Here is a 221,983-nt window from a genome sequence, read left to right as displayed (position 1 = left end):
TCAAGGGGTCTTAACATTTAAAATCAAATAGCAAAATGATCCTTGTTATGACCTTCTTAAAACAATTCTATATAGCTTAGTATAGCCCACCCTCTCCCGGCTTAGACTGAATGCGCACAACAGTAAACCGATAATCTCATAGATAACCTCACCTGAATACCATATTCATAATGTATCAAATATTATCTGTAGATTTTCCCAAATACATTTTGTGCCAGGATGTAAAACGTCTGTTTTGTAGATTTGTGAAGATATCAAAATACTTAAACTTACATGCAAAATACCTGCTGTTAACTTTATGATTGGAATGAATTATCCAAAGAGAGTGTAAAGAAGATTTTTCAAGACATGGTTTCAAGAACAAGATAAAACTAGCTGAAATTAGCCACCTACTATTCCCCACATGGCAGTTTCTTGTCATTGTTGCTAGCCATCCAGAATCACAACATCACACGGCCTTCTGCCACGTTGTACACATCGTTTTTGTGACGTTCTCAGCTAACCTGTGTATATCTCTTACGGGTTAAAGATGGAGTCTGCAGTAGGGGGAAACAGTGCTAATGGCCGCCCCACCACCACAGTTATTGTTTTTGTTGCTGAGCTGAGGAGCGTCGCGCAGCATAGTACAAATGGGGGACCTGCAGCACATATTGTTCTCTTCTATCGGTTGTGCAATGATGTCAGAGGAAGTGGCTGTTTCCCCGTTAAGGATTCCAGCTTTAAAACAACTGCAATCAGACATTTTGAGAGACTGCTGTACTAATTATGGGGCTTACACCATGTAGCCATGCCGGTCAATGAAATGTTTGACTGTTTGAAAAGACAACCCTTCTATTATTGTAAGGCTTCTATTTCAAACAAGTACTATTATTAGAAAAGTTTGCTCGAATGTGTTAAGTCATGTTATTGCCTGTTGTCACGGTTGTCGTCGGTGAATGAGGACCAAAACGCAGCAGGTACGTGAATGCTCATCTTGATTTTTAATTACTCTCAAAAATGAACATACAAAAATAACAAACACGAAAAACGAACACTCGACAAATAAACAGTCTGGTAAGGCACAAGGCTATACACAGAATAATCACCCACAAATCACAAACACAAACACACCCTAATATATGGGACTCTCAATCAAAGGCAGATAGACAACACCTGCCTTCAACTGAGAGTCCCAACCCCAATTAACCAAACATAGACATACACTCACTAGACTCCACATAGAACTACCTAGACATAAACCAAAACCCGAAAATACTAAACCAAACACCCTTTTAACAAACACACCACCCCGAACCACATAAAACAAATACCCTCTGCCACGCCCTGACCAAACTACAAAACAATTAACTTTATATACTGGCCAGGACGTGACACCTGTCTGGGTGTCGAGATCCTTGGGCAGACTGCAACTAAAGGGAGTTTGATAATAGTTGTGGGTAAACTCTCCTCTCAGGTAGAACGTTCCAGAAATCAGACATATTTAGTACACAAAGACCCTGCAGTGCTTTGGCAGATGCCATTAAATCTGGCCCAAAGTAACAGGTGAGCAACTAAGTATGAATGGGTTATCTATTCTGGTGTAGCTGTCCACGGGACACCTTAGGTGTTTAACCCTTTGTGTCCCACATGGCTCCCTATTTGCTATATAGTGCACTATTTTAGACTTTTGACCAGGGTCTACATGTGAAAAGTAGTGCACTACATAGGGGATACTGTATGGTGACATTTGGGACACTGTCACCTAAACGGTGTGATCCACGGCCCCAAGAGAGGTTTGGGTGGGCAGCAGCTGCTGATCAACCATCCAGGAGAGAATGATAGCCGATTCCCAGACCACACACACCCACACACAGGACCACTCGTCTACACACAAGCCCTGTACTCCAGAACTGCTGCCCCTCAGATCAGCTTTCACACCCACACACAAGCAGAGACACACACACACACACACACACACACACACACACACACACACACTCACACACACACACACACACACACACACACACACGGGTGTATCTACTGTATGACAACTGAAGGGGAAGTCCAGCAGTGATTGGAGACTTTATTGTAAAGAAACACTGCTGTCACCATGAGACTGACTCACACCTGGTAAGAACCCCATAAAGATATTGGATACCTTGGCCTATTATACAGTAAGGGCAGAGGGATTTTCCTTAGTAGTCATGGTCTTCAATTTGCATTAAACAATCATGATTTCCTAGCTGAATGATGGCGTAAAATCTTCACATACGCTATATATCAAATGGGTTTATTTAAAAAATGGATTTGAGGGCATCCAAGCATGGCTGATGAGGTTGGGACAGTCCAATCTTTCGCGATTTCTTACACACTTGTTGCGGAATTTGGCTCATTGTGTCAAAACTCTACACGCAAGCCAAATAAGACACAGCACTTGGAGATAAACATTTCACTTCTATGTCAAAATGAAACTCTGCAATCAAAACCTAACAATCCTTTTTCAAAATGGCATTTTTGCAACAGAATGATACACACAGGCACCATTTCAATGAACACAAAAATAGAAAGGCTTCAGAAAAAAAATATATACAGCTTATTTTATTGCCATTGCAGGTTTTTACAACAACAACAAAAACACAAAGAAAAGTAGAATTACAGTACTCAATACAAAATGTTACTGTAAACTCACAGAAACAAAAATAATTACAGTAAAATTACAGTGCAATGGTAAAAGCAAAAAAGTATTGTAAGGGATTGTAAGGGATGGGGTGGATGGTTTATGGATCCTGTCTTCTGTTAGGGTCTGGCCACATCACTTCATCCACATCACAAACAATGTCATCCCTGGCTAGGCAACGGGGAAAATATCCTGGACTTACCTCACCTCAATGTCTCCGCATGCCTCTTCCATTGCTTGCAGAAGAGGCAGGTGGGCATGTGGTTGGCAGTCACACACTTTCCAACACCAAGCCGAAAATAATTCCTCAATCGGATTGAGAAATGGGGAGTAAGGGGGTAAGTATACAACTGTGAAGTTATTGTGGTTGGTGAACCAGTCCCTGACCAGAACAGCCCGGTGGAAACTAACATAATCCCAGATGACAACAAACCAGGGCTGCTCTGGTTCGTCCTGTACAACTGCATTATGTAGTGCATCCAGAAATATGATTATGTGATGGAGAACTCCTTGCAGACTAATGGTGGCACACAAGGAGATATTTCCCCCGCGCTGCCCAGGGACATTCACAACGGCTCTTTGTCCAATAACATTTCGGCCCTGACGCCTGGTTTTAGCTAGATTGAATCCAGCTTCATCAATGAAAATGAACTCATGAGGCTGTGCAGCACGATCAAAGTCCAGGACTCTCTGTAACAGAAAATGTGTACACTGTATCGTGAATATGGTGTAACTCAAAACACAGGACCACAATGTCTACATTTTCACACAAGGATGGGGGTGTGGGTGGGTGGTGGGTTCAGTCAGACACGTTCAGTCAAAACTACAAGCTACATGCAAGGCACCTGCCTAGGTCACATACTGTAAAAACTACAAGCTACAGAATGTATCTATGCAGTGCCAATAGCACACAATCCTCTGCCATTACTGTATTACAGTATAGTACAATGACACTTACTTGCACATAGTCATAGTGAAGGTCTTTGACTCTAACGCTGTTCCTCTCAAATGGAACCCTGTACAGCTGCTTCATCGGAAGTTGGTGTTGACTCAAGATGTGGCAGAGTGTCGACATACTGACACGGTTGATATTATGGAATGTTGTGTGATCTGCCATGATTTGCTCTCCTAGTTGATGTAGGCGGATGGTGTTGTTTGCCAACACTAGGTTGACAATAGCCAGTTCATGGGTGAACAGACGTGGCCTTCCAACCTCAGGGGGTCGTCTGGCAGTTCTGTAGAAAATGTAAGAATATAATGTCATTGGTTAGGTTCTTTTTTACATACTGTACTGTCATACTGTCCACAGTAACATCAGAACTGTATTACATGTACTTCACAGCACTATACCTATTTTTTTGTTCTATGAGGAGCATAGACCTAATATTGTAAAACTACATTGTATTGTACTGTGATGCAGAATGATGTGCAACAATTACATAGGTACAGTCTAGTGTACAAAGTTGAAGACATACCTGTTCTCCAGTCTAAATGTCCATATTATGGATGCTACCGTGTAGCGACTCAGGTTGGGCTGGACTCTCTGCCCAGCCTCCCTCACCGTCAGGCCATGATTTATGACATGGTCCACCAAAGCGGCCCTAATGTCGTCGGAAATATGTCTCCGTCTATTGCCTGGTCCCCTTCTTTGTTCTTGTCCTCGTCCTCATCCTCCTCCTCTCTCTTCCTCTTCATCTACCTCTACCTCTTCCTCTTCCTCTCACTCTCACTGCCTCCATGTATGTAAAGTTCTCACAAAAGAGGTGAGCTTACCTGAGGTCTATTTGTAGTGCTAAGGCACAGACTAATTGGTGTTCAATTACTGTATAAGTGTTTTCATGTGTGAGTGTTGCCAATTTCAGGTATGTTTTGCATTTTGAATAAAAGTGTTTTCCCAATGATTGCAAGAGATTTCATTCTTGAACAAAGTGTCTAATGTAAGAAACAGTGTGTAGGGTTTTGCAAGTGTGTTGCAGAATTGCAAACTAGGTGCAAAGTCTGTTGCAGAATTGCAAACAAATTGCAAAGCTGAAAATGTGTTTGTACTTTTGGTGCCTTTGATTAAGGCATGGTTACAAAAGTTAAGGTTTTGATGCTTTTGTCTAAGCGTTCACTTTCAGTGTGTAAACAATCGGCAAAAAAATGTAATCTACAGAGAAGACCACTGTTATATACCCAGCATAACACCAGGAGACGATGCAAGGTTGTTTTCCGTGTTGGCTTGATTTTCCCTTTTTTCCAAGCCAAACTGAAGTCCAGAGAGCAGGCAGCTAGTAAAGCCTTCCCTTTCCCGGCCCAGGCCCCTCAAAACAAGCCTCTTTCTGTTGGGGATCTCCATGGAAACCAAGCAACTAACTTGAGGAGGGACATAAAAACCTGCTCTTTAAGGGACTGAAGGAACACCTGCCACCTCTGCAAAATACACTGACACACTGCCATCCCATAATGAAGAGAGGGTTGTGTAACATTTAAATGAGTCCCCGTCCCGAACGTCTGCTCATCCTCCGTGACTTGTTCACTGACTACTCATTATTTTATCTGTTAAAACAGCCAGATTTACTGTAAATCACATGATGGCAATTAGGAGTATTGGTTCAGGTTGCAGTACAGTAATGACTGATATGGACTGTTTGTCATTCATAGATTGAAGATATATACATCACTATGGAATCTGCATCAAGTCTGAGAGCTCAAATTCATCAAACCCAGAATGGTTGTGCAAGTAAGATATTTGGTTGTGTCGGCAGTAGTTTGTAAACACAAACAGGTTCCAAGGAAATCCAGCAACTGGATAATCTGGTAGTGATACCATCAAGCCTTCCCCTGGCTGTCACTGTGAAAGCTAAAGCTGATGCTGAACTGCCACCTCCCACGTTCACACTTTTAGAACCACAACAGAAATAAAAGCAAGGAACAAGTGCTTATTTATCAGCCATCGTTAACCACACCGACATTACTGGGATTGTTAGCCACTCCCTCTTTTTTGGGTTAATTGCCCTGACTCTCCAGAGTTCAGGGGTCAAACAGTTTCCCAACAAACATTAGAGATCAACAACAAATACTGTGTGTAGTCATGCAGGAATGTAATCAACTGTTCGGCTTTTGTGATTCAAATGAATTTCCTTCAAGCATCACAATGACTATAAACAAACTGATCTCATCCCCCACCACCAACACTATCACCACAGTGAGTCCCTCACATTTCAGCCATTGTATTTACCTTTGCCCTCACACACACAATCACACCCCAAACATCAAAGTTCTCATCAACAAGTGGCATGCAGGGATCATCCATTCAGCCCAGCCACCCACCCAGCCTCATTTTAGCCTGCCCTGCCAGAGGCGCTATTCTCTCGGATGCATCCCCAATGGTACCCTATTCCATTTATAGTGCACTACTACAATTTGACCAGCGCCCTATAAATAGATAATAGGGTTCCGTGTAGAACCCTCTGTGGAAAGGGTTGTACCAATACATTCAACCCAAAATGGTTATACTTGGGACCAAAAGGGTTCTTCAAAGGGTTCTCCAATAGGGAGAGTCGAATAACCCTTTTAGGTTCTAGGAGTGTACTGGAAGTGGAATGCTCAGGACTACATGGTTCTACTAGATAGTTGTCTCTCTCTCTCTCTCTCTGTCTCTCTCTCTGTCTCTCTCTCTCTCTCTCTCTCTCTCTCTCTCTCTCTCTCTCTCTCTCTCTCTCTCTCTCTCTCTCTCACAATGAAATGAAATTACATTCAAAGTGCTTTATTGGCATGGAAAACATTGTTTACATTGCCAAAGCAAGTGGAATAGTCATCTCTCTCTCTCTCTCTCTCTCTCTCTCTCTCTCTCTCGATGTGGTCTTTGTTCCTTAACGGTTAATTAATGATTAACTGGTCTGTCATTATCCTCTCTCAGCCCAGCTGTCTACTGTTGATACAGTCTGATACCCCCCTCCCCGCTCCTCTCCAGACCTCCCCGCTCCTCTCCAGACCTCCCCACTCCTCTCCAGACCTCCCCGCTCCTCCCCAGACCTCCCCGCTCCTCCCCAGACCTCCCCGCTCCTCTCCAGACCTCCCCGCTCCTCTCCAGACCTCCCCGCTCCTCTCCAGACCTCCCCGCTCCTCCCCAGACCTCCCCGCTCCTCTCCAGACCTCCCCGCTCCTCTCCAGACCTCCCCGCTCCGCTCCTCTCCAGACCTCCCCGCTCCTCTCCAGACCTCCCCGCTCCTCCCCAGACCTCCCCGCTACTCTCCAGACCTCCCCGCTCCTCCCCAGACCTCCCCACTCCTCTCCAAACCTCCCCGCTCCTCTCCAGACCTCCCCGCTCCTCTCCAGACCTCCCCACTCCTCATCGCTCCATTCATGTGTTAAGGTGACAGCTGCTCCTCACATTCCTCTGAAAATTAACCAACGACCCAGAAAAAACTGACAAATAATAATTGACAGATTTGTTCATTTAAGGCTTGTAGAGTAATCTGGGCACACAGCACCAAATCAGCTAGGGATGTTAAGGCAGTCACGAGAAACTATGTGTAGGGTTGCTGGTGCAGTAAGGGTGATATGTAGGTATAGTCAGAGGATGATTATAGGCTGGCTACCTTACTATGTTCGTACCTCATGTCGTAACTAATTATTTTATTGGTGTCACTCATATCAAAATAGATAGGATTAAAGGGGGGTTGTGTTGTGCACTCTTTTAATGAAAACAATTGATCAATACGGCTGTAATATGTTTCTCAGTCTATTTTGTCATGAACAGCTAGATTGAATCCAGGGCTCAGTTTCCTTTGGATTATGTCATACTGTAAGAAAACAGGGACTAGTAACATTGACATTACAAGAAAAACAAATGCCCTCTTTTTCTCAGAGTGTAACCCAACACATGCAAGTTATCCAGATTGGTTGCATGGCAACCCTTTGTTGTTATGACATATTGTGAAGTTAAGTGTTGCCATACTGGAAAGAAAAAAGCACCTTGTCTTTGTCAGTAATTGTTACAGATGAAGATCTTAATTTGATCACCCTTTTATTGCTGATACAGCAGGAAATGCAAACTTGTAGAGTATTCAAGATTTGAAAAGGCTACTAAAGTTTGTAATTTCCACTTTGAAATGTCAGACTTGATATGCCCGAATGAAAAATGGACCAATCCCTCCAAAAAATTTCCATAATACACATAATAATTCACATTTCCTGTTGCAGCAGGATTCCATTTCCTGCTGTGGCAAACTGGCTCAAATTAAGATCCTACATCTGTATGTCACCATCTGTAGCAACCGTTTTAAAGCGAACGTGTTTCATATCAACAAACCTTGTCTAATTGTAAAGTCATCAATGAATGCTGGCATGTTACGTCATATAAGTGGTAAAGAAGTAAAATGCCATATCATATTTCCAGAGGAAAGGGACTTTGATTGGGTCATGAAAGTTACCGCCATGCTTGGAGTGACAGACGCATATATTGTATCTGCCATTCCACAGACCGAGGCTGGCACTTAAACCTCACTCAATGAGCTGTATTCCATAAGCAAACAGAAAACTCTCATCCAGAGGCGGCACTCCTAGTGGCCGGGGACTTTAATGCATGGAAACTTAAATCAGTTTAACCTAATTTCTATCAGCATGTTAAATGTGCAACCAGAGGGAAACATTTTTGAGACCACCTCTACTCCGCACACAGAGACGCGTACAAAGCTCTCCCCCGCCCTCCATTTGGCAAATCTGACCATAACTCTATCCTCCTGATTCCTGCTTACAAGCAAAAATGTAATCAGGAAGCACCAGTGACTCGGTCCATAAAAAGTGGTGCTAAAATACAGGACTGCTTTGCTTGCACAGACTGGCATATGTTCCGGGATTCTTCCAATGGCATTGAGGAATACACCACATCAGTCACTGGCTATATCAATAAGTGCATCGAGGACGTTGTCCCCACAGTGACTGTATGTACATACCCCAACCAGAAGCCATGGATTTAAGGCAACATTCGCACTGAACTAAAGGGTAGAGATGACGCTTTCAAGGTGTGGGACTCTAACCCGGAAGCTTATAAGAAATCCCGCTATGCCCTCCGACGAACCATCAAACAGGCAAAGCATCAATACAGGACTAAGATCGAATCGTACTACACCGGCTCTGACACGCGTCAGCTGTTCCGGACGACTGTGTGATCACGCTCCCCATAGCCGATGTGAGTAAGACCTTTAAACAGGTCAACATTCACAAGGCCGCTGGGCCAGATGGATTACCAGGACGTGTACTCCTAGCATGCCCTGGCAAGTGTCTTCACTGACATTTTCAACCTCTCCCTTTCTGAGTCTGTAATACCAACATGTTTCAAGCAGACCACCATAGTCCTGTGCCCAAGAACACTAAGGTAACCTGCCTAAATGTCTACCGACCCAAAGCACTCACGTCTGTAGCCATAAAATGCTTTTAAAGGCTGGTCATGGCTCACATCAAAACCATTATCCCAGAAACCCTAGACCCACTAATTTGCATACAGCCCCAACAGATATTTTATTTTTTGTATTTTTATTTAACCTTTATTTAACTCCACAGATCCACAGATGATGCAATCTCTATTGCACTCCACACTGCCCTTTCTCACCGGGACAATAGGAACACCTATGTGAGAATGCTATTTATTGACTACAGCTCAGAGTTCAACACCATAGTGCCCTCAAAGCTCATCACTAAGCTAAGGACCCTCAGGCTAAACACCTCCCTCTGCAACTGGATCCTGGACTTCCTGACGTGCTGCCCCCAGGTGGTAAGGGTAGGTAACAACACACCCGCGATGCTGATCCTCAACACAGGAGCCCCTCAGGGGTGCATGCTCAGTCCCCTTCTCTACTCCCTGTTCACTCATGACTGCACGGCCAGGCACGACTCCAACACCATCATTAAGTTTGCTGATGACACAACAGTGATAGGCCTGATCACCGACAGCGATGAGACAGCCTATAGGGAGGAGGTCAGAGACCTGACAATGTGGTGCCAGGACAACAACCTCTCCCTCAATGTGATCAAGACAAAGGAGATGATTGTGGACTACAGGAAAAGAGGACCGAGCATGCCCCCATTCTCATCGACGGGGCTGTAGTGGAGCAGGTTAAGAGCGTCAAGTTCCTTGGAGTCCACATCACCAAGAAACTAACATGGTCCAAGCACACCAAGACAGTCATGAAGAGGGCACGACAAAACCTATTCCCCTCAAGAGACTGAAAATATTTGGCAATGGTCCTCAGATCCTCAAAAGATTTTAAAGCTGCACCATCGAGAGCATCCTGACGGGTTGCATCACTGCCTGGTATGGCAACTGCTTGGCCTCTGACCACAAGGCACTACAGAGGGTAGTGCGTACGGCCCAGTACATCACCGGGGCAAAGCTTCCTGCCATCCAGGACCTCTATACCAGGCGGTGTCAGAGGAAGGCCCTAAAAATTGCCAAAGACTCCAGCCACCCTAATCATAGACTGTTCTCTCTGCTACTGCCTAGCAAGCGGTACCGGAGCACCAAGTCTAGGTCCAAGAGGCTCCTAAACAGCTTCTACCCCCAAGCCATAAGACTCCTGCAACAGGTTGGTAGTCATTTAGGCAGGTTATCTTGGTTTTATTGGCACAGGGACTATGATGGTCTGCTTGAAACATGTTGGTATTACAGACTGGGTCAGGGAGAGGTTGAAAATGTCAGTGAAGACACTTGCCAGTTGGTCAGAGCATGCTCAGATTACACGTCCTGGTAATCCGTCTGACTCTGTGGCCTTGTGAATGTTTAAAGGTCTTCCTCACATCGGCTACGGAGAGCGGGAAGGAACAGGGAATGTGAATTATTATGTGGATTATAATTAATGGATGTTTTTGTAGGAGTTGATACATTTTTTTGTCAGGAAAAGTCTATTTTCAAAGTGGAAATTACAATCAAGCCTTTTTAAACCTCAAATACACTAAATCAAATCAAATGTATTTATATAGCCCTTCTTACATCAGCAGATATCTTAAAGTGCTGTACAGAAACCCAGCCTAAAACCCCAAACAGCAAGCAATGCAGGTGTAGAAGCACGGTGGCTAGGAAAAACTCCCTAGAAAGGCCAAAACCTAGGAAGAAACCTAGAGAGGAACCAGTCTATGAGGGGTGGCCAGTCCTCTTCTGGCTGTGCTGGGTGGAGATTATAACAGAACATGGCCAAGATGTTCAAATGTTCATAAATGACCAGCATGGTCAAATAATAATAATCACAGTAGTTGTCGAGGGTGCAACAGGTCAGCACCTCAGGAGTAAATGTCAGTTGGCTTTTCATAGCTGATCATTGAGAGTATCTCTACCGGTCTTGCTGTCTCTAGAGAGTTGAAAACAGCAGGTCTGGGACAGGTAGCACGTCCGGTGAACAGGTCAGGGTTCCATAGCCGCAGGCAGAACAGTTGAAACTGGATCAGCAGCACGGCCAGGTGGACTGGGGACAGCATACCAGGTAGTCCTGAGGCATGGTCCTAGGGCTCAGGTCCCCCGAGAGAGAGAAAGAAAGAAAAAGAGAAAGAGAGAATTAGAGAGAGCATACTTAAATTCACACAGGACACTGGAGAAATACTCCAGATATAACAGACTGACCCTAGCCCCCCGACACATAAACTACTGCAGCATAAATACTGGAGGCTGAGACAGGAGGGGTCAGGAGACACTGTGGCCCCATCCGATGATACCCCCGGACAGGGCCAAACAGGCAGGATATAACCCCACCCACTTTGCCAAAGCACAGCCCCCACACCACTAGAGGGATATCTTCAACCACCAACTTACCATCCTGAGACAAGGCCGAGTATAGCCCACAAAGATCTCCGCCACGGCACAACCCAAGGGGGGGCGCCAACCCAGACAGGAAGACCACGTCAGTGACTCAACCCACTCAAGGGACGGCATACAAGAGCACCAGTAAGCCAGTGACTCGGCCCCTGTAATAGGGTTAGAGGCAGAGAATCCCAGTGGAGAGAGGGGAACCGGCTAGGCAGAGACAGCAAGGGCGTTTCATTGCTCCAGTGCCTTTCCGTTCACCTTCACACTCCTGGGCCAGACTACACTCAATCATAGGATCTACTGAAGAGATGAGTCTTCAATAAAGACTTAAAGGTTGAGACCGAGTCTGCGTCTCTCACATGGGTAGGCAGACCATTCCATAAAAACGGAGCTCTATAGGAGAAATCCCTGCCTCCAGCTGTTTGCTTAGAAATTCTAGGGACAATTAGGAGGCCTGCGTCTTGTGACCATAGCGTACGTGTAGGTATGTACGGCAGGACCAAATCGGAAAGATAGGTAGGAGCAAGCCCATGTAAAGCTTTGTAGGTTAGCAGTAAAACCTTGAAATCAGCCCTTGCCTTAACATGAAGCCAGTGTAGGGAGGCTTGCACTGAAGTGATATGATCCAATTTTTTGGTTCTAGTCAGGATTCTAGCAGCCGTATTTAGCACTAACTGAAGTTTATTTAGTGCTTTATCCAGGTAGCCGGAAAGTAGAGCATTGCAGTAGTCTAACCTAGAAGTAACAAAAGCATGGATAAATTTTTCTGCATCAATTTTGGACAGAACATTTCTGATCTTTGCAATGTTACGCAGATGGAAAAAAGCTGTCCTTGAAACAATCTTTGATATGTTCGTCAAAAGAGAGATCAGGGTCCAGAGTAACGCCGAGGTCCTTCACAGTTTTATTTGAGACAACTGTACAACCATCAAAATTAATTGTCAGATTCAACAGAAGATCTCTTTGTTTCTTGGGACCTAGAACAAGCATCTCTGTTTTGTCCGAGTTTAAAAGTAGAACGTTTGCAGCCATCCACTTCCTTATGTCTGAAACACAGGCTTCCAGCGAGGGCAATTTTGGGGCTTCACCATGTTTCATTGAAATGTTTTGGAGTGGGTCTGTGGACTTTTCCATGTGAATATTAAAGTCACCAAAAATTATAATATTATCTGCTATGACTACAAGGTCCGATAGGAATTCAGGGAACTCAGTGAGGAACGCTGTATATGGCCCAGGAGGCCTGTAAACAGTAGCAATAAAAAGTGATTGAGTAGGCTGCATAGATTTCATGACTAGAAGCTCAAAAGACGAAAACATCGTTTTTTTTGGTAAATTGAAATTTGCTATCGTAAATGTTAGCAACACCTCCACCTTTGCGGGATGCGTGGGGGATATGGTCACTAGTGTTATCAGGAGGAGAGGCCTCATTTAACACAGTAAATTCATTAGGCTTAAGCCATGTTTCAGTCAGGCCAATCACATCAAGATTATGATCAGTGATTAGTTAATTGACTATAACTGCCTTGGAAGTGAGGGATCTAACATTAAGTAGCCCTATTTTGAGATGTGAGGTATCACGATCTCTTTCAATAATGGCAGGAATGGAGGAGGTCTTTATTCTAGTGAGATTGCTAAGGCGAACACCGCCATGTTAAGTTTTGCCCAACCTAGGTCGAGGCACAGACACGGTCTCAATGGGGATAGCTGAGCTGACTACACTGACTGTGCTAGTGGCAGACTCCACTAAGCTGGCAGGCTGGCTAACAGCCTGCTGCCTGGCCTGCACCCTATTTCATTGTGGAGCTAAGGGAGTTAGAGCCCTGTCTATGTTTGTAGATAAGATGAGAGCACCTCTCCAGCTAGGATGGAGTCCGTCAATCCTAAACAGGCCAGGCTTGGTCCTGTTTGTGGGTGAGTCCCAGAAAGAGGGCCAACTATCTACAAATTCTATCTTTTGGGAGGGGCAGAAAACTGTTTTCAACCAGTGATTGAGTTGTGAGACTCTGCTGTAGAGCTCATCACTCCCCCTAACTGGGAGGGGGCCAGAGATAATTACTCGATGCCGACACATCTTTCTAGCTGAGTTACACGCTGAAGCTATGTTGCATTTGGTGATCTCTGACTGTTTCATCCTAACATAGTTGGTGCCGACGTGGATAACAATATCCCTATACTCTCTACACTCACCAGTTTTAGCTTTAGCCAGCACCATCTTCAGATTAGCCTTAACGTCGGTAGCCCTGCCCCCTGGTAAACAGTGTATGACCGCTGGATGATTCGTTTTAAGTCTAATACTACGGGTAATGGAGTCGCCAATGACTAGGGTTTTCAATTTGTCAGAGCTAATGGTGGGAAGCTTCGGCGTCTCAGACCCCACAACGGGAGGAGTAGAGACCAGAGAAGGCTCGGCCTCAGACTCCGACTTGCTGCTTAATGTGGAGAACCGGTTGAAAGTTTCTGTCGGCTGAATGAGCAACACCGGTTGAGCATTCCTACAGCATTTCCCTCCAGAAGCCATGAGAAAGTTGTCCGGCTGCGGGGTCTGTGCGAGGGGATTTATACTACTATCTACTGGTGGCATAGACGCTGTTTCATCCTTTCCTACACTGAAATTACCCTTGCCTAACGATTGCATCTGAAGCTGGGCTTGCAGCACAGCTATCCTCGCCGTAAGGTGATCGTTCTCCTGTATATTATGAGTACAGCAACTGCAATTAGAAGGCATCATGTTAATGTTACTACTTAGCTTCGGCTGGTGGAGGTCTTGACGAACCATGTCCAGATAAAGCGTCCGGAGTGAAAAAGTTGAATGAAAAAAAAGTTGGGTGAGGGAAAAACTAAAAATATAAACGTAATTAAAAAGTCAAAACCGTAAAGTTGTCAGGTAGCAAAGTAAGGTTAGCAACAAAACGCACAGCAGCACGTAAACAAGTCTGCTAGTTGTGACCGGAAATGATCTCATATGTATATACTGTAACACTACAGGTTTTAACTTCTCATGCGACAGGGTGATCAAATTAAGATCCTACATCTGTATATGTGAACATGTGTATTGTGTGTGCGTGAGCATGTGTGTGTTCATGCGTGTATATGTGTCTGTCAATCTGTCTGTGTGTCTACAGTATGTCTATGTGGGTGTAGAGACAAAACCAATCCCATCTGGCTTGTCTTGTTGAATAGTTTGGTGACAGAGCAGTTAGGCCTGAGCCAAATGACTTCTGGCTGTCTCAGTATGAGTCCCAAATGGCACCCTATTCCCTATATAGTGCACTCCTTTTGGCCAGAGCCCTATTGGTGTAATGGACTATGTAGGGAACAGGGTGCCATTGAGGACGTAGCCTTCAGTCTGGCGGGTGGCTAATGCTCCAATCTGTATGGGCCACTGCATAGCTGGAAAAACCTTTCTTTGCATTACATCATCCCAGTGAAAACTTGGCCTGGACCCCCTGTGTGTTTCCCAACAACACGTTTCTTTCACTGTCGGGCCCTGTCTGCTGAGGAGACCAGGGGAGAGCCACGTGAGGGAGACCCGAGTTATGTGTGTGGGTGGATGGGTGTGTGTGGGCATATATTGTGTGTGTTCGCATTTTGCTTCATCTGCTATAACATCTGCTAAACTGTGTATGATAAACAAACTGTGGGGGGGGGGGGGGGGGGCGCGCATAGTGGGTGTGTGTTTCTGTGGATGCATTCTATACTATGTACGTTTATACTATATTAATTGGGAAATGGCTGCACTAAGGACTTGCTTGTAACACCACTGTTGACACGGCCTGTTTTGCCTCACACTTCTGGTGGTGGATGACCTCACTACAGTGGGGGTTATGAGATGAGGGGTTGTGTATGGGAGAGAGATACAGAATGAGAGCGAGACATAGAGAGAGAGAGAGAGAGAGAGAGAGAGAGAGAGAGAGAGAGAGAGAGAGAGAAGAGAGAGAGAGATAGAGAGAAAATGAGAGAGAGAGAGAGAATGAGAGAGAGAGAGCGATAGAGAGAGAAAGAGAGAGGGAGAGAGAATGAGAGAGAGAGAGAGAGAGAGAGAGAGAGAAAATGCGAGAGAGAGAGAATGAGAGTGAGAGAGAGAGAAAGAATGAGAGAGAGAATGAGAGAGAGAGAGAATGAGAGAGAGAAAATGAAAGAGAGAGCATGTGTGAGTGTGTGTGTGTTACATAATCTTCGCAGCAGCCATCTGATAGAGCGTGTCTCTAAGGAGATGTAGGTGACCAAGGCCGGGGCCCACCACCTGTTGTATAATGTGTTTTGTTTCTTTATATCTGTCTTTTAAAGGGAACTATCTCATTCTTTCTGACAGTGTTCATTTCCAGCACAGGGACAACGCCAGACGTTCACCAAATCAGTGTGTGTGCATGTGTAGTAGAGTGACTGGGTAATTTCCTGTCTTTTCAGGTAAGCAATAGCTGAAGTCCTAGGTAGTGTCGCCGCTCCTCTCTGTCCAGAGTTGCTGTCACCGTAGGGAGTGTAGCACCGGCCAAACCAGACTAATAACACTGGTGTTTAACCCAGGAGTACAGACTGTAGAGGTGTTTCTGTCTCCTTCACTCTACCCTCTGTCTCCTCTCAGAACCCCTTCACTATACCCTCTGTCTCCTCTCAGAACCCTTCACGCTACCCTCTGTCTCCTCTCAGAACCCTTCACTCCACCCTCTGTCTCCTCTCAGAACCCTTCACTCTACCCTCTGTCTCCTCTCAGAACACTTCACTCTACCCTCTGTCTCCTCTCAGAACCCTTCACTCTACCCTCTGTCTCCTCTCAGAACACTTCACTCTACCCTCTGTCTCCTCTCAGAACCCTTCACTCTACCCTCTGTCTCCTCTCAGAACCCTTCACTCCACCCTCTGTCTCCTCTCAGAACCCTTCGCTCTACCCTCTGTCTCCTCTCAGAACCCTTCACTCTACCCTCTGTCTCCTCATAGGAACCCGTTCACTCCACCCTCTGTCTCCTCTCAGAACCCTTCACTCCACCCTCTGTCTCCTCATAGGAACCCCTTCACTCTACCCTCTGTCTCCTCTCAGAACCCTTCACTCTACCCTCTGTCTCCTCATAGGAACCCCTTCACTCTACCCTCTGCCTCCCATCAGAGCCCCTCCACTCTACCCTCTGTCTCCCATCAGAACCCCTTTCTGCCTTCACAGCCTTTTAGTCGGGTCAAAAGAAATAAAGCACTGACTTGTGAGTATAACAAGTCGGAGGATCTAGGATGACAATTTCTATGTAATAGTGCAGGAAAAGTGATTATTCCTCAATGTCTGTGGAAGAAAAACCATGACATCATGATAAGGGTGTATTGTATTAATAATATATGAGAAATGACTGTACATAAAAGGCCACTACACCAAACAACATGGTCCTAATGACATGCAGTAGTTATGCATATTTCTGACGGACAATGTATTGTATTGAGGGAGTGCTAGATGTGAGAAAATCAAGCTGAGACTCAGTACTGTGGTTCAGTACTGTGGATCAGAACAGAAGAGGATCTGAGTTATTTGGGAGCAGGATTTGACATCCTCTACTTCCTGTCATTGGCCCGGTCGTAGGTCACATGGTGAGTGCGTGGGCAAGATAGCTGAGTGAACGTGGAATGTGTTAAAGGGGCGAGGCCCGTATGCAGTGCAGACGCCATTGCTGCTGCACAGTTACCCTGTATTAACACGAACACACACACACACACACACACACGCACACACACACACACACGCACACACACACACACACACACACACACACACACACACACACACACACACACACACACACACACACACACACACACACACACACACACACACACACACTCACACACACACACACACACACACACATGAATAATGCTGATGTATTCTCACACAGCCAACGTGCTAATGTTCACATTAGATAAGCATTCTGGTTCTGAGGTGCAGGAGCGTGAGATATGGAGCGATACAGATACAGAGTGTCGCTCGGTGGTTCAAAGTTTGAGGGGTCCGGAAGTTTGTTTCTAAACAGCTGGAGAGGAATGATATTCACATGTAGGCAGGCACACGCCCACACACACATACACATGCTGTGTCTTGCATCGTGTGTCCAGCACTCAACTCTTTCCCACTGTTATAAATCACCTCGTGATGAATGAAAGTGTGCCGCCCAATGATATCGCTCAGAGGCTATGTAGACATCTCCGCCCCCTTCCTCTAGCATAGAAACATGAGCGCCCTCTCTCTCTCTCCCTATTCCACTCCTTCTCTCTCTGTCTCACACAAAGTCCACTGTATCTCTCTATGTAGATGTTGGGTTTAGCTTGCTCCAATATCTTTTGGCCATTTTAAGGGTGTCATTGAAATCAAGACATCCTCTTACACAAAGGCTCCAACATAAGCGTGAGAAAGGTTTAGGGTTTGGGTTAGGGTTACAGGTTAAGGTGAGGGTTAGGGGTTGGAGTTAGGGGTTAGGGGTAAGGTTAGGGGTTAGGGTTAGGAGTTAAGGTTAGGGTTAGGGGTTAGGGTTAGGAGTTAAGGTTAGGGTTAGGGTTAGGGGTTAGGGTTAGCGTTAGGGGTTAGGGGTTAGGGTTAGCGTTAGGTGTTAGGGGTTAGGGTTAGGGTTAGGGGTTAGGGTTAGCGTTAGGTGTTAGGGGTTAGGGTTAGGGTTAGGGAAAATAGGATTTTGAATGGAAATTCTTTAGGTCCCCACGAGGATAGAAGAACATAATGTGTGTGTGTGTTTGTTTGTGTGTGTGTTAGTCTGTGTCCATTCACAGAATTACGTTTTTTAGGAAATGAAATGTGCAATGGGGGGTCGTTAACCCTAGAACCCCATTTGGGTTGAGAAATAAATGGGTGCTTTATTTTACAGGAGGATCTGTGCAGCACACCACTGACACCCCAGCTCAGTGTAAGGACCCCTCAGGAAGAGGTTTTGCCTTGCCTTCCTCCACACAAGGCTCAGCGGTCTCTCTCTCTCTCTCTCATGCTCTCTCTTTCTTTCTCTCTGTCTCTCTCTTTCTCTCTCTCTCTCTTTCTCGCTATCTCTCTCTCTTTCTGTCTGTCTCTCTTTCTCTCTCTCCTCCCTTCAGAGTGGCCTTGATGTGGGCTTATGTGCTTATGTGCTGCCTGCCAGGTCTGGCTGTCTATCAGAGTGTAGTCTGGTTCAGTGAGGTAGAGTGTGGCAGGCAGCAGACACACATTTTGTTACGTTACAACCTTATTCTAAAATGGATAAAACTATTTTATTTAAATGTTAGCAAATGTATAAAAATGTTAAACTGTAAAATCACATTTACATAAGTATTCAGACCCTTTGCTCAGTACTTTGTTGAAGCACCATTGGCAGCAATTACAGCCTCGAGTCTTCATGGGATGACTCTACAAGCTTGGTACACCTGTATTTGGGGAGTTTCTCCCATTCTTCTCTGCAGATCCTCTCAAGCTCTGTCAAGTTGGATGGGGAGCGTCGCTGCACAGCTATTTTCAGGTCTCTCCAGAGATGTTAGATCAGGTTCAAGTCCGGGCTCTGGCTGGGCCTCTCAAGGACATTCACAGACTTGTCCCGAAGCCACTCCTGCGTTGTCTTGGCTGTGTGCTTATGGTCGTCGTCCTGTCGGAAGGTGAACCTTCACCCCAGTCTGAGGTCCTGAGCTCTCTGGAGCAAGTTTTCATCAAGGATCCCTCTGTACTTTGCTCTGTTTATCTTTCCTTCGATCCTGACTAGTCAATTCAATTTAAGGGCTTTATTGGCATGGTTCACCATAGGGATGATGCCAGGTTTCCTCCAGATGTGACGCTTGGTATTCAGGCCTAAAAGTTCAACTTTGGTTTCATCAGACCAGAGAATCTTGTTTCTCATGGTCTGAGAGTCTTTAGGTGCCTATTGGCAAACTCCAAGTGAGCTGTCATGTGCCTTTTACTGAGGAATGGCTTCCGTCTGGCCACTCTACGATAAAGGCCTGATTGGTGGAGTGCTGCAGAGATGGTTGTCCTTCTGGAAGGTTCTCCCATCTCCACAGATAAACTCTGGAGCTCTGTCAGAGTGACCATCGGGTTCTTGATCACCTCCCTGACCGAGGCCCTTCTCTCCTGATTGCTCAGTTTGGCCGGGCGGCCAGCGCCTCTAGGAAGAGTATCGGTGGTTCCAAACTTCTTTCATTTAAGAATGATAGAGGCCACTGTGTTCTTGGGGACCTTCAAATGCTGCAGAAATATTTTGGTGCCCTTTCCCAGATCTGTTTCTCGACACAATCCTGTGTATGTGTGTGTGTTTCTATGTGTGTGTGTATATGTGTGTATGTGTGTATGTGTGTGTGTGTGTGTGTGTGTGTGTGTGTGTGTGTGTGGTGTGTGTGTGTGTGTGTGTGTGTGTGTGTGTGTGTGTGTGTGTGTGTGTGTGTGTGTGTGTGTGTGTGTGTGTGTGTGTGTGTGTGTGTGTGTGTGTACTAGGAGGGCACCATAAGCACCAGCCATGAGCCTCCCGGCACCTCCCCATAACTGTCTCAGACTTAGCTTGGTTTCCTTTGGTGAGACAGACCTAGTCAGATCATATAAGAGACACTTAGCCTGCATCCCCAATGGCACCCTATTTCCTATATTGTGCATTACTTTTGACCAGGGCCCTTACGGCTCCCATAGGGCTCTGGTGAAAGTAGAGTGCGATGTAGGGAATAGTGTCCCATTTGGGACAAAACCTTCCAGTAAAGACTGGCAGACCAAGGCCCCAGAGTGTGATCATAACCTAACCATTGGATAACAGCAGACCAAGGCCCCAGAGTGTGATCATAACCTAACCATTGGATAACAGCAGACCAAGGCCCCCAGAGTGTGATCATAACCTAACCATTGGATAACAGCAGACCAAGGCCCCAGAGTGTGATCATAACCTAACCATTGGATAACAGCAGACCAAGGCCCCAGAGTGTGATCATAACCTAACCATTGGATAACAACAGACCAAGGCCCCAGAGTGTGATCATAACCTAACCATTGGATAACAACAGACCAAGGCCCCAGAGTGTGATCATAACCTAACCGTTGGATAACAGCAGACCAAGGCCCCAGAGTGTGATCATAAGCCTACCGTTGGGTAACAACAGACCAATGCCCCAGAGTGTGATCATAACCCAACCGTTGGGTAACAACAGACCAAGGCCCCAGAGTGTGATCATAACCCTACCGTTGGGTAACAACAGACCAAGGCCCCAGAGTGTGATCATAAGCCAGCCGTTGGGCCCGTATTCATAAAGCGTCTCCAAGCAGCAGTGATGATATACTGTCTGTTTTGCCTTTAAATTTAGATAATAATGAAAAAGATTCCCCTGACGGGGGGAGGAGACACTGTGAATTCAGCTACTGGACCTCTTCAGGATGTCATAACAGTCATCCTCATACATTATCCACTCAGGTATAATGGAAAAAGCAGAGAATGTATCAACCGGTGGAGGTTGCTGAGGGGAGAACGGCTCATAATAATGGCTGGAACGGAGCAAATAGAACGTCATCAAAGACCTGGAAACCATGTGTTTGATATATTTGATACCATTCCACTGAATCCGCTCCAGCCTTTACCACAAGCCCCAACCTCCTGTGGTATCAACAATAAACAATATACAGTTGCTTCTATATGAATTCAAACCTGTATTCTGAATCTATAACCACAGTGTCAGTCTCTCAAGGACTTTAGCTAAAGAATAACCATACAAGGTGTCCACCTAGAGGATCATGTAAAAGTTGCAGGCTCACTGGGGATAGAGGGAGGAGCAGGACACTACAGCGTCCCTAAATGACAATCTTCCCCTTCATCCTCTCTACTTCATGACATTCATATCTATATCTCTCTGTGTCTCTCAGACTGTATCTAAGCTCACATTCACATTTGTCTTTTGCTAGCACTGATTTAGTTGACAGCTGCTTTTTTTGTGTGAAGATTTTACTTGCAATTACTGTGATATGTGGTTGCCTTAAATGTACATTTACATGTTATTCTTATCCAGAGTGACTTACACTTCGTGCGGTCGGGGTTAGCAGGGGTGCGAGGGGGGTGCTTTCTTACCTACCTTAGTAGGGAGTTGTGTTTTATTTGTTAAGCACTTGAAATGCATCCTCCGTAACAAATGTGCTATATAAATTAAGTTTGATTTGATTAGAATAGAATAAAATAGGGCATTCATCCACACATATTATCAATGCTTACAGACCATTTTGAGCTGCAAAGTGGGACAGCTAGCATTTACACTGGGATGGTTTCTTTTTATTTGTAGCTTAGATATCCATTTTGTGTCTTCATGAGTTAACTTATAATATGTATGTAAATAGATAGTATTGCTACATCAGTGAATGAGTTGTTTCATTGTATTGCTGTTGCTCCACATTTCATCATGGTGATGGTCATGCGATCTTCGAACGTTTCACCACATTCTCTTCACTACATTCAGTTGTCGCAATAGCGCTATCACTCAGCGACTCCACAGTGAAGCACGTTGACACTGTCTGTCTGTAAACAATGTCCTTCTTCATGACATGGAGATCTGCACTAAAACCTTTTAGAATGACCACGCAGGAAATTATTTGCCTGTTTTAGTCGCGTAGTTACCGTAAGTGTAACGAGAAACAGTATTGCACAGTTCAACTGTGTGAAATACAGATAAATTCTCTCTCTCTCTCTCTCTCTCTCTCTCTCTCTCTCTCTCTGTCTCTCTCTCTGTCTGTCGGTCTCTCTCTCTCTCTCTCTCTCTCTCTCTCTGTCTTGCTCTCTCTCTGTCTCTCTCTCTCTCTCTGTCTCTCTCTCTCTCTCTCTCTCTCTCTCTCTCTCTCTATGTCGTTCATTTGATATTTCAGAGAGTATAAATGTGACTATGAGTCTGCCTGAGACAGTCTGTGCATGCAGGCTGTAAACACTTCTTTTTCATCATCTTCCTGCATTGTCCTTCCCTTGTCCACATTGACATGTCTTTAATCAACATTCTCAACCTTTAGCTACCCTCTCTATTCCATTACACTCATACCTCTCTTTCTCTGTGTGCTAAACCCATATCTAAACTAACACTCACATTTGTCTTTTAATAGCACGGATTTTGCTAACAGCTACTTTTTTTGTGGAAGGTTTCACTTGCAATGACTGTAGTATATGTTTGTCTCACCTGCCTTAGTACAAGTCGTGCTAGATTAGTGTCTGCTAAATGACCAAAATGTAATGTAAATGTATGCTTGTGCCTGTGACCCTCAGGCTTAGTGAAATGCAGGCACAAGTATACATTTACATTACATATTGACTAGATAGTATACAGCTTATGTCAGAATTTACTTTTCATTACTGATTTTTAGTAGAACTGATGCAGCAGGTTAACATAATGAACGTAGCAGTTTAGGAGAGGTAGGTTTAGGCTTATGTGAAATGTTAGCTAAAATGCTAAACATTTTACATAAGCTGTTTCATGTCCAGCCATGACCAGGCACAAGGGGTGGCGACCATGTTGTTTCTGTGCCTGCCAGGTGTAGCTTACCTCTCCCACTCGAATAACATTGGGAGGGGCCTGGGCTGCTGGCTGGCTCCTCTTATTTCCCTGGCAAATGTTGTCACCACCAGTTCAGTTCCCCTCCTTCCCACCTCCCTCCCTTACTGTCACAGTCTCAAGCCAGAGCGGACAACTCCTCAGAGGATAATGGAGGCTCCTGGAAGAAGAACCTTTGTTGCTCTGTGTTTCTACACTGCACTACTTACTCTCTCAGGTAAGAGGAAGAAGAAATATAAATGTTAATTGAATGTCATTTCAGGAGAAATTCATTAAATGTTTTGCGAGTGTAACCAAAAGCGTTGCAATATGGTCCCACATCAACATCAACATTGCCAATTATCTTTCAATAGTTGGATCATCATCGAGCCATTGGACTGTATTTGATTTGATCAGTTATTACGCGCATAATAGAATGGTACTTCTTTAATCATAGTGTATAGGACAGAGATACCCCTATGCATGTGTGTTAATGCAAAGTGTTGATGTCCGTGTTGGTCCACAATGATTCTATGGTGGTTGATTAAGTTGTTACTGCGTAGGTATGTTAGATTGCAGTAGCTACCGATATTTATTATCTGATTGCATGTGTTCATATGCGTTTTTTGGTTTGACTTTTATGGTCGTAATGAGGGGGATTTTAGCATTTCTGTAGTAAGTAGAAGAGGCAGGAAGGACACCCTGGAAAGAGTTCATCAACCAGGCCTCTGCTGACTCAGCTTGGAGTCTGTCTAATCAGGGACTGACTGGGAACAGAAATCGACCCTGGCTTTTCTATCAAACTGGAACCATTAGGGACGGACTGGGAACAGAAATCGACCTTGGCTATTCTATCAAACTGGCCCATCAAGGACGGACTGGGAACAGAAATTGACCCTGGCTTTTCTATCAAACTGGTCCATCAGGGATGGACTGGGAACAGAAATCGACCCTGGCTTTTCTATCAAACTGGCCCATTTCTTTCCTCAAGTCCTCCACACTGGCACATTTTTTAGATGGTTCAGTCCATCTGGCATTTGCCAGAATTTCCCTATGGCCAGTCCGTCCCTGCTGATGATAACAGATATCCAACCAATGTCACATGACCAGATAAGCCCACCTCCTGATGCCCTAAATAGAACTCACTTCAGAGACTGTGTTAATGTGATTAGGGGCAGCAGGTAGCCTAGTGGTTAGAGTGTTGGGCCAGTAGCCGAAAGGTTGCTAGATCGAATCCCTGAGCTGACAAGGTAAAAATCTGTTGTTCTGCCCCTGAACAAGGCCGTTGACCCACTGTTCCTAGGCTGTCATTGTAAATAAGAATTTATTCTTAACTGGCCTGCCTAGTTAAATAAATAAATAAACTTCACTTGAAAGGTCTTGTTTCTGTAATGAAGGAAGAGGGGGACACTTGATGGTGGTGTACCAGCAGCATTCAGCTGGCCAATGGTTTGGGATCCAACCAGAGGTGTCAATGGGCAGAGTGTGTGTGTGCCAGTGAATACATCCCCTCACCTCCTCACAATCCATCGTCTCCACTGTCTCTTATCCAGGGGTGAAAGTAGAGGTCTTACTGGTACGGGACACCCAAGCGTGCACACACATTTTGTTTTTATAGCCTAGGTGTAACCTAATCATAGAATTACATATTGTATCCCTATTCATTTCATATGATCTCTGTGGGCCTAGTAGACTAGGCCTAGAAAGGTTTGGTCAAACACCTATAACATGTACTGCCTTTTAATGTGGCATATACACAACCAGTGTTTTATTCTGATTGTCTAACAATCACTTCAATCACTTCATTAAAGCTAGGCTACGGGTGCACGTTCGTCCACCCAACAAATTATTCCAGCATCCAAACAGTGCACTGTGCACCCTCAATTTGATGAATGGAAAGACACATCTGTTACAAAACACCTTAATGTGTAGGCTTTACTCCTGTAGCCTGAATTTATGCTTCCACTGCTTTTCGTGTGCGTCTCCGTCTCGGTCTCGGCCACTCATCTCCGCCTTGGCAAAACGTAAGTGTTCTGATCAAACCACAAAGCAATTTGGAGCGTATGCCAACCGGTTTCAAGTCAATTTGCAAATGTTTCATGCACCTGACATGCGGTAATGTTAAATGATGGTGTAATAGCATATAGTTTTCTAGGCATTTTGTGTTCATTATTGTGATAGGCACACATTTTACCATTACGGCGTATACCCCACTATTTATATTGCCGGGATGCCGTAACGGACTGTACTGGCTTACTTCCACCCCTGCTCTTATCACCCCAACAATCCCGGGCTTGGTTAGAGAAAACAGTGGCAGCAGTGGGTTCAGCACACTTTTGTCCTGCTTATTCAACCAGACTGGTCTCATCGACTAGACGTAACATACTGTAGTAAACATACATCTGGGACACTCAAATCAGTATATGTTACGTTAGGTATGGTTGAAAAAGAAAAGGAGAGCCGCTCACTCTAGGAGCTCAGATGCAATAATTTTATAGCCAACATTTTGTATAATGACAAACACTGTGTCACTAGTTTATATAGTTTGAAAGGACACACACAGGTGTCTGTAATCATGGCTGGCTGTGGCTTGATTTCATTGGTTGATTTACAGATATACAGAACATATAAACAATCATGAATGGTAAACATCTGATCATAAATACAATTTGGCTACATTGGCCTACCAACATTATTTACAATGGATAGCAAAAACACAATAATCACAAGAATGGCTTCAGATCAAAGTCTACGTTGAGACCGAAGGGCACAAGGGTCTTTAAATTAAAGATCCAGGCTGCCTCTCGCGTTAACAATACATTGTTGAGGTCACTCCCTTTCCTAGGGAAGGTGAAGTGTTCGATGCTGATATAGCGAAGGGACAGAAGAGAGTGGTTTGTTTCCAAAAGAGGGCCGCAACTGGGTAAGTCGAGTTTTTGCACCTAATGGTACTACAATGTTCAGAGATTCTTACTTTTAGTTCGTGCTTCATTTTGCCCACATAAGTTTTACCACAAGGACAAGTTATAAGATAAATAACTGCCTTAGTGGAGCACGTGATAACACCTTTGATTGGGATCAGTTTCCTTGTTTGGGGGGGTTTGAAGGACCTACATTTGTAAGTGCCATTGCATCGAGAACAGCCATTGCACTTGTATTTTTGATCTGGTAGAGGCACAAGGAGACATTGTGCAGGGTATTTTGTTGTGGTATATCAGAGTTAATCTGGTGGTAAACCAAATAATCTCTGAGATTTCTGCCCCGCAAGAATATGACTTTAGCATTTTAGCTAATTAGCTACTTTTGAGCTACTTTGCAACTACTTAGCATGTTAGCTAACCCTTCCCCTAACACTAACCCTAACCTCAACTCTTTAACCTAACTCCAAATCTTAACCCTAACCTTAACCCTTTAACCTAACTCTTAACCTCAATCCCTAACCCCCAGAGCTAACGTTAGCCACCTAGCCACCCAGCTAACGTTAGTTACAAGTTGGAAATCCCCCCCAAAATTTGGTACAATATTTTTTTTACAATACAAAACATACACATACAAACGACAGCATACAGAAGCACACAAACATCAACGACATCACACCTGCCCAGACCCACCTGCTCACACCCCCATCTCCAGCGCCCGCACCACTCTCCACCACATGGCATCAAACGGCACCATTTTGTTTCTCTTCGTCGCCCACACACTTTCAACATTTAGACAGTAAGGCATTTGACCTTTCCATTGTGTCAGTGATGGAGGATTGGTTAATTTACAGTTTTTAAGTATATGTTTTTTCAAGATTCTTGAAATTCATAACATATTTGGGCTCCCGAGTGGCACTGCATCTCCGTGCAAGAGGCGTCACTACAGTCCCTGGTTTGAATCCAGGCTGTATCACATCTGGCCATGATTGGGAGTCCCATAGGGAGGCGTACAATTGCCCCTGCATCGTCCGGGGTAGGCCATCATTGTAAATAAGAATTTGTTCTTAACTGACTTGCCTAGTTAAAGAGTTTAGCAAATTGTTAACATATTGTACAAATTGTAATTCGTAACATACAGTATCATACGAATTCTAATTCGTAACATATCATACGAAATGGATGATGGACATCCACAAATTAATACTTAACATACGAAACGTAACAATTCATTCCAAATGAAGTGTCTCGGATTTGCATACAGAACAATACAAAAAGCTCAGAGACCAGGTTGATTCCACACACACACACACACACACACACACACACACACACACACACACACACACACACACACACACACACACACACACACACACACACACACACACACACACACACACACACACACACACACACACACACACACACACACGGGTGTATCTACACTCCCAGTGATGGCCAAACTGCTACCCGTGGCCAGCAGGCCACTCAGAGTGTGACATGGATGGGGGAAGGCTGTTTCTACTATTAAAGTTTAGGACATAACACCAGGCACAGAGTTAATCTATTGTGATGAACAACAGGGGGGTCCAGCAGGGCCTGGACGTCCACTGGGAGAACTGGACGGACTGGGGAGGATGGAGGGAGAGGGAGGGAGGGGGAGAGAAGGGATGGAGGTGAGGGGAGGAACAGTGGAAGGAGGGAGGGAGAGAGAGGTGAGGGAAGAGAGACGGGGGTGAGGGGCAAGAAAGAGGGAGGGAGAGAAAGAGACAGAAAGGAGGGGAGGGGGAATAGAAGGTTGGGCATAAAAACAGAAAGGGAGAGAAAGTGATAGGGGAGCGGGGAGATACAGGGAGAGGGAGGTGGAGAAAGAGAAGGAAAGGGGCTGTGTATTTACCTATATGTAACCGATGTGAAATGGCTAGTTAGTTAGCGGTGGTGCGCGCTAATAGCGTTTCAATCGGGTGACATCACTCGCTTTGAGACCTGAAGTAGTTATTCCCCTTGCTCTGCAAGGGCCGTGGCTTTTGTGGCGCGATGGGTAACGATGCTTCGTGGGTGTCAGTTGTTGATGTGTGCAGAGGGTCTCTGGTTCAAGCCCAGGTTGGGGCGAGGAGAGGGACGGAAGCTATACTGTTACATATATACCGCCTAGCTATCTGCCTGCTGCTGCTTAATCTGAGCTGGCAACAACACACTTATGACATCACCCAGTCCCTTCCTAATCGTAGAAACCCAACCCTGCCATTGGCAAAATAGCTGCAAAACTTTTTGTTTGTTATTTTGAGAAATAAAGACAATGTGGAAGACACCAAACCTAATGACAATAAATGTCAGTTCATTAACAGAGTCCATTTTCTATTGGATGTCGTAACTCAAAGGTGATTGTTTTTCTGTCAGTTATCAGTGTGGGAACTGCTTGCTACCGTAACGTAAACAGAGCAAAGTAAGTGTACAATATTCAACGGCTACATCATACAGCTTAAAGATGTTTGCTTTAATACCAGTTAGTAGTAACAAGACACAAGGCTTGTCATTGGCTCTAAGAATTGGGTTAATATTTGCTTACCTCAGTTTCAGGACAGAGTTCTGGATAAAGTAAATAAAATAGCATGCCACAGATGTGTCAATCATGTAAACGTATCTCAGTCTAACTTATTCTTTCTGCTATGAAGCGCAGCATGAAGAGACGTAGACTGCCATCTTTACTTTTCATGTTAATTAAAAGATCAGGGCTCTTATTCATAAAGCATCTGGGAGCAGGGGTGCTGATCTAGGGTCCACCTGTCCATATAATCTTATTCATTATGACCAAAAAGGCAAAACTGATCCTAGATCACCACTCTTACTCTGAGATGCTTTATGAGGGCCCATACCAGCACCTTCGTGTGTGACATGTTTACACAACCCCCCCCCCCACACACAAACACACAAACACAAAAAAACATATACGACTATGTACATCTAATGAGAAACATTGCAGGCTCTAAGGTAGAAAACACAATGGCCCAACACATGAAGAGGTACACAAACTGGAATCTTTGCATTTGTTATTAGTGTGATAGAGTCCACCCTCTGAGACTAATTTGTTCATCTCTTTCTCTCTATATAGCTCACTCTCTCGCTCCTTCCCTCCTCTATAACTCTCTCTCACCCCTTCCTTCCTTCCCTCCTCTATAACACTCTCTCTCACCCCTTCCTTCCTTCCCTCGTCTATAATACTCTCTCTCACCCCTTCCTTCCTTCCCTCCTCTATAATACTCTCTCACACCCCTTCCTTCCCTCCTCTATAATACTCTCTCGCTCCTTCCCTCCTCTATAATACTCTCTCTCACCCCTTCCTTCCCTCCTCTATAATACTCTCTCTCACCCCTTCCTTCCCTCCTCTATAATACTCTCTCTCACCCCTTTCTTCCTTCCCTCCTCTATAATACTCTCTCTCACCCTTCCTTCCCTCCTCTATAATACTCTCTCACACCCCTTCCTTCCCTCCTCTATAATACTCTCTCGCTCCTTCCCTCCTCTATAATACTCTCTCTCACCCCTTCCTTCCTTCCCTCCTCTATAATACTCTCTCTCACCCCTTCCTTCCTTCCCTCCTCTATAATACTCTCTCCCATCCCTTCCTTCCTTCCCTCCTCTATAATACTCTCTCTCACCCCTTCCTTCCCTCCTCTATAATACTCTCTCGCTCCTTCCCTCCTCTATAATACTCTCTCTCACCCCTTCCTTCCCTCCTCTATAATACTCTCTCTCACCCCTTCCTTCCCTCCTCTATAATACTCTCTCTCACCCCTTCCTTCCCTCCCTCCTCAGAAGTAAACTCAGAGTTCGTCCAAGTTCCGTCCGTGCTCAATGGCGTCAAAGGGAAGTCCCTCCTCCTCTCCGTGGAGACTCACTTTCAAAATGAGGATGTTGAGATCCAGGGCAGCTGGTACCAAACCCGGCCGGGGGCCCCCAAAACCCTCCTGGTGACCTTCCACAACCATTCAGCCATCATGGTGGCCTCCATGAGACACAGGAACCGCTTCTTTTTCCAGCCCCCCAACGCCTCTCTCCTGATCCCCAGGCTGGACGACGCGGCGGAGGGGGATTATCACCTGGACCTGGACATCCACTTCCCCCAGAGACAGGAGCTCGTCAGGGTCGAGAGGACCATCCATGTCACCGTAGATGGTGAGTCGGTGGTGGACACCAGGGGATCTTATGTCAATCTCTATTTTTACGTCATTGATTGACGAGCTATACATCTTATATATGTTGTGTACATAGGCAGATCATTGTGGAATGTTGTATGTATGGAACATTTCGGCCTGGCTGCATCAATCCAATTGCCATGTACTTCGAAAGACTTACAGACCTTTCCCGTAAATTGTTTAACGGACTGCTTAACAATACTGTTCCTTTCATCATCAGTATTCTCACTGTTCTATCTCTGCTTCTCCAGTACCTGTGTCCACTCCTGTTATCCAGAAGACCCCATCTTCTACAGTCGTTGAGGACAAGGAAAACGTGACGTGGACCTGCTGGGTGGAGAACGGGACCAGGGTCCAGTACCAGTGGCTGAGGAACAACATGCCCCTAGATGCTAGTGATTGCCATCAGTTCTCCCAGGATAACTCTACTCTGGTGATAAGCCCTGTGAGGAAGAAGGACATTGGACAGTACCGCTGCCTGGCCAGGAACCACATCAGCCAGAGACAGAGCCACACCCTGGACCTTAATGTATTCTGTAAGTACTGTAGGTCTGCCTAAAACAGCTACCCATGTTGGTCTGTCTAAAACAGCACACCCCTGTAGGTCTGTCTAAAACAGCACACCCATGTTGGTCTGTTTAAAACAGCACACCCCTGTTGGTCTGTCTAAAACAGCACACCCCTGTTGGTCTGTCTAAAACAGCACACCCCTGTTGGTCTGTCTAAAACAGCACACCCCTGTTGGTCTGTCTAAAACAGCACACCCCTGTTGGTCTGTCTAAAACAGCACACCCCTGTTGGTCTGTCTTAAACAGCACACCCCTGTTGGTCTGTCTAAAACAGCTACCCATGTTGGTCTGTCTTAAACAGCACACCCCTGTTGGTCTGTCTAAAACAGCTACCCCTGTAGGTCTGCCTAAAACAGCACACCCCTGTTGGTCTGTCTTAAACAGCACACCCCTGTTGGTCTGTCTAAAACAGCACACCCCTGTTGGTCTGTCTAAAACAGCACACCCCTGTTGGTCTGTCTAAAACAGCACACCCCTGTTGGTCTGTCTAAAACAGCACACCCCTGTTGGTCTGTCTAAAACAGCACACCCATGTTGGTCTGTCTAAAACAGCACACCCCTGTTGGTCTGTCTAAAACAGCACACCCCTGTTGGTCTGTCTTAAACAGCACACCCCTGTTGGTCTGTCTAAAACAGCTACCCATGTTGGTCTGTCTTAAACAGCACACCCCTGTTGGTCTGTCTAAAACAGCACACCCCTGTTGGTCTGTCTAAAACAGCACACCCCTGTTGGTCTGTCTAAAACAGCACACCCCTGTTGGTCTGTCTTAAACAGCACACCCCTGTTGGTCTGTCTAAAACAGCTACCCATGTTGGTCTGTCTTAAACAGCACACCCCTGTTGGTCTGTCTAAAACAGCACACCCATGTTGGTCTGTCTTAAACAGCACACCCCTGTTGGTCTGTCTAAAACAGCTACCCCTGTAGGTCTGCCTAAAACAGCACACCCATGTTGGTCTGCCTAAAACAGCACACCCCTGTTGGTCTGTCTAAAACAGCACACCCATGTTGGTCTGTCTTAAACAGCACACCCCTGTTGGTCTGTCTAAAACAGCTACCCCTGTAGGTCTGCCTAAAACAGCACACCCATGTTGGTCTGTCTAAAACAGCACACCCCTGTTGGTCTGTCTAAAACAGCACACCCATGTTGGTCTGTCTAAAACAGCACACCCCTGTTGGTCTGTCTAAAACAGCACACCCCTGTTGGTCTGTCTAAAACAGCACACCCCTGTTGGTCTGTCTAAAACAGCACACCCCTGTTGGTCTGTCTAAAACAGCACACCCCTGTTGGTCTGTCTAAAACAGCACACCCCTGTTGGTCTGTCTAAAACAGCACACCCCTGTTGGTCTGTCTAAAACAGCACACCCCTGTTGTTCTGTCTTAAACAGCACACCCCTGTTGGTCTGTCTAAAACAGCACACCCCTGTTGGTTGGGGAAGGAAATGAATGGCAACTTCTCATACTGTATTTTCCCCATTTTAAAGAAGTACAAAGACTTTACATCCTCCTGGCCTTCTATGAGTAATCTTAGTATGTAAATCCAGACCACCCCTGGGCACACACTGTGCAGATATGGAATTTGCATGTCTGACAGATGTCCAGTGTTCTGTGGCGATACTATCGTGATGCTGTTGGGTTAATGAAACCAGGCTGGTCCTGGCAGGTTTGGAGATTGTTGAAGATTGTTGACATATAATATGTTTGGACATTAGCCCGTCCTACAGTTGAAAATGTTATATTCCAACAAGACAACAAATGTTGCAGTAGGTCAATGCAGTTCAATTATGATAAATGCAGTTCGTAATGGTTGTATTTGTAGATGCAGTCAGAGGAAAGGGATTCATTAGATGGGACCTCTTTGCCTTAACATCTAATTTAACACCCATGTAGCTGTAATATCACATTACATGACTACCTTCTACATTATTCCTCACACAGGTAGAGTTAATTATACTATTGTATATTTTTATCAGCAGTTATATAAATGATCATGTTACGCTGATGGCTGATGGCTGCTGACAACACACTTCAAGTTGGGATTGCAGAGACAGGCAGAAACTGAGAGAAGATAATTACAGATAATATACAGATGTTATTTTGTTGATACATGGTTATTCTTCATCTTACTAAGGAGGACCCCAATGATCCCTAGGCCCGACTTTGAGAAGCACTTCCCTAAGCCATTTCAGTATCACATCGCCATTGTCATTTTTGAGGATATGAGGTTTCATTATAGGCCCCCGTCTGATACGTCCAGTTTGGTTTCATATCAACAAGCTAATGTAATGACCACAGTGACTAGTAGCATATCCTAGCAACTGAGGCACACAGCTCTAATGTCAGCTTTGTTTTCAATATACGACGGCCATTTCACAAAACGCCTTCGCTAGAACCTGAATGTTTGAGCGGCCATATGGCGTTGCTTCAGGCTGACACTCTGATGACAAAAATAAATCAAAATACAGTAATTGCCACCTGTTCGGCTAAAGTACGCGAGAAGACCTGGACTACCACTAGTCCCTGTAGCAGTGAAACTACTCTATGTCTTGTAACCTGATTTGTAGTGGCGTAAAGCTTAATAAAGAGCAGTGTGTGGGCTTCTTCTTTTTTCTCATGTTATTCAACTGTTACCACGCACCTGAAACAAAGATAGCTCAGATGTGCGAGTGCCTTTTGAATTTTAGTGGAGAAGAGCCAAAAGCAGCCTTACAATAGGACGACATGTTTACTCAGTTAATGAGATTCTGAATTATTGATGATCTTAGCTGCCAAAGGATCCTAGTTTACCACAGTCCCAATAGAGTTTGAAGTTGATCATAGTGTTTGTGACAATATGAACCCCTCTGATATCTTCCAGATGGTCCTTACAACCTGGCTGTAAAGTCTGACCATGGCCTGAGGACCGGGGAGGTCTTCACAGTGAACCCTGGTGAGCTGGTGTTCTTCGACTGTCAGGCCGACTCCAACCCTCCCAACAGCTGTATGTGGATCTCTAAGACCAACAACGCCACTGAGGTCATCACTGTGGGACTGCGCCTGGAGGTCACCTCATACAAGCTGGCCCAGGCCGAGGAGTTCCTGTGCAGGGCCTTCAACAATGTGACCCAGAAGCAGGACGAGACCCAGTTCACCTTGGTGGTGGCCAGCCTGGGGGCAGGTGGGTAGAGCTGGGCTGGGCTGCTATCCTGGGGTGCTGGAGGGAATGAAGGAGGGACTGGGAACACACACACACACACACCCACACACACACACACACACACACCCACCACACACACACACACACACACACACACACACACACACACACACACACACACACACACACACACACACACACACACACACACACACACACACACACACACACACACACACACACACACACACATACGCCTGGGGTGCTGACGTAGCGTAGGTGGGACTGGGAATCAGGTCTCGGTACCCACTGCGCACCTTATCATGCCATAAAGTACCAAGGTGAAGACGACGAAGAGGAGAAGATGAGGCGTACTGTCAGAGGGCCAAATGTTACTGACATTTGAAACCTAAATGGTGTATATACAATAACCTTTTCTAAATGTGAGCAGTAGCCTTGCTTAAAGATAGTCCAAAGTCTGTTCTAAAATACCTTTAGAACAGAACCAGGTAATTCACCTACACACGGTGAATCATAAATATTGTATTTCTTCTCAGTTGCTATGTGCCTGGCCTGTGTAAAAGTCCACTGGCTCCATAGGAGAGTAAACCGAGAAAAATAACAGCTGGTCTCATTGTTGACCATGTTTTACTGCATGTGTGAAGTTTCAATGTGTAGGTGGTTTCAGTCTCCAAATGGGCAAACATATACACAATCTTGGCTACTGTATAGCAAGTGACATTGTTGAAAATAGAATCTATTGAGAAGTATCTAAAAATGTTATGAACAAACTAAACGTACGAACTGTTCACCAGGTCTGAGTTGACAAGTTGACTCTTAGCTTGGACTTGGGCCGGTTTCTCAGTCACAGATTAAGCCTAGTCCATGACTAAAAAGCATTTAGAAATTCTCTATTAAAATACAGTAGCTAGCTTTTTAGTCCAGGACTAGGCTTAATCTGTGTAAAGTTTTGAAATGTTATCCTGAATGTAGAGTTGTTCTCTTTTATTTGTAGGAAAGGAGAGATATGTCCAGGAGAGCAACTCATTCTCTCCTCTGGCTGCCATCACTCTGTCCTGTCTGTTCATTACTGGCTGTATGTTACTGGTCTACTTCATAAAGACCTGTCATCATCCCAAGAGAGGTAGATGTTATGGCCCTCTTCATCAGTCTCAGGGTGACAGCAGCAACTGTGACCACAGAACACACACTACTACTGTAGACACTTTATTTTGAAGTTTGTTCACAATACAGTAAATGTAAATCATCTGCAAATGCGATGTCAAACTGAAACAGGATATAGGAGAAAATAACGTCTTCTGACTCTCTATATCATTTGTGTTATTGATGAAGAGCATGACTCTCTATATCATTTGTGTTCGTGATGAAGAGCATGACTCTATCATTTGTGTTATTGATGAAGAGCATGACTCTCTATATCATTTGTGTTATTGATGAAGAGCATGACTCTCTATATCATTTGTGTTCTTGATGAAGAGCATGACTCTATCATTTGTGTTATTGATGAAGAGCATGACTTTGTACCATTTGTGTTATTGATGAAGAGCATGACTCTCTGTACCATTTGTGTTATTGATGAAGAGCATGACTCTCTGTATCATTTGTGTTATTGATGAAGAGCAAAACGTATCATCTTAAGTATCATCTTATCTTGTTTCTTTTACAGTTCTTATGAACATCTATAAGAGGTAAGAACATTACTGATCACGGCTTACACATGAATAAAGACCTCTGTCTAGGTAGCCTACATCCAGTAAATGGGTTTAATTCAAGTTTATTTGCCTCTACCATGCAGACCTTTGACAGAAGCGAAGCACCCACACTGTTCAGGTAAGTTCCCTCTCTCCAGCTGCACTGTTTACTTTATACCCTTACATTCCTGCCTGTTGTTAGGCAGTGTCGTGGACATAGCCTTAGACAAACAATACTCTTCATAAAACCTTCACCAACATAGAACAATTACAGTAATCATACTTGTTTGCCTTGTGCAGGCATATTTGTCCATTAGCTTGGTTGATAATCTCTTCACGTTTCAGTTGGATTCGTCTGTGCTTTAGTGAACTGAGTTCAGTACATTTAAATGTGGAGGGGCAATATTCGGTTTTCCCCAAACCAAAAGTGACACGTACTAAATCAAATAGTCTACTAGGAACAAGAAACAGGAAGTAAGTGGAGAGAGAATAGAACATTGACAGGTGAAGATATAAACTATTAACTACATTGTACTTGCAGGTCATGAGGATGCAACTGAAGACTTTGGCATCTATGAGTTTGTCTCTATACCTGGGAAAATGGAATCTACACAGGTATGTTGTATGTCTTGCAACAATGCAGCTTGGTACAAAAGTCCTAGTTTTCTGTTGGTGCACCTCTTTCATATTGTAGTGACCCTCGCTAATGAGCCCATGTTGCAATCCCCCCCATAGGGGTTAACCCTATTGGAGGAATGCGTAGCATGTTTGTCTTTCACACGTGCAACCCAGGTTCTATTCCCACCCCCTCCGTTTGCTTTAACATGTAGCGTCCCTAAATGTGTTTGTTTTCATTTCCCAGGCATCAAGCAGATCTCTGGCACACCTAGAGTCTGTCCAGGATTTGCATACCACCATCTATGATGTCATTCGGCACATCCCTGAAACTCCCACGCTGGCTAACCAGAGTCTGCTGTTGAAGCAGTGTGAAGCCTAACTATAGACCAGAATATTATTAAAGATACTTTCTGAGTCTCCAAGTGGAACCATATTCTCTGTATAATGCACTATTTTTGACCAAAGCCCTATGGCTACATAGGGAATAGGGTGCCATTTGGGACACAGACCCAGTCTGTGAACATTGTGTATATGAACTCCAGTGAGGTTTTCCTCCTGACAAGTGTACATACCTTCACCAAAGTCCCAATCACTTCTCTGAAATCCAATGGACATTATTCATCAATGGATGATTCCAAAGAACTTTAATGTGTGAATAAGATATACTGTATTGATCTACTGGAATCTAAGATATCTCTGCTAGTGAACTTGTTATCTGATCGAATGACTGTGTTACTAATCCTGTCAGCCATTAATTTACACTACAGAAGCATATGGTACAGTTCCCATGTCTTACTTACTATTTTCAAATATTGTATTTATTTCATTTAAAGTACAAGCGTTTTCTTTGCTATCTCATCAATATATTTTTCTCTTGTGCTATTTCAAGCTCTCTCTGGAAGTGGGCAAGTATATTTGGATGAATTAATTATCACATTGCAAGCGAGATACTGTCTGATGGCTGTGTTGTCAAACATAATTTTTTAGCATGTAAATACATCTATTCTACAGTGCATGCAATTACTTTCTCTTTTTTCAAGAAATGACATTTTGTTTTACTGAATAAGTCCTATTTATTTCCAAGTAAACGGTTGATGGTCCTCTCCTTATGATGTAGCATTTTTTATCTCGACATTGTCAAATACACTCCACCGGAGGTTGAAATGCCAGATGTGCTGTTGCCTGTCTGCAAAGTATCGTACAGTTTCCAGATACAGATATGTGCTTTTTGGATTTTAATAAAGATTTATAACAATTTGATTAGACTCAAAGAGAGCAGCATCTTTCCATAATTAAATATGATGTTTTCTGCCTGCCATAATGTCTTAAATGTATAACTTTAGTGCTCTGAGGTGGGCGTCAGGTAGTTTAACGGTTAGAGAGGCAAGCCAACAACCGGAGGCTGGCCAGTTCAAATCTGAAAATTCTGTCAGGAAGTGTGCTGGCAACCGGAGGGTTGCTGATATCAAATCCTAGATACCGTTAACTGCCGATGTGCCCTTGAGCAAGGCACTTAGCCCCCAACAACAGGTCCCAGTATGGCAGCCCTCTGCACCTCTCCATAACCTGTATGTGTGTCTTTCAGAGGGGTTGGGTTATTTCATTTGATCAGGTCTGATCAGGTCTGGTGTGGTCTGGTCTGGTGTGATCTGGTCTAGACAGGTGTGGTGTGGTGTGGCGTGGTGTGGCGTGGTCTGGTCTGGTTAGAGAGAGGGAGTGACAGAAGGAGGGTTCAACATGTGACACTGTGCCTTCCATCTGCTCCTGCTGACTCATAGTCTCGAATAGTGTGTGTGTGTGTGTGTGTGTGTGTGTGTGTGTGTGTGTGTGTGTGTGTGTGTGTGTGTGTGTGTGTGTGTGTGTGGTGTGTGTGTGTGTGTGTGTGTGTGTGTGGAAGAGAGAGAGATGGAGGGAGAGAGAGTGGTGAGATGGGAGATGGAGAGAGAGAGAGAGAATCTTAATTTAGATTCATGACTCTGGTAAAAGCAGACCAACTGCAAGAACATTTTTAGCTGTGTCAAGTGTGTTAGTTTATCCCCAATAAGTCCTGGAGAGTTTGTTGTAATATTGACCAAATGCATTCAGCATTCAGATTGTATTTTATGATGTCGGCTCCTGTTAGGATGTCCATCTGTCTCTCTGTATGTTTTATGGGAGGATCCACTCAATACAACTGCATGACAAACAGCACTGGTGCCTGGAGGCAGCACCTCTCCTCACCTTCATTTGACAGGGAAATACTGGAGCGTCATTAAGCAGGAGCAGGAACTAGATTAGGTTGTGTTGTTTTAAACCAGGCTTTTACTGGACCAGGTAGGCCTAGTAGTGTTTGGTGCTTGAGATGATGTGTTCTAAGAACCCCTCATTTAACCCCATGATTTTTCAAACATGCCTGTAGCAATTCAATCACTATCCTATATAATTAATGAGTTGTAGGAAGATAGGCTACATGATCAACATGCTGCATTATGTGATAGGCTACTAACACACACACACACACACACACCTATTTATGGCCTTATGACAATTGTCTCTAACCAAAAGACCACATCACTTACAGTAAGTAGCTTACTACTGTCATCTATTGTGTTCAGGTGAGGTTGCAGGAGACACCTTAAGTCAAATTGTATAGTTAACCTTCTGCTTTACAATTTTGGAAAGCCACAGGAATGGCAGTAGCCACAGGAACGGCAGTAGCCGCAGGAATGGAGACACAGTACAGTATGTGGGTTTAATAAATGGAAATGGCCTGATCTTCAATAAAGGGTTTATTACATGCATATTTGTTCTAAACCTGTGGGTTAGCATTTAATAAACAACTTCACACACATTTTTTGGTAGAAAACTGAAATAGAAAATAAACAAATTACTGTTTTTGACAGCATGAGATAACGTCACACTCTGTAGCACCCATTGAACTACACTTCCCACATCTAGCAAGAAATAATAACGTGATAGATAACTAACATGGCCTTTCTCTCGCGGAGAGCAGGAGCTGAATCGTTGCTAGTAAAGCATTATCATCTAAAATGAACCGGTTATCTGTTGGACAAAACGTTATTTTACGATGGAGAAGATAAAGTCACTTATGGCCCGGCAGGTAAGTGAACAAAGTCCCCGAAGCCTGTCAAACGCCTTGCACTGACACAGCCGTAGCATGCTAGCCATGTAACGTTAGCTAGCTTGCACTGACACAGCCGTAGCATGCTAGCCATGTAACGTTAGCTAGCTTGCACTGACACAGCCGTAGCATGCTAGCCATGTAACGTTAGCTAGGTTGCACTGACACAGCCGTAGCATGCTAGCCATGTAACGTTAGCTAGCTTGCACTGACACAGCCGTAGCATGCTAGCCATGTAACGTTAGCTAGCTTGTACTGCAGTTGACGTCTGATCCGATAACAATATACTTGGTAAAGATGATCTTGGTCTATTTAAACCACAGAACAAGATCCCAGTTAAGATATAGATTGCTGTCTCATTGAAGGAGGAAGCATGTTTTTTTGTAAACATTTTTATTTATTTAACAGTAACATGCAAAACATAAACATAACAGCCAGAGGGATTCCACAAAGAAATAAGAGGAGAAAAAAACACAAATCCACATTATATCAATTCAAATACAGACATGTAGCGAATACATTTTTTAACATTTTGTTTTGTGTACGTTTTAATGATTCTAAATAGTTTTCCAAATCAGATTAAAAAAATAAGAAAAGGGCCTTTTTCTTCATAAATGTTGATTTGTGTATGAAACATTTTCCTAATAAAATAAAGACATTTATGACATACTCACGTTCAATTGTGGATTCAGTGTAGAAAAAAAAACATGTCAAAATTAGAAATGTCAATGGTTGTATGCAATTTTAGGCCAAGATATAGTTTTACATCAGTCCAGAACACTTCACTATATAAACACTGACAGAATAAGTGTTCAATAGATTCAGTTTCTAGTTCACAAAAACTGCATTCACTGGTAACATCAGGTATATATTTAGAAATCAAACTATTACACGGATAGAATCTATGGATAATCTTAAAGGAGATCTCCATTACTTTATTGGTCACCATACGTTTGTGTGGAGTGAGCCAAGCACGACGCCAGTTTACATCAAACGATGAAGCCCAACAAAATATCGCAGAGGGAATAGACTTCCTGTAGAAAATATCCCTTAATAAACGATTGTTGAATTTCGTATCTAGTAGACCTATGCCATTCCCTGGATATCGCTTACAATTGGAGATATTCCAAAATATGCATTATTTTGAATAAAGTTTTATCCCACTAGGTATAGCTTTAATAACAGTGTCATATTCCTTGCTTTAAACCTCAAAGTTGTATCTTTCCATAAATTCTCTCCACGTAAATAGATTCCCACTAATATTAACTAATTGGCTGACAAAGGACAACGTTTTTCGAGAACCAGTTACGGTAAAATAACATCTTGTTTCTATGTAATATCGACCCATTGTTCCATATAAAACATTTATGAGGTGAAAAGTTGTGTTTATACAGCAAAGCCCAGCACATTAAAGCATGCTTGTGAAAAGCCGCCAATTTCACAGGTTTACCCACAATATATGGACATTGTAGTAAAAAATGAAGCCCTCCGAACTTCAGAAAAACAAAATGAGGTATAATATTCCAGAAACTATAAGGATTTGTTATGTACCTTTTAACCCAGTTGACCTTTGATATCTGATTGAAGAGAGTGAAGTCTAAGACATTTAGACCGCCATCACAAACCCTGTTGGTGATAACATCACTTTTTATTTTATGTGGCTTGTTTTTCCATATGAAGTTGAACAATAGCCTATCTAAGGTACAGCAAGTGGATTTGGGAATGTCAATAGATGAAAAAAGATGGGATGCACGAGATAGCCCCTTAGCTTTGGATAAAAGCACCCTTCCTTGAAGATTTAAATCCCTCCGTAACCATGATGATATTTTTTGTTGTTGACAGATTCAGTTACAGGGTTCAAATTAAGATCACTCACAGCCTTAAGATTTTTGGTGATCTTTACACCGAGGTAGGTTACAGTATCTTTTCCAGAGATGTTACAATCTGCTGGATTGACAGCTCCTTTAGGAGGAAGCATGTTATTTCTCGCTAGCAAGGTACAGCCGTGCTCTGAGTGACTGACAAGTTTATCATTAGCCAGCAGCAAGTAACGTTTAGGGGAAAACAATGGACATAGCAGTTCTCACCTTGCAGCAAGGTAATGTCAGCTTGCTACTAGCTAGCTAGCTTACATGAATAGCAGGGCCTATCAGTTACAGACATTGTTGAGATACGTATCTGTATCTTGTTGCCTATAGCTAGCTAGCTATGTGCAGAGTCATAATATGCAGTACTATCTATGTGTAAGTCTGTGCCATACACGTCACAAACACCTAGTACTCAAATACCATCTGTGACGTTGACCTGTAGTCGTTAACTCACCAGTGTGACTTCAGCCAAGGGGCGTTTTGTATATTGATTGCTGCACACAGTATACAGTTAGCTAAACCTGTCTGCTGTAAGCTACCAACTTCATCCTTGTTCTTGTTGACAGGGTCTGACAAGCCCACAGAAGAGCATGGCAGACCTCAGCCTTGTGGAGAACTTCAGGACCTCAAGCAATGTAAGTTCTCTTCAGAGATGTATAATAATTCCATTTGTATGAAGCTCAATTTGGTAGAGCTCTCGGATGCTATTTCATTTCACTGCATTCAGACAGTTGTTGGCATTACTGTTAGACAATAACCACCTAACTGTACTGTTATGAATAATATAGTGTTACTACCAGCTATCCACAATTGAAACAGTTTCTGTTTTTTAGCTACTGACCTAAAACAGATAGCTCTCCCTCAGTATGGCAGTTACTTCCAATAGACTGTTTACGTTCCTGTACATTTCTACATTAAATCATTGTTGGTTACCTGTAATTCTTAGCATTTTAATTTGTCACTGTAACCTAGCACTAGAGGACTGTATGACATGCAATATGAGTGTTGATCTGTGTCGAAACATATCCTTTGAATGAACAGCTCAGGTTGAGAACACATAAAAGAGGAAGGCTATTACATTTCAGTCTTAGATTTAGCCAGGGTCTCCTGCAGACTTAAGGCAATTTGCTAAAGTAAGAAACACTTTAGTAGTCACATGCCTTATGTAACCACTGTCTTTCAGGCGAACATCACATTCACATTGAGCTGCCTTATCATATGTCTCTAGTCCTTCAAGACTTGTTACATCATTGTCCTACATCACACTAAGCCAAGTGTCAGAAAGATTGAGGTTGGTCATTCACCAGACAACAGTCCTCATGTCAAGGACAGTACTCAGGATAATGTATAGGCTAGCTGTCCTGCTGAGGTAGTACTTCAGCGTTTTGGACGGGAGAGTGAGCCATTGCTTAGAAAATGCAATCAGTCGCTGTTAGCCATGAGGGGCAGTCATTAGCCACTTGTTCGAATTCAATTTGTCAAGAGCGCTGCTTGAAGCAAAGAATGTCACAATGCCCTGTTTATAATGTTAGTCACTCTTCAGGAGCCGCACCAGCCACTTTCCTTTGACTTTGCTGTGTAAGCTCCAGCTGAATAGAACTTGGAATGGGACCAACCCCATTACCCGCCATAAAGGGTGATGTTGATTCAACAAGACATTTAATTTCCTCTGTTCTGAGCCTGTTATTAACTTCCACAGTTCATTTTCTCCTGTCTGTGTGGGTCGGTGACTGCCGACTGCTGAAAGGTATAGATCCATTTTGGCTGTCAAGGTTTAGCCTATGTGAATAATGTCACATTGAACGCATAGGCAGTGTCTGCCCCAAATGGTAACCTATTCAGTTTATAGTGCATTATATTTGCCCTACATTTGTCCAGGGCCCATAGGCCCTACTTGTATTTTAATGCTGTTGTTGGAGTGGATTATTAAAAAAAGATCCTACACCAAATCAACTGCTTAAAAAAGTGTTCTTTTCATCTTTGTCCTTGACTTTCGTATAAGGGTAGAACAAGGCAGCACTGAAAGAGATGCTTCAAACCATCTGCTGCCTGTTTCCCAGAGATCCATGCTGTCCCTTCAAAAAGACTGTCTGTTTAGGAAAAATATACTTTCATTATGAGGAGTCTAGTCAGCCTAAACACAGACACACACACACACGCACATGTCACAAACAACACTTAAGCTAGCCTACTTCACAAACAAATACGTTTTATCTTCAATTTTTCTTGTACCTTTGAATGTGGACATAGAGCCTAAGCCTAGTCTACAATACTAGTAGTGAAAAATCCTGTTGACGCCAGACGGCTTCTTACAGGAACTGATTTCAACATGTCACATTAAGATAAGAACATGCATTTGTATGCAGCGTAATCAGTCGGCGAAAAGGTAACATGATTAAGTCAAAGCTCTATAACGGCTTTCCTGACTCTCTAATAGTGATCAGCTGCTGGTGGACTAACTCGATTACATCCTGGTACTTTACTATATATTGAGCAATGTAGGCTTCCTGCTTCTGAAACAGTCAAGGCTCCTTCCAAGCATGTTAGGTGGTTGATAGGCTTGCCTCTCTCTTGCCTGGAACTTTGAACACCGTTTATCACCTATAAGGCTTAGAAACAATTTATGCTTGATCTGAAAATGTGGTCGGCGGTGCCGTACGGATGGTGTGATGCAATTGCGGAGGCATGCAGAGGCCAAATCGAGCTCCGTACTGCATCGCCGTGCACCTTCCAAATGTTGTAACAATGCGGAGGACTCCTTATAGCGCTGCATTGACATGATTGGTTGACTGTAGGTGAGGGTGGGAGGTCCAGCATAAACACAAACTCACTTCCTTCACAACAGCTCTGCGACGCGCAAGAAGTATACATGCCCTGACTTCTGCAGAGGCCGTGTGTTGGTCGACATGTGGGTTTCAATGTGCTATGAAGGAGAGAGGGAAAACATGTTAATATTTTAGTATCCAGCCCTTTACACCCACATACACCTGTTCCAGGGAGTATGTATGACTTGGCATTGCTGCTTGGAGAAGAGGGTCAAACCAAGATGTGGGGGGGATTTGCATACATTAGGGAGTTCAAACCATACTATTCACATAGCTCAAACTGGTTTGGCTGTGGATCAAACCATTAATCTTCCCCCTGGTGTAGTAGCATCTGGCTATCTCTAGGGAAGAGGAGTGCTGCTAGTTTGATTGACGGATGCTGCCATCCAATGAAGACCCAGATACGTTGGAGAGTGATTGATGGGCGGGTCTAGATTAATTTATCCAGTACCTGCTGGGAGCAGCAGCGGTCCAAAGGTGGTCATTTTAGGATTAGTGTGACCTTACAAGGCTTTGGGTTTTAGTCTGTTTCTGCCATCTTGACATTTGCCATGACAATGAGTGAGATAGCTACAGTAATTTCACATGTCTAGGAACGGAAGTGGCAATACTGATTGTTATCTGCAAATTCTGTCTTTCTCCATATGCTTGTTCTTTTCAAAACTGACCTCAGATCAGTGTTTAGGGGCATCTTCATCCTACTCCTTCATACAGTGAGGCTGGCCTTCAGATCTAGTCTATTGTAGGCCTCTGCGTCCCAAATGGGCCCTGTTTAAAAGTAGTGCACTACAAAGGGAATAGAGTGCTGTTTGGGATATAGGCATATTCCTTTAAAGGAGCTCAGTTCTTTCTCGCTGACAGATACGTGTTATTGTTGCGGGTGTCTCTCTTTGTAGCCCTCAAACATTTATGCCTCTTGCCTTTTCTGGGGCCCTTTATGTGTATGACCTACTCAACTCACTTCTCTGACGAAGCAGCTGAGCCAATATAGTAGAATTCCTTTGATCTTCTTCTTTTTAACTCAAAACCTTTTCTTCCCTACTACATTTTAAGAGATGCTTTTGTGGGCACTCAAATAATGCACTGACATTTAATCTAGGCTCCACAGTACCATGAAGCGACGGGCATTGCCATTGATTACAATTCACTTATTTCAAGCTCATTGTATAAGCATCCAAATAATCTCTCCTTCCTCCTGAAATGAACACTCGTTCACTAAAAGCATTGGATTGGTGATGGCATCTGCAAGAGGTAGTTTCCATATACCTTTCAAATCCATAAGAAGAAGTGAACAAATGCATACTTCTGGAGAAAGGAGAGATAATTCGAATGCACCCAGTTCCATGTCGGCTAGTTCTCTTATCCACCACTAGGTGTCCCTCTGACATCATGTGTACTGCAAAGCTCAACGTCTTGGTTTTCAGTAGTTACCACAGCCACAAAGTCATAAACCTCTGCCTATTTCTTCACTTCATCTTCTTAAAATGTGATTTTAAACCTAACCTTCACCCTAACCTTAACCACAATGCTAACCTTATGCCAACCCTATCCTTTAAATTAAGACCAAAAATAAATATTTTATGATATTGCCAATTTTGACTTTGGGGCTGTGGAAACAGAGAACATCTTAACCATTTACATCAAACTGACTAGAAGAAACAAGGGAAGCTTCTGGAAAACCTTAATAATTATTATGAAATGAATAAATTATTGTTGTTGAAAAAGCCATTTATCTACGTCTTTTGACATTCAATCGAATAGAGTCAGTGTACAATATGCTAATAGCGTTGTATTGAGTTTATTTATCATAGTCCTCCTTGCAAGTGCTCAAACGAGTCAAGCTGATGTTGTTATTGTGGGTTTTGCTTGTGATGGATAGGTCAGCGTGATCATCTTAGCCTCTGTTATCAGAACACCGCTCACAACATGGCCTCTGATTCTCTTTGATATCCTGTTAGGTGACACTAGTTAACCCATTGCTCAGGAACAGATGAGGACATACAGTATGATGACCAATTAAGCTAGGGATTAATGAATATTCATAATTGCTCTCATCATGACAATGACATTGTTTTAATAATTATTACTTGAGTAGAATGTGAATTGATTGAGGAAATAATCGAACACACACACACACGCAAACAAACACACTCCTCTCCCACTTAGTCACCTGGTATTGTTCCTTCTGATACTCACCAGAAAAGGAACCCTTTGTCTGCTGCTTGATTTGCTCTCTGCATTCAACAACCACTTCATCTTTTCAACAGCCTTTGATAAGGCTCATTAAGCAGCCTACTTTTCGGTGCAAATGGCTTTTTAATTTCCCTTTCTGCCCATATTGAGGAGGAACTGCACGATGATGAGACTTTTTAATTTGGACGGAGGAGGATCATTGTTTGGTGTTAACCCATCAAAGTAAATGTGATCAAAGCTTGATGATGGTTGTGAGTGTTCTAAGAGCCTCTACTCTACAGGGATCAGGGGGAAGGTATGGGTTGTGTTTGTGTCTCTGAAGCAGAATGGAGCCTCTTAATGAGTCATTCAGTTAGGTTGATTTAGTTCTCTTCTATACCTTTTTAAAGAGAAGGAGGAAAAGAGAGAGTTGAGAGAAGGGCTCTATCGACCTGGAGTTTTCTGAAAGACGCAGCTCATTTCCTGTCAATTTGGATGTCTGTCTTTTTCTTGTCGTTCTTTTTTCTCTCTCTTTATCAGCGAGCGATGACTCATTCAACCTCTATCCCTCCCTCCCGCCATAATTTTCCACCCACCCACACGCCTCCTTCCTACCCTCCATAATTTCCCACCCACCCCCTCACTAGGGATGCTGAGCTCCTACGCTCTGCTCACCCACACACTCTCTGTAGGCTCCTGCTGTGTTTTCTCTACCCAGCCTAAAATGTGGCAGAGCTGCACAGCATGCATTCACACGGGTGGTAGGTACTCTTCCCTCTCTTTTACTTGAAAAATATGGTTTTGAGGCTATTTTCTCTAGGCAGAAAATATATCTTATATCTCTGGTGTGGATGTGATACAGGCCTAGCTGTCAGACCCTATATCTCTGGTGTGGATGTGATATAGGCCTAGCTGTCAGACCCTATATCTCTGGTGTGGATGTGATACAGTCCTAGCTGTCAGACCCTATATCTCTGGTGTGGATGTGATATAGGCCTAGCTGTCAGACCCTATATCTCTGGTGTGGATGTGATATAGGCCTAGCTGTCAGACCCTATATCTCTGGTGTGGATGTGATGTCAGGCCTAGCTGTCAGACCCTATATCTCTGGTGTAGATGTGATATAGGCCTAGCTGTCAGACCCTATATCTCTGGTGTGGATGTGATATAGGCCTAGTTGTCAGACCCTATATCTCTGGTGTGGATGTGATACAGGCCTAGCTGTCAGACCCTATATCTCTGGTGTGGATGTGATACAGGCCTAGCTGTCAGACCCTATATCTCTGGTGTGGATGTGATATAGGCCTAGTTGTCAGACCCTATATCTCTGGTGTGGATGTGATATAGGCCTAGTTGTCAGACCCTATATCTCTGGTGTGGATGTGATATAGGCCTAGCTGTCAGACCCTATATCTCTGGTGTGGATGTGATATAGGCCTAGCTGTCAGACCCTATATCTCTGGTGTGGATGTGATACAGTCCTAGCTGTCAGACCCTATATCTCTGGTGTGGATGTGATATAGGCCTAGCTGTCAGACCCTATATCTCTGGTGTGGATGTGATATAGGCCTAGCTGTCAGACCCTATATCTCTGGTGTGGATGTGATATAGGCCTAGCTGTCAGACCCTATATCTCTGGTGTGGATGTGATACAGGCCTAGCTGTCAGACCCTATATCTCTGGTGTAGATGTGATATAGGCCTAGCTGTCAGACCCTATATCTCTGGTGTGGATGTGATATAGGCCTAGTTGTCAGACCCTATATCTCTGGTGTGGATGTGATACAGGCCTAGCTGTCAGACCCTATATCTCTGGTGTGGATGTGATATAGGCCTAGCTGTCAGACCCTATATCTCTGGTGTGGATGTGATACAGGCCTAGCTGTCAGACCCTATATATCTGGTGTGGATGTGATATAGGCCTAGCTGTCAGACCCTATATCTCTGGTGTGGATGTGATATAGGCCTAGCTGTCAGACCCTATATCTCTGGTGTGGATGTGATATAGGCCTAGTTGTCAGACCCGATATCTCTGGTGTGGATGTGATACAGGCCTAGTTGTCAGACCCTATATCTCTGGTGTAGATGTGATACAGGCCTAGCTGTCAGACCCTATATCTCTGGTGTGGATGTGATATAGGCCTAGCTGTCAGACCCTATATCTCTGGTGTGGATGTGATATAGGCCTAGCTGTCAGACCCTATATCTCTGGTGTAGATGTGATACAGGCCTAGCTGTCAGACCCTATATCTCTGGTGTGGATGTGATACAGACCTAGTCGTCAGACCCTATATCTCTGGTGTGGATGTGTTATAGGCCTAGTTGTCAGACCCTATATCTCTGGTGTGGATGTGATACAGGCCTAGTTGTCAGACCCTATATCTCTGGTGTAGATGTGATACAGGCCTAGCTGTCAGACCCTATATCTCTGGTGTGGATGTGATATAGGCCTAGCTGTCAGACCCTATATCTCTGGTGTGGATGTGATACAGGCCTAGTTGTCAGACCCTATATCTCTGGTGTAGATGTGATACAGGCCTAGCTGTCAGACCCTATATCTCTGGTGTAGATGTGGTGCAATAGGTGTTGTGAAGGTTAATCAGCCCAATGGATGAGCTCTGAGAAATTAATAGATCCTCCACTGGTTCCCAGATATATTCCAGAGAGTTCTCTTCTCTCACAGAGCTCCTGCTTCCTTCCTTCCTTCCCACAAGGGTGTCCCAGCAACCGCCCGATGTTTCCCGCTGGAGTGTTAATGACCTTACTGATGCATCTATTTCTCTCTCTCTCCCTGTATGTTTCTCTCTCTCTCATTCTCTCCCCCTTTCTTTCTCTACCCCCTCTCCCTTTCTCACCACCTCTCTCCCCCACCCCACCTCTCTCTGATATCTCAGGAGGAGTTGAGGGAGATGAGGGAGCAGCCCATCGACCCCCAGGCAGAGCAGGAGATCATTAACAGCATCCAGGAGGTCTACTACTCTGACGACTCCTTCGACATGGTGCAGCACGGGCTGGAGGTGAGTCAGTTAGTTAGGCTAGTTAGACTAGTTAGGCTAGTTAGTTAGGCCCACTGTTTACTACAGACCCGGACACAACAAGCTGGAGGTGAGTCAGATAGTTAGTTAGTTTAGTTAGGCCCACTGTACACTACAGGCTTAGACTTTTTTTCTTCCTTATAGAACCAAAAAGGGTTCTATCGCATGCTTCATATATGGCACACCTAAAAGTTCTATATAGAACCCTTTTTATACATTTTTTTTTATCAGAACCCTAGAGGATCTTCTTCGCTGAACCAAAATGGTTCCAAATAGAGCCCTGTATGGTGCCATTTATGAATTATGGCTACTACTCTTAACAGTATATTTTTTTTGCTAAGAATATAATTTTATGAACAATTAAATAAATAAGTATACCAGAGAGTCGGTTCTAACCCAAAAAATATATCAAGTATATTATTACAGTAGACTAAAAACAGTTGCATGCATTCGTCATTTATTGATTGTTCAGGCTAGTTATTCAAAGGTCCCTTTTGTTATTTAATTTTAAAACTAAAATGCTTGATTGTATTTCAAAGCATGAATGTATCTTGTGCTGTGTGATGGCATGAAGGAATTAATGACTGAATGATTGATACAGTAGCCTATATAAGTATTGAAATATAGGCCTAAGTAAGTTACGGTATCAAGACTAAACAGGATGTGCTCTTAGGCCTACAGCTCGATGGTGGTTATACAAGACTGCTATACTAAGCCTACTAATGATAACAACATTACTTATTATTATAATGATCGTAATAATAACAATAAGAAGGAGATCACGATAAAGGAGGCTAAATGAGCCAGAGCTGTGTGTATATTATGTGTGACCAACAGGTGCTGTTAGTTTACAGTATCATTTTTCTGCCTGTTTGGAACAGTGTAAACACGAAATCAATAAGTAATACCAGTCTGTTCTAATGATACAAATATTAAAAACAGCCACATCTGTGAAATTGCTTTATCCGACATTTTGCCGTTGCATGAGGCTTGGTGCTCATGGAATCAGTAGACTATTAATCAAACACTCAAACAGGCAACAGAAGCAGGATGTCTTATTCCTGTAGATATATATGGATGATTTATAAAGCCAGGAACGTTTATCAGTTAGGGTATTGATTATAGACCTAAGTTGGGGTTTGCTCTCTTCTCAATTTTCGTAGACAATTAGGCTAAGCCCTTAATCACACGGGACTTGTATTACTACAGAACGTTGGTTATGTCATTATTACCCCAGAATGTCTGTTATTCCAGAGGACGATTCGGAAGGGATTTGTTTTTTTCCCCAAACTGCCCCCTGTAATTCTTAATTTTCCCCCAATAATTTCACAGTTATGAAGGAAGCCTGGAGGTTTTTATTCTAGGCGTGAAGATATTTCAACAAGTCCAGGCGAAAGGGCCCCACTGATAACTCCAGCTTGGTTCCCAAGTTTCTTAAACAAACCAAACCATCTTTGGTATCGTGTAGCCATAATATTTGAATTGAGGAAGTGTGATCATAATCATTAGGATATTTTAGTGATCCACAGTAGACGTCCTAAATGCCCCCAGCCTTCAGATGTGCGCTTGAGATGCGTTTTAAGGCTATGGATGCATAAATGAACTTATCATTTCCAACCATTTAGGTCAGTTGTATGCTGCTTTGCGATATCTATTTACAGCAAGGGTTACATTAAATAGGCGCAATATTTTTTACTGATGCATTTGGCAATATTAAATTCATACGCACAAAACATATGAACAAAAGCATTCACTGTGAAAGTTGGTAGATGTAGGCCCTTCATATAAAGTTATGGGCAGCATTCATTCAATTTATCGAATCAGTTATTGTTTTCTTGATCAAACCGTGAGCAACACATGTCAAACTCAGACATTTCTCTGAAAACACAGGGATGTCGAGTTGCACGGGACTAGTACTATCAGAGGACCTTGGAGTTCGCCAAAAAACAGGTTATTCTGTTTGGAATTATTACTCTCCTGCCATGTACAAATGACTGACATGGCAGATTGGGACGGCACTAAAATTACAATTACAGATGTGGTGTTTTGTGCTTGTGCACATAATGACATTACCCGACCACCCCCAGTAAAAATAATCAAATTCCAATAGGGCAATAGGTTAGGGCTGTTTCCTCGTGTCTCCTGCTGGTGCCTCCGCCACATTATTCTCCATCCCAATATGCTGCTTCATTTAGCACCAAAAAAATGTATAAAAGTGACTGCTCGACTAAAGAAATCTTGGTCGACCAAACAATCGACCAGTTGACTAAATGGGGTCAGCCCTACACCAAGCACTTTATCCTCCTCAACATGCTCAATTTCTACATTACTCATTACAATATTTAGTTGAGATTCAGGGTTTAGTCAATGATTTTCCCCAAATACAATGCTTTTCGTTTTTGAAATATTTAGGACTAACTTATTTCTCGCCACCCATTCTGGAACTGACTGCAGCTCTTTGTTAAGTGTTGCAGTGATTTCACTGCTGTGGGAGCTGACATGTATAGTGTTGAGCCAGTGGCAGGTCATTAGTAAAGATTGAAAAAAGTAAAGGGTCTAGACAGCTGCCCAGGGGAATGCTTAACTCTACCTGGGTTATGTTGCAGAGGCTGTTAGACAGGTAACTCTCCATCCACAATATAGCAGGGATGTAAAGCCATAACACACAAGTTTCAGCATATTATGATCTAGAATGTCAAAACCTGCACTGAAGTCTAACAAAACAGCCCCAACTTTTTATGATCAATTTCTCTCAGCCAATCATCAGTCATTTGTGTAAGTGCCGTACATGTTGAATGCCCTTCGCTATGAACATGTTGAATATCTGTCTTTATTTATATAGCACGTTTCAGACATGAATGTAACATAATGCGCTTCACAGGAAAAAAACATTAAAAAAACGCTGAAAATAAAAACTACACAACAAACATGAGAATAAAAAAAAAACGAAATAATAACAATAAAAACTGAAAAACTACAAAAGCACCGAAGGAAAAGCAAAGCTAAAAAGGTGTGGTTTAAGATGTCTTTTAAATATCTTCACAGTTTCGGCCCTCAGGCTCTCTGGCAGGCTATTCCAGAGGCTGGGGGCATAGTAACTAAAGGCTGCCTCTCCATGCCTCTTGGTCCTTGGCTTTGGGAGAGTTAAAAGGCCAGTGCCAGAGGACCTGAGGGACCTACTGGGTACATATCTCAAAAGCATGTCTGATATGTTTTGGGGTGCACAATCATGGGTTGATTTAAAATCCAATAGAATAATCTTAAAATGTAATCTAAATGTCACAGGCAGCGACTTTAAAACCGGTGTAATGTGTGCTTTCTGTCTGGTCTTGGTCAGTACCTGTGCTGCAGCAATCTGTTTGTTTTGCAGTTGACCAATGGCTTTCTTGGGTAGACCAAGAAAGCCATGTAATAAAAGCATGGATGAGTCTCTCTGTATCAGCCTGAGATATACACGGCTGCACTTTGGCAATGTTCCTCAGGTGGTAAAAAGCAATTTTTGTCACATTCCTAATGTGTGATTTGAAATTGAGTTCAGAATCTAAAATGACACCTAGGTTTTTTACCTGGTGTTTTATCTTTATTGCCCATGATTTAAAATGTGCAGCCAGATTCTCTGTGCTTTGGCTCCAATAATAAATAGCATTGTATGACGCTACAAGCTTGGAACAGCTGCATTTGGGGAGTTTCTCCCATTCTTCTCTGCAGATCCTCTCAAGCTCTGTCAGATTGGATGGGGAGTGTCACTGCTTGGCTATTTTCAGGTCTCTCTAGAGATGTTTTTTGGGGTTCAGTTCTGGGCTCTGGCTGGTTTTCATCAAGGATCTCTCTGTACTTTGCACTGTTCATCTTTCCCTCGATCCTGACTAGTCTCCCAGTCCCTGCCACTGAAAAACATCCCCACAGCATGATGCTGCCACCACCATGCTTCACCGTAGGGATAGTGCCAGGTTTCCTCCAGACGTGACGCATTCAGGCCAAAGAGTTCAATCTTGGTTTCGTCAGACCAGAGAATCTTGTTTCTCATGGTCTGTGAGTCCTTTAGGTGACTTTTGGCAAACTCCAATCGGGCTGTCATCTGCCTTTTACTAAGGAGTGGCTTCCGTCTGGCCACGCTACCATAAAGGCCTGATTGGTGGAGTGCTGCAGAAATGGTTGTCCTTTTAGAAGGTTCTCCCACCTCCACAGAGGAACTCTGGAGCTTTGTCAGACTGACCACCGGGTTCTTGGTCACCTCCTTGACCAAGGCCCTTCTCCCCGATTGCTCAGTTTGACCGGGCGGCCAGCGCCTCTAGGAAGAGTCTTGGTGGTTCCAAACTTCTTCCACTTAAGAATGATGGAGGCCACTGTGTTCTTGGGGACCTTCAATGCTGCAGAAATGTTTTGGTACCCTTCCCCAGATCTGTGCCTCGACACAATCCTGTCTCAGAGCTCTACAGACAATTCCTTCGACATCATGGCTTGGTTTTTGCTCTGACATGCACTGTCAACTGTGGGATATTATCTAGACAGGTGTTTGCCTTTCCAAAAAGTAATGGGGTCTGAATACTTTCCGAATGCACTGTATATCATCTTTTTTAGTGAAGGGTTCTTTAATCTCATCCAAATAACTAAAAGGTTCTATATAGAACCCCAAATACCCTTTTGTACAGACCCAGAGGAAACACCAAGCTAGAGGTGAGTCAAATAGTTAGGCTAGTTAGTTATGCCCGCTGTTCACTACACACCCAGAGGGCACACCAAGCCAAGGGACCCACTGCCCAATCTCCCCTTATAGCACCTTCACAGAGTGTCCCAAATGCGTCCCAAATGGCACCCTATTCCATATGTAGTGCATAGGGCTATGGTCAAAAGTAGTGCCATATGTAGGGAATAGGGTGCCTTTTGGGACAGAGTCATAGTACTGTGTACCAGACCCCAAGGACAGAACAAGCTGGAGGTGACTTAGTTATTTAGTTTGACCTACTGTACACTACAGACCCCAAGGACACAACATGCTGGAGGTGAGTTAGTTAGTCCTACTGTACACTACAGACCCCAAGGACACGTAGGGAGAGTTATTAAAGTGGCTATGCATAGATAATAACAGAGAGTAGCACCAGTGTAAAAGGGGGTGGGGGCAATGCACGTAGTCTGGGGTAGCTATTTGCTTAGCTGTTCAGGAGTCTTATGGCTTGGGGGTAGAAGCTGTTTAGGAGCCTCTTGGACCTAGACTTGGCGCTCCGGTACCGCTTGCCATGCGGTAGCAGAGAGAACAGTCTATGATTAGGGTGGCTGGATTCTTTAACAAATTTTAGGGCCTTCCTCTGACACCGCCTGGTTTAGAGGTCCTGGGTGCAGGAAGCTTGGCCCCGGTGATGTACTGGGCTGTACGCACTACCCTCTGTAGTGCCTTGCAGTCGGAGGTCGAGCAGTTGCCATACTAGGCAGTGAAGCAACCCATCAGGATGCTCTCGATGGTGCAGCTGTAGAACCTTTTGACGATCTGAGGACCCATGCCAATTCTTTTCAGTTTCCTGAGGGGGAATAGGTTTTGTTGTGCCCTCTTCACATCTGTCTTGCTGTGCTTGGACCATGTTAGTTTGTTGATGATGTGGACGCCAAGGAACTTGAAGCTCTCAACCTGCTCCACTACAGCCCCGTCGATGAGAATGGGGGCATGCTCGGTCCTCCTTTTTCTATAGTCCACAATCATCTATTTTGTCTTGATCACGTTGAGGGAGAGGTTGTTGTCCTGGCACCACATGGCCAGGTCTCTGACCTCCTCCCTATAGGCTGTCTCGTCATTGTCAGTGATCAGGCCTACCACTGCTGTGTCATCGGCAAACTTAATGATGGTGTTGGAGTCGTGCCTGGCCGTGCAGTCATGAGTGAACAGGGAGTACAGGAGGGGACTGAGCATGCACACCTGAGGGGCCCCCGTGTTGAGGATCAGTGTGGCGGATGTGTTGTTACCTACCCTTACCACCTGGGGGCGGCCCGTCAGGAAGTCCAGGATCCTCCAGGATCCAGTTGCAGAGGGAGGTGTTTAGTCCCAGGGTCCTTAGCTTATTGATGAGCTTTGAGGGCACTATTGTGTTGAAAGCTGAGCTGTAGTCAATGAACAGCATTCTCACATAGGTGTTCCTTTTGTTCAGGTGTAAAAGGACAGTGTGGAGTGCAATAGATATTACATCATCTATGGATCTGTTGGGGCGGTATGCAAATTGGAGTTGGTCTAGGGTTTCTGGGATAATGGTGTTGATGTGAGCCATGACCAGTCTTTCAACGCACTTCATAGCTATAGACGTGAGTGCTAAGGGTTGGTAGTAATTTAGGCACATTACCTTAGTGTTCTTGGGCACAGGGACTATGGTAGTCTACTTGAAACATGTTGGTATTACAGACTCGGACAGGGAGAGGTTGAAAATGTCAGTGAAGACACTTGCCAGTTGGTCAGTGCATGCTCGGAGTACACATCCTGGTAATCCGTCTGGCCCTGCGGCCTTGTGAATATTGACCTGTTTAAAGGTCTTACTTACATCGGCTGAGGAAAGCGTGATCACACATTCGTCGGGAACAGCTGATGCTCTCATGCATGTTTCAGTGTTACTTGCCTCAAAGCTTCCCTTTGTAGTCTATAATAGTTTGCAAGCCCTGCCACATCTGACGAGCATCGGAGCCGGTGTAGTACGATTTCAATCTTAGTCCTGTATTGACCCTTTGCCTGTTTGCTGGTTCGTCGGAGGGCATAGCGGGATTTCTTATAAGCTTCCGGGTTAGAGTCCCGCTCCTTGAAAGCGGCAACTCTCAAGGAGCTGTTCGGTGCGGATGTTGCCTGTATTCCATGGCTTCTGGTTGGGGTATGTACGTACAGTCACTGTAGGGATGACGTCCTCGATGCACTTATTAATGAAGCCAATGACTGATGTGGTGTACTCTTCAATGCCATCGCAAGAATCCCAGAATATATTCCAGTCTGTGCTAGCAAAACAGTCCTGTAGCTCAGTGGGGTCTAAACTGACTAGTTCCATGACTTGGGGCCTCAGCGGGGTCTACACTGACTAGTTCCACGACTTGGAGCCTCAGCGGGGACTACGCTGACTAGTTCCACGACTTGGAGTCTCAGCGATGTCCACACTGACTAGTTACACGACATGGGGCCTCAACGGGGTCTACACTGACTAGTTACACGACTTGGGGCCGCAGCGGGGTCTACACTGACTAGTTCCATGACTTGGGGCCTCAGTGGGGTCTACACTGACTATTTCCACGACTTTGGGCCTCAGCGGGGACTACACTGACTAGTTCTACAATTTGGGGCCTCAGCGATGTCCACACTGACTAGTTACACGATTTGGGGCCTCAGCGGGATCTACACTGACTGGTTAAACCGACTTGTGCCTCAGCGGGGTTTACACTAACTAGTTACAGCGACTTGGGCCTCCCCACCTACACCTCCCTCCCCCTGGTTCCCAAACTCGTGATGGGGGACTCCTCTCCCCCCTTGACGGAGCTGTATCTACTCTAGCGTCACTCTGGCGTCTTCTCCTGCTCACATGCCGATGACTTCCAGATTGATGGATTATCCACTCGCGGAGGAAGGGTGTGAAATCTCATTAGATTTAGCCGAGTGTCGCAACAATAACAACCTTTCAGATTAGAAAATGAGACTTTCAGCCAAGGGGAAAGCAATTACCCATCATCCTCGGGGCTTCTTCGCTGCTGTTGTTCCCTTTGCTTGTTTACCGATAAAGTAGTGCTCCCTGATTTTAATTACATTTATTATGCATCTAAGCATGTGTGGAATACAATTCTGTGACTTTTTTTCCTCCACTTTTTAAACGAAGAAGTTAGTTGACAGAAGACAGTGGAAGCTCTTTGAATAAATTCTACTTAAGCGAACTAGAGAGCCGAAGCTGAAGAAACTAAAATAATTAGGATTAGCCACTAAAATAATCAAACGAAATCCCACACAGCTCTGAGCTGCTGCCATTTGGATTTCAGTTCGGTTTCCACGATAAAACAACTTTGATTTGTTTTCTGGCAGGTGGTTCACTCCACACACCAAAGCTGCGCTCCACAAAAGGGCTTTCTCTTCTAAGAAGTTCTTGGTATGAGCTTTGTATTCTTGTATTGTAACAATGCTTTTATTGTGTGTTTATGACAGAAACTCCCAACTGAGCTGAACCTGCAGGAGCTGGCGGAGTACAGAAACAAGCTGAAGAACCAACAAGCAACGGTGAGTGCAGGAGATGAGATGAGCAGCATAGGGACAGTCACTCACATACTTGAATTATGGTGATAATAGCTATGCCATTTTATTGTATCAGTGCACTTTGAAGGCAAACACAACATCTTCCGTGTTCAAAACAAGCAATTCAATAATTACATACATTATGTTTCTATGTAATGTAGGCCTAACAAAACTACATTTATAATCACCAATTTTATATTTAATATAATTTCTGTTGTCACAGTTGTCGAAAGGAGCACCAAAGTGCAGCGTGTGTGTCGTTCCACATTTTATTTACACTGTGAAACTATGCAACACATATAAATAAACTGAATAACAAAAACAACAAACCGTGATGCAGCGTTAGCATACACGTACTCAAAAACAATCTCCCACAAACCCAGGTGGAAAAAAACCCCTACTTAAGTATGATCTCCAATTAGAGACAACGAGGACCAGCTGTCTCTAATTGGAGATCATCCCAAACAAAACCCAACATAGAAATACAAAACTAGAACCTGACAACATAGAAAACTAAACTAGAAAACCCCCGTCACGCCCTGACCTACTCAACCATAGAAAATAACAGCTTTCTAAGGTCAGGACGTGACATCTGTGAAGCCTAAACTTATTGCTTCAGCCTGGGCATGGAAATGTACGTACAGTCGCTTCCTGTTAATTGCATATTGGAGAAGTGCAAACTCCTCTTAAGTGCATTGAATTTCACCAATCCCAGGTGGATGTTGGCATGTTATATTCAGAAAGACGGCTTTAAAACTCTAGTTAGTGTATTGTATCCAGTAGTGTATCAGCTGCAGGCCCAGTGAGTTATTATACTGAACCAAAATATAAATGCAACATGCAACAATTTCAAAGATTTTACTTAGTTACAGTTCATATAAGGAAATCAGGCAATTGAAATTGTCACGTCCTGACCAGTAAGGTGTAATTTTGTTATTGTTGTATGGTCAGGACGTGGCAGGGGTGTGTTTGATTTATGTGTCTTGGGCTTTTGGGTAATGTTCTATGTTTCTATGTATAGCTGTGTAGCCTTACAGGACTGTTTTCGTCGTTGTTTGTTATTTTTGTTAAGTGTTCACGTTTATCTAAATAAAAAAGGAAGATGAGCACGATACCCGCTGCGCCTTGGTCCACTTTTTACGACGCACCTGACAGAAATATATTCATTTGGCCCTAATCTTTGGATTTCACATGACTGGGAGTTAGGGCTGTCCCTGTTCTTTGGAACAATCGACTGGTCGAAATTTTTAAATGTGTCTTTTTCCATATATAAACACACCCTATGTGTTTTAATAAAATCAACTATATGTAGGCTACAGAGCATGTCTGATTTAAGCACTGTGATTAAATAATGAAGACCACACAAATGACTCAAGAGAGAGGCAGAGATCATCCACCTCCTCCTGCGCTGCTGGCTTTTCCAGATTCTGCCACTACGCTCCTGAAGTTGCCAGTAACAGGCTACACCATTTCTACAGATCTGCGTGCCAGTTAGGATTTTCATATGCACATTTTCGTGGAACAGTTTCATTTATTTTATAATAAAGTCTTCATAACTCAAAATCATTGTCATGCGATTCATGAAAATTAAATCTAAATGAAATTCTACAAATCTGAAACTAACTTCTATTTCCATTGCCAAGTATGTAAAAATAGCCTACATGAATCCAACAAATAAAAACACTGCAGCCTGCAGGTAGAAAATATCCTGATAAAAATAAATTAAATTTGCTATGCACGGCCTCTCTGCAAAGAACTTGAAACATTGTATCAACTTGGTCCAGCCAAGTTGCTGTTTGAGGTGAAGAAAAATTACTTTGAGAAGCTCCACAACTCATTAGTGGTGTTGAGTTAAGATGATCAGAAATACTATCGGATCCCTAATGGGCACATTTATAGGCCTACATTTGTGCACAGGCCAGGTAGCCTAGGCCTACTTCAATGCGTAATCAGGTGCGCGTCCTTACTCAAGATTGACAGGAGCGTTCCAAACAAAACACAATGAATAAATTGGAATTAAATAAACAAACTTGTTTCTCACAAGTGTAGCCTAGGTTGTGCGCTCTGCAAACAACGGGTCCACACCGACAAGGAGAACTGTAATGATAATATATTGATTGCATTAACAGAAATTACGGTAACCAAACGAACATTGTAGATTAGAATGGTAATTAAAGGTAAATGTTCTACTGGTGATACTGATGTGCCATCCTCTCGGCCTCCACAATGGGTTAGTCCACTGAGACAGGCGTCAATCAAGACATTACATAATTCATTTTATTTTTTTGCAACTGCCAGACAAAAAAAATTGTGTCGACCAACAACCTATGGACCAGTCAGTCGATCAGTCCTACTGGGAATACAGATATTCATCGGTTGGTCAAAGATACCTTAAAAAAAAAGTAGGAGTGTGGATCAGAAAGCCAGTCAGTATCTGGTGTGACCACCATTTGCCTCATGCAGCGTGACACATCTCCTCCTAGAGTTGATCAGGTTGTTGATTGTGGCCTGTGGAAGATTGTCCCCTCTTCAATTGTCCCCTCTTCAACCTGCACGCATTTTGCGTACCAACTACACATTTCTCTGTCAATGTACGCAGGTATGAGATCCAAGTCATAGGTACGCAGAAATGAATAGGGCCTTATTTCAATTTTTTTTTTTTTAAATGAATAAAAAATAAATCCACTGAGTAAATCTAACATCCCGATTCTCAAGCTGTGTCACGTAAGTCGTAGGAAGGAGACCAAGGCGCAGTGTGCATATTGTTCCACTTATTTTATTATAATGTGAAACTATGCAATACATACAATAAACAAAAACAACCAACCGTGACGAAGAAGTGCAACATGCACTAACTCAAAATAATCTCCCACAAACAAAGGTGTGGAAAAACAACAACTTAAATATGATCCCCAATTAGAGACAACGATGACCAGCTGCCTCTAATTGGGGATCATCCAAAAAACCCAACATAGAAAACAGAAACTAGAACCAAAACACATAGAAAAATGTAACTAGAATAACCCCCCCCCAGTCACGTCCTGACCTACTCTACCATAGAAAATAAGAGCTCTATATGGTCAAGCTGCAACACACAGACATGTACGGAGTTGTGTCAACGGACATGTATTAATCTCCATCATTATTCAACGTAGCTACACCGTGTCTGGCCGTCCTCCTGTTTGTTGTGATGCTGAGTTTGCCGACTGTCAGCTGTACGTAAACACATGGACAAATCCCTTTTCGACGCTGTGTTGTGGACAGGTAAACACTAATTGTTTCAAGCTAAGCTTAGCGAACATAAGATGGACATTCAGTGAGCTCTAAAGTGCCAGCAGTTCACTTGCATTTGCTAGTGTGAGATTAAATTCAAATACGAAAAAATACTGGTCGCATTTGTGCGAGAGTGATATACATTTAATTCTGTGTCCCATTAGTTGTATTTTCCACGTAACATTACGAGGATCACGCAACTTGAGACTGTAACTGTAATTATAATCCACGTCACAAAAAGAATTACAAAAGTATAATCAAAAGTAAATATAAACATCTTGGCATTAAATGGAGTCGGGAGTTTAGAAGACTGAGCGATGAAGAATGACAGTGTCAGGTATTAGCTATAGAGGCAATGCTTCTAAAATGCCTTTGCACAAGATTTGCGAGTTGAATCGCCAATTTGCCGCACGCGTCTGGTACTCTAAAAAGTTGGACAGGGTTGGCAGGTCTGTCAATGACTGTGCAAAGTTTCTGGATATTGGCGGAAACTGGAACACGCTGTCATACACATCAGAACATCCCAAACATGCTCTAGAGTGACATGTCTGGTGAGTATGTAGGCCATGGAAGAACTGGGACATTTTCAGCTTCTAAGAATTGTGCACAGATCCTTGCATCATGGTGCAGTGCATGATCATGCTGAAACATGAAGTGATGGCTGCAGATGAATGGCACGACAATGGGCCCTAGGATCTCGTCACGGTATCTCTGTGCATTGAAATTGCCATCGATAAAATGTAATTGTGTTCGTTGTCCGTAGCTTATGCCTCCCCATACCATAACCCCATCGCCACCATGGGGCACTCTGTACACAACGTTGACATCAACATTGGGGCCGGTTGGACGTACTGCGAAATTCTCAAAAACGATGTTGGAGGCGGCTTATGGTAGAGAACTGAACATTTAAAATCTCTGACAACAGCTCTGGTGGACATTCCTGCAGTCAGCATGCCAATTGCACGCTCCCTCAAAACTTGAGACATATGTGGCATTATGTTGTGTGACAAAATTGCACATTTTAGAGTGGCCTTTCATTGTCCCCAGCACAAGGTGCACCCGTGTAATGATCATGCTGTTTAATCAATTTCTTGATATGCCACACCCGTCAGGTGGATGGATTATCTTGGCAAAGGAGAAATGCTCCACGAACAAGGATGTAAACACATTTCTACACAATATTTTAGAGAAATATGCATTTTGTGCAGATAGAACATTTCTGGGATCTTTTATTTAATCTCTTGAAACATGGGAGCATATTTTTGTTCAGTGTTGATAAAAAGGGCATCATCATTATAGCAGAGGTTCTCTGAAGGTCATTCAGGCCTGGAGGACAGAGAGCTAGCCAGCACAGGCACTATTTTTAGAATCATTTTCGAAATTACAGTATTTTAGAAATCCCTCACTCCTCCACTCTTCCTGCATCCTCCTTCCTTCCCTGCCTCTCTGTGCCCTCTTTTTTTCAACTGCCCTCCCTTTCCTATTTCTTCCTCTCCAAGTGTCCTTCCTACCTCCTTTTCTTCCCTCCCTCACTTCCTCCATGGTGTCTGAAGAGGTAAGCTGAAGAGGTGAGCAGCAGAACTGTCTATTCAGCGAGTGAGGCAGGGCCAAATCCATTATTAATGGTGGTGAGGGGATGAGAGCTAAGAGACCCCTTGCCACCAGGGAGGCCCCTGTGTACAGAACACTCTGACAGAGCTCGTTAACAGAGCAGACAGCTGTCTGCGAGCCTTAGGCCCCTAGGGGTCAATTCCAGGACAGGATGACCATGGGCCTTATAAAGTCTTCTGCTCTATCCAGGCTAACCCAGCCCCAGATCGACCTCGTCACCACCCCCTAGGATGGAGCTCATCATATGCTGAATTCCAACTCATCCCCTAGCTAGCAAACTACCTCTAGACACTTCCTGTTGGTATGATAATGTACGATAATTGGTTGGGTGAAATTTTCACTGAATTGCTTATTTTATTTATTTATTAGTGATAGACAACAATACATGTTTAAAAAAACAAAAGAGCGTGCAGTTGTGGTTGGAAGCCCAAGGGCTTATATGAAACCACACCACTATGCATAGTCACTTTACCCCTACCTACATGTACCAATTACCATGACTAACCTGTACCCCCGCACATTGACTCAGTACCAGTACCCCCTGAAAATAGACTCGTTATTTTATTGTGTTACTTTTAATTAAATGTTTTACTTAAGTTTATTTAGTAAATATTTTTTAACTCTATTTCTTGAACTGCTGTGTTGGTTAAGGGCTTGTAAGCATTTCACGGTAAGGTCTACACCTGTTGTATTCGGCGCATGTGACAAAACATGTTATTTGCTGATTCTATTTGAATTGATCAGTAATCACATTTTTTTTATATATATATTTGTTTTGATTCAATGTGTGTGTGCATGTGAGAGTTAGGCTATATGGAGGAGATTACTGAGTAGGTTGGTTCGTCAGGCTGACTCCCAGTCTTCTCTTACACACCTATCCGATCCTTTCAGACCTACGCAAGACAAGTATAGGGAGAAGGATGGTTTCCTCTCTCAATCACATATTCGTAGCTTTGGATAAACTTACACTGGGCCACACTGTGTACATACTTAACGACATTCCCTATAGGATCTGAACTATCTCCCTGACTGATAACTACCTGAAGCAGATGGCTTATATCCTGCATTGATGTAAAATTCTACATTTCCCTTGCCCTGGAGTAGCTAGACGCATTGATACCCTCTCCATAGAACCTCTCCCTTAAATGTGTTTCCTTTGAATTGATGTGTTCCCCCCACGGGGCCCGTGGATTTCGGAGAGATGGTGTAGACTGCCTACTGTATTTATTCGCACGCACGCACACACACACATCACCAGTCTGTTTGGCAGTAGCTGTTGTTGTAGAGAATGGCTGCTGTTGTATAGGGAGGTGGGGGTGGTGTTGAGGCCCTATTCTCCCGCAGCGAAATTGGCAGCTTTGACACATCGTTGGCCGAGGCTCATCTCTTAGTTAATTATTTGTCTGCTGTATGATTGTCATCCACATTCTCATGCTCTGACTGTAAAGGAGAAAAATCTCTCTCTAAGTCCTAGTATTCCTTAAGATTCCTAGTAGTCCTAGTATTCCTTAAGATTCCTAGTAGTCCTAGTATTCCTTAAGATTCCTAGAAGTCCTAGTATTCCTTAAGATTCCTAGTAGTCCTAGTATTCCTTAAGATTCCTAGTAGTCCTAGTATTCCTTAAGATTCCTAGAAGTCCTAGTATTCCTTAAGATTCCTAGTAGTCCTAGTATTCCTTAAGATTCCTAGTATTCCTCGTAGTATTTCTCCAAGTAGTCCTAGTATTCCTCCAAGTAGTCCTAGTATTCCTCCAAGTAGTCCTAGTATTCCTCCAAGTAGTCATAGTATTCCTCCTAGTTGTCCTAGTATTCCTCCTAGTTGTCCTAGTATTCCTCCTAGGTGTCCTAGTATTCCTCCTAGGCGTCATAGTATTCCTCATAGTAGTCTTAGTATTCCTCCTAGTAGTTCTCCTAGTATTCCTCCAAGTAGTCCTCCTATTCCTCCTAATATTCCTCCTAGTTGTTCTAGTATTCCTCCTAGTTGTCCTAGTATTCCTCCTAGTAGTCCTCCTATTCCTCCTAGTAGTCCTCCTATTCCTCCTAATATTCCTCCTAGTTGTTCTAATATTCCTCCTAGTTGTTCTAGTATTCCTCCTAGTTGTCCTAGTATTCCTCCTAGTTGTCCTCGTATTCCTCCTAGTTATCCTAGTATTCCTCCTAGCTGTCCTAGTATTCCTCCTAGTGGTCCTAATATTCCTCCTAGTTGTCCTAGTATTCCTCCTAGTTGTCCTAGTATTCCTCCTAGTGGTCCTAGTATTCCTCCTAGTTAGTCCTAGTATTCCTCCTAGCTGTCCTAGTATTCCTCCTAGTGGTCCTAGTATTCCCCCTAGTAGTCCTAGTATTCCTCGTAGTAGTCTTAGTATTCCTCCTAGTAGTTCTCCTAGTATTCTTCCTAGTATTCTTCCAAGTAGTCCTCAGTTGGTTGAGCATGGTGTTTGCAACGCCAGGGTTGTGGGTTTGATTCCCACGGGGGACCAGTATGGAGAAAGAAAAAAAAAATGAACCAAAAAAAAAAAATGTATGAAATGTATGCATTCACTACTGTAAGTCGCTCTTGATAAGAGCGTCTGCTAAATGACTAAAATGTAAATGTAGTATTCCTCCTAGTATTCCTCCTAGTATTCCTCCTAGTAGTCACAGTAGTCCTCCTATTCCTCCTCGTAGTCCTCCTATTCCTCCTAGTATTCCTCCTAGTTGTCCTAGTATTCCTCTTAATTGTCCTAGTATTCCTCCTAGCAGTCCTAGTATTCCTCCTAGTAGTCCTATTATTCCTCCTAGCAGTCCTAGTATTCCTCCTAGCAGTCCTAGTATTCCTCCTAGCAGTCCTACTATTCCTCCTAGCAGTCCTAGTATTCCTCCTAGTAGTCATAGTATTCCTCCTAGTAGTCATAGTATTCCTCCTAGTATTCCTCCTAATCCTAGTATTCCTCCTAGTATTCTTCCTAGTAGTCCTAGTATTCCTCTTAGTAGTCACAGTAGTCCCTGTATTCCTCCTAGTAGTCCTCCTAGTATTCCTCCTAGTTTTCCTAGTATTCCTCCTAGTAGTCCTAGTTATTCCTCCTAGTCCTACTATTCCTCCTATCAGTCTTCCTAGTAGTCCTAGTACTCCTCCTAATACTCCTCTTAGTAGTCCTACTATTCCTTAGGATTCCTATTATTGCATGTATTTGTCCTAGTATTCCTGTAGATTCCTAGTATTCCTGTAGATTCCTAATAGTCCTCGTAGTATTCCTTGTAGTATTCCTACTATTCATGTAGATTCCCAGTATTCCTAGTACTTCTAGTATTCCTTCTAGTATTATTGTATATTCTTAGTAGGACCTAGTATTCCTTTAGATTCCTAGTATAACCTCCTAGTATTCCTGTAGATTCCTAGTTTTCCTCTCAGTATTCCTGAAGATCCTTGTATTCCTGTAGATTCCTAGTATTCCTCCTAGTATTCCTGTAGATTCTTAGTATTCCTCCTAGTATTCCCCTTAGTTTTTCTAGTCCTACTATTCCTGTAGATTCCTAGTATTCCTGTAGATTCGCAGTAGGACCTAGTATTCCTAGTTTTCCTGTAGATTCCTAGTATTCCCCTTCGTTTTTCTAGTCCTACTATTCCTGTAGATTCCTAGTATTCCTGTAGATTCGCAGTAGGACCTAGTATTCCTAGTTTTTCTGTAGATTCCTAGTATTCCTCTTAGTATTTCTAGTACGCCTAGTATTCCTGTAGATTCCTAGTATTCCTCCTAGTGTTCTTGTAGATTCCTAGTCGGACCTAGTATTGCTGTAGATTCCTAGTATACCTCCAGATCCTAGTAATCCTAGTATTCCTCCTAGTATTCCTGTTGATCCTAGTATTCTTCCTAGTGTTCCTGTAGATTCCAAGTATTCCTCCTAGTATTTCTGTAGATTCCTAGTTTTCCTAGTGTTCCTCCTAGTATTCCTCCTAATATTCCTGTAGAATCTTTGTATTCCTGTAGATTCCTAGTATTCCTCCTAGTACTCCTGTAGATTCCTAGTATTCCTGTAGATTCTTAGTATTCCTCCTAGTATTCCTCTTAGTATTTCTAGTACTCCTCATAGTATTCCTCATCATATTCCTCCTAGTATTCCTACTATTCCTGTAGATTCCTAGTATTCCTCCTAGTAGTCCTAGTATTTCAGTAAATTCCTAGTATTATTCCTAGTACTCTTAGTATTACTTATAGTATTCCTAGTACTTGTATTCCTGTAGATTGCTATTCTTTCTCTTAGTGTTATTGTGGATCTTGTTTGACAATCTAATGTATTATAGTAACATGACAGTTACCATTACTGTTGGGATCTCACTGCTTTTCATAATATGGAATGTATATATAGTGGACTCTTTTGTACATAGCACATAGCTAGGCCTATATACAGCTTGTTAACTGACTACCTGAGTGCCGGGTTTCGTTCAAGTGAGAAACTGATTTATGATATGTTGGGTGCATAGACGTGTGTGTGTGTGTGTGTGTGTGTGTGTGTGTGTGTGTGTGTGTGTGTGTGTGTGTGTGTGTGTGTGTGTGTGTGTGTGTGTGTGTGTGTGTGTGTGTGTGTGTGTGTGTGTGTGTGTGTGTGTGTGTGTGTGTGTGTGTGTGTGTGTGTGTGTGTGTGTGTGTGTGTGTGTGTGTGTGTGGCGTGTGTGCGTGCGCGTGCGTGCATCTCTAACTTTTCCTCGTTGAAGTAGCTAAGTCAAAGCTGAAAGGGGGGTGGGGGGAGGAGGACTGTCAAGTGCAAGTGTTGGCTCAGGAGATTATTATTTTATTTTATTTTGGGGGGGGTCAAGGTGAGGAGGGGGATTATTTAAGATGCTCTTTGGTGCTTTTGGAAGATGGGCAGGGACTCTGCTCTTCTAGCTTCAGGGTGAAGCTGGTTCTGTCATTGGGGTGCCAGGAGAGAGAAGAGCTTGGACTGGGCTGAGCGGGAGTTGCAAAGAGACCAGAGGCAGGCAGAATGGAGTGCTCGGGTTGGGGTGTTGGGTTTGAGCACAGCCTGAAGGTAGGGATGGCCAGGTCCTCACAATACACAATAGACAAACATCTATGGATTGATCCAGGACCATCAGGATGGATTGATCCAGGATGGATTGATCGAGGACGGATTGATCCAGGACCATCAGGATGGATTGATCCAGGACCATCAGGATGGATTGATCCAGGACCATCAGGATGGATTGATCCAGGACCATCAGGATGGATTGATCCAGGACCATCAGGATGGATTGATCCAGGATGGATTGATCGAGGACGGATTGATCCAGGACCATCAGGATGGATTGATCCAGGACCATCAGGATGGATTGATCCAGGACCATCAGGATGGATTGATCCAGGACCATCAGGATGGATTGATCCAGGACCATCAGGATGGATTGATCCAGGACTATAAAGAGGAAGGGGCCGGCAGTATGGATTCATCCAGGACTATCAAGAGGAGGAAGTGGCCGGCAGTATGGATTGAGGAAGAGGGGCCAGCCAGCAGTGTGCTTTGAGCCTCAGGACAGTAAGTGTTATTGACCAGGGCTCCTCCTGGGCTCCAGTTCTCTCTGCTTCCCAAATGACACCCTATTCCCTACACAGTGCACTACTTTTGGGGAATAGGGTGTTATTATACTATCCACTATATAGGGGATAGGATGTTATTTGGGACGAAGACAGTCTTTAAATAGCCACCATGTTTACTTAGCTGCTTGATGTACATCACCACTGTCTGTCTCCTCTTAACGACCTATACAAATCTAATTTGGTGCAATACTGGTAAAGTAGTCTGGCTGTATTGTATGAAATCACTACTTGGGGCTGATGTTGGGCCGTTTAGGTGATGAGAGAAATTATAGAACTTAAGCTCAGTGTGAACTATTATGGCAAATAATTTTCTTGCTCGTTAGAGGCCTGATCGGGATTTGATTCGATTTTGTGTATGGCTGCTTTTGATTTGATTGTACTGGTGACACAGTAGTGCTGCAACTTTAGAGTTCATGTGTGTAGGCCTATCTCCCAAACTGAAGTGGAACAATCTCAAGTTCATTTCCTTATGAAGATTTTTCAAGTAGTTTTTATTTTATTTTTCAGCAACACACACACACACACACACACACACTGGCAGCAGAACAGTAATCATCAGATTGCCGTTTGTTTACCCTCATTAACGAGAAGGGAGACCATGTTTAATTTATATCTAATTAGTTACTTCCTGCCATCGCCAACACACTGACAGTTGCATCCTAGTCGGCTTAGTGTAGCTGTCCACTGAGGTGATGCCTCCGCCGCCCAAGAGTCCTCTTCCTCACTCCCTGTCTCTCTGGCAGGCTTATGAACCTGACAATGTTGCCTCTCAAACCCTCAAAGAATAGGATTATTCCATGATAAAAATAAAAGTAGCTGAAATGGGGAGACGGTCAAGTAGGAGAAACAGTGGACTTGGGGATTGAACCCCAATCTCCTGCAGGTAGTTGTAGGCTAAGTAACACGTACCGACAGGATGTTGTATAGGACAAGTGACACGCACCGATAGGACGTTGTATAGGACAAGAGACATGTACCGACAGGACGTTGTATAGGACAAGTGCCATGTACCGACAGGATGTTGTATAGGACAAGTGACACGTACCGACAGGATGTTGTATAGGACAAGTGACATGTACCGACAGGACGTTGTATAGGACAAGTAACATGTACCGACAGGACGTTGTATAGGACAAGTGACATGTACCGGCAGGATGTTGTATAGGCTAAGTGACATGTACCGACAGGTAGTTGTATAGGACAAGTGACACGTACCGACAGGTAGTTGTATAGGACAAGTGACATGTACCGACAGGACGTTGTATAGGACAAGTAACATGTACCGACAGGACGTTGTATAGGACAAGTGACACGTACCGACAGGTAGTTGTATAGGACAAGTGTCATGTACCGACAGGACGTTGTATAGCACAAGTGACATGTACCGACAGGATGTTGTATAGGACAAGTGACATGTACCGACAGGACGTTGTATAGGACAAGTGACATGTACCGACAGGATGTTGTATAGGACAAGTGACATGTACCGACAGGTAGTTGTATAGGACAAGTGTCATGTACCGACAGGATGTTGTATAGGACAAGTGACATGTACCGACAGGACGTTGTATAGGACAAGTGACACGTACCGACAGGATGTTGTATAGGACAAGTGACACGTACCGACAGGACGTTGTATAGGACAAGTGACATGTACCGGCAGGATGTTGTATAGGCTAAGTGACATGTACCGACAGGTAGTTGTATAGGACAAGTGACACGTACCGACAGGTAGTTGTATAGGACAAGTGACATGTACCGACAGGACGTTGTATAGGACAAGTAACATGTACCGACAGGACGTTGTATAGGACAAGTGACACGTACCGACAGGTAGTTGTATAGGACAAGTGTCATGTACCGACAGGACGTTGTATAGCACAAGTGACATGTACCGACAGGATGTTGTATAGGACAAGTAACATGTACCGACAGGACGTTGTATAGGACAAGTGACACGTACCGACAGGTAGTTGTATAGGACAAGTGTCATGTACCGACAGGACGTTGTATAGCACAAGTGACATGTACCGACAGGACGTTGTATAGGACAAGTAACATGTACCGACAGGACGTTGTATAGGACAAGTGACATGTACCGACAGGACGTTGTATAGGACAAGTGACATGTACCGACAGGACGTTGTCATGACGTTGGCCTGTGGGTAAGGTTTATGACCCCCCCATAAATACCTTTCTCCCTTCCCCTCTCTTTCTGACCCTACTGAAGGACTTGAATAGCCTGTGTTAAATATAGAGAGTCTGGGAACATCAAACAAATGGGGAAAAGGAACCATATTTTGGTAATAAAACCAGTTGGAAATATGCTTGGGAACGTAATGAGTATGAATGTCAGTTCGGTTGTCATCTGAGACATTATGACTGATGACAGGACGACATAAACTGTACCTGAGAAAGTATACACCCTCTAGTTATCAGAGTAACATGGAATTGTTATGCAATTGAAATGTTTGATATTGAAATTGTTTGTTAGGAGATTAAATATAATTTTTGCTTCAAAATGAGAGAATTGGGTTTTCATAAGGAAAGTGCCCTGCTTGATCAGTGGCCCACCCCTGTGAAGAGACAGGGGTTATAAACGATGAAACACATCCTTCCCCCTCTCCACTATATAAGCCTTTGATGAAAAGATAACCACATGTTCCAGTACGTGAGGTCTGCAGCCTCTACGTTAGAAGGACACACATGTCAAGTACAGAACTAAGCCAACCTCGGCGTGAGCTTTGGTGGCGAATGGTATGAACTTTGAGCTTATTCACTACAGAAGTGATACTTCCTACCCGTTGAGTTAGCAGCGGCCGCTGTAGACGTGGGCTAGGAAAGGACGGACGACGGATCCAGTCTAACAACCAGACGAAGATACCACCACGTATCCACTTTACCACCATTGACATTCTTCCGAGGACAGGAAGATCTGTTGGCCAACCCGGCCAGCATCTACGACCAATATACCGAAGCGCAGCTCAGAGTAAATATCTATTGCATTTTCCTTTTCCAAATGGGCGGTAATTTAGTAATGCATAAGATAATGTATTTACGATAGCATAGCTGCTGTTTCTTTGTTCCTAAGTCTTCCCGCTCTTTCATTCAAGCCCAACCCCCTTTCCTTTGTGTAACCAGCCATCATACAGGTTCCGTCCACCAGGACGTTTTCTGTATGACATCATTTTATTCTGTGTATATGTAATTCTGGGTGATTAGTTTAGGTATTTAGTAAATAAATAATTAAACCCAATTTGGTATTGATGATTCAACTTGTTAGCCAGGGTTCGTGAAGATAGCCAAGAATTTTACAACTTTCATTATGAGACTGAAAATAAGATAAGGGTTAATATTGACTGCTATCGATGTAAAGTATTACTAAGTATTTTAAGAGTTTATTCGGAAGATAACGGCTCTATAAACGTTCTTCCGTGGTGCCCCGACTTTCTAATTAATTACATTTACATGATTAGCTTAATCAGGTAATATTAATTAGAGAAAGAATTTTATAGGTTAGCATGTCATATCACTTAATCCGGCATAGCCAAAGACACGACAACGTTGTATAGGACAAGTGCCATGTACCGACAGGTAGTTGTATAGGACAAGTGACACGTACCGACAGGACGTTGTATAGGACAAGTGACATGTACCGACAGGACGTTGTATAGGACAAGTGACACGTACCGACAGGACGTTGTATAGGACAAGTGACATGTACCGACAGGACGTTGTATAGGACAAGTGACATGTACCGACAGGTAGTTGTATAGGACAAGTGTCATGTACCGACAGGACGTTGTATAGGACAAGTGACACGTACCGACAGGACGTTGTATAGGACAAGTGACACGTACCGACAGGATGTTGTATAGGACAAGTGACATGTACCGACAGGTAGTTGTATAGGACAAGTGTCATGTACCGACAGGATGTTGTATAGGACAAGTGTACGTACCGACAGGACGTTGTATAGGACAAGTGGCATGTACCGACAGGATGTTGTATAGGACAAGTGACATGTACCGACAGGTAGTTGTATAGGACAAGTGTCATGTACCGACAGGATGTTGTATAGGACAAGTGCCATGTACCGACAGGACGTTGTATAGGACAAGTGACACGTACCGACAGGATGTTGTATAGGACAAGTGACACGTACCGACAGGATGTTGTTTAGGACAAGTGACACGTACCGACAGGACGTTGTTTAGGTTAAGTGACACCTACCGGCAGGACGTTGTTTAGGCTAAGTGACACCTACCGGCAGGACGTTGTTTAGGCTAAGTGACACCTACCGGCAGGACGTTGTTTAGGCTAAGTGACACCTACCGGCAGGACGTTGTTTAGGCTAAGTGACACCTACCGGCAGGACGTTGTTTAGGCTAAGTGACACGTACCGGTGGGTGTTACCACTACACCACCACGGCTCTACACAAAATGTTCCTTTACACTTCAATTAGTTGACATAGAAACTTCTCTGTCAGCGTATATGATTGAGATAAATGTTAGGAAGCTGCACTGGTATAGGCTAACTTATCGCCCACTGTTTCTCTCCAGCTCGAGTATTGGTTGATTTTGAATTTGATATGATTGCCGGTTAGCTTTTTAAACCCCTAACTGCAGCTGGTGAAGAACACTTACACTAGGCAGTGTCCAAAAACGCTGACACTAGGCAGTGTCCAAAAACGCTGACACTAGGCAGTGTCCAAAAACGCTGACACTAGGAAGTGTCCAAAAACGCTGACACTAGGCAGTGTCCAAAAACGCTGACACTAGCCAGTGTCCAAAAACGCTGACACTAGGCAGTGTCCAAAAACGCTGACACTAGGCAGTGTCCAAAAACGCTGACACTAGGCAGTGTCCAAAAACGCTGACACTAGGCAGTGTCCAAAAACGCTGACACTAGGCAGTGTCCAAAAACGCTGACACTAGGCAGTGTCTAAACACCGCACTACTGTTTTATGCCCTATCCCATAGAGCTCTGGTCAAAAGTAGTGCACTCTATAGAGAATAGGGTTCCATTTCCGACTTCTACTGAGCAGTTTTGGCTGATTGACAGCTCTATCTTTTGGCTCTCAGCTAAAATGCATGAGGCGTGTGGCCGGATAATTGGGCTATTAACTCTGCTCTGCATACCAGTCAATTACATGTGAATTATACCTCGCTGTTTGGCTCTGTCAGATCACAGGTGATTGGAGGGCTAATCTCTGGTCATGTGGGCGGCTGCAGGTGGTTGGGTCTTTTCCACACATCTGCTTTTTCCTGGTTTGGATGTTTTTTTTGTAGACAGATAGATTTATTGTGTTTGAGTGAGGAGGAGAATTGTCTCTGTACCAGGGATGAGCATTCTTTCTGGATCTTTCTGGTTTTGTGCTGTGAGTGAAGTAAGTTACCACTCTCACTGAACTGCTGCTGAGCACAGATAATGTACATTTTACACACAAACTGAATCATCATAAACAGAAACTGTTTTTGCTCTCTGTTACCCCTTAGAGGTAATCAATAACCCCCTTAGAGGTAATCAATAACCCCCTTAGAGGTAATCAATAACCCCCTTAGAGGTAATCTATAACCCCCTTAGAGGTAATCTATAACCCCCTTAGAGGTAATCAAAAACCCCCCTTAGAGGTAATCAATAACCCCCTTAGAGGTAATCTATAACCCCCCTTAGAGGTAATCTATAACCCCCTTAGAGGTAATCTATAACCCCCTTAGAGGTAATCTATAACCCCCTTAGAGGTAATCTATAACCCCCTTAGAGGTAATCAATAACCCCCTTAGAGGTAATCTATAACCCCCTTAGAGGTAATCAATAACCCCCTTAGAGGTAATCTATAACCCCCTTAGAGGTAATCTATAACCCCCTTAGAGGTAATAGTATTTTTTTATTTTATTAAAATAAATATGGTTGTTGATTTCAGAGGCCCTCTCTCACTCTCTCCATCTCACATTCCTTAATTCAGTCACTATGTCTCTCATGCACACGCTCATACACATAGTTGATCAAACGAGTGAACGAGCACAGCAGTTGAACAGAGTACGATCTGTTCAGAGCTTTAGTTAGTCCCCTTACCCAACCTAGTCAACACCCCATCCCGTCCACCCTGTCCTCCCCGTCCACCCCGTCCTCTCCGTCCACCCCGTCCTCCCCGTCCACCCCGTCCTCCCCGTCCACCCCGTCCTCCCCGTCCACCCCGTCCACCCCGTCCTCCCCGTCCTCCCCGTCCTCCCCGTCCTCCCCGTCCACCCCGTCCTCCCCGTCCTCCCCGTCCACCCCGTCCTCCCCGTCCACCCCGTCCACCCCGTCTTCCCCGTCCACCCCGTCCTCCCCGTCCATACAACAAGGTCTCAACGCCCCCTCAGTGTGGAGCTGTGTATCGAACTGGCTCTGGAACCTCATGTTCCTAGCTGTGTGTGTGTGTGTGTGTGTGTGTGTGTGTGTGTGTGTGTGTGTGTGTGTGTGTGTGTGTGTGTGTGTGTGTGTGTGTGTGTGTGTGTGTGTGTGTGTGTGTGTGTGTGTGTGTGTGTGTGTGTGTGTGTGTGTGTGTGTCTATATATATTTGTGTATTTGTATGTGTTCTAGGGCTGGGACGATACCAGTACTCACACATACACACATACTTACACAACACACGTTCACACAACACACGCACACACTATATACGCCCATACACACACATGCGCACACGTGCATACTGATGCCACACACAGTCACACTTTCAAACTCGCCACATACACTGGTGCTACTGCTCCACATACACTGGTGCTACTGCTCCACATACACTGCTGCTACTGCTCCACATACACTGCTGCTACTGCTCCACATACACTGGTGCTACTGCTCCACATACACTGCTGCTACTGCTCCACATACACTGGTGCTACTGCTCCACATACACTGCTGCTACTGCTCCACATACACTGCTGCTACTGCCCCACATACACTGGTGCTACTGCTCCACATACACTGCTGCTACTGCTCCACATACACTGCTGCTACTGCTCCACATACACTGCTGCTACTGCTCCACATACACTGCTGCTACTGCTCCACATACACTGCTGCTACTGCTCCACATACACTGCTGCTACTGCTCCACATACACTGCTTCTACTGCCCCACATACACTGCTGCTACTGCCCCACATACACTGCTGCTACTGCTCCACATACACTGCTGCTACTGCTCCACATACACTGCTGCTACTGCTGTTACTGCTGCTACTGCTCCACATACACTGCTGCTACTGCTCCACATACACTGCTGCTACTGATCCACATACACTGCTGCTACTGCCCCACATGCAGTGGTTGCTCCACTAAAAGGTTTGCGATTCTGCTGCTGGACTTACAGGTAATTTGTGGTTGCGTACGGTACCCTGCGTCACCACTTCATTGCTCCAGACCAGCACAAGGGGAAGTTAAGGACTTATTATGCTTTTGGGTCCTACTGTGTCTCTAACTGACAATGAATGAGCGACATAAACCAAAATAGAATCTGATAATTGTGCACGACTTCAGTATTACTTACTAAAACTGTTGTTACACTAAGGTTTTTATTATTTTATTTTGGTTTTACTGTAGTACTGTAGGCCACTCCCGACCGGTCACGTCGTACAGCGCCTGAGTGGCACAACAGTCTAAGACACTGCATAGCCGTGTTGCTACAGATGCTGGTTCAATGCCTGTGACTGGGAGACCCATGAGATGATTGTACGTTTTTTGGTTTCTCTCTCTCTAAAAACAGAAATAAATAATTCTAAATAACAAACTGGCTTTATTTACAAATTAGTAACAATGTCTCACCTCATGTTCAAGAATGGCCTAAACCTCATGTAGCCTAGCCCAAAGGCCTATATGTTTTGGTAAGGTTTATGTCACAACTAAAGTGGACAAATAACTTCTTAAAATGTATCACATTAATCGGATTTACAATGGGTGTAGAAGATCATTTTCATGATAAAAGCATTACTTGCATAATCACATTTGCAGATTTCATAATAATGTTTTCCGCTAATGGAGCATTCACACTTATAGCCTACTACCATGTGTGCATTGCTGTGCGATTAATGTGAAGAAATAGCCTAACAGTTTATCAACATTTTAAGCTAAACCTTCTGGTCTGTTGCGTCAGCCTCATTGCGTAAAAAAAGTATCTTTGATGCTAGAGGTTGTGTTAATTTGGGATCTAACGCATCCCACAACTGTCCCAGACTATGTTTGGAATATTTATTTCTCGCACAGAATAGGTTATCTTTTGTACTATGGGGAATAGTAGATTGACATAGGCTAGTGCTTTTGCTATTCGTTAGGCCTACTCATCTTTTTGGCTGACGAAAAGTAAATGTGGACAGTTCTTCCAATATCTTCAATATACACCTCGGAATTGGATATGGACGCATGCAGTTGCGTCCCCGGAGTGTCTGTCTTCACTTGTAGCCTGTGAGAAAGACCCGATCACGTGATCGAGAGCCATTTGGCATAGCCAGATCAGGACCTAACATAAGGACAACTCAGAGTATGCTATTCTGTTCTTCTGAAATAGACTACATTTTCTTCATGTCATGTTTCTTTAAAGCTGTCTAAAATAAATTGATTTATTTGTATTTATTTTTTTATTTCACCTTTATTTAACCAGGTAGGCAAGTTGAGAACAAGTTCTCATTTACAATTGCGACCTGGTCAAGATAAAGCAAAGCAGTTCGACAACATACAACAACACAGAGTTACACATGGAGTAAAAACAAACATACAGTCAATAATACAGTAGAAAAATAAGTCTATATACAATGTGAGCAAATGAGGGGAGATAAGGGAGGTAAAGGCAAAAAGGCCATGGTGGGAAAGTAAATACAATATAGCAAGTAAAACACTGGAATGGTAGATTTGTAGTAGAAGAAAGTGAGAGATAGAAATAATGGGGTGCAAAGGAGCAAAATAAATAAATAAATACAGTAGGGGAAGAGGTAGTTGTTTGGGCTAAATTATAGATGGGCTATGTACAGGTGCAGTAATCTGTGAGCTGCTCTGACAGCTGGTGCTTAAAGCTAGTGAGGGAGATAAGTGTTTCCAGTTTCAGAGATTTATGTAGTTCGTTCCAGTCATTGGCAGCAGAGAATTGGAAGGAGAGACCGCCAAAGGAGGAATTGGCTTTGGGGGTGACCAGAGAGATATACCTGCTGGAGCGTGTGCTACAGGTGGGTGCTGCTATGTTGACCAGTGAGCAGAGATAAGGGGGGACTTTACCTAGCAGGGTCTTGTAGTTGACCTGGAGCCAGTGGGTTTGGCGACGAGTATGAAGCAAGGGCCAGCCAACGAGAGCGTACAGGTCGCAGTGGTGGGTAGTATATGGGGCTTTGGTGACAAAACGGATGGCACTGTGATAGACTGCATCCAGTTTGTTGAGTAGGGTATTGGAGGCTATTTTGTAAATGACATCGCCGAAGTCGAGGATCGGTAGGATGGTCAGTTTTACGAGGGTATGTTTGGCAGCATGAGTGAAGGATGCTTTGTTGCGAAATAGGAAGCCAATTCTAGATTTAACTTTTGATCGGAGATGTTTGATGTGAGTCTGGAAGGAGAGTTTACAGTCTAACCAGACACCTAGGTATTTGTAGTTGTCCACATATTCTAAGTCAGAACCATCCAGAGTAGTGATGCTGGACAGGCGGGCAGGTGCAGGCAGCGATCAGTTGAAGAGCATGCATTTAGTTTTACTTGTATTTAAGAGCAGTTGGAGGCCACGGAAGGAGAGTTGTATGGCATTGAAGCTCGTCTGGAGGGTTGTTAACACCAGAAGTATACAGAATGGTGTCGTCTGCGTAGAGGTGGATCAGAGACTCACCAGCAGCAAGAGCGACATCATTGATGTATACAGAGAAAAGAGTTGGCCCAAGAATTGAACCCTGTGGCACCCCCATAGAGACTGCCAGAGGTCCGGACAACAGGGCCTCCGATTTGACACACTGAACTCTATCAGAGAAGTAGTTGGTGAACCAGGCGAGGCAATCATTTGAGAAACCAAGGCTATTGAGTCTGTCGAAGAGGATGTGGTGATTGACAGAGTCGAAAGCTTTGGCCAGGTCAATGAATACGGCAGCACAGTATTGTTTCTTATCAATGGAGGTTACGATATCGTTTAGGACCTTGAGCGTGGCTGAGGTGCACCCATGACCAGCTCTGAAACCAGATTGCATAGCGGAGAAGGTGCGGTGGGATTCGAAATGGTCGGTAATCTGTTTGTTGACTTGGCTTTCGAAGACCTTAGAAAGGCAGGGTAGGATAGATATAGGTCTGAAGCAGTTTGGGTCAAGAGTGTCTCCTCCTTTGAAGAGGGGGATGACAGAAGCTGCTTTCCAATCTTTGGGAATCTCAGATGACACGAAAGAGAGGTTGAACAGGCTAGTAATAGGGTTTGCAACAATTTCGGCAGATAATTTTAGAAAGAAAGGGTCCAGATTGTCTAGCCCGGCTGATTTGTAGCTGTGGTTTCAGAACATCAGGTGAATGGATTTGGGAGAAGGAGAAATGGGGAAGGCTTGGGCGAGTAGCTGTGGGGGGTGCAGTGCAGTTGACCGCGGTAGGGGTAGCCAGGTGGAAAGCATGGCCAGCCGTAGAAAAATCCTTATTGAAATTCTCAATTATAGTGGATTTATCGGTGGTGATAGAGTTTCCTATCCTCAGTGCAGTGGGCAGCTGGGAAGGTTGTGAAGGTGTAGGCTATATTAGATGGATTTATTACACTTTTTAAAATGTAGATGTTCCCTAACTGTGTTTATGTTAATTAACGGTAAATTACCATGAGACCGACAGTTATAGGCTTAACAATCACCGGCTGACAAACTTTCGTGACAGCCACAGCCCTACATGAGAGCACCAGCTGTTCTGGACGACTGTGTGATCACGCTCTCCGTAGCCGATGTGAGCAAGACCTTTAAACAGATCAACATTCACAAGGCCTCAGGGCCAGATGGATTACCAGGACGTGTACACAAAGCATGCGTGGACCAACTGGCCAGTGTCTTCACTGACATTTTCAACCTCTCCCTGACCGATTCTGTAATACCTGCATGTTTCAAGCAGATCACCATAGTCCCTGTGCCCAAGAAGTGAAGGTAACCTGCCGAAAGCCCTGATCAACGACGAGATAGCCTATAGGGACAAGGTCAGAGACCTGGCAGGTGTGGTGCCAGGACAACAACCTCTCCCCCTTATCTAGCTAGCTTGTTAGCGTTATAAAGTTAGCTTGCCTGCCTCACAGGTAATGTCTCAGTTTATCAAATGATAACTGCCTACATAAACAGCATAACATTATCTAACGTCGTTAGCTAAGTTACATCAGAGGTCATTATATTCCAGTATCTCGGATTATACTCACCACCACCGGTCGTTGCACACCAAGCTGGCATTACTGGTGCAGACTTGGGGACCGACAAACTCAAGCACCTATTCCGCTTACTAGCTAGGGTCCTTCAGTAGGGCATGCATACCATAGAACTTTGGCTGTGGAGGCATGGTCAATCCATATAGTGATCATTTGAACGTGTTGGTGGTGATGAAACAACGGCGCCCCATTCAATGAAGGGCAGCGGAGGGGCGATTTTCACGTGGAGCTTGGCAAGATGGGGCATGATTTGTTGACATAATTGTAATTCAAATCCAACCTTCATTTACTTGTGACGCACTGAGGTTCCAAACTCCGCTTTAGATAAGACTGACTTTGTGACCAAAATGATCCTATTTACACTTTGTAGTCAATTTCAGACACTAGAATAAATGTTTCAGACTCATATGCCACATATGCTATTTTCAAAGGGATTAGTTGCATTTTAGAGGCAGTCACTCTTTAAGGACTATAGTTACAGGCATCAAAGCCAGCTATTCTTTCTCCATGCTCTACCATAGTACGATAAGTGTGTTTCTCACTTGGGATGGCGTTTACAAGCATCTGACTGGGTTTCTTTTTCTTGTCCTCCTCTCTCTGTAGGTTTCCAAAAAGGTTGCCGATCTTATCCTGGAAAAACAGCCATCCTACATCAAGGTATGCTTTCTGTATTTTTTCCTTCCTCTCTTCCTCCTTTCTTTCCATTGTACGTTTTAAGTTTCACCCAGACTCAGCCTGTGTTTAAATTCTTCTTGTAAGTATATCACATTCTGTAATTTCCCTATGACTCATCTCAGCTTATTTAGGTTTGCCTTTTCTTTCAGAACACTGACTGCACACATCATAGTATGGTGATTTATATTCGCTGATTAATATCTACTGTCAATCAGTCATAACAAAGGAGGTAATGTGGAATTTAGTGGCGTTACCATGGCAACGGAATATATCCTACGACCGACTGCGTTCGCTCTATAAGTAAAACGTCTGTTCAGTACCAGCCGCTATCTCAATCTATATAAATCTTATCAGGGCCGATTGTCTGTCGTGACTGGCAGATGTGAGAGTGAGCCTGTATCCCCCTCGATAAAGAAATCACTTCCTGGGTGTTTGGATCAAAGCCACAGCCAAGGAGAGGAGGGAGAGGAGAGGAAAGTAGAGTAAGAGGAGAGAGAAAACAGAGAGGGTATCCATCCCAGGCTCCTGCTCATCTCTGATCCTTCATATGAGCTCTTTGAGATGTGTTTAAGCTATTCACAGTCGGACAGGAGACATATTTGATCAGGCGCATGGAGATTTAGACCTCTCAGGCCATGCACCACAGATTAATGGTTTAGTTAGTGTGTGGATATGTATGAGCACTGACGAGAGACTGTGGTCACATCCCAATTGGCACCCTATTCCCATGTACTTTTAACCAGAGCCCTTCAAATGGATGGATAGCCCACATAGTTAGGTTAGCAGTCAGTTGGGGTCGATTCCAGTTAAATTACGAATTGAATCGAAAATGTGTTTCATGAATAAAAAAATCACCTGTTAGTTTTCTGTGTGAATGTTTGAAGTCATGACTTGAATTGCTCGTCACATCCTGAACTGATTGAGTTGACACGGAATGGACCCCAGCCCTGGTAGCAGCTGCACTCCTCTCTAGTCTCCATATGAGGTGGCAGTGGCCATTTTGGGGCTGCTAGAGGTTTCCAGCCGAGTCACCTTTGTTGAACCCGCATCTACCCAGCTGTGATTGGCCCATTGATCCCAGCGGGCATTGTGACCCGTTGGGAGGTGACAGCATGCTTGCGTGACTATAGGTTGACTCACACTGATCTTGTGTTCTGTGTCGTGTCCCTAAAGAAATGTCACCACAGCTTGTTTCTAATTTCCTTCTCCTCTGTCTTGTCTCTTTTATCCATCCAATTCCTATTTCCTTATATAGTGGACTACTATTGTCCAGACTCCTATGAGCCCTAGCTAAAAGTAGTCCAATAAAAAGGGAATAGGCTGCCGTTTGGGACGCAGATATTGTCTCATAGAAGGAACGTTGAAATCCTAGATTCCCTCTATTGTATAGGCTACTTTGTATGCTATGTATAGCCTAGCTATGCTATAATGTTATTATATTATACACTGAGTATACTAAACATTAAGGACACCTGCTCTTTCCATGACAGACTGACCAGGTGAATCCAGGTGAAAGCTATGATCCCTTATTGATGTCACTTGTTAAATCCACTTCAATCAGTGTAGATGAAGGGGAGGAGGCAGGTTATAGAAGGATTTTTAAGCCTTGAGACAATTGAGACATGGATTGTCTATGTGTGCCATTCAGAGGGTGAATGGGGAAGACAAATAAATGTAAGTGCCTTTGCACGGGGTATGGTAGTAGGTGCCAGGCTGTAAAGGGTTAAGTGAAACCTTCACTTGAAACATCTGCTTTGGATCATTAGGTATGCAGGTTGTGATGGCGTTTAGGTGTGAAATGACATCTCTTGTACTAATGGCTTTTTGACAGTTGAAGGGTGCCATCATGAGGCTGTTTTTACTTCATAAGGGTGCATTAAGCTTGGATGGATGTCACTGATCATGTATGTCTTACACGCCAACGGGAGGGGAAAATATTTTTGGTATAAATACAAATGTTCACATTCATTTATTCAACATTCAAAATATTAATATCTCAAAACGACCCTTTTTGAATGTGTTCATTTTAAGATATTGCTTGGAACAATATACTCTACAAGTACATTACATTTCCAGAGTGGGTTCTCTGCTTATTCTGAAGGTATGATACATTTTATGAGCACCATCAACACAATAAATTGAAAAATTTATTCAAAGGTAACTCCCTCTGCTGGTGTCTTGCTGAATGTGCTATCCCAAAAGAGGGCTGAGAATGGTAAATACCTATAATATACATTTCTTTGTGTAAAATGGGTAATATCATTAAAGGTACAAGAGAGCCCACTCTGGAAGAGTATATTGTTACAAACAATATGTCTAAAAATAAGCTACATCCAAAAGGGTAGTTTTGTTGAATAAATTAATGTGAAAATGTGTATTTCAGAATCTAGACATACTCCATATTTGAGAGAACACATTAGGAGTATAATGACAGCAAGAGGAATATACAGGTCTAACAAAGGCCTAAAAATGCTTTGTGATCCAATTATAAAAAGCATGTTAAAGATTCTTCCGCCCAATGAAGTTCCTGTGTGAGAATTGCCAGAACAATCTGAGATACCAAAAATATTTTCCGCTGCATGGAATCACCCTTATAGGGTATTGTCTGTGTGCATAACCAGTGAGCGCTCAGAGTCTGTGATTTTCTGAGGAACAGCCTGTTAATGGTCAATTGATTAGGGCTTAATTGTAGTATTGATCGAGCTGATGTGGAATGTACAGTGAGGGAAAAAAGTATTTGATCCCCTGCTGATTTTGTACGTTTGCCCACTGACAAAGAAATGATCAGTCTATAATTTTAATGGTAGGTTTATTTGAACAGTGAGAGACAGAATAACAACAAAACAATCCAGAAAAACGCATGTCAAAAATGTTATAAATTGATTTGCATTTTAATGAGGGGAATAAGTATTTGACCCCCTCTCAATCAGAAAGATTTCTGGCTCCCAGGTGTCTTTTATACAGGTACAGCTTGTTACCTGTATAAAAGACACCTGTCCACAGAAGCAATCAATCAATCAGATTCCAAACTCTCCACCATGGCCAAGACCAAAGAGCTCTCCAAGGATGTCAGGGACAAGATTGTAGACCTACACATGGCTGGAATGGGCTACAAGACCATCGCCAAGCAGCTTGGTGAGAAGGTGACAACAGTTGGTGCGATTATTCGCAAATGGAAGAAACACAAAATAACTGTCAATCTCCCTCGGCCTGGGGCTCCATGCAAGATCTCACCTCGTGGAGTTGCAATGATCATGAGAACGGTGAGGAATCAGCCCAGAACTACACGGGAGGATCTTGTCAATGATCTCAAGGCAGCTGGGACCATAGTCACCAAGAAAACAATTGGTAACACACTAGGCCGTGAAGGACTGAAATCCTGCAGCGCCCGCAAGGTCCCCTTGCTCAAGAAAGCACATATACATGCCCGTCTGAAGTTTGCCAATTAACATCTGAATGATTCAGAGGAAAACTGGGTGAAAGTGTTGTGGTCAGATGAGACCAAAATGGAGCTCTTTGGCATCAACTCAGCTCGCCGTGTTTGGAGGAAGAGGAATGCTGCCTATGACCCCAAGAGACCATCCCCACCGTCAAACATGGAGGTGGAAACATTATGCTTTGGGGGTGTTTTTCTGCTAAGGGGACAGGACAACTTCACTGCATCAAAGGGACGATGGACGGGGCCATGTACCGTCAAATCTTGGGTGAGAACCTCCTTCCCTCAGCCAGGGCATTGAAAATGGGTCGTGGATGGGTATTCCAGCATGACGATGACCCAAAAACACACGGCCAAGGCAACAAAGGAGTGGCTCAAGAAGAAGCACATTAAGGCCTAGCCAGTCTACAGACCTTAATCCCATAGAAAATCTGTGGAGGGAGCTGAAGGTTCGAGTTGCCAAACGTCAGCCTCGAAACCTTAATGACTTGGAGAAGATCTGCAAAGAGGAGTGGGACAAAATCCCTCCTGAGATGTGTGCAAACCTGGTGCCAACTACAAGAAACGTCTGACGTCTGTGATTGCCAACAAGGGTTTTGTCACCAAGTACTAAGTCATGTTTTGCAGAGGGGTAAAATACTTTATTTATTTATTTATATTTTTGACATGCGTTTTTCTGGATTTCTTTGTTGTTATTCTGTCTCTCACTGTTCATATAAACCTACTTTTAAAATTATAGACTGATCATTTCTTTGTCAGTGGGCAAACTTACAAAATCAGCAGGGGATCAAAGACTTTTTTCCCCTCACTGTAAATGTTTCATTCAATGTTTTGAGCTTCAACAGAAAGCCCTGTGTGTCTATGCAGGTCAGGAGGTAAATGTGGGCCATTACTCTTACTGTCCTCTCCTCCTTCACCCACACCTGCCCCCTCCATTCTACTATACAGTATGGCTATACAGTGGAAGCTACAGTACTCTTTAGCAGCTACCTCAAGCATGGAGAATAGAATATCATGGGATATAATTGGATTGGGCAGAAGCAAATCAACTTTAGCAATCACCTTTGTGATTGCATGACTTCACTCCAACCCACTATTGTATTTAGTATTCATCCCCACCAGCATGTTCCCCTTTTTTTACTTCTCAATCCTAACACAAAGTGCTATAAATAAATAACTTTGCATCACATACTAGTGTTTGTTAGCTTCCCAGACCTACGTTGCATTTCCTCTCTGAGCTTCTCAGTGTGTGTCTGATTAAGATCAATACCGTGTGGTTCTATCAGCGCTCCTTTAAACCAACAGCCCTGGAACTACAAGCTCAGGGAAATTACATGGATGTGACAACATATCTTTCTCTTGCTGCATTCACTGCTTTAATTAAATAATGTCTTTGTTGAACTGAAATTGGTACTAGGGCTGTTGCCGTGACCGTATTACCGCCACTCTGGGGGTCACGAGTCATGAAGGCAGTCAAATTCCACATGACCGTTTAGTTACGGTAATTAGGCTTCTCCAAGCTCTGATGCTGCTGCTGGTCGTTAGTAACAAACGTAATAACTGCCTGGTACTCAGCACTCTATTGTCCCTCTAATCACTCTGACATCAATGCAAATGTCTTTGAAAATCTAATCAAACACTTCATGAGCTCATGTTGCGCAACATTTCTATAGGCTATGCAATTGTGGGAGAAAACAGAGTGATGGCCGCTAGTAAATAGGAGGATCCCATCAGCTTACAATAGGCTAGGTCTACTATATTTATTTCTCAACTTTGCTAATATTAAGCACATATTTACAACAGGAGTATGGCCTACCTGGCAGGCATGAAAATAAACCACGGGGAAAAGCGTCCATTTGCTTTTTATGTGCATAGATGACATGTATTTTTTTCCGCTGCCCCTGTTTCAAGACAGGTTCATGATAATGGTCCATTCTAAATCAAAACAAATGTCACACATACTGTATATTATTTAGTATATGTAAAGACAAGATTAAATGAAGAATAGTCTGATGGGTGACAGTATTAGCCTATCACTTGTGAATTATATATTATCACTTGTGAATGATGCCCAGCATAAGAAACAATGTTTTTTTTTTTGCGACTTGTTTCGAATCATATCAAATCAAATTGTATTTGTCACATGTGCCGAATGCAACAGGTGAAGACCTTACAGTGAAATGCTTACTTACAAGCCCTTAACCAACAACCCAGTTTCAAGAAAATCCCGAAAAAATAAGTAATTAAGGGACAGCAGTAAATAACAATATGGGCAATATGGTTGGCAGGAAGCTTGGCCCCGGTGATGTACTGTGCCGTATGCACTACCCTCTGTAGTGCCTTGCAGTCGAGGCCGAAACGTTGCCATACCAGGCAGTGATGCAACCCGTCAGGATGCTCTCGATGGTGCAGCTGTAAAACCTTTTGAGAATCTGAGGACCCATGCCAAAACTTTTCAGTCTCCTGAGGGGGAATAGGTTTTGTCGTGCCCTCTTCATGACTGTCTTGGTGTGCTTGGACCATGTTAGTTTGTTGGTGATGTGGACGCCAAGGAACTTAAAGCTTTCAACCTGCTCCACTACAGCCCCGTCAATGAGAATGGGGGCATGCTCGGTCCTCTTTTTCCTGTAGTTCACATTCATGTCCTTTGTCTTGATCACGTTGAGGGAGAGGTTGTTGTCCCTGGCTCACACGGTCAGGTCTCTGACCTCCCTATAGGCTGTCTCGTCATTGTCGGTGATCAGGCCTACCACTGTTGTGTCATCAGCATACTTAATGATAGTGTTGGAGTCGTGCCTGGCCATGCAGTCATGAGTGAACAGGGAGTACAGGAGGTGACTGAACATGCACCCCTGAGGGGCCCCCGTGTTGAGGATCAGCGTAACGGATGTGTTGTTACCTACCCTTACCACCTGGGGGCGGCCCGTCAGGAAGTCTAGGATCCAGTTGCAGAGGGAGGTGTTTAGCTTAGTGATGATCTTTGAGGGCTCTATGGTGTTGAACGCTGAGCTGTAGTCAATGAATAGCATTCTCACATAGGTGTTCCTTTTTTCCAGGTGAAACATGTTGGTATTACAGACTCAGACACGGAGAGGTTAAAAATGTCAGTGAAGACCATTGCCAGTTGGTAAGCGCATGCTTGGAGTACACGTCCAGGTAATCCGTCTGGCCCAGCGGCCTTGTGAAAGTTGACCTGTTTAAAGGTTTTACTCATAGTCGCACACCTCATGTATATTTTAATAAGGTTTGTATCACAACTGAATTTGCCAACTTCTTAAAATTAATTAGAGTGTAACTGGCATATATATATATATAAGCAGTGCATGAGTTTCAAGTTTGGGGACGATAATTTTCACCATAAAAATGTACCTTATAATAAAAGCATTACGTGCATAATTGCATTTGCGGTCACTTTTGATTATGGAGTTTTCCGCTAGTGGAACATTTGCATGTATTACCTACCATGTGCACATTGCTGCGCTTATAATGTGAATAAATAGCCTAATAGTTTATCAACATTTTAAACTAAATGTTCTGATCTGTTGTGTCAGCCACATTGCATAAAAAAGCTAGTGGTTGTATTAATTTGGGATCTATCACATCCCACAACTGTCCCAGACTATGTTTGGAATATTTATTTCTCACACAGAATATAATAGGTTGACTTTTGTACTATGGGGGATAGTAGATTGACATAGGCTAGTGCTTTTGCTGTTCGTTAGGCCTACTCAACTTGTTGGCTGACCAAAAGTGAATGTGGACAGTTCATCCAATATCTTCAATATGCACCTCGGAATTGGATAAGGATGCGTGCAGTTGCGTCCCCGATGTGTCTGTCTTCACTTGTAGCCTGTGAGAAAGACCCGATCACGTGACAGAGAGCCGTGTGATTGAGAGACGCTTCGGATTGCGCAGGGAGAAGGGCACAAAGCAGCACTCCGAGCCTTAAAAGGCATGGATTTTTTTAGGGTGCATTTCAGCCACGAATGGGATGCCACTGTGAAATTCGAGGCATTATCAAGTGCTTGTCAAATTGTGAATGAGAGACTACTGGAGTGTGTACAACCAACCTTTCAAGCAACTTTTTTTCAAATCATCATTACATTTACATTTTAGTAATTTAGCAGACGCTCTGATCCAGAGCGACTTACAGTAGTGAATAATAATATTTCATACATTTCATTTCATGCATTTTTTTTTGTACTGGCCCCCCGTGGGAATCGAACCCACAACCCTGGCGTTGCAAACACCATGCATTAGAGTTGCATCATGCAGCCTTACAATGTATTAAAAATACATGGATTTATTAGACTTTTTAAAATGGCTTGTAGGCAATGTGTGGAACCCAGGAGATGATAAATGTGTTATTGTTAATTAACGGTCAAGACAGTTATTTGCTTGTCAATCACCGGCTGACGATATTTCGTGACCAGAACAGCCCAAATTGGTACTTAATGCAGGTAAAACCAAGAATGTTATTCTCCATGTCACATAAAAATGTATCTGATGATTTATGCATATAGACATTGGTTGCTGCCCTCTTTGATTGTAACCCTGCTTATAAATATCTGGGCATCTGGATTGAGCTATCTTTCAAAAAGCATATTGATGAGTTAAGAAATTAAGAATTGAAATTGGCTTCTTCTATAGGAATAGTTTATGCCTTTCATTAAACAGCAGAAAACAAATCATTCAGTCGACATTCATACAGGTTTTAGACTATGGGGATATTGTCTATATCAGTGGTTCCCAAACTTTTTATAGTCCTGTACCCCTTCAAACATTCAAACTCCAGCTGCGTACCCTCAAATGTCAGCGCACTCTCAAATGTTGTTTTGCCATCGTAAGCCTGCCACACACACACACTAAACAATACATTTATTAAACATAAGAATGAGTGTGAGTTTTTGTCACAACCCGGCTCGTGGGAAGTGACAAAAAGCTCTTCTAGGACCAGGGCACAAATAATAATATTATAATCATCAATAATTTTGCTCTTTATTTAGCCATCTTACAAATAAGGTTTTATATATTCATCAAAAATTGTGAATAACTCACCACAGGTTAATGAGAAGGGTGTGCTTGAAAGGATGCACATAACTCTGCAATGTTGGGTTGTATTGGAGAGAGTCTCAGTCTTAAATCATTTTCGACACACAGTCTGTGCCTGTATTTAGTTTTCATGCAGCCGAGAATCCACTCTCTCACATAGGTACGTGGTTGCAAAGGGCATCAGTGTCTTAACAGAGCGATTTGCCAATGCAAGAAACTCAGAGCGCAGCCCTATCCAGAAATCTGGTTGTGGCTTCTGATTAAATTAAATTTTCACAGTGCCGCTTGTTGCAATTTCAATGAGGCTCTCTTGTTCAGATATCGGTAAGTGGACTGGAGGCAGGGCATGAAAGGGATAACAAATCCAGTTGTTTTTGTCATCTGTTTCAGGATAGTACCTACGTAATTGCGCCCCCAGCTCACTCGGGTGCTTCACTATATCACATTTGACATTGTCTGTAAGCTTGAGTTCATTTGTACACACAAAATCATACAATGATGGAAAGACCTGTGTGTTGTCCTTGTTAATGCAGACAGAAAAGAGCTCCAACTTCTTAATCATGGCCTCAATTTTTTCCCGCACATTGAATATTGTTGCGGCGAGTCCCTGTAATTCTGTATTCAGATCATTCATGCGAGAAAAAACATCTCCCAGATAGGCCAGTTGTGTGAGAAACTTTAACAAAGTTAACCATTTTCATTGTAGTGTCCAAAACATATTTCAAGCTGTCAGGCATTCCCTTGGCAGCAAGAGCCTCTCGGTGGATGCTGCAGTGTACCCAAGTGGCGTCGTGAGCAACTGCTAGCACGCGTGTTACCACTCCACTATGTCTCCCTGTCATGGCTTTTGCTCCATCAGTACAGATATCAACACATCTTGACCACCAAAGTCCATTTGATGTCACAAAGCTGTCCAATACTTTAAAAATATCCTCTCATGTTGTCCTGGTTTGCAGAAGACGATGTTTTCCTTAATTCACCCCCTATAAATGTAACAGACATATACCAGGAGCTGTGCCAGACCTGCCACACCTGACTCATCCAACTGTAACTGATATAATTCACTGGCTTGTATGCGAAGCAGTAATTGTTTCAAAACATCTCCTGCCATGTCGCTGATGTGTCGTGAAACAGTGTTGTTTGATGAAGGCATTGTCTGTATAGTTTTTTGGGCCTTTCCCCCCAACATTGTCCCAGCCATATCTGCGGCTGCAGGAAGAATTAAGTCCTCCACAATAGCATGGGGCTTGCCTGTCCTAGCCACTCGGTAGCTCACCGTGTTAGACACTTCTAGCCCCTTCTTATTAATGGTCTCTGTTGCTTTTATACATGTCTTACTACTCAAAAGTCGTCTTTATTCTCGCTCAAAAACTCCCTTGCCTCATTTTTCAAATTGTCATGCTTCGTTTCTAAATGTCTGCTCAATAGTGAATGTTTCCCGGAGCAGAGTAACAGTTAATGTGATTGGATGTTAATTATTTGACTAGGCTACCTGTATTTGACATTGTGTTGTTATTTCGCTGAACACTAGATGGTTTCATTTTATTTTTGGAAGTGAAATGAGGCTACTCAGGCAGGAAAAAACCCTCACCCAAATGTATAGCCCCGTTGGAAAATATAAATGGACTGTTTGAAAATGTGAGAGAAAAAAACTGTAAACCAAATGTTTTTTTTATTTAAATAAAATGTCAATTCCCTTTCATTTGGCATTCCCCTTGACGGCATTGCGTGTACCCCAGTTTGGGAATACCTGGTCTATATGAATGCAGCTGCCGCTATATTGTAGCCGTTGGACGCAGTTTGTCATCCTAGAGCACTACGCTTTATTAATGAAGATAGGTTCAGTACACATCACTGCATAGGTTCAGTACACATCACTGCATAGGTTCAGTACACATCCCTGCATAGGTTCAGTACACATCACTGCATAGGTTCAGTACACATCACTGCATAGGTTCAGTACACATCACTGCATAGGTTCAGTACACATCACTGCATAGGTTCAGTACACATCACTGCATAGGTTCAGTACACATCACTGCATAGGTTCAGTACACATCACTGCATAGGTTCAGTACACGTCACTGCATAGGTTCAGTACACATCACTGCATAGGTTCAGTACACATCACTGCATAGGTTCAGTACACATCACTGCATAGGTTCAGTACACATCACTGCATAGGTTCAGTACACATCACTGCATAGGTTCAGTACACATTACTGCATAGGTTCAGTACACATTACTGCATAGGTTCAGTACACGTCACTGCATAGGTTCAGTACACATTACTGCATAGGTTCAGTACACATCACTGCATAGGTTCAGTACACATTACTGCATAGGTTCAGTACACGTTACTGCATAGGTTCAGTACACGTCACTGCATAGGTTCAGTACACGTCACTGCATAGGTTCAGTACACGTCACTGCATAGGTTCAGTACACGTCACTGCATAGGTTCAGTACACGTCACTGCATAGGTTCAGTACACATCACTGCATAGGTTCAGTACACATCACTGCATAGGTTCAGTACACATTACTGCATAGGTTCAGTACACATCACTGCATAGGTTCAGTACACATTACTGCATAGGTTCAGTACACATCACTGCATAGGTTCAGTACACATCACTGCATAGGTTCAGTACACATCATTGCATAGGTTCAGTACACATTACTGCATAGGTTCAGTACACATCATTGCATAGGTTCAGTACACATCACTGCATAGGTTCAGTACACATCACTGCATAGGTTCAGTACACATCATTGCATAGGTTCAGTACACATCACTGCATAGGTTCAGTACACATCATTGCATAGGTTCAGTACACATTACTGCATAGGTTCAGTACACATTACTGCATAGGTTCAGTACACATCATTGCATAGGTTCAGTACACATTACTGCATAGGTTCAGTACACATCATTGCATAGGTTCAGTACACATTACTGCATTCTGTATCAGAAAGTAGTCTGGCCCTCTTGAAGTCTCGTAGATCGATGGATTGCACTCTTTTTGTTTGTAAAGCCCCTCTGCATAAACTTCCGCCGTACCTGACTTCATTGTTAACTTATAGACGTATGAGATACCAGACCGGTCTCAGAGATGGCTTACTCTGGAGATCCCTTTGTTCTCCACTGAGTTGAGTAAATGTACCTCTTACTTGTGGAAGGCTGTCTAAAGTTGGATGAATTGGTGCCTCTAGGGCAATTCACAAGGCTGACTGAGGACCTTTTTTACTGACGAATGTGTTTTTCTATGATTTGTGTTTTGGTTTTCGTGTGTTGATGTGAATGTTTATATGTAGGCCTATATTGATGTGTATATTGATGTGTATACAGGGCTCATCTGTGAAAGAGACCTTGGTCTCAGCATGAATAAGCACAAAATATTTGGCTCTAAATTATGCATCATTACTATACTCAGTGTATATTATTGATAGGCATCATATATTGAGCTTGAGCTAGTATCCCATCATGAACTATGGATTTTCATCTTATCATTTAACATTGTATCAATACTAGTGTTTGACTAACACATACATCTACAGTATGCATTATATACACTGAGTATACAAAACATTAAGAACACCTGCTCTTTCCATGACATACTGTACGCTATTCAGGTGAAAGATCCCTTATTGATATCACATGTTAAATCCACTTCAATCAGTGTAGATGAAAGGGAGGATACAGGTTAAAGAAGGATTTTTGAGCCTTGGCATGGATTGTGTATGTTTGCCATTCAGAGGGTGTATGGGCAAGACTAAATATTTTTGAATGGGGTATGGTAGTAGGTGCCAGGTGCAACGGTTTGTGTCAAGAACTGCAATGATGCTGGGTTTTTCAAGCTCAACGGTTTCCTGTGTGTATCAAGAATGGTCCACCACCCAAAGGACATCCAGTCAACTTGACACAACTGTGGGAAGCATTGGAGTCGGTTTGGGCCAGTATCCCTGTGGAACGCTTTCGACGCCTTGTAGAGTCCATGCCCCGATGAATTCAGGCTTTTCTGCAACTCAATATTAGGAAGGTGTTCCTAATGTTTGGTATACTCTCATTATAATTTGTATGGCTATATACACTGAGTGTACAAAACATTAGGAACACCTTCCTAGTATTGAGTTGCAGCCCCTAGTTACAGTTTAACTTAAATTGGCTTAAATCTATGTCAAGACTAAGTAAGTACTGAATCAACAGTGTGATGTCGGAGGGGAGAAAAGGGATCCTGTGGAAGTGTCAGTTTAAGTCTCAGGCGAAGGTGAGATTGATTGCCATGTCATTTCTCCCTCCTACAGCTTGATGGATAGTAAAAACTGCCCTTCCAAGCAAAAAGGCAGTAACTGCTCATAGCGTGGAACTGAGGAAAATTGGCTTCAAATGTTATATAATTGTCTAGCCAAATTAATTATACGGAGAACATTGGCGATTAAATGATCTGTTGTCTTACTATGAGTAATTTTTTTAAATTTATGTTAAACCTGACTTCTGACACGACCTTTGACCCTTCAATGGCAGTTACTGCCTTCTTCCTTGGCATGATATATTATAAATTGCAGGGTGATAGCAAAGCAAAGAGCAATATCTGCCATTTTCATTTGTTAGTTTACTATAATTGTCATTTATGCTATTAATAAAAGAGCAGTGTAATAATTGACAGTGAAACAGAGTTGAAACTGCATCCTTTGTGTGTCTTCCTCTAAGATACCAGTTGAATTTACATGGAGATGAAGGTTCTGCATCAGTCACATTACATGCTGTGTTTTACGTGTAGCCCATGTCTTGTTATAAGAATAAATGTGAAAAGCAGCACTGTAATTTGTTTGAATTACATTAAATGATTTCCTATTGGAACATGATAGAAGTATGACGTAGGGTCATACTAATTATACAAAATTACCATGAAATTATTTTTTATATAACATTTTTATTAAATGACACTTAGACAATTTTGAATAAATAACAACTTTAAGTATTTTAGACATTTACATTTTCGTATTCATAAGAGGACATAAATGACATTTAGCTACAATTGATAAAATGCTGAATAATTACATTTCATTTTTAAGTAACATTTTTCATTTTATTTTTAAGAAAAACTTCAGTGCTCTTCCATATCACTCCTCACATTCACACTGAATTAAAAATAGCCAATAAACAGGGACTTGCATCCTAATGATTCTATTCTGTCATAGATGATAATTAATACTGACATTTTGTGGTGTGCAAACATATGATCATAATCCTTTTTAGTTATATAATATAGGATATAATCAATGTTGATTTTATCTTGTGCAAACATTGTCATGATAATTTTCACTGTCATAAGGCAGTTCATGTATTCATTTCATACCTGCTCCCAAGAAGGCTCTTAAATTTGCATCTTTATTTTCAAATCTAATATTAAGATAATAAAAATAGCACTCTTAATAGCCCTAATGCTTATTTAGATTGCATGGACGGACATTGACTGGAAGAAAACCTAGTATTGATGTGGTTGTACAGTCCTAATGCACCCTCACATGGCAATTTTGATTCGCACAGATACTATAATCATCTAGGCAACAGGAATTGGTGAAAGTCATTTAGGAAAAAACAATTTTTTCCCACATTCATGTAATGATAAATCATTATAAGGCTAATAGATTGGAGTTAGTATCAATTGCTGATCATCTCTTATGGGAGCAGGCAGCATTGTTAGTCTATGCTCATTAGCTAGCGTAGCTTGTTCTTACCAGTGTCTGGGTTTCGGTATTTCAGAGCAACTTCAACCATAATTTCCCCCGGGAATTCTGTGCCATGATGTTGTGTCCCTAGATTAGCAATGTGTCTGTAGCGGTCAGTCAGTGTCATTCACGTTCGATTGTATCACTATCAGAATATGATATGATACCAAGGTAAAAGGCAGTAACTGCAGCCAAGGGCAGGTTGAAACCAAGCTAAAAGGCAGTAAGTTCAGTTACTGCCATATACCTTGGTTTCACAGTAACGTTTTGTAGTTACTGTTAATTATGATCCCCATTTTCTCCAAAACACAATAGAGGCAGGATATTTGTCCAAATGATTAAGCATGTAGGAAAAATGACTAACTCATTTTCAACCAAATTAGTAGTTACTGCCTTTTTGATTGGTATGGGGGCTGCCCTGCTGGGATGCTTATCGGCCAACTTAAAACAGAAGCCCTATAATTGAGTGGCCAAACTAGCCAATGTCTGAGAGACAGACTGTCAGGGAAAAAGAGATTGGTTCCAGAGTCAGAGCCTGCTTCCTAATGAATTGCCCTCCAATACGTTGTCAGGTAATACTATGCTGCCAAGGGAATGAAATGGACTTGGACGGTTATTTGATAATTTTTCTGTGCGAGCACTTACCCACTATTAAAATTCCCATTAGTGCTTTATGTCCGCTGTTGGTGCCATTTGGAGCAGGTGCATTGAGTGGCTAGCTACTTGGAACTATCAATTAAACGTGATCTCTTGCCCTTCTCCTTGGTTGGGAGATTGGAGAATGGAGTGTGTGTATGTGGAGGGGGGGGGGGTGGGGGGGGGCTGCACGGGTCAGCTGCTTGTTCACCCGCCTGCAATTGCTAATAATCCATCCGCAACTGCCCAACTATATGTGATAAAGTGAAAATCTGTGGCCCGCACCCGACCCTAATCTACAAATATATTAAATACACTACAGGCCACGGTCAGAGATGGCAGATAGATTTTTGGACAGGGGTTGCAGGATTTTTTGGGGGCCTAATTTAGAGATGTTTCTGCTTATAATTTCTGACATTTTAGTAGACTATTTGTTAGTCAAGTTGTCTATAATTACATATAAACTCAGCAAAAAAGGAAACGTCCCCTTTTCAGGACCCTGTCTTTCAAAGATAATTCGTAAAAATCCAAATAACTTCACAGATCTTCATTGTAAAGGGTTTAAACACTGTTTCCCATGCTTGTTCAATGAACCATAAACAAATAATGAACATGCGCCTGTGGAACGGTCGTTAAGACACTAACAGTTTACAGACGGTAGGCAATTAAGGTCACAGTTATGAAAACTTAGGACACTAAAGAGGCCTTTCTACTGACTCTGAAAAACACCAAAAGAAAGATGCCCAGGGTCCCTGCTTATCTGCGTGAACGTGCCGTAGGCATGCTGCAAGGAGGCAAGAGGACTGCAGATGTGGCCAGGGCAATAAATTGCAATGTCCGTACTGTGAGACGCCTAAGACAGCGCTACTGGGAAACAGGACAGACAGCTGATCGTCCTCGCAGTTGCAGACCACGTGTAACAACACCTGTACTGGATTGGTACATTCGAACATCACACCTGCGGGACAGGTACAGGATGGCAACAACAACTGCCCGAGTTACACCAGGAACGCACAATCCCTCCATCAGTGCTCAGACTGTCCGCAATAAGCTGAGAGGCTGGACGGAGGGCTCGTAGGCCTGTCGTAAGGCAGGTCCTCACCAGACATCATCGGCAACAACGTTGCCTATGGGCACAAACCCACCGTCGCTGGACCAGACAGGACTGGCAAAAAGTGCTCTTCACTGACGAGTCACGGTTTTGTCTCACCAGGGGTGATGGTCGGATTCACGTTTATCGTTGAAGGAATGAGCGTTACACCGAGGCCTGTACTCTGGAGCGGGATTGATTTGGAGGTGGAGGGTCCATCATGGTCTGGAGCGGTGTGTCACAGCATCATCGGACTGAGCTTGTTGTCATTGTAGGCAATCTCAACGCTGTGCGTTACAGGGAAGACATCCTCCTCCCTCATGTGGTACCCTTCATGCAGGCTCATCCTGACATGACCGTTCTCTGTCCGGGAACTTGCAGGTGCCTTGGTGGAAGAGTGGGGTAACATCTCACAGCAAGTAATGACAGATCTTGTGCAGTCCATGAGGAGGAGGTGCACTGCAGTACTTAATGCAGCTGGTGGCCACACCAGATACTGACTGTTACTTTTGACCCCCCCTCCCTTTGTTCAGGGACACATTATTCAATTTCTGTTAGTCACATGTCTGTGGAACTTGTTCAGTTTATGTCTCAGTTGTTGAATCTTGTTATGTACATACAAATATTTACACATGTTAAGTTTGCTGAAAATTAACGCCGTTGACAGTGAGAGGACGTTTATGTTTTTGCTGAGTTGATGTAGCTTCTTTTCTGTCGTTGCTTGTTGCCCTAGAAGACTAAATAAAGCCTTGCTCACCAGAATAATGAATTGAATGCTCGGGAGGAAAGGTGTTTAGGGGCCTGGGAAATCTCTAAAAAAGGGAATGACTTTCTATGCAAAATGTCCAAATGACATCAGTATGAACGGTTGTGAAGAAATAGAAAGCTGTGAAAAAGACCCAACCTGTTTCTGGTAATATTTCTGTTCAGCTTAGATGCATATTTTGTGTGGTTGAAATACTATCAGCTTTTATGAGGCTGATAAAGATAGCACCTTTACAGACGGTTCCTAACTGCGCCATCTCATTCTCTCAAGATGCTCAAAGAAAGAAATCATCTTTCTCCACTCTTGTTCCCGAGGCAAAATGTACATTTGGTGTATCATTTCACTGAAAGAAATGCAGGAGTTAATATTAAGGTTATATGGGAGGTTATATACCTTCAGTCAGTGTCCAGATTTCAGTTTCCACTTAACCCATCTGAACAGTAGGCTCTCTTGACATTGCATAGGCCTATTTGAAGTCCCCATCTTGTGACTGTAACATTTGTACAGTGGCAACATTCACTGCATCATCCTCTTTTACCCATTCGCTAAATCGTTCCTAAACATGATTTTTCTGGCCCTCCATTTTCTTTATTTTCAACTCTCCATTTCACAGCTTTTCTCTTTTCTCTCATTGTCCTTTTTCTTCTTCTTCCTCCTCACTCTGCCTCTACCTCCTCCTCCCTCTGCCTCGTCCTTCCTCCTCCTGCCTCTTCCTCCCTCTGCCTCTTCCTCCTCCTCCCTCTGCATTACCAAAAGGATGCTCCTAAGGTGGGAGACAGATGGTGATTGGCGTGTAGGCTAATTGGCAGGCGTACAGTTAGGCCCTAAAGCTTAGGCTTACGCACTAATGCCGGTTAGCATAAAATAATGAAAGAAAAACCTAAATTTTACCTATAGATATAAATTGCACAAGAATGCTACATTTATGGATTTTTCAAGGTATTGTTTTCTCTTTATTAAACCCACCTGCCACTCATCCACACAATATTTAATGACCCTAAACCCTCCCGCCCTGCAGATATAACCGCGGGGACTTCGGTTATGAGTCAACCTGCACTTCACTAACAGCTGCTATTTGCTCAGTCAGGAAGCATAGGTGTGTGCGTGCAAGGTTCTCTCCAGGATTTTGTAACAAGGTGGTGCTGACGAGTTAGTGGAGGGGTGGCCCGGAGGGCGGCTCTGCCCCCACAATGAGTTAGAGATTTGTGCATATTTTTATGCCTTTAGCTGCCACTTCCTGCAATCTAAAACCTTAAATGACAACAAATTAAGTGATTAAGTGCGAATTTAATAAAAAAGATATATATTTTTACATTATTTTTTCTAGAATTATCATAGCAATTTCATTTTTCAATGGTCACCAGAACAGGGACCATAGGTATGAGGGCCATCGAAGAGCAACTAAAGTAAATCACTGTATGTTCACTGTGTGTGTGTGTGTGTGTGTGTGTGTGTGTGTGTGTGTGTGTGTGTGTGTGTGTGTGTGTGTGTGTGTGTGTGTGTGTGTGTGTGTGTGTGTGTGTGTGTAAAAAATGGTGCAGCCAAGTCCATAATGTGGCACAGTGCCCGTCTTTTTTTGGGGAGAACACTGTGTGTATGATATGCTAAAGTTTCTGGTGTTTCACTGTATTTAGCCTGTGTCCCACATACACTGCTTCTTTCACAGGCTCAAATGATACCACTGAAAACTTCCTAGCATGACAATAATGTTTTTTTTAATATCCTGATTCTGATGATTCACTGGATTTAAGGCCTTAACCTTGGCTGCCATTGGGGTGCAGGTGAGACCCAAGAGCTGTAGTTAGCTTCAGGTTTTACAATCAGATTTAGGGCCACTGGTCCGGGTATTAGAGAGAACTTGGCTTGCTGGTCGGTCTCACTAATGCTGTGAGTCTGTGTAGGGCATGTGTCTTTTTTCCAGTTCTAAATTCAGAACCTTATTGTCCCCTCTGCTGGACTCAGTGACTCCGCAGGGGCGCCACGAGACCACTCCGCCATTCAGACAAGGGCACGTCCAAGGTGCATTACTAATGCATGTTGTTTAAGTTGCTCGGAAGATACAAGCTACATTCATACTGTTCAACTACAGGCAAGGTTGCGACTCTATTGCTCATCATATATGGCCTACAGTACTGTATATATAGTAGTAAGGGTTATTTAATCTTGTACACATTTGCAGCTAAAAGCTGAATTGCAGTATACAGACAAAATGGGTGGAAAATGAAGTCTTTAGTCGGGCTCAGAGACTGATTCTGCTGGCAACACGGATCTGGATGATGTTTGATGGCGTCATTCAGTTGTTTCAGAGGTTAGTTTGGGTACAGCCTGAGTCGTGTCCACTTGCATGTCGTAATAGGCCTTACTTTAGCAGTATTGTCCATGCCCTTAAACAAGGAGTTGTTTGTGACTTGTTTGATGTCAACTAGGGTTGGACGATATTACGATAGCACTGTCAATCGGCGATGATTGACAGCCATCGTTGATAGTGACGGCATCGTGATGTGACAGATGATGGTTTAGCCTACTTGAACTTCACTGGCGCCCCGCAGTAAAGAACGGAGTCTCGCAGTACACAGCAGGGCAGTACACAGCAGGGCAGCACACAGCAGGGCAGCAGGGCAGCAGGACAGCAGGGCAGCAGGACAGCAGGACAGTGCACAGCAGGGCAGCACGCAGCAGAGCAGCACAGAAGTGACTTTCCGAGGAAATGTATGTGCCTATTCCTATTTGATATAGCCTATTTCAACAAATATGTGATACTGAATGCAGTAGAGGAATATAGGCCAGACAGAGTGGAGATTGTCACGGATGTCTTATGAATGAGACCAAGGCGCAGCGTGCGTATCGTTCCACATCTTTATTTATATGTGAAACTATGCAATACATACAATAAACTATAAAAAAAAAAAAAATGTGACGAAGAGGTACAACATGCACTAACTCAAAATAATCTCCCACAAACACTAGTGGGAAAAACAACAACTAAAATATGATCCCCAATTAGAGACAACGATGACCAGCTGCCTCTAATTGGGAATCATATGAAAAACCCAACCTAGAAAAAAGAACCTAGAACACAACATAGAAAATGTAAACTAGACAAAAAACCCAACATAGAAAAAAGAACATAGAACACAACATAGAAAATGTAAACTAGACAAAAACCCAACATAGAAAAAATAAACTAGAACCAAACATAGAAATAAATAAACTAGACAAACATATTTCTATGTTGCGATTGTTTGGGGTTGATCTCTAATTGGAGTCAGCTGATCCTCATTGCCTCTGATTAGAGATCATATTTAAGTATGGGTTTTTCTCATTGTTTGTTGGTTATTATCTTTTGAGTGGTGTGTTGTCCTCTGTGCGTCACGGTTTGTTGTTTTTGTATATTCAAGTATTTAAGTGCATTGCATTCAGTTTCACGTTTAATAAATATGTGGAACTACGAACACGCTGCATTTTGGTCAAAACCTTCAAACAGACGTGACAGAATAACCCACCATAAAAGGACCAAGCAGCGTGGAATGGAGCAGCAGGAGAAATGGACATGGGAGGACATACTGGAGGGAAAAGGAACCTGGACGTGGGAGGAAATCCAGGCCGGAATGGATCGCCTCCCATGGGAACAGGTGGAAGCAGCGAGGGAAGTACAGCGACGAGATCAACAGGCAAGGCAACGAAGGAAGCACGAGAGGCATTCCCCAAAATGTTTTGGGGGAGGGGGGGCACATGGGAAGTTTGGCAGAGTCAGGGTGGAGACCTGAGCCAACTCCCCGTGCTTACTGTGGGGAGCAAGTGACGGGGCAGGCACCGTGTTGTGCGGTGATGCGCACTGTGTCGTCAGGGCGCATTCACAGGCCGGTGCCATCTGTGCCCTCACCCTGCAGTTGTCGAGCTGAGTTGAGCATCCAGCCAGGGCGGGTTGTGCAAGCCATAAGCTCCAGACCTCCAGTGCGCATCCGCGGCCCAGTTCGTCCTGTGCCTGCTCCTCGCACTCTCCCTCCAGTGCGTCTCCCCAGTCCGGTGAGACCGATTCCTGCTCCTCGCACTCTCCCTCCAGTGCGTCTCCATAGCCCAGTATGTCCTGTGCCTGCTCCCCGCACTCGCCCTGAGGTGCGTGTTACTAGTCTGGCGCCTCCTATGCCAGCTCCACGCATCAGGCCTCCAGGGCGCCTGCCCAGTCCGGGGTGTCCTGTTCCTGCTCCCCGCACTCGACCTGAGGTGCGTGTTACCAGTCTGGCGCCACCTATGCCAGTCCCACGCATCGGACCTCCAGTGCGCATCCCTAGTCCAGAGCCTTCAGCGGCGGTCTGCAGCCCAGAGCCTTCAGCGGCGGTCTGCAGCCCAGAGTCTTCAGCGGGGATTGGCGGTTCGACACCTCCGGCGATGATCCATGGTCTTTTTCCTCCGGACATACAGAAGTGGGGGGATCAGTGGGCGGTGGGGATACTACACCCGGAACCAGAGCCGCCGCCATAGACATTAGTCACCCACCCTACCCTCCCTTTGTGTTTTGTGGTTGTTTTTTTTGTTTACATTCGGAGTCTGCACCTTTGGGGGGGGGGGGGGTTACTGTCACGTCCTGACCCTAGTAAGATGTCATTTTCTAGAGTAGGGCAGGGGGTGTTTTGGGTTGTTCTATGTTTTCTATTTCTATGTTTAAGTTCTAGTTTTCTATTTCTATGTTGGGATTGTTTGGGGTTGATCTCTAATTGGAGGCAGCTGATCCTCATTGCCTCTGATTAGAGATCATATTTAAGTAGGGTTTTTTCTCGTTGTTTGCGGGTTATTATCTTTTGAGTAGTGTGTTGTCCTCTCTGCGTCATGGTTTGTTGTTTTTGTATATTCAAGTATTTATGTGTATTGCATTCAGTTTCACGTTTAATAAATATGTGGAACTACGAACACGCTGCATTTTGGTCAAAACCTTCAAACAGATGTGACAATCATGATTCGTCCAGTTGCATTCGATTTCGCGCTATAGCCCAACTGTCATTTTAGCTGAGTTTGTTTGGGTAGGCTAATAGATGGCGATAGCATCGTATATAACAATGTTTTATGGTTACATGATCATGATAGGATAAAGGTTGACATTGCACAATCCTAATGTCAACTGATCAAGCCGGTCAGGAGGCCATTCTCCATCTAGTTTGAATGGGTTTGTTTGTTTAGACATCTGTTCTGACATAAGAGCCCGCTCTCTGTTTATCTCTTCATCTACCGATCTGAATCAATTTTCCACCTCGTATTCCCTCACCAAATAGTTGTTTTTAACGTGACAGTGTTATGTCTTTCTCTGAACGCTACCTCTTTATTGGGGTCGGTCGACGACTCCACTTCCTCCCTGAGATAAGGTCAGTTGGCGTGTGCTCCCACCTCAAGGCGATGACAGCTGGCTTTTCAAAAAAGATCCGTGAATCCTCCGGTAGCTGAGGGCATGTTCATTCTTTGAGAGGTCGTTGTTGGTTCAGCCTTTTCCAAGTAAAACCAAAGCACTAATTTCCTCATTCCCTTACATAATCCTTCCATTTGTTTCTTTCATTCAGTTGGGTACTCTAGAGGAACAGAAGAACATTTCATACTTTGTGTGGGGGAATCATTCTCTCCCTGTTTCACCCCATTAGGGTGAAAGATGGGGCTCACAGGAAACTGGAGTGGATGAGAGACAATTCAACTGTGTGGGCTGACATTAAAAGTTACAGTAACCCTTTATTATACAAAGTCCTATTCCAGCTAGCATTCAACTCAATAGGTATCTTCTGTACTGTACCGTAACATTTTACCATGTGAAGAGTGGACTGTTAAATAAAGTGTAACTTGTGTTATTGTGTGAATTGTGATTGGTCGCTGAGTGTGAATGGATCTCTTGTTTTCTGCAGGAGTTAGAGAGGGTGACGTCCTTACAAACCAACCTACAGCTGGCTGCAGTAATCTGCACCAACGCTAGGAGGTAAGCATTCTGATGTCACCCACCCTCCCTCTTAAAGCTGTTGTTCTTCCACAATGGATTATTGAGTTGAAAATTCCTGTTAGCATGTATTAAATGACAGTCAGTTTCATTCCCACTGTTTGCATGTACAGTATGAAATCAGTGCACGCTAACTTGACTTTGATATTGAGTCAGTCAGTGTTGTGATTCATGTTGAGATTACTCTTAACAGAACTGTGCCAGCATTGTAAATGTCTGTCACTTCCTGGTTCCAGGCAGCTGAGTGTTTCCAAGGAGGACTTCACTGAGGCCAGCCTGGGGCTCCTAGCCAATCAGAGGAGGAGACGGCTGCTGAAGTCACTGAGGACCATCAAAACCCTGGTAACTATCCAAGTCACCATGTTGCTTTAAATCCTCATACAGACACATAGATATCAACAGGATATTGACATGCAACATACAATTTAGTTGTGGAGTGTTGCACATATTTTGTAATTGAGTTTCAATGTTTGTTTTGGGTCTTGATAGTGATGGTCATGCTTAACTGTTCTCCTTGTTGTTTTACAGCAAAGGACTGATGTTAGACTCAGTGAGATGCTGGAGGTAAGGGTCATACCACTAGAATGCATGTACAAGGGTTCTCTAAAGGTCAAACAACAGGAGGCTGAGTTCAGATGGAGCTCCTGGAGGAAATTCAGATCGTCATGAATCCCTGGATCCCATTTGTCATGGCCGACCATCCTGGACTCATGCCTGCTCCTGTCATAGGGAGATTTGAGTAGATACTGTAGATTGTAAGGTCAGACATCGATTTTCAAAGGATTCATATTCAGTTATAGCCCATGTTTAAAGTAATGGGTTTAGATCAGTTTATATTCAACCTGGGGCCGTACTGCAGGGGGTCTGCAAAAAATACAAAATAAAATATATATTTTTTATAAATATATAAATATATATATATACATCTTTATATTTTGTGTGTGTATATACAGTTGAAGTCGGAAGTTTACATACACTTAGGTTGGAGTCATTAAAAGTCGTTTTTTAACCACTCCACAAACTTCTTGTTAACAAACTATAGTTTTGGAGGGTCGGTTAGGACATCTACTTTGTGCATGACACAAGTAACGTTTCCAACAATTGTTTACAGACAGATTATTTCACTTATAATTTACTGTATCACAATTCCAGTGGGTCAGAAGTTTACATACACTAAGTTGACTGTCCCTTTAAACAGCTTGGAAAATTCCCGAAAATTATGTCATGGCTTTAGAAGCTTCTGATAGGCTAATTGACAGCATTTGAGTCAATTGGAGGTGTACCTGTGGATGTATTTCAAGGCCTACCTTCAAACGCAGTGCCTCTTTGCTTGACATCATGGGGAAATCAGCCAAGACCTCATAAAAAAATTGTAGACCTCCACAAGTCTGGTTCAACTGCACATGGGGACAAAGATCGTACTTTTTGGAGAAATGTCCTCTGGTCTGATGAAACAAAAATCGAACTGTTTGGCCATAATGACCTTCGTTATGTTTGGAGGAAAAAGGGGGAGGCTTGCAAGCCGAACACCATCCCAACTGTGAAGCACAGGGGTGGCAACATCATGTTGTGGGGGTGCTTTTCTGCAGGAGGGACTGGTGCACTTCACAAAATAGATGGCATCATGAGGCAGGAAAATGATGTGGATATATTGAAGCAACATCTCAAGACATCAGTCAGGAAGTTAAAGCTTGGTCGCAAATCGGTCTTCCAAATGGACAATGACCCCAAGCATACTTCCAAAGTTGTGGCAAAATGGCTTATTGTGGGAAGCTTGTGGAAGGCTACCCGAAACGTTTGACCCAAGTTAAACAATTCAAAGGCAATGCTTCCAAATACTAATTGAGTGCATGTAAACTTCTGACCCACTGGGAACTTGATGAAAGAAAAGCTGAAATAAATCATTCTCTCCTATTATTCTGACATTTCACATTCTTAAAATAAAGTGGTGATCCTAACTGACCTGAGACGGGGAATTTCTACAAGGATTAAATGTCAGGAATTGTGAAAAACTGAGTTTAAATGTGTTTGGATAAGGTGTATGTAAATTTCTGACTTCAACTGTGTGTGTGTATATATTTATTTTATATATTTATTTTATTTATATTTATTTTATATATATTACTATTTTCAATTTAACCTTTATTTAGCTAGGGAAGTCCACTTAAGAACAAATTCTTATTTACAATGATGGCCTACACCGTTCAAACCCGGATAACGCTGTGCCAATTGTGCACTGCCCTATGGTACTCCCAATCATGGCCGGTTGTGTGTAACGCCCTGGCCATAGAGAGGGTTTTTTGTTCTCTATTGTTGGTTAAGCCAGGGTGTGACATGGGTGTGCGTTCTAGGTTTCTTTTTCTATGTTGGTGGTTTTCTTTGTTTCGGCCGTGTATGGCTCTCAATCAGGAACAGGTGTAGGTCGTTGTTGCTGATTGAGAGTCATACATAGGCAGCCTGTTTTTCCTTTGGGGTTTGTGGGTGAATGTTTTCTGTTTAGTGTTTACACCTGACAGTACTGTTTGGCTGTCGGTTTCTTGTTTTTTGTCTAACGTGTTCTTTCTTGAATAAATTCATTTAAGATGAACACATCCTCCGCTGCACCTTGGTCTCATTCTGACGACGGCCGTTACATTGTGATACAGCCTGGATTCGAATCAGGTTGTTTATAGTGATGCCTCTAGCACTGAAAATGCCAAGAGTGTGCAAAGCTGTCATCAAGGCAATGGGTGGCTACTTTGAAGAATCTGAAATATAAATTATATTTAGATTTTATTAACACTTTTTTGATTACTACATGGATCCATATGTGTTATTTCATAGCTTTGATGTCTTCACTATTATTCTCCAATTTAGAAAATAATAAAAACAAAGGAAAACCCTGGAATGAGTAGGTGTGTCCAAACTTTTCACTGCACATTATACCCTATGATGACAAAGCGAAAACAGGTTTTTAGATTTTTTTTTTGCAAATGTATTAAAAATAAAAAACATATTATTTACAACTTTGGAAGTATGCTTTGGGTCATTGTCCATTTAGAAGACCCATTTGCGACCAAGCTTTAACTTCCTGACTGATGTCTTGATGTTGCTTCAATATATCCACATACTTTTCCTCCCTCATGATGCCATCTATTTTGTGAAGTGCACCAGTCCCTCCTGCATCAGCAAAGCACCCCCACAACATGATGCTGCCACCCACGTGCTTCACAGTTGGGATGGTGTTCTTCGGCTTGCAAGCCTTCCCCTTTTTCCTCCAAACATAACGATGGTCATTATGGTCAAACAGTTCTATTTTTTGTTTCATCAGACCAGAGGACATTTCTCCAAAAAGTACGATCTTTGTCCCCATGTGTAGTTGCAAACCGTAGTCTGGCTTTTTATGGCGGTTTTGGAGCAGTGGCTTCTTCCTTGCTGAGCTGCATTTCAGGTTATGTCAATATCGGACTCGTTTTACTGTGGATATCGATACTTTTGTACCTGTTTCCTCCAGCATCTTCACAAGGTCCTTTGCTGTTGTTCTGGGATTGATTTGCACTTTTCGCACCAAAGTACGTTCATCTCTAGGAAACAGAACGCGTCTCCTTCCTGAGCGTTATGACAGCTGCGTGGTCCTATGGTGTTTATACTTGCATACTATTGTTTGTACAGATGAACGTGGTACCTTCAGGTGTTTGGAAATTGCTCCCAAGGATGAATCAGACTTGTGGAGGTCTACAATTTTGGCTGATTTCTTTAGATTTTCCAATGATGTCAAGCAAAGAGGCACTGAGTTTGAAGGTAAGCCTTGAAATTTGTCCACAGGTAGACCTCCAATTGACTCAAATTGTGTCAATTAGCCTATCAGAAGCTTCTAAAGCCATTACATCATTTTCTGGAATTTTCCAAGCTGTTTAAAGGCACAGTCACCTTAGTGTATGTAAACTTCTGACCCACTGGAATTGTGATACATTTATCTGGTACTCCCTGTATATAGCTCCACATTGATCTGGTGCTGGTACTCCCTGTATATAGCTCCACATTGAGCTGTTACTTCCTGTGTATATCTCCTTTCTTTTGTATAATTTTTTTAATCTTATTTTTAAACTCTGCATCGTTGGAAAAGGCTCGTAAGCAAGCAAGTCTACAGCAGTTGTATTCGTTGCATGTGACTAGGCTGTTGCGGTAACCGTATTACCGCAACACCGGCGGTTACGAGTCATGAAGTCAGTCAAATTCCACCTGACAGGTTTAGTCGCGGTAATTAGGCTTCTCTAAGCTCTGATCCTGCTGCTTGTCATTAGTAGCCTACCAAACTCCCTGGTACACAGCACTCGATTGTCCCTCTAATCAGTCTGACATAAATGTAATTAAAAATCTAATAAAACAGTTCATGAGAGCCAATGATCTCATGTTGCGGAACATTTCTATAGGCTATGCAATTGCGTGAGAAAACAGAGTGATGGCTTCTGCTAAAAAGAGGAGGATCCCATCAGCTTTCTATTGGCTAGACCTACTATATTTATTTCTCAACTTTCCTAATATTAAGCACATTGCTTATATTTACAACAGGCGTATAGTCTACCTGCCTGGCATGAAAAGGAACCACGGGGAAAGTGTCCTCCGTTCGCAATTTAAGTGCATAGAGGACATGTATTTTTCCCCACTGCCCCTGTTTTGATACAAGTGCATGATAATGGTCCTTTCTAAATCAAAACAAATTTCACACATATTATTTGGTATATGTAAAGATTAAATCAAGAATAGTCTGATGGGTGACAATATTAGCCTATCACTTGTGAATGATGCCCAGCATAAGAAACAATGCCTACACCTCATGTAACCTAGCCCATAGGCCTATATGTTTTGATAAGATTTGTATCACAACTAAAGTGGCCAAATAACTTCTTAAAATTAAACACATTAGAAGGGTTGTAGAGTCTAACTGGCATATATAAGCAGCGCATGAGTATCAAGTTTGGGGACATTTTTTGTTTCGGAGTGGGTGGTAGGGACAAATCATTCACTAAACCTCAACTAAATCTTGTAATAAATAATTTGGAAATTTAGCAAGTTGAGGTGACTAAACTGCTTAGAGTAACCCTGGATTGTAAACTGTCAAGGTCAAAACATATTGATACAATAGTAATTAAGATGGGGAGAAGTCTTTCCATAATAAAGCGCTGCTCTACCTTAACAACACTATCAACAAGGCAGGTCCTACAGGCCCTGGTTTTGTCGCACCTGGACTACTGTTCAGTCATGTGATCAGGTGCCACAAAATTGCAATTGGCTCAGAACATGCCAGCACGGCTGGCCCTTGGATGTACACAGAGAGCTAATATGACTAATGTGCATGTCAATCTCTCCTGCCTCAAAGTGGAGGAGAGATTGACTTCATCACTAGTTGTATTTATGAGAGGTATTGACATGTTGAATGCACCGAGCTGTCTATTTGAACTACTGGGGCACAGCTCGGACACCCATGGATACCCCAGAAGACATGCCACAAGAGGTCTCTTCATGGTCTCCAAGTCAAGAACAGACTATGGGAGGCGCACAGTACTACATAGACCCATGACTACATGGAACTCTATTCCACATCAAGTAACTGATGCAAGCAGTAGAATCAGATTTAAAAAGCAGGTAAAAATACACCTTATGGAACAGCGGGGACTGTGAAGCAACACAAACATAAGCACAGACACATGCATACACACACACGATAACATAGTTTCGGGCTCCCGAGTGGCGCAGTGGTCTAAGGCACTGCATCTCAGTGCTAGAGGTGTCACAACAGTAGATATGTGGTAGTGGTGATTTCCCTCATTAAAATGCAAATCAATTTATAACATTTTTGACGTGCGTTTTTCTGGATTTTTTTGTTGTTATTCTGTCTCTCATTGTTCAAATAAACCTACCATTAAAATTATAGACTGATCATTTCTTTGTCAGTGGGCAAACGTACAAAATCAGCAGGGGATCAAATACTTTTTTCCCTCACTGTAAAGGGGAAATAAAATAAAATAAATAAAAATTCCAACACTACAACACAAGGTATGCTAAGAAACCCTAGCCTTATTTCTTCTGATGTCAGTACAGTAATGGATTTGACACTCAAAGGATTGGCCCATTTCACATTTTAGAATCAAACATGCTACTGACTTTGTCAGTTGAAAGACTCAGACAGTGTAGTTAGTTCATGTGGTGTAGTGTAGAGTGAATTTACCCCTAGATGCTGATCTTGTCAGTTGAAAGACTCAGACAGTGTAGGTAGTTCATGTGGTGTAGTGTAGAGTGAATTTACCCCTAGATGCTGATCTTGTCAGTTGAAAGACTCAGACAGTGTAGGTAGTTCATGTGGTGTATTGTAGAGTGAATTTACCCCTAGATGCTGATCTTGTCAGTTTTGCATTTCCTCCACTAATGGTTCTCTTTTTCATATATTTTATTGGAGTTATTTTTGTGTGCGTTAGAACACTTAATGCTTAAGGTTATGATTGGGGGAAGGGAAACTGATCCTAGATCTGTACCTATGGGACATCTTACCTCGGACCTAGTTCATGTACATGAAGTTTCATCTGGTGAGTGAGTTCATTCACTGCTTTGTGTTGAATAATGTAAGAGCAGGCTGAATAGTTTGTGAGGGGCATTGATGCTTTAAAAGGTTGTGGCTGCTACTCAGAAAGTGCTCAGATTAAAGTAGCAAGTTTTTATCAAAATCTATTTTACAGGCCTTTTACCTATGCATAATAAAACACCACCCCTTTTTTCATCACAAACTTTTGTATCCTAAGGAAAGTAAATGGACATTTCCTAATGGGTTTAAACCTTCTCATATGGTGGGTTTCAAAACCATTAGTCTGATAATGTACTACAATGAATGTTTTGTAATGTTCGAGAGAGAGAGTTAGTGAGTCTTGGTTGAATGCCACTGTCCGTGTTCAGACTTGGGGAAAAACCATTATGTCACGTAATGACAAAGTTTCCCCAGGGTCACACTCCTCTGCACCTCTCTCCGCCTCTCACCCCTCTCCAGCGAGCGTTGGCATGCAAGAAAAGGCAGAGCAGTATTTGAATTAGCGTCACACTGCTATGTGTTTAGCAAGGTTGCATGGCAGTGTTGTAGTACTCGAGAACGGTCTCGGGGCACGTATTGAGTGTCTTGGTCTTGTCTCGGTGTTGGATACATTTGTACTCTGTCTTGACTCGGTCTCAGACAGTAAGGACTCATAATTTCTTCCCGAGACCAGCGAAGTAAAAAATTCATTATCAGCTTCTATTCATTCAGCTCTTAAAACCGCTTCACCAGGCGAAGGTCCTTTTTTGACACATTAATATCCAGCCTTTATATCTGTTATAAACATGTTTGCACAGTGGCAAACCTATAGGCCTTCAGTGTGTGACAGGTTAGTACAGTGGTTAACCAATAGGCCTTCAGTGTGACAGGTTAGTACTAGAGGTCGATTAATTAGGGCCGATTTCAAGTTTTTATAACAATCGGTAATCGGCATTTTTGGTCACCGATCATGGCCGATTACATTGCACTCCACGAGGAGACTGCGTGGCAGGCTGACTACCTGTTATGCGAGTGCAGCAAGGAGCCAAGGTAAGGTGCTAGCTAGCATTAAATGTATCTTATAAAAAACAATTAATCTTAACATAATCACTAGTTAACTACACATGGTTGATGATATTACTAGTTTATCTAGCTTGTCCTGCGTTGCGTATAATCAATGCGGTGCTTGTTAATTTATCATTGAATCCTAGCCTACTTCGCCAAACGGATGATTTAACAAGCGCATTCATGAAAAAAGCACTGTCGTTGCACCAATGTGTACCTAACCATAAACATCAACGCCTTTCTTAAAATCAATACACAAGTATATATTTTTAAACCTGCATATTTAATTAATATTGCCTGCTAACATTAATTTATTTTAACTAGGGAAATTGTGTCACTTCTCTTGCGTTCTGTGCAACAGAGTCAGGGTATATGCAGCAGTTTGGGCCACCTGGCTCGTTGCGAACTGTGAAGACAATTTCTTCCTAACAAAGACAGCCAACTTCGCCAAACGGGATGATTTAACAAAAGCGTATTTGCGAAAAAAATCACAATCGTTGCACGAATGTACCTAACCATAAACATCAATGCCTTTCTTAATATCAATACACAGAACTATATATTTTTAAACCTGCATATTTAGTTAAAAGAAATTCATGTTAGCAGACAATATTAAACTAGGGTAATTGTGTCACTTCTCTTGCGTTCATTGCACGCAGAGTCAGGGTATATGCAAGAGTTTGGGCCGCCTGGCTCGTTGCGAACTAATTTGACAGAATTTTACATAATTATGACATAACTTTGAAGGTTGTGCAATGTAATTTAGACTTATGGAGGGCACCCGTTAGATAAAATACGGAACGGTTCCGTATTTCACTGAAAGAATAAACGTTTTGTTTTCGAAATTATAGTTTCCGGATTTGACCATATTAATGACCTAAGGCTCTTATTTCTGTGTGTTATTATATTATAATTAAGTCTATGATTTGATAGAGCAGTCTGACTGAGCGGTGGTAGGCAGCAGCAGGCTCGTAAGCATTCATTCAAACAGCACTTTACTGCTTTTGCCAGCAACTCTTCACAATGCGTAAAAGCATTGCGCTGTTTATGACTTCAAGCCTATCAACTCCCGAGATTAGGCTGGCAATACTAAAGTACCTATTACAACATCCAATAGTCAAAGGTATATGAAATACAAATGGTATACAGAGAAATAGTCCTATAATAACTCCAACCTAAAACTTATTACCTGGGAGTATTGAAGCCTCATGTTAAAAGGAACCACCAGCTTTCATATGTTCTCATGTTCTGAGCAAGGAACATAAACGTTAGCTTTTTTACATTGCACTTATTGCACTTTTACTTTCTTCTCCAACACTTTGTTTTTGCATTATTTAAACCAAATTGAACATGTTTCATTATTTATTTGAGACTAAATTGATTTTATTGATGTATTATATTAAGTTAAAATAAAAGTGTTCATTGTTCATTCAGTATTGTTGTAATTGTCATTATTACATATATATATATATACACACATATATATATATATATATATATATATATATATATATATATATATATATATATATATATATATATATATATATATACACTGCTCAAAAAAATAAAGGGAACACTTAAACAACACAATGTAACTCCAAGTCAATCACACTTCTGTGAAATCAGACTGTCCACTTAAGAAGCAACACTGATTGACAATAAATTTCACATGCTGTTGTGCAAATGGAATAGACAACAGGTGGAAATGATAGGCAATTAGCAAGACACCCCCAATAAAGGAGTGGTTCTGCAGGTGGGGACCACAGACCACTTCTCAGTTCCTATGCTTCCTGGCTGATGTTTTGGTCACTTTTGAATGCTGGCGGTGCTTTCACTCTAGTGGTAGCATGAGACGGAGTCTACAACCCACACAAGTGGCTCAGGTAGTGCAGCTCATCCAGGATGGCACATCAATGCGAACTGTGGCAAGAAGGTTTGCTGTGTCTGTCAGCGTAGTGTCCAGAGCATGGAGGCGCTACCAGGAGACAGGCCAGTACATCTGGAGACGTGGAGGAGGCCATAGGAGGGCAACAACCCAGCAGCAGGACCGCTACCTCCGCCTTTGTGCAAGGAGCAGCAGGAGAATCACTGCCAGAGCCCTGCAAAATGACCTCCAGCAGGCCACAAATGTGCATGTGTCTGCTCAAACGGTCAGAAACAGACTCCATGAGGGTGGTATGAGGGCCCGACGTCCACAGGTGGAGGTTGTGCTTACAGCCCAACACCGTGCAGGACGTTTGGCATTTGCCAGAGAACACCAAGATTGGCAAATTCGCCACTGGCGCCCTGTGCTCTTCACAGATGAAAGCAGGTTCACACTGAGCACATGTGACAGAGTCTGGAGACGCTGTGGAGAACGTTCTGCTGCCTGCAACATCCTCCAGCATGACCGGTTTGGCGGTGGGTCAGTCATGGTGTGGGTTGGCATTTCTTTGGGGGGCCGCACACCCCTCCATGTGCTCGCAGAGGTAGCCTGACTGCCATTAGGTACCGAGATGAGATCCTCAGACCCCTTGTGAGACCATATGCTGGTGCGGTTGGCCCTGGGTTCCTCCTAATGCAAGACAATGCTAGACCTCATGTGGCTGGAGTGTGTCAGCAGTTCCTGCAAGAGGAAGGCATTGATGCTATGGACTGGCCCACCCGTTCCCCAGACCTGAATCCAATTGAGCACATCTGGGACATCATGTCTCGCTCCATCCACCAACGCCACGTTGCACCACAGACTGTCCAGGAGTTGGCGGATGCTTTAGTCCAGGTCTGGGAGGAGATCCCTCAGGAGACCATCCGCCACCTCATCAGGAGCATGCCCAGGCGTTGTAGGGAGGTCATACAGGCACGTGGAGGCCACACACACTACTGAGCCTCATTTTGACTTGTTTTAAGGACATTACATCAAAGTTGGATCAGCCTGTAGTGTGGTTTTCCACTTTAATTTTGAGTGTGATTCCAAATCCAGACCTCCATGGGTTGATAAATTGGATTTCCATTGATTATTTTTGTGTGATTTTGTTGTCAGCACATTCAACTATGTAAAGAAAAAAGTATTTAATAAGATTATTTCTTTCATTCAGATCTAGGATGTGTTGTTTAAGTGTTCCCTTAATTTTTTTGAGCAGTATATATATATATATATAAAAATCTGCCGATTAATCGGTATCGGGTTTTTTGGTCCTCCAATAATCGGTATCAGCGGTGAAAATCATAATCGGTCGACCTCTAGTTAGTATAGTGGTTAACCAATAGGCCTTCAGTGTGACAGGTTAGTACAGTGGTTAACCAATAGGCCTTCAGTGTGACAGGTTAGTACAGTGGTTAATCAATAGGCCTTCAGTGTGACAGGTTAGTACAGTGGTTAATCAATAGGCCTTCAGTGTGACAGGTTAGTACAGTGGTTAACCAATAGGCCTTCAGTGTGACAGGTTAGTACAGTGGTTAACCAATAGGCCTTCAGTGTGACAGGTTAGTACAGTGGTTAACCAATAGGCCTTCAGTGTGACAGGTTAGTACAGTGGTTAACCAATAGGCCTTCAGTGTGACAGGTTAGTACAGTGGTTAACCAATAGGCCTTCAGTGTGACAGGTTAGTACAGTGGTTAATCAATAGGCCTTCAGTGTGACAGGTTAGTACAGTGGTTAACCAATAGGCCTTCAGTGTGACAGGTTAGTGATTCTGAAAGGACAGAAACCATAATACCAGTGCACTCATGTAGGAAAGTGCACTTTTTGTAAAACAAAAATTGCCAGTGGTATAGTGGAGGGTATATGCAGGTATAAGCCATATTGCCATGTAAATCATCTGCAAAGTAGCTTACACAAAACTGTTAAATATACTGCTCAAAAAAATAAAGGGAACACTTAAACAACACATCCTAGATCTGAATGAAAGAAATAATCTTATTAAATACTTTTTTCTTTACATAGTTGAATGTGCTGACAACAAAATCACACAAAAATAATCAATGGAAATCCAATTTATCAACCCATGGAGGTCTGGATTTGGAGTCACACTCAAAATTAAAGTGGAAAACCACACTACAGGCTGATCCAACTTTGATGTAATGTCCTTAAAACAAGTCAAAATGAGGCTCAGTAGTGTGTGTGGCCTCCACGTGCCTGTATGACCTCCCTACAACGCCTGGGCATGCTCCTGATGAGGTGGCGGATGGTCTCCTGAGGGATCTCCTCCCAGACCTGGACTAAAGCATCCGCCAACTCCTGGACAGTCTGTGGTGCAACGTGGCATTGGTGGATGGAGCGAGACATGATGTCCCAGATGTGCTCAATTGGATTCAGGTCTGGGGAACGGGCGGGCCAATCCATAGCATCAATGCCTTCCTCTTGCAGGAACTGCTGACACACTCCAGCCACATGAGGTCTAGCATTGTCTTGCATTAGGAGGAACCCAGGGCCAACCGCACCAGCATATGATCTCACAAGGGGTCTGAGGATCTCATCTCGGTACCTAATGGCAGTCAGGCTACCTCTGGCGAGCACATGGAGGGGTGTGCGGCCCCCCAAAGAAATGCCACCCCACACCATGACTGACCCACCGCCAAACCGGTCCTGCTGGAGGATGTTGCAGGCAGCAGAACGTTCTCCACAGCGTCTCCAGACTCTGTCACGTCTGTCACGTGCTCAGTGTGAACCTGCTTTCATCTGTGAAGAGCACAGGGCGCCAGTGGCGAATTTGCCAATCTTGGTGTTCTCTGGCAAATGCCAAACGTCCTGCACGGTGTTGGGCTGTAAGCACAACCCCCACCTGTGGACGTCGGGCCCTCATACCACCCTCATGGAGTCTGTTTCTGACCGTTTGAGCAGACACATGCACATTTGTGGCCTGCTGGAGGTCATTTTGCAGGGCTCTGGCAGTGCTTCTCCTGCCCCTCCTTGCACAAAGGCGGAGGTAGCGGTCCTGCTGCTGGGTTGTTGCCCTCCTACGGCCTCCTCCACGTCTCCTGATGTACTGGCCTGTCTCCTGGTAGCGCCTCCATGCTCTGGACACTACGCTGACAGACACAGCAAACCTTCTTGCCACAGTTCGCATTGATGTGCCATCCTGGATGAGCTGCACTACCTGAGCCACTTGTGTGGGTTGTAGACTCTGTCTCATGCTACCACTAGAGTGAAAGCACTGCCAGCATTCAAAAGTGACCAAAACATCAGCCAGGAAGCATAGGAACTGAGAAGTGGTCTGTGGTCCCCACCTGCAGAACCACTCCTTTATTGGGGGTGTCTTGCTAATTGCCTATAATTTCCACCTGTTTTCTATTCCATTTGCACAACAGCATGTGAAATTTATTGTCAATCAGTGTTGCTTCCTAAGTGGACAGTTTGATTTCACAGAAGTGTGATTGACTTGGAGTTACATTGTGTTGTTTAAGTGTTCCCTTTATTTTTTTGAGCAGTGTATATTGACATGCACGCTGCACACAGCCTAGTTTCAGTGAAATATCATCTGCAGGCAGCAAGAGTCTGCAGCTCTCAACTGGTTTTGGCAATGAGCAGCTCACCAAAGAATGACATCAGTAACCGGCAGGGTAGGAAAGATGTTTCAACTTATATCTACCAATAAATGCTAACTAAGGCAACAGTGGGTATTGGTAAATGTTTAGTCAAGTGTTGGTTAGTAGGCTATTTGTGATGCACAATTGTCATCGTGAGCTGTTTGCATCAGGGGCGAAGACATGGATGGGCCTGGGTGGACAGAGGCCCACCCACTGGGGAGCCATGCCCTGCCAGGCCCTGTCAGGCCAACCCAAACAGATTGATGTGGTTTAAGCATTGTTGTGGACTTAGACCATCAAATATTTTTTCTACAAAAAAAGGTGTGATTTTGAGAGTGAAAATATGAAAAATCGATAGGAAAGCTAATAAAAAACCATAGGAAAACATAGGGTTTTTCACACAAGGTGCCTTTCCTTCGCTGGGCGTGCCGTTTTGGGAACGTTTTGGCAATATTAAAGAATACCCACTTCTCCAGGCATCACCATACAACTGCGTAGGGCTGATGGAAAGACAGCAGTCACACACGGCATGATGTTAAAGGATAAGCAGTCCATAGACTCTGAAATAATAAGCCAGTAGATCCCAATCATCAGAATACAACAACACAACCATTAAGCATTTCCCTATCGAAATGTACAACTATTACTTCCCATTGCAAAAAATATTTCATAAAGTAACCGGTGACTTAAAGTTTAAAGTGGAGCTGACAACGTTTTTACTACTTTGCAGAAACAAACAGACACTCATAATGTCATCAAAAATATAAAATTCCCAGTTTATGCTACAAATGCAAATTTATAAGAAGTTTTAAAAATGGATTCTATTTGACTTAGCGTTCCATGACGTACACTAAGACGTTGTTGGCACAATAGATGGATACAGTTCAATGTATGATTAATATAATTCGCTAATACATTTCTTGGTAGTCCTATGAATATTGCTATCAGGTTGTAAATCACTGGTGGCCTGGTACATTGTTTACTCCCTCCATTCGGGATGCACTGTATCAGTTTCAATGACTCAATATTCTGGACAAAAACGGACGAATGTACAGTAACTAAGGCAGGGAATGTCAACACAATCAAACTAGCAAAGGCAATGATCACAAGTCAGTCATAACGTGGCTAAGAGGCTAGCATACCTATTTATGTAGCAAGCTTAACACAGAGCCTAACTTAGCAGCTAGGTGGACGTCATATCATGTCATGCCATTGGAGGAGTGGGTGAGTGACTGACTTTTTCCCCTCATATAATGTTTTGGTGGATATACACAGTTAGAGATGCAGGTGTCACTTGGTAAGCTAGTAAGAACTTGAACGACTGTTATACAGTTAGCATAGCTCTTGCGTTCACGCAAATTCACTCTGGCTCTCTACTCCAATTTCAGAGAACTCTCGTCTGAGTGTGACACAGCGCAGCACATCTGATGAATTGATGAACGCGCAACACTTGCTCAATATGACCAGTGTCAGAAAACATGGGCAAAAAAAGTTGTTTGTCAAGAACGCTCTAGATAACATGTAAACAGCCTAACCAGCTCTGCTACGGCTTCTATATTGCGATAGAATTTTCATAAATTCTTAGAATGCTTGGGAATTACGTATACTAAGAATTTATGAAAAGGTGAAAATGACCATATCTAAGGGGTTGCTTTTCAGAATATAAAAATAAATAAAAAAATCTTCCTGGGCGTGTATACGAACAGATTTTAAATGCTGTCAATTCCACTTTAAATGCAACAATATAAGTTATTTTCAAAGAGATGGCTAACAACAGCAAGTGTGCTGCAATAAATAACACAGTTCCACTCACCAGATGATGATAATTTGAAATGTAACTTCTTGTTGAAAGTTATTTTTGACAAATTAGCAACAACATCCTCTTTGATAACACCTGCTGCAGCCGCTGCAAACTAGCCGACAACAAAAGCTAGCTAGCTAGACAATGGGAGAAATACTGCTCGCTACTGCGCCGTGACCTGTTGGCCTTCAGGAAGGCAGAAATTTCCATACATGTTTGTAAAAATGTTCCCACTCATTAAGTCAGTGTGTTTGGTTGATTTCACATTCCAAATTTTGCCCTAATACAGTTGAATGGCAGATGCCTTTATCTAGGTTATGATTGCCAAGCCAATGACTGACTTAGCTAGCTATATTTATCTCCTTAGAGACCAGCAAAGAAAAATCTTCAGTGTTAACCCTTTCCTTTCCAACAAAAACAGAAGAGATTAAATCAGAAACGTAATTGAAAATAATAATATAATTATCATTATAATTATTTTATAAATCCTTAGTCCTTTTCTGAAGGCGTAGAAGGCCCATTGTTCTCCACTGTGTTTGGGTTAGTAATAATTTGAGAGTGCCTATTTTCCCCCCAGCATGCATTTATTCACTATTCTGAAAGTCTAAAGAATCCACATGTTGTTCTGAAATATGAACCCAGACATACTGGACATTTAGAACTCTTATAATGGTGGTGATTTGACTAAATTACAGTCATGGTCTTGAATTGGACTCGCATTTTTCTGGTCTTGACTCGGTCTCGGTCTTGGACCCCTTGTCCCCCTCCCGGTCTTGACTCGGTCTCTCTCCCCCCTTCCGATCTTGGTCTTGACTCGGACTCAATTTTCTCCGGTCTTGGTCTTGAATCAGTCTCGCTTTAGGGGGTCTCGAACACAAAACTGTTGCACGGTATCGGATGCAACCTCTGGTACTGGCCTGGATCAATAAGCCACTGACTTATTTAATGGCCTGTCATTATTTCAGTAGGCTTTCCCCCGTGAGGAGAGGGGTTAGGGGAGAAGTGTTGGAGGGTTGCTGAGTGCCTTGCTGTATATGTCTTGTGGCCAGAACACATTTTTACTGTTTGTTTGTTTCTCTCTCTTTAATTCCCCTCTTTCTGTCATTCTCTCTCTCTCTCTCACTCTCACTCTCACTGTCTCTCTCTCACTGTCTCTCACTCTTTCTCTCGATCTCCCCTCCCCCCCTCTCTCCCTCTCTATCTGTGCTGATGCTTGCCTTAATGCCAGCCATCAATTTACAGAGCTCCCTTCCTTCCCTCCTCTAGTTATTGCCTTGCATGGCATGTCTCTCAGCTTATCAGCCTTCAGCTAGCCCTATCTGTTCAGCCAGATATCTACTCCTCTGCCTGTGTGAGGAATTCACTCTCTCCTCATGGAAGCCACCTTCCCCAGTCTGTTTATTATGCTCTGTACCCCCTCTTCTTTTCTCTCTGGCTCTTGTTAATGTTCCTCCATTGTAGAGGTGTGTGTTCAGGAGGGATTTAAAATGCAGAGCCCCTTTAGTTCAAACAGTCATCTTGACTGGTGTGCAAGCTCAGACTGGAATAGTAAAGAACTATTTCCTCCCTCCTTTCCCTTCCCTCGTTCCCCCCTCTCCCCTCTGAGTGGAGGGATATGTTTGGGAGAAGCATCTGGATGTGGGAGCAGGCTTTAGCCACAACTGATCAAATCCAATCAACTTGTGTTTGTCACATACTTTGTAAACAACAGCTGAAGACTAACAGTGAAATACTTACTGGCCTTTCCCTACAATGCATAGAGAAAAATGTAAAAGTAAAACACGTAATAATAAATACACAGTTCTGCCCACAAATGTTCTATAGGATTGAGGTCAGGGCTTTGTGATGGCCACTCCAATACCTTGACTTTGTTGTCCTTAAGCCATTTTGCCAAAACTTTGGAAGTATGCTTTGGGTCATTGTCTATTTGGAAGACCCATTTGCGACCAAGCTTTAACTTCCTGACTGATGTCTTGAGATGTTGCTTCAATATATCCACATAATTGTCCTGCCTCATGATGCCATCTATTTTGTGAAGTGCACCAGTCCCTCCTGCAGCAAAGCACCCCCACAACATGATGCTGCTACCCACGTGCTTCACAGTTGGGATGGTGTTCTTCGGCTTGCAAGCCTCCCCCTTTTTCCTCCAAACATAACAAAGGTTATTATGGCCAAACAGTTCTATTTTTGTTTCATCAGACCAGAGGACATTTCTCCCAAAAGTACAATCTTTGTCCCCATGTGCAGTTGAACCAGATATGTGGAGGTCTACAATTCTTTTTCTGAGGTGTTGGCTGATTTCTTTTGATTTTCCCATGATGTCAAGCAAAGAGGCACTGCGTTTGAAGGTAGGCCTTGAAATACATCCACAGGTAGACCTCTAATTGACTCAAATGCTGTCAATTAGCTTATCAGAAGCTTCTAAAGGCATTACATAATTTTCTGGAATTTTCCAAGCTGTTTAAAGGTACAGTCAGCTTAGTGTATGTAAACTTCTGACCCACTGGAATTGTGGTACACTTGAATTATAAGTGAAATAATATGTCTGTAAACAATTGTTGGAAAAATGACTTGTGTCATGCATAAAGTAGATGTCCTAACTGACTTGCCAAAACTATAGTTTGTTAACAATAAATTTGTGGAGTGGTTCAAAAACGAGTTTTAATGACTCCAACCTAAGTGTATGTAAACTTCCGACTTCAGCTGTAGATCGGAATAAAGTGACAAGGCAATATGATAGGTAAAAGACAGTAGCGGCAGCGTATGTAATGAGTCAAAAGAGTTAGTGCAAAAAGTGTCAACCAAATAGCTAACCGGACTATCTGTATTAACTATTTAACTAACTATTTAGCAGTCTTATGGCTTGGGGGTAGAAGCTGTTCAGGGTCCTGTTGGTTCCAGACTTGGTGCATCGGTACCGCTGGCCATGCAGTAGCAGAGAGAACCATCTATGACTTGGGTGGCTGGAGTCTGGGACAATTTTACGGCCTTCCTCCTGGATGGGTCAGTTTGGCGGTTGTGTTGTTGCCTACCCTCACCACCTGGGGGCGGCCCGTCAGGAAGTCCAGGATCCAGTTGCGGAGGGAGGTGTTCAGTCCCAGGTTCCTTAGCTTAGTGATCAGCTTGGAGGGCTCTATGGTGTTGAACGCTGAGCTGTAGTCAATGAACAACATTCTCACATAGGTGAAGGACAGCAGAAAGAGGCAGAGCGAAGGTCAGACATCTTTCCTGAGAGAATGGCGGTGTAACTGCTGTCACTGCATGTAATTCTAAGATGCTATGGTTAGGTCATACAACATGGTGTCTAACAGAGTTCCTCATACTACCTTCCTTTTTTAAAGACAGGGAATGACGATGTAACCGAATCTATTTCATTTGATGATGGCGGACTGAGAACACGTTGAAAGAGGATGGTGTGTGTGTGTGTGTTTGTGTGTGTGCTTGCTTGAGTGAGTGCATGCGTACTTGCGTTGGTGTCAGTGTCCACAAGCAGGAGAATAAGCTGAGAAAAGTGTGTGAGAGCCAATTATCCCTCTTGCTTTGATTTATTTGGTCATAGTGCTCTACCACGTTTCCGTGGCTTGGAGAGAGGGAGCAGTGCTCTACCACGTTTCCGTGGCTTGGAGAGAGGGAGCAGTGCTCTACCACGTTGCAGTGGCTTGGAGAGAGGGAGTAGCGTCCCTTTTGTCTATTGAGTACAGCCATGCATGTCAGAGCTGGCATTTCCCCGTCATCCACTGAACTGCTGAAGACCACGGAACGGAAAGCCGGTGTGAGGCTGCCTGGACATTCAATTCTTCTAAAGACTATGGGTGAGTGCCAAATGGCACCTTATTCCCTGTATAGTGCACTTCTTTTGACCAGGGTGCTTTTTGAAGAGCGGTGTTGTAATGTTATTTGGGAATGCAGGATATACCAAAAGCATGTGGACACCTGCTCGTCGAATATCTCATTCCGAAATCATTGGCATTAATATGGAGTTGGTCTCCCCTTTGCTGTTATAACAGCCTCCAGTCTTCTGGGAAGGCTTTCCACTAGCTGTTGCGGAGACTTGTGTCATTCAGTCACAAAAGCATTTGTGTGGTCGGGCACTGATGTTGGGCGATTAGGCCTGGACCGCAGTCATCGTTCCAATTCATCCCAAAGGTGTTCGATGGGGTTGAGGTCAGGGCTCTGTGCAAGACAGTTAAGTTCTTCCACACCAATCTCGACAAACCATTTCTGTATGGACCTCGCTTTGTGCATGGGGGCATTGTCATGCTGAAACAGAAAAGGGCCTTCCCCAAACTGCTGCCAGAAAGTTGGAAGCACAGAATCGTCTAGTATGTCATTGTATGGTGTGGCATTAAGATTTCCCTTCACTGGAACTAAGGGGGCTAGCCAGAACCATGAAAAACAGCCCCAGACCATTATTATTCCTCCACCAAACTTTACTGTTGGCAATATGCATTCGGGCAGGTTGCATTCTCCTGGCATCCGCCAAACCCAGATTCGTCCATCAGACTGTCAGATGGTGAAGCATGATTCATCACTCCAGAGAACATGTTTCCACTGCTCCAGAGTCCAATTGCGGCGAGCTTTACACCACTCCAGACGACGCTTGGCATTGCGCATGGTGATCTTAGGCTTGTGTGCGGCTGCTCGGCCATGGAAACCCATTTCGTGAAGCTCCCGACGAACAGGTCTTGTGCTGGCATTGCTTCCAGAGGCAGGTTGGAACTCAGTAGTGATGATTTGTTGCTCCTAGACGTTTGCACTTGACAATAACAGCACTTACAGTTGACCGGGACAGCCCTATCAGGGCAGAGATTATTTTTTTGTAACAGTATTTTTTATTGGAGTTTCACAATTTTCACCCATATTAAGAGATACAACAACAAAGACAAGGCAAAAAAACAGCACTCACTTACACATATCCGTATGTATGCATGCACGTACACACACACACACCATTTCCCTCTCCCCGCTCAGCGCTTCTCTCACCCCATCCCCCTCATTGCGTCTCTCAATACATACATTTTAAACAAACATAAACAGAGATACATTTTTTTTTTTAATTACAAAAAATAACAAAAATAAAGAAATAATAAAAAATAAAAAAAAGGTCAGTTTAAACCAAGAAGTTGAGTTCCCCACATGGACCGTACAGTGTAATTCTGAAATACATAGATCACCGTTCTAAGAGAATCCTTGCAGCATAATAGCTGACACTTCAGGTTCTAGGTAATTGCTCTAGTACGATTACATATAGATATTGTTTTTGCATATTTCCAAATGTCCTCCCACATCTCTTCGTCAGTAGTAACAGACAGTTATTTTTCCCACACTTGTTTCACCCTCTGTGTATCGACAGCGGAAAAGGACCTTAAAGCATCATAAAACAGACTTACAGACATTTTCCTTTGTGGGAAAAAAAGCATTCTTTCAATGACAGACATATCAGGGTTGCCAATTAAGGTGGTGCTCTTCAGAATATAATGTCTTACTTGTAGGAAACGGAAAAAGTCCTGCTTTGGGAGTTGATATTTCTCGACCATCTGCTCAAATGACAATAAAATCTTATCCGCAAATAAGTCATTTAGTCTGCGTATGCCCTTATTAAGCCAAACGTTAAAGCCAGCATCCAGCAATCCTGGGGCAAAATCTGGGTTGTTAAGAATTGGGGTAAGAGCAGAGGTTAGTTTGGACCTTCCCAGGAAACGTTGAACTGACCTCCATACTTTGAGTGTGTTAAGTGTAATGGGGTTGTTACAATGATCTTTTACAGACTTGAAACTTGTGAAAAACAAAAGATCCTGTAAAGGGTATTTTGAAAGAGAAGTCTCAATGTCTAACCAAATAGAGGAGTCATCGTTTGTGATCCAGTCTGAGATATAACATAGGTGGGCACACCACTGATAGAACCTGATATTGGGCAGATCCAAGCCACCCATAGAACTTGGCAGCTGCAATATTGCCATCTTAAGTCTTGGCTTGCGTTTACTCCATATAAAGGAACTTAGCCATCCATTTACATCCTTTATTACCTTATTGGAGAGTAATACTGGGATCATTTGGATTGGGTAGAGTAGCCTAGGTAAAATGTTCATTTTCAAGAGGGATATTCTACCCAACCATGAAATCGGAAGAGAGTTCCAGCGCTCCAGATCCTGTCTTATTGTGTCGAACAAGGGAACAAAATTGGCTTTGTACATTTGTTGGAATTTAGGAGTTACAAATATACCCAGATACGTAAAACCTGAGGGAGACCATTTAAAAGGGAAGGGGGGAGAAGTATTAGGTACAGAGTGAAGGTTACCAAGTGGCATAGCCTCTGATTTAGTTAGGTTAATCTTGTAGCCTGAGAATTCGCTGAATAACTCAATAATATTAATAAGCTTATTTTATGGTGAACATCACCAATGAGCAGCCCCTGTATAGCAGGCGTTACCCTGATGGCCTCGGCCAGTGGTTCCATAACAAGTGCAAATAGGAGGGGAGACAAAGGACAGCCCTGTCTGGTACCTCTGTGTATAGGGAAGCTATTTGACCGTAGTCCATTAGTAAGGACAGCAGCCTAAGGATCATCATATAAAACTTTCACCCATTTTATAAAGTTGTCCCCCAGACCAAATTTATTTAGAGCAAAGAATAGGTAAGACCACTCCACACGATCAAATGCTTTCTCAGCATCTAGGGAGAGCACAAGACCATCCATAGCACTTCGTTGGTAGACTTCAATTACATTAAGAAGCCGTCTGACATTGTTACATGACCTACGTCCCTTAATGAAGCCAGTTTGGTCTCCTTTCACAATTAGTGGCAGTGAGTCCTCTAATCTTGTGGCTAGAATTTTAGAAAGCAATTTTCTATCCACATTCAGAAGGGAAATTGGTCTGTACGAGGAACAAGACTCCGGACATTTTCCCTTTTTGAGAATAAGTGATATGTTGGCTTCTCGCAGCGTTTGGGGGAGCTGGTCATTTGAAAATGAGTGGTTAAACATATCACGCAATGGCTCAAGGATCAGGCCATGGAACTCTTTATAGAACTCACTACAAAACCCATCCGGTCCTGGGGCCTTACCATTTTGCAGATTCTTAATTGCGGACATTATCTCATCCTTAGTAATAGGAGCATTAAGGAGAGACCTCTGTTCTTCGGAGATAGTAGGGAGCTCAATCTTAGAAAAGAAGTTCTCCATTAACTTGGGTGCGGCATTTGGCAGTTCTGAGGCATAAAGATTTGCATAAAATTTCTTAAATGAGTCATTTATCAATTTATTTTCATATAAATGATTGCCATCAGAATCAGTAATAGCCGCAATTGACTGTGAGTCAGCTCTCTTTTTAGCTAGGTACGCCAAGTACTTTCCTGGCTTATCGCCATGGAAAGTTTTTTTTTTTGAAAGTTTTTTTTGTTGCTTTTTTTTGCTTTTGCTTGACAAATCTCATTTTCTTTTCAGCGTCCTGTGTTAGGAGGGAGTCCAACGTTGATCTAATGACTGATATTTCCTTTAATAGGGCAGGAGTGGGAGTTTCAATGTAGTCCTTCACTTTAGTTCCTAATTCACCCTCTAGTGTTTTTTGCTTTTCACGCTTTTTCCGCCTCTTAGTGGCTGCGTATGACATAATCAGACCCCTGGCGTACGCCTTACAGGTTTCCCAAAGGAGTGAGGGGTTATCTGTTGATTGAGAGTTAATAGAGAAAAATGCTTTAAACTCTGTAATAAAATATGATGTGAATGTATGGTCTTTAAGAATGGTTGTATTCAACCTCCAGTGTCTTGACTGATTGAATGCCCCGTTGAGTTTTATGTCCAGGATCACCTCCGCATGATCAGATATGACTATGCTTCCTATCCTAGCGGATAAAACCGACTGCAGTGACGTCCTGGGCATAAAAAAGTAATCTATTCTAGTCTGACAACCATGAGGTGCAGAGAAAAAAGTGAACTCTCTGTTGGAGGGATGAAAAGCTCTCCAAACATCAGCATACCCCAGATCATCACAAATAGCTGTAAGTGACTTAGCTTGAGGAGAGAGTGAGGCTATACCACTGGGAAGCTTATCAATAAGGGGGTTCAACAAACAATTAAAATCTCCTCCAACCACTGCAGTGTCTGAGTTTAATTCTGAAAAGTCTAGAAATACCTTAGTGAGGAAGTCAGGAGGGTGGGCAGGGGGGAAGTAAATATTCATTATGGAAATGCTCTGCCCTTGTAAAGTACCATTAATTATAACAAAGCGACCCAATTTATCTTTCACACACTTCAAGACCTTAAGTGGTAGGTTCTTTTTCACAAGAATTGCTACACCTCTACTTCTGGATGTAAATGATGAGAAAAACACTTGACCAAACCCCCATTGTTGTAATTTCAGATGCTCCTTATCATTCAAATGAGTTTCTTGTAACAGGGCAATATCAATATTTTCTTTTTTCAAAAAGGACAGTACCTTCTTCCTTTTAATGGGGTTATGGCTCCCTCTAATGTTCCATGTACATACACGTAGTCTGTTACCTGCCATTGCGCTTTGACCATTCAATATCCAGACTGAATCCTACTGTAAAAATGGGGTGGTACCTTTTTCCATGTGTTGAACTCTCCTCTATGTCACTGAGCGTAAACAAACGATATGAACCCTGAACTCGAACTATACTAAACCCAAAAATTAAACATGAAAAGATCCAAAAGGGGGTTTTCCCACTAGCTAACATGCAGGGGATTTCAACTTTCCAATGTAGACTCTTAAGTCCGCATTGCCACTCAATAGCCTCATCCTTTATATATGTGGAAATTAAAATCAATAGAAGAAGATTGAGGCTCTTCCACCTAAAACCAAGCCTGGGCACCAATATAGGTTCACACATATCTCAGTCTGAGTTACTTTAGCAAGAAAAATAATAACGATACGAATATTACTGAACAGGAGCACATGAGAACTTACACCACTGTTTCATGATCAGATTAAAAATAAAATAAGACGTTATCCAATGCTGCTGAGGTGCAGCTTAAGGTTATTTACCCGAGAGAGTCAATAAACGCAGCAGCCTCTTCAGATGTGTAGAGTTTTTTAGGCTATCCGTTGACCATAATCTTCAATGTGGCCGGGTACAGCAGTGCGTAGTCGATCTTCATTCTCTTGAGTCGGGCCTTCACCTCGTCAAACGCCTTGCGCCTTCATACAACCGCTGTGGAATAATCATTGAAGAATGAGACCTTTGGACCTTTACGTTGACTACCGTCAGAACCGATGTTTCTAGCCGCATCCATGACGCGCTGCTTGTCGGTAAAGTTGTGGAACTTTATAACCACTGGTCGTGGGCGCTGATTAGGACCGGGTATCGGTGCTTGAGAGCGATGTGCTCTGTCTAGCTTCACCCGACCAGCCTTAGTGTCCATTTGTAGGTAGTCAGGGATCCATTCCTCAAAAAATTTTACTGAACGTGTCCCTTCAGAATTTTCCGGGAGTCCCACAACACGTATATTGCATCTGCGTCCTCGATTATCCAAGTCATCAATGTGCTCCGCCATTTCGCGCACCTGTTTCTCAAGTGCTTTTATCTTAGTGTCCATGGATGTAGTTGAAGTTTCCACAGTAGCAATTCTTCCTTCCGCCTCATCAACACGTTTGACAACCCTCTGTAGTTCAGCTGAATGGCCTGCTATTGCTTCCAGGACCGTTCTTATCTTAACATCGATCACTTTAGTAATGTTATCCGTCATCCTTTGAATCACCAGGTCCATTGTGCCTGGATCTGTAATGTTGTTAGATTCGCTAACGTTAGCTAGCTCCTCCTGCACATCTACATGGATGGCGGTTTTGGTCGACTTCTTAGTAGCTCTGTTGGGCATGTTGTCGGAGATTTTTGAGAAATAGTCGCCAAGACTCATTGTAGGGTAACTTATTTAGCCAATTCTACCACTTTTTCAAGCTAGGAGATTAATGTAAGAATATAAATTTACGAATACCGCGTGAGCTCGCTGAAACACCGTGTTCTCTCTACGGCGCCATTTTGTTCCCCTTCGTTTAATCCAGGGCAGAGATTTGACAAACTGACTTGTTGGAAAGGTGGCATCCTATGACGGTGCCACTTTGAAAGTAACTGAGCTATTCAGTACGGGCCATTCTACTTCCAATGTTTGTTTATGGAGATTGCATGGCTGTGTGCTCGATTTGTATATACCTGTCATCAACAGGTTTGGCTGAAATAGCCGAATACACTAATTTGAATGGGTGTCCACATACTCTTGGAGTCTCTATTTGCCCTGGTCAAAAGTAGTGCACTATAAATGGAACAGAGTGCCATTTGTGGTGTAGCCTATGAACTACAAACCTACCGGCTCGATCCCACCAATTTTGCTGACACACAGGTTAGGGCCTGGAGATCTGGAGTGCAGCAGGGATCAATAGAGATGACAGGGATGCTCGAGAGCTCCAGAGCTCAGTGGGGCTGCCCTCCTCCTCTCCCCCCACTGGGGTGCTCTATCTAGTTGAGGGCAAACGTCTCCGGGTTTGGGTGCCTGCCACCTCAAAACACCATGACAGGCTCACTGCAGATTCTCCTTCCACCCCTCTCTTAACCATACCTGGTACCCACCAATTAAATGTTTAATTTTCCAGAGTTGAGGTCGAGGCATTGGGGTGATGGATATTGATGAACTGGCAATTTGCAGCGTCACCCCCCTCACCCCTGCCACTGTCACCCCTCTCTCTCCTGTCCTTCCCCGGCCCTGTCCCCTGACCTCTCCTACTTTAACTCAGTGCTGTGCTGTGACTCCAACATGAGGCTTTCTAGTCAGGCAGCCTGCTAGTCAGCTGTCTCACAGACAGCCTAAAGCCCTGACGTGACGTGTCCAAGCTGTTCCTCACACACATCACAATGGCCTTGTCATGTAATAGAACACAACTGTCTCGTGTTATGTGTTCTGACATCTGCAGCCGTGACATACACTGAGTCTACTGCTCTTTCCATGACATAGACCAACCAGGTGAATCCAGGTGAAAGCTATGATCCCTTATTGATGTCACTTGTTAAATCCACTTCAATCAGTGTAGATGAAGGGGAGGAGACAGGTTAAAGAAGGGTTTTTAAGCCTTGAGACAATTAAGACATGGATTGTGTACATGTGCCATTGAGGGGGAATGTGCAAAACCAAAGATTTAAGTGCCTTTGAACGGGGTATAGTAGTAGGTGCCAGGCGCACCGGTTTGTGTGAAGAACTGCAATGCTGCTGGGTTTGTCACACGCAACAGTTTCCCGTGTGTGTCAAGAATGGTCCACCTCCCAAAGGACATCCAGTCAACTTGGCACAACTGTGAGAAGCATTGGCGTCAACATGTGCAAGCTCCCCTGTGGAATGCTTTCGACACCATATAAAGTCCATGCCCTGACAAATAGAGGCTGTTCTGAGGGCAAGGGGGTGCAATTTAATATCAGGAAGGTGTTCCTAATGTTTGGCATACTCCGTGTATATTCTCACATAGACATCTCCATTTTTGTCAGATTCAACAGACACTCTATTCCAGAGCTTTAGTTCATACCCTAAATAGTCTTCCACGGATGTTACCCATAGTATAGCTGTCTGAACTACCACACTTTTGCCATGACACTTTTGAACTCTAAAAGTGTTGGTTCTGAGAGAGGTCAGCGAATATGGTTAATTATGCAGTAGGTGGGTCTAATCATGGATGCTGATTTGGTTAAAACCGCAGACAAGAGAAGACAGCCTTTAACTTAAGACTCAGTGGTGTCTGTATTATGTTGCCTCTTTAACCTAAACTAATTACATGCCACTACCATGGCTCTAGTCTCTGCCACTACCATGGCTGAAGTCTCTGCCTGCCATGGTCCCTGTGGCTCAGTTGGTAGAGCATGGTGTTTGCAACGCCAGCATGGTGTGTGCAACGCCAGGGTTGTGGGTTCGATTCCCACGGGAGGCCAGTACAAAAAAAATAAAAATAAAATAAAATAAAAATAAATGCATGAAATGAAATTGTATGAAATGTATGCATTCACTACTGTAAGTCGCTCTGGATAAGAGCGTCTGCTAAAATACTAAAATGTAAAATGTCTCTGCCACTACCATTGCTGAAGTCTCTGCCACTACCATGGCTGAAGTCTGTGCCTGCCCTGTCTCTGCCACTACCATGGCTCTAGTCTCTGCCACTACCATGGCTCTAGTCTCTGCCACTACCATGGCTGAAGTCTCTGCCTGCCCTGTCTCTGCCACTACCATGGCTCTAGTCTCTGCCACAACCATGGCTGAAGTCTCTGCCTGCCCTGTCTCTGCCACTACCATGGCTGAAGTCTCTGCCTGCCCTGTCTGCCACTACCATGGCTGTAGTCTCTGCCTGCCCTGTCTGCCACTTCCATGGCTGTAGTCTCTGCCTGCCATGTCTCTGCCTGCCATGTCTCTGCCTCTACCATGGCTGAAGTCTCTGCCTGCCCTGTCTCTGCCACTACCATGGCTCTAGTCTCTGCCACTACCATGGCTGAAGTCTCTGCCTGCCCTGTCTCTGCCACTACCATGGCTTAAGTCTCTGCCTGCCCTGTCTCTGCCACTACCATGGCTGAAGTCTCTGCCTGCCCTGTCTCTGCCACTACCATGGCTGAAGTCTCTGCCACTACCATGGCTGAAGTCTCTGCCTGCCCTGTCTCTGCCACTACCATGGCTCTCGTCTCTGCCACTACCATGGCTGAAGTCTCTGCCTGCCCTGTCTCTGCCACTACCATGGCTGAAGTCTCTGCCTGCCCTGTCTCTGCCACTACCATGGCTGAAGTCTCTGCCTGCCCTGTCTCTGCCACTACCATGGCTGAAGTCTCTGCCTGCCCTGTCTCTGCCACTACCATGGCTGAAGTGCTTTAGCAGCGATTTGTTAAGGGTCAGCCACAAACAACACAAACACTCCCTAAGGGCGCTGTGTCCTCTTGAGACTCATCCTAAGTGTTCTGTTTTAGAGTTGACCTGAAAGAGACCTCAGTAAAGGAATAACATAGCATCTCGTTAATGTGTTGGCACAGTTCAGGACCAGCAATAATACTTCTTATTTAGCAGATGCTTTCAGTTTTATCCAATGTTACTTTTAGTTAAGACAGCTATTGAAAGAACAACAACAACTGCAAGAAGGAAACAACCAATAAAGACTAGATCAAGTATTGACGCAATGTTCTTTGTCAGAAATGGCAGGTTCGCGAAGCAATTCAAGCACTTAGACTACACCACACGCAGGTGTTCAAGGTGTTGCCATTCACCAGAGAAGGACATGGTAATGGGTTAGGAAATATCATTTGTGAGAAGGCTGTGTTACTCCAAACAAACTGGACAATGGCTCCTTTCCTGTCTCCATGTGTTAGTGCTGAGCTATTAACTGAAATTCTTCATTTCTTTGGTTATTAAACAACTAATTGACCGACGTCAGTTCAATTACTTGAATTCTATTTAGTTAGGTTTTTTTGTGAGCCCAATTTCTCTAGAGAGAAATCAAATAATTCACGAGAGAAATTAAGAACTATGTTAGACACTGGGTGCAAGGGAGTTGTAGCAAATATTAAGCAAATATTCAACCTAGTTTGTCGCAGAAATGTGGTAATTAGCTACAATGACCATTGCGCCTGTTTTTTTCCCACTCGGACATAGGATCAGAGAAGAGACGGCGAAGTGAGAGGTTTCACTCTCTCCAAAATCTGTACGAAATAAGTCCAGTTCATTTCTATGGCTTATTTTGGACCTAAGCTTGTCGCCTGTCTTCCTGCCTTTTGGACAACGACTCTCATTGTTAGGGCGGAGACATGAGCCATCTCGTCATTATATACAGATCTCTGGACGGATACACTTTTACGCCTGAAAGAGGAATGTACACAACACAATGACGAGAGAGAGGGATACAGACAGTTTGTGATCAGTTAGCCTTATCTACTTTAAAGAACTAGTAAAATGATTTTGAAGAACTAGTAAAATGATTTTGTCAGACCGCTATGCAGTGTACTTTAGCTAGGCAGGTTAGCTAAATAAATCAAATCAAATAAAATGTTATTGGTCGCATACACATATTTAGCAGATGTTATTGCGGGTGTAGTGAAATGCTTGTGTTCCTAGCTCCAGCAGTGCAGTAATATTGAATAATACACATAAATCTAAAAGTAAAAAAATGTAATTAAGAAATATAGAAATATTAGGATGAGCAATATCGGAGTCCGAAGTATAAATATATAAACTGAACAAAAATATAAACGCAACATGTAAAGTGTCGCTCCCATGTTTCATGAGCTGAAATTAAAGATCCCAGCTCAAAAAGATGATTTCTCTCAAATTTTGTGCACAATTTTGTTTACATCCCTGTTACTGAGCATTTCTCGTTTGCCAAGATAATCTATCCACCTAACAGGTGTGACATGATCATTACACAGGTGCACCTTGTGCTAGGGACAATAAAAGGCCACTAAAATGTGTAGTTTTGTCACACAACACAATGCCATAGATGTCTCAAGTTTTGAGGGAGCGTGCAATTGGCATGCTGACTGCAGGTATGTCCACCAGAGCGTTTGCCAGGCAACTGAATGTTCATTTCTCTACCATAAGCCACCTCCAACTTGATTTTGGCAGTACGTCCAACCGGCCTCACAGTCACAGACCACGTGTATGGAGTCGTGTGGTCGCGAGCGGTTTGCTGATGTCAATGTTGTGGACAGAGTGCCCCATGGTGGCGGTGGGGTGATGGTATAGACAGGCATAAGCTATGGACAACGAACACAATTGCATTTTATCGATGGTAATTTGAATGCACAGAAATGCCATGACGACATCCTGAAGCCCATTGTGAGGCCCATTCTTTAAAAATGTTTGGTATGTGTGACCAACAGATGTATATCTGTATTCCCAGTCATGTGAAATCCATAGATTAGGGCCTACTAAATGTATTTCAAATAACTGATTTCCAAATATGAACTGTAACTTAAATTGTTCCTTGTTGTGTTTATATTTTTGTTTAGTATATATGTGATGGACAGTATGCATCGACATTATGGACAGGATGCGGATTGAATATTTGGTATAATAGTATGACTAAAGTATGGGGAGCACATAGATAACGTTAGATGGTCTGGCTGACTGGCTGCTACTGCCTGGGCAGAGATAGGATGATGACTTTAATGAATGAAAAATAAAGTAATCAGATAAAAACAAAGTAATATACACAACTGAAATATTTTATTATTTCATATTAATTTCCTATTTTTCATTTGATGTCTACCCAATGTAGACCTGATAGAGACAATGGAATATTTTCAATGTTTCGGCAATGGAATGTTCACTATTTTTGGCTTTAGAAGGTACATTAAAAAGCTCGAAAATCATTGTAATGTCATTATTTCATAATGCATTTAAATGTAAAAAAAAACGACTTTGAAACTGAAATCGACAACCGTGATTACTTAAAAAAAATAATCGAACCGAAACAAAACCGACCTCAAAAAGCACTAATCGCTCAGCACTGCTACAGTATGTGTGACAGAGCATGGTGTCCACATGCCATATGCCACACATTGTGGGTCAGGATATAGGAATGAGTGGTACATGAGAGTTCTAGGTCACTGATAGAGTCCAAGTGAAGCCTTGACTCGTGTTTAGGTGATCAGCAGGGAACTGACCTAACAATGTCCTCTCCCTGGAATTCCAAGCTACAAGACACTCTTGAGCAGATAGAGGTATGTAGGAGCTTTTCTTTTCTCTTTGTTCTTATTTTTCATTTAAAAAATAGTGGAAATCCACCCTACCTTCAGTATTTTGATGCTTTATTGAGACCGTAATGAAAAGGTGGGAGAGACGGAGCGATGAGAAGAGGCCACAAGGATTGAACCCTGGTCTCCTGTGAGGAGGCATACATGTGCTTATTGCTGGGTGTGTTACCTATTCCATCACGACTCTTTACACATAGGAGCTTTTCTTACTATTTCTATTGATTGAGTACACTGCGATTTCTCACACATCTCAAAGGTTGTTTGATACTAAACATATGAAATATTCCATGTCATTTTTCTTAAAGCCTACATCTAAAAAGAGGGAAAAGGTGTTTTGTCTTGAAATTTTGAGTTGTTATTTTTCAGTTCTCCCTGCTACATATTGACATATTCAAAAAGCCATTACTGCTAGAGTGGTAAACATAGTTAATATTATCCATTTAATTAAAGCCATATTTTAATAATTATGTCTGGAGAATGGTATTCAATGCAATTTTCCAACATCCACGCTTAGGGAGGTTCATTACCTGGGGTCCATGTGAATGTATGACGCACACACACGCCGACACATAGCTTGACTGTGTGAGTAAATGCACTCCTCTGAGAGCTCATGGTCACTCATGGTCACACACACACACACACACACACACACACACACACACACACACACACACACACACACACACACACACACACACACACACACACACACACACACACACACACACACACACACTACACACCCACACAGAGCGAGAGCGACACCGTCCCTGCAGTGAGCGGTGTCTTGGTCTCGACATTGATCTGCTGTATAGATGTAATTTGGAAGTCTTGCGTGGAGCTCCCCCTGGTAGCTTTAGCTCCGTGAATCCTCAAAACATTTTTCTCATCATGCTCTCTAATCCTGCTTTCTCTACCATACATAAGACTCCTCTCTCAACCCGGGCCTCTATGGAAATGCAATGTAGCCAGCCATCTGAATAAAGCAAATTTGTTTAAATTCACCAATCATATTTTAACAATAGCACCACCATCTTTTCAGTCTGTCATAGTTACTGTAATATAGATCTGTTCATGTACATATAAACTCAGCAAAAAAAGAAACGTCCCTTTTTCAGGACCCTGTCTTTCAAAGATAATTTGTAAAAATCCAAATAACTTCACAGATCTTCATTGTAAAGGGTTTAAACACTGTTTCCCATGCTTGTTCAATGAACCATAAACAATTAATGAACATGCACCTGTGGAACGGTTGTTAAGACACTAACAGCTTAGGCAAGTAAGGTCTTTCTACTGACTCTGAAAAACACCAAAAGAAAGATGCCCAGGGTCGTGTCTTAGGCATGCTGCAAGGAGGAATGAGGACTGCAGATGTGGCCAGGGCAATAAATTGCAATGTCCGTACTGTGAGACGCCTCAGACAGCGCTACAGCGAGACAGGACGGACAGCTGATTGTCCTCACAGTGGCAGACCACGTGTAACAACACCTGTACTGGATCGGTACATCCGAACATCACACCTGCGGGACAGGTACAGGATGGCAACAACTGCCCGAGTTACACCAGGAACGCACAATCCCTCCATCAGTGCTCAGACTGTCCGCAATAGGCTGAGAGAGGCTGGACTGAGGGCTCGTAGGCCTGTTGTAAGGTAGGTCCTCACCAGACATCATCGGCAACAACATCGCCTATGGGCACAAACCCACCGTCGCTGGACCAGACAGGACTGGCAAGAAGTGCTCTTCACTGACGAATCGCGGTTTTGTCTCACCAGGGGTGATGGTCAAATTCGCGTTTATCGTCGAAGGCATGAACGTTACACCGAGGCCTGTACTCTGGAGCGGGATTTATTTGAAGGTAGAGGGTCCGTCATGGTCTGGGGCGGTGTGTCACAGCATCATCGGATTGAGCTTGTTGTCATTGCAGGTAATCTCAAGGCTGTGCGTTACAGGGAAGACATCCTCCTCCCTCATGTGGTACCCTTCGTGCAGGCTCATCCTGACATGACCCTCCAGCGTGACAATCCCACCAGCCATACTGTTAGTTCTGTGCGTGATTTCCTGCAAGACAGGAATGTCAGTGTTCTGCCATGGCCAGCGAAGAGCCCGGATCTCAATTCCATTGAGTACGTCTGGGACCTGTTGAATCAGAGGGTGAGGGCTAGGGCCATTCCCCACAGAAATGTCAGTGAACTTGCAGGTGCCTTGGTGGAAGAGTGGGGTAACATCTCACAGCAGGAACTGGCAAATCTGGTACAGTCCATGAGGAGGAGATGCACTGCAGTACATAATGCAGCTGGTGGCCACACCAGATACTGACTGTTACTTTTGATTTTGACCCCCCCTTTGTTCAGGGACACATTATTACATTTCTGTTAGTCACATGTCTGTGGAACTTGTTCAGTTCATGTCTCAGTTGTTGAATCTTGTTATGTTCATACAAATATTTACATATGTTAAGTTTGCTGAAAATAAATGCAGTTGACAGTGAGTGGACGTTTCTTTTTTTGCTGAGTTTATGTTCATAATTAGAAAGTATTTGGTATTCGGAAAAAAGTTAAAACACTACAGTATTTTCATATCTCAACGTACATTGAACATACTGTACTGTAATTTATAAAATGAGTAGAATGTACAGTATTTTGCTTTCTCAAATGAAACTTCCGTAGTGTGATATTCCTTTATAATATACTTTCTCTGCTTTCCATTGTTAGATAGAAGTACATTAACAAAATGTTCTGCCGTAAATAAAATGTAGTCTTCTTCATCCTTCTACCCGACCTGTTTCCCTGTATTTATCTCAGCCAGCAGCTCTGTTTAACATCAATGGTGGGGCTCCTTTGACCTTGGGGGAGGCTGAGTGCGTATCTCTCTTCCCCCTGGTTCTCCCTGGCTCTCTGTGACTGACATGTAGCCTGCGTCCCAAATGCCAGCCAATTCCTTACATAATGCACTACTTTTGACCAGAGCTATATGGGTCCTGGTCAAAAGTAGTATACTATATAGGGAATAGTATACAATTTGGGACGGCCTCAGCCCTCCGCTATGGCAGCTGTTGCTAATTGTCTTGGCCCTAGGAGTTGATTCATGTCCAAATCCCTGGTCTTAACACTTCTAATCCCTCTCTCCTCCATCCCTCCCTTCCCCTCCTCCTCTACCCACCCAACAGGAGCAGCTGGATGTGGCCCTGTCCAAAACCTGCAAGCACTTTGACGTCTCCCACTACACCAGAGTTCAGCTGGCGTACACCGTCCTGGGAAAGAGCCAGGTGAGAGATCCATCCTCTGTCAACAGATATCTGCTCTGCTCTGACGGCTTCTGTCCTCATCATTTTGTCTTCCATTCCCCACTTTCTCTCCCCCTCTTCCGTCTATATTGTTCTCCCTCCCCGACTCCCCTTTTTTTCCACTACGTCTCTCTCTCTTTCTCTCTCTCGCTCTCTCTCTCCCTCTACCCATCCAGTGGTGGAAAAGTACCCAATTGTTATACTTCAGTAAAAGTAAAGATACCTTAACTGAATATGACTCAAGTAAAAGTGAAAGTCACCCAGTAAAATACTACTTGAGTAAAATTCTAAAAGTATTTGGTTTTAAATATACTTAACTATCAAAAGTAAATGTAATTGCGAAAATATACTTAAGTATCAAAGTAAAAGTATAAATAATTTCAAATTCCTTATATTAAGCAAACCAGTAGGAACAATTTTCTTGTTTTTTAAAGTTACGGATAACCAGGGGCACACTCCAAAACTCAGACATAGTTTACAAACAAAGAATTTGTGTTTAGTGAGTCCACCAGATCAGAGGCAGTAGGGATGACCAGGGATGTTCTCTTGATAAGTGTGTGAATTGAACCATTTTCCTGTCCTGCTAAGCATGCAAAATGTAATGACTACTTTTGGGTGTCAGTGAAAATGTATGGAGTAAAAAGTACATTATTTTCTTTATGAATGTAGTGAATTAAAAGTAGTCAAAAATATCAATAGTAAAGTGCAGATAGCCCCACAAACTACTTAAGTAGTACTTTAAAGTATTTTTACTTAAGTACTTTACACCACTGCCTGTCTCCCTAACTTCTCTCTCTGTTGATGTGCGGTGATTAATTTCTGAGTCACGCCCCTTTCCTCTGTATTGTACTCCCTGTTTCTCTCTCCTCTCTCCCTCTCTCCTCTATCCCTCTCTCCCTCTCTCCTCTCTCCCTCTCTCCTCTATCCCTCTCTCCTCTCTCCCACTCTCTCCTTTCTCTCTCTCTCTGTCTCTCTGTCTGTCTCTCTCTGTCTCTGTCTCTCTGTCTGTGTCTCTCTCTGTCTCTCTCTCTGTGTGTGTGTGTGGATCAGGAGTGATGAGTCATACCTGGGTTAATATTATTTTCCCCATGTTGAGGGAAGTGTCTTGTAGTTTTTACACTGTCTCCCCCCCCCACTACCAACACGGAATCACAGATCTGTAATCCCTAGTAAAGCTTTTCCATTATCACTAGTAAAGCTCCCCACCCCACCCAACTGTCTTCGAGATGGTATATATTTTTTAAATGCTTTATTCAGGGGACTGTCAGTGTCAGGACTAAATGCATTATTCAGGGGACTGTCAGTGTCTGGACTAAATGCATTATTCAGGACCTGTCAGTGTCTGGACTAAATGCTTTGTTCAGGGGATTGTCAGTGTCTGGACTAAATGCATTATTCAGGGGACTGTCAGTGTCTGGACTAAATGCATTATTCAGGGGACTGTCAGTGTCTGGACTAAATGCTTTGTTCAGGGGACTGTCAGTGTCTGGACTAAATGCTTTGTTCAGGGGACTGTCAGTGTCTGGACTAAATGCTTTGTTCAGGGGACTGTCAGTGTCTGGACTAAATGCATTATTCAGGTGCTGTCAGTGTCTGGACTAAATGCTTTGTTCAGGGGACTGTCAGTGTCTGGACTAAATGCTTTGTTCAGGGGACTGTCAGTGTCTGGACTAAATGCTTTGTTCAGGGGACTGTCAGTGTCTGGACTAAATGCTTTGTTCAGGGGACTGTCAGTGTCTGGACTAAATGCATTATTCAGGGGACTGTCAGTGTCTGGACTAAATGCTTTGTTCAGGGGACTGTCAGTGTCTGGACTAAATGCTTTGTTCAGGGGACTGTCAGTGTCTGGACTAAATGCTTTGTTCAGGGGACTGTCAGTGTCTGGACTAAATGCTTTGTTCAGGGGATTGTCAGTGTCTGGACTAGATGCTTTGTTCAGGGGACTGTCAGTGTCTGGACTAAATGCTTTGTTCAGGGGACTGTCAGTGTCTGGACTAAATGCGCAGCAGGAAATGCAATCTTGTAGTGTATTCAAGGTTTTAAGTATTCTAACGTTTGTCATTTTGATTTGCCATAACAAAAAATGTATCAACCCCTACAAAAATGTAATATAATCCACATAATAATTTGACATGTTGTCACGGCTGTCGAAAGGAGCAAACCAAAGTGCGGTGTGGTTGTAGTTCCACATTTTTATTAAATCTGTGAAACTTTGCAAGACATAAATAACTGAATTGACAAAACAACAAACCGTGACGCAGAGAGAAACAAACACTACTCAGAATATAATAACCCACAAAACCCAGGATGGAAAAACCCCTATTTAAATATGATCTCCAATTAGAGACAATGAGGACCAGCTGCCTCCAATTGGAGATCAACCCAAAAAACAACAACATAGAAATAGAAAACCTAGAACTTAAACATAGAAATACAAAACATAGAAAAACACAAAACACCGCCTGTCACGCCCTGACCTACTCTACCATAGAAAATAACCTCTTACTATGGTCAGGACGTAACACATGACTTGTTGCTGCGGGATTCTTTTCTGTGTGTGTGTCAGTCAGACTCAGTAACTGTGTGAAGGATGAAGTGAAGACCACCCGCAGCGCTCTGGATCGGCCTGCCTTCCTGGGAGAGAGATAGCAACTCTGGGAAAGAATTCCTGTTGGCCAATCAAATGTCTATTTACAAACTCATCAAAACAATACACTGTATAATGATGGTGATGAATGAAAGAGGTTAGTTAGAGAAGCCATAAAGAGACTGTCTACCAATTCCCATGCCATGTGTATTTTTCCCATTTACGGAGCTACTCATGTGGAAAACAAAAACGTGCTTACGTGATGATTAGTGTCTCAGTATGATTGACAGCCCTTAGCCATGAGGCGAGAGTGGCCCTTAGCTTCAGAGACTGCGTCATCTGCAGATCATCAGCTTTTTAGAGTAGGCTATCCACAATCACAATGGTTGTACTCTCCATAATGATAAACACCTTCTTCAAAGGCAGGGCGGTGATACTGAGTAGTGAGAATAGTGCCGGCTCTGAAACTCAAGGACCTATTGTTGGCCTGGCTCAAGGCCCTTTCACTCTTTGTGTGGGTGATTGCACGTACGCATGCATGCCCAGACACACACACCACACACACTTTTGTATTTTGTGTCGCGCTCCCTTATCTATGCACACAGAACAATGGTGACTTTAGGGCTTCAAAGCTGAAAGGGTCTCATCATAGCAAGGCCGTGTTCAGTTTGATATAAATTAATTTTCCTTCGGGTGAACAAGCAGCTCCCTGCTCCTCTCCGTGTGGCTCAGCCTTGTGTGCCGCCATTAGCTTAATGAGTCTAGGTACGCGTCCCAAATGACACCCTATTCCCTATATAGTGCATATGTGCTCTCGTCAAAAGTAGTGCACTATATAGGGAATAGAGTGCCATTTGGGACACCGCTCAGCAATACTGTTTACACCTTGTCTTTGCGAGTATTTTTGTTTGCATTTCTTTACTTGTATTATTCCATTTGTCTAATGGACTCATCTGTCGGGTACCTGGTACATTCAGAAGTACTTGTTAGCGAACGGTTGTGTTTCCATGGTTGCTTCCCAAATGCACACTATTCACTATATAGTGCACTTCTTTTGAGCCCTTTGAGTATAGGGCTCTGGTCAAGAGGAGTGTGCTATGTAATGAATAGGGGGTGATTTGGGGAACAACCCATGCAGTTCTTAATCACTTAGTACTGCCTCCAGTTCAGCGGTAAAGACGCCGTTAACCTGCTGATTGGCCAATCTTCAGATGCATAACATTGCTCTCTGTGCTATTGTGTTGACGTTGATTAATGATCAGACACTGGGTGAGAAACGAATCACAGAGGAAAAATAAAGCTCTTTATTTAGCAGAGTATTTCAAGGAAAATAAGGGCCAGATTTGTCTCTGGGGTTGGTTTAGTTTTTTGATAAAGTGCAGAGGAGCAAACATTTAATGAATCTGTAGTTTGGGCTACATCTCAGATGGAACCCTTTGACTGTGCTGGTGTTCATGCCATGTCACAACACTATCCGTCCCCAAAAATGATCTGTTTCCCTGTGCCTCTCTCCATAGACGGCCATGGACCAGGTCCACATGCACTTCACCCAGGCCATCCACAACACTGCTATGTCATGACACTATCCGTCCCCCATAATAACCTTGTGTCTCCTCTCTCCATAGACGGCCATGGACCAGGTCCACATGCACTTCACCCAGGCCATCCACAACACTGCTATGTCATGACACTATCCGTCCCCCATAATAACCTTGTGTCTCCTCTCTCCATAGACGGCCATGGACCAGGTCCACATGCACTTCACCCAGGCCATCCATAACACTATGTTCCAGGCGGTTCTGGGATACGTGGAGCTCTGCGTAGGCAACGCCGACACCAAGTTCCAGAAGATGCAGTACAGGGACCTCTGCACGGTAAGGATGCTAGCTAGCTACCTTCTATCATCTTACTGTAGTAAGGCCAACCAAGACCTTACCTAGGATTTGTCTTCTTAGCACGGCCAACCAAGACCTTACCTAGGATTTGTGTCTTCTTAACATGGCCAACCAAGACCTTACCTAGGATTTCTGTCTTCTTAGCACGGCCAACCAAGACCTTACCTAGGATTTGTCGGCTTAGCACGGCCAACCAAGACCTTACCTAGGATTTCTGTCTTCTTAGCACGGCCAACCAAGACCTTACCTAGTGTTTAAGTGTTATGTTATGTGCAGGGCCAGTTTTTTTTATCACCATGTGACTACCTGGCCTGGTAAAACTTTGGGTCCTGGTATCAGGCTATGATTGGGGCCAGAGTTTTTCCTGGTCAGGTCCCATTACCGCAAAGAAAGGATTTCCTTGTTTGAAGTTCAGGTGACCAAGGAAAAACATCAGCCTCTATTATGTAATATCTAGGTGCCGATGTAATACTGTATCTTTAGTAAGCCATCGGTCTGGTGCAGTAAACAAACATAGCGTCAATCTGTGGTGGAGTACAGCCTTGGACAGACTTGGAGAAGATTTTATAAGCTTGGCTAGATGCCCACTAAGGGAATTACCATATATTGTGTTGTTTATTAAAGAGCTGAATAAAGGATTTAGGTCACACCAGTAGAAATCCCTGCTACTCCGTTGACTTGATAAACACTCAGACACACGACTCCCCGAGAGCTCATATTGTACTCTAACCAAGCAGAAAATGTCCCTCGTCTCTGAGGGAGAGAGGGATGGAGAGAACGAGACACATTCATTTTCTCAGTCCGTAGAGAGGCGTTCTCAATCATATACCTTTTTTATGAGATAAATAACCGTATTTAAGTGGACGAGGGATGGGCTCTTTTGAAAAGCAGCTGCTGAGTGGTGGTGGCCTTATTTGGCCAAATGCTCTCTCGCGCTCTCTCTTTCGCTCTCTTGCTCGCTTTCTCTCTCTGCCCAGAGCTTTGGTTGGGTCCAGACACCCAAATCACATTTGCATGGTTATGTAAAGCGCCTGTAATCAGCAGGGCCATGCATCACAATTCCACAGAGTGAGTTGTCTTCTCTTCCAGAGCCTTTTATTACCTTGCTGACACAGCTGAGTGGGGGAATCGAACACTGTCACTCCCCCCTGTGTTGTTGTTTCTACCTTGACCACTAGATGGCGGAGCAGCTGTGGTTTGTATGAGATCTGGGACTCCTATGGGGAGAAGCACCAGAAATGTGGGTTGGAGGCTTAATCAAGACAGGTTGAAGGACGAGGGCATCTTCTTGACTCTGTGCTTTAGAGCCTGGATTTGTTAAAGGTGTTTCTGAGGTTGGGAAGATCACAATATCAGTCCCTTCCGTGGCAGAAAACTAGTTCTGCTTCTAGTTCAATATTCTTAAACTATCCTCAAGTCTTAAACTATCCTCAAGTCTTAAACTATCCTCAAATCTACAAGGAGAACAGTGCATAGTTTAAGTTTGCCTCACCAAGTACTGAAGCAGAGCTTCTAGATTTAAGGAGAAATGACTTTCACTCTCCCTCCTCACCAGGTGTGTTAGGAGAGGGATTCATTCTGTTCATTATTGGGATCTAAATGTTTGGGGATTCTGTATAGGGAGGGAGAGAAGCTGTAATATTAGCTAAGGGGGAAGCTAGAAGGGGATTGAGTAACGAAGGCTTCGCCACATGATGCTGAGGCATTGAGCTGTAACAGGCCGCTGAGGCATTGAGCTGTAACAGGCCGCTGAGGCATTGAGCTGTAACAGGCCGCTGAGGCATTGAGCTGTAACTGGCCGCTGAGGCATTGAGCTGTAACTGGCCGCTGAGGCGTTGAGCTGTAACCGCTGAGGCATTGAGCTGTAACTGGCCGCTGAGGCGTTGAGCTGTAACTGGCCGCTGAGGCATTGAGCTGTAACAGGCCGCTGAGGCATTGAGCTGTAACAGGCCGCTGAGGCATTGAGCTGTAACAGGCCGCTGAGGCATTGAGCTGTAACAGGCCGCTGAGGCATTGAGCTGTAACTGGCCGCTGAGGCATTGAGCTGTAACTGGCCGCTGAGGCGTTGAGCTGTAACCGCTGAGGCATTGAGCTGTAACTGGCCGCTGAGGCGTTGAGCTGTAACTGGCCGCTGAGGCATTGAGCTGTAACAGGCAGCTGAGGCGTTGAGCTGTAACAGGCCGCTGAGGCATTGAGCTGTAACAGGCCGCTGAGGCATTGAGCTGTAACAGGCCGCTGAGGCATTGAGCTGTAACAGGCCGCTGAGGCATTGAGCTGTAACAGGCCGCTGAGGCATTGAGCTCTAACAGGCCGCTGAGGCATTGAGCTGTCCTGACAGCAAGACATGTCCTTGTTTCACACCGTAAGATGCAAAAGAAAGGGCCGTACCTATCACCTTTAAATGTCACTCCATGTCCCCAATTTACCTGTCTGACAGTGACTAGCCAGGCCAGTCTGAAATTGGATGCAGAGAGCTGTACAGTGTTCTGATTATGGACGGCAAAATGTTTACTTCTCTTTAACGTATGCGCTGTCAGTCTTCAGCGTCGCCTGGGCGATTTCTGCATCGCCCCGACTCGTCCTCCCTTACTTTGGATTGATGGGGTGTGTCATGTTAGCATTGGGCTGCGCGATGGATTGGCCTCCAAACAGGTAGAGCTATGCGCTAGCTAACCTCGCATGTGTTTATCACTGTGAAGCTCGAACCTGACAAAGACAAAGATTGTGGACAGGCTGTTCCTTTGATGACACATGAGACTAGATAGGGTGCTCTTTCTCTCCACGGCTCCACACTCAGTGACTGGCAACAGGTTTTAAGGAAGATAAAATCTTTGTTATTACTTTGGCACCAGTTCCACTGGAAACTAAACAGAAAAATGCTCTCTGTGTTTCTTTAAGAACAGGCGAGGATGGAGGAAAGCTGCTTTGTGAGAAATGTTTTGATGCTTTAATCTTCTGAGCGTCTATACGGATGTGTGGGGGAATGAGATAAATGTGTAGTACCTACACCGACCTGGGAAAGGCAGCAATACGCAACAAAGCGTCTTGGAATAAGCCTTGAGACTTAGAAACTTCAGAAGAGAGAAAAGTTGCTTGGGGATTTAGGGACACTCTCTTGTCTACCACTCACTCCCTCGAGTCCCTCCCCTGAAGGGTACATCATAAAATATATACAGGATAGTATGTAAATTGCACTCTCTACTGTCCTGAACTTTGCAATGAGTCATTGAAATTAAAATTCAAGGGGTACGCAGAAAGGTCAAATCATATTGTGAATCATTATTGGTCCCCTTCCATACTTCAGCCATCTTTCTTTCTTTCTCACTCTCTCTTTCTCCCTTTCTCCCTTTCTCTCTTTCTCTCTTTCTCTCTTTCTCTCTTTCTCTCTGTCTGTCTGTCTGTCTGTCTGTCTGTCTGTCTGTCTGTCTGTCTGTCTGTCTGTCTGTCTGTCTGTCTGTCTGTCTGTCTGTCTGTCTGTCTGTCTGTCTGTCTGTCTGTCTGTCTGTCTGTCTGTCTGTCTGTCTGTCTGTCTGTCTGTCTGTCTGTCTTCCCCCTCTCCTGGACTCCCTGGCTGTGTCCCAAATGGCACCCTATTCACCTGCACTACAGTAATAGATGAAGATGTACAGATTACAGGCTTAGGCCTGGCTCGTAGTCAACGTTCTAATTCATCCCAAAGGTGTTTGATAGGGTTGAGGTCAGGGCTCTGTGCAGGCCAGTCAAGTTCTCCACACTGATCTTGGCAAACCAATTCTGTATGGATCTCGCTTTGTGCCTGGGGGCATTGTCATGCTGAAACTGGAAAGGGCCTTCCCCAAACTGTTGCCACAAAGTTGGAAGCACAGAATCATCTAGAATGTCATTGTATGCTGTAGCATTAACATTTCCCTTCACTGGAACTAAGGGGCCTGAACCATGAAAAACAGCCCCAGATCATTATTCATCCTCCACCAAACTTTACAGTTGCCACTATGCATTGGGGCAGGTAGCGTTCTCCTGGCATCCTCCAAAACCAGATTCGTCCGTCGGACTCCCAGATGATGAAGCGTCCACTGCTCCAGAGTCCAATGACGGCAAGCTTTACACCACTCCAGCCGACGCTCGCTTGGCATTACGCACGGTGATCTTAAGCTTGTGTGCGGCTGCTCGGCCATGGAAACCCATTTCATGAAGCTCCCGACAAACAGTTATTGTGCTGACGTTGTTTCCAGAGGCAGTTTGGAACTTGGTTGTGAGTGTTGCAACTGAGGACAGATAATTTTACGCTCTATGCACTTTAGCACTCGGCGGTCCCGTTCTGTGAGCTTGTGTGGCCTACCACTTCGCGGCTGAGCCGTTGTTGCTCCTAGACGTTTCCACTTCACAATAACAGCACTTACAGTTGACCGGGGCAGCTCTAGCAGGACAGAAATTTGACGAACTGACTTGTTGGAAAGGTGGTACTCTATGACGGTGCCACGTTGATAGTCATTGAGCTCTTCAGTATGGCCATTCTACTGCCAATGTTCGTCTATGGAGATTGGATGGCTGTGTGCTCGATTTTATACACCTGTCAGCAACAGGTTTGGCTGAAATAGCCAAATCCACTAATTTGAAGGGGTGTCCACATAGTGTTGGTGATGTAGTGTACCTTCAGAGTTGAAAGGGTATCTTATGTTATGATAATGGGGTTTGATAAGGATAATCTCTTTTTCTAAAATATATTTTTGAAAGTTTTTTTTTATTGAACAGATAGTGGGGAAATATATAGAGAGAGGATCAAAGTGGGGAAAGAGAGAGAGAGGATGACAGTGGGGAAAGAGAGAGAGGATGACAGTTGGGACAGAGAGAGAGAGGATGACAGTGGGGAAAGAGAGAGAGGATGACAGTGGAGACAGAGAGAGAGAGAGGATGACAGTGGGGAAAGAGAGAGAGGATGACAGTGGAGACAGATAGAGAGAGGATGACAATGGAGGCAGATAGAGAGAGAGGATGACAGTGGGGAAAGAGAGAGAGAGGATGACAGTGGAGACAGAGAGAGAGGATGACAGTGGGGAAAGAGAGAGAGGATGACAGTGGAGACAGATAGAGAGAGGATGACAATGGAGGCAGATAGAGAGAGGATGACAATGGAGGCAGATAGAGAGAGAGGATGACAGTGGGGAAAGAGAGAGAGAGGATGACAGTGGAGACAGAGAGAGAGAGGATGACAGTGGGGAAAGAGAGAGAGAGGATGACAGTGGAGACAGATAGAGAGAGAGGATGACAGTGGAGACAGATAGAGGGAGGACGACAGTGGGGACAAATAGAGAGAGAGAGGATGCAGTGGGGACACAGAGAGAGGGAGAGAGTGGATGACACTGGGGACAGATAGAGAGAGAGAGGATGACAGTGGGGAAAGAGAGAAAGAGGATGACATTGGAGACAGAGAGAGAGAGGATGACAGATAGAGGATGACAGTGGAGAAAGAGAGAGAGAGGATGACAGTGGGGACAGATAGAGAGGGAGGATGACAGTTGGGAAAGAGAGAGAGGATGACAGTGGAGACAGATAGAGAGAGAGGATGACAGTGGAGACAGATAGAGAGAGAGGATGACAGTGGGGACAGATAGAGGGAGGACGACAGTGGGGACAAATATAGAGAGAGAGGATGCAGTGGGGACACAGAGAGAGGGAGAGAGTGGATGACACTGGGGACAGATGGAGGGAGTATAACAGTGGGGACAGAGGGAGAGGGAGCATGACTGTGGGGACAGATAGAGAGAGAGAGAGGATGACAGTGGGGACAGATAGAGAGAGAGGATGACCGTGGGGACAGATGGAGGGAGTATGACAGTGGGAACAGTTGGAGAGGGAGGATGACCGTGGGGACAGATAGAGAGAGAGAGAGAGGATGACAGTAGGGACAGATAGAGAGAGAGGATGACCGTGGTGACAGATGAAGAGGGGTTGTGTGAAAGGGCAGTAGGCTGGATTTAAACCTATACCTACATTATCTCTAGACCAGCCAGGCCATATAAAGATAATATCTTCTTGATTACATCAACATTCTATCATCCCAAGGTTCACTCACTGATTACAATCAGTATCTCGATTGTGTAACAGTATGTTCATTCTGACAGGACACGGTGCGAGTTAATTAAATGGTCCATTGTTCATGTGAAGGACTGTGAAACCCTTAGTGGAGGTGAACCTTCCATGGCCTTTCAGCATTCAGATCAGCTTTCAAATGAGGCAACACAACATTATCATCTCTCTGTCTCTCTCTTTTTCTCCTCTGTCTCTTTCTCCTCTGTCTTTCTCTTTCTCCTCTGTCTTTCTCTCTCTCCTCTGTCTCTTTCTTCTCTGTCTTTCTCCTCTGTCTTTCTCTCTCTCCTCTATCTTTCTCTCCTCTGTCTTTCTCTCTCTCCTCTATCTTTCTCTCTCCTCTATCTTTCTTTCTCCTGTCTTTCTCTCTCTCCTCTGCCTTTCTCTCTCTCCTCTATCTTTCTCTCTCCTCTGTCTTTCTCTCTCTCCTCTGTCTCTTTCTTCTCTGTCTTTCTCTCTCCTCTGTCTTTCTCTCTCTCCTCTTTCTCTCTCCTCTGTCTTTCTCTCTCTCCTCTGTCTGTCTTTTTCTCTCTCCTCCATCTTTCTCTCTCCTCTGTCTTTCTCTCTCCTCTGTCTTTCTCTCTCCTCTGTCTTTCTCTCTCTCCTCTATCTCTCTCTCTTCTCTGTCTCTCTCTCTCTCTCTCTCCTCTGTCTGTCTCGCTCTCCTCTATCTCTCTCTCTCTTCTCTGTCTCTCTCTCTCTCTCTCTCCTCTGTCTGTCTCGCTCTCACAGTTCAATTCAAAGGGCTTTATTGGCATGGTTACCAAAGCATGTAAAACAGATAATCATATATGTTTCAAAAGAATAGAAACATTTCACATGTTATATTAAGCTATGTACAGTGTTGTAACTATGTGCAAATAGTTTAAGTACAAAAGGGAAAATAAATATGGGTTGTATTTACAATGGTGTTTGTTCTTCACTGGTTGCCCTTTTCTTGTAGCAACAGATCACACATCTTGCTGCTGTGGTGGCACACTGTGGTATTTCACCTAATAGATATGGGAGTTTATCAAAATTGGATTTGTTTTCAAATTCCTTGTGGGTCTGTGTAATCTGAGGGAAATGTGTCTCTAATATGGTCATACATTTGGCAGGAGGTTAGGAAGTGCAGCTTGGTTTCCACCTCATTATGTGGGTAGTGTGCACAGTCTGTATTCTCTTGAGAGCCAGGTCTGCCTACGGCGGCCTCTCTCAATAGCAAGGCTATGCTCACCAGCTGCGATAGAAAAAGGTGTTTATCTTCTTATGTAACAGCATCAATAAACAATTCAACGCTCAGACCGTTTGTTGTGTTCTCTCATTTATATAAAGGAGGTCTGCTTTCATTTACATCGATGTTCCCAGATTTCCAGGCCTATTTCCCTCACTCTCTATCTCTCACAGTCTCTCTCTCTCTGTCCTGTGTTTTGTGCTTGCATCATTATTCAGTGAAAGTGATACTTTCTCCAAACACATAACCCCTTGTCTCCCCCCCTTCCAGCTGCGATAGAAAAAGGTGTTTATCATCTTGTGTAACAGCATCAATAAACAACTCAGTGCTGGTGCCGTTTGTTGTGTTCTCTCATTTATAAAGGTCTGCTTTCATTTGCATCAATGATCCCAGATTTCCAGGCCTGGAAGCTCATTTCTTGTGTCTTGCTTCCTCCTGTCTCTTTTGGGAGCGGTTTCATATACTTTCATATTTAGTTTCTCTAAAACTCAAGTTTCTATTTCTTTGTGCTTATACTGAATGGAAGGTAGATTTGCAGCTAGCAGTCATTCATGTATCTCAGATTAAACAGACACTGTTGTTTTTGTCTTCAAATTGTCCTTGGCATGGAGTTAATGAGGTGATTTATTCTAGCATGGGATGATGATTCACCCACTCTAGCTCGTAACAACCTTTACATCTCAAGCTGTCTAGGCACAATAGTGTTAACCAGGCTTTCAATAATTAATATTTCAATGTGCCAGATAGGTCTGCACTTCACTCATCACCACGGTAACACCAGATGAGTTTATCTAGTGCTCTGGTAGGCGATGAAGTCTCAGGAAAAGGCTGAGGAACATTTCCCATATGGTACAGCAGGGGACTGAATTCCTCCTGACCATTAGCTCTGTGAGAGATGCACCAATGATCACAGAGCAGAAGAGAGACGTGGGAGAAAGAGCGGCATTTGCTGATTAACACAGTGAAGTGTGAATTAAACCAATGAAAAGGAGACAGTTGCTCAGTCTGCATGTAGCCTTCTATACTGTAATCAGTGGCACAAGCAGAGAACGAGAAACATGGTGGCTGAACGTGAAAGCCATCCATGCTGGAGCACTACCGCTGTGTCACGCTGCCACACATGGTCACCCACTCTGAGCATCATACTCTATAAGGCCTCTCTATAATGGTCTGTTGTGTACCCTCCTTGCCAGTCATAGCCAGGAATGGCTCATGGTTTGTTTTAGACCATGGTACTATGATTGTTTGTACTCAGAGGAGTTGTCTTGGTAAATGACACAAGTGTTTTTGTTTCAACAACAGGGCAGAACAGGGCATTACGGCTGGCCCTTAAATATACACAGAGAGCTAACATTAATAATATGCATGTAAATCTCTCATGGCTCAAAGTGGAGGAGAGATTGACTTCATCACTACTTGTTTTTGTAAGAAGTGCTGACAAGCTGAATGTACCAAGCTGTCTGTTTAAAATACTAGCATACAGCTCAGACAACCATGCATACCCCACAAGACATGCCACCAGAGGTCTCTTCACAGTCCCGAAGTCCAGAACAGACTATGGGAGGCGCACAGTACTACATAGAGTCATGGCTACATGGAACTCTATTCCACATCAAGTAACTGATGCAAACAGTGGAATCAGATAAAAATAATACATCTTATGGAACAGCGAGGACTGTGAAGAGACACACACAGGCACAGGTAGATGCACATGAGACACACACTCTACAGACATGTACACATGGATGTTGTATTGTAAATATGTGATAGTGGAGTAGTGGCCTGAAGGAATACATTAAATGTATTGGGTAAAGTGTTATGAAATGTAATGTCATGTAATATTTTAAACTATATAACTGCCTTAATGTTACAAATACAAAACAGAGATTTTTCAAAATCCTATCCTGAGTTTATTGCAGGATATTATTAAGCTAGTTTGGAGATCTCCCCACCTCACGGCTTATTTGTCACGTCCTAACCAGCAGATGGAGCTATTGTTTTAGTTTTGGGGTCAGGACGTGGCAGTTTTGTGTATGGGGAATGTTTGTATTGTTGATTGGGACTTCCAATTGAAGGCCGGTGTGTTGAGTTGCCTTTGTTTGGAAGTCCTATATAGGTGTGTGTGTTTTTCTTTGGGGTTGTGGGTGGTTGTTTTTGCACTGCGTTTATAGCCTGCAGAACTGTAGCTGTTGTCACCTTTATTGTATTGTTAAGTGGATGCTTTACTCCTTATTTGTAATTAAATATGAGTATTCACATACCTGCTGCGCCTTGGTCCATTTATGAAGACAGCCGTTACAGAACCACCCACCAAACCAGGACCAAGCAGCAGAAGAGGAGGAAGCCACAGGAGAAGGAAAAGGGAGGAATGGACATGGGAGGATGTCCTGGACGGCAAGGGAGCCTACACCTGGGAAGAGATCCTGGCCGGAATGGACCGCCTCCCATGGGAACAGGTGGAGGCACTCAGGAGAGTGGAGGCAGCTGGACAGAGGAACCAACGGGAACGTTATGCTGGAACACGGTTGGGTAGGAAACCCGAGAGGCACCCCCAAGAATTGGGGGGGCACACGGGTAGCTTGGCCAGGCCAGGGAAGAGCCGTAAGCCAGCTACCCGTGACTACAGGGAGGTGCGTATGAGGTGGAGGGCGCCATGTTACGCTGAGGTACACACCATCTCGCCTATACGGACGCACAGCCCAGTTCGCCCAGTACCAGCGCCCCGCAGGTGCCAGGGCAAGGTGAGCATCGAGCCGGAAGTGGTGATGCCAACCCTGCACTCAAGACCGCCAGTGCGCCCTTTCGGTCCGGTGTTTCCCGCTAGACGCACTAGCATGGAGGTGCGTGTCTCCAGGCTGGCACGTCCAATACCAGCCCCACGCATCAGGAGTCTAGTGTGTCAGCCCAGCCTCGCCAGTCAACAGTCACCAGAGCTGCCCGCCAGTCAACAGTCACCAGAGCTGCCCGCCAGTCAACAGTCACCAGAGCTGCCCGCCAGTCAACAGTCACCAGAGCTGCCCACCAGTCAACAGTCACCAGAGCTGCCCGCCAGTCAACAGTCACCAGAGCTGCCCGCCAGTCAACAGTCACCAGAGCTGCCCGCCAGTCAACAGTCACCAGAGCTGCCCGCCAGTCAACAGTCACCAGAGCTGCCCGCCAGTCAACAGTCACCAGAGCTGCCTGCCAGTCGTAAGTCGCCAGAGCTGCCCGCTAGTCAGAAGCTGCCAGAGTGTCCAGACTGCCCGGTTCTGCCAGAGTGTCCAGACTGCCCGGTTCTGCCAGAGTGGCCAGACTGCCCGGTTCTGCCAGAGTGGCCAGACTGCCCGGAACTGCCAGAGTGGCCAGACTGCCCGGAACTGCCAGAGTGGCCAGACTGCCCGGAACTGCCAGAGTGGCCAGACTGCCCGGAACTGCCAGAGTGGCCCTCCTGTCCTCCGGTCCAGCCCGAGTGGCCCTCCTGTCCTCCGGTCCAGCCCGAGTGGCCCTCCTGTCCTCCGGTCCAGCCCGAGTGGCCCTCCTGACTGTCGCTCCAGTCTGCTAAGTGTAATGTGTTGCCTGACTGTCGCTCCATTCTGCTAAGTGTAATGTGTTGCCTGACTGTCGCTCCAGTCTGCTAAGTGTAATGTGTTGCCTGACTGTCGCTCCAGTCTGCTTTTCTCTGCTGCTGCTCCAGAAAATAGGAAAACACATTTAATCTGTCTGTTTGAGTCTCTAGTCAAGGGAGCACGCCACTATTGTCCTCCACTGTGTGTCTGTTAGTTGCCCACACAGACGAGAAGAAAAGCTGTCATCATAACCGGTTGTCTCGAAATTAGTCCAAGTTCCAGGTCAGAAAACTTCTGACATAGTTTGATTTTGTCGTGAAACATCACTGTAACTTGCCTGAGGTGTGGGCAGTGCAGTGGCCTGCCAGTGTTGCCACCATGACTGAATGAATGTGTTGTATTGTCCTTGAGGAGGCTAGCTGCACTTTGATGAAGGAGGAGGAGGAGAGGATGTTGTGCTTTGCTGGCTCGGCAGATCTGCAGATTGCTGACTAGTAGGCAGGGTGCCGTTTTTTTTCTTCATCCTCTGCAGTTTGGGAAAGCACTATGATCACATCTCAAAATGGAAGTGAATCAGCTAAAAAAAGGAATTTAAGCCATCTCATCTCCCTCCGACCCCAAAACACTGTACTCAGCTCTCTGTCTGAATGATCCAGTGATCGGACTCCAGTGCCTCTCCATACATCAAATCCAACCTGCCCTCTGGAGGTGTAGAGAATACACTCCAGAGATAAAACACCCAGCTGGCTGTTCCTCTGGTCTGCCCGGCTGAGGCTAACCCCCTGGGGGCGGCTTGGAAGGGGCCAGGCCGTGCCCCCTGAAGACCTAGTAAAGATCACAGAGCCCCTGCGACCCCTTTCTCCTGCCAACTAGTCCCAGTTGCCTGGCAACGTGCTGTGATATTTCCTACCGTAGCAGGAGAGCATCACCATGAAATGGCAGGGCTGGACCATTGATAGTCCTCTTGGATGTGGATCACTAATTGAACACTTTGATAACAGGTAGCCACTGGGGTTGGATGGGGAGGCAATTTACTTTTGTCTCCTCAATTTGAGATATTAAACATGGTATACAGTGCCTTCTGAAAGTATTCATACCCCGGGACTCCACATTTTGTTGCGTTACAAATACAGAAATATCAAATTTACATAAGTATTCACACCTCTTTGCTATGACGCTCCAAATTGAACTCCAGTGCTTCCAATTTCCTTTGATCATCCTTGATGTCGCTGCAACTTGATTGGAGTCCACCTGTGGCCATGATTTAGAAAGGAACACACCTGTCTATATAACTTCCCACAGTTGACATTGCATGTCAGAGCAGAAACTATACCATTAAGTCCAAGGAACTGTCTAGATCTCCGATAAACTGTAGAATTGTGATGAGGCATATATCTGGGGAAGGGTATAAAACAATTTCTAGAGTGTTGAACGTTTCCAAGGACACAGTGGTCTCCGTGATTGGGAAATTGAAAGAATATGGAACTACCCAGACTCTGCCTAGAGCTGGCTGTCCGACCAAACTGAGAAACTGGGCAAGAAGGACCTTGGTCAGGGAGGTGACCAAGAACTCAATAACCACTCTAACAGAACTACAGAGTTCTTTGGCTGAGATGGGAGAATATGCCAGAAAGACAATTCTCTATAGCACTTCACCAATCTGGGCTTTATGGGAGAGTGACCAGACGGAAGCCACTCCTGAAAAAAAGACACATGACAACACGGCTGGAGTTTTGCAAAAAGGCACGTGAAAGACTCTGAGAGCATAAGGCATCAGATTCTGTGGACTGATGAGACAAAAATGTAAGTCTTTGGTCTGAATGTATAGCGCTGTCTGGATAAAACCAGGCATGGCTTATCACCTGTCTAACACCATCCCTACCTTGAAGCCTGATGGTGGCAGCCTCATGCTATGGGCACGGACTGGGAGACTGGTAAGGATAGAGGGAACATTGAATGGAGCCAAATACAGGAAAATCCTTGATGAGAACCTACTTCAGAGTGGAAACGACCTTAGACAGGGGCGAAGATTTACCTTCCAACAGTACAATGATCCCAAGCACACAGCCAAAGCAACACTGGAATGGCTTCAGAACAAGAATGTGAAAGTACTTGTGACCCAGCCAAAGCCCAGACTTGGATCCCATTGAAAATATGTGGAAAGACTTGAAGATTGCTGTTCACCTCCGCTCCCCATCTAACTTAACAGAGCTTGAAAATCTGCGAGGAAGAAAATCCCAAAATCCAGATGACTCAAAGCTGTAGTCGCCACCAAAGATAGCTCTACAAAGTATTGACTCGGGTGTGAATAATTATGTAAATGTAATATTTCTGTCATTCATTTTCAATACATTTGCAAACATTTCTAAAAACATGTTTTCACTTTGTCATTATGGGGTATTGTGTGTAGATGGGTGAGACATTTTTTTATTTAATCCATTTTAGATTCAGTCTGTAACACAACAAAAGGTGGAATAAGTCAAGGGGTATAAATACTTTCTAAATGCACTGTGTCAAGCTTTTGAAATCTGGAAGTATTATTAGTGACATATTGTCTTGTGATTAACCCGTTTTTCTCTCCAATAATAGCAAAATTCTCATAATGTCCCACAGTAAAGGAAGGCTTGACACATCAGTGACGCGCTGTTATTGCTTCTAAATACGGTGGCAGGCATTAGAAAGATATGGAAGGGGCTGAGATGAAATGGATCTAGCAGTCAGCTGTGTGTGTCTGTGTGATATTGTGTGTACTGAGGCATGAGAGGAGAGGCGTGATTGTTTTAGGCTGCTATAGCTGTTCCTCTATTAGGCTCTGTGTTGTCTGATATTAGCTCCATCTCAAACATCTCACGAGGGGACAGACAGCGTCAACATCCACACACTCACTGATTGCATCACATGATGCCATACTAGGTTATTGGTAGGGGCAGACAGGAACTTGGCAAACTGTAGCAAAACACTTTGCAACAAACGTTTTTGCAGCTAAAACAAGTGTTTCTTATTGGACAAGTTTACATTAGTCCCTCCCCGTTTTGCTTCCATTTGGTTCCCAGTGAATACACCCCATGTGCTGGGGTGGCTTGTTCGTAGGTGACTTTTAAATAGTCCATGTGTGAGACATAGTCATGTGACCATTTTCCCCAAAAAACCAGTGTCTGTGTAAATCTAAAAACCATTTTCCCATCGGAATAATTTGTCTGTTGTCTTTTTTGGGGGGGGATTTATTTTTTAGAAGGGTTTATTCTACACTTCGGGAGGACTATAGTTAAGCTACTTCGTGTCTGTTTAATGTGGTTTAACTACTTAGCTAATTGTCCCAGTGACTGTTGTTGAATGTTAATGTGAGAGGTTTTACCAACTGAGCAACTCTTTGCTAATGAGTATCCTGCACGGGGAAAAGTATTATAGAGGTGTATTCCTAATGAGTATCCTGCACGGGGAAAAGTATTATAGAGGTGTATTCCTAATGAGTGTCCTGCACGGGGAAAAGTATTTTAGAGGTGTATTCCTAATGAGTATCCTGCACGGGGAAAAGTATTTTAGAGGTGTATTCCTAATGAGTGTCCTGCACGGGGAAAAGTATTATAGAGGTGTATCCCTAATGAGTATCCTGCACGGGGAAAAGTATTATAGAGGTGTATCCCTAATGAGTATCCTGCACGGGGAAAAGTATTATAGAGGTGTATTCCTAATGAGTATCCTGCACGGGGAAAAGTATTATAGAGGTGTATCCCTAATGAGTGTCCTGCACGGGGAAAAGTATTATAGAGGTGTATTCCTAATGAGTGTCCTGCACGGGGAAAAGTATTATAGAGGTGTATCCCTAATGAGTATCCTGCACGGGGAAAAGTATTATAGAGGTGTATCCCTAATGAGTGTCCTGCACGGGGAAAAGTATTTCATTATTCTAGTACATACAGATGACTATTTTCCCCTGCCCCTGCCCATTTGATACATTCTAAATCAAAACAAATGTTACGTATTAGTAAAGATTAATTGAGAATAGTCTGTTGGGTGAAAATATGATCACTTGATGAGACAACAGCTGTGCAGCCTGAGGCGAGGAACAGGGCGCAAGCTTTTTTTTGTGACTTTCTCAAATCATCAATAGCCTATAGTCGCACCATGCAGCCTATAATGTTCTGATTTCTAACACATTCTTAGGATTCTATCATTCACATCTAAGTTGCCTAATAATTGTAAATCTAGCATATATATGTTTACTTGTACACTCAAAATAGTGACTTCATATGCACATTCGCTCCGGAATGGGAAAAATATCCTTTCTATTTTATTCAGCTAGATTAAATTATATTCTTCTTACTATAAAATCATATAATATAAAAGACTGGCATGGGACTTATAAGCATATCTTGTCAGCTAAATGAACAAGCCTACATGGAGCATTGACCATAGCCAGACATACAGTAGGCCAACTCATAGGCTGTTCTGTTCTTCTTCGTATCATAATGTTTCTTTAGACCTGACTAAAATAAATATTGGATTTATTGTGATGGTCTACATTCAATTGATTGATTTCATTATTTATGAGACTTTTTAAATGTACAGTAGATGTTGCCAAGGCACGCGTCAGTGTCACGTCCTGACCAGTAGAGGGTGTAGTTTGGTCAGGACGTGGCAGAAGGGAGTGTGTGTTTTTTATTGTTTCGTTGATTTTGGCCGTGTGACTTCCAATCAGGCACAGCTGTAGAGGGTTGTGGTTGATTGGGAGTCACACATAAGTTGCCTACGTTTCCTTTGTGTTTCGTGGGTAATTGTTCTTGTCACAGTGGTTGCACCTGACAGGACTGTGTTGGCTGTCAGTTTTCTTGTTTTGTGTAAATTGCATAGTGTTCTGTTGAATTAAATTATGTTGAACACTAACTCTGCCGCATTTTGGTCCATTTCTGAAGACAGCTGTTACAGTCAGTGGCTTGTTCAGCTTGTATGCGTGGATGCCTAAAGATACTAAACGTGTTTGTTAATTAACGGTCAATTACCGTGAGACCGGCAGTCTTTTGCATGACAGTAACTGGCTGACAAAATGAATGGTCCAAGTCACATAGTCCAAGTCACATGTCATTGGCTTGCTATTTAAAGCAGGCAGATGGGCATCGAGGCATTCAGTTACTGTTCGATTGAACGTTAGAAACGAGTGACCTAAGCCTCTTTGCTTGTGGTTTGATCATCAGTGCAAGGCGAGCTGCATCCAGTATCTTAGAAACGGCTGGCCTTCTGGGCTTTTCACGCACGACAATGTCTGTGGATTCCTGAGAATGTGCGACAAACAAAAAACATCCAGTTAGTGGAATAGCAAGAATTGTGCAAGCTAACAGACTGGCCACAAACAGACAAATAGCGGTGCAGTACAACTATGGTGTGCAGAACGGCATCTCGAAATGCACAACTAGTTGATCTTTGTCACGGATGGGCTATTGCAGCAGAAGACCACACCTGGTTCCATCAGTTAAAAACAAGAAAAAGTGGTTCCAGTGGGCACGCAATCACCAACACTGGACAAATGAAGAGTGGAAAAACATTGCCTTGTCCAACGAATCCAAGTTCCTGTTGTGTCCTGCTGATGGCAGAGTCAGGATTTGGCCTAAGCAGCATGAGTCCATGGCCCCATCCTGCCTGGTGTCAACGGTACAGGCTGGTGGTAGTGGTGTACTGGATTGGGGAGTGTTTTCCTGATGCACATTACAGTGAGGGAAAAAAGTATTTCATCCCCATGCTGATTTTGTACGTTTGCCCACTGACAAAAAAAATGATCAGTCTATAACTTTAATGGTAGGTTTATTTGAACAGTGAGAGAGAGAATAACAACAAATAAATCCAGAAAAATGCATGTCAAAAACATTTTATAAATTGATTTGCATTTTAATGAGGGAAATAAGTATTTGACCCCCTCTCAATCAGAAAGATTTCTGGCTCTCAGGTGTCTTTTATACAGGTAACGAGCTGAGATTAGGAGCACAGTCTTAAAGGGAGTGCTCCTAATCTCAGCTTGTTACCTGTATAAAAGACACCTGTCCACAGAAGCAATCAATCAATCAGATTCCAAACTCTCCACCATGGCCAAGACCAAAGAGCTCTCCAAGGATGTCAGGGACAAGATTGTAGACCTACGCAAGGCTGAAATGGGCTACAAGACCACCACCAAGCAGCTTGGTGAGAAGGTGACAACAGTTGGTGCGATTATTCGCAAATGGAAGAAACACAAAAGAACTGTCAATCTCCCTTGGCCTGGGGCTCCTTGCAAGATCTCACCTCGTGGAGTTGCAATGATCATGTGAACGGTGAGGAATCAGCCCAGAACTACACGGGAGGATCTTGTCAATGATCTCAAGGCAGCTGGGACCATAGTCACCAAGAAACAATTGGTAACACACTATGCCGTGAAGGACTGAAATCCTGCAGCGCCCGCAAGGTCCCCCTGCTCAAGAAAGCGCATATACATGCCCGTCTGAAGTTTGCCAATGGACATCTGAATGATTCAGAGGACAACTGGGTGAAAGTGCTGTGGTCAGATGAGACCAAAATGGAGCTCTTTGACATCAACTCAACTCAACAGTTTGGAGGAGGAGGAATGCTGCCTATGACCCCAAGAACATCATCCCCACCGTCAAACATGGAGGTGGAAACATTATGCTTTGGGGGGGGTTTTCTGATAAGGGGACAGGACAACTTCATCAAAGGGATGTTGGACGGGGCCATGTACCGTCAAATCTTGGGTGAGAACCTCCTTCCCTCAGCCAGGGCATTGAAAATGGGTCGTGGATGGGTATTCCAGCATGACAATGACCCAAAACACACGGCCAAGGCAACAAAGGAGTGGCTCAAGAAGAAGCACATTAAGGTCCTGGAGTGGTCTAGCCAGTCTCCAGACCTCAATCCCATAAAAAATCTGTGGAGGGAGCTGAAGGTTCCAGGTGCCAAACGTCAGCCTCGAAACCTTAATGACTTGGAGAAGATCTGCAAAGAGGAGTGGGACAAAATCCCTCCTGAGATGTGTGCAAACCTGGTGGCCAACTACAAGAAACGTCTGACCTCTGTGATTACCAACAAGGGTTTTGCCACCAAGTACTAAGTCATGTTCTGCAGAGGGGCCAAATACTTATTTCCCTCATTACAATGCAAATCATTTTATAACATTTTTGACACCGTTTTTCTTTATTCTTTTGTTGTTGTCTCTCACTGTTCAAATAAACCTACAATTAAAATTATAGACTGATAATTTCTTTGTCAGTGGGCAAAGTACAAAATCAGCGGGGGATCAAATACTTTTTTCCCTCACTGTAGGTCCCTTGATATCAACTGAGCAACAAACACCATAGCATATCTGAACTTTGTTGCTGATAATACCCAATAGAATATCTTCTGGATGAGATGGGGCTCCCGAGTGGCGCAGCAGTCTAAGGCACTGCATCTCAGTGCTAGAGGTGTCACTACAGACCCTGGTCGGTCAAGTCGTGCGAAACATGAAGCCGCGCCAATGTGTAGGAGGAAACACCATCCAACTGGCAACCGTGTCAGCGTGCATGTGCCACAGGAGTCACTAGAGGAGTCACCACAGGAGTCACCACAGGAGTCACTAGAGCGCGATGGGTCAAGGACAACCCGGCCGGCAAAACATTCCCCTAACCCGGACGACGCTGAGCCAATTGTGCGCCGCTTCATGGGTTTCCCGGGTCGCCCGGATCTGTAGTGACGCCTTTAGCACTGCGATGCAGTGCCTTAGACCGCTGTGCCACTCAGGAGGCCCAGAGGGCTCTATGTTAGTATTACCTTCTCCTCGGGTTCTCTTAACATTTTATTTTATTTTTTACATTTAACCAAACTCATTATGTATTAAAGTCTCAGCTCTTCTGTTGAGTGCCGTTGGCTCTACGGCATGGGGAATGTTTGATTTGCAACAAGTGGATATGGCCAAAATAAAGAAGAAACACCAAATGTGAAAGAAAGTTTATCCTTTGTTGTGGTGTTTGTACTATAGTCATAAACAGACATACACATGAACTCAACAACATGAATCAAAACACTACAACTGTAACTCGGGCAATAACATTGCTTTCCTTGTATTCCATTAGCTTTGGAGCTTTGCATCACTGGAGAGACAGGGTGGGGTCACTGAATGATATCATTCACTCGACTCGCTGTTTGCGATTGTGAATTCTCTCACCCAGAGGCACTCGGAGAAAGAGTTTGGCAACTGAGTGGGTCTGGCAGCCTGAACCCTGGCTTCCTCTAATTTACAGGCTGGCGGTAAACTCTGAGAGAGACGGCTGCAATACATAAATTGATCTGGAACCCTTCGCTCCTGTTAGCTTTTCCACAGCCAGGGTCCATGTTGCTATGCACTGTTTGCCCCTGCAGAAAGCCCTGGTGTGCGTGGCTTGCTGTCAGTAATTTACAGCTTCCTGGTAGAGGGAACAGGAGGTCTCACACGCGGAGCTATGTTTAAAACAATTGGCATCATAGAGCTTCTGGTGAGCAGCAGCAGACTCCTTTCAGAATGGAATGATGACTCTTTAGTCTCTGACGGTGTTGAAAACCACGGCTGGAGAAATGGTCCTTGATCTGTGTCAGGCCACGAGGTATGTAGCCTCGGAGCTCTGTGCACCGCTGGGCTTGACGGGGCGAGCCTCTCAATGCCAGCCGTAGAGCGTTATGACGATGCTAGCTGCTATGTTGAGGTTGGCCAAAACCTAACTCAACTCATTTGCCCTTTTCCCCAGAGTGATGGGTTGTTTTATTTACTTCACCTGTCTCAAATGAAGCTGAGAAACTCAAAGAAAGCACCAACTGTCATCATGGCTTCTGTATAATCTACAGTGTAGAACTGCAGTCCCTCCCTCCATTCAGTCACACCATTTACAAAGGCCAATGTGTAAAGTATTACTAGATTGCTTTGTGCCTGAAATTGTGCCACAAGAGGCAGGTCATGTTTTGATGGGCCTACTAAAGGTCTATGTACAATATAATACATTTCTTTGGACTTTTTACATTTTTTGGGGTCAGGCACAAGGAATTTAATAGTGTTCGACGTTGTCGTCGATGTAATAGTTTCAGGCTCATTACCGAACCATCGGTGTCTGTGGGTCAGAAAAAGAAAAAAACACACACAGCCTGTTCTCTCTGGCTGCAAGACGGTTTGGAGATAAGCACCTGTCTACCTGCCTGTATGCCACCTCTTCACATACAGCCCCATCCTAATTTGAATGACATCTTCTGGGATGACAGTTAGCTGTTCCACCGTTCTCTTTGATGAGGTGTATTCATTATGCTACTGACTGATTAAAGGAGCACTAAGATGAAGTTTCTCCTCAGATGTGAGTCCTCGAATGTCAACTGGAAGGCTACAAATCAGGCTTAATTAAGACCAACACTATGGATAGGAGAAGAGTTTCAGCCAGACATCAACATTTCTCTGCTGTTATTTGGACTGTTATATATCAAAGTTGTCCAAGATTATGGATGATCAGTAGAAATTAGTGGCCAATTACTTTCAGTGGCACATTTCATTCTTTTCTGGCCTCTGGCTGTTTGGGTGTTAAACAAACCCACCCTTATAGGCTACACATCAAGTCCTGTGGTCAAAAATAACTCCACAGAAATGGTTGTGAGCATACGTACATCTTTAGGTGCTGGGCTAATAATTGATGTCTGGCAATCACATAATTTCTTCATTGTGACCTCACAGGAAGAAAAAACAGGAAGTGTGTCTAACGCCTCTCTTTCTCTCCCACTCTCTTTTTCTCTCCCACTTAATCTCTCCCTCCCTCACACTCTCTCTTTTTCCATTTTTGTCTCCATCTTTCCTGTCTCATCCGCAGCACATCACTCCAGACAGCTATTTCCCCTGTCTGAGCGACCTGTGCAAGGCATTATGGGAAGTGATGCTCAGCTATCACCGGACCATGCAGTGGCACGAGAAGCACGACAAGGAAGACTCCGGAACCGCCACAGGTACACCTGTCGCACCAATATCTAGCCCATCCCCTTAATTCAGCACAACACTAGGCCTTTGGCTGACCAATACCCCCTCCCCTTTAATTCAGCATAGCACGGTCCCCTCCCCTTTAATTCAGGCACGCGCCCACTAAAGCCCTTATTCACTGTCCACCCTCTAACCTCTCGTACTTCTATAGCCCTGATTCCCTTATGCTTAATACACCTAAAGCCCTGGTTCCCTTAGGCTTAATAAACCTAAAGCCCTGATTCCCTTAGGCTTAATACACCTAAAGCCCTGATTCCCTTAGGCTTAATACACCTAAAGCCCTGATTCCCTTACGCTTAATACACCTAAAGCCCAGATTCCCTTACGCTTAATACACCTAAAGCCCTGATTCCTTTACGCTTAATACACCTAAAGCCCTGATTCCCTTAGGCTTAATACACCTAAAGCCCTGATTCCCTTAGGCTTAATACACCTAAAGCCCTGATTCCCTTACGCTTAATACACCTAAAGCCCAGATTCCCTTACGCTTAATACACCTAAAGCCCTGACTCCTTTACGCTTAATACACCTAAAGCCCTGATTCCCTTAGGCTTAATACACCTAAAGCCCTGATTCCCTTAGGCTTAATACACCTAAAGCCCTGATTCCCTTAGGCTTAATACACCTATAGCCCTGATTCCCTTACGCTTAATACACCTAAACGCCTCGAACATCCCATATAATAAAGATCCCTTTAGCCACCCTCACCTTCACGTTGTACAGTTCACCTTGCATTTCTGCTGCCGTAGTTTCCCCTCGTCCTCTAGAAGTTCTTAGAAGCTAGTCACTTATTAGCCACCCCTAAATCAATTTAAGCTGATTGTGTAAAGAAATATATAAAAAAGAAAGGGGAGTTGACTTTCATTAAGGAAAAGGGGATACCTACAGTAGTTAGTTGCGCAACTGAATGTGTTCAACCTAAATGTGTCTTCCGCATTTAAGCCAACCCCTCTGAATCAGAGAGGTGTGTGGGGCTGCCTTAATTAACATCCAGGGGAGCAGTTTAGGGGGTGGTGGTGGGGGTTAACTGCCTGGCTCAAGGGCAGAACGGCAGATTTTTCCACCTTGTCGGCTCGGGGTTTCAAACCAGCGATTCTTTTGGGGTTCTAATCGCGTTTAACCGCTAAGCTACCTGCCACCCCCATTACTGTCCCACAGACGTAAACCTGGAGATTGATTTGATTTCTAAGTATTGCATTTGACCTTTATAAAGAGCAGAGCTACTGTTTCAGGTTTATTGTTGAGTAAGGTTCTCTATTTCTGTAAGGCTCAACGCTGGCAGATACAGGGAGTGAACATTTTATTAGCAACAGACATAGGACAGGACAGCGTCTGGACATGAACACATAACAACATTAATACTGACACTGGGATCAAAGGGAGGAGCAGACCAAAATAGGGAAGTCAATCATCAAAGTGAAGGAGTCCAGGTGAGTCCCATATTGTGCAGCTGCGCGTAATGATGGTGACAGGTGTGCGTAATAATGGCAGCCTGGAGCGCCAGAGGGAGAGCGGAAGCACACGTGACAATTTCTTCCTATTCATTTGCCTTTTCAAATACTTTGTCAATCAGCAGTAGCTTTCACTCAAATCCGGAACTTGTCCTTTCTCTGTGGAAAAGGCGTTTCATTTCCTCCTTCTGTATGTTGGATTGATTAAGAAAATGGGCGATGACGAGTAGGACCATGGTGATGCCTTATCCCCTGATCACAGCGATTGATGGATTTGTAAGTATTGCATTTGCCCTTTATAGAGAGCAGAGCTACGGTACTGCCTTCTCATCTACCCCCCTTCATATAACAAAAATGGTTGTGAATGCGCAGCGCTGCATTTGCACAGCCCACACAGCACACATTGGCTTGATGGTATGGGTAATTGAGGTTGAATTTGTCGCCGCACTTACCAGTGTGTTGATAGTCAAGTGGAATTTGTTTTCTAGTGTTACTTCAGTGGCTCTCCCTCTTTCAGGCTGTCCATGTAAAAGGTCATTGAACCAACCAAGCCTGAAAGTGATAGGTGCTTGTGCTTTGTTGACGCCAACACACTGCTGACTTTGAAAAGTCACCGAGCCCTCCAAAGACCTCTTGAATCTAATGTTTGTAATGATTAATCTAATGATTAGCTGAATAATAAAAAATAATCCACACGGTGGAGATAAATGGAGATAAACTGTGATATGGAGATAAACTGATATTTAAACCTGTAAATATACAGTACATTTCCATTCCATTATCATGTTAATTTAAGCATCGTTTTGATTGATATTTGTAAGAGAAAAATATTTATGTATTTATCCTAATTACAGACCACATCATGTCCCTCAGTGCTCACCCCCTGTTAGGAGTTATTTATGTATTATTCATGTATTTATTAAGGATGATTCCGTACAGCCACAGGGAGGACGACGCATTGTTTACGTGATATTTAGATTAGATCAAATGAATGACGTATGGAGTGTTCTACTTTTCTGAGAAACCCATCACAATCAAACAGGGTTATCAAGTGCAATACTGCTATGGTCTCCAAAACAGGCCACAGTGAATCTTTCAGAGAGTTTTACATGTTATTACAAGGTAGCTAAGCTAATGGCCTATCTGCTGGAAAGGCAGAAGGTGTATTTTATATATACACCTACTCAAATATTTTATATTTGGGATTCATCAAAGTAGCCACCCTTTGCCTTGATGACACCTTTGCACACTCTTGGCATTCTCTCAACCAGCTTCATGAGGTAGTCACCTGTAATGCATTTCAATTAACATGTGTGCCTTGTTAAAAGTTAATTTGTGGAATTTCTTTCCTTCTCAATGCATTTGAGCCAATCAGTTGTGTTGTGACAAGGTAGGGGTGGTATACAAAAGATGCAGAAGATAGCCCTAATTGGTAAAAGACCAAGTCCATATTATGGCAATAACAGCTCAAATAAGCAAAGCGAAATGACAGTCCATCATTATTTTAAAGACATGAAGGTCAGTCAATACGGAAAATTTCAGTCGCACTTGGAGAGTGATTGAGTGCTGAATCAGATGACCTGGCCTCCACAATCAGTCAACTTCAACCCAATTGAGATATTTTGGGATGAGTTGGACCGCACAGTGAAGGAAAATCAGCCAACAAGTGCTCAGCATATGTGAGAACTCCTTCAAGACTGTTGGAAAAGGATTCCAGGTGAAGCTGGTTGAAAGAATGTCAAGAGTGTGCAAAGCTGTCATCAAGGTAAAGGGTGGCTACTTTGAAGAATCTAAAATATATTTGGATTTCTTTAACACTATTTTGGTTAATACATTATTCTATATGTGTTATTTCATAGTTCTGATGTCTTCACTGTTATTCTACAATGTATAAAATAGAACAAATAATGAAAAACCCTTGAATGAGTAGGTGTCCAAACTTTTGACTGGTACTGTATATAACTATGAGCCAGAGAGATGCAGGTAGCTAGATAATTTGAGAAGCAAGAAAATTCCAGCTTGTGTCATCATTACTATCACCTTACTAAGGTATCCAAGTCTGGGACAAACAACCATTGGCTCTGTTTCAATGGCGATAAAGTTTCAGTTTCATCATTTAGCAAAGTTTTCTATTCCTTCCTATTAGTTTGCATTTTCAAATACTTTTTCAATCAAAAGTAGTTTTGGCTCAGATGCGGAACTTGTCCTTTCTCTGTGGAAAAGGGGTTTAATTTCCCCCTTCAGTTCATTGGATTGATTAAGAAAATGGCCGATGACGAATAGGACCATGGTAATGCCTTTATCCCCTGATCACTGGTGCCGTTGAGACTTCGGCTGAGATCCAAATGGCGTTCTATTCCCTGTGTAGTGTACTAAATAGGGAATAGGTTTCCGTTTGGAACGCGTCCTTCAAGTCTCCAGCTTCCAAACCTTAGTTAAGCATATCTCCTTGTTCTGTGAGTGAAGGGACATTCAGTTCTAATCAGAGGAGGCGGGGCCATCCATCAAGAGGTGCTGTCATATCAGTGGGTGTGATTGGCTGTCCTCTACTACCCTCTAAGTGAAGGTGTCCTCACTCTGCATACGCTTTCACCCTTCCTCTACGTAAAGGGTGTGTGTGTGTGTGTATTCGGTGTGTGTGTTTGTGTGTTCTTGTAAGTGGGTGTACATCTCTGTGTATACCACAGCCTTAATTTGTCAGACTGTGCGGTGTGTCTTTGACCCCACCAACACGTTCTACTGGGCGACCTGCATGACCGCCAGGCTCCTCTCTGTCATTGGAGAAAATAATTTAAAGGTCCCTTGATGGCTGCAACGCTGCGTATGCATCCCAAGTGGCACCCTATTCCAGATAAAGTGCCCTGCTTTTAACCAGAGCCATTATTCAGGGAATAGGGTGTTATTCGGTACGCAGCCTGCATCACCTCTACGGAGCGTCACCACAGCTGCTATAATGAACCTGTCACCATGATGTATCAGTAATTATTGTCACCACTCAATAAAGGGAAGTTGTTTCTGAATTGAATATGGGTTCCCTCCCATCTTGCCAAATTGAATTTGCAGCCTTAGCTCACCCACTGTCATGTTCGCTCAGCTCTGACAGGTCCTCGGTGGTGAGAGGATAAATGGCTGCTGTTAGTGGATTGGTTACAAGCTCACAGCACTGACTGGAACCCTTCGTATTGACCTTTCGCTTAGAACTGCCACGCTAAACATACACTCAATCCAGGATAGAGGGAGCATTGACACGTGTACAGCTTCGCCTCATTCTAAGATGAAACCAACATAAAATGAAATCAAGATCGATGAAATAGTAACGTTTGCTGTTGGTGAACAAGTTGTGTTTTTTCACGGTCATTTGTGATTGGCTTATGATGTGGCGACAAGTAACCTAGTGGTTAGAGCGTTGGACTAGTAACCGAAAGTTTGCAAGATTGAATCCCCGAGCTGACAAGGTAAAAATCTGTCATTCTGCCCCTGAACAAGGCAGTTAACCCACTGTTCCTAGGCCGTCATTGAAAATAAGAATTTGTTCTTAACTGACTTGTCTAGTTAAATACAGATTTAATAAAAAAATGTCTTAGGAGCATAGGATTTCTCACAACATGTCCTGTTGTTTGTGTTATTTCTTGGTGTGACTCTATGATATATTAAGGCCTAACTTGGACAACTGCCTTCCTTGATTCAGTCCAAAAGTGACTCCATAGTTAACGTAACAGATGATGTCACTGATACGTAGCTACACCAGTTCCTTGTGATCCTGATCATTTAGGCATTTTCATGTACATGATTGCTTGGCTAATTATGCGTGTCTGAGACATTAAATAATACAGCAATCCCCGGGCGGAAATTGACAATTACGCCTCCCATTGCCTTCCATTGCCTCTGCTACTTACCTCTGTATTTGTTAAGGCTGCTTCTCTCCTTCATTTGCCGGGCCTATCAGCAGGTAAATTGCTTTCCCTGGCCTGTGACCAGCTTTGTTGTGTGTTTTCACACTCCAACGTCATCTTCGTCGCTTCCAACCCGATGATGAGGTAAATGTGGTTGCCAGGTCAAAAGATGAATTATAAACTGGGTGGTTCGAGCCATGAAAGCTGACTGACTGACAGCCATGGTATATCAGACCGTATACCACGGGTATGATAAAACATTGCATTTTACTGCTCTAATTATGTTGGTAACCAGTTTATAATAGCAATAAGGCATCTCTGGAGTTTGTTGTATATGGCCACTATACAACGGCTAAGGGCTGTATCCAGGCACTCTGCGTTGCGTCGTGCTTAATAACAGCCCTTAGCCATGGTATATTGGCCGTATACCACACCCCCCTGTGTCTTATTGCTTAAATAACAAGTAATTCATTCGTTTTAGATGGGTGTTTAAATTACGTTTTGGCTGGCTAGGACTTGACTGGAGACCGTCCAAGTTTCTCAAGGCTCCTTGTCACAGTTTTATCTTGTTGAATTACTTGGCGAAACTACATCTTGGAACTTTGTGCTGTAGTCTGTGAGACGTTGGCTGGTTGTTTTCTGGCATCCTTCCTTTCCGTTGTCGGGGGAGGATATCTGTTTACAATTTTGAAATGTGTAACAGTAACACAATGGATGCTGTTTCATCACACCTCACTCACTTCCCAGATTCTTCCTTGTCCAACGTTAACTGCTTTGACCCTGCTGTGATATTTTTCAGAAGAACATTGCAATGACTTCTATCACTATATTAATTCATATTATGCTGGTGTCAAACTGAGGCCCAACCTGTTTAGAAAGTAACCTAGAACTACTCTATCTAACCATTTAAGTCTTTGCACGGTTAAATCCTCCTCCTCATCTGGCTCCTCTCCTCTTTCCTCCCTCCCCTGTTCCCTTTAGTAGCATTAACCTTTTCTCTACATCTCCCAGACAGTCAAAAGAGCTAATCTCCCTTCTTGCTCACTTGTTAAAGACATGCTCTGGAACTTTGGCGACTACTAAGTATTTTTTAAATCTTGCGCTTTGGGCTAGATGTGTCAATGTGTAGTTCATACACGCATAATCTGAGCAGAATTACTATCTTACCTCAATTAGCCACGAAATCTCTAGTTTGAAAGCAAAAATGGAGCTGACGGATAGGGCTGCCGTGCTTCAAACTCTTAGGAAACTTTGCAGTATTTTGATTTTTATGTGTTGAATTTATTTGTGTTATGACATACAGCCAAGAAGAACTTTTGGATATCAGAACGGTGGTATCTCACCAGCATTACGACCAGGAATAATAGTCTGATCCTTTGTTCGTACCCCCCAGGGTAATTGAACTGATTCCAGAGGCTGATCCAAAACACCACTGGTGGAAAAGAGGTACTCGGAGTGGACTTCTAGTCCGACTCAGGAGGTGCGCACACCACCCACCGCTTCTGAGTATATTACTCGCTAATGTTCAGTCACTGAACAATAAAGTTGACGAGCTCAGAGGGAGTATTTCCTTCCAAAGAGATATTAGGAATTGTAACAGTCTGTTTCACGGAAACATGGCTCTCTAGGGATATACTGAGTCCGTACAGCCAGTTGGGTTCTCAGTTCATGTCGCAGACAGGAATAAATATCTCTCTGGGAAGAAGAAGGGCAGGGTGTATGTTTCATGATTAACTACTCATGGTGTGATTGTGATAACATACAGGAACTTAAGTCCTTTTGTTCACTCGACCTAGAATACCTCACAATCAAATGCCGACCATATTACCTCCCAAGAGAATTCTCTGCAGTTATAGTCACAGCTGTATATATTCTCCGTCAAGCCGATACCACGACGGCCTTCAAAGAACTTCACTGGACTTTATGCAATCTGGAAACCACATATCCTGAGGCCGCATTTATTGTATCTGGGGATTTTAACAAAGCAAATTTGAGAAAAACGTTACCGAAGTTCTACAAACACATTGACTGTACAACTCACGCTGCTAAAAGACTCGACCACTGCCACTCCAACTTCCAGGATGCCTACAAGGCCCTCCCCCGTCCTCCCTTCGGAAAATCTGATCACCAATCCTTTTTGCTCCTCCTTTCCTAGAGGCAGAAATTCAAACAGGAAGTACCCGCACTAAGGACTATTCAATGCTGGTCTGACCAATCGGAATGCACGCTTCAAGATTGTTTTGATCACAGGTACTGGGATATGTTCCGGGTGGCCTCCGAGAACAACATAGCTGAATACACTGACGCTGTGACTGAGTTTATCAGGAAGTGTATAGGAGATGTTGTACTGTGACTATTAAAACCTACCCTAACCAGAAACCGTGGATAGATGGCAGATTTTGTGCAAAACTGAAAGCGCGAACCATCGCATTTAACCATGGCAAGGTGACTGGGAATATAGCAGTATACAAACAGTGTAGTTATTCACTCCGTAAGGCAATCAAACAGGCAAAACGTCCGTATAGAGACAAAGTGGAGTCGCAATTCAACGGCTCAGACATGAGATGTATGTGGCAGGGTCTACAGACCATCAGACTACAAAGGGAGAACCAGACACGTCGCGGACACAGTCTTGCTTCCGGACAAGCTAAACACCTTCACCCGCTTTGAGGATAACACAGTGCCACCGATGCGGCCCGCTACCAAGAACTATGGGCTCTCCTTCTCCGTGGTCGACGTAAGACATTTAAGCGTATTAACCTTTGTAGGGCTGCCGGCCCAGGCGGCCTCAGAGCATGCGCAGACCAGCTGGCTGGAGTGTTTACGGACATATTCAATCTCTCCCTATCCCAGTCTGCTGTCCCCACATGCTTCAATATGTCCACCATTGTTCCTGCACCCAAGAAAGCAAAGGTAACTGAACTAAATGAATATCGCCCCGTAGCACTCACTTCTGTTATCATGAAGGGCTTTTAGAGACTAGTCAATGATCATATAATTCTACTTTACCTGACACCCTAGACCCTCTTCAATTTGCTTACTACCCCAATAGATCCATAGACGATGCAATCGCCATGGCACTGCACACTGCCCTATCCTATCTGGACAAGAGGAAACGTAAGAATGCTGTTCATTGACTAAAGCTCAGCATTCAACACCATAGTACCCTCCAAGCTCATCATTAAGCTCTAGGCCCTGAGTCTGAACCCCGCCCTGTGTAACAGGTGGTGAAGTTAGGAAACAACACCTCTACTTCGCTGATACTCAACACTGGGGCCCCACAAGGATGCGTGCTCAGCCCCCTCTTATACTCCCTGTTCACCAATGACTGCTTTGCCACGCACGCCTCAATCATCAAGTTTGCAGACGACACAACAGTAGTAGGCCTGATTACCAACTATGACGAGACAGCCTACAGGGAGGAGGTGAGGGCCCTGGGTGTGTGGTGCCAGTAAAATAATCTGTCACCCAACGTCAGCAAAACAAAGGAGTTGATCGTAGACTTCAGGAAACAGCAGAGGTAGCACCCGCTATCCACATTGACCGACCGCAGTGTAGAAGGTGGAAAGCTTCAAATTCCTTGGTGTACACATCACTGACAAACTGAAGTGGTCCACCCACACAGACAGTATGATGAAGAAGGCGCAACAGCGCCTCTTTAACCTCAGGAGGCTTAAGAAATTTGGCTTGGCACCTAAAACCCTCACAATTTTTTACAGATGCACAATTGAGAGCATCCTGTCGGGCTATATCACCTCTTGGTACGGCAACTGCACTGCCCAAAACCGCAGGGCTCTCCAGAGGGTGGTGTGGTCTGTCCAACACATCACCAGGGGCAAACTACCTGCCCTCCAGGACGCCTACACCACACGATGTCACAGGAAGGCCAAAAGGATCATCAAGGACAACAGTCACCCGAGCCACTGCCTGTTCACCCTGCTATCATCCAGAAGGCGAGGTCAGTACAGGTGCATCAAAGCTGGGACCGAGAGACTGAAAAACAGCTTCTATCTCAAGGCCATCAGACTGTTAAATAGCCATCACTAGCACATTAGTGGCTGCTGCTCTTTATACATAGACTTGAAGTAACTGGCCGCTTTAAAAATGTCACTTTAATAATGTTTACATATTTTGCATTACTCATCTCATATGTATACACTGTATTCTATCCTATTCCACTGTATCTTTGTCTATACCGCTCTGATATTGCTCATCCAAATATTTATATGTTCTTAATTCCATTCCTTTACTTTAGATTTGTATGTATTGTTGTGAAATTGTTAGATATTACTGCACTATTGGAGCTAGAAACACAAGCATTTTGCAACACCTGCAATAACAGCTGCTAAACATGTGTATGTGACAAATAACATTTGATTTGATTTGACAGTTTTTCTGGAAGTTGTGCTGTGCCATTTTACCTCCATTTTCCCCCAAGTGAGCCAGCCCCCTAGCAATTCGAGTTCTAGCCAATGAGCTTCAGCCCCTCGCCATTTGAGTGACAGCTAGCAAGATGCACACACATCAGAGTGAGAGAGAGAGAGCGCAATGACGTGGTACACATATGCGACGTAGTGCTTATTTCAGAACTACTGGCTAACAAGTATATAAAAGTACCAGAGAATCTCTTTTATGAACACTATCCCCCTCTATGTCATACTGTCATGTAACAGTGGGCCTAGGCTGGGCTTTGTTTCATTCTTTCTTTTTTTCCATTCTTTCTTTCAGGGAGTGACTCATGCAGTCGTTCTTAGCCCAGTCAGGACAGACAACCGTGGTGCAAGTTGTTTCCCTCTCTGTGATACGGTTTGGATACACCGATGGGTCATTCTTAGCTTTCCAGGTGTTTTATGTCAAAAGAACTCTACTGTTGTTCCAGAGAAAGCGAGACTATCTATACGGTAATTAACTTCCCAAATTATAGATTGTATTATCTCTAGCGTTGTCTTTGGGGTCAAAGTAGAAAAAGCTCAGTAACAGGCCTGTAATCAAACTCCGGTATCTCGGATGATGTAGTGGTCATTTTAAAACAGGTGGATTTTAGATTTAGAACACAAATGTCTGACCAGTCAACGTGACAAACGCACTACATGGCCTAAAGTATGTGGACACTCCTTCAAATTTGGCTATTTCAGCCACACCCGTTGCTGACAGGTGTATAAAATTGAGCACACAGCTATGCAATCGCCATAGACAAACATTGGCAGTAGAAAGGCCTTACGTTATAGGATGCCACCTTTCCAACAAGCCAGTTCGTCAAATTTCTTCCCTGCTAGAGCTGCCCCGGTCAACTGTAAGTGCTGTTATTGTGAAGTGGAAACATCTAGGAGCAACAGCGGCTCAGCTGCGAAGTGGTAGGCCACACAAGCTTACAGAACAGGACCGCCGAGTGCTGAAGCGGGTAGCTTGTAAAAATTGCGTGTCCTCGGTTGCAACACTCACTACCGACTTCCAAACTGCCTCTGGAAGCAACATCATGAAATGGGTTTCCCATGACCAAGCAGCCGCACACAAGCCCAATGCATAGTGCCAACTGTAAAGTTTGGTGGAGGAGGAATAGTGGTCTGGGGCTGTTTTTCATGGTTCTGGCTAGACCCCTTTTTTTCCAGTGAAGGGAAATTTTAACACTACCGAATACAATGACATTCTAGACGATTCTGTGCTTCCAACTTTGTAGCAACAGTTTGGGGAAGGCCCTTTCCTTTTTCAGCATGACAATGCCCCCGTGCACAAAGCGAGGTCCATACAGAAATGGTTTGTCGAGATCGGTGTGGAAGAACTTGACTGGCCTGCACAGAGCCCTGCTCCACTTGGTTGTGCAGGTTTTTTTTTTTTTCTTCACCTTTATTTAACCAGGTAGGCTAGTTGAGAACAAGTTCTTATTTACAACTGCGACCTGGCCAAGATAAAGCAAAGCAGTGTGACAGAAACAACAACACAGAGTTACATGGAATAAACAAGCATACAGTCAACACAATAGAAATAAAGAAAGTATATTTACAGTGTGTGCAAATGGCATGAGGAGGTATGGCAATAAATAGGCCATTTTAGCAAAGTAATTACAATTTAGCAGATTAATAACACTGGAGTGATAGGTGAGCAGATGATGATGAGCAGATGATGGTGTGTAAGTAGTGAAACTGGTGTGCAAAAGAGCAACAAAGTAAATAAAAACAATATGGGGATGAGGTAGGTAGATTGGGTGGGCTAGCTGATGTTTAAAGTTAGTGAGGGAAATGTAAGTCTCCAGCTTCAGCGATTTTTGCAATTCGTTCCAGTCACTGGCAGCAGAGAACTGGAAGGAAAGGCGGCCAAAGGAGGTGTTGGCTTTGGGGATGACCAGTGAAATACGCGCTCCAGCAGGTAAGGTGAGATCTTTACATAATGGGTCCATCGATTGAAGTGTAAACAAATTCCAAACAGTTCTGGTAAACTGAGTAGTCAACACCTCGTGACAATAACTATTTGGCTTGCCATTCTATAATACCCTTTTTAACAGCGATACATTGCCAGGAAGCTGCAAACATTCAAACAACCGACTGCGAGTCAGGCCTAATCGCCCAACATCAGTGCCCGTCCTCACTAATGCCCTTGTGGCTGAATGGAAGCAAGTCCCCGCAGCAATGTTCCAACATCTAGTGGAATGCCTTCATAGAAGAGTGGAGGCTGTTATAGCAGCAAAGGGGGATCCAACTCCATATTAATGCCCATAATTTTGGAATGAGATGTTCAACGTGCAGGTGTCCACATACTCAAAGTAGCCACACTTTGCCTTGATGACAGTCCATCCAATCAGGAGAGAGAAATATGAACATTTGTGTTCTTAAATAAAGAAAGATGATGGTGAAATGGTCACCTGCTCAAGCACATGACCTTGTCAGATTTATGATCAAATTCTAAAACTTTCCAACATGTTTGTTAGGCTCTAAGCTTGGTTAAATGACTTTCTCCAGCATATTTTTTTAAATGTTGTTGCAGCCTTGAACATCATTTGGCTGATTTGAACAAGCGGAAGTTTGAGTATGGGTTTGACTGCATTTTGGAAGATGGTATCTATCATCCCGTCTGCATCATTTGGCTGAGATCATGGAGAGAACTGATTAACCCTCATTGTCAACTGCCAAGCAGCATTTCTTTGTTTCCTATCCAAACGCCATCGCCTCTGAGTTTAATGAGGCTTCCGGAACTGACAAAATTCTGTCAGTATGTCTGCAGTGGTGATGGTGCATAGTTATCCATTAAGTCAGTCAATAGGATTTGTAGAGGATAGGGTTGATCTAAAGATCCAGTTCCTTGTTAGCTAAATATATAGCTTATCGTACTAAGGTCAATAGGTCTAGGAATAGAGTTGACAATGTGGATTTCATTTCAACAATGGAAGTAGTACTTGTTCTATTGATAGAACACTTAACAAAGGGGATTAAACAGAGAGTTTTAGATAAAGAGTCTCTCAATTAAACACCCCAGTTGCAGTCATAATCTGGGTCAGTGCAAATATCAGCTTCCGTCCACCCTCTGACTGCAGTTCCTGTAAAGAGATTAGTACAGTAGTCCAAGTCCTCTGGATGAAGCTGCAGTCTGCACAAAGAAAAAAGTGGAGGTGCAAGTCCTCACAAGGTGAAACTAACAACAAATGGGCCTCCGTTTATTTGACCTGAGTTCTCCAGTAGGTTGTCTGTTCTGTCTGTGATGTCATACTGTTCTCCAGTAGGTTGTCTGTTCTGTCTGTGATGTCATACTGTTCTCCAGTAGGTTGTCTGTTCTGTCTGTGATGTCATATTGTTCTCCAGTAGGTTGTCTGTTCTGTCTGTGATGTCATACTGTTCTCCAGTAGGTTGTCTGTTCTCTCTGTGATGTCATACTGTTCTCCAGTAGGTTGTGTGTTCTGTCTGTGATGTCATACTATTCTCCAGTAGGTTGTCTGTTCTGTCTGTGATGTCATATTGTTCTCCAGTAGGTTGTCTGTTCTCTCGGTGATGTCATACTGTTCTCCAGTAGGTTGTCTGTTCTGTCTGTGATGTCATATTGTTCTCCAGTAGGTTGTCTGTTCTCTCTGTGATGTCATACTGTTCTCCAGTAGGTTGTCTGTTCTCTCGGTGATGTCATACTGTTCTCCAGTAGGTTGTCTGTTCTCTCTGTGATGTCATACTGTTCTCCAGTAGGTTGTCTGTTCTGTCTGTGATGTCATACTGTTCTCCAGTAGGTTGTCGGTTCTCTCTGTGATGTCATACTGTTCTCCAGTAGGTTGTCTGTTCTCTCTGTGATGTCATACTGTTCTCCAGTAGGTTGTCTGTTCTCTCTGTGATGTCATATTGTTCTCCAGTAGGTTGTCTGTTCTCTCTGTGATGTCATATTGTTCTCCAGTAGGTTGTCTGTTCTCTCTGTGATGTCATACTGTTCTCCAGTAGGTTGTCTGTTCTCTCTGTGATGTCATACTGTTCTCTAGTAGGTTGTCTGTTCTCTGATGTCGTGCTGTTCTCTGTCATCGTTCATCGTTCTGATGTAAAGATGAAATCAACTTCAGGGTTGTGTTCAGTAGAGCACACTATAACAAAATGCATTAGAACAGAAAACCAACAGGAGTGCTTCTAATTGGACAAGTCCAGGTAGTCCCTCCCTGTTTCGGTTCAGTTCAAGTTTTATCGTCACATGCATAAGTACAGTAAAATGCTTAACTTGCAAGCTCTAACCCCTACAGTGCATAAATCAATATCTAAATAATAACTCATAGGAGAAATTGACTGGTAGCAGGATAAATAATAATAACAATAATAAACAGTGACGGGTGGGTGTGTGCATGGTGGAGTGTGTGTGATAGGTGGATATACATGTAAACAGGGCTGGAAAGTGACTGGTAGCAGGAGTATATAAATACTGATGGTTATATACTAGTGGTAATATACACAGTGTACAAAACATTGGGAACGCCTTTTGCTCTCAGAACAGGGGTGTACTACCAAGCTAACATATGGAGGGATAAAATATTTTTGGGGGAAATATTGAATTTGGCCAACTACTATAGCCCATAGAAACGCATTGAATAACACATTCATTTATAAAAAATAAAAAAAACATTTAACCTTTAACTCGGCAAGTCGGTTAAGAACAATTTCTTATTTACAATGACGGCCTACCCCGGCCAAACCCGGACGACGCTGGGCCAATTGTGCACTGCCCTATGGGACTCCCAATCATGGCCTGTATTCGAACCAGGGACTGTAATGACGCCTCTTGCACTGAGATGCAGTGCCTTAGACCGCTGCGCCACTCATAAGGAATACAGTTTTGAAGTGTCTGTCCTATATCTAGGAGATATAAGAAATCTCAGGAAATATTCTTGTTTTTTTTGGGACACATTTAACCCCTTATTTTTGTTGGCACAGAACTACCTCCATACTTTATTTATTTGTATGGGTTACATTCAGAGGAGTCCTGTAGCACTTGTGGGGTCAAAGCAAAACAGAGAACGCCATCGTGTTCATGAGTCTCCCCTTTCCACAGTGGAGTCATGTTAGTTTCTAGGCCAAACTGTTCGGACGCTACAGACGTTTTCGCGAAAAGACTGATCGTGGTCTGACAAACACTGCTCTAGCTCTGTCAACTTTCACCGCAGATGCGGAAGGCCGACATGGACGGATACAGTGGGTTGAGATGCATCCAATGCAAAAAACTGATATCTCTAACTTAGATTGACGCAACTCTTTAAGAATTTGAACCTGTCTCCCCTTCATCTACACTGATTGAAGTGGATTTAAGACATCAATAAGGGATCATGGCTTTCATCTGGATTCACCTGGTCGGTCTATATCATGGAAAGAGCAGATCTTCCTAATGTTTTGTATACTCAGTGTATACTTCACATGTGAACAGGAGTAATAGTGGCCAGTACCAGGAGAGAATAAATAGATACTAACGGTAATTGCAATCAATAATCAATGAACAGCAGCGTAGTGGTAATAATACATTTAATCAATAATCATTTTAGCAGGGGTGCGGGGGGGAGCAGTAGTTGTTAGGCATTTAACAGTCTTATGACCAGGGGATAGAAGCTGTTTAGAAGTCTGTTGTTCTGAGCCTTGATGTGCCGGTACCACCTGCCGTACGGGAGCATGGAGAACAGTCCATGTCTCGGGTGGCTGGAGTCTTTGGCAATTTTCCGGGGCGTTCAGTCCATTTTCTGCTGTTCGAAGCATAATTAGCACAACTCAGATGTTCTATTCTGGGATGGCGTGGGAGATTTCTTTACCGACTGGCAGTTATCACCTTTTCTGTATGAATGAACCCCTCTTATGCCCTGTTTCATAATCCCTGGATTATATTGCATACGTATGACATACCTGAATATTTCCCACTTTCTATAGCTAGGGATTTCAATAAGTAGGGATGTCACTCCAAAAGACAAAGCCTGTCCATCCTCTGTCTTCATCTAGATTACCCTTTAGTTTTTCTTCTCTTTTTGATCCAGGTTAATGTCAGTGGTCTCAAAGGATGGTAGTGGTGGAGTCTTCAAACCTTGTGCTGCTGGTAGAAAATACGTAGTTTAGCCTTTTGAGGTACCTTGTCTCAGGCTGAAGTTAACTTCTTGCCAGCAAGGTCTTTTTGTTCTCCATTTGTCGTTGCTTGCTGTGTTTGGGTGCATTTTCCACTGCGGCGGTTCTGTGATGAAATTGCCCTTTCGAGCTGTAGGGGTTGGGAGTGACCTCTCTCAGACACCTCCCACAAAGTTCAAGGTCATCTCAAGCTCAACCACTTTCCGTCAGTGGAATTCAATGTTGATCCTCCAAATACTCCATGTTTTATGCTTCCTCTTGAGATGCATGTACTGTAGCCTACCAGGCACAGACCACCTTCATCCTTCACTGCCTAATGTACACACTCATGAATACCATATCAAACACACACACCGATGCGGCAGATAGCCTGGCGGGTAGGAGCATTAGGCCAGTAACCGAAAGGTTGCTGGATCGAATCCCCAAGCTGACAAAGTAAAAATCTGTCCATGAGCAAGGCAGTTAACCCACTGTTCCCCGGGCGCCGATAACGTGGATGCCGATTAAGGCATCTCCCCGTACCTCTCTGATTCAGAGGGTTAAATGCGGAAGACACATTTCAGTTGAATACATTCAGTTGTACAACTGACTAGGTATCCCCCTTTCCCAATAATACACACCATATCAGACACACACACATCAATACACACCATATCACACACACACACATCAATACACACCATATCAGACACACACATCAATACACACCATATCAGACACACACGCATCAATACACACCATATCAGACACACACACATCAATACACACCATATCACACACACACATCAATACACACCATATCAGACACACACACATCAATACACACCATATCAGACACACACACATCAATACACACCATATCAGACACACACACACACATCAATACACACCATATCAGACACACACACATCAATACACACCATATCAGACACACACACATCAATACACACCATATCAGACACACACACATCAATACACACCATATCAGACACACACACATCAATACACACCATATCACACACACACATCAATACACACCATATCACACACACACACACACATCAATACACACCATATCAGACACACACACACGCATCAATACACACCATATCAGACACACACACACATCAATACACACCATATCACACATCAATGGAAGAAGTTGTTCTTTAATCTCAACATATCTCCTTTCTGTAAAACATGCTTAATAAATGGCATCCTCTTGTTCTGTTCTGTAAACACCAAGGCTACATCCCAAATGGCACCCTATTCCCTATATAGTGCACTACTTTTGACCGGGTCCCACAGGGAATAGGGTGCCATTTGAGACAAAGCTTAGATGAAATCCCTTGCCTTAGCAGACACAGGGTTGACTAATGACAGGGACTGTTTGGATGCAAACGGGAGGCCGCCCTCAACGCGTTATGTAAAATAATCAAACGGTGTTCCTTCTCTGTCTATGTAAGGGATAGTTAGGAGATGCAGAGCGACAGTCCTGAGCCTGACCTCTTCGTCACAAACACATTGTGAATCTCAGCCCCGCTGTCATCCAGAGTTTCCTAACTGTGTGGCTTCTTGTGGTGTCTCAGAACAGTTGATTCATCTAGTTTCCTCACCGTGTGGTGTCTCAACAGTTGAATCATCCAGAGTTTCCTAACTGTGTGGCTTCTTGTGGTGCCTCAGAAAAGTTGATGTGTTGTAGTCTTTTGTATGTAATTTCATATGGAGGGAATGACGAAATGTAGTGAGGGAGATTCACCCAGGCTTCATCGAGAAGAATTGTGTTACGTCAATGGAGTCTTGTCAAATGCATTGCAGCAATTTGTTACATGGTTTTTGTTTGCATATTGGGGTCTATGCAGAGAGACAAAATACAGAGTCAGCCACTTACTACACGCAGTCAGCCACTTACTCACAGCCTTGACTGCAGAGGATAGGCAACATTCCCTCATATACAACAAGTCTTCAGATCTAAGGCAGTTTCCCTCTTCCTCTGTCCTTCCCTTCTTCTCTCTGGGGACGGATGCCTGGGGAAGGCTGCCTGGGCTGGCAGAGAAAGGCATTGTGACCTCTTTAGTGTCAAAGTCTGAATATGACAATGGCTGTAACGTATGTCTTTCTCCCGCTGTTCTGTTCCTGTCATCTACAGAGGAAACACTGAGGCTAATGAGGAGGGTATGGCCGTGGGGCTCATCATCAGTAGCATGATGGCTAATGTGGATGAATGCCAACTTTACTGTTTGCATGGGGTTGGAAAATTCCTGTTAGTATGACGGGTTGGGAAAGCAAAGATGACACTGTTACTGCTACGAAGATGGGGGTGGAATATGTTTATGTTATTAAGATGGGGGTTGTAAAGCAGAGGTATCACTGGTACTATTAAGATGGGGGTTGTAAAGCAGAGGTAACACTGGTACTATTAAGATGGAGATTGTAAAGCAGAGGTATCACTGGTACTATTAAGATGGAGGTTGTAAAGCAGAGGTATCACTGGTACTATTAAGATGGGGGTTGTAAAGCAGAGGTAACACTGGTACTATTAAGATGGAGATTGTAAAGCAGAGGTATCACTGGTACTATTAAGATGGAGGTTGTAAAGCAGAGGTATCACTGGTACTATTAAGATGGAGGTTGAAAGCAGAGGTAACACTGGTACTATTAAGATGGAGGTTGTAAAGCAGAGGTATCACTGGTACTATTAAGATGGAGGTTGTAAAGCAGAGGTATCACTGGTACTATTAAGATGGAGGTTGTAAAGCAGAGGTATCACTGGTACTATTAAGATGGAGGTTGTAAAGCAGAGGTATCACTGGTACTATTAAGATGGAGGTTGTAAAGCAGAGGTATCACTGGTACTATTAAGATGGAGGTTGTAAAGCAGAGGTATCACTGGTACTATTAAGATGTGGGTTGTAAAGCAGAGGTATCACTGGTACTATTAAGATGGAGGTTGTAAAGCAGAGGTATCACTGGTACTATTAAGATGGAGGTTGTAAAGCAGAGGTATCACTGGTACTATTAAGATGGAGGTTGAAAGCAGAGGTATCACTGGTACTATTAAGATGGAGGTTGTAAAGCAGAGGTATCACTGGTACTATTAAGATGGAGGTTGTAAAGCAGAGGTATCACTGGTACTATTAAGATGGAGGTTGTAAAGCAGAGGTATCACTGGTACTATTAAGATGGAGGTTGTAAAGCAGAGGTATCACTGGTACTATTAAGATGGAGGTTGTAAAGCAGAGGTATCACTGGTACTATTAAGATGGAGGTTGAAACACTCGTTTCTAGTTTCATGCCATTTCTGTTTTCAACTCTCCTATTGCAAGGACACCATATTTTCATTTGCCCCTATTTTTGTATATCAATTACATTCTAATTTGCCATCTGTGAATCCAATCCAATCTGTTCCAGTGTCAGTTTCAGATACATCTGAACGAGCAACTGACATCATGAGTCACTATTAATAACACAACAACAGATGACAGAATAAGGCCTGGTACTAAAGTGTGATGTATTTATGAATCAGTGTGTGATTTGTGTCCCCAGATGAGACGGGTGCCGCAGACACTGCAGAGGCGGTTGTTGACCACAGCTATGTGAAGAAGAAGCTGGAACATGGCCTCACTCGAATCTGGCAGGTCTGAACACAAGCTTTCTTTCATTTCTACCCTCTCTCATCTCTCCTCTCTTTCTCTCTTTTCCATTCATCTGTCATCTCTCTCGCTCTTTTCCATTCATCTCTCGTCTCACTCTTTCCACTCTCTCTCTCGTCTCTCTCTCCCTCTTCCCATATCTCTCTCTAACAAGTATTCTGCTCCCCTTCTCCCTTCAGCAAGTCCAGCTGAAAGTGAAAGCTTATCTGCTTGGGACAGACATGTCCAACTTCAAATACGATGACTTCATTGTGGTCCTGGATGTTATCAGCAAGTATATAGACATAGAATGAAATAGAATTGGGTACACTCAATATGAACGCCGGCCCACCCATCATGGAACATTGACTTGAATGGGGATCCCCATTCTAGTAATTCTATTTCTAGGACCACATCCTCATTAGCAATGATTGGTTTGAACGAGGTGGACCGAAAGCCTAAACCTTCCGCCTTGCCCCCTAGTCCATGTGAAACCCCTTGTTTTAAAAGAACCACAACCAGAGCGGAGAGGGAGTTACGTGGGCAAAAATTCATCTGCTTGTTCCGCCAACAGAACAAAGTTGTAGTTTGGCTCTTTACAAGCTTGTCAATTAAAGAATCGGGTTTCTGGGTCGGCTGTGTCCTTACGGGCCAGTGGGGAGAGAGAATAGGGGTTCCTCGGGGATCGGTCTCGGGGCCACATGGCTGTGAAGTAACTCTATGGGGTTCATTGAACTATTCAGAAGCTGCTGGCAGATGCTTTTCCTTTCCCCTCCTCGCTTTTGTGTTCTTTCCATCTAATTTTGCATTGCTTCTCATTTCTCTCTTTCCCACTCTACCTATTTTTCTCCCTCTCTTCCCCCCTCTCTCTTTCTCTCCCTCTCTTCCCCCTCTAACTCTTTCTCTCCCTCTCTACCCCCCCTCTCTCTTTCTCTCCCTTTCTACCCCCCCTCTATCTCTTTCTTTCTTTCCCTCTCCCCCTCCCCCTCTCAGGCTGATGCAATTGGGGGAGGATTCTGTGGCAGTAAGTCCGAGTTGCTACAGGAGTCCATTAAACGTCAAAGTGTCAACTACTTCAAGAACTATCACAGGTGAGGCACCTCGCCCCTAGCTAGCGAATGTTTGCCAAAGTTATATAAATGTTTGCCAAAGTTATATGAATGTTTCCCTGTTTGAACACCAGTCTCATTACATAATTATTTTTCTCCCCAACATATATACATACATATATATATATATATATATATGGTGTTTGGGGTCACTTAGAAATGTCTTTGTTTTTGAAAGAAAAGCAATAAAGCAATAAAATAACATCAAATTGATCAGAAGTACAGTGTAGACATTGTCAATGTTGTAAATGACTATTTTAGCTAGAAACGGCTGATTTTTAATGGAATATCTACATAGGCGTAACAGAGGCCCATTATCAGCAACCATCACTCCTGTGTTCCAATGGCATGTTGTGTTAGCTAATCCAAGTTTATCATTTTAGAAGGCTAATTAATCATTAGAAAACTATTTTGCAATTATGTTAGCACAGCTGAAAACTGTTGTCTGATTAAAGAAGCAATAAAACTGTTCTTCTTTAGACTATTTGAGTATCTGGAGCATCAGCATTTGTGGGTTCGAATGCAGGCTCAAAATGGCCAGAAACAAAGATCTTTCTTCTGAAACTCGTCAGTCTATTCTTGTAATGAGAAATGAAGGCTATTCCATGCGAGAAATTGCCAAGAAACTGAAGATCTCGTACAATGCTGTGTACTACTCACAGAACATAACAGAGCAAACTGGCCAGAATAAAAAGAGGAGTGGGAGGCCCCGGTGCACAACTGAGCAAGTGGACAAGTACATTAGTGTTTTTTGGTTACTACATGATTCCATATGTGTTATTTCATAGTTTTGATGTCTTCACTATTATTCTACAATGTATAAAATAGTTAAAATAAATAAAAACCCTTGAATGAGTAGTTGTGTCCAAACTTTTGACTGGTACTGTATATTGACCCCCCGGGCTTAGTGGGGGATATGACATTGTAGCTACTTTTTCTGTCCCCTAATAACTTACAATGATTCAAGAGATGCTTCTAGATATCTGGTATGTCTTGTGCACTGACGGCACTCCCCGTCCACTGTGTGTGCTTGAATACCAAGTCTCTTATTCTGAATAAAAAAGGTGTTACATGACTAACTTATCTGGCACACTGTTTTTCTAACATAACACCTCGTAATAATCCCTGTAACTGGTCGGTGTTGTTAGATATGTTGATCCATGTATTCGAACACCTGTAAGCTGTGGGACCAGGACTCTGTAATGTTTGATGTTTACACTGACATTTCGTTTGGATGAATTGTTATTGACCCCCAAGAGAGAGGCGTCAGGTGGGGGGGTCTCACAAGCGGGGGGAGGTTGTGGGGTGTGTCTGGTGCCTCGATGATCACAGCAGAGTATTGACTGCCCTTTCACCCTCTACAAACTGCCCTCCGTGCCCACCGTGGCATTTCCCTGCTCTGTTTGAGTCCATGCATTTCATCTGGAACAGGAGCCCTTGTGCTAGAAAGTAAATGGCAATGGGTCGTTAATCGGCAAACGCTGACTACTTCGCTCTTCTTTTTGTCTCTTTCTAGTCTTTGTTTTTCATCTTTCTTTCTTTTGTTCTTTGTTTTCTCTTCATCCCTCTCTTTCTCTCTGTCCGCCCAGGACACGCCTGGAGGAGTTGCGGATGTTTCTGGAGAACGAGAAGTGGGAACGGTGTCCTGTCAACATCACTCAGCTCCACGTGAGTAAGACAGTTAGATGCCACAGAGCCAGGGAGATGGATTCAGAGAAGTGATGTGACATTTAGTCATCATGTCTCATCTGGAGCGATCAGTATCACTGTCACTCATCATAGGCATGGCATTTACATATGAATATGAAACGTAGTGGCCCTAGTTGTCAGCAGAAGTTACAGTTAAAGCTGTGTACGTGCAATGCCCCTGGACTAAATGATTTACTATCATATTAAAACACTATAAAGGGATCTGGACTGATAGAAATCCATCTAATAGAAGATTTTGGTTCCCGAAACCCTGTATGAAAATGCACACTGTTTACTTGACTGACATTAAGATAAAAACCTTCAATAACGGAATTCCAAAAAAGACAGCTCTCTTCCTTCATTACCAGCAGACATCAAGGAGGCTTAGGGATAGTTCACCCAAATCACAAGATGACACATTGGTTTCCTTACCCTGTAAGAAGTCTATGGGACCGATATTAGCATTTTTTGTGCATCATGTCCAAAACATCCAAAAGTATCTAAAATTGATTTTGAAGATCAACAAAGTCACTTATAGATGTTTTGAACATTATGCTATAAAAATGCTAATATGTGACCGACCACCTTGATTCGGTCTTATGTAGCAAAGTTTGAAATTGTGTTTTTTACATTGGATAAAAGTTTATTTGTCACATGCAGAGGATACAGATGGTGTAAACGGTACAATGATAGTACATTTCAATTCCAGTCAATTCAGGAAATAGACTAAAATTCCAATTATTTTCAATTAGTTAATGTTGAATTGAAATGGAATTGAACCCAGCCCTGATGTGTCTACGTGCATGTATGAATATGTAGTCTAACCAATGCTTGTGTACAGTATTCCTGATTCTTTCTATCCTTGATATGCAAGCTTATTGATGTTGTAAACAATGCATTTTTTGGTTTTTATGTACAGAGAAAATCAGTATAGACAACTTTTTCTATAATGTCATCTACATGTTTAAACATGCAGCATTAGCAGGCAGGTTTATGGGATTGTTTTAACATCCGTGCAGCTCCAATTAGCTCACGTACGGTTTAGGATTCATTCATTCTGTAAGCAACATCTGAGGACTACAGTACCATATGAATAATGCAGTGAGTGAGAGAGCGAGTGATATTGCCAGCCTCCTACCAGGTACCCTTAGGGAAGCCAGGGTCCCGCTATAATCTCCTCATGAAAGATTAATGGCTTGGAATCTAACAAACAAAATAAGGAAGTGGTAGGCAGAGTTCTAGCTGGGGATTCTCTGTGGTGTGACTTATTTACAGGCAGGCAACTGGTTCATGTCTCTGTTCTGCCACTGGCAAAGGTGACGCTCGGCCTCGGGTTTCGTTTTTTTGTCCTATATCCAAGTGTTGTTTTAGTTATTCTCGTCTCTATCTAGTATTTTGTCATAGCCACTAATGCCCTAGGCCTATTTAACTCCATTATTCCTCTATTGAAAACTTGTGGATTTGATCAGCCTGTAGTTGACCATATAGCCAACTCCTTTGCACTAGGCGCATTTGTGACTCTGATTTATCATTTGAGGTGCATGCCAAAGATTTATGTGAACGATTCAAAACAAGAGGGTATAAAGAAGAATTATTGGACAATTGCCTTAAGAGAGTAAGACAAATGGAGTGGAATGCATTATTGCAAACACGTTAAAGGAATCCCTCTCCCACCTCTGCAACTTTGGTGTCCACCTACAGTCCTATTTCAAGGTTGATCGAGGAAGAGGTTAATAGACATTAGCACATATTACATAGCGACCCCAGATTTGTTAAAGCGTTTGAATCCTCCCCGATCATGGTAATTTCCCATGTCACAACTATGTCCACTGTTATGCCATGATCAAAGGGTACTCTCTTATCTGTCCCCATTCAGGTAAGAGGATCACGTTTTGTGCTACAATAACATGCATCACAAAATCTGTTGTATATCTCCTTAAGTGTTCCTGTAACTTGTATTATGTGGGTAAGACCAAACGGGAACTTAAGACAAGGATATGTGAGCATAAGAGCACCCATTCACAACCATGATAAAAAATATACATAAATGAGAGGGATAAATTACTTCTCCAGAGACATATTGGATAGACCGCTTGGGCATTTTTTATTTATTTTTTGTTTGTAGTAGGTTCTAAATAGGCCAAACATTTAGGTAATGACATCATAATTTATTTGTATTGTGTGTCTGTCTTTAAATTTTGATGTTCACTTTTCCCCCGCAGCTTTTTCTGCTGCGATCTCTTGATTGGGCCAGTACTGACTGGGAATTTATAATGATGCCCACCTGTGAGGTCTTGTTGCCGTGACATTGACTGCCATTGCCTTGCAAGCTGAAGAAAGGCTCCTATCCCCAAACGTTCGTGCAGCAATAAAAATGTCAATTTCAGTTTATTTACCGTAGTGCTGTCTTATTTCTGTTCTTTGGATTATATATGAGGATCCAGCACCCAATTTAAGTTTGTATGAGGTGGCGTTGTTTATATTTTCATTTTTTCATTAGCCTGTCCCATTTGAAGTATACCTAGTGTTCCTTTGATGTCTTTTTGCTTTGATTTCAAAGATTTCATCAATGAATGCTATGTCGTAAAGCCACACCAAGGAGGATAACTATAACATTAACCATAAATTATACGTAACTATAAACATTGGTGAGCATCCACACCAGCGGACCGTTTATCATTCTGCAGTACACCTGTCAATCAACTAATCAACGCATCCTACTTCACACTGTAGGCCTATTAATGATGTAGTAACACTGTAGGCCTATTAATGATGTAGTAACACTGTAGGCCTATTAATGATGTAGTAACACTGTAGGCCTATTAATGATGTAGTAACACAGACTTTTCGGTGCTTCAGGGTGTGTTCGTTGTCATAGTGACAACTGCAAATAATACAGTGCCTTCAGAAAGTATTCACACCCCTTGACTTTTTACACATTTTGTTGTATTACAGCCTGAATTTAAAATGGCTTAATTTGAGATTTTGTGTCACCGGCAATATGCCTAATGTCAAAGCAGTATTGGGTTTTTAGAATTTTTTGTACATATTAATTAAAAAGGAAAAGCTGAAATGTCTTGAGTCTGTAAGTATTCAACCCCTTTGTTATGTCAAGCCCAAATAAGTTCACATAATAAGTTGCATGGACTCACTCTGTGTGCAATAATAGTGTTTAACATGATTTTTGAATGACTACCTCATCGCTGTACCCCACACATACAATTATCTGTGGTCACTCAGTCGAGCAGTGAATTTCAAAGAGATTCAACCACAAAGACCATGGAAGTTTTCAAATGCCTCGCAAAGGGCACCTATTGAATGTCCCTTTGAGCATGGTGAAGTTATTCATAACACTTCGGATGGTGTATCAATAACCCACTCACTACAAAGATACCTGCGTCCTTCCTAATTCAGTTGCCGGAGAGGAAGGAAACCGCTCAGGGATTTCTTCATGAGGCCAATGGTGATTTTAAAACACTTACAGAGTTTAATGGTTGTGATAGGAGAAAACTGAGGATGGATCAACAACATTGTAGTTACTCCACAATACTAACCTAATTGACAAAGTGAAAAGAAGGACACCTTTACAGAATAAAAATATTCCAAAATATGCATCCTGTTTGCAGTAAGGCGCTAAAGTACAACTGCAAAAAATGTGGAAAATAAATAAACTTTATGTCCTGAATACAAAGTAGAAAGTTTGGGTCAAATCCAACACAACACTTCGCTAAGTACCACTCTTCATATTTTCAAGCATGGTGGTGGCTGCATCATGTTATGGGTATGCTTGTCACCGGCAAGAACTAGGCAGTTTTTTTAGGATAAAAAATAAACAGAATATAGCTAAGCACAGGCAAATTCCTAGAGGAAAACCTGGTTCTGTCTGTTTTCCAACAGACACTGGGAGACAAATTCACTTTTCAGCAAATCAAATCAAATTGTATTGGTCACATGCACATGGTTAGCAGATGTTAATGCGAGTGTGGCGAAATGCTTGTGCTTCTAGTTTCGACCGTGCAGTAATATCTAACAAGTAATCTAACAATTTCACAACAACTACCTTATACACACACAAGTGTAAAGGAATTAATAAGAATATGTACATATAAATATATGGATGAGCGATGGCCGAACGGCATAGGCAAGATGCAGTAGATGGTATAGAACACAGTATATACATATGAGATGAGTAATGTAGGGTATGTAAACATTATATAAAGTTGCATTGTTTAAAGTGACTAATGATACATTTATTATATCCAATTTTTTATTATTATTGTGGCTAGAGATTTGAATCAGTATGTTGGCAGCAGCCACTTAATGTTAGTGATGGCTGTTTAGCAGTCTGATGGCCTTGAGATAGAAGCTGTTTTTCAGTCTCTCGGTCCCAGATTTGATGCACCTGTACTGACTTCGCCTTCTGGATGATAGTGGGGTGATCAAGCAGTGGCTCGGGTGGTTGTTGTCCTTGATGATCTTTTTGGCCTTCCTGTGACATCGGGTGGTGTAGGTGTCCTGGAGGGCAGGTAGTTTGCACCTGGTGATGCATTGTGCAGACCTCACTACCCTCTGGAGAGCCTTATGGTTGTGGGCGGAGCAGTTGCCGTACCAGGTGATCATACAGCCTGACAGGATGCTCTCGATTGTAAATCTGTAAAAGTTTGAGTGTTTTTGGTGACAAGCCAAATTTCTTCTGTGTGGGTGGACCATTTTAGTTTGTCCGTGATGTGGACGCAGAGGAACTTACAACTTTCCACCTTCTCCACTACTGTCCCATCGATGTGGATAGGGGGGTGCTCCCTCTGCTGTTTCCTGAAGTCCACGATCATCTCCTTTGTTTTGTTGACGTTGAGTGTGAGGTTATTTTCCTGACACAACACTCCGAGGGCCCTCACCTCGTTCCTGTAGGCCGTCTCGTTGTTGTTGGTAATCAAGCCTACCACTGTAGTGTTGTTTGCAAACTTGTTGATTGAGTTGGAGGCGTGCATGGCCACGCAGTCATGGGTGAACAGGGAGTACAGGAGAGAGCTGAGAACGCACCTTTGTTGGGCCCCAGTGTTGAGGATCGGGGTGGCAATGTTGTTTCCTACACTCACCACCTAGGGGCGGCCTGTCAGAAAGTCCAGGACCCAGTTGCACAGGGCGGCGTCGAGACCCAGGATCTCTAGCTTAATGACGAGTTTGGAGGGTACTATGGTGTTAAATGCTGAGCTGTAATCGATGAACAGATTCTTACATAGGTATTCCTCCTGTCCAGATGACTTAGGGCAGTGTGCAGTGTGATTGCGTTGTCTGTGGACCTATTGGGGCGGTAAGAAAATTGGAAGATAGGGTGGAGGGGATATGATCCTTGACAAGTCTCTCAAAGCACTTCATGATGACAGAAGTGAGTGCTACGGGGCGATAGTCATTTAGCTCAGTTACCTTAGCTTTCTTGGGAACAGGGAGCATGTGGGAACAGCATACTGGGATAGGGATTGATTGAATATGTCCGTAAACACACCAGCCAGCTGGTCTGCGCATGCTCTGAGGACGCGGCTAGGGATGCCGTCTAGGCCGGCAGCCTTGCGAGGGTTAACATGTTTAAATGTTTTACTCACGTTGGCTGCGGTGAAGGAGCCCGCAGGTTTTGGTAGCGGGCCGTGTCGGTGGCACTGTATTGTCCTCAAAGCGAGCAAAGAAGTTGTTTAGTTTGTCTGGTAGCAAGACGTCGGTGTCCGCGACGGGGCTGGATTTCTTTTTGTAATCCATGATTGACTGTAGACCCTGCCACATACGTCTCGTGTCTGAACCGTTGAATTGCGACTCTACTTTGTCTCGATACTGACGCTTAGCTTGTTTGATTGCCTTGTGGAGGGAATAGCTACACTGTTTGTATTCGGTCATGTTTCCGGTCACCTTGCCATGATTAAAAGCAGTGGTTCGCGCTTTCAGTTTTGCGCGAATGCTGTCCTCAATCCACGGTTTCTGGTTGGGGAAGGTTTTAATAGTCACCGTGGGTACAACATCACGATGCAGTTGCTAATGAACTCGCTCACCGAATCAGCATATACAGTTGAAGTCGGAGGTTTACATACTGTACACTTAGATTGGAGTCATTAAACCTAGTTTTTCAACCACTCCACAAATTTCTTGTTAACAAACTATAGTTTTAGGACGATTAGGACATCTATTTTGTGCATGACACAAGTAATTTTTCCAATAATTGTTTACAGACAGATTATTTCAATTATAATTCACTGTATCACATTTCCAGTTGGTCAGAAGTTTACATACACTAAATTGACATCATTTGAGTGAATTGGAGGTGTACCTGTGGATGTATTTCAAGGCCTACCTTCAAACTCAGTGCCTCTTTGCTTGACATCATGGGAAAAATCAAAAGAAATCAGCCAAGACCTCAGAAAAAAATTGTAGACCTCCACAAGTCTGGTTCATCCTTGCGAGCAATTTCCAAATGCCTGAAGGTACCACGTTCATCTGTACAAACAATAGTACGCAAGTATAAACACCATGGGACCACGCAGCCATCATACCGCTCAGAAAGGAGACACGTTCTGTCTCCTAGAGATACATTCTGTCTCCTAGAGATACATTCTGTCTCCTAGAGATGAACGTACTTTGGTGCGAAAAGTGCAAATCAATCCCAGAACAACAGCAAAGGACCTTGTGAAGATGATGGAGGAAACAGGTACAAAGTATCTATATCCAAAGTAAAACGAGTCCTGTATCGACATAACCGGAAAGGCCGCTCAGCAAGGAAGAAGCCACTACTCCAAAACCGCCAGAATAAAGCCAGACTACAGTTTGCAATTGCACTTGGGGACAAAGATCGTACTTTTTGGAGAAATGTCCTCTGGTCTGATGAAACAAAAATAGAACTGTTTAGCCATAATGACCATCGTTATGTTTGGAGGAAAAAGGGGGAGGCTTGCAAGCTGACGAACACCATCCCAACCGTGAAGCACGGGGATGGCAGCATCATGTTGTGGGGGTACTTTGCTGCAGGAGGGACTGGTGCACTTCACAAAATAGATGGCATCATGAGAAAGGAAAATGATGTGGATATATTGAAGCAACATCTCAAGACATCAGTCAGGAAGTTAAAGTTTGGTCGCAAATGGGTCTTCCAAATGGACGATGACCCCAAGCATACTTCCAAAGTTGAGGCAAAATAGCTTAAGGACAACAAAGTCAAGGTATTGGAGTGGCCGTCACAAAGCCCTGACCTCAATCCTATAGAAAATATGTTTGGCAGAACTGAAAAGAGTGTGCGAGCAAGAAGGCCTACAAACCTGACTCTATTACACCAGCTCTGTCAGGAGGAATGGGCCAAAATTCACCCAACTTATTGTGGGAAGCGTGTGGAAGGCTAGCCAAAACTTTTTTCCCAAGTTAAACAATTTAAAGGCAATGCTCCCAAATACTAATTGAGTGTATGTAAACTTCTGACCCACGGGAATGTGATGAAAGAAATAAAAGCTGAAATAAATCATTCTCTCTACTATTATTCTGACATTTCACATTCTTAAAATAAAGTGGTGATCCTAAATTACCTAAAACAGGGAATTTGTACTAGGATTAAATGTCAGGAATTGTGAAACTGAGTTTAAATGTATTTGGCTAAGGTGTATGTACACTTCCGACTTCAACTGTACATCAATGTTGTTGTCTGAGGCTATCCGGAACATATCCCAGTCCACGTGATCGAAGCAATCCTGATGCGTGGAATCAGATTAGTCGGACCAGCGTTGAACAGACCTGAGCACGGGCGTTTCCTGTTTTAGTTTCTGTCTATAGGCTGGGAGCAACAAAATTGAGTCGTGGTCAGATTTGCCGAAAGGAGGGCGAGGGAGTGCTTTGTATGCGTCGCAGCAGTTCCAAAATGCTTCCAACCCGGGTCGCGCATTCGAAATGCTGATAGAATTTGGGGAGCCTTTGTTTTCAGATTAGCCTTGTTAAAATCCCCAGCTACAATAAATGCAGCCTCAGGATACAGCCTAGGCCTGATCATGCACCCATTTGGATCAGTTATGGGTTTACAAGGTCCAGAAAGGTACAGTAGGCTACTCATATGGTGTATTTTGATCACACCTCTCACTCTCCTTTTAAACTCCCCTATTTTAAATTCGGCAAGCAAAAGTAAGCTGGAATCTCTCCTCGATATGCTAGTAGTAGGAAATAAAATGCGGAAAATATGGCTTTCTCATGCGATGGTTGTCGTGGATCATCATTCTCCGAAGTCTTCCTATAATTAATGTGGCTACCAATATGCTCACACATGCCTAGTTATTCAGGCAAGCTTACCTTGCGTTCTGCCTTCTCTCCATTCCGAGCAGCCTTGCACACCAAGAACCAAGAACGCTTCAATAGAAGACGCTTTTGATTGGTTGTCAATGTTTTATCATCGGAGGGCCAGGCAGAAAATCACTCTGAAAGTGATCTAAACGATAGCTCTCGTTATCGTTTTCCGCTGTTTTTGTAGTTATCATTGTGGTGTGAATGCTCCTGTTCACTTGAATTAGAAAGATTGTTGGAGTTATCATCCTTGGTGTGGACGGCCCTCAATCTAAGACTGCGTCCCAAATGGCACCCTATTTCCTATATAGTGGACAATTTTTTTATACATATAGTGCCCTACGGTGGAATAAGGTGCCATTTGGGATGCATCCCTGAGCGTATCTCTTCCTCTGCTCTCTCTCCCTGCAGGAGTTTAAGTTCATGGGTCAGTGCCGGTCCCCCTCAGTGTCTCCCAGTAGACAGGTGTTGTCCAGTCAGGACCAGGAAGTCCTGTCTCTTTTTGAGCTCTTCAGCCAGGAGGGGAACCCCTTTGAGAGGCACATCGACAGCAAGGATGAGGAGACTGAGGACGTGCTGGCCTCCAATGGGGTAAGCAGTGGCCATGTTTGAGAGCATCAAATCCGTAATGCATTGCGGGTAAATTGTGAATGACTGACTAATCTACAAGTATTAATGAGTAGTTATTTATGACGCAAGGTCATTTGTAGATCAGTCTGCCATGTCGAACCACCCCAGTGCCTCATCCTAGTTCCAGATGTATCACATGTTTCTAGATGCTAGTCCTGTAGCTGGTATGTGGTGTTTGCTGTTTGTCAAGGAGAATGAAGCAGAACGAAGCAGTTTGTAAGCACCAACAACTTTGTTGATAAGGGTGAGTTAAGGTTATTTCAATCAGAAGGTGACATATTCCATAACTCCCTGTCTGCCACACACATTGTCCATTACGCTGTAGCATCTCTCCACCAGAACGTTGTATCACTATCCACTGATCCTTCTTCACAACGCCTGCTGCCATTCCATCAGATCTCACCAAGTATTAATATGAATCCCATTAGTTCCCCCGGTAGCACGTGTCATCACCGTCCGCCACACTGAGTCATTTCAAGTGAGGAAATAAATAGGAGCAGAGATTAAAGTCGGACATTATCATTTGGGGACGTTAAGTGGTTTATAGTCTTCCTAACAGTCACGTCAGAGGTCATAACAGAGTTTAATGGAGGGGACCGTGTCAGTATGGAGTTTACACCCGCTGCAGTGGTGCTTAACATTTTGATGCACTTGACATTTCATTATATTCAATATGAGCCGCTACTGTAATGAAAAATAAAGACTATAGTTATATGGGCGTTGCGTGTTGTCCTTTGGAGAGCTCTGAGTGTTAATGAAATAATAGGCTCGCTTTTATGAAGTGACAAACGTATATGGAAATGTGCTTGCATACAAGTGGACTGGACTTGTTACATTTCATTGCCAGTGTAAGCTGTATAAGGCTATTATTTGTTCAGATTTCATTATCAGTTTGTTTTTGTTCTGCCATTACAATCAACCCGTTGTTTTTCTCTTAATTTCAATTAATACACCAATGTATCTTGAGAATTAAAATTGTATTATCAAAGGGGATTAGTCAAATCCAAAATGGTTCCTTTCTTGTTAACACATTTTCATAACCTCAAGCTTGTATTCAATATGAACTGCTAAAGCTCAGTCGAAGGCATTGTGTCGCTAGATTTCAATCAAATTGAGAAAGTGAGCATACACAATCTGCAGTTCAGTTAAGTTCCCTTTAAACAGCTTAAATTGTTCCTGGTTGAGTATTATAGGTGGTTTTGTTCCTGGTAGAGTATCATAGGTGGTTTTGTTCCTGGTAGAGTATCATAGGTGGTATTGTTCCTGGGTGTTTTTGTTCCTGGTTGAGTATCGTAGGTGGTATTGTTCCTGGTAGAGTATTGTAGGTGGTATTGTTCCTGGTAGAGTATCGTAGGTGGTTTTGTTCCTGGTAGAGTATCGTAGGTGGTTTTGTTCCTGGTAGAGTATCGTAGGTGGTATTGTTCCTGGGTGTTTTTGTTCCTGGTTGAGTATCGTAGGTGGTATTGTTCCTGGTAGAGTATCGTAGGTGGTTTTGTTCCTGGTAGAGTATCGTAGGTGGTATTGTTCCTGGGTGTTTTTGTTCCTGGTTGAGTATCGTAGGTGGTATTGTTCCTGGTAGAGTATCGTAGGTGGTTTTGTTCCTGGTGGAGTATTGTAGGTGGTATTGTTCCTGGTTGATTTTTTTCCATGGTAGAGTATCGTAGGTAGTATTGTTCCTCGTAGAGTATTGCAGGTGGTATTGTTCCTGGTAGAATATTGTAGTTGGTATTGTTCCTGGTTGCTTTTTCCATGCTAGAGTACCGCTCCTCGTAGAGTATTGTAGGTGGTTTTGTTCCTGGTAGAGTATTGTAGGTGGTTTTGTTCCTGGTAGAGTATTGTAGGTGGTTTTGTTCCTGGTAGAGTATTGTAGGTGGTATTGTTCCTCGTAGAGTATTGTAGGTGATTTTGTTCCTGGTAGAGTATTGTAGGTGGTATTGTTCCTCGTAGAGTATTGTAGGTGGTGGTTGTCTCACCTAGCTATCTTAAGATAAACACACTAACTGTTAGTGGCTCTGGAAAAGAGTGTCTGCTAGATTACTAAAATGTAAAAATGTGATAAAAGCTTCTAAATCATCAGCAATTATAACTCTTTCTCTGAATGACCATATGATTATGTTCCCCCTCTGCAATATGAGTCAGATAAATTAGTTAAGAGTGTGCACCAGGACTGCGACAGTGATTAAAGCATCTAAATTATCATATTGTTAATATACAGTACCAGTTGAAAATTTGGACACACCTACTCATTCAAGGTGTTTTCTTTATTTCTACTATTTTCTACATTATATAATAATAGCCAATACATCAACACTATGAAATAACACATGGAATCCTATAGTAACCAAAAAAGTGTTAAAACAAATCCAAATATATTTTCGATTTATGATTCTTCAAAGTAGCCACCCTTTGCCTTGATGACAGCTTTGCACACTCTTGGCATTCTCTCAACCAGCTTCATGAGGAATGCTTTTCCAACAGTCTTGAAGGAGTTCCCACATATGCTGAACATTTATTGGCTGCTTTTCCTTCACCCAACTCATCCCAAATCATCTCAGTTGGGTTGAGGTCGGGTGATTGTGGAGGCCAGTTCATCTGATGCAGCACTCCGTCACTCTCCTTCTTGGTCAAATAGCCCTTACACAGCCTAGAGGTGTGTTTTGGGTCATTGTCTTGTTGAAAAACAAATGATAGTCCCATTAAGCGCAAACCAGATGGGATGACGCATCGCTGCAGAATGCTGTGGTAGCCATGCTGATTAAGTGTGCCTTGAATTCTAAATGAATCACAGACAGTGTCACCAGCATAGCACCATCACACCACCTCCTCCATGCTTCACGGTGGGAACCACACATGCAGAGATCATCCGTTCACCTACTCTGCGTCTCACAAAGACACGGCTGTTGGAACCTAAAATCTCCAATTTGGACTCATCAGACCAAATGACAGATTTCCACTGGTCTAATGTCCATTGCTCGTGTTTCTTAGCCTAAGGAAGTCTCTTCTTCTTATTAGTGTCCTTTAGTAGTGGTTTATTTGCAGCAATTCGACCATGAAGGCCTGATTCACGCATTCTCCTCTGAACAGTTGATGTTGAGATGTGTCCGTTGAAGCATTTATTTGGGCTGCATTCTGAGGCTGGCTACTCTAATGAACTTATCCTCTGCAGCAGAGAGGTAACTCTGGGTCTTCCTTTCCTGTGGTGGTCCTCATGAGAGACAGTTTCATCATAGCGCTTGATGGTTTTTGTGACTGCACTTGAAGAAACGTTCAAAGTTCTTGACATTTTCCATATTGACTGACCTTCATGTCTTAAAGTAATGATGGACTGTTCTTTCTCTTTGCTTATTTGAGCTGGTGTTGCCATAATATGGACTTGGTCTTTTACCAAAACGGACTATCTTCTGTATACCATCCCTACCTTGTCACAACACAACTGATTGGCTCAAACACATTAAGAAGGAAAGAATTTCCACAAATTAACTTTTAACAAGACACACCTGTTAATTGAATTGCATTCCAGGTGAGTACTTCATGAAGCTGGTTGAGAGAATGCCATGTGTGTGCAAAGCTGTCATCAAGGCAAAGGGCGGCTACTTTGAAGCATCTCAAATATAACATATATTTTGATTTGTGTAACTTTTTTGGTTACTACATGATTCCATATGTTTTATTTCATCGTTTTGATGTCTTCACTATTATTCTACAATGTAGAAAATAGTAAAAATAAAGAATAACCCTTGAATGAGTAGGTGTGTCCAATCTTTTGACTGGGAGTGTATATAAACCTTTTCTAAATGTCCATATTTGAATGATATTGTTACTGTGTTATTCCCTCTCTGCAGTTTGAGTCAGATGAGCTGAAGAAGAGTGTCTACCAGGACTACGACAGTGACAGTGACGTCCCTGATGAACTCAAGCAGGACTACGTGGACGAGCAGACCGGAGACATCCCTCTCAAGAGGTCAGGTCAAAGGCCACAACGTCATGATGTCATATCCCGTGAGCTCACTGGTCAAGATCTCATGAGCTATGTTACTAGTTAATGCGTGATGTACATCTATAAGTGGAAATATACATGCATTATATACATCATTTTGAAAGAATTGTCATTATTTTGTTCTCAGTGTAGTGTCGAAACAGATGCATGAATGAATTACATTTTATTTCCGTGTCAAATCGCCAGTTGGCAACCCATCCCTTATGGGATTAAAACATACATTACAACAATTCCGTTAGAGTTCTACCAGTGTTCTGGGCAGCACGCACCACATAAAGTGAAAAAGAAATCAACAGTAAAAAGAATACAAAAAATTAATATATATATATACAGATAAATAAATCCATAAAAATGAAACGGAATGCATTTGAACCCAGTCTGGCACAAAGAGAAGATTGAAGTGTAAAACAGGCTTACACACAATCTATATACATACGTGCCATTTGCTATATGGGAGCTAAATATTTCTATGATTTAATTATAGGTAGCCCTTTTTCTTTTATTCCAGGCTTTATCTGAAAATTCAGCAAACGGAAATACACAATGGACAAAAAATCATTTCAGTTTCTCCTCATGGCTCAGTCACATAATACCAGGGTATATCTGGTGGTCTGTCTCCTCATGGCTCAGCCACATAATACCAGGGTATATCTGGTGGTCTGTCTCCTCATGGCTCAGCCACATAATGCCAGGGTATATCTGGTGGTCTGTCTCCTCATGGCTCAGCCACATAATACCAGGGTATATCTGGTGGTCTGTCTCCTCATGGCTCAGCCACATAATGCCAGGGTATATCTGGTGGTCTGTCTCCTCATGGCTCAGCTACATAATACCAGGGTATATCTGGTGTTCTTTCTCCTCATGGCTCAGCCACATAATGCCAGGGTATATCTGGTGGTCTGTCTCCTCAGCTACATAATGCCAGGGTATATCTGGTGGTCTGTCTCCTCATGGCTCAGCTACATAATGCCAGGGTATATCTGGTGGTCTGTCTCCTCATGGCTCAGCTACATAATACCAGGGTATATCTGGTGGTCTGTCTCCTCATGGCTCAGCTACATAATGCCAGGGTATATCTGGTGGTCTGTCTCCTCATGGCTACATAATACCAGGGTATATCTGGTGTTCTCTCTCCTCATGGCTCAGCTATATAATACCAGGGTATATCTGGTGGTCTGTCTCCTCAGCTACATAATACCAGGGTATATCTGGTGGTCTGTCTCCTCAGCTACATAATACCAGGGTATATCTGGTGGTCTGTCTCCTCAGCTACATAATGCCAGGGTATATCTGGGGGTCTGTCTCCTCAGCTACATAATGCCAGGGTATATCTGGTGGTCTGTCTCCTCATGGCTCAGCTACATAATACCAGGGTATATCTGGTGGTCTGTCTCCTCAGCTACATAATACCAGGGTATATCTGGTGTTCTTTCTCCTCATGGCTCAGCTACATAATACCAGGGTATATCTGGTGGTCTGTCTCCTCATGGCTCAGCTACATAATGCCAGGGTATATCTGGTGGTCTGTCTCCTCATGGCTCAGCCACATAATGCCACTGTATATCTGGTGGTCTGTCTCCTCATGGCTCAGCTACATAATACCAGGGTATATCTGGTGGTCTGTCTCCTCATGGCTCAGCCACATAATACCAGGGTATATCTGGTGGTCTGTCTCCTCATGGCTCAGCTACATAATACCAGGGTATATCTGGTGGTCTGTCTCCTCATGGCTCAGCCACATAATGCCAGGGTATATCTGGTGTTATTTCTCCTCATGGCTCAGCCACATAATGCCAGGGTATATCTGGTGGTCTGTCTCCTCATGGCTCAGCCACATAATGCCAGGGTATATCTGGTGGTCTGTCTCCTCATGGCTCAGCCACATAATGCCAGGGTATATCTGGTGTTATTTCTCCTCATGGCTCAGCCACATAATGCCAGGGTATATCTGGTGGTCTGTCTCCTCATGGCTCAGCCACATAATGCCAGGGTATATCTGGTGGTCTGTCTCCTCATGGCTCAGCCACATAATGCCAGGGTATATCTGGTGGTCTGTCTCCTCATGGCTCAGCCACATAATGCCAGGGTATATCTGGTGGTCTGTCTCCTCATGGCTCAGCCACATAATGCCAGGGTATATCTGGTGGTCTGTCTCCTCATGGCTCAGCCACATAATGCCAGGGTATATCTGGTGGTCTGTCTCCTCATGGCTCAGCCACATAATGCCAGGGTATATCTGGTGTTATTTCTCCTCATGGCTCAGCCACATAATGCCAGGGTATATCTGGTGTTATTTCTCCTCATGGCTCAGCCACATAATGCCAGGGTATATCTGGTGGTCTGTCTCCTCATGGCTCAGCCACATAATGCCAGGGTATATCTGGTGTTATTTCTCCTCATGGCTCAGCCACATAATGCCAGGGTATATCTGGTGGTCTTTCTGGAAAAAGGACAAGTGTATATCGTGGTAGAAAAGGCCATTTAAATGCATGTATTGGCTATATTTTTAGAATAGGTGTCTCAAATATATTTTTAGCTCACCCCTACATAACCCATCAAAGTCGCCACAATTGCATCAAGTTCTTTGTCTACATAATGAAACGTTTTCTTTTACCCTCCCCTTACTTCATAGCACTCAAATCACATGTTTGATGAACACAATCATTAGCCCTCTAGTGCAGAAAAGAGGATGAATTACCACACTTAGAGGCTTTTTATCCCCATGTGAAAATGTTCACACACACACACACACACACACACACACACACACACACACACACACACACGCACACACTTCCATTGTTCTCTTGTTAACAGAGAGGAGGGGAGATTCTGCAGTAAATCAGTGGGTAGACTATGTATGTGACTACGTGCTACAATATGGCAGCTAATTGTGTGAGAGTGGCAGATGTGCAGCGGGGGGCAAAAACCACATTTACCTATTCGAAAGCTCTTCAATAAGAACAGATGTAGAAATTAATGAATTGATGATGTACATAAACATTACACACAGTTATTGATTTCCATGCATGTTGTGTGGCGAAAGCCTTGGGTTCACTACATGCAGGAGAACACAGTGCCTGCAGGGTCTGCGTTCTCCCCAGTGTGTTGTACTGATCTAAGCCTCTAACACGCTCATTTCCCAATCTATCAGAAGGAATCACTGGCTAATTGAAGGGCTGCTGGAAGGTCACGTCCATGTCCAGCAATTAGAGATGTACTAATGAATGGTGGTAGATGCAGTTTCATCGTTAGTCAGGGGGCTGGTTCTGTAAGATCAGTGGTTCACCACTGCCCCAACACTCGTTTAGCTACGTCTTTAGCCCTCTCGTGTCACGCCTCTTAATTGATAAATTAAGGAGATTTTGCAAATGAATATCTGGGCTCAACCACCGAGCCTCAGGGTTATGATCCTGAACCGCTGTCTGTCTGGGTTCAACCACCGAGCCTCAGGGTTATGAACCGCTGTCTATGTCTGGGCTCAACCACCGAGCCTCAGGGTTGTGAACCGCTGTCTGTGTCTGGGCTCAACCACCGAGGCTCAGGGTTATGAACATGAGCCACTGTATGTCTGGACTCAACCACCGAGCCTCAGGGTTATGAACCAGAATCGCTGTCTGTCTAGGCTCAACCACCAAGCCTCAGGGTTATGAACCTGAACCACTATCCGTCTGGACTCAACCACCGAGCCTCATGGTTATAAACTTGAACTGCTGTCTAAATCTGGGTTCAACCTTCGAGCCTTAGGGTTATGAACCACTGTCTGTCTTGGCTCAACCACCGAGCCTCAGGGTTATGAACCTGAACCACTGTCTGTCTAGGCTCAACCACCGAGCCTCAGGGTTATGAACATGAACCACTGTCTGTCTAGGCTCAACCACCGAGCCTCAGGGTTATGAACCAGAACCACTGTCTGTCTTGGCTCAACCACCGAACCTCAGGGTTATGAACATGAACCACTGTCTGGGCTCAACCACTGAGCCTCAGGGTTATGAAGCTGAACCACTATCTGTCTGGGCTCAACCACCGAGCCGCAGGGTTATGAACATGAACCACTGTCTGTGTCTGGGCTCAACCACTGAGCCTCAGGGTTATGAACATGAACCACTATCTGTCTGGGCTCAACCACCGAGCCGCAGGGTTATGAACACGAACCACTGTCTGTCTTGGCTCAACCACCAAGCCACAGGGTTATGAACCACTGTCTGTGTCTTGGCTCAACCACCGTGCCTCAGGGTTATGAACCTGAACAGCTGTCTATGTCTGGGCTCAACCCCCGTGCCTCAGGGTTATGAACATGAACCGCTGTCTGTGTCTGGGCTCAACCACCAAGCCTCAGGGTTATGAACCTGAACCACTGTGTTGTCCTGCCCTCACGCCTCTCCTCTCTCTCTAATCAGCACCTCCCCTCTCTCTCTAATCAGCCCATCAAGGGAGACGCTGCGCAGCAGGAAGAAGTCGGACTACAGCCTTAACAAGGGTGCCAATGCTCCCATCCTGACCAACACAACCCTCAACGTGATTCGCCTGGTCGGTGAGTAATCTTCTCCTCTCCTCCTCTCTTCTCACCTCCCAGAAACATCCAAGACACTAAGTGATGACCCCTCTCCCGCCAGAGATCTCGATAACGGCACCAATTAACAAGCTCATCGCTCTTTTAAGAATGTGAGGAACCAGGACCCTATTCCCAAGGCTACCTGGCGGTGTGACTGGCCTGTACCTGCCATCATTAGCCTGTCGTTATCCATGCCAAACCCCCGTGACCTTTCATTTCTTAAGTGGAATGTAAATGTCTGTTTGACGTTAGTTGCGATGTGTCGGGCCTCAACGTCAATTTTGCTTCCTGCTCAAATCGCAACCGGTCTTTGATTTGATTTAATTGGAGAGGAAGAAATGTCATTATGATAAGTGAGCTAATTAAGGCTCCGAGTTTGTGAAGAAATCTCTGTTTTTCACTCGTGTTTTTAACTGATTTGGATTTAATTACGTTTCTAAACAACATTCAAAATGACCAGCGCAGTTCACTTACAGTGTAGTAAATTCATTTTATTCAACTAACATTTATTTTTATTTTTTTTGCATTTCAGATGTATAATAGTACATGTATGATTTAAAACGTAATAAGTAAAATAGAACATGTACAGTATAACAAGTCACTTAATGTGAAAGAAATCCTCATCTGGATTTCTGTTTCAATAGTGCTCTGAAAAGTTAGATGACAGGAGTCTAGCATTCACAGAAAGAGAAAGTAAGAAAGTGCCAGTCTCAGCTCAAAAAGTTGAGTGGCTCTTTCATCAGCTGTGCTTCAATGGTAACCTTGTTACAGCCATGTTCTCTGTAGCTATTCATTTTATTACCTTTTTCTCAAATTAAATTCCATCCCCTCAGAGTACATGTAAATGCTCCATTGGCTGGGCAAATATATTATTATAAATCACTATTCGATTATGATTGACTTAAAACATCTTAGATTACATTACTATGGGAGTCCTGGGACCTAATGTTACCCCAGCTACAATGTTGTCTGCTTTAGTTGGATATGATGAACAGTTGAGACCCTTTACGTCCCAGGACATCTTATAGAGGTGAATGGAGAGTAAATCAGTTGTTTCATCACATTAGATATGTGCTTTCATTTGGTGCAGTGCTGATGTCAAACGTCATGTCCATTTTTTGGCATCCTGATCACATTCATATCAGTCATGTACTGTAAATCGCCCAGAGGATATTTGCTTAAAAGTTACCTTCAAACATTTGAATTTATCCCACTCAAATCCCCCAAGAAGATGACGCGAGGGTTTTGGATCAACTTTTTTAGATATGGAAGATCCAAACAGAATTTCCAAGTATCTAATATGCCAGGCTAGTAGTTTTTGAGATTAGCTTTTTTTTAACCTTTCTGTTCATAACTTTTTAAGTGATATCAATTGTTTTGTTATTTAATATCTAATAGTATATAATAACAATATGTATACCTTTCTGATATTTCCCATACAGGTTAAATACATGCGGATGATGAACATTCTGAAGCCTATAGCGTTTGATGTCATCCACTGTGTTTCCCAGCTGTTTCATTACTACCTGTATACTACCTGTATGCTGTCTACACCTTCTTCAGCCGCAGCGATATGGTACGGAAAAATACTACGAAGCTATTTCAATGGAGATTATTCATTGACCATGCATTTTAGTCCAGGACTAGGCTTAACCTGTGTCCGGGAAACTGGCCATGAGGGTCTTTTACACAACCATACATGACAGACCTGTTTTTGTATGTGACAGACTTGCATTATGTTCATTAGTGTCCCCAATGTGAATGTTTTCCATGTTTCTCAAATGTTATCTTATATATTATTTACCACTCAATTATCTGTATGTGGTGACTGCTTCTATGTTCCACCTCTTGTACACACATCACTCATTGGACATTGTCAGTGGGGCTGTAGCTGAAATCACCTAAGATTGCTTTTCCCTTCTGTTGAGCCAGTGTATGAGAGAGCACTGTATTAGTGCTTATGGTGTTCAAATAGAGTTGGAATGAATGAGAGTGTCTTCAGAACAAGTCACCCTCCTTGAAAACATTGCATTGTTACAGATATTACAGATCTTTTCAGACTGTTCAGTAAGATAAGGGACACTGAAGTGCTAACTGGTCTGTTTACTAAGGAGATGATCGTGGACTTCAGGAAACAGCAGAGGGAGCACCCCCCTATCCACATCGACGGGACAGTAGTGGAGAGGGTGGAGAGTTTTAAGTTCCTTGGTGTACACATCACGGACAAACTGAAATGGTCTACACACACAGACAGTATGGTGAAGAAGACGCAACAGCGCCTCTTCAACCTCAGGAGGCTGAAGAAATTTGGCTTCTCACCAAAAACACTCACGAACTTTTACAGATGCACAATCGAGAGCATCCTGTCAGGCTGTATCACCGCCTGGTACAGCAACTGCTCCGCCCACAACCATAAGGATCTCCAGAGGGTAGTGAGGTCTGCACAACGCATCACCGGGTGCAAACTACCTGCCCTCCAGGACACCTACACCACCCGATGTCACAGGAAGGCCAAAAAGATCATCAAGGACAATAACCACCCAAGCCACTGCCTGTTCACCCCGCTATCATCCAGAAGGCGAGGTCAGTACAGGTGCATCAAAGCTGAGACCGAGAGACTGAAAAACAGCTTCTATCTCAAGACCATCAGACTGCTAAACAGCCATCACTAACATTAAGTGGCTGCTGCCAACATACTGACTCAAATCTCTAGCCACTTTAATAATAAAAAAATGGATATAATAAATGTATCACTAGTCACTTTAAACAATGCCACTTTATATAATGTTTACATACCCTACATTACTCATCTCATATGTATATACTGTACTCTATACCATCTACTGCATCTTGCCTATGCCGTTCGGCCATCGCTCATCCATATATTTATATGTACATATTCTTATTAATTCCTTTACACTTGTGTGTGTGTATAAGGTAGTTGTTGTGAAATTGTTAGATTACTTGTTAGATATTACTGCACGGTCGGAACTAGAAGCACAAGCATTTCGCTATACTGGCATTAACATCTGCTAACCATGTGTATGTGACCGATTTGATTTAAGGGAAGGGACACTGAGGTGCTAACTGGTCTGTTTACTAAGGGACACTTAGGTGCTGACTGGTCTGTTTATTAAGGTAAGGGGCGGGACACTGAGGTGCTAACTGGTCTGTTTACTAAGGTAAGGGAACTGAGGTGCTGACTGCTCTGTTTACTAAGGTAAGGGAACTGAGGTGCTGACTGGTCTGTTTACTAAGGTAAGGGAACTGAGGTGCTGACTGCTCTGTTTACTAAGGTAAGGGAACTGAGGTGCTGACTGGTCTGTTTACTAAGGTAAGGGAACTGAGGTGCTGACTGGTGTGTTTACTAAGGTAAGGGAACTGAGGTGCTAACTGGTCTGTTTACTAAGGTAAGGGAACTGAGGTGCTGACTGGTCTGTATTAGTCTTCAGTACTATATTCCTTCAATTGACACTTCTACTCCACCTCCCCCTCTTTCTCTCACCGGTAATCTCTCTTTTTACGGACAGGACACAATGAGTAACAGAGCAAGTTTTCTGCCCCTGTAAAAACAACATTTTTTTGTTGTCACTTTAAAACTCTTTTGAGGCTATTTTAGCAGCTAAAGCTTTCGCTAAAGAAAGCGCTCAGTGTGCGTGGGACTGCGTGTGACTGATATACCCTGGGGGAGCTGGTAATGATATCAACAAAATGGCTGTCACATGCCAGAGTGGATGAGGCTCTGCTGCTGCTCTGCTGCCTGGGTCCTGACTGGCTTCTCCTCAGGGGGTCCAGGGAGCGTACTGGTGAATAGGACAGGATGACAGTCACATTGCACCTTGACAGGGCATCCCTTGTTTTCACCTTCTTTCTATTGCTTTCTCTCTGTGTTTCTATATGTATCTGTCTCTCTGCACTTCTCTTTCTCTCCCCCTTCCTCTTTCTCCCTCTCTGTGTTTCTCTTTTTCTCTCCCCCATATTTCTCTGTCTCTCCTTCTCTCTTTCTCTCTCAGTATTTGTCTCTCTCTGTATTTTCTCTCCTCTCTCCCTCTATATTTCTCCCTTTCTCTCCTCTCTATTACTCTCTCTCTCCCATCTCTCTCTGCCTTTACATCTCTGTTTCCTCCTCCATCTCTCACTCTTTTGGGTTCACTCTTCCTTTACTTCTTCAACTGTCTCTCTTCCTGCCTCTATCACTCTTCCGCTCCTCGTTAGTTTCCAGTTCAATATGGCTCTCATTCCAAGACACCCACACTGAAATGCTAATGCTGTATGAATATTTACAAATCCCCGGAAAATGTATATGCACGTATACGCTGTTGTTGTGGTGACCTACTGATGGCTTATAATACCATGAGCATTGAGAAGAAGGGGTTGATATAAAGCCCCTCGTTCCCTGAGTAATGAGCGATATTAATATTACAAAGGAGAAAAGCACCATTATATACCACTGCGATATTACCTCCGTCACACACATATGCTGAGATGCATTAGCTGCAGACGTTCACACCTTCTTGCCCAGAGTTAATAACGGGGGAAGAGATCTGGAGAGTTACAAATACCTTATGGGGAAAATACATCACCATTCAGATGATGAAATGCTTTCCCTCTGGGTACGTGTTGGATTCAGCCCTCCTTCTGCGCTCATTCCAGTGAGGAGAGATGGAGGTATAGGGGGAGGGAGGGAGAACGTAGGAGAGAAGGGGATGGGGGGAGAGAGTGAGTTAATCTAATCAAATGTTATTCGTCACATGCTTCGTAAACAACAGGTGTAGACTTACAATGAAATGCTTACAGGCCCTTCCCAACAATGCAGAAAGAACAAAAATTGAGAATGAATACAAAATTAAAAGACGTAATAATAAATACACAATGAGTAACGGCAACTTGGCTATATCCAAAGGTACCAGTACTGAGTCGATGTGCAGGGATACAAGGTAATTGAGGTACAGTGCATTCGGAAAGTATTCAGACCCCTTGACTTCTTCCACATTTTGTTACGTTGCAACCTTATTCTAAAATTGATTAAAGTGAATATAGGTTTTTAGACATTTTTGCAAATGCAATAAACATAAAAAAACAGATCTTATTTACATAAGTATTCAGACCCATTGCTATGAGACTTGAAATTGAGCTCAGCTGCATCCTGTTTCCATTGGTCATTCTTGAGATGTTTCTACAACTTGATTGGAGTACACCTGTGGTAAATTCAATTGATTGGACATGATTTGGAAAAGAACACACCTGTCTATATAAGGTCCCACAGTTGACAGTGCATGTCAAAGCATAAACCAAGACATGAGGTCGAAGGAATTGTCCGTAGAGCTCTGAGGCAGGATTGTGTCAAGGTACATTTAAGATCTCCAAGAACACAGTGGCTTCCATCATTCTTAAATGGAAGAAGTTTGGAACCACCAAGACTCTTCCTAGAGCTGGCCGCCCAGCCAAACTGAGCAATCGGGGGAGAAGGGCTTTGGTCAGGGAGGTGACCAAGTACCCAATGGTCACTCCAGAGTTCCTCTGTGGAGATGGGAGAACCTTCCAGAAGGGCAACCATCTCTGCAGCACTCCACCAATCAGGCCTTTATGGTAGAGTGGCTAGACGGAAGCCACTCCTCAGGAAAAAAGGCATATGACAGCCCGCTAAAGGACTCTCAGACCGTGAGAAACAAGATTCTCTGGTCTGATTAAACCAAGATCGAACTCTTTGGCCTGAATGCCAAGCGTCACGTCTGGAGGAAACCTGGCTCCACCCCTACGGTGAAGCATGGTGGTGGCAGCATCATGATGGGGGGGGGGGGGGGTTTCAGCGGCAGGGACTGGTAGACTAGTCAGGATCGAGGGAAAGATGAAGTGAGCAAAGTACAGAGAGATCCTTGATGAAAACCTGCTCCAGAGCACTCAGGACCTCAGACTGGGGCAAAGGTTCACCTTCCAACAGGACAGTGACCCTAGGCACACAGCCAAGACAATGCAGGAGTGGCTCAAGGACATTCACAAGTCTGTGAATGTCCTTGAGAGGCCCAGCCAGAGCCCGGACTTGAACCTGATCAAACATCTCTGGAGAGACCAGAAAATCGCTGTGCAGCGATGCTCCCCATCCAACCTGATCTGCAGAGAAGAATGGGAGAAACTCCCCAAATAAAGGTGTGCCAAGCTTGTCGCATCATATCCACGAAGACTCGAGGCTGTAATTGCTGCCAAAGGTGCTTCAACAAAGTACTGAGTAAAGGTTCTGAATACTTATGTAAATGTTATATCAGTTTTGTATTTTTTATACATTTGCAAAAATTTCTAAAAGCTGATTTTGCTTTGTCATTATGGGGTATTTTGTGTAGATTGATGAGGGGAAAAAACTATTTAATCAATTTTAGAATAAGGCTCTAATGTAACAAAATGTGGAATAAGTAAAGGGGTCTGAATACTTTCCGAATGCACTATTCCTAGTACATATAACTAGGAACAAAGTGACAGATAATAAACAGTAGCAACAACAGAGTGATAGGATGTGAGAGTGTGAGAGGGAGAGAAAGTGTGAAAGAGAGTGGGAGAGAGAGACTGACCCAACATTAAGACTATGTACAGACTCAGTGAGCATAGCTTTGCTATTGAGAAAGGCTGCCAAAGGCAGACCTGGCTCTCAAGAGAAGACAGGCTATGTGCACACTGCCCACAAAATGAGATAGAAACTGAGCTGCACTTCCTAACCTCCTGCCAAATGTATGACCATATTAGAGACACATATTTCCCTCAGACTACACAGACCCACAAATAATTTGAAAACAAATCCAATTTTGATAAACTCCCATATCTATTAGGTGAATTACCACAGAGTGCCACCACAGCAGCAAGATGTGTGACATGTTGACACAAGAAAAGGGCAACCAAAAAAAATACAAATTATAATATTCTAACAAGCCAAAATCTGCAGAAGAAACACAGTGGAACCTGGATATGCCATCCAACACAAAATTGATTGAGTAATGTTCAGTCTGAACCTACTTTCTGAAGCCAAAAAGTAAAAGACAATAATCTGTAGGTCATTTTCTTTTATAAAGCTTAATAAATAAGGCTACCAAGCTGCTAGGAAAGAATCGCCCTAAAATGTTCACTTAAGTGTGAATCGAGAGGTACGAAAACAAGAGGCAGGGAAACTCTTGAGCCTAACAATGGCAGGAGAGTTTCACAGCCCCTCCACACCCAAATGCAGAGGCCTTTAAAGCCCTCTCCATCTGTGCAGAGAAGAAGTCTTCAGAATCCCCAAAATACAACAGCCATAGGACAACTTTGTTTGAACGTCGTAAAGAACCATTCCACGATACTGAAAAGACAGACAGAGACTTGCTTGCCTACGTTAGCTAGCTAGCTGGGATTTTCTACAAGAAATCTGCCTCCAGAAATAAAAGCTTCTCCCAAGTGGGTGTGACACCTACTCCCATTGCCTGCTGCACTGCTGCTTGGATTCCACCTGGTGATCTGTTCACTGTCTGGCCTGGCCTGTCTCCCCCTGTCTGGTACAGGTACCTCCACCACACTCACCCCTCTCTGTTCACTGTCTGCCCTGGCCTGTCTCCCCCTGTCTGGTACAGGTACCTCCACCACACTCACGCCTCTCTGTTCACTGTCTGCCCTGGCCTGTCTCCCCTTGTCTGGTACAGGTACCTCCACCACACTCACCCCTCTCTGTTCACTGTCTGCCCTGGCCTGTCTCCCCCTGTCTGGTACAGGTACCTCCACCACACTCACCCCTCTCTGTTCACTGTCTGCCCTGGCCTGTCTCCCCCTGTCTGGTACAGGTACCTCCACCACACTCACCCCTCTCTGTTCACTGTCTGCCCTGGCCTGTCTCCCCCTGTCTGGTACAGGTACCTCCACCACACTCACCCCTCTCTGTTCACCGTCTGCCCTGGTTGTCTCCCTGTCTGGTATAGGTACCCCCGCCACACTCCCCCATCTCTCCCCAGCTTTCACTCGCCTCCAGCACACATGCACTGTGGAGGCGAGTGACTCTGAACTTACAATGGCTAGCCCCAAGTTGTTATATTTTTTGCTTGTGCTTTATGCTATTTGCCTCATGACTCCTGTGTGCTTTGTTGACTATGAACTTGCTTGTTTACCCATCCGTGGGACAGTCTATGTTAGTTCCACACTCGGGACTCTGACTCTCTATTGGTTACGCGGACTCATGGCCCCGCCATCCTATTCTAACCACCTCTCGCCGGCTTTGTATTCATGTTTACTGATTAAATTGCTGTACAATATGATCTAATGCTCATTCGAATGTCATAAATCAACACTGCAGAGCTCTCCCTTTCCTCTGCCGTGCCCTGAATGTATTACTGCTGATAATATCTGGAAATATGCATGTACACCCTGGCCCATCTACTGTTGCTAGCACCAATTCTGACTTGTGCTCTGATATGTGCTTCACTGATTTCTTCTCTCGTATAAGCCTGGGTTTTATGCATGTTAAAACTATAACCTTATTACCTAAAATGTATCAATTGAAACTGCGGGTTCACTGCTCCAATCCAGAGATGTTGGTCATTACTGAGACGTGGTTAAGAAAGAGTGTTTTGAACACTGATGTTAACCTTTCTGGTTATAATATTTTTCGGCAAGACAGATCTTCCAAAGATGGTGGAGTGGCAATCTTTACCAAGGGACACCTTCAGTGCTTGGTTGTCTCCACCAAGTCTGTCCCCAAACAATTGTATTTGCTGGTTTTACGCATTAACTTTCAAATAACTCTTTGTTGACTGTTGCTGGGTGTTATCGGCCACCATCAGCACCGGCCTGTACCCTACCTGCCCTAAGCTCTCCTGGCCCTGGTCTGAATTTGTACTGCTAGGTGACCTAAACTGGGACATGCTTAAACCACCTGACCAAGTCCTAAAACAATGGGACCCTCTAAATCTTTCTCAGATTATTACCAATCCCACAAAATATGACTCCAATCACCCAGAAAAGGCTACTCTCCTCGATGTTATGCTCACAAATAATCCTGATAGGTATCAGTCTGGTGTTTTCTGTAAGGACCTTAGTGATCACTGTTTTACAGCCTGTGTTCATAACGGCTGCTCAGTGAAACGACCTGTCCTAACTTGTCATAGACGCTTGCTAAAAATGTTTAATGAGCAAGCCCTCCTTGGAATAGAATCAGCTTGATCCCCTCTGTCGAAGACGCTTGGACCTTCTTTTTTGATATTTTCAGTGGTATTGTTAACAAATACGCGGCCATAAAGAAAATGCTAATTAAAAACAGGTTCAGCCCCTGGTTCGACCGTGATATGGCAGAGTTACTCCACCTCAAGAATTGCATTTGGCGAAAGGCTCGGCACACGCATACTCAGGCTGACTGGCTCTTGTTCAGGCAAATGACAAATAAATGCACTCAGGCTATCCGGAAGGCCAAAGTTAGTTACTTTAAGGAGCAGTTCTCTCTCTGTGAGTCTAAAACCCCAAAAAGTTCTGGAAAACGGTTAAAGGAAAATAAACCTTGAGAATAAACCCTCCTCCTCACAGCTGCCCATGTTTCTTAATGTTGATGATGTGGTTGTTATTGACACGAAGCACATGGCTGAGCTCTTTAATCACCACTTCATTTAGTCAGGATTCTTATTTGACTCAGCCATGCCTCCTTGCCCATCCAACATTTCCTCATCTCCCACCCCTTCTAATGACTATCCCCGATGGTCCTCCCTCTTTTTCACCTGCCCCGCTACAACGTTTCTCCCTGCAGGCGGTCACTGAGTCTGAGGTGCTAAAGGAATTCCTATCTCTGACCTTTTTAACCTGTCTCTTCTCTCTGGGGAGGTTCCCATTGCTTGGAAGGCAGCCACGGTTCGTCCTTTATTTAAAGGGGGAGATCAAGCTGATCCTATCTGTTATAGGCCAATTTCTATTTTGCCCTGGTTTGCTAACTACCTCTCTCAAAGAGTGCCGTGTATAAAGTCAGAACATCTGCTGTCTCAGCCACTGCCTGTTACCTATGGAGTACCCCAAGGCTCGATCCTAGGACCCACTCTCTACTTCATTTACATCAACAATATAGCTCAGGCAGTAGGAAGCTCTCATCCATTTATATGCAGATGATAGTCTTATACTCAGCTGGCCCCTCCCCGGATTATGTGTTAAATGCTCTACAACAAAACTTTCTTTGTGTCCAACAAGCTTTCTCTACCCTTAACCTTGGTTTGGTAAGAAGAATACCCCTCTCCCCACAGGTGTGATTACTACCTCTGAGGGTTTAGTGCTTGAGGTCGTCACCTCATACAAGTACTTGGGAGCATGGCTAGACGGTACACTGTCCTTCTCTCAGCACATAAAGTTGCAGGCTAAGGTTAAATCTAAACTTGGTTTCCACTATCGTAATCGCTCCTCTTTCACCACAGCTGCCAAACTAACCCTGATTCAGATGACCATCCTACCCATGCTAGATTACGGAGACGGAATGTATAGATTAGCAGGTAAGAGTGCTCTCGAGCGGCTAGATGTACTTTACCATTCAGCCATCAGATTTTCCACCAATGCGCCTTCTAGGTCACATCACTGCACTCTATACTCTTCTGAGATGACCATCTCTATATACCCATCCCAAGATCCACTGGTTGATGCTTATTTATAAAACCCTCTTAGGGGTTTTATAAATAACTCCCCCTGTCTGAGATACCTACTGCAGCCCTCATCCTCCACATACAACATCTGTTCTGCCAGTCACATTCTGTTTAAAGGTCCCCAAAGCACACACATCCCTGGGTCGCTCCTCTTTTCAGTTCGCTGCAGCTAGCGACTGGAACGAGCTGCAACAAACACTCAAACTGGACCGTTTTATCTCAGTCTCTTCATTCAAAGACTAAATCATGGACACCTATTGACAGTTGTGGCTGCTTCGCGTGATGTATTGTTGCCTCTACCTTCTTGCCCTTTGTGCTGTTGGCTGTGCCCAATAATGTTTGTACCCTGTTTTGTGCTTCTACCATGTTGTGCTGCTGCCATGTTGTGTTGCTACCATGTTGTGCTGCTGCCATGTTGTGTTGCTAGCATGCTGCTGCCATGTTGTGTTGCCCCCGTCCCCGCAGGAGGCCTTTTGCCTTCTGCTAGGGCATCATTTGTAATAACAATATGTTCTTAACTGACTTGCTTAGCTAAATAAAGGTTTTCATATTTTTAAACAGTGAAGGACAAACAGTGTTTTAAATACTACCTATTTTTATGTTTATTTATTTTCCCCTTTGTACGTTAACTATTTGCACATAATTACAACACTGTATATAGACATAATATGAGTGAGAGTAAGAGAGAGAGTGAATGAGTGAGAGTAAGAGAGAGAGAGGGAATGAGTGAGAGTAAGAGAGAGAGTGAATGAGTGAGAGTAAGAGAGAGAGTGAATGAGTGAGAGTAAGAGAGAGAGTGAATGAGTGAGAGTAAGAGAGAGTGTGAATGAGTGAGAGTAAGAGAGACAGTGAGAGTGTGAATGAGAGACAGTGTGGATGAGAGACAGTGAGAGTGTGAATGAGTGAGAGAGAGTGTGAATAAGTGAGAGAGAGTGTGAATGAGAAACAGTGTGAGTGAGTGAGGGAGAGTGTGAATTAGTGAGAGAGAGTGTGAATGAGAAACAGTGTGAGTGAGGGAGAGTGTGAATGAGTGAGAGTAAGAGAGAGTGAATGAGTGAGAGACAGTGAGCGTGAGAGAGAGTGTGAATGAGTGACAGTGTGAATGAGTGAGAGAGAGTGTGAATGAGAGACAGTGAGAGTGTGAATGAGTGAGAGAGAGTGTGAATGAGAAACAGGGAGAGTGTGAGAGAGTGAGAGAGAGTGTGAATGAGAAACAGTGAGAGTGAGAGAGGGAGAGAGAGTGTGAATGAGAAACAGTGAGAGTGGGAGAGAGGGAGAGAGAGTGTGAATGAGAAACAGTGAGAGTGGAGAGAGGGAGAGAGAGTGTGAATGAGAAACAGTAAGAGAGGGAGAGAGAGTGTGAATGAGAAACAGTGAGAGTGGGAGAGGGGAGAGAGGAGAAGAGTGAATGAGAGTGAGAGAGGGAGAGAGAGTGTGAATGAGAAACAGTGAGAGTGTGAGAGAGGGAGAGAGTGAATGAGAAACAGTGGGAGAGAGGGAGAGAGAGTGTGAATGAGAAACAGTGAGAGTGTGAGAGAGGGAGAGAGAGCGTGAATGAGAAACAGTGAGAGTGTGAGAGAGGGAGAGAGAGTGTGAATGAGAAACAGTGAGAGTGTGAGAGAGGGAGAGAGAGTGTGAATGAGAAACAGTGAGAGTGTGAGAGAGGGAGAGAGAGTGTGAATGAGAAACAGTGAGTGTGAGAGAGGGAGAGAGAGTGTGAATGAGAAACAGTGAGAGTGTGAGAGAGGGAGAGAGAGTGAATGAGAAACAGTGAGTGTGAGAGAGGGAGAGAGAGTGTGAATGAGAAACAGTGAGAGTGTGAGAGAGGGAGAGAGAGCGTGAATGAGAAACAGTGAGAGTGTGAGAGAGGGAGAGAGAGTGTGAATGAGAAACAGTGAGAGTGTGAGAGAGGGAGAGAGAGCGTGAATGAGAAACAGTGAGAGTGTGAGAGAGGGAGAGAGAGTGTGAATGAGAAACAGTGAGAGTGTGAGAGAGGGAGAGAGAGTGTGAATGAGAAACAGTGAGAGTGTGAGAGAGGGAGAGAGAGTGTGAATGAGAAACAGTGAGTGTGAGAGAGGGAGAGAGAGTGTGAATGAGAAACAGTGAGAGTGTGAGAGAGGGAGAGAGAGTGTGAATGAGAAACAGTGAGAGTGTGAGAGAGGGAGAGAGAGTGTGAATGAGAAACAGTGAGTGTGAGAGAGGGAGAGAGAGTGTGAATGAGAAACAGTGAGAGTGTGAGAGAGGGAGAGAGAGTGTGAATGAGAAACAGTGAGAGTGTGAGAGAGGGAGAGAGTGTGAATGAGAAACAGTGGGAGAGAGGGAGAGAGTGTGAATGAGAAACAGTGAGAGTGTGAGAGAGGGAGAGAGAGTGTGAATGAGAAACAGTGAGAGTGTGAGAGAGGGAGAGAGAGTGTGAATGAGAAACAGTGGGGGAGAGAGGGAGAGAGAGTGTGAATGAGAAACAGTGAGAGTGTGAGAGAGGGAGAGAGTCGTGAATGAGAAACAGTGAGAGTGTGAGAGAGGGGAGAGAGAGCTGTGAGAGGTGGAGAGAACAGTGAGAGTGTGAGAGAGGGAGAGAGAGTGTGAATGAGAAACAGTGAGAGTGTGAGAGAGGGAGAGAGTGTGAATGAGAAACAGTGGGAGAGAGGGAGAGAGAGTGTGAATGAGAAACAGTGAGAGTGTGAGAGAGGGAGAGAGTGTGAATGAGAAACAGTGGGAGAGAGGGAGAGAGAGTGTGAATGAGAAACAGTGAGAGTGTGAGAGAGGGAGAGAGAGTGTGAATGAGAAACAGTGAGAGTGTGAGAGAGGGAGAGAGAGTGTGAATGAGAAACAGTGAGAGTGTGAGAGAGGGAGAGAGAGTGAATGAGAAACAGTGAAAGTGGGAGAGAGGGAGAGAGTGTGAATGAGAAACAGTGAGAGTGTGAGAGAGGGAGAGAGAGTGTGAATGAGAAACAGTGAGAGTGTGAGAGAGGGAGAGAGAGTGTGAATGAGAAACAGTGAGTGTGAGAGAGGGAGAGAGAGTGTGAATGAGAAACAGTGAGAGTGGGAGAGAGGGAGAGAGAGTGTGAATGAGAAACAGTGAGAGTGTGAGAGAGGGAGAGAGTGAGAGAGTGTGAATGAGAAACAGTGAGTGAGGGAGAGAGAGTGTGAATAAGAAACAGTGAGAGTGTGAGAGAGGGAGAGAGTGTGAGAGTGTGAATGAGAAACAGTGAGAGAGGGAGAGAGAGTGTGAATGAGAAACAGTGAGAGTGTGAGAGAGGGAGAGAGAGTGAATGAGAAACAGTGAGAGTGTGAGAGAGGGAGAGAGTGTGAATGAGAAACAGTGGGAGAGAGGGAGAGAGAGTGTGAATGAGAAACAGTGAGAGTGTGAGAGAGGGAGAGAGTGTGAATGAGAAACAGTGGGAGAGAGGGAGAGAGAGTGTGAATGAGAAACAGTGAGAGTGTGAGAGAGGGAGAGAGAGTGTGAATGAGAAACAGTGAGAGTGTGAGAGAGGGAGAGAGAGTGTGAATGAGAAACAGTGAGTGAGGGAGAGAGAGTGTGAATGAGAAACAGTGAGAGTGTGAGAGAGGGAGAGAGTGTGAATGAGAAACAGTGGGAGAGAGGGAGAGAGAGTGTGAATGAGAAACAGTGAGAGTGTGAGAGAGGGAGAGAGAGTGTGAATGAGAAACAGTGAGTGAGGGAGAGAGAGTGTGAATAAGAAACAGTGAGAGTGTGAGAGAGGGAGAGAGAGTGTGAATGAGAAACAGTGAGAGTGTGAGAGAGGGAGAGAGAGTGAATGAGAAACAGTGAGAGTGTGAGAGAGGGAGAGAGTGTGAATGAGAAGCAGTGGGAGAGAGGGAGAGAGAGTGTGAATGAGAAACAGTGAGTGTGAGAGAGGGAGAGAGAGTGTGAATGAGAAACAGTGAGAGTGTGAGAGAGGGAGAGAGAGTGAATGAGAAACAGTGAAAGTGGGAGAGAGGGAGAGAGAGTGAATGAGAAACAGTGAGAGTGTGAGAGAGGGAGAGAGAGTGTGAATGAGAAACAGTGAGAGAGGGAGAGAGTGAGAGAGTGTGAATGAGAAACAGTGAGAGTGGGAGAGAGGGAGAGAGAGTGTGAATGAGAAACAGTGAGAGTGTGAGAGAGGGAGAGAGTGAGAGAGTGTGAATGAGAAACAGTGAGTGAGGGAGAGAGAGTGTGAATAAGAAACAGTGAGAGTGTGAGAGAGGGAGAGAGAGTGTGAATGAGAAACAGTGAGAGTGTGAGAGAGGGAGAGAGAGTGTGAATGAGAAACAGTGAGAGTGTGAGAGAGGGAGAGAGAGTGTGAATGAGAAACAGTGAGAGTGTGAGAGAGGGAGAGAGAGTGTGAATGAGAAACAGTGAGTGTGTGAGAGAGGGAGAGAGAGTGTGAATGAGAAACAGTGAGAGTGTGAGAGAGGGATACTTGAATAGAAAGTTAGCAGAAACCTGAACATCAGTGGGAGATCCTGTTTATTGTCTCCTTGACAGCCGTCCGTCTACCGGGTTTTGAGAGGCTAATGTTTACACAATATCTAAATCAACCCTGCCTCTCTCTCTCTCTGGGTACACACGTGCATGCACACACACAAACACACACTCACTAACTCACTCACTCACACACACACACTTACATAATCCCCTTCAAATTAGTGTATGAAGGACAAACACTAGAAAAGCTCTCTAAAACCTCTCTTTTCCCAACACTTCATCATCCGGTCCTCCAAATAACAATACAACAATTTCATTAAAATGCCTTTGTTTGATTTATGTTGCTCCTCCAGTTCATTGTTTAATTTGCACCATTGTTGCAGTTTTTTTGCCCTTTCTGCTCCCAAGCCAGCCCCTAACCCGTCTATGCCCGGGGGTCAGGGGGGCAGGGAGGCTGGTCCAGCCAGGCCTGTTGCCCCTTTCTGCTGGGTAAGACTGGTGCTCCGGCCCTTTACTAGTGGAGTAGTGTTGAGACCCATAAACTGCATCCTTCATAAACTGCAGTGTGATCTCTATCATCCACATCATCCTGCTCCTCCCCCTATCTGTTAGCCCCACCTATCTCTCCCTGTCCTCTCTCTCGTTCTTCTTCTCTCTTGTTCTCCCTATCACTCTCTCTCATCTCAGGCCTGGGTTGTCATAATTAGGGCCAGTAGTGTTTCCTGCCCAGCGAAAACTCCTGGCCTTAGTCACAAAGCCACTGGTGTCAGAACTCAAATTTGACCTTGGTCTTCCAAAACCATTATTTTCCTTTTGAATTGACTGTCTGCCTGGTGGAAAAACCAAGATGATTGTTGGATATGGTGATGGTTGACTGCACTCACATTGAGCCCAGGCCTCAGTCATAAAGTATAAGCGTTGACAATTCTATATACTGGGTTGCCTACAATAGAAACAGCTTAGGTGTTTTCAGTGAATTTATTCTCCCTGAATGTTTTAGGGGTTGTTCTAGACACTTATCTTCTCTATTGTCACTTTCACATCAGCAAATCAAAACAACACCTTTTTTGGTAATGGTAAATATTGGTTCAGACAAGGACAGATACATTTAATTGGCAAATGCTTGTGATATACACTACCATTCAAAAGTTTGGGGTCACTTAGAAATGTCCTTGTTTTTGAAAGAAAAGCAATTTTTTTTGTCCATTAAAATAACATCAAATTGATCCGAAATACAGTGCAGACATTGTTAAAGTTGTAAATGACTATTGTAGCTGGAAATGACTATTGTAGCTGGAAACGGCAGATTTTTTTAATGGAATATCTACATAGGCGTAACAGAGGCCCATTCTCAGCAACCATCACTCCTGTGTTCCAATGGCATGTTGTGGGAGGCCCTGACAAAAAATGTGCTTTTCTTTCAAAAACAAGGACATTTCTAAGTGACCCTAAACTTTTGAACGGTAGTGTATATTGTTTAACAACCTTTAATTTTACCATGTAGGTCACTAGAGATTTGAATGTGGGTTTTTTTGCAAGTGTGCCCTACTTTGCATTTTTCCTGGCATTTATATCTGCCAAGCAGAGGTGTAAATGAACACGTTATATCAGGCTTTACCCACCCATATTGGACACAGATGTGTGTATTATACACCGAAACAGCACAGAAGTGTTGAAATGAGCTGTGAATCAATGGTAATGTGGTGTGAGACTGTCTACAGGCCCCTACTCTGCCATGGTAATGTTGTTAGCTACAGGTCCCTACTCTGTCATGGTAATGTTGTTAGCTACAGGTCCCTACTCTGCCATGGTAGTGTTGTTAGCTACAGGCCCCTACTCTGTCATGGTAATGTTGTTAGCTACAGGTCCCTACTCTGTCATGGTAATGTTGTTAGCTACAGGTCCCTACTCTGCCATGGTAATGTTGTTAGCTACAGGTCCCTGCTCTGTCATGGTAATGTTGTTAGCTACAGGTTCCTACTCTGTCATGGTAATGTTGTTAGCTACAGGTCCCTACTCTGCCATGGTAATGTGGTATGATACTAGCTACAGGTCCCCACTCTGTCATGGTAATGTTGTTAGCTACAGGTCCCTACTCTGTCATGGTAATGTGGTATGATACTAGCTACAGGTCCCTACTCTATCATGGTAATGTTGTTAGCTACAGTTCCCTACTCTGCCATGGTAATGTGGTATGATACTAGCTACAGGTCCCCACTCTATCATGGTAATGTTGTTAGCTACAGGTCCCTGCTCTGTCATGTTAATGTTGTTAGCTACAGGTCCCTGCTCTGTCATGGTAATGTTGTTAGCTACAGGTCCCTACTCTGCCATGGTAATGTGGTATGATACTAGCTACAGGTCCCCACTCTGTCATGGTAATGTTGTTAGCTACAGGTCCCTGCTCTGTCATGGTAATGTTGTTAGCTACAGGTCCCTACTCTGTCATGGTAATGTTGTTAGCTACAAGTCCTTACTCTGTCATGGTAATGTTGTATGATACTTGCTACAGGTCCCCACTCTGTCATGGTAATGTTGTTAGCTACAGGTCCCTGCTCTGTCATGGTAATGTTGTTAGCTACAGCTCCCCACCCTGTCATGGTAATGTTGTTAGCTACAGGTCCCTACTCTGTCATGGTAATGTGGTATGATACTAGCTACAGGTCCCCTCTCTGTCATGGTAATGTTGTTAGCTACAGGTCCCTTCTCTGTCATGGTAATGTTGTTAGCTACAGGTTCCTACTCTGTCATGGTAATGTTGTTAGCTACAGGTTCCGACTCTGTCATGGTAATGTGTTATGATACTAGCTACAGGTCCCTACTCTGTCATGGTAATGTTGTTAGCTACAGGTTCCTACTCTGTCATGGTAATGTTGTTAGCTACAGGTCCCTACTTTATCATGGTAATGTTGTTAGCTACAGGTCCCTACTCTGTCATGGTAATGTTGTTAGCTACAGGTCCCTACTCTGCCATGGTAGTGTTGTTAGCTACATGCCCCTACTCTGTCATGGTAATGTTGTTAGCTACAGGTCCCTACTCTGTCATGGTAATGTTGTTAGCTACAGGTCCCTACTCTGCCATGGTAATGTTGTTAGCTACAGGTCCCTGCTCTGTCATGGTAATGTTGTTAGCTACAGGTTCCTACTCTGTCATGGTAATGTTGTTAGCTACAGGTCCCTACTCTGCCATGGTAATGTTGTTAGCTACAGGTCCCTGCTCTGTCATGGTAATGTTGTTAGCTACAGGTCCCTACTCTGTCATGGTAATGTTGTTAGCTACAGGTCCCTACTCTGGCATGGTAATGTTGTTAGCTACAGGTCCCTGCTCTGTCATGGTAATGTTGTTAGCTACAGGTTCCTACTCTGTCATGGTAATGTTGTTAGCTACAGGTCCCTACTCTGCCATGGTAATGTGGTATGATACTAGCTACAGGTCCCTACTCTGTCATGGTAATGTGGTATGATACTAGCTACAGGTCCCTACTCTATCATGGTAATGTTGTTAGCTACAGTTCCCTACTCTGCCATGGTAATGTGGTATGATACTAGCTACAGGTCCCCACTCTATCATGGTAATGTTGTTAGCTACAGGTCCCTGCTCTGTCATGTTAATGTTGTTAGCTACAGGTCCCTGCTCTGTCATGGTAATGTTGTTAGCTACAGGTCCCTACTCTGCCATGGTAATGTGGTATGATACTAGCTACAGGTCCCCACTCTGTCATGGTAATGTTGTTAGCTACAGGTCCCTGCTCTGTCATGGTAATGTTGTTAGCTACAGGTCCCTACTCTGTCATGGTAATGTTGTTAGCTACAGGTCCCTACTCTGCCATGGTAATGTTGTTAGCTACAGGTCCCTGCTCTGTCATGGTAATGTTGTTAGCTACAGGTTCCTACTCTGTCATGGTAATGTTGTTAGCTACAGGTCCCTACTCTGCCATGGTAATGTGGTATGATACTAGCTACAGGTCCCCACTCTGTCATGGTAATGTTGTTAGCTACAGGTTCCTACTCTGTCATGGTAATGTGGTATGATACTAGCTACAGGTCCCTACTCTATCATGGTAATGTTGTTAGCTACAGTTCCCTACTCTGCCATGGTAATGTGGTATGATACTAGCTACAGGTCCCCACTCTATCATGGTAATGTTGTTAGCTACAGGTCCCTGCTCTGTCATGTTAATGTTGTTAGCTACAGGTCCCTGCTCTGTCATGGTAATGTTGTTAGCTACAGGTCCCTACTCTGCCATGGTAATGTGGTATGATACTAGCTACAGGTCCCCACTCTGTCATGGTAATGTTGTTAGCTACAGGTCCCTGCTCTGTCATGGTAATGTTGTTAGCTACAGGTCCCTACTCTGTCATGGTAATGTTGTTAGCTACAAGTCCTTACTCTGTCATGGTAATGTTGTATGATACTTGCTACAGGTCCCCACTCTGTCATGGTAATGTTGTTAGCTACAGGTCCCTGCTCTGTCATGGTAATGTTGTTAGCTACAGCTCCCCACCCTGTCATGGTAATGTTGTTAGCTACAGGTCCCTACTCTGTCATGGTAATGTGGTATGATACTAGCTACAGGTCCCCTCTCTGTCATGGTAATGTTGTTAGCTACAGGTCCCTTCTCTGTCATGGTAATGTTGTTAGCTACAGGTTCCTACTCTGTCACGGTAATGTTGTTAGCTACAGGTTCCGACTCTGTCATGGTAATGTGTTATGATACTAGCTACAGGTCCCTACTCTGTCATGGTAATGTTGTTAGCTACAGGTTCCTACTCTGTCATGGTAATGTTGTTAGCTACAGGTCCCTACTTTATCATGGTAATGTTGTTAGCTACAGGTCCCTACTCTGTCATGGTAATGTTGTTAGCTACAGGTCCCTACTCTGCCCTGGTAGTGTTGTTAGCTACATGCCCCTACTCTGTCATGGTAATGTTGTTAGCTACAGGTCCCTACTCTGTCATGGTAATGTTGTTAGCTACAGGTCCCTACTCTGCCATGGTAATGTTGTTAGCTACAGGTCCCTGCTCTGTCATGGTAATGTTGTTAGCTACAGGTTCCTACTCTGTCATGGTAATGTTGTTAGCTACAGGTCCCTACTCTGCCATGGTAATGTGGTATGATACTAGCTACAGGTCCCTACTCTGCCATGGTAATGTTGTTAGCTACAGGTCCCTACTCTGTCATGGTAATGTTGTTAGCTACAGGTCCCTACTCTGCCATGGTAGTGTTGTTAGCTACAGGTCCCTACTCTGCCATGGTAATGTGGTTGGCTACAGGTCCCTACTCTGTCATGGTAGTGTTGTTAGCTACAGGTCCCTACTCTGCCATGGTAATGTGGTTAGCTACAGGTCCCTACTCTGTCATGGTAATGTTGTTAGCTACAGGTCCCTA

General features: G+C 43.6%; 3 protein-coding genes across 6 annotated transcripts; all 3 read left to right on the top strand.

The window, feature by feature from the left end:
• The first annotated feature begins 22,978 nt into the window (after positions 1-22,978).
• Positions 22,979-37,325, top strand: LOC106588945 (HEPACAM family member 2). Of its 3 annotated transcripts, none has more exons than XM_014178520.3 (9): positions 22,979-23,151; positions 29,651-30,010; positions 30,282-30,566; positions 33,457-33,756; positions 34,751-34,879; positions 35,423-35,444; positions 35,552-35,586; positions 35,989-36,062; positions 36,310-37,325. In XM_014178520.3, the coding sequence occupies exons 1-9, from the start codon at positions 23,085-23,087 to the stop codon at positions 36,442-36,444; spliced, it is 1,407 nt and encodes a 468-aa protein (XP_014033995.1). In that variant the 5' UTR covers positions 22,979-23,084; the 3' UTR covers positions 36,445-37,325. The 3 variants fall into 3 exon arrangements, with proteins under 3 accessions (XP_014033995.1, XP_014033997.1, XP_082826353.1); XM_082970227.1 differs by lacking the exon at positions 22,979-23,151 and adding an exon at positions 24,909-25,836; XM_014178522.3 differs by lacking the exon at positions 34,751-34,879.
• Positions 37,326-38,991: 1,666 nt separating this feature from the next.
• On the top strand, positions 38,992-140,609 carry LOC106588944 (syndetin). Its single transcript, XM_082970271.1, has 10 exons — positions 38,992-39,165; positions 41,621-41,689; positions 48,945-49,067; positions 57,235-57,306; positions 79,767-79,820; positions 102,436-102,506; positions 102,761-102,866; positions 103,053-103,088; positions 136,326-136,424; positions 140,547-140,609. The coding sequence occupies exons 1-10, from the start codon at positions 39,133-39,135 to the stop codon at positions 140,607-140,609; spliced, it is 726 nt and encodes a 241-aa protein (XP_082826397.1). The 5' UTR covers positions 38,992-39,132.
• Positions 140,610-140,766: 157 nt separating this feature from the next.
• On the top strand, positions 140,767-207,301 carry LOC145864385 (syndetin). 2 transcript variants are annotated; one of them, XR_014382951.1, is made up of 10 exons: positions 140,767-140,903; positions 161,585-161,717; positions 181,189-181,280; positions 182,268-182,365; positions 183,973-184,051; positions 192,782-192,961; positions 196,843-196,961; positions 201,422-201,531; positions 202,995-203,128; positions 203,664-207,301. XR_014382951.1 is itself a non-coding variant. In XM_082970226.1 (9 exons), the coding sequence occupies exons 1-9, from the start codon at positions 140,769-140,771 to the stop codon at positions 202,997-202,999; spliced, it is 951 nt and encodes a 316-aa protein (XP_082826352.1). In that variant the 5' UTR covers positions 140,767-140,768; the 3' UTR covers positions 203,000-207,301. The 2 variants fall into 2 exon arrangements, 1 of the variants encoding a protein (XP_082826352.1); XM_082970226.1 differs by having other exon boundaries at positions 202,995-207,301.
• Positions 207,302-221,983: the final 14,682 nt, after the last annotated feature.

The sequence above is a fragment of the Salmo salar genome, chromosome 27, assembly GCF_965601325.2.
Source record: "Salmo salar chromosome 27, fSalSal1, whole genome shotgun sequence".
NCBI lineage: Eukaryota > Metazoa > Chordata > Actinopteri > Salmoniformes > Salmonidae > Salmo > Salmo salar.
The sequence above is the reverse complement of the archived record's forward strand: the minus strand, read 5'-3'. Positions and strand labels throughout refer to the sequence as shown.

Excerpts from the sequence above, each read along its gene's own strand:
- LOC106588945 (XM_014178520.3), top strand. The coding sequence starts at position 23,085 with ATGGAGGCTCCTGGAAGAAGAACCTTTGTTGCTCTGTGTTTCTACACT. Across the intron at positions 30,567-33,456 it reads CCTGGACCTTAATGTATTCT|ATGGTCCTTACAACCTGGCT; the intron begins GTAAGTACTGTA and ends GATATCTTCCAG. Across the intron at positions 33,757-34,750 it reads GGTGGCCAGCCTGGGGGCAG|GAAAGGAGAGATATGTCCAG; the intron begins GTGGGTAGAGCT and ends TTTTATTTGTAG.
- LOC106588944 (XM_082970271.1), top strand. The coding sequence starts at position 39,133 with ATGGAGAAGATAAAGTCACTTATGGCCCGGCAG. Across the intron at positions 41,690-48,944 it reads ACTTCAGGACCTCAAGCAAT|GAGGAGTTGAGGGAGATGAG; the intron begins GTAAGTTCTCTT and ends CTGATATCTCAG. Across the intron at positions 57,307-79,766 it reads TGAAGAACCAACAAGCAACG|GTTTCCAAAAAGGTTGCCGA; the intron begins GTGAGTGCAGGA and ends CTCTCTCTGTAG.
- LOC145864385 (XM_082970226.1), top strand. The coding sequence starts at position 140,769 with ATGGACCAGGTCCACATGCACTTCACCCAGGCCATCCATAACACTATG. Across the intron at positions 161,718-181,188 it reads AGACTCCGGAACCGCCACAG|ATGAGACGGGTGCCGCAGAC; the intron begins GTACACCTGTCG and ends TTGTGTCCCCAG. Across the intron at positions 182,366-183,972 it reads TACTTCAAGAACTATCACAG|GACACGCCTGGAGGAGTTGC; the intron begins GTGAGGCACCTC and ends CTGTCCGCCCAG.